Source organism: Pelophylax lessonae (genome assembly GCF_965119305.1).
Source record: "Pelophylax lessonae genome assembly, chromosome: 4".
NCBI classification, from domain to species: Eukaryota; Metazoa; Chordata; class Amphibia; order Anura; family Ranidae; genus Pelophylax; species Pelophylax lessonae.
In genome coordinates, this window is record NC_138771.1 from 285,720,095 (window position 1) to 286,008,452 (window position 288,358).

Genomic DNA, 288,358 nt, shown 5'->3' on the forward strand with positions numbered 1-288,358 from the left:
GGGGCGGTTGGATGGAAATGGACTGCATATCTGTTCCGATTGTCCATCTGATTGTCATCAGATCTGATCCGATCCACTAGATGGATGGCGAACATATTGCCATACATCTGTTTTCAGCGGATTTTGTTGGATCAGATCCCGCTGACATCCGCCTCCCCATATCAATCGGGTCTGCCTGAAAAACGGACAGGTGGCCCAATTGGTCTGATCGTGTGATGGGGGCATAAGACTGCTGGAGGTGTAACAGAATGGGTAAATTGGTAGTGATCAGAAAGAGAGCATCTCTAACTTGAAATTTACTAAACAATGCAAAGCTAAAGCCAATAATGCAAAACAGGAGCAGAATGGCAAAGTGCATGCATACACTGCAGAATAATACAATTGTAAAAGCTGCACAGACATGGACTGTTCATAGCAATCAGGGTAGTGTGTAGATGCAAAGCATGGTCCCTACAAGACTCTATAGCAACAGAAAGTCAACTTTATATAAAACAGCGCAGAACACAGTTACTTGCAATTATCCTCAAACAGTTTCCCTCCCTGTGAAATTCAGGGTAACTCTGGTAGTATGAGTGAACAGCTGGATGGATCCAATGTCCAAGAAAGAAGTGCTACCCCACTGGAACTGCAGTATTCTGGTAGCAATTAGGGAGGCTCCCCAACCCCCATAGTAGCTAAGTCTGCTGCATAATATTAGGTTGCTGCCCGCATTCTGGTTTTGACAGTGGAGAGCCTCTCTTTTGGCTGCAGATTACTTGCCCAGCTACATCATCCTCATCAGATGTTGTTTCTCTCAGTTGCGAAGGGTGGGAAGCTGGGGAACTTCTCTTCCTGAGTATGTCCAGAAAGCCAAGGAGTTGTGGGAAATGTTAGGAGCTAGTATATAATGTTTGAATATAATTATATGTAGGGGCCTATTGATAAAATAGATAAATTATCTTTTCAGAGCAGACCCTATTAAAGGTAAAAAATAAGTTAATAAGTCAATAGAATAATGAAGGATGGAAAACATACTTACCTTCAACTGGCTCCCCTGCTGCCCTATGTACCTGCTGGAGCTGGAGAAAAACTGGCACTTTCTGAATATATGGGTCTTTCAACCATCTCAATGTAGCACTTGACGTCACAGTGGCCAATAGCTAGGCAAAGGCTCTGTGATGTGGTGTATGGCAAGGGTCCTTAGACCTTAATAATCTCTAACACAATGTTAGGTTGAAACTCACACAGTGATTTTGCAAGGGGCTTCTCCAGGCAAGTGGCATTTTGGGAGAACATGTTGAAAGTAAGTATATCCTCCTTACCATCAGTTCTCTAAAGCTAACCCTTTTCTTTGCATGGAAATATATATATTACAACTACTTTTGATAACAGGATTTATGAAAAGTATTAAACACGTATACAACAATAATTACTTTTTGATTCTTAGTATATGCTTAGTAATATTCCTAGTAAATAATCTTCATTATTTGGGAATATTTTGTTTTAGATAACATTTTTCCTAAAATCACCAGGGATAATTTCACACAACTGAGTGCAAGCTTCAGAACACAATTTCCACTGGGGCTCAGCCCATAAAAAACAAATTATTTGAGGTCAGATGGTGTGAAACTGGCTGTCATAATATTGTTGGTAGTTTGTAAATGACGCAGACTCTATAACATCCACAAACTTTAAGTATGAACAAGTTGGCTAATGCCCTTTTGAAGTATATAGACAGATATGTAGAGTCTAGCAATATGAAAATCCCAAAGGAATGTTAAGCCAGGCACCAATTAAACCAGACTGACGCTGCTTAGGGATTTAGATAAGAGTATTAAATATGTGAACTCACATGCATTCAATACATTAGTAGACAATGCCAGAGGGGCCTACTACATGCTTCAGACCCTTTTTCAGAAAAAAAAAGGTAACAAGTGAAGTCCTTTAAACACTTAAATGGTAATTTATATCTTATGCCGTAGTGTCAGAACATGAATAATCTGCTTTTAAATAAATGATCTTATATTGACGTAGTTAAAATTCTTTGATATAAAATAAGTACATTTCACTTGTTACTTTTTATTCCTTTTCACTGATTTGCTTTTCTACAGATCATCATGGTTGTGTCCATCAGTCCATGTACAGAGACATGGAAATACAGGATTATGCATGTCCCTACATAATTATTGACAGTTGGGATGTGTTCATATGTTTCCAACAGTATAATGAAGTCATTTACAGCAGGGCAATGGCTGCAAACATGATATTGTTATACAAGATTATAAGGACCATTCCTATTTCTACGCTCCTGTATGTTACAAAATTGCAGGCTAGATGAATTTTACCTTCTCAAAATACAGTTTACGGTTTATTAGTAACACTGTGTTTTAGGGCTTGCGTACATGGGTTTTGTTTCCTTGCATTTGACATGTGCATAAAATGTACTTCAAATGCAGGTCAGCAGATTATCTTTGATTTCAATTAAATAATGTAGATTATCGTTCAGAGGTTGCATTCAACCATCTTTTCTTGGCGTTGATCTTTTTCAAACATAGCAGGCCTGACTGAGGTGTGTTTGAATTGCAGGCAAATCAGGTGAAATAAAGCATTTTCTTGTCAAATGCTGAAATTTGTATTTAAACATGCCTTTGTACTTGAGCCCGTAGATCGGAAACTTCAGGCACGGGAAATGGTTGTACCAGTTTCTTCAGAAGAATCGCTACAAGGTTTCTATTCAAACCTATTCAAAGTCCCAACACCAAATGACGGTATTTGCACTGTACTGGACTTAAAATCCTTAAACACATTCCTTTGTGTTCAAAAATTCTAAATGGAATTTAAAAGATATGTAATGGCTACCCTCAGACAAGGGGAATTTCTTGCATCAGTAGACATACAAGATACTTATCTGCCTATTGCCATTCTCCTATTACACCAAAGCTTCCTATATTTTTCTGTGGGAGACCAGCACCCTCAATTTGTGGCACTGCTATTTAGGCTCTCCTCTGTTCAGAGAAGTGCTTGTCCAGCTTCTGGCTCTTCTACAAAGCCAGAGCAGTTCTCAGACTCTCAGGTCACAAAGAGACTGGTCAGGTTAGTATTCTGGGCAGCTAGCAGAAGCTGCAGGATGATCACTGGCAATTGCTGCTCCGTATAAAATGCAAAAAGAAAGTAGTTTCTTTACCTATAACACAATTGTGCACTATATATTCAAATAATCCATCTATGTTGTAAAGTAAATAGTGTAACTGCCCTTAGTAAACACGTATAAACTATGAAATACATGATGAAAGTCAGACACTACACGTATGACAAAAAATTTGCACCATATATTCAAATAGTCCATAGTATGAGTCCATAAAAACCATCCAATAGGTGTACCCACGCCACTAATGAAAACTTTCCTAATCTTACTATGAACACATACAGCATAGTATCACCATGTGTGGGAAGAGTGTAAACTCATCAAATATATTTGACCTCTTTTTACAGGAAGGTCAAAGAGCGCTTTGTGGGTCTTGACCCCCATATATACATCACTGGCCCAAGTCTTCTGTTCTCCTGGCTATTAGATGGTCCATAGGCTCTCCTTTTACTTCTCCATCAAGTGTAAGAAATTTTATAAACCAAAAAAAATCTTTTATAGTGTAGTACTTTAATAAACACTGATCAAACCATATAAACTGTAGGTAGAGAAGTACACTCACATTTCTACGTGCCACTGGCAGGCACCAATATAAACAGCCTTTGGTATGTGAGATGGAACACGGCCACTCCGCCCTCACTAGAGATCCAAAAACCCAGAAGCTGCGGCCCGGATGTAATGTCACCATCTGGTCTATGGAAATGTGAGTCTACTTCTTTACCTATATGTTGTTAAATCAGTTTTTATTAAAGTACTACACTATGTTACATTTTTTTTTTGGTTTATGCAATTCCTTACACTTGAGGGGGAAGTAAAAGGAGAGCCTACGGACCATCTAATATCCAGGAGAACAGAGGACTTACCCTTGAGATGACTTCACTTTGAACTTGGATCCTTAGCACTGTCTATTGTTGGATGTACAATCCCAGCTATTTAGGATTGACCACTCATACATAGTAGGTCTGAGTCCCACTATTTTATTGGGCAGCTGGGGTATTACACAAGGGCAATACGAGATATTCAAAGTGCCCATCTCTGGTGTTAAAAGCGGCTTTCCATTCATCAACTCTATAATACCTCCACTCTTCATACCCCTGAAGAAAGGTGGTGAACACCTGAAACGTATCAGGTATTGGAGGATTGCTTCCTTTCATTAATGAAGCAATGACATTTGTTGTCAAGATAACCTTTAGTCGTGACTATTTTTATGAATAATCTGTACTAATGTTTTTCCCATTTATGATGTTTTGTGTATATATGCAATAAAGTTTATATATTTTATATTTCGTGGTTGCCTTTATAGTCCCACCCAACAAGGGGCTATTTTGTTTCTATACATTAGGGATGATGGCAACCCCTTTCCAAAACCTCAAACCACAGGGTAGATAAAACCCCCAAACATTGTCAGACCTTGATCTTCTTTATGTTTTTGGGAGCTAAAATTACGATTGCCAGAGCTTGGAAGAAGCCCTCGGTCTCAATATCAGCAAAAAAGCGGAAAGTCTCCTGGATCATGTCCCAGAAACAACTTGTCACTAAACTTCAGGATAGAGTGCAAAGGTTTAAAGCAGTCTGGGAACCTTGGCCACTTTAGGTTGGAGCAACCTTGTTCCCGGGCATGGTATTCCCCCAAAAGGACCCTCCCGGCAGACCTACTTTCCCTCCTCTTGCTCTTTGACTTTTCTTTCTCTAAAAGCCACTTGGCTTTTCCCCCCATTTATCTCTCTTCTCACTCTTTATCTATTATTTTTGATCCAATTGTGAAATCCTTTTTCTGCTCCTCATGCTACCATATGGAGTGCTCAGAAGGTTGAAAACTTGTTTCCAAAGGGGAAACCTTTTTTTTCCTCTAATTTTCTTGTATTTTGATTGCCAAACACAAGGTTTTCTTTTAGACAAGAGAGTGGTTCTTTGAATACTCTTCTCCCTCTCCATACGATACAAGCAGTCCTGGCTTTGACATTAGCTAGACCGATGGCTCTAGATGAGAGCCGGAGGAGGGGAAGCCTTCTGGGTCTCCAGATACCCTTGATGGGGTCTCCACATCCACAGTTTGAGCCCATGGGGATGATGTGCCTGACTCACACTGGGTTGGAGGAGCCCTGGCGATGCTCCCTTCCCCTGGCCTGGGATCTCCTGGGCCTTCTACGACAAGAGGCTTGGAGGGTGTAAGAAGTTTTGCTATTTGTTGTGGGCATACGTTTAGTTGGAATTATACTCTCTCTGGCTCCATATAATTACACAAACCACTCTAAAGGGTTTTGATTATTTGTATTGTACTTGTTCATTTACACCTTTGGGCCTTGCAGGCTAATTTATTATCTGTATGCCTTTTTTAATGATATTCAATAAACATATAGAAAGGAAATACCTGTTTCCAAAAACTTGTTAAGCTCAGGCATTCCCAGAAGGTATGTAGGAGATGTCCTGTTTGGCTGCAATTCTGTGGTTAGAGAGATGCGGTAGCTGGAAAATACTTTGCCAGCCTATAGGGAGTATATTGCCATCTAGTACTTATTCTGAACATCAGTTCGCAGTGATCAACACAATGGGATGCTTTGTGGATTTCCTGAAATGGGTCTTCCACTGATCATCTGTGAAAATGATGCCCAGGTCTAATTCCCATTTTCTGAGTGCATTCGACTTGCGAAAATCCGCTTATCTTGAATATGGTTGTAAAAGAGTGAGATAAAATACAAAAAAACTATCAGCGCAAACCCAATATATGTGATAAAATAACTCAACCCCAATTCACTGTGCATAAATCAGGTGTGTGAAAGTATATAAAGTGGTATCCGGCAGCATGCACCAATCATGTTTCACAAATCACAATAAACTATAAATCATACCAAAATGTGATGCGCCAGAAATATAATCAAAAAGTGATGACTTTAAATACAATAAATCATATCCAGTTCATAAGGCACATAGCAATGTGTGTGCTTCCAATAAAGTGATATGAAGAGTGTCCCCGTATCCAGTTGAAGAAAATCCAGTGATGAAAACAAGTTGTAAACACCAATATAGTGAATCCCTCCACCAGGTGAATTAGCCTCTCACCTTCCTAAAGGACCCAAACGGGCCAGCAATCACATGTATCATGGATCAGACTTCCAGGAAAGAGCCACACTGCATTGCACCTCGAGGGATCCCGGGACATATAGAAAACAGATGAAGAAATCTAGTGCTCTCTGCTTACTAATAAGGGTGTGCTTTATTAGAGAAAGGCAGATCAACTCACATTTGTTGGGCACTCAGCCGTGCCTGCTGTATAAGCGATGTCAGCGATCTGTTACCAGAGAGAGACTCTGCGTCGGCCACGCACGCTCCGCCCCCTATACGCGTTACGTCGAGCGTAATGCTCCTTTGACTTCCTCGGTAGGGGTGGCTAGTGCGTGCCAAGCCTCACTTTAAATACATCAACTCTCAGGTGGATTGGCCAGCAGATCTCAGTCCCTCCCCCCGCTCATAGCTCAATACAGGACACCGGAACCTCAGAACCAGGCATGTTTACGGCGGTGTCACTGGCTCATATCGCTAATGGGGCAATTTTAATGTATGGGCATTGATCAAATTACTATTGCACATTGCGGAGATCGCGTGGTGGCGCAGATACCTCTCTGGTTTACATTAAAACAACTAAAACACATATTCACAAAATCTCATACCATAATTAACAATATTAAAAGTACATCAATAAGCTAAAACCTGGAATAATAAATGTTGGCAATTAAAATATAAAATAAATGTTATAAAATATATATATATATAAACAAATTTTTTTTTTTTAATATAAAAAATATATATAAAAATGTTTAGTCTCAGATAAAAATATAATGCATGATGGGGTGTTATCTATTACTAATGAAACAATTTAGATCGAAATCCTTATTTAAACCTCTGGGTGCCAACACCTTGGCCTCGTAGACCCAAAAGGATTCCCTTCTACTAAGCTGGCGAATATAGTTACCTCCTCGCCAGTGTGGTTGGACATGTTCAATTCCCCAGAATTTCAGGGAATGAGGTTTCTTATCATGAAACATTTTAAAGTGCTTGGATACGTTGTGTGAAACCTCCCCCTTCTTTATGTTAGAGATATGTTCCCCTATCCTCACGTTTAGGGCTCTGGAGGTGCGTCCTACGTACTGGAGTCCGCACCCACATTCCATCATGTAAACAACCCCAATTGTGGTACATGTTATTAGGTCTTTAATCTGGTATTCTTTACCTGTGCTATTACAATTAAAAGTTTTCTTCTTTTTGGTGTTCTTTTTAGTCTGCTGGCAAACACCACATCTGCCGCACGCATGGAATCCAGATAAGAACTGAAAAATTGTATTTTTCTTGGGTCTAGGGGGATCTATCACTCCCGGGGCCAGCCTGTCCTTCAAAATAGGGGCTCTCCTATATATGAAGCCAGGTCTCTCCGGGAGGTGGGGTCCTAAAATTCCATCTTGTTTGAGCACCCCCCAGTGCTTTCTTACAATACGTTCAACCTGTTTATGCTGAACGTTGTAATCCAGCACTAGTTTAACCACTTTAGCCCCAGCCCTATTTCGGACACTTTTTGTTCACAAGTTAAAACCAGTATTTTTTCCTAGAAAACTACTTAGAACCCCCAAACATTATATATATTTTTTTAGCAAAGACTCTGGAGAATAAAATGTCGGTCATTGCAAAATTTTTTGTCACGCGGTATTTGCGCAGCGGTCTTTAAAACGCCATTTTTTTGGAAAAAATTTGAAAAATCACATTTCACTGCATTTAAAAAATACTAAACAGTAAAGTTAGCCCATTTTTTTTGTATATTGTGAAAGATGATGTCACGCCGAGTAAATAGATACCAAACATGTTACGGTTTAAAATTGCGCCCCCCCGTGGGATGGCGACAAACTACGGTCAATAGAGATCTCAATCTGCGACGCTTTAAATTTATTTAACGGTTACCAGTTTAGAGTTAGAGTGTAGCTCTTTTTTTTTAATTATTGCCCACGCTCTGGCGATCGCGGCGATACCTCACATGTGTGGTTTGAACAGCGATTTCATTTGCGGCTCGACTTGCGTATACGTTTTTTTTTGTGCGCGAGCTAACGGTGACGGGGACGGCTAAATTTTTTTTTTTTTTTTTTTTTTTCCTATTTATTTTTTCTTTTTTTTTAAACTTTATTACAGGTTTTTAAAAAAAAAAAAATCTGATCACTTTTATTGCTGTCACAAGCAATGTAAACATCCCTGGTGACAGCAATATGTCGTGACAGGTACTCTTTATGGAGGGATCGAGGGTCTAAAAGACCCTGGACCCCTCCACTACACTTCCCTGTATGCAAAACGCCGAAAACGGCATTTTTGCATACAGCCGTTTTTCAAATCTGCCGCCTTTTGCAGCACAGTAACCCGGACGTGACGTCATGGACGCCGCCTCCGGGTTACGTCATCGGAGACCCGATCGATGCCATTTCCGGCATTCATCGGGACTCCATCCAGCCGGCGGACGTGCCGGCTGGGTGCTCGGGGCTCCCGGTGGGACGGTAGCCCCGAGCAAAGCCGCGGAAGGCGGCGGGAGGGGGGGGACGTCCCCTCCCGCCCCCCCGGGTAACGATCGAGCGGCTCCCGAGCCGCATCGATCGTTACCGACGGAAAGCCGACCGTCGGCTTCAAACAACGGTACCGGGATGATGCCTCTAGCTAGAGGCATCATCCCGGTATAACCCCGCAAAGTCTGATCACGTAGAGGTTACGTGACTGGTAGTAAAGTGGTTAAAGTTACTGTTGTTTCTATTATCATCCCTGGATGCAACAGCCTTGTTGGCTAAAAGTTCTGTTCTATTCAGATTGGATACTTGTTGTAAATCAGAAGACACTTTTTTCATATCGTACCCTTTAGTTTTAAACCTGTCTACCAGTATTTGGGACTGTGCTTTGAAATCCTCCTTAGAACAGTTCCTCTTGATACGGATCAGCGGACCCCTCGGAATTAAAAAGCCAATTCCTGTGGTGGCAGCTGTCCATAGACAAATACGAGTTACGGTCAGTAGGTTTAAAAAAATCCCTAGTGTGTAACTGGCCGTCTAGGACAAAAATCTCTAGATCGAGAAACTGTATCTTTTCTTTGCTCTCAGTCCATGATAAAACAATGTTCCTATTGTTAAAATTCATTCTACCTTTAAAATCATTAAAAGAATTCAAATCTCCCTCCCATATCATGATCAGATCGTCTATAAATCTCTTGTAAAAACATTTATTTTATATTTTAATTGCCAACATTTATTATTCCAGGTTTTAGCTTATTGATGTACTTTTAATATTGTTAATTATGGTATGAGATTTTGTGAATATGTGTTTTAGTTGTTTTAATGTAAACCAGAGAGGTATCTGCGCCACCACGCGATCTCCGCAATGTGCAATAGTAATTTGATCAATGCCCATACATTAAAATTGCCCCATTAGCGATATGAGCCAGTAACACCGCTGTAAACATGCCTGGTTCTGAGGTTCCGGTGTCCTGTATTGAGCTATGAGCGGGGGGAGGGACTGAGATCTGCTGGCCAATCCACCTGAGAGTTGATGTATTTAAAGTGAGGCTTGGCACGCACTAGCCACCCCTACCGAGGAAGTCAAAGGAGCATTACGCTCGACGTAACGCGTATAGGGGGGCGGAGCGTGTGTGGCCGACGCAGAGTCTCTCTCTGGTAACAGATCGCTGACATCGCTTATACAGCAGGCACGGCTGAGTGCCCAACAAATGTGAGTTGATCTGCCTTTCTCTAATAAAGCACACCCTTATTAGTAAGCAGAGAGCACTAGATTTCTTCATCTGTTTTCTATAGGTCACGGGATCCCTCGAGGTGCAATACAGTGTGGCTCTTTCCTGGAAGTCTGATCCATGATACATGTGATTGCTGGCCCGTTTGGGTCCTTTAGGAAGGTGAGAGGCTAATTCACCTGGTGGAGGGATTCACTATATTGGTGTTTACAACTTGTTTTCATCACTGGATTTTCTTCAACTGGATACGGGGACACTCTTCATATCACTTTATTGGAAGCACACACATTGCTATGTGCCTTATGAACTGGATATGATTTATTGTATTTAAAGTCATCACTTTTTGATTATATTTCTGGCTCATCACAAAGAGTGAGATACCCTTGGTGTTTAGCTTCTGGGATGATTACAATTGCCATAATTTAGAGGGAATATGTAGTTCTGGCATAAGGTATGTGCTCAAAAAATGTAAAATACGTGCACATAAAAAGTGCATACTTCTTGGCAACCCATATTCAGTAATTAGCCACTCGATACTCTTGATTAGGAAGCAATGTAAGGTTGTGATACCGTAGGATGGAAATACTTTTGTAAAGAGCATGGGAGCGTAGAGGGAGTTCATATTCCACTTTAGGAGCTCCTGTGTGGTTATGGCTTAGGAGGAATTTCCATGCTTGTAAGGATACTTGTATGGAGGGGGAGAAAGCCCGAATGTCCCATGGTATCCAGAGGTCACCTAGGAGGAGAGTGGTTAAGTCTGTTAATAGGTTAGGGATTTTTCCACATCCACAGTGGAACATCGCACCCACTAAACCAATACTGTTGGTCCAATCTAACTGCCCAAAGATAATCACCCATGTCTACCAGCCCAGCTTCCCCCACGTGTTTGTGTGGGATTAAGCTAGGTCGGGAGCATCTAGCTTTTTTACCTCCCCAGATGAACTTAAACATGAGACTCAAAAGGGTTTTAGGATAGTGGGAAGGAGTAGGAATTGGTAAACTGCAGAATACATAAAGGGTTTGGGGAAGGATCGAGATCCTAAATGCTGCTATTCTGCCTAGCCAGGACAGTTCCTTTCTCAAAATCTCTATCATCTGTTTTTCCAGTTTGGCTATTAAAGGTTTGAAGTTGGCTTTAGCTAGGAGTGATGTCGTGGTTGTCAAAGTGACACCTAGATACTGAATGCCGTGGTTGCTGGAGCGCACACCTAATAGAATTCTGTACCCCCAAGAGATTTAGTAAAGCTGAGTACGAAATGTTTCAGAAGTCTGTTAGGATCCTATGGGCTTGCAGAAGGGAAGTAAGCGATTCTGTCAGGAGGAGAATGACATCACCTGCAAAAAAGTTAATTACATGCAAGTTAAACTGGAAACCCGTAATTAAGGGGTGTGCGTGAATTGCCTCTGCAAGAGGTTCTATCATTAGGTTGAAGATGGTCGGGGATAGGGGGCAACCTTGACAAAACCCATTGGATATATAAAGTGGAGTAGATAAAAAGTCAGATGTATATACTTGTGCTGTAGGAATCCTTCTCTGCGTCTATGGAGAGCAGAAGAAAAGGCGTTCAGGTTTTTTCGGCATTGTGAATGATATTTATTAGCCTTCTAATGGCGTCAAAGGTTTTTTTTTTTTTTAAAACATTTTATTGGTAATAAAAGGAGCAATCACAAAAAGCATGGACAGCAGATGGGAATACAAACATAAACCGAGGACAATGGCATAACATCAACATAACATTTGACAACTATACCAGCTTACATTGGATCAGAGGCAACCAGACCCAAAGTAGTAAAAAAGAGCTCAGTGAGCAACGGTGTTAGAAAGGCCAGTGTGCAAAAGAGTATAGTGGGAACAAAAAGGGAGCCCATGAGAAAGTACAAAAACCCCCCCAAGTTTAAAGGATGAGGGAAAGATGCGGTCCCAGCGGCAGAAAAAGGTGGGGGGGGGAGGTGCAAAGGCTTGAAAAAATACAGGCCTAAAGGGAGCAGGGAGGCATTGAGATGTACTCCCGACCCCCGGGCAAAAAAGGTCCAGGGGCGGGGAGGGGTAGTCGTCAGCGTAGGGGGAAACCCAATGATGGGTTCCGGGGGGAAAGGACAGGAAGGGTGCGAGCCATTTGGACCAGCCAAACCACCCATTAGCACCCTAGCAGAACAGGGAAGAGGGACAAGAAAGAGGGAGGGGGGAGGGCAAGAAGAGCCAAGACGAAAGACAGCCTAGCAGAGTATAAAAGAGCAAGAGGGGGTGGGGGGGGATAAAAAAAAAAAAAAGGGGGGGGTGCAGGGGTATAGATACAATAGGGAGTACCATAGTACTTTAGTCATGCGGAAACAAATGTCAGAAAAATGGGCAGGGTGGGCATGCAAGAGATCACATAGGTGAAGAGCGAAAGAACAGGGTTGAAAAAATCCACAGGCAGGCATACCCCAGAATCAAGAGTTACACAGAGAGGAGAATTCCGTAGTAGTGGTATAATGGGTCCAACACGCCCATTTCTTGTGGAATTTCGTTGGCGTGTCTCGAGCGACATGGATGAGTTCATCCATTTCAGCAATCCTCCCAACCCAGCGCAACCATTGTTTGATGGTAGGCGGTTGCGTGGAGGCCCACAGCACAGGAATGCATTGCCTGGCCGCATTAATCATATGGATTGCCAGCGATTTCTTGTATGAAGCATGAGAGGCGGGAGAATGATGCAGGAGGAACTGGGCAGGTGAGAACTCCAACTCATAAGTAGTCACCTGCTCTACAATCCTGTGCACCTCTTTCCAATATGTGGAAAGAAGCGGCAGGACCAAAAAATGTGTAGCATGGTGCCACGATCTGTGAGGCACCGCCAGCATGTAGGGGGCAGAGAAGGGGAGATTTTGTTCAGAAGTGCAGGGGTGCGATACCACCGAGCAACAAACTTGTAGCCACTTTCCTGTGTGGTCACATTCAAAGAACCTTTGTGGTTTTTGAGAAAAATTTGTTCCCTCAGTGGTGAAGGAACAGGACAGTTCATTCCCCCAAGCAATGCAACGCTTACTCTTACCCTGATCTGAGTCATCAAATAAGAGAGCGTGTGTAATAGAAATCAATTTGCGAAGCGGACCCTCCTGCTGACAGAGCTCGTCGAAGGTGGTGGGGGAGGCTTTACAAGGATGCTTACGCGAGAGTGCAGTAATGAACTGGCTGAGAAGGAAGAATGACCAAGTCGGTATGGGAGGCTTCTGGACCCTCGTTGCAATGGAGGGAGCTGTGAGGATCTCGTCACCATCACACAAGTGGTGAACACGTAGCCTATCCTGAGGCCAGTTCTGTATGAGATAGTGGCGGTGCATGCCCGGAGGAAAGTCAGGGTTAAGGCGCAAAGGGGTCATTGGCCCCGGGACCGCAGATATAGCAGTAGTTTTGCACGTGGAGTGGAAAGAACGAATAGTCGAGCCGATCAGAGGATGAGTCTGGAGAGCAGGAGGGATATGTACGGCCTGTAGCCAAGGCACAGTGTGTAGATCAAGCGTGGTGAATCCCCTCTCTAGAGACGCCCAGTCTTTGTGGGATTCATGGACGTTCCAGTCGACCACCCGCGTGAGATGGCACGCTGCGTGGTACTTTCTAATGTCTGGAAGGCCAATGCCTCCCTTACTTTTAGGCAAAGAAAGGTGGTCATAGTGAATGCGGTGATGTTTGTCGCTCCAAAGGAAAGAAGAGACCATTTGTTTGTAATTACGGAAGAACCAGATGGGCAGCGTAATAGGTACAGCTTGAAGAACATACAACAATCTTGGCAAGACATTTATCTTCAAGACTGCAGCCCTACCAAACCACGAGAAAGTCAACTTTGTCCAGGAGAGGAGGTCATGCTTAATTTTGGCAAGTATCGGGGGAAAGTTGCGGTCGAACAGGTATTGCAAGTTACTCGGAATCTGAATGCCCAAGTACGTAATGGAATCCGGCCGCCACACAAATTGGAAATTGTCCATACAATGGAGCACCTCCTTCTGGGACAAGGAAACATTCAGGGCGAAGGATTTTGCAAAATAGATCTTCAGATTAGACACCGTTGCGAACCGACGGATCTCCAGCATCACCGACGGAAGCGACGTGAGGGGGTCCGTCAGGAACAGCAATAGGTCATCTGCGTAAGCAGCTACCTTGTATTCCTTACCAGCAAACTGAACACCAGAAATGTTCTCGTTGTTCCTGAGGCAATTCAGAAAGGGCTCCAACGTGAGGACAAAGAGCAATGGGGATAGGGGGCATCCCTGTCTAGTGCCATTATGGATGGGGAAGGCATCCGACAGGGTGTCGTTAACTCGAACAAGGGCTTGCGGATTCACATAGAGGGACATCAGAAGGCTCATCATACGAGGGCCCAAGCCCCAGGCAGACAGAGCAGCTTCCATATAGTCCCACGAGACCCTGTTGAATGCCTTCTCCGCATTCAAAGAAAGCAAGAATCCCCATTGTTTAGTAGTAGATAGAACATGGTGAAGGTTAATAGACTTTATGGTGTTATCCCTGGCCTCACGACCAGGGATAAAACCAACTTGATCGGGGTGGATGCCCGTGGACAGCAACGGGAGCAGTCGGTTCGCCATGATGTTTGCAAAAATCTTCACATCCACGTTCAACAAAGATATTGGCCGGTAGTTGGACGGGGAGGAAGGATCTTTCCCCTCCTTCGGAATGACAACAGTGTGCCTCGAGCATACAAGGAGATAACGGTTGGTCAGGGGAAACGGAGTTAAAGGCTGCCAGAAACGGGGTGGCCAGTAAATCCGCAAAGGATTTATAATAAACTGCAGTCAGACCGTCAGGCCCCAGACTTTTATTGGGCTTAAGTTGCTTAAGTGCAGTAGTCCATTCAAGGAGGGAAAGCGGGGCCTCCAAGCTGGACTGGTAGTCGGGAGTGACGGCCTGAGCCAAATTTTCCCTCAGAAAATCAGCGATAAGAGTGTGTCTCGAGGGGGGTCTAGAAGCCTGAGGTCCTTCCCGCGGTAAGTCCTAAAGGCGACGGTAATATTTCTCAAACTCTGCAGCAATGGTGCCATTAGTCGAGACCCTCACTCCAGAGTTGGAGCGAAAGTGGTGAACCGCAGTTTTTGCCTTCCGGGCATGCAACGCTCTCGCCAGAATACGGCCACTTTTGTTACCATACTTGTAAAATACCTTCTGGGACAACAGGAAATTCCTGTGTGTTTTCCGGTCTAACTCAGCTTGGAGCAGACCTCTAACCTCCAACAGCTCAGATTGGGTGGCCTGAGCTAATGTTCTCTTGTGCACGCGTTCCAAGTCGCGTATTTTCTGCAAGTACGCAGAGATAGTCGCCTCCCGTTGTTTCCGAACAGCGGAGGAGATAGCGAGTAATTTACCTCTGACTACACATTTATGCGCCGCCCACTGGGTTACCAAAGACGTATCGGGAGTAGCGTTAAGCCGAAAGTAGTCGGCAATGGTGGAGCGGATTTCTGAGATACGAACGGGATCCGTCAGCAGGGAAGCATCCAGCCTCCAGACTTTGTCACGAGGGGTGGAAAGTGGCAAAGACAATGTCATCGTGACAGGGTGATAGTCCGAGAGGATAGAGGGTTCGATCGCGGCTTCAGAAAGAAAGTGTAAGGCATCTTGGGACACACAAAGATAGTCTATTCTAGAATATTTCTGATGGAGCGGAGAAAAAAAAGTGAAATCCTTATCCTGGGCATGTAGAGTACGCCAGGAATCATGAAGGAGAAGTTCCTGGAGACACAGCTTGAGTTGCTTCAGCGCCCTGTAGGGAAGGCAGGAGGTGCCCGAGGAGGTGTCAATCAGGGGATCCAAGGGGACATTGAAGTCCCCCCCGAAGATCAGTGTGCCCTTCGTAAAAGGAACAAGATCCGCCAGCACGGACCTGAAGAAAGGCACCTGGGAGGAATTAGGACTATACACATTAGCAAAAGTGATTATCTTATTATTCAGAGATCCCGTTAGAAAAAGGTAACGACCCTGAGCATCCGCTAGAGAGCCTGAGACAGTGAATGGCAGGGATTTGGCAAGCAGAATCGAAACCCCTTTAGTTTTAGAATCTGCGGAGGTGGTGTGGAAAACAGTAGGGTAATGTTTGTTATGGCATCTGGGGATGGCATCAGAGCGAAAATGGGTCTCCTGCAGGAATATAACATCAGCCCCGAGACGACGCATTTGTGTCAGGACAGTAGACCTTTTCTGAGGGGTGTTGAGACCCTTGGCGTGGGATTCGGGGAGTATGTGACATGATGATGGAAAAAAAAAAAAAAGGGGGGGGGATGGAGAAGGAGCAGTAAAATAAAGCTAGAGAGTAGCGGAATTAGACAGAGGTAGGCAGAAGAGAAAAGAAGGAGGGGAGGAGGGGGAAGATAAGGATGATATCCGGGGATGTAACTAAATCGGCTAAGGCACCCACTGGGGAGGATTGGGGCGGGGAGCAATCGGAGTAGAGTCGGAAGAGGCGAGCCCCAACCGTTGGCGAGTGTGAAAGGAAGAGGATCGAAGACGGGATGCAGCACCAAGCACCCACATGGCCAGTAGGAGCAGGGAAGATAGCCCGATGGTGATAGACAAATATGGGGGGGCAGAGAAGTGAGAGGAGCAATATCTCTACAGAAAACCTGAGATCGACAGGGGGGGGAAGTAGGGAGCACAAATATCGTCAGTGCAATGGACCCCGTAGGGGAAAGAAGGCATGGGAAGGAGGCGCAAGGCGCAGGACATGGTAATGGGAACCCCCTAGGGAACATAGGGGACCCCACATCTGCGTGAGGAGGAGATACCTGTCAGAGGCCAGTGTCTGTGGGGGCATAAAAGGGGGAGCATAAACATAACAATCAACAACAGTAAACAAGTACATCCTGCCCAATAAACTCTGAGCTTGACATTAAAATCCCAGACCAACCGGAACAAAAATAGCAATATCGGTGATGGAGAAACCCAGACACTTGAAGTGGCAATGGTTGGTAAGAACACATGCAGGGGTCCAACGGGAGAATCCTAGAGAAGGGGATCACGTGCCGTTCGGCATCCTAGGGACGCTCAGGGACCACAGGTCCGACCAAACAGTGTCGCCGTCAAGGACCTCTAATAGAGCGGCAAAATCCCCTAAATAGAGCCAAGCAGCACCCCAAATAAAGAGGGGTGTCGATGGTCGGCATAAAGGGGAAGATGACCGACAATCACAAACAGTAGGACATTCCCCCGACCCATAGCTACTCCACCCCCCGCAACATCCCAAATCCCACCAATGACAGTACAGTACCCAGCACACTATAGATGAGACAATACCCTGTATCAGGGAAGGGGGGGGGGGCGGGAGGAAAAAATTTCATTCAAGCCCGCAGCAGTATACAAGAACCCACAGTCAGTATTATAACAAAAGGGGGAGAAAAAGTAAAAAAGAGAGAAAAATAAATAAAAAGGACGAAGCCAAGGAACCTGGAGCAAAGCAGCAGCGAAGAGGTCCATCCGAACATGAGGAGCAAAGACAGTTTCAAGTCCCAGGCAGTCCAAAAAAAAGGCACCACTGCAGCCGGGTTGAGAGGTCCATCAGAGGCAGTCCGCAGAGAGGGCAAACATCAACCAGTACAGGTCATACTGCAAAGCGGGCGGAGGGATCCCTCAGAAGGCAAAGGGCAAAGATGGAACCATGGCAAGATGCATATAACACCAGACTCCTCGAGCGGTCAGCGGGTGGAGGGGGGGGGGGGGACGGTCAAAGACAACAGCCTGCATCCGAGGAGCAAATGATCAGACAACGGGAACAGGGAGAAATTGTGAATCCGTCCAACAGCAGCTGACATCTAGCGGTGTCACAGTCAATCAATTCCCATGCAAAGTCCAGGTCCCGGGGCAGGGCACTTCCAGGCAGAGAAGGACAAGTTAAACATCAATAACAAGGCTCAGTTCCAGGAGGGTCACTGGGCAGGCAACAATAAGGGCAGTTAAACAGCTACATCGGTAGCAATAAGGCACAGTGCGGGACACTGGGGAGACAGGTACTCACGAACAAGTAGAACGCTGCAGTCACGGTGTGCGCCTCGCCCTCCTATGATCCGAAGACGCCGTGGGACTTCCATTTCGCGGGGCACCATCTCTACCAGCAGGAGGTGGGGAGGAGGGGTGCGCCCTGCGCCTGCCAAGGGCATAATTGCCAGCCAGTTGTATGCTGTAATGTTCCGGTACCTTTGGTACCCTAAATTACACTTTCCACAAGTGTATGCGCCCTACCATTTACTTTTGGAAAGGTGCGCATACACCTTTGAGACTGGAGCTGTCATCACTCAGCGCCGGACTAGATGGCTATTTAAGGCGTCGGTTCTCACTCACATGTGTTCGTTCAAACACCCTTATCTGGATGCTAACCTTGCTTGAAGCTTCCATGCTTGCAAGCTTACTTCGCTGACGGAACCTCGCTGCGCTGATCCCTGTATCCCGCTACTGGATCATCCGCCTCTCCTGAACCACCCTTCGGCTGTATCGCTAATAGTGCTAAGTACCCCGCAGGGGAATTCTCTATAAACTTATACTAAGCTTACACTATCTAGCTCTGCATAGTAGAGACTGTTTATCACATCTGCATAAACTAGATTGCTAGCTCTTGAGACTACTGCTACTTTTCTGCACTGGGTTGATCTCTTTTGTATGTCCACCTGCTATTCTATCATCTGCTATCATACAACATTGCTAAACCTTCCTGCATCCATCTGCTACTGTCTCACCTTCAAGTGTCTATCACCTACCACCTCCGCTCAACCTATCCCTCAACCTTCATCATTGTGTTACCACATGCATAAAGTCACTCTAAGAACCAGCTTGCTAATTGTGTGTATTTACTGGCTGAAATAAGACCTTCCACACATGATGAGTCATTGAGGTTGGGAATGGTATCTCAGCATATCTCTTACATGGCTACTGACGTGGAACTATTTCTGCAGCTGAAAATCCACACCATATAAAAACGCAGGAGCGTTACAGATTGAACGAACCCAAAAAATGGATTCAGCAGAAATAGTTCCAGAAATAACCACTCAGGTGACACAATTAAAACAGCAAGTATCTGCGTTAATACACGCACTTGCTGAATTAAAAGAAGACAATCAGGCTCTGTCGCAGCAGGTAATTAGACTGACACAACTTACCTCTGCTCAGTCCCCTGAACCCAAGATAAATCCCCCTTTGGTATTTACAGGCGATCGCAAAAAATTTCGCGAATTTAAAAACGCATGTGAGTTACTTTTTTTGCTAAAACCTCGTACCTACCTTACTGATCACATTAAGGTTTGTACTATTATTTCTTACCTATCAAGCGATCCTCGAGCCTGGGCAGATTCTCTTTTTGAGAAAAACGACCAGCTTCTCAACTCCTATGCCTTGTTCCTGGCAGAGCTCACTAGCCTATATGATGACCCCAATAGGCAGAGTACTGCTGATCTTCAGTTAAGATCCTTGAAACAAGGAAGGAGGCCTGTGGAAGACTTTGTCGCAGAGTTCAAGAGATGGACCCTTGATTCAGAATGGAATGATGCATCTCTGAAAACCCAATTTAGGCTTGGCCTATCAGAAGCCGTTAAGGACGAGCTCGCCCGAGCGGATCTGCCAAAAACCCTGGATGCATTAATACAACTCAGTATTACCATAGATAGAAGACTACGAGAAAGAAAGGCTGAAAAGATGGGAATGCCATTATCCGTTTCCTCTCGGAGTCTGGCCGTTCCTATGGAGGTAGGAACCATACGCCCACCGCTATCAACTAAGGAAAAAGCCAAAAGACGAAATGAAAATCTCTGCTTGTACTGTGCATCCCCGGATCACAAGATAAACGTCTGTCCCCTAGTCAACAAAAAGAAGGGTGAGTGTTCACATGTCTCTCTAGGAGGATTGACAACTTCATTCACTAACCCCTACATTTCTGTTTTTTTGACATTACAGTGGGACCAGAACAGGATTACTACTAAGGCCATGATTGACACAGGATCTTGTGGAAATTATATGGATATATGTTTTGCTGCTTTAAATAAAATTCCTATTATTTCTAAACTCAAACCTGTCTCAGTAAGTCTTATTACCGGTGTTCCGTTATCCTCTGGTCCGATCACCGATCAGACACAAGCACTTCTAGTCACTATTAACGAGTCTCATAGGGAGACTTCTACCTTCGATTTAATACCATCACCCCACTTTCCCATTGTGTTGGGACTTCCCTGGTTGCACACACACCAACCAACCATAGATTGGAAGAAACGGTCCTTGACCTTCCCTTCTTGTTATTGCGAGGAAACGTGTAACCTCCCGTTTTCCGGGAAGATTCTGTCTGTGGTGACAGATGAGATTGCACCACTATGTTATCAGGATCTTTCTGAGGTTTTTCTTGAGAAAAATGCTCAAGCATTACCTCCTCATCGAGACTATGATTGTAGCATTGATCTACTCCCAAATAGCAAATTGCCGTTCGGTCATGTTTATCCTCTTTCACAGGATGAACTTGCCCATCTCAAAACCTATTTGGATGAGAACTTGGAAAAAGGTTTTATTAGACCTTCCACTTCTTCCACAGCAGCAGGACTCTTTTTTGTTCGCAATAAAGATTCAAGTCTCAGACCTATCATCGACTACAGGAAATTGAATGCTATCACAATAAAAGATCGCTATCCTCTACCGCTTATCCCTGAGCTCATTGAGCAGGTGCGTGGAGCTACCTATTTTTCAAAATTAGACCTGAAAGGAGCATACAATCTCATTCGAATCCGTGATGGACACGAGTGGAAGACTGCGTTCAGAACTAGATACGGATTGTTCGAATATCTTGTGATGCCATTCGGCCTATGCAACGCCCCTGCAGTTTTCCAACGATTTATAAACGATATTTTTAAAGACTTACTAGATGTCTGTGTTGTGGTATATCTGGACGATATACTTATATATTCACGGACCCTGTCTGAACACATAAGACATGTAAGACTTGTATTATCGAGATTGCTTGCACATAATCTTTATGTGAAGCTGAAGAAATGCTTGTTCCATAAAGATGAGGTACTCTTTCTAGGCTACATCATATCCAAAACAGGAATCGAGATGGACATGAGTAAAATATCCTGCATTCAGGATTGGCCTACACCAACTACACGCAAGGCGCTACAGCGATTCCTGGGATTTTCAAATTTCTACAGGAAGTTCATAAAAAACTTTTCTGCTATTGTGAGACCCCTCACACAGCTCACTAGCATAAAATTACCATTTAAATGGTCAGAAGAAGCAAATAAGGCTTTCCACTTGTTAAAGACAAGGTTTACTTCCGCTCCCATATTACGCCATCCAGACCCATCCCTCCAATACATTCTGGAGGTAGATGCGTCAAACATGGCAGTAGGAGCAATACTCTCCCAACGACCTACCCACACTTCACCACTTCATCCAGTCGCTTTTTTTTCTAAATCCCTGAGCAGTCCCGAGATAAATTACCCTGTGGGTGAGAAGGAACTGCTTGCTATAAAATTGGCTCTGGAGAATTGGCGACATTTACTCGAAGGCACCCAATTACCAATAATTATATACACCGACCATAAAAACCTCCAATATCTTCAGACTAGCAAAACTCTCTCGCATCGACAGGTACGATGGTCACTATTCTTTCTAAGGTTTAACTTCCTAGTGACCTACACACCTGCAGATAAGAACAAAAAGGCGGATGCACTATCACGACTAACTGAAGAAAACTACTTTGAAATTCCTTCCGTTCCTATAATACCTCACAAACGCATTATTGGAGTTGTCCGTTCCTTGAAGGAAGAGGTTCTGCATGGTATAAGGTTGGATTCACCCCCACCACAACTAACTACCGATGCAGAAGGCTTCCTCTACTACAACGACAAACTTTACATACCACCTACCCTACGCACCAAGATCTTGGAATTATCGCATGATGTGCCTATGGCAGGACATATGGGTATGACAAAGACTTTCAATTTGATTTCTCGGCAATTCTGGTGGCCTGACATGAAAACATCTATACAAAAATTTGTCTCTTCATGCAATGTCTGTGCCAGGTCCAAAATTGACACTACGAGACCATCCGGCCTACTATGCAGTCTACCAATACCCCAAACTCCATGGGAGGTTCTGTCATTGGACTTCATCGTAGAATTGCCTCCTTCCAAAGGATTTAATACCATCTTGGTGTCAGTGGACCATCTGACAAAGATGGCACATTTCATTGCTATTCGCAGACTACCTTCGTCCAAACAAACGGCAGAACTCCTGATGAAACATGTCTTCAGATTACATGGTATCCCAAAAACTCTTTTGTCTGACCGTGGATCCCAATTTATTTCTAAATTCTGGCAAGAACTATGTCACATACTACGGATTGAGCGGAAGCTCACTTCTCCTTACCATCCGCAGACCAACGGACAGACTGAAAGAGTCAACCAATGCATCGAGCAGTATTTACGTTGTTACACTTCTTACCAACAGGATGATTGGTTGGATCTTCTCCCCCTGGCAGAATTTGCCTACAACAACGCAACTCACAGTACAACCAAGCAGAGTCCGTTCTACTTGAACTATGGGTTCCATCCCTCTATTCTCCCTCCACGCATCCTTCCTTCAAATAACCCAGTAGCCTCAGACTATCTTTCCCAAATAAAGGATTCTCTGGGTTTATTAAATACTACCATTGCACACGCTCACAGTCAACAAAAGAAGTACTATGATCTTCGTAGAAGACCTTCTCCACAGTATACTATCGGGGACCTCGTTTGGCTCTCAACAAAAAACTTGAGACTGAAGATCCCTAGCAAAAAGCTTGGACCTCTGTTCTTGGGACCTTTCCCAATCAAGAAACTTATTGGAAAAGCTGCAGTGCAGCTTACATTGCCAATGGACCTAAAAATCCATCCCATTTTCCATGTGTCGCTACTAAAACCCCATGTTCCGGACCAAGGAATAAGGCCTAATATTCCACCTCCCCCTCCTGTACAAGTTGAAGGTGGAGAAGAATACGAGATAAAAGAGATTCTGGATTCTCGTATCTACAGAAGAAGACTTCAGTACTTGGTTAGATGGAAGAACTATGGGCCCCAAGACGACACCTGGCTAAACACCTCTGACATACATGCCCCTAGATTAATCCGCAATTTTCATGCGAGATACCCAGACAAACCAGCTCCAGAGGCCTTCAGGAGCAGGCCTTAAGGGGGGGGTATTGTAATGTTCCGGTACCTTTGGTACCCTAAATTACACTTTCCACAAGTGTATGCGCCCTACCATTTACTTTTGGAAAGGTGTGCATACACCTTTAAGACTGGAGCTGTCATCACTCAGCGCCGGACTAGATGGCTATTTAAGGCGTCGGTTCTCACTCACATGTGTTCGTTCAAACACCCTTATCTGGATGCTAACCTTGCTTGAAGCTTCCATGCTTGCAAGCTTACTTCGCTGACGGAACCTCGCTGCGCTGATCCCTGTATCCCGCTACTGGATCATCCGCCTCTCCTGAACCACCCTTCGGCTGTATCGCTAATAGTGCTAAGTACCCCGCAGGGGAATTCTCTATAAACTTATACTAAGCTTACACTATCTAGCTCTGCATAGTAGAGACTGTTTATCACATCTGCATAAACTAGATTGCTAGCTCTTGAGACTACTGCTACTTTTCTGCACTGGGTTGATCTCTTTTGTATGTCCACCTGCTATTCTATCATCTGCTATCATACAACATTGCTAAACCTTCCTGCATCCATCTGCTACTGTCTCACCTTCAAGTGTCTATCACCTACCACCTCCGCTCAACCTATCCCTCAACCTTCATCATTGTGTTACCACATGCATAAAGTCACTCTAAGAACCAGCTTGCTAATTGTGTGTATTTACTGGCTGAAATAAGACCTTCCACACATGATGAGTCATTGAGGTTGGGAATGGTATCTCAGCATATCTCTTACATGGCTACTGACGTGGAACTATTTCTGCAGCTGAAAATCCACACCATATAAAAACGCAGGAGCGTTACATATGCCCTCCATGGAAGTGGCTCGTTGTAATGGCGATGTGCGGAACTCACTGTACCAGTCAGGCAGGGGAACATACGGGATACCAAGGGTGGTGCAGAAATGCTCTAGATCCTCCGGAACCCGCAGAAGAGCCGTACGGCCCTGTGAAGTGGCGGAGAGGCTGAACGGAATTTCCACCGATAGACAATGGCGCGGGAGCGCAATTCATCCAGAAGAGGGCGCAGTTCCCTTCTCCGTTGTAAAGTAACATTGGACAAGTCCTGGTACAGCTTGATCTCCGATCCCTGGTAGGAAATATGCTGTCTAATGCGGGCGTTGCGAAGCACATCCTCTTTAAGTTGAAATTCAGCCAGGCAGCAGATCACATCCCGCGGTGGGTCAGCATCTCTCCCCCGGGGGCGAAGGGCTCTATGTATACGTTCCATGCGGACGGGGGAGTCAGGGGGCCTACGCAGCAGGTTATTACAGATAGAGGAGATCGCCTGCGGAAGGTTCTGATGCTCCACACTTTCGGGGACACCCCTGACTCTCAAGTTCTTGCGACGCCCCCGGTTATCCAGGTCCTCAACGTGGCGGTTCAGGTCACGGAGAAGGGCAGCATGAGACTCCGTGACCTGCTGTACGTGACAGAGGGAGGCATCATGGAGGGCTGTAGTAGATTCCACCTCCTCCATCCACAGTGCCATGGCCTGGAAGTCACTCCAGAGCTCCGCGATCGCAGTAGAGAGGGAGGCTTTGATATCCGATTTAATATCGGTCGCAATCATCTGTAGGTCAGCAAAGGATAAAGACGGTGGGCGTCTGTGGGCATCAGGAGATGGTGAGCGGGCTCTCGCTGCCTGAGGAGTTCTGCTCGGGGAGCGGGATTGCTGTGAGGAAGAAGAGGTAGGCCGCCGCGTCTCCCTGGGGATTGTACGGCTAACCTGCGTCTCTGGCTCCCGGGGAGAGCGGGAGCAGGTGGCCGAGGAGCTTCTAGAGGTACTCCCCATATTTTCAGCGCTGATTATAGGGGTATACGGGCTGGCTATAAGAAAGATCAGGCCTCGAGGTGCAGGAGCTCAGAGCTAAGCAGCCATCTTGGATCGGGACCAAGCCACACCCCCGACGTCAAAGGTTTGCCTCCCCTTCACAAATCTGGTCTCATTGAACAAGAGAGGGGATATTATCTGTCAGGCGCCTGTCAGGTACCTTTAGCATAAACTTTGATATCAGAATTTTAGAAGTGATATTGGTCTAAAATTGTATTGGAATTTTTTCCAGGTTTAGGTAATGGGACTATGTATGCTTTCAGCATCTCTGGGGAAACTAGAGGTTGTAGCAGCTTTTGTGAAGACCTGTTGATTTACCGTTTGGCCAGGTGGCTATGACTGACTCGATTTTGGATGATGTGAACAGGAAATTTGACTTTTCGAGGTGAGCATCTGGGAGGGTTGGAAGATTTAATCCCTGTAACAACTGCTCTATGTTCACAATGGTTGGTTGGGGCTTTGAGGGATCCTTGTGTAGGTTTGTGATTTTGTGGTGGAGGGTAGGATAGATTAAGTGTGTTGTTCTCGTTTTTGTGCGTGCTGCTTTAATTCTGTTAGCTAAATACTTGCCCACTTTATTAGCATTGGCGTAGGATCACATTGGCAAGCATCTAAGGTGTTTGTCGCACTGCTGTAAGAGGAGTTCTCGCAGGCTCTCTCTGAGCTTAGAGAGGGTGTTAGCAAGGTTCGTGTTGGGCGGGACCTTGTTTTGGGATTCTATTGTGCAAATTCCTGATAGTAAGGAATTAAGTTTAGAGGTATAGTGTTTTTTTCACTCAATTCACTCAGTCCATGCGCGGTTTGGTTTTCACCGGGCTCTTGGTGGATGGGCTGGAGGTCCCAGATGATGATCTGCTTTATGGGGCCACTTTGGGATGTGCTTTGCGGGATCCCTTGTGGTTACCTGAGGGCGCTGTGGCTTTGTCTTCTGGCCGTTGCATACAGGCACCATTGCCTTTTTGTTGTAGCCCACATGGGACTGGGGAGAAGCAACCCAACAGCTTGTGAGGCTGTGGCAGGTTCTTTTGGCGCCTTGTCATGTTAGGGTGTTGTAGCAGGCTGTGGATAGCATCTGTGTCGGTGGATGGAGCAGGGAGGCTCCGATGTATGCAGATTATCCCCGGCGCCTGAGCGGAGCTCCTAGCTTAGGTGTCCATCTTGGAGCACGGTTGATCTTTTTTTGCTATAAAACTTCTACTGTATGTTTATCTATTTCTAACTATGTTTTATCAGTAAGAAGTTAGTGTAATCATGGTGCCTCAGTTTAACAATCTCACTGTGCGTAGAAAGTTGGATGTGTGCACAGGGTGCAGATTACTATATCAGTGTTGGATAAGAAATCACCTTCTCCCAACACCGCTCAGGTTTGAGATGCAGCTATAGCTCATGCAAGGATTAAACTATATATGTACGTTTTTGAATTATACAGATCTATTTCATGGTTTTATGGCTAGCAAACTTGTTGAGATGTAAACTTCCATTATACATTCCAGTATAAGAACATATTATTTATATTCCTACTGAATATGACATGAAAATGATTTTGTTTCCCAGAATGCTAAGTTAAGTCATGTTTAAGATTTTATGATGACCACATTTTTGTTACATACACTTAATTTCAGAAAATTCTGAGTCATCCAATTTCTTGATATATAGCAAATAAAAGAGTAAGTTCATGACTGAGGAATATATCATGTATGCATTTAATTTTTTTTCTTTTAGGAAAGGAAAGGTTTTAAGCAATTTTTTTTAGATTTGAATTTCCGTCCATCATCTTTGGCAGGGAAAGTGATGCAAAATCCAAAATTGTGAATTGTCACTGGGTCAGGAATAGAGGGAAACTTTCCAATCAGGACACTTGTTTTGTTGTCAAAAAATTAAAAGAGGATTTCTCCTCACTTTGGAGAGATTTCTTCCAACATCTCGGGACAGGAATCGTGCTTACCGTATATACTCTGCATACTCTAATTACACAAGTGTGAGTTCATGTTTAGGGAATATATTCTATATACTCTAAATATACATGAATGTATGAAACCATAACCTAAAACATATGCTCTGTATAATTTAATTACATGTAAGTGTGAATTCATGTTAGAGAAGTATAATCCATACTCCAATCACACATGTAAATGTGACTTAAGGATTGAAGAATATACTCTGTGTAGTCTAATCACACATATAAGTGAAGGTCCGTGAATGAGAAATATACTCTGTACTCTAACCACGCATGTAACTGTGAGCTTATGATAGATAAATATACTCTGTGCTTAAAACACACATGTACGTTAGGGTTCAAAATAGAGAAATATACTCTGTATTCACACTTACACTGTGTAATCACACTTGAAAAAATTCATGATAGAGGAATATACTACATCCTCAATCACACTTGTTAGTGAGAATCCATGATAGAGAAATATACCACATACTCTAATGATATATGTAAGTAAAAATTAATGATAGAGGATTAGTATATTCCATACTCCAATCTCAATTGTAAGTAAGAGATAGAGAAATCTACTACATATTCTAAAGATATATGTAAGTAAAAATTCATGATAAAAGAATATACTCCATATTGCAATTACAAGTGTCAGTGAGAGTTCATGATAGAGAAATAAACCACATACTCTAATGACACTTGTAAAGTATTCATGCTACAGGAATATACTCCATATTCCAATCACAATTGTAAGTGAGAGTTGATGATAGAGAAACATACTCCCTACTCTAATCACACATGCACAGTAAGTAAGATTTAATGTTGGAGAAATATATTCCATACTTTAAACTAATACTAGTACTTTATACTGAAAAGTGTATCCATGTACAGTATAGTATGCACTCAATAATTTGTCGGGGCTCCTTTTGCATGAATTACTGCATCCATGCAGCATGGCATGGAGGCGATCAGCCTGTGGCATTGCTGAGGTGTTATAGAAGCCCAGGTTGCTTTGATAGCAGCCTTCAGCTCATCTGCATTGTTGGGTCTGGTGTCTCTCATCTTGTTCTTGACAATACCCCACAGATTCTCTATGGGGTTTAGGTCAGGTAGGTTTGCTGGCCAATCAAGCACAGTGATACCATGAACATTATACCAGGTATTAGTACTTTTGGCAGTTTGGGCAGGTACCAAGTTCTGCTGGAAAACAAAATCAGCATCTCCATAAAGCTGGTCCGCAGAGGGAAGCATGAAGTGCTCTAGAATTTTCTGGTAGAGGGCTGAGCTGATCTTGGACTTGATAAAATCCAGTGGACCAACGTCAGCAGATATGACATGACTCCCAAAATCATCACTGACTGTGAAAACTTCACACTGGACCTCATGCAAGTTGGATTATGTGCCCCTCCATACTTCCTCCAGACTCTGGGACTTTGATTTCCAAAATGCAAGATTTTCCACAGTCCATGGTGATTTAGGTAGCCATGTCATCTGCTGGTGTTGGTCCACTGTGTGTTATCAAGTCCAAAGTCATTGCAACCCTCTACCAGGAAAGTCTAGAGCACTTCATGCTTCCCTCTGCACAGAGCTGCAAAGGAGGTCACTGCTGGAAGACATCCCTCTGGGAGACTCTCAGGTCTGTACACAGAGCAGATAACTGTGTAATGTCCAAAATGTGTCACTGACTACGGATCCTGCTCTGTTGAAATTTGTCTTTCTCCTGTTACACTATTATATGGTTGGCTTTTTTTTCTTTCTTTTTCTAAGAAAAGAAAATGAGATAATCTTGAATACAAACACCGACTTTTTTTACCCACCTTTTCCCTTTTTCTAATCACTGATTGATTATTTCTACAACATATGTTTAAAGTAAACCTGACAAAACTTGACTTATAAAGTTACATGCATAAATTGATTCCTTTAAAACTCAAGTTTGGCAATTTTATTTAATCAACAGTTTGAGATTTGATGCATTAAGCAGATTTTTTTAGAATCTTCACATGATATAGTAAACTGGCAAAGAGGTCCATCAAACCCCCTACTAGTTTTCTTGAGTTATTGCAGATCTTTCAATGGTCACTTCTCATCACTGACCTATGGTCAGCAGAGTGATCAGGAACTATTGTGGATATTTATTTTAATTATATGTTTAGGGTGAGGAGGTTATAGGGCAAGTTTCCATACTTCTGTTATGTAGTAGCCCCTATAAATAGGTACATTGTAAAAAGAACATGGGTGCACACCAGCAAAATCCTTAATAAAACTTTAATTAATACAATAATATATTGTACTAAAAAAAGGAACAAAATTGAGTTGAGCTCAGTGCTACTTAGCCCTTCGTGGGATGCTTTGTATCTTCTGAATGAATATAGTTTCCTCTGATTGATCACAACCCCCCTACAAAGACCAGTCCCCCCAGCAAAGACCCTTCAGCACAAACTGACCCCTGCAGCAGAGACCAACCTTTCCAGCACAGACTCCTCAGCACAGACTTACCTTCCCATCCCAGAACCCTCAGCACAGACTGACCCTCCAAGTACAGTCTTCTCAGCACAGATTGACCCCCCCCCCCCCCGCAGCACAGATCCCTCAATACAGACTACCACCTCCGCACAGATGGTTCCACAGCAAAGACTCCTCAACATAGATGATTCCATAGCACAGACCCCTTAATATAGATTGATCTCACCAGCAAAGACTAACCCCCCAGCACAGATGCTTCATTACAGGTAGTCCCTCCAGCACAGACCCCTCAGTACAGATTTTCCCCTCAGCATAGGCTGACCCCACCACCCAGCACAGACCCTTGTCCTAACACCCCCTCCTAGCCCACCTCTTCAGTATGGACCCCCTTCTGCCCAGTACAGACCCCTCAGTACAAACTCCCATCCCCAGTAATAACCTATCAGTACAGAACGCCCACCACCCAGTACAGACCCCTCAAAACAGACCCCCCTAAGTAAGGATCTTTCAGTACAGGATATCTCCCCATTCCCTTCCCCTTAGTACAGACCCTTCAGTAGTAAAAAAAAACCCTTTCCCCTCAGTACAGACAACTCCCTCCCCAGTATCTTAATATAGACATCGCAGCACCTTGCAACACAAATAAAGAAATGACAAACTGCCACAGCAACCCCAATATATATATATTGTGACAAGTTGGGGGTTTTGCGGCTCACTGGTAGTGACAAACAGTGAGTTTACTCCACGCTAGAAGTGCCGTTTCAGGGCATTTTCTGCCCACTTTTATTTAAACAAAAGAAATGTTTGCAAACCCCACGCAGGGGGTTCTTACCATCAATTCAACAATACATAGAATTCCGCCTCCTGGTTTTTTATCAGCCCTGTGGCTCAGGAATCGTGCCTCAGTCCTCCTGACTGTCAAACTCACTTTCCAGTGCTCGTGCCCCACACACTGTACCTCTGTCAGCTTGGCTTTCCTGCTGCTTCCAAGCTACTCCATCTCTCACAGACTATCCCTCTCTCTCAGGCTCAGGCCTTGGTCTGTCCTGACCTAGACTGCCCAGTGCAGACATGCACCTCTTACTGCTTCACCCTTCACACTGACACACTGACCTCTAACTCTGTCCCTAACATGATGCCAGCACACACCTGTGCCATTAGTATGCTTGTTTCCTGGAAAGCCCAGCCCAGACTGCCATATTAAACAGTGGCACAGCCTCACCCTGCCACATACCCCCCCCCCCGTTTCGCACCAGAGGGAGAAACACACCCATTCCTCACGCATTTTTCTAGGTGTGCTTCTTCCTGACCATTGGGGTCCCATTGGTCTCTCTACCACCCCCAGGACTACTCTCCCAGGACTGTAGGGGGCCTACTCTTATTGCATCTGCCAGGGAACCACCCCCCTGCTCCCTGATTCAACCTCAGCCATCACTGTGTTTTCTAGGTTCACTAATACTCGTTGGTTTCCCTTGGCAACAAAACTATCTGAGATTAACACTACGTTTTTCTGATTAACATCAGTAGTAACAACCCACAATGAATTTCCCAGTCAATTATTGTCAATATCAGGAACTCTTGTCCCATTGTTTCCTAAGACAGTATTTGAAGAGAGACCACATATAGGCAAGCAGTTACTCCCTATGGGACCTTCCCAAAGTTGTACATCACCTCTTGCTGCCCAACAGTTCTGTCACGTACCTTGTTCCTGAGCCTGACATGCAGAAGAAGGCCTCTCGTACACAGTGGCCACACTAGGGGGGGCCGAGAGGGGGCCACGGCCCCCTCAAAATTACAGTGTGCCCCCCCCAAATAAAATTATGCTTTTTTATTAAGCATTCATGCAGCAGAGCCGGACAGACATTTAAAAAGTTGCAAGACCCCCGCCGCCACCGCTTTGAAACGCTCCCTCGCCGGGCCACCTTTACAATCAAGGAAGGGCGGCCAGGCCAGCGACAGGAGGGCGTTCCTGAGTGATGGAGGCGTGCCATGCCAGTGGCAGACAGCCGGCTCCCATTTTAGAGGTCAGGTCAGTCACGGACCACCAGAGTCTGGTGAAGAGGAAGAGTCAAGCCAGCCACTGAGTCACAGCCAGAGAGCACAGGAGTCAGGACACGAGGAGCAGCAGGCCGGGGCATTCATTTTAGAGCGATATCCGGTCATCGCACCAGCCCAGGCCCAGCAGACAGAGCGCTGCGGAAGGTGAAGAGAAGGAGACAGCCACTGAACCACAGCCAGAGCACAGGACACGAGGAGCAGCAGGCCCGGGGCATCCATTGCAGAGGTCAGGTCACAGACCAGTCTGTGCAGACTGAGTGCACTGCACCAGCCCAGCCCAGCAGACGGAGGCACCGCACCAGCCCAGCCCAGCAGATAGAGGCACCGCACCAGCCCAGCCCAGCAGACAGAGGCACCACACCAGCCTAGCCGAGCAGACAGAGGCATTGCACCAGTCCAGCCCAGCAGACAGAGGCACCGCACCAGCCCAGCCCAGCAGACAGAGTGTCCCGGAAGGTGAAGAGGAGGAGACAGCCACTGAGCCACAGCCAGAGCACAGGACACGAGGAGCAGTAGGCCTGGGGCATCCATTGCAGAGGTCAGGTCACGGGCCAGTCTGTGCAGACTGATTGCACCGCACCAGCCCAGCAGACAAAGTGCCGCGGAATGGTGAAGAGAAGGAGCCAGCCACTGAGCCACAACTAGATCACAGGACACGAGGAGCAGCAGGCCCAGGGCATGCATTGCAGAGGACATGGTGGCACATGCGTCTGGTGCCGACGGGTGAGTTGAGCAGTGAGTCCACTGCAGTGCTCGTTTACAAATGACAATCTCAATGATAATATGACAATGACAATTGTCTCAATGACAATATGATTTTACAGCTGGACATATCAAACTTAATGACATGTATTATATATGTTTGCCATGTTCAGCTGTAAAATTCTGTCAGAGTGTCAGCCCACATTTTCCTTTGCAGGGTGAGGGTGGGTGATATGACTCATATCACCCTCACCCTGCAAAGAACAATGTTGACAGACACTCTGACAGAATTTTACAGCTGAACATGGCAAACATGTATAATACATGTCAGTAAGTTTGATATGTCAAGCTGTAAAATCATATTGTCATTGAGACAATTGTCATTGTCATATTATCATTGAGATTGTCATTTGTAAACGAGCACTGCTGATACTGATCTATTGATCACTAATGACCCAGACATAATCTCGGAGGTAGGAGTCCAAGACTACCTGGGCTCTAGCGATCACAGGATGATCACATTTAGTATAAATAACAATATAACAAGGCAAGTGGGGAACATAAGAACCCTAAACTTCAGAAGGGCAGACTTTCCAAAATTGTACTCATTGATGGAAAGGGTAAACTGGGACCAAACCCTGGGATCACTGACCACAGAGGAAAAATGGGAATGCTTTAGGAACATATTAAGCAAATGCATCTTGCAGTGCATTCCTATGGGAAATAAATTTAGAAGAGACAAAGCCAAACCTGGCTGGCTAAACCGTAGCGTTAAAAAACTTATTAGGGGAAAAAAATTGGCCTTCAAGAAATATAAATCAGAGGGCACAGTTTCGGCTTTCGAGCAATACAAGGATGCAAATAAGAAAAGTAAACAAGAAATCAAGATGGCTAAAATAAACTTTGAGAGACAAATAGCGGAGGATAGTAAAAAAAACCCAAAGAAATTCTTTAAATATATCAACAGCAAAAAAACTAGGGCAGAGCATATTGCACACATAATTAATGATGATGGGAGGATGGTTACAGAGGACACTGAAAAAGCAACCGTGCTGAATGCTTTTTTCTCGTCAGTCTTTACACAGGAAAAGGAGGGGTACACTGACCATGACTGTATGGTTAATAGTAATACACAGGACTTGCCACTATGGCTAACAGAGGGTGAAATCAGGGAAAGGCTGGATAAACTTAACACAAACAAATCACCAGGCCCCGATGGTGTACATCCGAGAGTACTCAAGGAACTCAGTAAGGTTATATCTAGACCACTGTTCCTGATCTTTGCTGACAGTATTAGGACAGGAGATGTACCAGGGGATTGGAGGAAGGCTAACGTGATTCCGATATTCAAAAAGGGCCAGAAGCATATCCCCGGGAAATTATAGGCCTGTCAGTTTGACATCAATAGTATGTAAACTTCTGGAGGGGACGATAAGGGACTATATCGTAGAGTATGCTAAAGACAACAACATCATCAGCAGTAATCAGCACGGGTTTACAAATGGGCGTTTTTGTCAAACCAATCTCTTAACATTCTACGAGGAGGTGAGCTGTGAGCTAGATAGGGGCAGACCAGTGGATGTGGTGTACTTGGATTTCGCTAAGGCGTTTGATACAGTTCCCCACAAGCGCTTAATTTATAAAATAAGGTCTGCAGGTATCAACAGCAGGGTTTGCTCTTGGATATAAAATTGGCTAAAAGGCTGTGTCCAAAGGGTGGTAATAAACAGCGCTTACTCAGACTGGTCTGAGGTAGTAAGCGGGGTGCCCCAGGGCTCAGTCCTGGGACCAACCTTGTTCAATTTATTCATAAACAGCATTGAGGACGGGATCAGTAGTGCGTTATCAGTTTTTGCTGATGACACAAAATTGGCCAGGGCAATAACTGCACAGCATGAAGCAGATATCCTACAGAATGACCTGGACAAAATAACGGAGTGGGCAACGACATGGCAAATGAGGTTTAACGTGGAGAAGTATAAGGTTTTGCACTTAGGGACTAAAAACATAAAAACACAATACACGTTAGGAGGGGAACCCTTGGGGGAATCAAAGATGGAGAAAGATCTGGGAGTCTTGGTTGATGATAGGTTAGGCAACAGCATGCAATGTCAAGCGGCAGCTGCCAAAGCCAGCAGAATATTAGCATGCATAAAGAAAGGGATGTATTCCAGAGATAACAGCACTGACACAGGTAGCACCTCCAGTGGTCGTCTGAGTGACAGCCACTGGAGGTGTCCTTAGGCAACAATGTAAACCCTGCCTTTCTCTGAAAAGACAGTGAAATGCCTTTTCGGGACCTACTATAGATAGACACCAGAAAAACGTCATTAAGCTAAAGTTGTTCTGGTGACTGTAGTGTCCTTTTAGTAAAAATAATTACAATTATTGTTTTTAATTTAGTAAGTGTATTATAAGCTGCAGTAACAAACAAAAGCTGGGGCTATAATCTTGGTTTCTTTTGTTGTGGCACTTTGATAGTTGCAACAAGATATATTATTTATATTATTATTATTGTCTATGCTTTGGGAGCAAACACACACTCCATTTTGCAATGTTTACTATTTTGTGGTTTAATAGTGTTTTTTTGTAGGGGATTTTAAATTATTATGTACAATCATCTATAGACTTAAATTTGCATCATGAAGGGCCAAACCTTCTTGGTAGTTTCTCATGGAAGCAGAGATAAATCAGCCCTTCACACAGGACAAGCTAGCTCATTAGAGTTGGCCCTTCATAATGCAAATTTCTGTCTATAGGTCATGTTAAAGGGACTCTCCAGCTTCCTTCTCGGAAATATGCCTAAGGGACTTTTTAGCATATTGATGAAAGTCTCTAGTCAGATTGAAAAGTTGACGCTCATGTGTACTGTATATTGCACAAATAAAACAAAGGTGAATTTGTAACAAGACTGCTGGAGTGCATTCTATTATTGAACTATATATATATATATATATATATATATATATATATCGCATTTTATAATTGGCCCCCCTACTTTTGTGCCTGTCTCCCCATGTGCCCCCCCCTAAAAATTAAAGCTGGAGATGCCACTGCTCATACAGCCCTGGCTCGAGGACCACTGGTGTTGTGACAGTGGTTGCAAGAGCGCGGTGAGGTATGGGCGCCTGTGTAGTCTTCCACTGGAGGTATTGATGTGTAGCAGTTGAATCACCAGAGTTGGCTGAATAGAACTGTAGATGACAGCGGGCACAGATGATATGGGCTGGTAGACAGCAGGCAGCAGTAGACGGTGGCTGGTAGCAGATGCCAGCAGGGCAGATGAAAAACTGGATGTGAGGGGGGCGTGGCTTGCGCGCACTGCTGAATGGCTGCATGAGCCGATAGCTCTCTGGGACCGGCCGGGATTTCGCTAAAAATCGGGGTTCTATCGCTCGAAAAACAGCCACCGATTACCTCATCTGATAGCCTGAAGCTCTGGGACAATGTCCAACAGAAAAAGAAAGGACAATCAGGGCCCCACGAAGCTCACGGCCTTCTTCTCTAGGCCGCCCTCACAGACAGGAAGGATCCAAGATGGCGCCGCCGCGCCGGCAGGCCGCAATGATCCGGTGGCATACACAGATCTCCCTGATGCGGACCCCACATCATCGGCGGATGGGTCCCCACCTCCTTCTCCTCCGGATTCCGCCACAGCGACACCGGTCTCGGGGAGCCCTGCCAAAACGAGGATGCGGATGGATGATCATGTCGGCTCAAGATCCACAGTGAGTAACAGCCTTTACTCCATTCACTCCCTGACATCCCTGCAGTCCTCAATTTCAGCCTTTCCCACTACAGGGCAACCTGTCATGGACACAACTCTGAAGAGCATGCTTATTACTTTTCAATCATCACTGATGACTAACCTATCTTCTATCATGGATAGATTTGCCATGGAAATGAAGAGTGTAGGGAGCAAGGTGCAATACATGGAACAGAGAATGGAGGACTGTACAGATACTATTAACGATCTTGTGGACGCATATACTGAACAGAAAGATGACATTATCTGGATCAAAAACAAACTGGCAGATCTAGAAGATCGTTCTCGCCGCAATAATGTTAAAATACGTGGCGTTCCTGAAGATGTTCCTCCAGCAGAGCTGCGGCAATATGCTACCACCCTGTTCTCCTCTCTAGTGCCTGCACTGACCCCTATTGAGCTCACTATAGACAGGATACATAGACTACCTAAACCCAAGTTTCTAGAAGCCTCAGTTCCCAGAGATGTTCTCTTAAGAATTCACTTTTACCCTGCAAAGGAGCAAATCCTACAAGCATCCAGAGCACTGGGTTCTCTTCCAGCCCCCTACTCGCAAATACAGCTATTCGCTGATTTATCCCAGCACACGCTGCAACAACGCAGGCAGCTTAAAACACTTACCAAGGCCCTGGCGAACCACAAAGTTACATATAAATGGCGCCATCCAGCTACCCTGCTAGTCACATATAATGGGATACCGCACACTATCTCCACGATGGAAGGAGGGATGAAGCTGCTCCATTCCTGGGGTATTATCCCAGACCTACCGAGGGGTCCTCCGGATTTCCCACATCGTACCCCGCCTCCATCCCAGGGGCATCATAATGGCAGCTCCAGGCAAAGGTTCACACCGTGACTTTACCAAGTTCCCCATACTGAGCTACACATGGCCCGGCCGGCCCACTTTTGAATGATATTTGTGCCTTGCACCTTTGTTTCCACTTGAGGTGGATTTACCCCCCGGTTATATCAGCAAGCCTGACCCAGGATAACACTTGCTGACTCTTACCTGTTACCAGTTTATCATCTTTGAACACAAGCTTACATTTGTTCCACTTGTTCTGTTGTTTTCTCTCCCTACGTGTTTTTTTTGCAGAGTAGAGACGTCTTCCACCCTCGCCTGAACATATCGGCAGTTCCTGCTAGTCGTTACATCTGAGTTCTTCTCTATCATCTCCAGATAACTCGGAGATACCGTGCCTCAGTGAAACCCGACGGTTATCTGCTTCTTCCCTGGGCAGCAAGAGATTCGCCTCCACATAGGCTGCTGCCTATACATAAGCTTTGGACATTCAGGTACTGTCAATTCTCTGGAGATCACCCTCTCCACACTGCGTACTCACTGGAACATTTCTTACACTGACGTCGTATTGCAACCTCATCACTCACCATGTCCATTAATGTAGTTTCATTGAATGTGCGTGGTTTGAACCACCCTGCCAAAAGAGCATCTCTCTGGGCTACAGCCTCCTCTCTAAAGGGGGACATACTCTGCATTCAAGAAACCCATTTCGCACAGGATGCTACACCGAAGTGCACCCATAAAAACTATCCATACATGTACCTTGCATCTTGCAAGAGAAAGCGGAAGGGGGTCCTTATTGCAGTTAAAGACACCATTGACTTTCAACACCATGCCGACATCCTCGACCCCAAGGGGAGATACATCATACTTCAGTGCACGATTTTGGGCAGACGTTTCACCATCGTGAACATGTATGCCCCGAATCAACACCAACTCTCGTTCATTCGAACAGTTGTGGCCAAGGCTAAGGCCCTTAACTTTGGGAATCTCCTTATATGTGGCGATTTTAATCTCACACCTGACAGCAACATGGACTCAACGGCCAAACCTAAACGTCATAATGTCTCTCTGTCAAAATATCTTTGGTCTCAAGAAATGTATGATGTGTGGAGGTGCTGTCATGCGTCGGAGAGGGACTTTTCGTTCCTGTCCCCGCGTCACGGCACATACTCACGTATAGATTTGTGTATAACAGACAAAAAAGTGTTGGAATATGTGTCCTCGGTGGAACTTCACACTGCTACCTGGTCTGACCACTCACCATTGACTATCACGCTGACCCTAGGTCAACATGCCCAATCTCCATTTGTTTGGAGGCTACATAATCATCTTCTAAAAAACCCGACATATTTGTCGGAAGTGCAGCAACACTTGCAGAACTATTTATCAGATAATCTATTAGCTGAATCAGACCCGCTGGTAGTGTGGAATGCCCACAAGGCAGTTTTGAGGGGGGTACTTATGCAAATAGGTGCCAGGGAGAGGAGAAGGAGGTCGCAGCGGTTAGACGATTTGACGAAACAACTTTCTTCCCTTGACTCCCAAAACCAGCAAAACCCCTCAGGGTACCTCACCAATCAAATTTTCTCACTTAGGCAGGAAATAAGAACCATGCTCTTAGAAAGGTATAGCGACTCCCTCAAGAAATGGAAAATGACTTCTTACTCCACTGGGCAAAAGGCTTCTAAAGCCATGGCCCTTCGGATTAAAGGACAGAGGATAAAAGCTAGAATTCCATTCGTTTACCATCCCCACTCTAAAGAAAAGCTACTTAAGCCCAATCTTATCGCTAACGCATTTAGTGCGTACTATGAAACACTCTACAATATCCAGGCTGATCCAAATAGTCACCAACCTTGTCCGGCGGATATCGCCGCCTTTCTTGGTACTATAGATCTTCCCACTGTTCCCCCCGAAAAATTGAAGGTCCTTAATCAACCATTCACTGAGCTGGAAATTAGTGCAGCGATTTCATCCCTTCCCAACCTGAAATCCCCTGGCCCGGACGGGTACACGGCGGAATATTATAAACAGTTTTCTCACCTGCTTACGCCACTCTTAACTAAAATATTCAACTCTTTAGGCCAATCTCGCTCCTAAATATGGACGCAAAATTGTATGCTAAAATTATTGCTACAAGGTTACTTCATATCCTCCCAACACTTATTCACAAAGACCAATCAGGTTTTACTAAGGGTCGCTAAGCATCCGACGCAACCAGGAGGGTTATTAATGCCATCCACCACGCTCGGACCAACGGAACGCCTTCTCTGCTCCTATCTTTGGATGCAGAGAAGGCGTTCGACAGGGTCCACTGGGGCTTTTTATCGGCAGTCCTACGCAAATTTGGATTTCATGGCTTCTTGTATGGCGCCATAATGGCCCTATACTCAAACCCATCGGCAATGGTGCACACGCCGGATGCGATCTCCACTCCTTTTACAATCACTAACGGCACTAGGCAAGGGTGCCCGCTATCGCCCCTAATATTCAATATGGTTATGGAACCCTTAGCTGAACACATTCGCTCAAACTCTCGTATTTCGGGGATTGAGGTAGCGGGTGTTCAACATAAAATAAGTCTATTTGCAGACGATGTTATTCTCATGATCGCTAATCCCACCAGTTCCCTGCCTGAAATCCAAAAGATCCTGCAATGGTTCGGGGAAGTATCCTTGTACAAAGTCAATGAAACCAAATCGCACATTCTCAATGTTGGTGTGGATGCTTCCACCAGTGCATTGTTGCAACATCAGTTCCCTTACTCGTGGGCAGAACACACTATCACATACCTCGGTATCAAACTAACAGCGAACCCGAAAACACTATACCTACATAATTATATCCCAGCTCGTGACCGACTTCAGACTGACCTTAAACAATTGCAGACTCATTGCTTCTCATGACTAGGGAGGCTAGCAGCATTAAAAATGATGTACCTTCCACAACTACTGTATATTTTCAGGACCGTGACGATCCCTGTCCCAAAAACATTTTTTCGCTCAGTGCAATCACTTATCTCCTCTTATATCTGGCAAGGTAAAAGACCCAGATGCGCTCATGTTACATTAGTTAAACATAGATCTCAAGGGGGGGCTGGAATGGTGGATATTTATGACTACTATATAGCCTCTGTACTGACTCAGCTCCGCGAATGGTTTGATCCCTCATCTCAAACTTTATGGCGGACTATGGAGGCCTCTTACTGTAACAGATTGGACCTCCCAGCATGGCTGTTGGCTACGTCACTAGGGGCAAAAATTCCTACCCACTTCCCTCCCCCTATGGTGGCTTCGGCTACCGCTTGGAAAATATTAGTATCCCAACCCACAGTAGGCCTGGACACTGTAGACATTCCAATACCTATATCGGCCCTCCATTCATTAATGCCGGATTCCTGTTTTAAATCCTGGCAATCCCGAGACATAAACAGTATCAATGATCTCTATGACAAGGGTATAGCTCTCCCTTTCCCTATCCTCCAAGCTAACTATCGCCTCCCCGATACTGACTTCTTCCTACACCTTAGAACACGTCATTTCTTGTCCTCTATTTCACGATGGCCATTAAAAATCCAGACGCAGGCATGGAACTTTCTTTCCTCTGTCTCACCCCCCAAAGTCAGGGGCATCACTACTTTCTACAATATTCTCCAACAAAAATCGGCATTCTCCAGGTCACTCCCCCACGTTCAATGGGAGAGGGACCTGGGGATGGAATTCACGGACAAGCAATGGACTGATGCACTAAGATTAATTTATTCATCGACCTGTAACTCCAACATGTGGGAGCTAACTCTGAAACTTTCGTTTCGTTGGTATCTCACCCCAGACAGACTTAGTAAATTTGACGTGAATAATGACGGTAAATGCTGGCGAGCATGTGGAGGAGTAGGTGATCTCTTCCACATCTTCTGGCAATGTCCCCATATACAACCCTTTTGGCAGAAAACCTTCTCATTGCTATCAGAAGTGACTAACACCCGTATCAACCCAGAGCCGGGAATGGCCCTCCTCTCCATAGGAGGCGAGCACATACACTATGATCTGCGACATACTGTGACCCACTGCTTACTTGCGGCAAGATTACTAATAGCTAGGTCTTGGAAACAGGCAGAGGCTCCACCACTCAAAGGAGTGATTGACATGGTTTCTACCAATTTCTCATACGAGAGGTCTCTATCTCTGAAGAATCAATCCACTGCCCGTATGACTAAGCTATGGCAACCTTGGATTTCTTGGCTTAATAGTTCATAAACCCGCCCCGAATCCTCTGACGGGTTTCGAGTCTACCTGGCCGGGCCCTGGCGTCCCAGGCTTGGACACAGTATGGATCCCGATGGGGGTGTCCTTTCCTGGGTCGTAGGGGTCCCGGTCGTGTTTGATCTAACTAAGGGGTATACTTTCAATATGTTATGCTTTTGACGACTTATAGTGGCAGATGGAGTGATGTTACTATGTATGTATGTTATCTGGACCCCATGGATGAAGAACTAAGATGACAGGGTTTCTAAATATGATTGTGTTTCTACTCATTGGTATTCATTTATCTGACATGATGTTTCCATGTGATAATTGTTACAGTATTCTTTGCAATCTTTGTTCACTTTTGGGAATAGTATTCCCCTGTTGTAAACATTACTATGCTGAAAACTTTAATAAAAAGATTTATATAAAAAAAAACTGGATGTGAGGTCAGACAAGCAAGGTTGGCAATGGACGGTCAGCTGCACACATAGACAGCAGGCAAGGAATCGTCAGGGTACAGGCAGAGTTTGGCAACACGAGATTAGGCAGAAAAAAAGTCCAGAGACAGGCCAAAGTCAGGGCAGGTAGCGTTCAAGCGAAGACAGGTCAAACATAAAAGTCAGCAAAATCAGATACAGGAACACAAGTACAGCTGCAAATTAGACAGCAATGGACTAGAGCAGCTGCTGCACTTATATAGATAATTTGGCATCAGTGTCAATGTCTAATTTGTGCGTAGGTGTGCGTGTACATGCATATGCGTTCGCCTAAGCACAGGAAGATGGGCACCAGCAGGCCCACACCTGTGAATTTGCATGCACCTCAGAGCTTCAGCTGTGCTATGGCCAGCACGTTCCTGACACGTCCATAAGCGACTGTCCTACCAATGAACATTTTTTACCACAACCTTTGTTCAGATTGGTTACACCGATCCATTCAATAATTTCTGTGTCCTATTACTTTAATCAGTTCCTCTGACCTGCTTAACCACTTGCCGACTGCCTAACGCCGATCTACGTCGGCAGTCAGCCCCTCACAGGCAAAGTGACGTAGGGCTACGTCACTAGCTTGTGAGGGTCTAGGGAGCGAGCACGCGCCCCCGGAGGCGCGCTCCCTCTCCCGCGTGGTCACGTACCCCCCCCCGCGCGCGTGACCGGCAGACCCGATGTCCGCCGGTCACTCTGCGATCGGCGGGGGAGAGGGAGAAAGTCAGGCAGCTTGTGTAAACAAGCTGCCTGTCATTCTCCCCTGTGTATGAAGGATGATCATACGGTTCTACTATGTAGAACCGTTGATCACTCTTCATAAATCTGAAGCCACAGCCAATCACAGTAGAAAGCATGCCCCTAGGGACACACATAGCCCCTCCCTTTCAAAAAAAGTTAACCCCTTCACTGCCAGTGTATTTTTACAGTAACAGTGCATATATATAGCACTGATTACTGTAGAAATGTCACTGGTAACCCCAAAAGTGTCAAAAATGTCAGTCAAGGGTCCGATCTGTCCGCCGCAATGTCGCAGTACCGCAAAAAAAGATCGCCGCTATTACGCGTTAAAAAAAAAAACAACAAAAATGACAAAAATCTTTCCCTTTGTTAGTAAACGCGATAACTTTTGCGCAAACCAATCAAAATACGCTTTTTACGATTTTTTTTACCAAACATAGGTAGCATAAAACAAATTGGCCGAAAATGTTAAAAAATTTTGATTTTTACATTTTTTTGGGGGGGAATTTCATATAAAAAAATGTGAAAAATATTGCTATTTTTGCAAAATTTACGCTCTTTTTTTGTTTATAGCGCATGATCAAAAAATCGCACAGGTGATCAAATACCACCAAAAGAAAGCTCTGTTTGTGGGGAAAAAAGGACGCCAAATTCGTTTAGATACAGCGTCGCACGACCGCGCAATTGTTGGTTAAAATCAAGCAGTGCCGAATCGCAAAATACCCCCTGGTCAGGAAGGGGGTAAAATCTTCCGGGGCTTAAGTGGTTAACAGTGCTCCATAGTGCCTCTCATACACAACATCAATAGGAAGTAATCCAGCAACGCAATGTGAGACAACTTTAAACATTATCAAAAAACATTGCACTACACGATTCCAATAATGGCCACCATTCAGCTCAAATTAGCAGTACCCCTGACCCAGGAAAAGCTGGCAAGACATATATTGGCTGTGCATTATATAATTATAACATTTCTTTCAGCATCTTTGTTATCACGAGACACACTGTACCCTTCACTTTTTTGTGCATTGTGGGCAAAACTTTTGCTGTGTGTACACGCTCATTTAGACCTTCTGTCATGAGAGGGTTAACCTCTGCAGCAGCCAATGCGCCCTTCACTACAGACTGCTCTGCACACCCTTTTCCTGACAAAGCAGCAATAGGGTCCACCTCCATAGGTGTGCACAGCCTATTGCATTAGGGCGTGCACCCCAAAGCTCAAAGGCATATGCCTTTCTCTGCAGCCTAAGCTGCACAGGCAGGGCCGATGCAAGGGATGGGCTTGAGGGGCAGTTACCCTGGGTGCAATGGTTTTTTGCAGGGATGGGGGCTCCCTGTTCTAGATCCTTCTGTTACAAGGCTGACAGGAGTATTGACGAGAATACAAAAAGTGGTCACCACCTCCACCTATAACTGGTCTTAATGGTAAGGAGCACTGGAAGTGCGGACGCAGGTCAAAAAAGAAAACGATGAGATTTCCAGTCACAACTTACCAACCCATTGTGGAGACTCTTTAAATTGTAGAGTTAGGGACTGCAGATAACAGGGTGCCTTGCCGGGGCCTGCAGCTTACGCATGTATTTGCAAATGTGTGCAACTAAACCCCTGTTTTTAACGCATACTGTTAGACAGGTCAGTTCGGTTGGTCGCTGACTGGCTGGTTGGTAAGTTGTGACTGGAAATCTCTTCGGTTTTTTTTTGACCTGCGTCCGCCCTTCCAGTGCTCCTTAGCCTTAAGACCAGTTATAGGTGGAGGTGGTGACCACTTTTTGTATTCTCGTTGATATTTATATTGAGCCAGGCAACGCACTGACAGCTTTGCTGCCATTGTGCGACGTGCTGGGTGTTCAGTGTGACCCTGTGCCTTTAAGGAGGGGTGGGCTCCCTCTAGTCACCTGTACTCCATCTATCTCATCAGAATGCATGTGCTCCTATTGTGGAGACTCTTTAAATTGTAGAGTTAGGGACTGCAGATCACAGGGTGCCTTTTCTGGGCCTGCAGCTTAAGCATGTATTTGCAAATGTGTGCAACTAAATACCTGTTTTTAACACATACTGTTAGACAGGTCAATTCGGTTGGTCGCTGGCTGGTTGGTAAGTTGTGACTGGAAATCTCATTGTTTTTTTTTTTTTTTGACAGGAGTATTGGCAGTATCACTGCTAACCCTAAGTAAAGGGGGGGGGGGGCACAGTTTGGTATCTTTTCCATGGGCACTGGATGATCTTGTCCCAGGACTGTGCATTGGACAGTGTTCTGTGCTGAGCGGCTTCCTGTTCATTCCCAAACTAAGCCATAGTAAACATAGTTTACTATGCTTCATTTATGCATGAACACAGTGAATGAGTGTGTTCACTGTGCTCATTTAGAAAAGAGAGCACAAAGCTTTGCCCAATCAGGGCGCAGAATGCACTGTGCAGAGCTCAGTGCATTGCAGGGCAAGCACCCTGAAAGTTGGGGAACAGCGGATCAGGCAAATGTTCAGCCCGAACTCATGCTCGGGTCGAATTGTTTGCCCATCCCTAGTGAATAGTAAGGAATTTGCTCTACTGGCTGTTTGCCTTATTCCTTCCTGATCCACTTTATTTAGATGATTCGAATTTGCTGCTGAATCAACTGATAAACCTTTTTATTCAAGATACAGTTGGGTATCTTGAAAACATGGCGGAAGGTGCCTTGTTTTGTCAAATCCATCTTACATGCCAGCATCAACCCACTGTTTGAAGCAAAATGCCCAACATACACATACTTTTATTGTTACAGCGTGGTACTAATTCCTACCACTGAGCTATTAGAGTGGTCCTTATCTATGGACCATAAAAACTACACAGCTTCAAAGGAGAAGTAGGACCAAAGCTCTTTTAGCCTGACTTTTTCTGAGTGTCAAAGGAGTGCATTTAGTTCTGCATTCCTGTGATCTGATTTTAGCTGACAGTGGGCTAAAGTCTGCTTTTGGCTGACATCACTCCAGAGATCCCGACCTTGTTGTTGAGAATCTGAGCCAGTCACTCCCGCCTCCACCATGGCCAGTTTGCGATGACAGTCACCTGCTCTCTGTTCACTGAAGGCAGAGAACTGAGCAATCAGCAGTCTTTGATCGCTCAGTTCTTGGTGTAAAGGTGGCAAGCGACAGCTGCAGCTGGGATCGGTCCTGCAGCTATCTAAATGAGTACGATTGCTTGTTATTTTCGATTCCCACACTTCACTTTTAAAAACATATTAAAGTGAATAAAATAGTTGACTAAATTCAATGTGGACCAACCTGGCTTGCACTGCTGTCTCCCAATGTATAGAATAACCTTGTACTTGCTGTAAAACAAATAAAGGTCTTGTGGGTTTTTTTCCCATATAGCACCCATTGACAGCAGTGGACTCGGAGTAAGTAACAGGGCAAGTAAAATTATTGCCGTCAATGTGTTAGTTGTGGTTAATTAAAGTTGAACTTCAGCCAAATAGCTCAATACAACTTTGTGAACTGTTTTACCTGCCGGGACTTGAAGTGAAGGGAAATTTCCCAATAACTGATTGAATAAAGAAATAAAAAAAAAAACTCTTTCCTACTGTATCCAATACATTGTTTTGAATTATACATTTTAATACATCAATAAATGTTTTTGTAATAGTGTAAGTACCAGAATTTGACTTTGTATTAGTAGTTCAGACTGGGAAAATGCTCATGTACAAACAAGGGACAAGCTGATTGGAGGAGAGAGCAGAGTGACATGATAAATTAACTCATCAGTCTGCTTTTTCTCCTTTCACTGTGCAGTTAAAGTCTTGGGGAGGTAGAAGACCTTAAGGAGTTATCTAATTACAAAAAAGAAAAACTGGGTCTACTGCCATGACAGACAAGTCTGTGCTCTACACAATATTCATAAGCACACAATCCATTTTAACCAGTAATGCTCTTTATTTGAGATAGAACCCTTTAGGAGCCTTTATATTTATAGTCATATAGGAAGATTTTCCATTTTCCATCCAAGCCCTAATGAAGGGAGATAGTTTGGCCCCTAATACACGTTGGCTACCTTATACCTTCGTGTTGTATCAATTTTGTTTACAATAATGACGATGGACTCTTAAGACGATCAGCTGGCATTCTTTTTGAGTATTTCCCTAATGCTATGCCCTGTAACATCATTGTGTGAATATAAAATTGGACGAACAGAAATACAAATAAATGGCAGATAAAAGATCTCTCTTATATATATTTAGTCTGTGTTTGTGGCTATTTGCCTGGGGTTCAACTGTGAGAATAAAATGCTCATAAACAATGCATTACTGTTCATTCTGTTATGTCATTGTGACCTTACCCCAAGGGTAACCCCAATCCTCTACAGGCAGTCGGATGTAAACGGACTTGTGACTGTTTACACCTGGATACCTCCAATCCTTTATATTTAGAGTCATATAGGAAGATTTTCCATTTTTCATCCAAGCCCTAATGAAGGGGGATTGTTTGGCCCCTGAAACACGTTGGCTACCTTTCATCTTCATGTTGTATCAATTTTGTTTACAATAATGATGATGGACTCTTAGCCTCGGTTTCCACTAGTGCGGCTACGAAGTCGTGCTACTTCTAGCACGACTTCGTAGCAAAAGTAAACCGCCGCTTCAGTTAGACTTGTCCCTCATATATAGAGGGAAGTCGCGCTCAAAAGTAGTACACGATTTACTTTTGAGGTCGCAGCAACTGAAGCCGTGGCAGTGGAAACGTGCCCCATTGAAAACAATGGGTTTTGACTTGCTGTGCGACTTGACATGTGTCAAGTCGCACCGCAAGTCGCACTAGTGGAAACCAAACCTTAAGACCACCAGCTGGCATTCTTTTTGTGTATTTCCCTAATGCTATGCCCTGTAACATCATTGTGTTAATATCAAAATTGGACGAACAGATATACATATCAAATGGCAGATAAAACATCTCTCTTATATGTATTTAGTCTGTGTATGTGGCTATTTGCCTGGAGTTCAACTGGGAGAATGAAATGCTCATATACAATGTATTACTGTTCTTGAAGGACTATTCATTGTTGGGGTTTTTTTTTTTTTGATCTCTAGAGAAGCTGAAAAAGTATTTGATTGCCTGCCTCCGTCCCTTTATATATGTGGGGTGGGGGGGGTTTGGTGCCTCAGACCAATAGGGGTGGGACTTTATGGGCAAGTGAAAATATATACAAGGATATAAATATAAATGCATTTATTGAAGAAGATTTAACATAGAATTAAATTCACATATAGTTGTGTATTGGTTAGTGCTGGGTTATAGACCCAAAGTGAGTAGGTGAGGAAAAGTTTTGGAAAGTTTCGTGACAAGTGTAGTATAATGACTTTATTGGGATATTTGTCTCTGTTTTTCCATGCTTTGAGGCATGGAATGGTGGTCACAGAGATTCCCAGTGTGTTACCAACGCGTTTCGGCTATATTGTAGCCTTTATTAAGGATTTACATCACCAAGTCTGAAAAAGTTGCAAGTTGTAAATTAATTTTTTATTTGTAGTTATGCATACCACGGTCATTTAATGCCGTTGGTGCTAAATAATAGTGTATATATACATACATTTGTGTTTTGTTTGCCTCCATGTATAATTCTTTAGTCCCTTTTTTGCAGCGAGAACCTGTGGGTGTGTCCTGTAATGGTACATATTTAAATTATATATGTATCCTTATTTGACAGTTTGATCAAAAATAAAAATAAAAAGAGGATTTAGGAACTCACAGACTTGTGCTGCAACAAAGCAGCCAAGGTTGGTAGAAGCTCCAAGGAAAGGGAAGGGGCTTCTAGTCTACCTTCTTGCCAAAGGCACTATAGAGGGAACACAGTAGAAGATAATAATATAAGAATCAAATGTCCCGTCTAAATACACCAAGGTTCTGTAGAGTACTTTGTTATAAGCATTTAATTGTTTATAATAAGAGATTTGTTCACTTTTTATGTTGAAGTGGATGATTAATCCACTATTTAACTTACATTTTGGTTTGCTTAGGGGATCTTCAAAGTGTTCCAGGCAGCGCCTCCTCTGTCTCTCCTTCTCCCTCTCTGTGAGGGAAATGAGGAGAGACGCCGGCTCCCCGGCCTTTTATGTCCCTCCACGCATGCGCCGTAGGCGCCGCACGTAGCTGGACATGACATCAATCACGCGGCTGTTCCTTATTGCGCATGCGCCGTGAAGCTGCGTGCGCATCAGGGAGCCGCTCGGACGTTATTTTAGCCGCTGACACGGATGATTGGAGCTAAGGTCCCTTGATGGCTTACCGTGCCGGGTGCGATGTCGGGACTAGTGTATTAGAACATGGCAATGACAAAAACAGAATGTGATTGCAAAACATAATAATAGAATGATTAAATAAAGAGTATATACATCAATATACAATTGGTATAGTAGTTTCAAACATATATGTTCAGTTTTAAGCAGTATAAGTACATTAAAAGAAAGAAAAAAAGAAGAAAAATACATCATGATGAGAAGATGTGGGAGAAAAAATCTCCATTTTAATGGGGGATTATTGGTGTAAGCGGAGATTTATATCTGGATATAGCTGGATATAATCTAGGAAAGGGGAATTTTTTGGGGATCCCCTTTGGATAGTAGGTCCTTTGGATGTTATTTTTGGGGGATGATTTATCTCTGTTTATACAAAAGATGGGAGATAACATATGGTTTTTGGAACAAAGGTTTTTGTGATTGGATGAGGGATATTTTAAAATTGGTTTTGAAGGTTCCCATATGAAGCAGACCTAGAGGGGAGACTGGAAAGGGCTGACTGTAAAGTAAAAAATAAATTAAATTTGAAAAAACATGTACCCATTTTGCACAGTTTTTTTATGAATGGATGACGTTTGTCATTTTTTGTTAACACATGGATACTCAATCCGTTTTTCCTGCTGAGAAGCCCTCTAAAAATGGACGGAAAATTTCCGTTTCATTGAGTCCAGGGGGGATAGTTGCCTATTCATTACAGTTTCTTGAAGGCCTATTCAGCAGTTTCTTCACACTGCTTTATACTAAGGCCCCTTTCACATTATCAGTCTGACCGGGTCCACCTGTCCATTTTTTAGGCAGACCCAATTGGACCCCCCATTATCCTCTATAGGCTGTCAGATGTAAACGGACTTGTGTATGTTTAAACCCAGATACCTCCAATCCAATCCAGTAGCCAGTCTGTTTATATCAGACTGCCCATAGAGCACAGCGGGCTGTTTCCGTGTCCGCTCTGCATAAGCGGATCAGACACAGGCCTGTCATCTACCTGCTCCACTCTGATCAGTGGATAAACCCACCACTGACCAAACCCGGAAAAAAATGGATTCCGCCCCTTGTGAACGGGGCCTTAGGCTACATTTTCAAATACATGTTTTCTTGCAGTAAATAAAAAGAATCCTGCCTGCTGCATCTTTGGCACAATTTTTAAAACCCGCTTTCTATAGTGATAAGTTTCATAGTGACCATTTCTCATTTGTCTGTTTTAATGCAGCAAAACCCGGAATGTTTTTAAAGCCCAACTCTGAGAAATGTAAAAAAAATTCTAATGGGAGCAGACGCTACAGGGACCAGTCTAGCAGCCTGGAGAAGTGGAGGTTCAGGTAAGTAAAGGCTGGCACACACAGGCCAAATATCGGCCGGTATCAGCAGTTAAACAGAACCCGGCCATCATTTGGCTTGTGTGTACAGCAACTTGTTAAGCTTTTGTTGAACAGGGACGCTGGAAAACAGTGGCGGCTGTTGCTCAAAATTTTGGGGGGGGGGGGGGCGCAAACAGAAAAATGTAATAGGCATTGCTTTGCGGCAAAAAACGCTGTAAAAAATTGCCTGACTTTGAGGTCGCAAAAGTGTGAAAGGGGCCTTCAGTAATTAAGGTATAGTGTGCCCCCTTTCAACAATGCAGAGAGACCAGCGTGCCCCCTTTCAATGCAGAGAGACCAGCGTGCCCCCTTTCAATGTACAGTGACCCCCCTTTCAATGCACAGTGACCAGCGTGCCCCCTTTCAATGCACAGTGACCAGTGTGCCCCCTTCAAATCAGTGACCAGCGTGTCCCCTTCAAAACAGTGACCAGCATACATGCCCCCTTTCAATGCAGTGACCAGCATACATGCCCCTTTCAATGCAGTGACCAGCATACATGCCCCCTTTCAATGTAGTGACCAGCATACATGCCCCTTTCAATGTAATGACCAGCATACACGCCCCTTTTAATGTAGTGACCAGCATACATGCCCCTTTCAATGCAGTGACCAGCATACATGCCCCCTTTCAATGCAGTGACCAGCGTACATGCCCCCTTTCAATGCAGTGACCAGCGTACATGCCCCCTTTCAATGCAGTGACCAGCGTACATGCCCCCTTTCAATGTAGTGACCAGCATACATGCCCCTTTCAATGTAGTTACCAGCGTACATGCCCCTTTCAATGTAGTGACCAGCGTACATGCCCCCTTCAATGTAGTGACCAGCGTACATGCCCCCTTTCAATGCAGTGACCAGCATACATGTCCCCTTTCAATGCAGTGACCAGCATACATGCCCCCTTTCAATGCAGTGACCAGCATACATGCACCCTTTAATGCAGTGACCAGCGTAAATGCCCCCTTTAAATCAGTGTGTGGGCCCCCCTCTGAGGCATCACTTCACCTACCTCACACTGGTGCCGTCACCGTGCCTGGCGTGCTGCTGCTGACGGGAGTCGGGACTCGGGAGACTCGGTCGGACTCTGCTCTGGTCTCTGGACGGACGTCGTCTTCCTCCTCGACCTGCATGTGCGCCGCTGTCCTCCTCTCTGACAGCGGGCGGGAAGGTGACATCGGCAAGGTGCGTGACTAATGCGACGTCACCCGGGATGTCCTCTATGATTGGTCCAGGCTGGAGTCTGGACCAATCACAGCCAGGACAGCGCCACAGTGGGGATTGTCAGGGCGCATTGCTCTGCGCCCCCCGATGACACCCAGAAGGCCGCCAATCGGCGCCTCTGCGTGACGCACGTGGGGTCTAAAACCCCACCCCCCCCATAGCACACAGTAGGTCCGGCACCCCTAGTGGGCTGCAAATGCTATTTTTTTTTCCTCGCACAGATTGGGGGGGGGGCCCTGCGCCCCCTAAAAACCGGCCGCCACTTTGTAAGTGCTGATGGAAGTGTTCTGGCGGGTGGGGGGAACACAATAGTATCAGAACATAATAGCTTAGCGGCAGTGGAAGCTAGTGCTCCATTTTGTTTTGGGGGGGGGGGCACAAACAGACCACCTTGCCATGTCCGCTTCCCTGGCTTCTCATCCTGGTAAGATCCACCTCCTGTTATGATTGGACTGGAGGAGAAGCGGGAAGACAATGTCGAATATTGATTCGCTGATTTCACAAATGGGTGGGTTCAGGGCCCCCTGAGCCCAACCTTTTTGAAGCCAATTAGAGCCTCAGGCTCTAATTATGTGCTTCAAAAAAAAAAAAAACTCATAGAAACCTATGAATCCAGTGCCCTGCATGGAGATTATGGACTGGCCACCGCTGCTCAGCAGGGAAATTGTATAGTTAGGCCCAGGGCTGCTGTTAGAAATCGCAGGGCCCCGTACAGACTACCTGGCAGGGCCCCCCCAAGAAAATATTAAAGATATATTTAGCTAAAATTACATCAAAATCACTATTAGCAGACACAAATATAACATAACTCACATAATTCCTGCTAAATCTAAAAAAAAAAAAAAAAAAAAAAAACTATGTTAAATAAAAATGAAGATGAGATGAGGAAAATATACAGGCTGGGCAGTTGGAGCTCAGTGATCAGAGAGACAGAGAGAGAGAAACAAAGTTACAAATAAACTCCTGAGTAGAGACAACATTAGAGCCAGTGCTGGGAGGGGGGCCCACACAGGGAGGGGGATTAGTGAGGGACAACTGTCTCTTTCTCAGCAGGTAAAAGCTGATAGCAGGGAGAGGGACAGATCTGATTCAGGTGCTGGAGGAAGATTTCTGTATTTGTTGTCCATCACTAATCCCCCTCCCTGTGTGGGCCCCCCTGTGTGCTTGGGCCCCCTACAAGAGGGCTGGTGGTCCCCCCCTATCAGCGGCCCTGGTTAGGCCAGCCTTACATATTTAATTTTCTTGTACAATTTTCTGTTAGATTTACCACAAACCACATAATATGAGGTCAAAGCTAAACACCACTTTCACTTGAATCCAATTAGGTAGGCCTTTGTTCTACATAGTTGAAGGTAAATTTCAGGACTTTTGTACAGAAAATTGTAAGAAAATTGTATAGTGTATGGCCAGCCTTAGTACAGTGAACTCCTCAGCTTTTTTTTCCCTTCAGCCCACTTTGTTGAGTGAAAAAAAAAAAAAAACAGTGTGTACCAGGCTTCAATCTACTTGAAAAAGTTACCTACAACTAAATGAGTAGTTAACCCTTGCCACTGCAAGGGATAATTTTTAACTTTCCCAGAGTTGGCCTTTAAAATAGAAATCTTATTCCTTCCTTTTTGGCTGTTTCACATTTATGCACTAAAGTTCAGTATGAAAGAGACACTATGGGGTTGATTTACTAAAGACAAATAGACTGTGCACTTTGCAAAGTTGCTCCAGAGCTTAGTAAATGAACAGAGGTTCTGCTGGCTTCCATCATCCAATCATGTGCAAGCAAAAAATGCTGTTTTTTTTAATTTTCCTTGCACGTGATTGGGTATTCTTTGCAAAGTGAAGCTTTACCTCATTTACTAAGCTCTGGAGCAACTACACTTGCAGAGGGCATCTGCACTTTGCAAGGTACACAGTCTATTTGACTTTAGTAAATCAACCCCATTGTGAGCCAATTCCCACCTATGCATGTGCCTTACCATTTGTGCTGCAATCCACAGAGAACATTGTTACGGCGTCCCAGAGCAAAAATATGCTGTATTTTTTTAGGGCCCATTCACACAAAAAACTGCACATCTACTATGTGTTTTATCATACACATTTAAATTAATTTCATGCGCATTTACATGCAATTGAAGTGTGTTTTTCTATCTGTGTTTATCCTGTGAGGTCACTTCCCTTCCTTCTTTCTTTGGGCTTCTTTGTGCACTGTGATGCATTGGTGTATATTTGCATGTGTAGCACCCTCCTAGGTAGGTGCTAGGAAGAAGCATATGGGTGGCCCTGTCTACATATCAAGAGGGCCTGATTATTTTTTTAGGCTGTCATGTGCTTCCCATGGTGTCTGTTGAGTCTGGGGAGTCTCCCCACTGTGTTCAATGAGGGTTCTTATTGGACAATGGAGGAAACCTGACCAATAGCACACCAGGGCTTGTATCCATCTCAGAGGGCAGAATCTTCCGCAAAGCATCCTGGGATAGGGTATAAGTCTGAGGGGAGCACATGACGCAGTGTCTTTGGTGGGAAGCAGAGTCCCAGGAGGAGGGTGAGAGAGTAGAGGATGGAGGTTGAGCTGAGCTGCAGAGGACGGATCCAGAGTGCTGTGGACCAAGTGGAGCTGCTGGGCAGAAGTTTCGGGGGAAAAACAGTATCATGAGTACTTGAGACTGCCCAGGGATCTGCCTAGGAGAGGGGACCACTCCAGAAGGTCAAGGGGACCCAGGAGCCAGCTAACCTGTGGAGAAGGTTTATAGAAAGGGGGTGCCAGTGATTAACCACCTCCCACCCGGGCCATTGTACATATACGGCCGGGTGGGAGTCTCGTCCTTCTGATCGGACGTTCCGGAATGTCCTTCAGAAGGAGAGAGATCGCGCCGCCGCGGGCACGCGCAGCGGCGCAATCTCGATGTGCCTGTGTCCCTAGGACACAGAGTGACAAGATGCGGCAGGAGGGCCCTGTGATTGGCCCTCCTGGTCACATGACGGCTGTGTCCAATCACAGCCGTCATGTAATGTCAATACAACCGTTGTAACGGCTTCGATCTCTTCTCCTCCTGACAGATCCTGTCAGTGAGGAGAAAAGGAGAGGATCGGTGCTGCAGCCGGGGGGATCAGTGAGTATTTCTAAGTACTCACTGATCACAGGGGGGTCTGTGCTGGTAATCAGATGATTGATTACCAGTGCAGCCCTGGGGGGAGGGGGTGCCACTAGAGCCACCAGGGACGCCCACCCATGACCACCAGGGATGCCCACCATGGCCACCAGGGATGGCAAACAGGGCTCAGAGAGCCTGCCAGTGGTGCCCCCTTATCAGTGCTGCCCACCAATGCCATCTATCAGTGCTGCCCACCAGTGCCCGTTATTGCCATCTATCAGTGCCGCCCACCAGTGCCCATTATTGCCCACCAGTGCTGCCTATCAGTGCCCATCAGTGCCCCCCATCAGTGCCGATCAGTGCCGCCCATCAGTGCCACCTATCAGTGCCCATCAGTGCCACCTATCAGTGCCCATCAGTGCTGCCAATCAGTCCCCATCAGTGCTGCCTATCAGTGCCCATCAGCGCTGCCTATCAGTGCCCACCAATGCTGCATATCAGTGCTATCTATCAGTGCCACATATCAGTGCCCATCAGTGCAACCTATCAGTGCCCATCAGTGCTGCATATCAGTGCCACCCCATCAGTGCCACCCCATCAGTGTCTCCTCATCAGTGCCTGTCAGTGCGGTGTCATCAGTGTTCATCAGTGCAGGAAAAAACATATCTATTTACAAAATTTTATAACCTAAACAAAAAAACTTTTTTTTTTTTTCAAACTTTTCGGTCTTTTTTTATTTGTGCACCAAAAGAGAAAAAAACTGGCGGTGATCAAATACCACCAAAAGAAAGCTCTATTTGTGGGGGAAAAATGACACAAATTTGGTTTTGGTACAGTGTTGCATGGCCGCGCAATTGTCATTCAAAATGCAACAGCGCTAAAAGCTGAAAATTGGTCTGGGAAGGAAGGGGGTTTAAGTGCCCAGTATTGAGGTGGTTAAGCCCTGAAGATAAGTGAGAGGAAGAGGGTGCTGTTGTGGTCCATGAAGTGTTTAGCAGCGCAGCAGCAGCAGCACAAGTAGCTACCTCAGCAAGGAGTGCTTAGGGGAGCTAAAGCAAGGACTTTTTTAGTGTGAGAAAGCAGTCCAAGGTCAGTTTGGAGTTAACAGGCAGCAAGCCAGCGTTAACCAGCGTCAACAGGCATTGACCGGCATTTAGCCAGCATCAAGTCAGCGCCAAGAAGTGTTTTCAGTTGTCCCCAGCAAATTGTGCATAGTTGAGCAAAAGGAGTATCCCACTCATTCCCTTCTTCCATCCAAGTTCTCAATAAATACAAAAAAACCAAAGATACTGGGTTTATGGGCTCTGGCCATTCAAGCGGCCAGAGCCCATACACCTGGAAGGAAGACCGGGTGAAGATGGAAGCCCTGTCAGTGGTGACAACGCGCCGCTGGAGGGCTTTGTTTCAAGGAAAGCCTTTCATAATGTGATGGTATGCAATGAATACTAGCACAATATGGGGTTGATTTACTAAAACTAGAGAGTGCAAAATCTGGTGGAGATCTGCATAGTAACGAATCAGCTTCCAGGTTTTAGCACCTGCTCAAATTGGAGGCGGGTTTTTAAAATGAACTCACACAATTTCAAACCCGCATTTCATTTTGCGTTACGGGGCGATTTTAAAGACATCTGAGCAGGTTCATGCACAGAAGTCTATTGAAGTCGCCCCCAAGTCGCCAAAAATAGTGTAGGAACTCGCGTGATTTCAAACTTTCATTTCATTGCGACTTTAGGCACAATTTGAAAGACATCTGTGCGGGTTCATGCACAAAAGTCTATTGAAATCACCCCTCGAAGTCGCCAAAAATAGCGCAGGAACTCGCAAAATTTAAAACCCGCAGTTCATTGTGCATTAGGGGGCGATTTTAAAGACATCTGAGCAGGTTCATGCACAGAAGTCTATTGAAGTCGCCCCCCAAGTCTCCAAAAATAGTGTAGGAACTCGCGTGATTTCAAACTTTCATTTCATTGCGCCTTCAGGGACAATTTGAAAGACATCTGTGCGGGTTCATGCACAAAAGTCTATTGAAATCGCCCCTCGAAGTCGCCAAAAATAGTGCAGGAACTCGCACAATTTCAAACCCGCAGTTCATTGTGCATTAGGGGGCGATTCTAAAGACATCTGTGCAGGTTCATGCACAGAAGTCTATTGAAGTCGCCCCCAAGTCGCCAAAAATAGTGTAGGAACTCGCGTGATTTCAAACTTTCATTTCATTGCGACTTTAGGCACAATTTGAAAGACATCTGTGCGGGTTCATGCACAAAAGTCTATTGAAATTACCCCTCGAAGTCACCAAAAATAGCGCAGGAACTCGCAAAATTTTAAACCCGCAGTTCATTGTGCATTAGGGGGCGATTTTAACCTCCCTGGCGGTATGATTATGTCTGGAAGTTCATACCAAAAGCGGTACAATTATTTTCATGGAAATTTGGCGTTATGTATTATAGGCCTACAATTCTTAGTAATTACTGACTTAAACTTGAGCAAAACAAGTCTCTAGTAGACATCCCAGATGTGATAAATTTTGAAACACAAAATCATGAATTATAATCTCATAAATAATGTAATTTTATTCAATAATGCAGTAAATAAGGAAATTTGTCAAAGAAAGAAAATTCAATACAAATGCTGCGTGTGATAAATCAAACAAGGAACTACACAAAGTCCAACGTCACAGTCAGGACAAAGGAACCTAGTTTCCTTTCGGACTTTCTTTCCATTTCTATTGCGTTTCGAGCAGCAAACAACACACATCCTGGTTGGTGCTGCCTTTTTTGCAGTTGGCGGAATATAGTCTGCAAAGTGACGGCCGGTCAGACGCTCTGGGTTGACCACGTCAACAGCGCGACGTCCAGGTCTATTTTCAACTCCTGATGGTGTCTGGTACTTTGCAAAAATCTGCTCAGCCACCTTCCAGACAAACTCGGAATGAGCAAGAGGGTTTTCACTGTTGGCTTTGTGCAGGATGTAAGCGTTCCATAGACATTGTTCCAGAAGATGTCTAAATATTTTTTTATAGTATTTTTTTTGCTGTTTTCGTACAGCGGGATAGAAGGTCATGGCCTGATCGGCTCTGTCCACACCTCCCATTGTTTTGTTATAGTCAATTACGACCTGTGGTTTCAGCACATCTGTCCCACGTTTTGTATGGACCGTGGCAGTGGAGGTAGTGTGAACAGTGCTCATAAGACACACATCCTTCTTGTCTCTCCATCTCATTGCCATCATCTTTCCCTTCTGCCAGGCAACCATTTCTCCGGTTTTTAGTTTTTTTTTTGGCAAAAAAAGATGGCATGTCTCGACGGTTAGGCCGAACGGTACCATATGCGTCGGTTCTATTTTGTAGCAAAACATCATATAGTTCCGGGGAGGTATAGAAGTTGTCCGTCGTCAAACAATATCCCTGGTTTAGCAAGGGGTCAAGAAGTGTCAGGACGGATGATGTGGCCATCCCATAGTTGTTGTACCTGGGGTTGAATTTAGTGCCTTTGCCGGTGTAAATTTTGGAATTCCATATGTACCCCGTGGATGACTCGCAGAGCATATATGTTTTGATGCCAAACCGCGCTCTTTTTGATGCGATGTACTGAATCCAACTTAGGCGACCCTTGTAGGCCATCAAACTCTCATCCACGCTGATGTCCCTTTCTGGCACGTAGGTCCGCTGGAAATTTCCCACAATAAGTTGCCATACCTCCCAGATCTTTTTCAGTTTGGGCGCAGGATGCGTGGCCTCATCAAATTCCTCATTGTTTGTGAAGTGGAAATACTTCATAATCAGGGAGAAGCGATACTCAGACATCACGGTCCCAAAGAACGGTGTGGCCAGTAACCTGTTGGTGGTCCAGTACCATTTTTGGAACGGTTTCCCCACCAACCCCTGAAGAAAGAGGAGTCCCATAAACAGCCACATGTCCTCTTTCGTTACCGGTTCCCACCTTCTGCTTCGGGAAAGCCTGGCATGCAGCGTTGCGGATTGCTGCTGTTGGTAGCGATTCGTCTCGGCGACAATTAATTCAATTACCTCCTCAGTGAGGAATAATTGCAGGTAGGCCAGAGGATTGTCACGCTCGACATCTACCTTCATCCCAGGTGATCCGGTGAAGGGGAATCTTGGGGGCGCTACCTGGTCCGCATCGCAATCAATAGCGCACCAAGTGCGCACATCGCTGAGGTCAGGGTCATCGCCGTTCTCACTTGCCAGATCTGTGTCAGTGTCGGACGACAAATCACCGCATGACTCGCTATCGCTCACTTCCGCGAGCACCTCTGGGTCGCTGTCGCTGCCGCTGTCACTCAGCTGGTCCAAAAGCGGTTTAGACTGGTGCTTTTTTGATGCCATAATATATTTTTTTTTTTTGGGCACAAATCACAAGTTTACTGAAGAGAGGGGCACTGTAATGTCAGATCTGAGGTGATCTGTGGTGATACAGTGTAATCCTATCAGATTACAGTGTATCACCTCTTTTATTTTGTTTTACTTTCAAAACTCCCGCCCAGTTCCGCTCCCGTGCGCCGCCTCTGCTTGCAGGGAACGGAACCAGGAAGTCAGATGCCGGTCACCCGGCGATCGGAGCGAAGGACATCGCTGGATCGCCGGGACAAGGTAAGTGGAATGCTTCTGGGAGCCAAGGGAGGCTCCGCTGGCACTCTGCAACTCTACCCCGAGCGTGACTCGGGGTTACCGCTCTTGATATGAAAATTCAACCCCGAGTCACGCTCGGGATTACCGCCTAGGAGGTTAAAGACATCTGAGCAGGTTCATGCACAGATGTCTATTCAAATCACCCCCCAAGTCGCCAAAAGTAGTGCAGGAACTACTTTTGGAAATCGGTGCAGCGCCGCAAAGTTGTTGCCAGCAATAGGCTGCGATTTGGCAAGCGATTTGACATATCAATTCGCCCCGATGTGATCGGGGGCTTATTGTGAAAGCATAATTAAACAAGCTGAAGTTAGAAGCAGATTCATGCACAGAAGTCTATTGAAGTCGCCCCCCAAGTCGCTAAAAATAGTGTAGGAACTCGCGTGATTTCAAACTTTCATTTCATTGCAACTTCAGGGACAATTTGAAAGACATCTGTGCGGGTTCATGCACAGAAGTCTATTAAAATCGCCCCCCGAAGTCGCCAAAAATAGTGCAGGAACTCGCACAATTTCAAACCCGCAGTTCATTGTGCATTAGGGGGAGATTTTAAAGACATCTGAGCAGGTTCATGCACAAATGACTATTCAAATCACCCCCCAAGTCGCCAAAAGTAGCGCAGGAACTACTTTTGGAAACCGGTGCAGCGCCGCAAAGTCGTTGCCAGCAATAGGCTGCGATTTGGCAAGTGATTTGACATATCAATTTGCCCCGATGTGATCGGGGGCTTATTGTGAAAGCATAATTAAACAAGCTGAAGTTAGAAGCTGATTGGCTACCAGCTGCACTAGATTTTGCACTCTCCAGTTTTAGTGAATCAACCCATTTGTTATTACCTTGCAGGAGGATTTTATATTTATTTTTCCCTAAAGTTTACTACCGCTTTACAAAATACGCAACCTCTCAGCTATAAAAATCGATATTAAAAATATGCAGCCTCTCAGATAAAAATAAATAAATAAATAAATATTAAATAATACACAGCCTCCCAGACCTGCGATTTCTGTGTATAGGCACATTTCTATACTGAACGGGTTAAAGTTTCCATAGCTCAGTATATAAAATTATGTAAGACTAAACCTCTTTTATAATAACAAAAGAAGGAGATTTTTCTTTTTTTTTCCAGTTGATTCCTCCTAACGTCATATTTTTATGAGATCATGTGAAAAAGGCTGTAGATGTAGAGTGTATGGACCACTCCCTGGACCAGGATGATGCATACAGCTTGCTCCAGCTTGTACAGAGGTGGATTGGTATCAGACACACAGACTACAGTCTCCTCCCACCCATTCCTCCTCTTAACCCAGCTCTTGCATGTGCAAAGCCGTCATCATTACACAGTGTACACACAGCAGGCGTGCTCTCCCATCACATCACCGAGGATCTTCATCTTTTTTATTTATGGTGAGAGGTAAGCAGCATTGATTGTGCCCTATCATGTAATTGATGTTTTATCTAATAGTTATGGTTAGCTGCGAAAGGCATTTTTTTGTCTGGAAGGATGATGCTGGGTGCATGCTCCTTCCAGCACAGCACCGCAGGCCCTGTCTGATGTCTCATGTGACTGTATACCTAGCTGGGTATAAATTATAACAGAGGAACGGAGGATAGTGTGAGCCCAGGGCATGTGTGCGCCTCTTGGCATCGTGTTACACTGCATATCAGCTTGCCAGTGTTGGTGTAGACAGCATGCTTGGCATCAAAGGGGAAATAACACAGAGGCACGCTTCCTTTATTGGTACAAATGGAAGATTTCCACTGATAAGCCCCCCTAGCTGTGGTAATAGATCACATGAACACCTGCATTAAAAAGCACAGTGTATTTATTAAAAAAGAAAAAAAATGGCAGTTGGCATATACTTATCTTTAGACGTAGGTAAAAAATGTACAACTAAAATGAATAAATAGACTGTGCCATCATAAAATGAATGTTTTTCATTTCAGCCGGTTGCGTTTAATAATCCGCTTTCTCCCAATATAAGATATATATTAGCGGCAAGCAATCACGCTGCATAATGTGTACCGATTGCTCTTTACCGAGGGAGCGTGTGAAGGTCAGAATGCAGAAATGTGGTTAAATCTTGATGTCATTACCCCTTCGGATGGCCTTAAATCCCATTAGAATGATTCAGGACCTAATCTTATAAGCTGACAGGGCGGATGAAGGAATGAAGGTGGTGCTCCTGCTGCAACATCCATCTTCTTCATCTCCCAATAATTGTAATAAACGTACACTAGTAAATGGCTTTTATTTTCTTCGTCATGTGTGCGGTCATTTGGGAATGTAGGGAAGCTTGTAAAAAGCATGCTGGACACGGTGGCCATGCTTGTAGGTAGTGGATTTGTGTCCAAGGGCAGCCTGGGCCCCCCTTTACCCCCCTTCCTCCATGTAAACTACGGTAGAGTAAACCCCAGCCTGGCTGGTGCTGCAACCGAGGCAGCTGTATGCTTTGTATTACTCACAGCGCCCGTCCCTCCTCCTACTTCTGTGTGTCTGTATTCTCTTCAATGACAAGGGAAGGCCCCTTTTATCTCAAGTGCAACGCCCCGGATCATTGTATCCTTGTCATCTTTAAAACATGAACTCTGCACTAGAACTTCAGCAGGTGAACGTTTGCCTACTTAAAAAATGAAACATCTAAAAGTGAGGTTATCGCATATTTTACCTTGCTAAAATATATGTCAGTAAAGTAAGAAGGAAAATATAATGAGGTTCTTGAAAATATAAAGTATAATTCATCCTTTTCCATCAGCTTTGTTTTCATTTTTTTTCGACTAGTGGTTTACAACCGATTAAGCCCCGGTTCACACTAGTGCGGCTGCGGCGATCGCATGTAATGTCGGAGCGCACTGCTCCTTCATTACATGTGATCGGCTGTGCGGTGCGAGTTTAGCCATACACTTTGTATGGCTAAATTCGTACCGCACCCGCAGCAAAGACGCACAGGACCCTTTTTGGCAGCCGCATCAGGATCGGATCGCACAGCGGTTCACACTTGTGCGATCCGATCCTGTGCGAACTGTAAGATCGCACTGCGATATGCGATCAAACTGGGGGTGTCGTTAAGATTACATTGACACCCCCAGCGTATCGCATATGGCAGTGTGAACTGCCAGGGGTGCGTTTGCGATGCGGGAACAGGCTGCGAATTCGCAGCCTTCCCGCATCGCATAAGTGTGAACCGGGGCTTAATGGTACAGTAAACCCCCCTCCATCGTGGGGGTTACGTTCCGGACCCACCCGCGAAAAGTGAAAATCCGCGAAATAGAAAAACCCTATTAAAATACACTGTAGGCATGTTTTTTTTTTACTCTCACTGTACTTTTAAAAGCATTTTAGGCTTCATTCACATGTCAGCGTATCGATCGCGGGCAGAATCACCGCGATTCTGCCCGCGATCCGGAAATAATTGCAAATCGCGGGACACCTGTGCGTTGCCCGTAATTTGCAATAGCACCCCAAGCACTGTGCGATGTTGCTGTGATTTGCGCCTGCCGAATCGCGGTAGCATCGCGCAAAAAAAATTGCGGGACGCATGACGCCCAAAAAAGGTACAAGAGATGTTACCGCGATTCGGCAAGGCGCAAAAAATTGCGGCAACATCGCACAGCGTTTGGGGTGCTATTGCAAATCACGGGCAATGCACGGGCGTCCCGCGATTTGCAATTATTTCCGGATCGCGGGCAGAATCGCGGTGATTCTGCCCGCGATCGATACGCTGACATGTGAATGAAGCCTTAAGGTCTTTAAACACACTTTTAAAACAATAGAAACTCATTTAAACACAATAAAAGATACTGAGAGACAGAGCAAGAGCAATGAAAAACACAAAGATATTTAATTTTTAATGATTTATATAGTAAAATAACATTACAGAAAAAAACGCAATATACCGGGACCGCAAAAACTGAACCGCGATGGAGCGGGGGTTTACTGCTCCTTATACACTTTGGGGTTTATTTACTAAAGGCAATATCACTGTGCACTACAAGCGCACTTGGAAGTGCAGTCTCTGTAGATCTGAGGGGGGCAGACAAGGAAACATGCTTTGTTTTCATTTTTTTTTTTTTTTTTTATAATAATCTTTATTTTATTTTCAAATTGTAAAGCGGTAAGAAAATAGGACAGATATACACATTTCTACACGTGATACAGAGAATAATCATAGTGAGACTCCCACAGGTTCCTACACAGGACATAAAAGCTTGATTTACTAAAGGCAAATCCATTGTGCACTACAAGTGCACTGCAAATGCACTTGGAGGTGCACCTGGAAGTGCAGTTACTATAAATCTGAGGGGAAGCTTTGCTGATTTCTATCATCCAATCATGTGCAAGCAAAAATGCAGTTTTTATTTTTCTTGCGTGTCCCCCTCAGATCTACAGCGACTGCACTTCCAAGTGCACTTGTAGTGCACAAAGGATTTGCCTTTAGTAAATCAAGCTCTTTATGTCCTGTGTAGGAACCTGTGGATGACTCACTATGGTTTTTCTCTGTATCACGTGTAGAAATGTGTATAATTGTCCTATTTCCTTACTGTTTTACAATTTGAAAATAAAATAAAGATTGTAAAAAAAAAAAAAAAAAAAAATGAAAACAAAGCATTTTCCCTTGATCTACAGCGACTGCACTTCCATGTGTACTTTAAGTGCACAGCGGATTTGCCTTTAGTAAATAAACCCCAAAGTGTATAAGGAGTACCATTAAATCGGTTGTAAACTACTGTTTTTTTTTTTTTTTTATCGGACCTGCAAGGTAAAGGCATAATGTGCTAGTATGCATTGCATACTATCACATTATGTGAAACTTACCTGAAAACAAAGCCCTCCAGCAATGCAATGTAATCGCTGGAGGCAGCGTCCATCTTCTCCCAGTCTTAACTCCGGGTCCTCGGGCTCTGGTTGTGTGACAGACCAGAGCTGTGAGGACATCACTCTCGCGCATGCGAGGGGAAGCCGTCATACACGGCACAGGTATCTGAAGGAACGGCACGTGTGGCCATTCCTTTAGAGCACATGCACCGATTACGTCACCAGCTGCATGCAATGTAAATATCTCCTAAACGGTATACGTTTATTTACAGTACCCATAGTTACAAATTTTCCTTTTGATTTTACTTCCTCTTTAAGGCTGCATTCGCATGTCAGCTTATAATCGCGGGCAGAACCGCCGCAGTTCCGCCCGCGATTCAGAGATTTATTGCAAATCGCAGGACGCCTAGCGTTGCCCGTTGATTTGCAATAGCCCCCCAAACGCTGAGCGATGTTGCCGCGATTTACGCCCGCCGAATCGCGGCAACGTCGCGCAAACAAAATCGCGGGACGCAATACGCTCCAAAAAAGTACAAGAGCTTCTTTGGAGCGTATTGCGTCCCGCGATTTTGTTTTCGCGATGTTGCCGCGATTCGGCGGGCGTAAATCGCGGCAACATCGCTCGGCGTTTGGGGGGCTATTGCAAATCAACGGGCAACGCTAGGCGTCCCGCGATTTGCAATAAATCTCCGAATCGCGGGCGGAACCGCGGCGGTTCTGCCCGCGATTATAAGCTGACATGTGAATGCAGCCTTAGAGCCGGTCCACACTGCCGCGACTTGTCAGCCTGACAAGTTGTGCTCCCTCACGGTCCATTGACCGCTACAGGACCCGTTCTAATAGGAGCGACACAAGTCGCTCTGACTTAGATAAAGGGTCCTGTACTACTTCCATTATGTGAAGTCCCTGCAAGTCGCTCCGAAGTCGTGGTGCATGGGAATGCACAAGTCGCCCCCGAAGTAGTAAGGAGTCGTGTCGCCTTAGTGTGAACCGACTCTAAGTCAAAGTGATTTAAAAGTCTTGTTTTTTTTAGTTAAAAATGACAAACATGTTATATTTACCTCCTCTGTGCAGTGGTTTTGCACAGAGCGACTCAGATCCTCCTCTTCTCGGGTCCCTCTTTGGTGCTCCTGGTCCCTCCCTCCTGTTAAGTGCCCCCACAGCAAGCAGCTTGTGATGGGGGCAGAGCCAAGCCAAGCCGCAGCTCCCTTTCTATCCTCAATGGCTCACTGGCTTTGACTGAAAGCAGTGTGAGCCAATGGCGCTATGCTGCTGTCTCAGCCAATGAGGAGGGGAGTCCTGGACAACCGAGTCTCCTGTGAAACATCATTGGATAGAGATGGGGCTCAGATAAGTTTTAGGGGGCTGCTGCACACAGAAGGCATTTTTTTATCTTAATGCATAGCATGTATAAAACCTTCTGTCTTTACAACCACTTTAACATCTCCAGCTAAGAGTAAGGACCTCATGATGGTCCTATGGAAATATCGGGGGGGGGGGGGGGATGTGGAAGGGCATGGGAGGGGAGGGGGCGAGGAAAAGGGCAAAGGGAAAAGAGGTGGATGACAAAATTGGTCCCTACAGTGGGGGGGTTGCAAGGTGGAAAGTAGGAGGCAACACACCTATTCCCAGGGTAAGGGGTAAGAGTAAAAAAATAAAAAAAAGCAGCTGTCAACATAATTCTTAGAAAATATGTTAATGTGCAATATCATGGTTTTTGTTTTAATTTCCAATGCTAAAGCTGTATTGGCTACGAAGAACAATTTTGCACGACATGGCCTATTTTATCATGGCAGAAGGTAAGTGTTAAATTCCCCCAGGGTTGTCATCCATTTACATATCTAACAAAAATAATGGGCATGGAATACATGGAGCATGGTGGGTAAGATTCTTAGAGAATACCCATTCACACTTTGCGATTTGGAATTGCGGGCAGAAACGGCACGTGAATGGGCTGGCCATACGTAACACACAAAATTGCATGCATATCGCTCTGCAAAATCGGGCAGTGGGAACTCTCGTAATATGGTCAAAAACAGGTACCTGCTCCCACTTCCGTGTAAGTGTGCCCCACTGACCTACGTAATTTATTACCCCTCCTCCCGCCCCTCCCCCCCCCGCCTACTGGGAGACACACACAGGTCCCAGAAGACAGCGGACCATTCAGAAAGTGCAGTGCAACTCATGCATGTGCGGTAGGAAACAGGCTGTGAAACCTCAAGGCTTTACTTCCTGCTTCCCTTAGTAAGGATACCAAAGCCGATGGACGGGTCGGCTTGGGGTGCTGACATCATAGGATACCGGGAAAACTGAGTGTCCTTATATTAAAAGTCAGCTCCTAGGGAGTGCTTTCTAACTGTACTGGGGCTGGATGCACTAGAGGAAAAGAGATATCTGTGTTTAGCTGATACACAAGATCTCACTTTTCCTCAGTGACAGAACAGCCGCCTGCCTTGTTTACATAGGTCAGTCTGTCATTCTCCTGCACGATCGCGGGTGGTTGGCGGTCATCGCAGCTGCCGGACCCGGTGATTGTCTCCCACTGTGTCTAATCACAGCTGGAGCGGCTCTCCGGCGGTGCACGCACGCCCCCCCAGAACCCCTGCACAAAATCACGTATAGGTACGTGATTTTGCTCAGCCGGGCCGCCCTGCCGCAGTATATATGGGGTGGGCAGTCCGGAAGTGGTTAAAGTAGAACTAAAGGCAAAAATTTTTTTAGTTTTGGATAGAGTGGAGATGGATTTGAATGCCTGTCAGTTTTTGCTGCTGCCTGTGCTCTTGATAGGGAGATGCACCATCTCTATTTGTACTGTTTACCATTATCCTTAACCTCCCTGGCGGTATGATTCTTACCGATTTAGGTGCTGAAAGCGGTACCATTATTTTGCATGTAATTCTTAAGAATGAGCAGCCCAAACCAACTATTTACATATGATTCTTTTTACTATGCGTTCTTCTTTATAACAACATCTCGGGTATATAGATATACGTGTATACATATATATATATATATATATATATATATATATATATACGTATGTATGTATGTGTGTGTGTATATATATATATATATATATATATATATATATATATATACATAAGTACAGTAAAAAACTGCAGGAAAGGGCACTGGGGGGCAAACTAATGTGAATTTATTTATTTTGTAATGTATCAGTGTGTTTGGTGTGTTTTACTATTTGAATTTGCTGCCGGTTCCACCCCCCTGCGAGCGCCACGTCGCAGGAGACGGAAACCGGGGAACAGAGCATCGGGAGAAAGATCCGCCACCACACACCGCCCGCATACATCGCTGGATCCCGGGGACAAGGTGAGTACCCTCTCTTCCAGGATCCAGCGATCTTCCTAGCGTTACCCCGAGTGTAAAAGAAGATCCCAAATTTTGGGTAGTCACCAAAAAAGTAATAGAGGGGAAATCTTCCAAAGGGGACATTAATACTGGTGATTTAGGGGTCTCCAAGGAATTCCCTTTATTTTCAGGGGTTTCCTCTCACTTCCTGTTTGGCTATGGGACAGGAAGTGAAAGGAAATCTCCACAATGGGACACAGATGGCGAAAACAAATCTGACAAGGGTTATAATCCTTCCTTTCACTATCCAAAATGAAAAAAAAAGTTTTGCAGTATAGTTCTCTAGTACTCTAATGCTTTTATTTAGAAATCAATTTTGGGTTTATATCAGGCTGAAAATGAGTCGATTTGTAGGCGTATGCAATGTTAGGCTTGATTCACATCAATGCATGTTGCTTTTGAGCGTTACTGCAGTACTTTTTGCTGTGCTTTCTGCGTTTTCAGACACGTGTTTTTGATGCATTTTGCGTTTTTTTATTCTTTTTTTCTTTTTATTTGGCCAATTTGTTGTTGGGCAGATTAAAATGTAAAACGCAAAACGCGACAAAAATACATCAAAAACGTGCCAAAAACTGGCTAAAAACGCACTACATGCTTTTCTGCTGCTTCTCCATTGAAGTCTGTTGAAACAAGAAAAGCAATGTTTTGCGTTTAGCCGCTTGCTGACCGCCCGCCGCAGATAAACTGCGGCAGGCTGGCTCGGCTGCGCGAATCGTTGTATGAGTACGTCGGTTCGCAGGAGCAATCCTGGGGGCGAGCATGTGGCGGCGGCAGCGTGCACCTGCTCCCACTAGGTGGCATGGGACTGGCAGCACTGATTGCCACCGGGCACCTGTGATCGCTCCCGGCTGAGAGAGAAGGACAGTCGGCTGTTGTAAACACAGCTGACCGTTGTTCTCTCTAAAATGATCATGGAGCGCCTGTGATGCTTCTATATAGGATCACAGGTCTCTGTGTTCATTTCACAAGTCCCTCCCCCATACAGTTAGAAAACACTCCCCTAGGTTCACACTTAACCCTTTGATCACCACTGTGTTAACCCCTTCCTTGCCAGTGTCATTATTACAGTAACAGTGCAAATTTTTAGCACTGATTACTGTAGTAATGTCACTGGTCCCCCCAAAAGTGTCAATAATGTCAGTTAGGGGTCTGATCTGTCCACCGCATTGTCACAGTCCTGCTAAAAATTGCAGATTGCCGCCATTACTAGTAGAAAAAAATTAAAAATAAAAATGACATAAATCTTTCCCCTAGTTTGTAGACGCGATAACTTTTGCGCAAACCAATCAAAATATGCTAGCTGCAATTTTTTTTTATTTACCAATAATATGAAGCAGAATACAAATTGGCCTAAAAGGATGAAAAAAAAAAATTAATTTTTTTGGGAAATGTTATATAGCAGAATGTGAAAAATATTGTTTTGTTTTTTTTTCAGAATTGTTGCTCTTTTTTTGTTTATAGCGCAAAAAATAAAAATCTCAGATGTGATCAAATGACACCAAAAGAAAGCTCTATTTGTGGGGAAAAAAGGACATCAATTTTATTTAGGTACAGCATTGCACGACCGCGCAATTGTCCGTTAAAATAACGCAGTGCCGTATCGCAGAAAAAAAAAATGGCCTGGTTTTTAAGAGGGTAAATCCTTCCGGTCCAGAACTGGTTAAAAAAGTCCCTGACCCTTTCAAAAAATGCAAAGGCACAAAAATGCATTGATGTGAACGCGTTCCATAGGAACCCATGTTAAAAATAATGTCCTGCGTTTCTGCAAAAAACATAAAAAAAAAACGAATTAATGTGAACCGAACCTAAATAAATATAATCATGCACTTGCTTCCTCGGTGCAAACTATTTGTTCTGTACGTGGCAAGTGATGACTCAAGCCATATTGCACTCACATATAATTAGAATTAATTAGACTGATATCAATACACTAGGCTTAGCTACATACATGATATAGTTGAGTTTAGCTGCGTCCATGCCCTTTGGGGTTTTATGTCAGGTTCACTGTTGCCGGTGGATAATGCAGTTTGGATAGACTACTGTATGAATCACCCATCAACATATTGACCCCTTATTCTGACATTCACCAAGTAACTTTCAGAAAACATTAAACTTTTGTGTTTTTTATAAGGAAAGTATTCCTAAAACAGAAAATCATTTTGTTCCTGCTTTTAAGAGGTTTCAGCTGAAGTCTAACCCAAAATGGACCTTTCAGGAATGTTACAAGTCTGCAAGAATCAATTCCTGACATGTAACAATAAAAAGTCAGTGTGTCATGTCTGATTAAATCTCCACCTTTTGGCTTGTTCCACGCAGGCGGCAGGCTCTGAAAAGCATTCTGTGATGACTTGCTAACAAGTGGAGGCAATAATATCACATCCTGAACGCTTCTTTTTCTACACCAAGGGAGAATATTCATTAACCATATCTGGACCGGAAGATTTTTCCCCTTAGTGCCGGTTCACATTTGTGCGATCACAGAGATCACATGTAATTCGGAGCGCACTGCTCCTAAATCACATGCGATCTCTGTGCGGTGCAAATTTCAGTTTGTATGGCTGAATTCGCACCGCAATCGCACTAAACACGCACAGGACCCTTTTTTTAACCACTTTAGCTCTGCTCACATTGCTGCTACTGCAGCAATGTGGCTCATTATCGTCCAGCGACGTAGACCTACATCGCTGGACTCCGCCCCTTGTGGGCGGCGCGCGTGCCGCCGGAGGCTCGCTCCCGCTGTTTTCAGTCACAAGCGGGGGGATCTCCTAAGTGACAGGCAGGGACAGATTGCAGGATTCAGCATAGCTGAACCTGCGATCTGTCCTTGTGTCACACAGTCACCTCCCCCCACACATGTCAGTAAGCACCAGGCATACATTAACCCCTCCCTCTCCAATAAAATTAACCCCTTCCTTGCCAGTGTCATTTTTACAGTAACAATGCATATTTATAGCACTGATTACTGTAGTAATGTCACTGGTACACAGTGTCAAAAATGTCAGTCAAGGGTCCGATCTGTCCGCCGCAATGTCGAAGTCCCGCAAAAAAAATCGCAGATCGCCGCCATTACTCGTTAAAAAAAAAACACCAAAAATGACATAAATCTTTCCCTTAGTTAGTAAACGCAATAACTTTTGCGCAAACCAATCAAAATACGCTTATTGCGATTTTTTTTTTACCAAAAATATGTAGCAGAAAACAAATTGGCCAAAAATGATAAAAAATTTTGATTTTTTTACATTTTTTGGGGGGAATTTTAAATAAAAAAATGTGAAAAATATTGTTATTTTTTCAAAATTTTTGCTCTTTTTTTGTTTATAGCGCAAAAAGTAAAAATCGCACAGGTGATCAAATACCACCAAAAGAAAGCTCTGTTTGTGGGAAAAAAAGGACGTAAATTTCGTTTGGGTACGGCGTTGCATGATTGTGCAATTGTCAGTTAAATTCGCACAGTGCCGAATCGCAAAAAGTGGCCTGGACGTAAGACAGCAAAATCCTCCGGTGGTAAAGTGGTTAATCCACAGCAGAATCGGATCGCATGGTGTTTCACACTAGTGCGATCCGATTCTGTGCGAACTTGCAGATCGCACTGCGATATACGATCTCAACTGGGGGTGTTGTTAACTTTTAATTGGCACCCCCTGCGTATATCATATGGCAGAGTGAACTGCCAGAGGTACGGATGCGATGCGGGATCACACTGTATATTCGCAGTGTTCCCGCATCGCACAAATGTGAACCGGGACTTAATAACCAGGACATTTTTTGCGATTCGGCACTGCTTTATTTTAATGGACAATTGCATGGTCGCGCGACACTGTACCCAAAGAAAATGTATGTCCTTTTTTTCCACAAATAGAGCTTTCTTTTGGTGGTATTTGATCACCTGTGCGATTTTTATTTTTTTGCGCTATAAAAAAAAAAATAGCGACAATTCTGAAAAAAATAAATATATATATTTTTCACTTTCTGCTTTTTAACATTCTCAATAAAGACAAATGTAAAAATCAGATTTTTTTCATCCTTTTAGGCCAATTTGTATTCTGCTACATATTTTTGGTAAAAAAAAATCCCAATATTTTTTGATTGGTTTACACAAAAGTTTTTGCGTCTACAAACTAGGGGGAAGCTATATGTAATTTTTATTTATTTATTTTTTACTAGTAACGGCGGAGATCAGTGATTTTTAGCCAGACTGCGACATTGCGGTGGACAGATCGGACCCCTAACTGACATTTTTGGGGGGACCAGTGACATTTATTTGTAATCAGTGCTAAAAATATGCACTGCTACTGTAATAATGACACTGGCAGGGAAGGGGTTAACCCAGGGGCGATCAAAGGGTTAAATGCCTGCCTAGGGGGTGTTTTCTAACTGTGAGGGCTTATAGAAACAAAGCAGAGACCTGTGATCCTAGATAGGAGGAACCCAGGTGTTCTGTATTGATTTCTGACAGAACAACGGTCTGCTGTGTTTACAACAGCAGACCGCCGTTGTCTCTCCACCGGGAGCGATCGCAAGTGCCCGGCAGCCTCGTGAATCAGCTTCCCTGCTGGCGAATAGGGGTGCGCGTGCGCCCCCAGGATCGCTCCCGTGGATCGCCGTATAGGTACGGCTATTCGCGCAGCCGAGCCAGCCTACCACAGTATATATGCGGTGGGTGGTCGAGAAGTGGTTAAAAATATGCGGCATCTGCCATAGCTGTGCTTGGCACGATATTGCAGTGCGGTTCCATTGACTTTGATTTGCCATGTGTAGGTGAAACTCTCATACTGCAAAGCACCACAAACATGCTAGTCAGGCCTGCCCAGCAGTAAGGTATAACAAAAGATATGGGTGTCAATACAATGATAAGAGCGCTTTTTTTTTACTGTAAAGCTCTGCCCATGTCAGCAAGGTCTCTATGAATAAGTCTCGGTTCACACTGGTGTGATGTGGGAAACACTGTGATTCAGTGCCGGTTCCCGCATCACACCAGAATCGCACAGTGGTACTGAGATCTGCAAACCACTGACGGTGTCAATGTAAAGTTAATGACACCCCTAGATTGGTTCGCAGATCGCAGTGCGAACTGTGAAATGGTGTAGGAATCGGATCGCATAGGTGTGGGCACAAATTTGATGCAATTTCAGCCATATAGTTTGTATTGCTTAAATCACATCGCACAGACATCACATGTAATCTGCACAGGAATGCAGTGCAAATCACATGCAATGTCTGGCATTGCACTAGTGTGAACCGGCACTCTAAAGACATGCTTGAATCCTGTTCAGTGATTTTTGTATAGGCTGGGATTATGTAATCAATCCGCTGCAGGCAGTAAAAGCATTTCCCAATCTCCTCTGAGTGACTAGATTGCAACATTGTAACTTTGTAGTAAATCACAAGGTGAGAGACTACAGCAGGGGCTGATCTTTGTCAGACATGTGTGATCTCAGCCAGGGGAATTACATAATCTCTGATCCAGTTTGTAGATGTAGCCCTGGGTGATAACTGAACAAATATGGTGCTGTCCATCTGGAGAAAGAAGCAGATGATGTTGTTGCTGGAGGAGTAGTGTGATCTCTTAGAGAGGTATAAATAAATACCTGGAAGTGTTACACTGACACATGACTTGGCTTGTTGCACTTACATATACAGTATATCTGATGTTAATTGCATTTTAGTACAAGTGTGGGGATTTTACATCTCAGTAAAGCCGGTGTTCTGCTGAAAACTCCAACTCGCCAAAATTTGCAACCACATTACTTCCGGTGACTCTACAGCAGGAATATTTGGAGATTTGAACGAAATGCTGTTTTCACAAACCACGGGCAGCCATTACAGTACAGTACACGACCAGCTGCCTCTTTACACAGAACACCCGGTAAGGAGGAAAAAAGTTGTACCCGCTTCGGAGGCGACCATGTTGTTGGTTAGTAGCGGCTGTTACTAACAATGTGCAGTCATTATAGCATTTACTGTATTTTATTTGCTGCCGGTGGTCTGTGAAAACAGCAACTCGTCCAAAGCTCCAATTTTTCCTGCTGTAGAGTCACCGGAAGTGACGTGGTTGGAGATTTTGGCGAGTTGGAGTTTTCGGTAGAACACTATACATGTAACATGTATGGTGAGCTTAAGTCTGGTGTCAGACAGGGGATTCAGCTACATAGGCAAGATTGTTAACCACTTTACCACCGGAGGATTTTCCTGCTAAAAGACCAGGGGTTATTTTGCGATTTTTTACTGCGTGACTTTAACGGACAATCGCGCGGTCGTGCGACGCTGTACCTAAACGAATTTCACGTCCTTCTTTTCCCACAAACAGAGCTTTCTTTTGGTGGTATTTGATCACCTGTGCGATTTTTTGATCACGCGCTATAAACAAAAAAAGAGCGTAATTTTTGCAAAAACAACAATATTTTTCACTTTTTTTTATATGAAATTCCCCCAAAAAAAAATGTAAAAATCAAAATTTTTTTAAAATTTTCGGCCAATTTGTTTTACGCTACCTATGTTTGGTAAAAAAAAATCGCAAAAAGCGTATTTTGATTGGTTTGCGCAAAAGTTATCGCGTTTACTAACAAAGGGAAAGATTTTTGTCATTTTTGGTGTTTTTTTTTTTAACGAGTAATGGCGGCGATCTGCGATTTTTTTTGCGGTACTGCGACATTGCGGCGGACAGATCGGACCCTTGACTGACATTTTTGACACTTTTGGGGGTACCAGTGACATTACTGCAGTAATCAGTGCTATATATATGCACTGTTACTGCAAAAATGACACTGGCAGGGAAGGGGTTAACAGTATTGGACAGGGAGGGGTTAAGTGTGTCCTAGGGGCGTGATTCTAACTGTGCAGGGACAGGTCTACTAGTGTAAAAACAAAGATCAACAGTTCTACATAGTAGAACTGTTTGATCTTCACTTTTACACAGGGAGAACTGACAGGTGGCTTGTTTACACAAGCCGCTCTGTCTTTCTCCCGCTGTAGCGGCGATCGTAGTGTGACCGGCGGACATCGGGTCCGCCAGTCACACTCCCGCACTCCTCCGTGAACGAGCCGAGGCGGGCGCGCGCCTCAGCGGGCGCGCGCCCGCCCGCTATTGGCTCTGGAAGGAGTGACAGGCGAGCGACGTAGACCTACGTCACTCTGCCTGGCCGGGGCCGACTGCCGCAGTAAATATACTGTGCGCAGTCGGCAAGCGGTTAAAGAAACTGTCTGTATGTCCTTATGCAGGGCATTTTTTCAGCGGGATTGCGGGGGAACGCATCTCTGGTACCTCCAGCATTGAGTAAGGGGTGTTACAGGGCCAAATGATGCTGGCTGATGGGGGATTTATGGGACAGTAGGCAGGATTTCTTATTCTAAATTCTTATCTAAGATAAAAAGAGGCAAACAACTGTACTTGTGGAAAATAATCGGCCTCGGCCGTTTATTATTGGTTTTAAAACTTTTAATAAATATAGGATAAAAACATACAACATTTGCAACAACCCAGCCACCACGGCTCAGGCTGCATAAATAAATAACTCAGATAAAATCATCACTTCCAAATATATAGTAAAAACTGTCCCCCTTTGCTAAAAGCAAAGGTGACCCACCACATAAAAACAGCCGCGACAAGGGAGGGGGGGTTGGGGAACTCCACTGGTCGAGTCTTCTGAGGCGAATGAGCCCCTCTGAGGCGGTCTCCTCTTTATATAGGGTCCCCAGAGACTCTAGAAACTTCCACAGTTGAGCTCTATCCCTATAGGTGCTTTGACCCCTGCAAAGCTATGGGACCACCCACAACAGCTGTTTCCTTCAGGATAACACCATTCTTCCCTGCCCTTTTTTCCCTGAGGAAAAAAGGAGGGAAAATAATGACTAACCTAAAACTAAACTCCATTCCCGCCACTCTCCCGTGAGGAAAAGGGGGGCTATACAGCCTTCCCTTTTCCTCTCATTCTAGCTGAAGAGGATCTATTTTTGCAGGGGGGTATATTGTTGCTGAGGAGGTCTATTCTTGCTGGTGGGGGACCTACTGTTGCTGGTGGTGGGTCTTATATTGCTGGGGGGTTCAGTTGTTGCTGGGGTAGATCTACTGTTGAGGGAGGGATCTATTGTTGCTGGCTGATGGACAGTCTATAGATGCTGGCTATGGGGAGATCTGTTGTTGCTGCCGGGAGTTTATTGTTTCTAGGGGGGAAAGTTTGTTGCGGGTGGTCTATTGTTGTTGGTGGGATGTATTGTTGCTGGTGAGGGGAGGGCTATATTGTTACTGGCTGCAGAGGATCTATTTTACTGCTTTTCTTGTTATCATTACCAAATTCCATACAAAATTATGGAAAATTTACAGGAACACAGGATCCATGCTTTCCCTACTGACAGGACGGCAATCTGCCATGTTTACATAGGCAGACTGCCGTTCTGCCTCTGCAACGAATGACCTGCAGGTGCCGAAGGACATCGATTCTGCGGTACCCGCTGATTGGCTCCCGCTGTGTATAATCACAGTGGAAGCAAGCCGGCACGCATGTGCGTCCCCTAGCCAGAAGAGCCGGATCACGTATTGATACGTGATCTGATGCACAGCTGCTGCCCTGTAGCAGTAAAACTGCTATGGGGCAGATAGCAAGTGGTAAACAGAAGTCAATCAAACAATCAACGTCTCTTGTACGGGGATGACCTCTCACCCACAGATTAGACTTTAGCCAAGTCTGTGTATAGTGCATAGCCAGCTTAAGACATTCAGAATGTATCAAGGAATTTATAGCACAGGTCAGATGGAAAATATGTGAATCCAAGTGTAGCATTATCACGATTTCACTTTTATTGTTCCAGGCATAGAAATCTGATTCAAGAGAAAAATGTCCATACATGCATATCCAGATCCAAATCTTTTAAAGATCAAGCTGCTTGGTCCATTGCTGTAGACTTGTCATACGGTTCAACCTTATGCTGGCTATACACTAGACGAAAAATCGTTCATTTGGTCCGTTCGTTCTTTTTTCGTCCAGTTAATGGGCCCAAATAGAAAATCGGTTTTAACTTTTCAGAGCTGAAAAATCGAAGTAACAGTTTGGAAAATTCTGCCGAACGAACGATAAATTGAAAGATTAATGTGTTTCTTGCCCGAACTGTTTGCACTAGGCATATGTGACAAAATGAATGAAAAACTGATTCATTTGATTCATTAATCAATCAAAATTCAGTCATTACATGATGGCACGATCGTCTGTTCCCATGGCCGAGTGTTCGTTTTTTCTAAAATGAGTTTGAACAATTTTTCGTATAGTGTATGGCCAGCATGAGTGTACACGACTGTTCATATTGTCCATTATAAACAGTTTATTCAGACATTTAATTAAAACATACTATATTTTTTTTTTAAATTGTCTCTTTAAATATAGCCAGGGATACCAAAGTATTTTACAAATATAATTTCTTACCTCCAGAAATGAGTTTATTGTTGTGTTAGGAATTGGGTGCTAGTAGTGTGGGGTACAGGGCTTTGGGGATTCAGCTCTAATACCTTTTGCTCCTAGAAAGTAATTCCAGTTCTTAGGGATAAAGTGTAAAGCTGGATAAACATATAAAGTTTTTTTTGTTCAACTAAGGGGGCTGAATGAAAAAACCTGCCTGATCACTGTAAAAACGAAGCGCTGCTAGTGTGAGGATCTCCCCCGCTGTGCCTTTGTGTTCTGATAGGGGAACTGCCCCCCTGCCAGAACACACTGATCAGCATTCGCAGCCATTGGCTGCAAGCACTGATCGGATGCTGGTTTTCCAGCATGTCCCTTTGACAAAAGCCAGTCGTAGACCTGCTGCTGTTGGAAAGGCCGCTGTACACACTGACGGATTGTTGGTCAGTTTTTGTTGAAGCGGCCGATACTTGCCGAAATTCAGCCTGTGTGTGCCCAGCCTTAGTGTTAAGCTGGCCATAGATGACTCAGTAATGGCACTTTTCCACTGCAAGTACCGGCTCGGCTCTACTCGGCCCTGCTTGGCCCGGTTTGCTTTTCCACTGCTGGTACCGCATGGTACGGTGATAAAAAGGTTCGGTACGGTACGGTATGGTTTGCTTTTCCACTAAAGTAGTACTAAAGTTAAGTGGGTGGGATAACAACGGGGTGGGTGGGATTCTCTGACCAATCAGTGGCTAGAAGTAACTGCATGCAAAGGATTGTGGGATATGGTACCAGTTATGGTACCTGTTGGAACCACAATCGAGTAGGTACTGTTCTTTCAGAGCCGTACCGTTCGGTTCCATGCAGTGGAAAAGCGCCGCCGTACCGTACCGAACCGTACCGAACCGTTCCGACACTATACCATGCGGTACCAGCAGTGGAAAAGCACAAAAGCGTGCCGAACCGTTCGGTTCCATGCAGTGGAAAAGCGCCATTAGTGTACTGATCCAAAAACTGAACGGATTCCCGCATTCACACAAGTGAAGTGGATGGAGGAACCCTCTGCATTGTGCTGTTGTATTTTGACAGCGAGGACTCCTCTGCTGTCAGAATACAAAGATCAGTACTGCAGCTCTGATCAAATGGAAATTTAACAACAGTCCCATTCGAGAGGAGATGATAGGTCGCCGTAGGTTGCCTTCCATAGGGAAGCTGCGGACCCGTTCTAAAAGGAGCAACACAAGTCGCTCCGGCTTAGAAAAAGGGTCCGGAGCTTCTTTGGGGCGACCCGGAGGCAACCGCCATAGACTTCAATGTTATGAAGTCCGTGGCGGCCGCTCCGAGGTCGCGGCGCGCTGCTCGCACCGCGACCTCGGAGGTCGCCCCCCCAAGTCGGATCGCGGCAATATGAACGGGGCCTTAAAGTGGAGTTCCACCCTAATTTTATACTTACCTCCATCTTCTCGCTCCGGTTCACCTGAAAAACAAATGGCTAATCGCATTTTTTTTTTTTTTTTTACTTACCTCGTAGCGAAGAAAATATACTTACCTTACTTCCTTCTTCCTCCTTCCTCGGCCGCGGCCCGTCGTCACTTCCTGGCTCTGCAATGATTCCTGGGAGCTGAACGTCATAGCTCCCAGGAATCATTGCGCCTGCACCGGCCCCGACGTCAGTTCCGGGGCGCGCGCGTCATCCCCTTCTAAACAGCTTCTGGGCAAGCCCAGAAGCTGTGGAGGGATGACGCGCGCGCCCGGAAGTGACGTCGGGGCCGGTGCAGGGCATCGTGGGACCGAAGAAGACGGAAGAGGACTCTGAAGAGGATCACGCTGGCTTCAAGCTGCCCACATCTGAGATGGCAGCGCTGGACAAGACTTTTTCAAGGTAAGTATTTGTCCTAACAGGTAAGTGCAAACCGGGACAGATCAGAGGCTAGCCATTGTGGAATGTACTAGCCCTGACTGTCCCGGGGGTATTTAAAAAAAAAAAAATTCCAGGGTGGAACTCCGCTTTAAGTAAACCGGCTCTTACTTACCTGTTATAGAATTTGTCGAATGTGTCTATATACACTTTATATACACTTTGTTACTTGAAATGTTTTTTTTTTTATTAAAAAATTAAAATAAGATACAATTTAAAAAAAAAAACACACACAGCTGCAAACTATATTAACAAACAACACTACTCATAATAATGTATAAAATGATGTAACAATATAAGTTTATATTCATAACAACACTGCATAACAGTATTTTAAACATTCCATATAGCTTTGCGTGGAGTAGGTGACAGTGCAATCTTGAACGTGTAATGAGTTTAAGCAAATAAGCATGGAATTTACTGATCTAATAAGCATTACATTTTATTACATAACACACACATTCAATAATCTTTTCATAGATTTTTTTTTTTTTTATTGGTTTGGTTATTAATTCAGTAACATGTATCCAACTGTAGTTTAAATTGTGCTTACAACTGTATTCGAATGCAAAAGTAAATTGGTTTCAGAATAAATGATAATGTTTTTCAGCTTGGTGTAGGACATGGTGTATTGCAGTCCTTATATAAAGCTTACTTATCACAGTGACTGATTGATTCTCTTATAATAAGGGCATTTGGCAGCAAGGCACAAACCAGACTGATGCAATGCTTTGCTGGTGTTTCATGAGTGATACTGGTGCTGAAGTCTATCGTCTGACAGCATCGTCAGTTAATGTATCTCATATATATAATCCAGTGTTTCTTAACCTTTTTTGCAGTCAAGGCACCCCGTTCTAAAATGTAAAACTAAACTAATAGTTTTTCATAACACAGCAACATCCACACATGTAGCATGCCCAACATTAGTAGTAATTTGTTTTTTCAAAGCAAATATATAGTATCTCACAAAAGTGATTACACCCTTCACATTTTGGTAAATATTTTATTATATCTTTTCATGATATGAGACCTTGTCACACTAACGAGTCACATGACACCGGGGAGGGAAAATGGCCAATTGGGCCAAATTTGGACATTTTCACTTAGGGGTGTACTCACTTTTGTTGCCAGCTGTTTCGACAATAATGGCTGTGTGTTGAGTTATGTTGAGGGGACAGCAAATTTACACTGTTATACAAGCTGTACACTCACTACTTTACATTGTAGCAAACTGTCATTTCTTCAGTGTTGTCACATGAAAAGATGTAATAAAATATTTACAAAAATGTGAGGGGTGTACTCACTTTTGTGGGATACTGTACCTTTACACATTGCTACTGACTAGTATACTAGTGTTTCTCTTCTCTCACAGAGCCAAGGGGCAAACAAGGATACTGTACAGGCACACAACATGCTCCTTATCAAATGATGATGTCATCAATTGTTAGGACGCCAGTGACCAGCCCACATGGTGCCCAAGGTTGTATTGTTGCTAAAAAAACGTGTGCGTTGTTTAACCACTTGTGGACAACCTGCCCACAATTTACTGCAGACAAGAGGGTCGCACAGGTAAAACAATGTATCCGTATGTCACTGCCTGCATCTGGGTCTAGGGGGTAGGCATGCAGGCCCCCACCCCCTGCCACTGCCACCCACTGTGATTGTACACAGTGGGAGCCTGTTAGCAAGTCCTGGCCAATGATTCACAGCCAGGACTTGCTGATCGGCTGTGTACAATCACAGCCCAGAGCTCTGTGTTGACAAACAACACAGAGCTCTGTACAGAGGGAACAAACTATCTGTTTCTCATCCCTGCAAAGCAGAGATGAGAAACTTGGAGATTTATTAGTAAAAGCAGCACACTTTGCACATAGTTAGACACATATTGAACCCCTTGATTGCCCTATATGTTAACCCCTTCCCATCCAGTGTTATCAGTACAGTGACAGTGTATAGTATTACCACTGATCACTGTATTAATGTCATTATGATATCATTTGCAGTTAGTCAGTCCCCCCAGTGGTAGTTAGTGTCATACTATCGCAGTCCCATTATAAGTCACTGAACTTTGCTGCACTGGAAGGCAAAGGGGGGCATTCTCACTCAACAACAGGAAATGCAATTAGAATGAGGCTAACTGGCATGATCAACAGGAAAACATATTTCTACATTAAAAATCCTGAAGAATATGAAAAACAAAGTTAAAAGTGTATGGGCATATATAAGTGATTTACATACAGTTAAAATGAATGCTATACTTTGTCCATATGGGTCAATGTAACAGGTTTGCTCTACTGGACATGCTATAGTCATCCTTTACTTAGCCTACGCTCTTTCCCCTGCCACACTAGTGGACAAAGTACAGATACGCTCTAAATAAAGTGAGTGTCATTTGTTACTTTTATAATGCTGGGTACATTAGGGTGACGTAGAAATGTAAAAAACACTGATCTTTAAACATTGAGGTCAAACTGGACTATAATGGGGTTAATTTATAAAGTTAAAAGCTATCATGCGCCCGATTTTGCACTCTTCAGTTTTAGTAAATCAATCCCCATCTTTCCATTCCGTGTATGGGGATTGCACATTTGTTTGGAAGTAAAGACATTCCCCTCTTAGACAGTTGTATTTTTATTGGATTATTTCTATTCTGATTATTTTTCCCTCAATTTTACTTCCAGTGACAATGATCAACAGGACAAATAGAGAGTAGAGATGGGCTGAACAACCCCCTAATCGGTTTGCAGCAAAACTCCCGGACAGGGGGAAAGTTCGGCCCCCGAACCACAAACTCTATTGAAGTCCCTATTTTGAAGGTTTATATGCAAGTTATTCGCCATAAAAAGGGTACAGGTGCCCGGGTACTGCCCTGGAGGACAAGTATCAATGCAAAATTTTATTTAAAAACAAATGTTTTTAAAGGAGCAGTGATTGTAATGATACTTAAAGTGACACCAAAATGAAAAATCCCTTTAAATATAGTGCCTGGGGGGGGGGGTCCCCCTTAGTCTGCCTGTAAAGTGGTGCATTTGTAGCATGTATACATGTATAGAATCTGCTGCAGAAAAAAATGACATTTCTAAAAAAAAAAAAAAAAGGGGGGTTAAATCACATATAAATTGACACGAGGTTGCAACTGCTGGCACCTGGCTATTTAAAAAAAGAAAATTAGGAAAAAAAAAACATCCAAAAAAAAAACCAGCGTGGGGTCCCCCTTAAAACCCATACCAGACCCTTATCTGAGCACGCAGCCTGGCAGGTCAGGAAATGGGGAATGAGTAAGTGCCCCCCCCCCCCCCGGAGCTAGCGCCCTCCTCCCCCTGAACCATAACAGGCACATGCTCTCAACAGCCGCTGCACTATCGGACCTGAAAAAATATTTTTCAAAAAAGCCCCGCCCCTTACCTAGTCAGGAACTGTCAGGCAGCAGAGGAGGCATTTGACCATCTGCCTTCGACAAGTACAGAACGTTCTTTCTTCTTTTTTTCGGGTCCGGCGGTGCGGCGGGCATCATGATTGACAATGGATCTACATCGGGGGACATTTTTTTTTCTTATTTTTTTAATAACAGACTTGTCAAAAACCCTTGTAGTGTTTTTATTTTATTATTTTTGACACTTTTTTGGTGAATGAGTACCCCATACTCATTCTCAAAGGATGGGGCAGGGATCAGGGGGCCCCCTTTTTTGTTAAGCCACCTGCCTGCAGACCCCCACAACCACCGCCCAGGGTTGTCGGGCAGAGGCCTATGTCCCGATCAAGCATCCAATCCCCCCCCATGTTGAGGGCATGTTGTCTGGTATGGTTCAGGAGGGGGGCGCTCACTTGTCCCCCCCCTTTCCTGGCCTGTCTGGCTGCCTGCTCAGATAAGGGTCTGGTATGGATTTTTGGGTTACCCCACACCATTTTTTTCTTTTAATTTTGACGTGGTTCCCCTTAAAATCCATACCAGACCCAAAGGGCCTGGTATGGACTGGGGGGAACCCCTTTTTGTATTGCCGGCAATCATTTATTTTTGTTTCAGCTGTCAGCGAGGAAGGCTACAGACAGCTGATGACTCATTTGTTATTAAGGATGTGGCACCCCGCAGAATGTAATGCAAGCCATAGGTAATTTGATTTTCTTTCCTGCAACCATCACTCGATTCCCCCCTTAACACAGTCAGTGTTGATGAGGAAATCCCTCCCAAAGCAATATTGTGTTCTGTTGGTGGGGAGGTGGGGTCGGGTGGGGGCATGGGAAACCTTCCCTGCCAGCAGAACACAATGATTACTGCTAGTGCTATAGTTACTGATAGTAACTACATGCCAAAAACACGACAAAATGGTTGTAATGAAGTCAGTTGGTGGATCAACTTCAGTACAACCAGCCTGCCCATAGATGGATCGAAATTCAGCTGGTCCCTGCTGAACTGGCGGAGATTCAATGGCCGGCTTTAGGCATAGCACAGTGTACAGAGGACACTCAGTCAAAGGGTGCCTGGCCAACTACAGCCTTCCACACTGTACAATGGGGGTGCAGAGTAAGTAAAAAGGGATCTCCAGAATATGCTGTTGCATTCACAATGAACAGTCTCTGTGTGGACTGAGTTATGCAGAACAGGCAATTCTCTTGTTAACATGAACCTTGATGCTTCCTCCAAGATGTGTGTTTCTCTAAAAGAGGAGGAAATGACATCATTTTTATATAGTAGGAAATGATTGGTTTCTAAAAGGTAGGATAGTATAGGCTTGCCAATTCTATGGGTGCCCTGATCCCTTTTCCAACATGACTTCATAAAGAACTTGATCAGCCAGAGAAGACATGACATTACAATTGTGAAAGGTTAAAAAGAGAAAGGATAATGAGAATACATTTCTACATAACCTTTGCTTACATGTTTAAAAGGTAGATTTTTTATTTTTTTTTTTTAATTTTTTATGTATTTTTTTTTTTTTTTTTCCATTTATATAGCACTCACATATTCATCACCCCCAGTAAGCCTTTGGAATTTAGCTGAAAACCAGAAATCTTGAGAAAGCCACACAAACACATGGAAAAATACAATCCCTGCTGAGTTTGGTAATAAAATGTAAGACCCCACAGCTACAAGACAACAGCATTAACCACTGACAACATGCTGTCCAACCACTAAGCCTCACTGATTGTAATCCTTTCTATGGTCTACAAGCCATTTAACTTCAGTTCATAAAGTTTTTTTTTTTTTTTTTTAAAGAGTTTACTCAGAACTTGGTTTTGTCAGATATCCTTAGGAACCGGCTTCTATGATCATAATAAAAAAAAAGTTTAGCCAGAAATAAAATAAATAAATAAATATGCCCATCAAAGTACTTTTGAAGGTGTTTGAACCTCTGCTAAAAATGATTGTTTCTAAATCTCACTGTACATTAGAGTAATCAGTAAATTTTCATTTAAATAGACATCCAGCTTATCCCCAAGAACTCTTAAAACTTTCTTACAAAGTAGGAAAGATGTACAAATGTATGTATTTTCAGGCTGCTTCAGTTCAGACATGTGCATGGGACTGGAGGGAGTGCTGACAATGGATGGGCCATTGAAGTCTATAGGGGAGGTCACCACTTCAGGCTTTACTAGTCATTAGGCATAGGTGTTAGGAGGGGGGAAGAAAAATCTTAAAACTAATTAGAGTTATGCTGGAATTCCATTTTAAACTGATGGTTTGCCAGAGAAGGCCCACCTTATATTGGTGGTCAATGTAGTGCCTCCTTACATTGATGGTCAAGGGGAAGGATACATAATTAGACCTGGGTCAGTGGGATAAACGCCCCTCACATTGGCAGTCAGTTAGAAGAATTTTCCACTACAGGCAGATGGTGTCTATTTTATAAGAGATTAAAGGAGACTCCATTGTGATGCTGTGATAATTCACAGCAGAAACTGAACTGCGGGTATCCTGTCCCCGATGTCATTTGGCACCGACTGATCATAAATAAGGCATATCTCAGTTCTGACAGGGAGGAGGGAATAGATTCTGTGTTCCTGCAAAACAGTGACTAGAATCCATTACTTCCTCTAGCAAAAGGACACAGGTAACACACAAACACTGGCTAGGCAGACAGTTACCCCTTGATTGCCCTAGATGTTAACCCCTTCCCAGCCACTGTCATAAGTACAGTGACAGTGCATATTTTTTAGCACTGATCACTGTATTAGTGTCACTAGTTCCATGCATAGTGTCAAAAGTGTTAGTTAATTCAAAAAGCTGAGGTTAGAAGCTGATTGGTTTTTCTGCAGAATTGTGACTAATTGTGCCCTCTCTAGCTTTAGCAAATAAACACATTTGTGTCAGAATGTCCGCCACAATATCCCAATCCCACTATACGTCGCTGATCGCCGCCATTACTAACATAAAAATAAGAACGAAATAGGAATCTCATAAATATATCCCATTGTTTGTAGACGCCATAACGTTTGCGTAAACCAATTAATATACACTTGTTGGGATTTTTGTTTTCAATTATTTTTCTTAAGATTTTAACAAGAGAAGAGATACAGAGATGTAATTAAACATTGTGAATATATGTTACATATCAGAACATATCGCATAAAGAGAGAAGGTTAAGCAACTGAGTACATTAATATTGTAAGGCTCCTTTCACACGAACAATCCGATCAGATCCGCCTGTCAGTTTTTTAGGCGGATCTGATCGGATCCTCCATGCATCCCTATGGGGCAGCGGATGTCAGCGGAGACATCTCCGCTGACACCCGCTGCCATCCCCATCCAGTGGCGTAGCGTGGGTTGTCAGCACCCGGGGCAAGTCATTTGCGCCCCCTAACCCGGGGATTAGCACTCCCTTTCAGTAGTATAGTAGTTCTGACCTACTTGATTCCTACACTGACATTCCTGACCCCTGCGCTGACCTACCTGACCCATACACTGACCTACCTACACTGACCTACCTGACCTCTACACTAACCTACCTACACTGACCCCTACACTAACCTACCTAAACCCTACACTGACTTACCTGACCCCTACACTAACCTACCTATCTACGCTGACTTACCTACACTGACTCCTACACTAACCTACCTGACCCCCTACACTGACCTACCTACACTGACCTACCTGACCCCTACACCAACCTACCTGATGCCTAAAATGACCACTACACTAACCTACCTGCCCCATACACTAACCTACCTGCCCCATACACTAACCTACCTGCCCCATACACTAACCTACCTGCCCCATACACTAACCTACCTGACCCATACACTGACCTACCTGACCCCTACACTAACCTACCTGACCCCTACACTGACCCCTACACTAACCTACCTGACCCCCTACACTGCCCCATAAACTAACCTACCTGCCCCATACACTAACCTACCTGCCCCCTACACTGACAAACCTTACACACCTACTTCCTGCACTACTCACCCTCCCATCCTCCACACACAGTACGATGCAGATGGTGGATCCATCATTCTCCTTACCTCTCTACTGCCTCATCGTCTATTTTATCACAGCTCTCCCCAGCAGCGGGCGGGCAGTATTGTAGGAGCCCCCACCATCCAGCCACTCGTTGGTATCCCTGCCACCGGGAAGTCAGCTAGCAGCCACTGCACCTCTGACCTCTCCCATGGCCATAACTGCTCCGAGCACTGCTCCTCCCCCTCCGCTGTTTCACAGCCCGCGCCAGAGGGACAGAGTGGACTGGACCAAAGGAGCCCTGGGGCAGGGGGAGCTGGAATAGGGTGCCGCTGAGAGGAATGCCCTATTGCCTCACCGGAGGTTTAGGGGTCTGGGGAGGCAACAAGCTGCAGCACAGACCCTCGGGATGGCAAGGGAATCATTTTGCGCCCCCCTAAATGTTGCGCCCGGTGCGAGATGACCGGCTGCACCCCCCACGCTACGCCACTGTCCCCATCCGATCCTGTCCGTGAAATCCGGACGGATGGAAACCCCATTTTCCATCTGTGCAGGGGATCGGATGGGATCGGATGAGAGTGGACAGGCGGTCCGTTCTCATTCGATTCCCCATAGAGAGCAGAGGGGCTCTGACACCTCCCTCTCCGCACACAGAGTGCGATCCCCCGCTGAGCAGCGCGGAGTCCACCAATGGAGGCGGACCGTGTGAAAGGACCCTAAGATGTAAGCTTAAAGTTATATGACTAGGGTAGAGCTATTGGAAGGCTGATAGACTCCCATCCCTAGACACCCTTTTTGGGGATTTTTTTTACCAACAACGAGCAGGATACAAATTACCTAAATTTAAGAAGAAATTTGATTTTTTTAAAATATTTTTATTGTTTTGTTTTTTTTTTTTTAAAGCAGAAAGTTTAAAAATCTTTGATCTTTTTTTGTTTATAGCGCAAACATCAGAGGTGAACAAATACCACCGTACCACCAAAACAAAGCCACCACAAATGGTCCATTTGTGGGGGGGAAAAAATGACATACATTTTATTTGGGTATAGTGTCGCGCTTTCGCGCAATTTTATTTTAAAGTAACCCAGTGCTGTATCACCAAAAATGGCCTGGTCATGAAGTGGGGTAAATCTTCTGGAGGTCAAGTGGTTAATATAAAGTATCTCCCACATGGAAAGCCAGAAGAAAGGTGCCCAGGGCAGGGCATGTAGGGATAAAACCTCCTCCTCATGCAAACATGATTGCAATCAGGCTGGTTGGCTAGTTAACCATTTCTACTCATGTAAACACAAACCCTAAATTGTTTAGGCTTCCTTCTCTTGATTTCAACTTTGTGGTTTATTGGTGAAGTATTTACCCTGGGATACCATACACAGAGCAGTAGGGATAAGTTGCAAGGATCAACCTTATCCACATTTATGGGTATCTCTTAAGTATGTTCTTATTCATTTTTGGCAAGCGCATCCCTTAGTGGGCTTGTTTTAGGGAACCCTTGTACAAAGAAAAGTGGGTCTGTATGGAGTTAGAGCAACTCCTTGTGAGCTGCACTAAATGTAGGGAAATCATAATTAATAGCAAATTCTTTAACTTGCACCTAGGCTTTATGAAGGGTGCTATAATAAATATTCCTGAGTAGGCCAAATGTAATCAATCAGTGCCAAACACTTGGCTGTGTTTACTGATTTACGAAAAGGCTTCAAATTCCAACTGAGAATGGGACATTATTATTAACGCCCACAGAAGACATAACTGAAATAGCTAGCAAATTGGCAGTGTTATTATGATTATTATTGTTATTCATAGCAGTGGTAGAAGTAGTAGTACAGTATTAGTAGTTGAAATAGAAGTTGTGGTACTGTCAAAGTAGTGATATTAGTGAAAGGAGTGATATAATAATAAGAATAATTAATAATAATATTATGAAGGTGCCATATGCAGTACATTTAGTGCCGGTTCACACTACCGCGGCATGACTTCGGGGGCGACCTGTGAAGTCGCGTACAACGCACGGACTTCATATAATGGAAGTCACTGCAAGTTGCTCCGATGTCGCCCCGAAGTAGTACAGGAAGTAGTACAGGAACTATTTTCTAAGTCTGAGCGACTTGAGTCGTTCCTATTAGAACGGTTCCCGTAGCACAGAATGGACCGCGACTTGTCAGGCTGACCAGTCGCCTGACAAGTCGCAGTAGTGTGAACCGACACTTAGGCTGCATTCACATGTCAGCGTTTGGATCGCGGCGGATTCCGCCCGCAATCCGGAGATTATTGCAAATCACGGGACGCCTGTGCGTTGCCCGTGATTTGCAATAGCACCCCAAATGCTGAGCGATGTTGCCGCGATTTCCGCCTGCCGAATCGTGGTAACATCGCGCAAAAAAAATCGCGGGACACTTTACGCCCAAAAAAGTACAAGAGCTTCTTTGGAGCGTATTGCGTCCCGCAATTTTTTTTGCGCGATGTTACCGCGATTCGGCAGGCGGAAATCGCGGCAACATCGCTCAGCGTTTGGGGTGCTATTGCAAATCACGGGCAACGCACAGGCGTCCCGCGATTTGCAATAATCTCTGGATCGCGGGCGGAATCGCGGCGCGATCCAAACGCTGACATATGAATGCAGCCTTAAGGGGCTGTGTAAATTGCCAGTGCTATATGAGTACCTATAGTAAATAAATAATAATAATTTTTTTTTTTTTTTTTTTATTATTATTATTACTTGGCAGTAGCCTACATGATGCTTTAAAAAACCTAAAAGTCTAGAATATATTATAAGGAGAAGCTCAGATGGAAGGTTAAAGAGAGTGGACCATCTAAAGAACAATTTTAAATTAGGAAGGAATGCTTACAGCTAATAGTTAAAAAAAAAAAAAAAAATAGCACTAGAAATAAATGGTTGATAAAACTCTGCCATGGAATGTAGGCAGCACATTGCTATGGCTACTGTAGAAGTCATATAAAATAATTAAGATGTTTTTGGTCTAATCCTCCAAAGATTGCTGTCACATGATGGGAACACCAGGACTGTTCCGTTTTTTGGCAGGCTTCTCAGACAACTGTATCGATAGCTTTGAAGTTCTTTTTGGAAATGTCATGTGAATAAGATATTTATGATTATTCAGAATACTTTGTCTTTTCAAATTATTTTCTCTTTTAAATCACTTTTGAAGCAGAAGAGATGAGATTTGTGCTCATGTCAAAAGAAAAGTTTTGGTAAATTTGTTTTAAAAGTATTAGGCTAATCTTCTGGGAAGAACTGTGTTAATGAATACAGTGTAAAAACGCATATTAGTACAACTATTTTTATTTGTATAATCAGTTTATAAACCTCAAAAGCAAAGTTTGGGCTTATGCACAACTGCTTTTTACTCCTCTGTTTTGTTTTTGCTTTACAGCTGAATTTGGATGGAGTAAAGAAAGGAGCTCATATAGAGGTCATTGATGTTAGACCCCATTTACACTTGAGCATATTTCCACTCCTTATACCTGACTACGCTGAACATGCAGAATCACATTCTTTCTAATTGTCCCTGTTCAATTTTGTATGCTCAGTCCCCCTACGTTCTACACCCTATGTTCAAAAATGGTACAGGAGCTTCTTTTGGAGTGTATACAGGCGTTTTTGGTCTAATAGACTTCAATAGAAGTGCTTGTGAATGCACATTACACCTGTTTTTGCATGCAATTTTACATCTGAGGAACACCTCTTCTCCTAAGATTAGGTTCACACTGAAGGCAGGTTTGAAATTCAGTTGAACTCTAACGATTTCAAACCAGCATTTCAGTGTGAGTTTGGGGGGTGATTTGAGAAACATCTGTGCAGGTTCTTGCAAAGATGTCTATTGAAATTGCCCCCGAAGTTGCCAAAAGTAGTGCAGAAACTGCTTTTGGGAATCGGTGAGGCGCCGCAAAGACGGCGTTGCACTGATTTAGATGGTGCCATTGTTGGCAATAGGCAGCAATTTGGCATTCGATTTGACATGTCAATTCGCTCCGATATGATTCAAGGCTAAATAATTTTCTCTTACGTCCTCTACGGAAGGATTCAGTAGACAACAGGTACACCCTGATCGCCCGGACAACATCCAAGGAATGCAAGGCAAACTCCTTAGGATGTTTAGGATTCGCACACAGCGAAGGCAAGACAATATCCTCGTTAAGATGAAATTCGGGTACTGAGTTGGGAATGCTGATAGCAGGGGGTATTGGACCAGTGGGACAGCCCCCTACAGGTGTGTCTATGCAAATTGTTTGTGTTTTTAACAAGTCTTATGCCTAGCTTGCTCCTGTGGATAAAAGGTCAATACCCATTGGTGAAGATTATATGAGGGGTGGCGACTGTCAGAGGACTCAGAGAAAGGAATTTACGGTTAGATTTTACAAAAATTCAGTTTTTCTCTTCCCTAGCCTAGCTCAGGAAGCTAATTGCTGAAGCCTGAAACATTGCAAACACACTTGTGCTTATAATATAACATCTACTGTATAGTACAGCTGTATAAAGGGCAACAAAAATCAAATTTTTCTAATAATTTATCATCATAATCATCAATTACATAGGGACTGATTTTCTTAAACTGGAGAGTGCGATATCCAGTGTATCTCTGCAGAGAAACCAATCAGCTTCCAGGTTTTTTTTTTTGTCAATGCTTAATTGAGCACGCTGACGTTAAAGGTTATTGGCTATCATGCACAGCTTTACCAGATTTTTCACTCTCCAGTTTTAGTAAATCAACCCCATAGCTACATATATAGTTAGTCTGGTTAAAAAAAGACACAAGTCCATCCAGTTCAACCAATAAAAGGGGGAAAAAATCATACAATCCCATATTATATACACAATCCTATAGCCACAGTTGATCCAGAGAAGGGCAAAAACCCCAGCAAAGTATGATCCATTTGCTCAAGCAGGGGCAAAAAAATGACTTCCTGATTCCCGGAGAGGCAATCGGATATTCCCTGGATTACCTTTACCTATAAATGTTAGTATCCAGTTATATTATGTACATTTAGGAAAGAAAATCACCAAGAATACTCTCTGCCCAGGTGTGAATGCAGTCTTAGGGTTCTTACAAAAAGTCTTGTGTCCACATCTGCAATCAGATGAAATTTGTGCATGTTTGAATTTCCATCTTTTCTTCTGCAATATCAGGACTTGGCTGGATTTAAAAGTTTTTCTTCTAAATAGCGGCTGAGGAGCTGTGATATGTGGGCATTATTTTACTTCTGCCTGCACCAGAGACTTCCTGAACCCAAAGCATTGGGGCCACTTGACTTGAATTTTTATTAACAGTCCAACAATTCCTTGCCACACTTGACAGCATATTTTTGTTTCGTATACTCTAGGACCCTGTCTGCTAAGTGTTGTAGCCGTGGGGTTCTGCAATTGGTTTGTTCTCTGAAATCGAAGAAAATTCTAGCAGGGGGAAAGTGTCTCAGAAAAAATACATTTGTAAATAAGCATACACAGAAACAGATTTAAGCAAAAGTATGAATAAGACTATTATAAGAAATGTAAACAGCTGGAAAGCTTTGTGTTGTACTGATAAGGTTACTTAGAAGCTGGGAGACAGTATGTGATATCATCATGAATCATAGTTCCAAGATCCATCCTCTGGTAAACTAAGTTGGGCTATATAGGGGTGGAAATATAAATATTTCATATGCAATCCTGTTGAATAGTAATCATTTCACACTAAATATAATATTCTTGCATAGGACCATTTATGGCTGTTTTAAACATAAAATATCAAATTGAAGTAAAATTTCAGTGGATGCCTAAATGTAACTACGGAGTATAATCTGATTAGATACTTGGAAATGTTTCAGGCCTGAATTCACTTTGTAATAAATCCGTGCTGAATCTATAGTTCTAAGTTAATGCATAATGTTTAGCTACATCATGCTGTGGAAGAATTCAGCATATTCCACTGCCTAAGATGTTCTAGAGTAAGGGCGGTGTCCAAAGAATAAAGGATTTATGTTTTTCACAATGAAGAGTTAAAGTAAAATAATCCTCCCTAACTGAAATTACATTCACTTTAATCCCAAGCTTGGAATTTACCAAGTAGTTAATAAATATTCTGTACAGTATGTTTTCATGAATACTGTAAAGGTGTTAAAGCTTGTAAATGACTTTAAGTAGGTTTATGATTAAGTTTTCTATTTTAAACCTAAATTGGTGGTCTTGCTTCAAAATCATCTACGCTTTAACATTGAACAGTTTTTGCTTATATGCTTATATTCATGCAACAATGGGAACTTTTGTCCTGCAGCTAGTTATTTTCCATGATAGACTGACTCCATCCATTAATATAGCTCATTCACACTATTATACCCATATGTATGAGTGTGATTCCAGCTTATATTGACAGTAAAGGCTCGTTCACATGAATGGCCAGGGGCTGGTAAAAGCAGGAGTTTCCCACAACCACCCACCCAAACAGAAATGCAGCCGCTCAGGGCTGTACCCATGGTGTGCCTGCAGCAAAAATCAAAAGTCATGATGTATTCAGCCGGTGGTACTGCTGCTGAACTTGATTCATTCATGTGAATGAGGCTGAGCCGCAACTGCCCTGCTGATCTACCGAGCAAATGTACAGAGCATGTGTTGGATGTACTAGGACTAAAAAAATTCTGGTTTTTGCTTATACACAATTAGATGATAGAAGTTACCACAGCTTTACTTTACCCACTAGGCAAAGCAGCTTATACTTCTTTAGTAAATCAACCCCAATGTATTGTAAGAATATAATTGTTATTAAACATTTTCAGGATGTTTTTCAAAGTGATAAAATATACTCTTCTCTTCTAGGTCCCCAGTTACTATGGATCTCTAAAAAAAACATATTTTGAGTGACACTTTAGAATTTAAAGCAGCAGTGAACATTTTTACTACATTTCTTTACCAAAATTGACTTTGGTGATAGAAAGTGATTCTTGAGGACTTCAAATCTTAATATCTTAAGCAAACTCAGAAACTGTCTCATTACTTCAGATGCCTAAGAACAGTAAAGTAGCAAAGAGAGAGCTGGACGATGATGTTGTGGAATCAGTTAAAGATTTGCTATCCAATGAGGATTCATGTGAAGAAAGTTTCAAAAAGAGTGAGTTAATGGTCCAAGGTGAAATAGACAAAGACCAAGACATTGAAGAAGGCTCCGATATTGAAGATGAGAGACCTGCATGGAACAGTAAACTCCAGTACATTCTCGCACAAGTGGGATTTTCAGTTGGCTTGGGAAATGTGTGGAGATTCCCATATCTATGCCAGAAAAATGGAGGAGGTAGGAAACTGGGTTTGAGTTAACTTTATTTAGTATATATATATATATATATATATATATATATATATATATATATATATATATATATATATATTGTGAGGCATTGGTGGCAGGATTGGATGGGATGGTGGAAGCTGGAACTGATTCCTGCAGGGAGGAACAGTTCAATAATGGAAAGGAAATGTTTAGCCATAGAGTGATTGAGATATTATCTTTTGGGCAATTCATTACAGACCATTCACCATTCACCTCTACAGTGGATGGCTTGGAACAAAGGAAAGAATGCAAGAGTCCCAAGATGATTTCTAACTCTACAAGAACATAGTCCAGAGACCCAGCAAAGGGAATGATAATGGACTGTCACATGTCCACTGTATGTTGGCAATCTGTATTCCCTCCTACAGGTCTGAGCATAGAGGCAGGGAAAGAGAGGCATTGACTGGCAGTATTGTGGATAATATGTATGTGTCACCTGGATTTCTCACATGGTGAGGGGCTCCAGGGTTTATGGCCATTGACCAAAATCTGTATATTATAAGATTTATTATCATGTGTGATATTATTTGTAAATGACAGTTTTAACCATGAAAAGCTTCAACACAACAACAAATATATTGGCAAATAATAAAAAGGTCTAAATCTAAACAACCAGAAAACTAGAACATTTAGTGAGCTCTAACATAGTACTAAATACAAACAGTAAAAAAGAAGAGACATAAGACAAACATAGATAATTGCCAGGCATATATTCTATAACTACCATTAAACTGTTTGTGAGGGTCTCAGTCTGTTATCTAGTGTTCCAAAGCCTTCTCCTAACTTATTCTTCTAACTCTTCTCAGGTGTCTGGACTGAAAATAGCCTCTCTTCCATAGAATTGCATCGGCCAGTTCAATGGAAACCGGCCAACATTCGGGCCGTGTGTACTTTAGCAGGTTCATGACCGAATAAAAAGTCTGCCAACAGGCTCCTGGACAGCCGATGGCTGGGAGTCCTGTCCAGAGTCTTCTAATGGGGGGGGGGGTGTCCTGTCAAAACACAATAGCACAGCAGGGGAGATTGCTGTACTAACATCGGTCTGTTAGTACAGCAACTTTGACATGAGCTATCCATTTTTTTTTTCCATTCAGCCTGCTGGGTTAAATGAAAAAAATAAATAAATAAACTAGCAGTGTGTACTAGGCTTTATGCTTCCAGGATTGGCCAATCTCCTAAGCACCTGTATTTAGCATAAATTATCCCCCTTAGCACAACCTTTTGAAAGGAAAATAAGTATGCAAATTCCTAAATTTTTGGAAAGAAAATTAAGAATTCATGAATGGCCACCCTCATTGCATATCTTATTGAGGGGATCCTTTGAAGTGGATATATGTAAAACAAAGATATTTGGGCCCCACTGTTCAAATAGATTAACCTGGCCCTAAATTGTATGGGATAAGCCTTCTTACAAACAGTATGACTGGTAAATAATAGAAGATTCCTTTTGGCAGCTTAAATTTGGATAAAAGCATCTTCATCTATTTTCAGGGACATATAAGAAGACATATTACGCACCCAGTGGTGGGATTCAAAAATTTTAGTAACCAGTTCCGACTTTCAGTAAAGGTGTCCGAAAATGTCACAGTCCCGCTAAAAATCGCAGATCGCCGCCATTACTAGTAAAAAAAAAAAAAAAAGACATAAATCCTTCCCGTAGTTAGTAGACGTGATAAACCAATCAAAATATTCTTATTGCGATTTTTTTTAACCAAAAAGATTTAGCAGATAACAAATTGGCCTAAAATGATAAAAAAATTGATTTGTGTGAGTTTCACCTCAGGGGTCTCATCATCCCCGTCGGGCAGCAGTAGGTCCCCCAGAACCCCCTGTGGGGAAGGAGCTCCTGGTGGGAGATGGCCACGGAGAAGCCTTAAGGTGAGAAGGGGTCCCTGTCCAGGGCCCTGTCTTCAGGGGAGAAGGGGTCCCTGTCTCCAAGGGAGAAGGGGTCCCTGTCTCCAGGGGAGAAGGGGTCCCTGTCTCCAAGGGAGAAGGGGTCCCTGTCTCCAGGGGAGAAGGGGTCCCTGTCTCCAAGGGAGAAGGGGTCCCTGTCTCCAGGGGAGAAGGGGTCTCTGTCTCCAGGGGAGAAGGGGGTCCCTGTCTCCAGGGGAGAAGGGGTCCCTGTCTCCAAGGGAGAAGGGGTCCCTGTCTCCAGAGGAGAAGGGGTCCCTGTGTCCAGGGGAGAAGGGGTCCCTGTCTCCAAGGGAGAAGGGGTCCCTGTCTCCAAGGGAGAAGGGGTCCCTGTCTCCAGGGGAGAAGGGGTCCCTGTCTCCAGGGGAGAAGGGGTCCCTGTCTCCAAGGGAGAAGGGGTCCCTGTCTCCAGGGGAGAAGGGGTCCCTGTCTCCAAGGGAGAAGGGGTCCCCGACTCCAAGGGGAGAAGGGGTCCCTGACTCCAAGGGGAGAAGGCGTCCCTGACTCCAAGGGGAGAAGGGGTCCCTGACTCCAAGGGGAGAAGGGGTCCCTGACTCCAGGGGAGAAGGGGTCCCTGACTCCAAGGGGAGAAGGGGTCCCTGCCTCCAGGGGAGAAGGGGTCCCTTTTCCCAGGTTAGAAGGGGTCCCTGTCCCCAGGGGAGATAGTGTGGGGTATGGGATGGTGTGTGGGGGATGGGGTCATCTCACTCACCTTTACCAAGCTGCAGGACACTCATCCACAGTCACCGACCTGGGCTTCTTCCAGCAGTAGCATGGATGGGCAATCAGCTCAGAGGACGACCTGTGTATGACAGGGGGGAGGAGGGGGGCTGGCCTTGCAGACATCCCTGCTGTGTCCTCCGGCTCTCTTAGTGCACCTGGCTGTGTGCTTCAGTTCATTCACTTGCGCGGGAGCTGACTGGGGGGGAGGGAGAGGGGGAGTGAGGTCGGGACTCTGGCTGGGGAGGAGAGGAGACTGTGCTGCTTAGTGGAGCAGGAAGGGGTGGGGACTCAAGACAAGGAGCAGCCAGTGCGGAGGTGAGCAGGAAGCTTTGCTGTCCACCCCCAGAGACGGCTCTTTAATTAGCAACTGCCTATTTAAAGAGCCGTCTCTGCCGCTGCTCTCGGCTTCCACCGGTTCCACGAACTTGTAAAATGTTAGTAACAGGTTCGGTGGAACCGGTGAGAACCGGCTGAATCCCACCACTGTACGCACCCACATTGATACACCTTTAACTAAAATATACTCATAATTACAATATTATCTACATCTGTTACTGGAGGTTTCAAGTAAACTAATTTTACAGTAAACTGTAACATAGCTCATGTGGAAAAATCAAACATTTTGTTTTCTCAAACCCTATTACATTTGGTCCTGGTTGAGATAAATCCTCATTCCTAGGTCCACATCTTACCTGGTAGCCAGACCTAATTATTAGTCTCAAATGTCTATGGGAATTTATAAATATGAGCTGACTGATGTTCTGCGCACTCTCTCTTGTTCTCTCTGCTCTGGTAGCCTGCTGGTGAAAAGGCTGACTGCTGACAAAATACAAAAATGCTGACAAAAGGTACAAGTGATGCTTGTTTGCATTGCTGAACCCCTTAGGAGGCTTCCTTTTTATCAGGAACTGATGTGAGTTAAGTTAGTGGCTCAGATGGGCAAAAGTTTGTTTGCTGAATTACTAAATAGAAGTGCTGGACAAAACTGCTTTGAGTATTCCTGGATGTCCTTTTCTCATCCATGGTTTACTGCTGCCCGTACCAGTTGTGACTGTCCCACTTACAATACATACAAATGTATAAACTTTGTTTTACAAATACATATTTAACATGTGACAAATAATTTTTAAAGTACTATAGGTTCGATTACGAAAAAGCACAGCAGATGAGGCTTTGTCCAGTTCAATTCTTGTACTGAGCAATAAGGAATGAGTCTTTGCACTGCATAACTGCATAATTAAGGCTCATATGAAAATGTACTACTGAAGTGTGTGAACCTAACACAGCAACAGACAGACTGCAAAGGGCCGCTGTACAGAAAATTGTCAGGGGCTCCATTATACTCCCTCCATGTTTAAGCCACACTAAAGTATTTGCATTTAAGCTTCTGTACACATTCAGTATTCATTCAAAATAGCTCCATTTAGGGCTGTGGATAATGGGGGTATCACTGGTCCTCTTGTACTGGGCCCAGGCCATCTGAGAGGCACAAGCAGCAGGGTATATCATATATGGGCAGGGAGGGTGATCGGCAGCTGAAAGCTGGCTTCTTCTCCTCTCCCTCCCACCGGCTTTCAGCTCTTAAGCAGCAGAGGGAGCCATAAAGGGGATTGGTTTGCCATCCCCCGCCATACTGATCATCCTCACTGGGCACCATACATTTCCCCCTGGCTCCCCTGTTTGCAATCATTTACCCTAGGCTCCCCTGTGTGCCCCCTCCCCCACCCATGCAGAGCTTCCGGCTTCCCTTCTCTCCTTCCTACCGGCAGCTGCAAGCACGCAATAGGATCCTTCAGGATGGACAGTGGGGAAAGGGTCCGGTAAGTATAATAATGGGAGATTTGCTGCGCATAAATAGATATTAAATGGATATTCATTAAAAACATGTGAATGTAAAATAAATCAAATATGAAAACTGAATATAGCTGCCAACACTTGACTCTGAATCAGAAAAATAGATCACAAAACGATATAGCAATAGTAGGTGTAGCACTTAAAACATGATAATAGGATGAACAGCACAGTCCATTAATCCTTATAAAGTCCACACATATCATAACAGAGATGTTAGATTTCTTCCGAAAAATAAAATGTGTGATCCCAAAGGGGTACAGACACTCCAAACTCCAATATCCCAGTGCAGAGATTCCACCACCAAGAAATAAGATTAGCCTCTTACCACAACATAATGATCCCCATGACAAGGATCATATTTAGCATATGTGAGATCCAGAGCCACCACCAGGTCCTGCACCGGCTTCCGTACTGATCGTGCCCACTCCTCTCAAGACAAGTAAGTATGGAAAAATAGGGGAACAACTTCCATAGTGTAATATTGTCAGGAAACGTTATTATGTCATATTTACCAGCCCCTTCCTTTCTTGAATGAACAAAATGAGTGATCGTTACCGATCTGTCAGGTTGGCTGTATTGGGCCCCGTGGTCTCTAACAGCAGCCTTGGCTTCAATAGATCAGATTTAGATATGCATAAAAACATTTGCCTTTTCATGCCTCTCTGATTTAGTTTTACCTTGGTACAGAGCTGTGCCCTTAAAGCTAGACCATGACCAATTACCATTACCGGGATCAGGGTGCAGGCAGATGAGGTTGGATGTCAGAAGTCGGAACAAATTCAAAGATTTACTCAAAGGAAGAGATTTCTGGCTGATAAAAGATATTTACTTTTAGAAATTAGTTTTAATAATTATTCTATAAATTAGCTGAAAGTTTCACTTTAATTCTGGTAGTATGACACACGTACCATTATAGTTCTCGCTTTTATTGTTAGTGTAGTACTGTAGCTCCTCAGAAATAGAAAAATCTGGTAAAAATTCAGTAGTCTACATTCAGTTAATCAGTTATAAAGAGAAGGAACTATACAATAGGATGGGTTCTTCTGTGTGGGTATGTTTGTAGAAAATGAGACTTCCTTGTCTTTTCCATTAGCTTTGACCTTGCAGGGACACAGCTGAAGCTATGAAGTTATATTAAACTTAATGTATTCATTTTAGGTGCATACCTGGTGCCATATTTAATCCTCCTTCTGGTTATTGGAATTCCACTGTTTTTCTTGGAGCTGTCTGTAGGACAGAGAATACGAAGAGGAAGTATTGGTGTTTGGAATTACATTTGCCCTAAAATGGGTGGAATTGGATTTTCAAGCTGTATTGTAAGTCATCATATTTGTGTACTCTTGACAATATAGAACAGTATCAATGAATTCGCAAGTGCTTTCATTTCAACATAGCTCAGGAATTTCATGATTTGTCTCATACACTATTTATCTGATCTTAAATTTTTGATTCTTCTTTGGAGCTGGTGTTTTAAATCGACCATTTGATACAACAGGGGCTACAGCGCAGCGATACAACCTCATCTGTACATCATTATGAAATTATGGTCATTGCTTGCTAAAGTATAATTGCATTTATTGGTAGCAGTAAGATACTTTTAAAATGTGTTGATTTTGTGTGATAACATGATGTCAACATTAATTGATGTAAAAACCTGTATCTGCTGTATTATTTGAATAGAAGCATCTGGCCAGTAGTTATTTTCCTGGAACTAATTTGCAAAAGCCATATGCTATGTAAATTGTGTAGTCTGATTGTCACACACATAAAAAACATTAAAACGGACTGGAAGCATATTCTTTTTTAAGAGCATATCAGTTCTAACAAGGGGACCATAAGAAACGTTCTAACACTAAAGCTCTCAATGGTATTAATACTTATTTTGTTAAATGTTCATTTTTTTTTAAAATTGCTATATTAGTCTGAGTTAGTTTGTTTAGTGTTGGCTTTTCTGTTATTTTCTTATGTCCTCTACTACAAAAATCTAAGAAGTTAGATTTTTTTAAAATATTATTTTATTACCCAGTATTAAAACCTAAAACTGCATATCTTTTTAATGATTTATATTTCTAGAATATATAGAAATTGAATTAGATATAGAAATATATCTAATATATATTAGTGATATATATCATATATATGTTAGTGATCAACCGATATCTTTTTTTATTGCCGATACCGATATTTTGGTCATCGCATATCGGTATTGGCCGATATTTTCGTACATTAAAAAAAAAATATTTTTATTTTTTACAGGTACTCTTGTAGAGGGATCTGGGGGTTTAAAAGACCCCAGACCCCTCCTTTGCACTTAAAAGCATTCAAAACGCCAATTTTGGCTGTTTTGAATGCTGTAATTTTTTTGGATTTGGCGCCGAGTACCCGGAAGTGATGTCATGACATCACTTTCGGGTTTTTACATGGAGACCCGATCAGAGCTAAATGCAGCTTTGTTTGGGTCTTCTCTTCGGTGGCCGAGCATGATGGTTGCCCGGGTCTCCCGGTGGGCCGGGGGACCCGGTCGAGCTGCGGAAGGAGGCTGGAGGGGGGTGGGACGTCCCCTCCCGCTCCTTGTAATGACAGCCGAGCGGCTTCTCAGCCACATCAGTTGTCATTACAAGACAGCCTACCGTCGGCTATGGACGCCGGTACCAGGGTGATGCCTCTAGCTGCAGGCATCACTCCGGTACAGCACTTTCCCTAAATATCGGCAATATTGGTAACCTCAGGGGCCGATTCCGATATATTGGGGAAAGTGCAGATTGGCCCTTGATATATCAGTTTTGCCGATAGTCGGTCGATCTCTAATATATATATATATATATATATATATATATATATATATATATATAGGTATATATATATATATATATGTGAAGTATTTTAAGCCAGATACAGGAAAACTGTGCAGGCATCTAGTGGCATCTGTATGCACTGCAGTTTGCAATTATTTTCTCTTTCATTTTTACTAATAACTATCCTGATCCTCTTGTCTTCTATACTTTCCAAATGTCAATATGATCAGCAGCCTTACTGGCCTTTCAGAGCTTACCGTAGATATTCTCATTAAAAAGTTAAAATAAACCCGTCACGACAAGCATGGGGACTAAAATTGCTGAACTGTCTCAAAATACTCTTTACCAGGCTTAATAATTACTTTTTTTTTTTTTACAGGTTTGTTTGTTTGTGGCACTTTACTACAATGTCATCATTGGATGGAGTCTATTTTATTTTTCGCAGTCCTTCCAGCATCCGCTCCCCTGGGATCAGTGCCCTTTAGTGAAAAATGGTTCTAACACCTGTGAGCTTTTAATATAATACCTACATATAATTTTAATTCAGATAAAGTAAAAAATATAGTGACAGCAAAGTGTGTTAGGATTTAGATTAATGTTTTAAGAGACATGTTGCACTAACAAAGTATGAAGTTCCAAAAGATTGGGGAATAGGTAGTGACTTTTCTTTTCTTAGGAGAGTGCATGTGATCAGCACAGGGCCAATCAGCACTGTCCAGACAGAGGGTCAGGGGTCCTGCATCCTGATGGGACAGCCAGTGCAGTATGAAAACTCCTCCTACAAGCTTTAACAAGGCATTGATAGATGATTATTTAGCAGTTTATATTTACTAAAATTATTGCATTTCCATGTTCTGTGTACTGTGAGAGACCAGATATCGTGAATGCAGGGTCCTGGGCTTAGTTTAGGCCTCGGTGACAACATACTGATATATCCATATGAGAGGTAGTAATTTTCAGTGACCCTCGTGTTATCACTTCTAACCTAGGTGCTTCAGCATATATTATAATGAAAAGAGAAACCCCAATAACTTTTCAGCAAAGACGACCAAACATATGCTGGCACCAAGCATTCATCTGTGTTTTGTTGTCAAAGACAGCACTATAATGTTACACCATCCATTGTGCAAAGTCCAGCACTAGAGATAATCATATCAATTTACCTTGGCTTAGGATGCAAGTTGACTCAGACGCCCTGTGAAATCTTCAGTCAAGAAGAGTTGACGACAGATGCACAGGAGATGTCTTCAGTATATTTACTAGTCATGGCACTCCAATGTTTTCTCTGTGTGGCAAACAGCAGTTATTTCGCTGCTGTAAAGGCTTTTAGGCTTCAAGCACACTGACTTAAAAATCGCTGCTTTCTTTTTAGTTTTGTGCATCGCCTGTATAAGCAGCTCAATGCTATCCTATGTGCCCATGCACATTAGGACGATTAGAGGCATATTTTGAGCTTAACGTTTAAAGGCAGGAAAAAAAACTCTTCTGGTTTGTGTTTCTAATTGGAACTTTCTGGCAGGAAAAATGCTAAACTCTCCTCAGCTCACCTAAACTGTGTAAAAAACGCTCTTGAGCATTTTTTCTTCCAAGGGAACTAGTGTTTTTTTTTTTTTTTTTTTTAAGCCCAGTGTGCATGGAGCCTAAGGCTAGATACACACTATACAACTTTTGTTGTTAGATTCCCTTTAGATTCCCTTTAGATTTACCTTCAACTATTTAGTACAAGGGTCTGCCTGATTACATACAAATTGAAAGTGTTTAGGTTTGACCTCATATTATATGGTTTTGGTAAATCTAAAGGAAAAAATCTAAAGAAAGTTGTATAGTGTGTATCCAGCTTAAGGCTGTTAGGGCTATGAAACAAAATCTGGTCCTCCTCTGGGAGTAGATTCATTGTCTTTAGAGCTTCTGGCACAGCCTAACCAGCACTCTAAAATTAACCCTGTATACCTAACACAGTCTACCTAAGGCTGTAAAAAAATCCAGCTGATTTCTCAGCTATGAACTGGCAATACAGTTGACGTTTAACAATTAAAATGTATCTGTAGTAGGATTATAGAGTCATTTTGTGCAGGACTACTAAACCACAATGCTCAGCTGGGATAAAAAAAGCATAGACTATGCATCAAGTTCTGAGATCCAATACATCAGTTGATGTTGAAAAAATCTTTTGAGCTGATGAGGATTGCACAGTTAGATTGAAAATTACAGTAAATATTATTTTCCTGATCTGCTGCCCTCTCTTCTCTGGCAGCTTTTATCCACAGCTCTGATCCCAAGGAATGTATTGATCATGCTGACAGCTATCCTGCAACCTGTTTTTGATTTATACATATTTTATTTTAATGTGAACCTTGCCTTTCAAGCAAGGCCCATGTACAGTATTTAGTGTACCCCACTCCCCCACTTCAAACTGCTGCAAAAAAAATGGGAAACACCTGAGGGGGAAAGTGTTCCTTGACTTGTAAATTGCAAGGGGAGATATCACTATTTTTTCAACGAGAGCCCTGGTAAAGCTGAGTAGCCCAAATGATGATAATACAATGGAGTGCAGTAGCCTCCTCTCACGTGATTTCGGCTACTCTGCAATCCATGGGAATTTGCCAGTAGGATGGTCATTAGGGATGAGCTGAAGCTCCCTGGGTGCGGTTCAGACAGTGTTCTGTAAATTTCAAAGAGTTAGGATGCCAAATCTATTAAAATCAATGAGAGGTGCAAATGTCAAACAGAAAATGCCTGTTTTCTAGGCTTATAGGCAAAGGCTTGTGAAAGGGGTGGACACTGCCCTAGGGAACATGTACCAGTGCAAAACAAACCTTTACAAAATCCATTTGGCCGGGACCAGTAATATTCTAATTTGCCTGAAAATAACATTTCCCTTCTGGGTTCTATTTAAAAAAAAAAAGACCCCTCCAAAGGTTCCGCAAAATATTTGGGGAAGGGGTGGGGATAGTAGTGACATAATTGACCACATATTTTTATATGGCCATAATTGGTATTGGCATTGCTCAAATATGGCCAGTGACCATATCTGGGCAGTGATATCACTGCTCTCCCTGCCCTTTTGCTTATGTGACTGGGATTTCCAGCAATGGCAGCAGTTGCTAGGGATACAGCTTCCTTAGGAGCCATTGACAGTGGGAAGCTGTCATTTATAAAAGGGGTAGAAATACCACTTCTATATTTAATACTGTATACATGAACAAATATATCTGAGCATCTATATGAACAGGGGCCAAATAGACACAGTTCGTTCTGAACCTAATGCCTAATGGTGACGTCTCCCTCGTCTAGGTACAAGAAGGGGAACGATAACCACATTTACTAAATTTTTTCCCCTACAGATGATTTTCCCTTTTTTTCAACATTTTAAGATGGGGAAGAGGTATAAAAATAAGCAGACCTTGCCAGTTTGGTCCTCAGAGTGAGGTCGCTAGGGGGATTCCATATTAAAATTTTGCTATAGGGCCTCATGGTTTATAGTTCTGCCCTTAGTTAATAGGACATGTTAAAAACCCTCTATAAAAGTCTACAGAACACCCTAGTTGCAACTTACAGTATGTTTGTTGTGGTCATCTACACAGTCATTTGATGTTTATCAATACTTGAAGTTAAAAGTGACTTTACTTTCATATTAGCTGTTAATTTCACAAGTGCTTTATTCTTGTTTTAGTTGTTGAGCCAGAATGTGAGAAAAGTTCTGCAACTACTTATTACTGGTACAGAGAAGCTTTAAATATATCCGACTCAATCGCAGAAGGCGGAGGGCTGAACTGGAAAATGACTCTTTGTTTACTTGCTGCTTGGATATTTGTATGCCTTGCCATGATTAAAGGCATTCAGTCTTCTGGCAAGGTTAGTATATATTCACATTGTTAAAACATGCTAAGGATTATATATATATATATTACCAAACGTATTGGGACCCTTGCCTTTACAGGTGCATAATCCCAGTCTTAGTCAGTAGAGTTGAATATTGAGTTGGCCAACCTTTTGTAGCTATAACAGCTTCAACTCTTCTGGGAAGGCTGTCCACAAGGTTTAGTTTGAGTGTGTCTATAGGAATGTTTGATCATTCTTCCAGAAGTGCTCTTTATGAACCTGGCTTTGTGCACTGGTCCAAATCAGTTGATGGAGGGGGTATTATGGTGTGGGTTTGTTTTTAAGGGTTTGGGATTGGCCCAAAGTCCTAGTTAAGGGAACTACTAAGGCATCAGCATACCAGGACATGTTGGACAATGTCATGCTCCCAACTTTGTGGGAACAGTTTGGGAATGGCCCCTTCCTGTTCCAACATGGCTGCGCACCAATGCACAAACAAGGTCCATAAAGACATTGATGAGGGAATTTGTGGAGGATGGAGGAACTTGACTGGCCTACACAGAGTTCTGACCTCCACCCGATAGGACACCTTTGGGATGAATTAGAGAAGAGACTGTGAACCAGGCCTACTCGTCCACATCAGTGCCTGACCTCACAAATTCACTTTTGGAAGAATAGTCAAACATTCCCATAGACAAACTCCTAAACCTTGTGGACAGCCCTCCTAGAAGAGTTGCTGCAAAGGGTGGGTCAACTCAATATTGAACCCTATAGACTAAGACTGGGATGCCTCTAAAGTTCATGTACGTGCAAAGGCAGGCACCCCAATACTTCTGGTAATATAGTATATCTATATATATATATATATTGGGTAAAATATACAAGCTGCATGCTGCAATTTAAAGCTGAGGTTTTATCTGCTTACCTGTATATGTTTCTTTCTTCCTTCCCCTCTCAACAACATTGTACTGATATTATTAGGTAAAATATTTCTGTTTTTTATTACATGCTCTATTTTGGACCCAGTGGCATTATCACTAGGTCATTGTGCTTCTTTATGCAATGCAGGCAGATCAAGGGTGGTATGAGGGGCCAGTTGGGTGCTGTAGATAGATACCCTAAATCAGGAAGCTGTGTTAACTCTCACATGTAATGCTGAGCCTCCAGTGAATGAAAAAAAGGGGGAGGGGTCAGGCTCAATTCAGCAGGGAAGGAAAGAGCTAGATAATGCTGGGTGTCCCTCAGCCAGGAAATGAGGTAGACTCTCTCTTGCTGCAGCTTCTAATGCACCCTGTGAAAAGCTCAAAGTGTGCATTGGAATTGGAATGAGCAATGTCATTACAAGAGAAAAGCCTCCGTTTTTGTCGCCTGTTCAGTCACTTTTTTTTTTTTTTACGGACACGGATGACACTTGTGTCATCCGGTCCATATGTCCGCATATCATCCCATCCATTTGCGGATGATATACGGACATAATGTGTGTCTATGAGATTGCGGATGTCAGTGGATGACACCGCTGACATCCGATTTTGCGTCCTTTCTGTTTTTTAAACGGAAGAAAAATAGGGTTCTGTTCCGTTCCAAAAAACGGAACAGAACTAAAAGGACGCAAATCGGATGTCAGCAGATGGTCATCCGCTAACGTCTGCAATCTCATAGACATACATTATGTCCGTATATCACCCGCAAACGGATGGGGTGATATACGGACATACGGAACGCCCGTGTGAAAGAGGCCTAAGGCTGCAGTTCAGCTACATGTTTTCATAATGGTATGCTATTTGGGAAAGTAATATAAACAAGATCAAGCAATAAATATACCAAATTTACTTTGTTGACTGCTCTGCACTATGGGGAGATTTTTTCATTATAAGATCACTGCATTGTATATACAGTAAATTTAAAATCTAGCCACGTGAAAAGTTAATATTTGGAGCATGATAAATGCATTGCTTCTGATTGTAATAGGGATTAACATGTATTAAATATAAATTGGAATGGGGTCTCAATTGCAAAATGAAGTTCGTACATCATCATGAAATCACTTTATGCTGAACAAAGGTTTTATTTAAAAACTTCAAAAGCATGTCCATGAGGGAAATGGAAGAAATCCTGGAACACAAAATCTAAGTAAATTAAACTTAGACTTTAGCAACTGTTTTAATGTTGCAATTAGGGTTAGGGCAGTAAAACAGTTAAAGGAGTCACAATCCTTGTACAACCCTCTTTGTGTTTACCAAAACTATGTAATATAAGGGCCTACCTGAACTATCTAGTCCAGTGATGGCGAACCTTGGCACCCCAGATGTTTTGGAACTACATTTCCCATGATGCTCATGCACTCTGCAGTGTAGTTGAGCATCACGGGAAATGTAGTTCCAAAACATCTGGGAAGCCAAGGTTCACCATCACTGATCTAGTCTATTTGTACCCACTCACACAGGCCCTTGCACTTACAGAGCTTTTGGTAGATCTAAAGGAGATTGTACAATCAGATGTATTGTGTTGTGAGCTTATTAATGATAACCTATGAAGAAGCATGGGAATGTATATTTACCTATTGATCATTACTATACTCTCATACCTGTGAAATCTTGGCACATAGCTAGAGATTGTTCCATGTGTTTTTCCCCAAGGTCATGTACTTCAGCTCTCTTTTTCCATATGTGGTCCTCACCTGTTTCCTTGTGCGGGCTTTGCTTTTGAACGGCTCCGTTGATGGCATCCGCCACATGTTCACGCCAAAGGTAAGATTTGAGCCAACTAAGAAATTCAGTTTTAAATCAGAAATAAAAATGTTTTAGAACAATATACAGCAAAAGTATAAAATGTTGTGTTAAAGCGGAGTACCACCTGTTTCTGTGTTTATTAAAATTTAGCAGCTACAAAAAGTGTAGCTGTTGACTTTTAATAAACACACACTCGCATGTCCCACGATCCAGGGATGTGGATGCCCGAAGCCTCTCTCCTCTCCCCCTCCTCTCGGCGGTTTCCGCATCACTAGTGTGGGCACCTGGCTGTGACAGCTTGCGGCATCACACCTGGGTGCGTACTGCATATGCACAAGTTGAGCTGCGTGTCCTGAATGGCCAGGCAATCTGCTGGGACTGGTGATGTGTCCCAGAAGATTGCAGGGAGGGGGAAAGGAGAACTTCCGCTCAGGGTGCCGCGGCACCCTGAGCTGAAGTGAGAGCTGGGTACCTGTCAAAACTCTGCCCCCCCCCAAAAAAAAATACATGCCAAATGTGGCATGTCAGGGGGTTAGGAATACTTAAAGCAGAAGTTCCACTTTTGGGTGGAACTCCGCTTTAACACATTTTATAGTCATGTACATAGAAATAAACTGTCTAAAGATATGCCTTCCTATGAAATAATTAGTACCTATGTGATAGTATCTGCAAGTCAGTTACTAAATTTTCCTCTTACTGAAGTCAGAACTCTAAAACATATTTCTACTGGTCGTTATCAGAGGGCATTTTGCATTCTGCTTTTGGCTGTATTAATAATTTATTGTCAATGGCACCCTGTGTATTAACCCAATGCATGATTACTGTGCATTGTGGTGTGCTGCTTCAAAACAAATGGTGCAAATCTGGTTTTAGGGCTCATGCACACAAGATGTTTTTACAGCTGCTCTTAGGGGCATCTGACATTTTTTTTAACTGCCTCTAAACACCCCTCAATGTTAGCCTATGTGTCCATGTACACATAAACGTTTATAGGAGTTTGGAGGCATAAGCATTTAGGGGCAGTAGAAAAAAAAAAAAAAAAAACGACAACCTATACATTCAGAAGCAGAAGCTGTTGAGCTGCAAAAACACAAAAAGCGGCTAAATGCTGTAACAGGCTTTTTGCCGCCTTTAGCCGCTTCTGACGTTTTACAGGGAGGGTTTTTATTGTAAAAAATGCCAAAAAACACTTAACGCCATAAAATGGGCATAAACGCCCGTAAATTCTAGTCAAAAACGTGGCTAAAAGCAAGTTTTTACAGCTGCTTAGCAGCAGTGCTGGCGTGTTTTTCAAATGTCCTGTGTAGGGTTGAGCGGACACCTAGATGTCCGTGTTCGACGGGTTCGGCCGAACTTTAAAAAAAAGTCCGGGTCCGTGTCCCGGACTTTTACCGAACTTTTCCCGGACACCGAACCCCATTGAAGTCAATGGGGACCCGAACTTTAAGGCACTAAAATGGCTCTAAAACACCAAAGGAAAGGGCTAGAGTGCTGCAAATGGCAGCAAAACGTAATTAAGAGCATGGCAAGTGCTCTGCAAACAAATGTGGATAGGGAAATAACTTAAAACAACAAAAAAAAACAGAAAAATAAAACAATGTTCTTCTTCATCTCTGAAGGACGAGGCCCATATGGAGTAGGAGGGAGGTTGAGGTGGTGGTGGATGTGGCGGTGACATAGGCGTGCGCACAGGGTGTGCTGGGTGTGCCTGGGCACACCCTAATCACCTAGGGCACATAGCATTGCCAGTGAGGAGATGGGAAAGATCTCCCTGGGACCTGCTCTGCTCTATTTCTCCTTGCCTACAGGTACATGGCCCCGATACATTACTCTCCCTGCTGGCAAACACATGCATGTGTATTTCAACTTTGGGGTGCACACCTTAATGCAATAGGCTGCGCACACCTATGGGCGGTGTAGGTGGAAGCGGCGGTGGAGGAGGACCAGGGCCGGATTAACAGCATCATGGGCTTGGTGCTGAGGATTTTGAAGGGCCTTAAGGGCCGTGCCTTGCCATGCACCCAGAGGAGGAAGGGTGCAGCCATGCATGCCTAATTCAACATTAGATGCTGTCTCTGAAGCCCATAAACACATCCATGCATCGCCAACTGTCCCTCCTTGTCCGGCCTTCACGCTGTGTGGGGAGGTTCTGAGGGTGCTGCCTGGGGAAGCGAGCATAGAAGCCAGACTTCTGTGTTTACAAGTGACAGAAGAGCGGTAACAGTGAATATGGCCAACCCGGGGCCTATATAAAAGGTAGGGGCCTGGAGCTGCAGCTCCAATAGCCCCTACATTAATCTGGCCCTGAGGAGGAGGACGAGGTAGCCAACACTGCTTCTTTTCAAAAATTTTAAATGAGGGTACACCCCAAAAGAGTGAGAAAGAGCAAAAATGGAACAATGGGTGGGTAAGGTCGGTATCCATTGCTATTCTGCATAAGGTACGGAAAAGTCCCGTGGGATCCATGCCTGGTTCATTTTAATGAACGTGAGCTTGTCCACATTGTCTCTGGACAGGCGGCTGCGCTTGTCTGTTATAACGCCCCCAGCCGTGCTAAATACCCGTTCAGATAATACACTGGCTGCAGGGCACGCCAGCACCTCCAAGGCGTAAAGGGCAAGCTCAGGCCATGTGCCCAATTTGGAGACCCAGAAGTTGAAGGGGGCAGACCCGTCATTCACTACATGTAGGCGTGTGCACACATACTGCTCCACCATGTTGGTAAAATGCTGCCTCCTGCTAAGACGTTCCATCTGAGCTGCTGGTGCTGCTGTTTGTTGTGGCGTGCTGACAAAGCTTTTCCACATTTCGGCCATGCTAACCCTGCCTTCTGAGGTGCTGGCGGTGCCCTGGTTGCGTTGGCGACCTCCTCCTCCTCTGCCTTGTGCTTCCACTGTGGCCCCGCTGTCAGATGGGAATGCCAGCAGCATGGCGTCTACCAGCGTGCGCTTGTACTCGCGCATCTTGCGATCGCGCTCCAGTGAGTGAATTAAGGACGGTACGTTGTCCTTGTAACGGGGATCCAGCAGCGTGGCCACCCAGTAATCAGCACAAGTTAGAATGTGGGCAACTCGGCGGTCGTTGTGGAGACACTGCAGCATGTAATCGCTCATGTGTGCCAGGCTGCCCAGAGGCAACGAAAGGCTGTCCTCTGTGGGAGGTGTATCGTCCGTGTCCTCTGTATCCCCCCAGCCACGCACCAGTGATGGCCATGAGCTGGCCTGGGTGCCACCCTGCTGTGAACATGGTTCCATCTCCTCCTCCAGCTCCTCCTCCTCCTCATCCTCCTCATCCTCCAGAACTGTGCCCCTGCTGGACAATTGCGTCCCTGGCGTTTGCGTGTGCAGGAACCCACCCTCGGAGCCCCTTGCGAATGACTGCCCTGAAAGCCTTGGAAATGTTACCTCTTCATCCTCCTCCTCCTCCTCATCCTGTGCCACATCCTCTTCCATCATCGCCCGAATTGTTTTTTCAAGAAGGCATAGAAGTGGGATAGTTAAGCTGAGAACGGCATCATTGCCACTGGCCATGTTGGTGGAGTACTCAAAACAGCGCAACAAGGCACACAGGTCTCGCATGGAGGCCCAGTTATTGGTGGTGAAGTGGTGCTGTTCCGCAGAGCGACTCACGCGTGCGTGCTGCAGCTGAAACTCCACTATGGCCTGCTGCTGCTCGCACAGTCTTTCCAGCATGTGCAAGGTGGAGTTCCACCTTGTGGGCACGTCACATATGAGGCGGTGAGCGGGAAGGCCGAAGTTACGCTGCAGCGCTGCCAGGCGAGCAGCAGCAGGGTGAGAACGCCGAAAGTGCGCACAAACGGCCCGCACTTTCTGCAGCAGCTCTGACATATCGGGGTAGTTTTTAAGGAACCTCTGCACCACCAAATTCAGCACATGCGCCAGGCAAGGGATGTGCGTCAAACCGGCTAGGCCCAGAGCTGCTATGAGATTTCGCCCGTTATCGCACACCACCAGGCCGGGCTTGAGGCTCGCTGGCAGCAACCACTCATTTGTCTGCTGTTCCATGCTCCTCCACAACTCCTGCGCGGTGTGTGGTTTGTCCCCCAAACAGGCAAGTTGTAAAACTGCCTGCTGTCGTTTACCCCTGGCCGTGCTGAAGTTGGTGGTGAAGGTGTTACGCTGTCCGGATGAGGAGGCGGTAGAGGATGAGGAAGCGGAGTAGGAGGAGTTAGGAACAGGAGGCAAACTGAAGCGCCCTGCAATCCTCGGTGGTGGAAGGACATGCGCCAAATTGCTATCCGCCTCAGGCCCATCCGCCACTGCATTTACCCAGTGTGCCGTTAGGGAGATATAACGCCCCTGACCGTGCTTACTGGTCCACGTATCCGTAGTTAGGTGGACCTTGGCACAGATGGCGTTGCGCAGTGCACACCTGATATTTTCCCCCACTTGGTTGTGCAGGGAAGGGATGGCTTGCCTGGAAAAGTAGTGGCGGCTGGGCACGACGTACTGTGGGACAGCCACCGACATAAGGTTTTTAAAACTGTGCGTCTCCACCAGACGGAATGACAGCATTTCAAAGGCCAATAATTTTGAAATGCTGGCATTCAGGGCCAGGGATCGCGGGTGGGTAGGGGGGTACTTCCTCTTCCTCTCAAGTGTTTGGGAGATGGAAAGCTGAACGCTTCCACGGGACATTGTGGAGATGGTTGTTGGTGACCCAGGTGGTGGTGTTGCTGACAGATCGTCTGTTTGCGGGGTGGCAGGTGCCGGTATCACTACAGATGTGGCTGGAGCGGCCGAGACTGCAGCAGAAGAGGAAGCAGGATGAGCCAGAGACGTTTCTTGGTTTTGAAGGTGTGTACTCCACTGCAGCTCGTGCTTTGCACTTAGATGCCTGATCATGCAGGTTGTGCTCAGGTTGAGAAGGTTTATGCCTCGCTTCAAGCTCTGATTGCACAGGGTGCAAACCACTCGTGTCCTGTCATCAGCACATTTTCTAAAGAACTTCCACGCTAGAGAACTCCTTTGAGCTGACTTTGGTGCGCTCGTTCCCTTGCTGCGTTGGGCAGTAGCGGGCGTAGTGTCTAGGGCACGGCCGCTCCGCTTCTGCACCCTGCTCCCTCTTCTGCTGTGCTGGTGGCTCTGTGCGACCACCGCCTCTTCCTCCAAACTACTCAGGTCACCTGCATGACGTTCATTCCATGTGGGGTCGAGGACCTCATCGTCCTCCACATCATCTTCCACCCAGTCTTCACCCCTGCCCTCCTTGTCGGTCTCCACAATGCTGAACGCCGCAGCAGTTGGCACCTGCGTTTCGTCATCATCGGAGACGTGCTGCGATGATCCTTGCATGTACTCATCTTGAGAAATAAGTGGTTGGGCATCGCTGCACTCAATCTCTTCCACTTCTGGGGCAGGGCTAGGTGGATGGCCCTGGGAAACCCTGCTGACAGAGTCCTCAAAAAGAATAAGAGACTGCTGTATGGCTTGGGGCTCAGACTGCTGGCCTGATTTGCAAGGGGGTGAGGTGAAAGACGGTTGGACATTGGCTGCAGGTGCCAACTCTGACCTTTCTGCAGTAGACTGGGTGGGAGACAATGTGAAGGAACTGGAGGCACTGTCAGCAGCAAACCAATCTACTATCGCCTCAACTTGTTCTGGCCTCATCACTTCTAGGGGCGTTTGATGCCCTACCAAATACTGATGCAGGTTCTGTCGCCTACTCACACTTGAGGAAGGTGTTTCACTTGTGCGTGTAGCTGGCACAGATCGACCACGTCCTCTCCTTGCAACAGGAGCTCTACCAGCAGCACCACGACCCAGGCCACGGCCCTTATTTGACGGTCTCCTCATATTTCTGTAATTTAAGATCTTGCCCTAGAAAGGTTTTTATTGAATAGCGGAATAGGAAATATGATCCAAAAAAGTGTATGTATCTCGCACGTACAAAACCACACTAGGCCCCAATTACTATTGTTTCTACCCCTAAAAGGATGGATGAGGAGTAGGAGGAGTATGGAACAGACAGCACCCTCAAATCTTCAGAAGTATGAGATGAACCCCAAAAACTTGGAAAGGTGGATCTCACACGTACCGACACAGACTATCCCGCAATTCAATTGATCCTCAAAGGTTTTTATTGAATAGCGGAATAGGAAATATGATCAAAAAAAGTGTATGTATCTCGCACGTACACAACCACACTAGGCCCCAATTACTATTGTTTGTACCCCTAAAAGGATGGATGAGGAGTAGGAGGAGGAGTATGGAACAGGCAGCACCCTCAAATCTTCAGAAGTATGAGATGAACCCCAAAAACTTGGAAAGGTGGATCTCACACGTACCGACACAGACTATCCCGCAATTCAATTGATCCTCAAAGGTTTTTATTGAATAGCGGAATAGGAAATATGATCAAAAAAAGTGTATGTATCTCGCACGTACACAACCACACTAGGCCCCAATTACTATTGTTTGTACCCCTAAAAGGATGGATGAGGAGTAGGAGGAGGAGTATGGAACAGGCAGCACCCTCAAATCTTCAGAAGTATGAGATGAACCCCAAAAACTTGGAAAGGTGGATCTCACACGTACCGACACAGACTATCCCGCAATTCAATTGATCCTCAAAGGTTTTTATTGAATAGCGGAATAGGAAATATGATCAAAAAAAGTGTATGTATCTCGCACGTACACAACCACACTAGGCCCCAATTACTATTGTTTGTACCCCTAAAAGGATGGTTGAGCAGTAGGAGCAGGAGTATGGAACAGGCAGCACCCTCAAATCTTCAGAAGTATGAGATGAACCCCAACAACTTGGAAAGGTGGATCTCACACGTACCGACACAGACTATCTCGCAATTGAATTGATCCCCAAAGGTTTTAATTGAATAGCGGAATAGAAAATATGATCAAAAAGAAAGTGTATGTATCTCGCACGTACACCACCACACTAGGCCCCAACTACTATTGTTTGTACCCCTAAAAGGATGGTTGAGCAGTAGGAGGAGGAGTATGGAACAGGCAGCACCCTCAAATCTTCAGTAGTATGAGATGAACCCCAAAAACTTGGAAAGGTGGATCTCTCTCACACGTACCAACACAGACTATCCCCCAATTTAACTGATCCCCAAAGGTTTTTGATTAAATAGCGGAATAGAAAATATGATCCAAAAAAAGTGTATGTATATCACACGTACACAACCACACTAGGCCCCAATTACTATTGTTTGTACCCCTAAAAGGCTAGATGAGGAGTAGGGGGAGTATGGAACAGGCAGCACCCTCAAACCTTCAGAAGTATGAGATGAACCCCAACAACTTGGAAAGGTGGATCTCTCTCACACGTACCAACACAGACTATCCCCCAATTTAACTGATCCCCAAAGGTTTTTGATTAAATAGCGGAATAGAAAATATGATCCAAAAAAAGTGTATGTATATCACACGTACACAACCACACTAGGCCCCAATTACTATTGTTTGTACCCCTAAAAGGCTAGATGAGGAGTAGGGGGGGTATGGAACAGGCAGCACCCTCAAACCTTCAGAAGTATGAGATGAACCCCAACAACTTGGAAAGGTGGATCTCTCTCACACGTACCAACACAGACTATCCCCCAATTTAACTGATCCCCAAAGGTTTTTGATTAAATAGCGGAATAGAAAATATGATCCAAAAAAAGTGTATGTATATCACACGTACACAACCACACTAGGCCCCAATTACTATTGTTTGTACCCCTAAAAGGCTAGATGAGGAGTAGGGGGGGTATGGAACAGGCAGCACCCTCAAACCTTCAGAAGTATGAGATGAACCCCAACAACTTGGAAAGGTGGATCTCTCTCACACGTACCAACACAGACTATCCCCCAATTTAACTGATCCCCAAAGGTTTTTGATTAAATAGCGGAATAGAAAATATGATCCAAAAAAAGTGTATGTATATCACACGTACACAACCACACTAGGCCCCAATTACTATTGTTTGTACCCCTAAAAGGCTAGATGAGGAGTAGGGGGGGTATGGAACAGGCAGCACCCTCAAACCTTCAGAAGTATGAGATGAACCCCAACAACTTGGAAAGGTGGATCTCTCTCACACGTACCAACACAGACTATCCCCCAATTTAACTGATCCCCAAAGGTTTTTGATTAAATAGCGGAATAGAAAATATGATCCAAAAAAAGTGTATGTATATCACACGTACACAACCACACTAGGCCCCAATTACTATTGTTTGTACCCCTAAAAGGCTAGATGAGGAGTAGGGGGGGTATGGAACAGGCAGCACCCTCAAACCTTCAGAAGTATGAGATGAACCCCAACAACTTGGAAAGGTGGATCTCTCTCACACGTACCAACACAGACTATCCCCCAATTTAACTGATCCCCAAAGGTTTTTGATTAAATAGCGGAATAGAAAATATGATCCAAAAAAAGTGTATGTATATCACACGTACACAACCACACTAGGCCCCAATTACTATTGTTTGTACCCCTAAAAGGCTAGATGAGGAGTAGGGGGGGTATGGAACAGGCAGCACCCTCAAACCTTCAGAAGTATGAGATGAACCCCAACAACTTGGAAAGGTGGATCTCTCTCACACGTACCAACACAGACTATCCCCCAATTTAACTGATCCCCAAAGGTTTTTGATTAAATAGCGGAATAGAAAATATGATCCAAAAAAAGTGTATGTATATCACACGTACACAACCACACTAGGCCCCAATTACTATTGTTTGTACCCCTAAAAGGCTAGATGAGGAGTAGGGGGGGTATGGAACAGGCAGCACCCTCAAACCTTCAGAAGTATGAGATGAACCCCAACAACTTGGAAAGGTGGATCTCTCTCACACGTACCAACACAGACTATCCCCCAATTTAACTGATCCCCAAAGGTTTTTGATTAAATAGCGGAATAGAAAATATGATCCAAAAAAAGTGTATGTATATCACACGTACACAACCACACTAGGCCCCAATTACTATTGTTTGTACCCCTAAAAGGCTAGATGAGGAGTAGGGGGGGTATGGAACAGGCAGCACCCTCAAACCTTCAGAAGTATGAGATGAACCCCAACAACTTGGAAAGGTGGATCTCTCTCACACGTACCAACACAGACTATCCCCCAATTTAACTGATCCCCAAAGGTTTTTGATTAAATAGCGGAATAGAAAATATGATCCAAAAAAAGTGTATGTATATCACACGTACACAACCACACTAGGCCCCAATTACTATTGTTTGTACCCCTAAAAGGCTAGATGAGGAGTAGGGGGGGTATGGAACAGGCAGCACCCTCAAACCTTCAGAAGTATGAGATGAACCCCAACAACTTGGAAAGGTGGATCTCTCTCACACGTACCAACACAGACTATCCCCCAATTTAACTGATCCCCAAAGGTTTTTGATTAAATAGCGGAATAGAAAATATGATCCAAAAAAAGTGTATGTATATCACACGTACACAACCACACTAGGCCCCAATTACTATTGTTTGTACCCCTAAAAGGCTAGATGAGGAGTAGGGGGAGTATGGAACAGGCAGCACCCTCAAACCTTCAGAAGTATGAGATGAACCCCAACAACTTGGAAAGGTGGATCTCTCTCACACGTACCAACACAGACTATCCCCCAATTTAACTGATCCCCAAAGGTTTTTGATTAAATAGCGGAATAGAAAATATGATCCAAAAAAAGTGTATGTATATCACACGTACACAACCACACTGGGCCCCAATTACTATTGTTTGTACCCCTAAAAGGCTAGATGAGGAGTAGGGGGAGTATGGAACAGGCAGCACCCTCAAACCTTCAGAAGTATGAGATGAACCCCAACAACTTGGAAAGGTGGATCTCTCTCACACGTACCAACACAGACTATCCCCCAATTTAACTGATCCCCAAAGGTTTTTGATTAAATAGCGGAATAGAAAATATGATCCAAAAAAAGTGTATGTATATCACACGTACACAACCACACTGGGCCCCAATTACTATTGTTTGTACCCCTAAAAGGCTAGATGAGGAGTAGGGGGAGTATGGAACAGGCAGCACCCTCAAACCTTCAGAAGTATGAGATGAACCCCAACAACTTGGAAAGGTGGATCTCTCTCACACGTACCAACACAGACTATCCCCCAATTTAACTGATCCCCAAAGGTTTTTGATTAAATAGCGGAATAGAAAATATGATCCAAAAAAAGTGTATGTATATCACACGTACACAACCACACTAGGCCCCAATTACTATTGTTTGTACCCCTAAAAGGCTAGATGAGGAGTAGGGGGGGTATGGAACAGGCAGCACCCTCAAACCTTCAGAAGTATGAGATGAACCCCAACAACTTGGAAAGGTGGATCTCTCTCACACGTACCAACACAGACTATCCCCCAATTTAACTGATCCCCAAAGGTTTTTGATTAAATAGCGGAATAGAAAATATGATCCAAAAAAAGTGTATGTATATCACACGTACACAACCACACTAGGCCCCAATTACTATTGTTTGTACCCCTAAAAGGCTAGATGAGGAGTAGGGGGAGTATGGAACAGGCAGCACCCTCAAACCTTCAGAAGTATGAGATGAACCCCAACAACTTGGAAAGGTGGATCTCTCTCACACGTACCAACACAGACTATCCCCCAATTTAACTGATCCCCAAAGGTTTTTGATTAAATAGCGGAATAGAAAATATGATCCAAAAAAAGTGTATGTATATCACACGTACACAACCACACTGGGCCCCAATTACTATTGTTTGTACCCCTAAAAGGCTAGATGAGGAGTAGGGGGAGTATGGAACAGGCAGCACCCTCAAACCTTCAGAAGTATGAGATGAACCCCAACAACTTGGAAAGGTGGATCTCTCTCACACGTACCAACACAGACTATCCCCCAATTTAACTGATCCCCAAAGGTTTTTGATTAAATAGCGGAATAGAAAATATGATCCAAAAAAAGTGTATGTATATCACACGTACACAACCACACTGGGCCCCAATTACTATTGTTTGTACCCCTAAAAGGCTAGATGAGGAGTAGGGGGAGTATGGAACAGGCAGCACCCTCAAACCTTCAGAAGTATGAGATGAACCCCAACAACTTGGAAAGGTGGATCTCTCTCACACGTACCAACACAGACTATCCCCCAATTTAACTGATCCCCAAAGGTTTTTGATTAAATAGCGGAATAGAAAATATGATCCAAAAAAAGTGTATGTATATCACACGTACACAACCACACTGGGCCCCAATTACTATTGTTTGTATCCCTAAAAGGCTAGATGAGGAGTAGGGGGAGTATGGAACAGGCAGCACCCTCAAACCTTCAGAAGTATGAGATGAACCCCAACAACTTGGAAAGGTGGATCTCTCTCACACGTACCAACACAGACTATCCCCCAATTTAACTGATCCCCAAAGGTTTTTGATTAAATAGCGGAATAGAAAATATGATCCAAAAAAAGTGTATGTATATCACACGTACACAACCACACTGGGCCCCAATTACTATTGTTTGTACCCCTAAAAGGCTAGATGAGGAGTAGGGGGAGTATGGAACAGGCAGCACCCTCAAACCTTCAGAAGTATGAGATGAACCCCAACAACTTGGAAAGGTGGATCTCTCTCACACGTACCAACACAGACTATCCCCCAATTTAACTGATCCCCAAAGGTTTTTGATTAAATAGCGGAATAGAAAATATGATCCAAAAAAAGTGTATGTATATCACACGTACACAACCACACTAGGCCCCAATTACTATTGTTTGTACCCCTAAAAGGCTAGATGAGGAGTAGGGGGAGTATGGAACAGGCAGCACCCTCAAACCTTCAGAAGTATGAGATGAACCCCAACAACTTGGAAAGGTGGATCTCTCTCACACGTACCAACACAGACTATCCCCCAATTTAACTGATCCCCAAAGGTTTTTGATTAAATAGCGGAATAGAAAATATGATCCAAAAAAAGTGTATGTATATCACACGTACACAACCACACTAGGCCCCAATTACTATTGTTTGTACCCCTAAAAGGCTAGATGAGGAGTAGGGGGGGTATGGAACAGGCAGCACCCTCAAACCTTCAGAAGTATGAGATGAACCCCAACAACTTGGAAAGGTGGATCTCTCTCACACGTACCAACACAGACTATCCCCCAATTTAACTGATCCCCAAAGGTTTTTGATTAAATAGCGGAATAGAAAATATGATCCAAAAAAAGTGTATGTATATCACACGTACACAACCACACTAGGCCCCAATTACTATTGTTTGTACCCCTAAAAGGCTAGATGAGGAGTAGGGGGGGTATGGAACAGGCAGCACCCTCAAACCTTCAGAAGTATGAGATGAACCCCAACAACTTGGAAAGGTGGATCTCTCTCACACGTACCAACACAGACTATCCCCCAATTTAACTGATCCCCAAAGGTTTTTGATTAAATAGCGGAATAGAAAATATGATCCAAAAAAAGTGTATGTATATCACACGTACACAACCACACTAGGCCCCAATTACTATTGTTTGTACCCCTAAAAGGCTAGATGAGGAGTAGGGGGGGTATGGAACAGGCAGCACCCTCAAACCTTCAGAAGTATGAGATGAACCCCAACAACTTGGAAAGGTGGATCTCTCTCACACGTACCAACACAGACTATCCCCCAATTTAACTGATCCCCAAAGGTTTTTGATTAAATAGCGGAATAGAAAATATGATCCAAAAAAAGTGTATGTATATCACACGTACACAACCACACTAGGCCCCAATTACTATTGTTTGTACCCCTAAAAGGCTAGATGAGGAGTAGGGGGGGTATGGAACAGGCAGCACCCTCAAACCTTCAGAAGTATGAGATGAACCCCAACAACTTGGAAAGGTGGATCTCTCTCACACGTACCAACACAGACTATCCCCCAATTTAACTGATCCCCAAAGGTTTTTGATTAAATAGCGGAATAGAAAATATGATCCAAAAAAAGTGTATGTATATCACACGTACACAACCACACTAGGCCCCAATTACTATTGTTTGTACCCCTAAAAGGCTAGATGAGGAGTAGGGGGGGTATGGAACAGGCAGCACCCTCAAACCTTCAGAAGTATGAGATGAACCCCAACAACTTGGAAAGGTGGATCTCTCTCACACGTACCAACACAGACTATCCCCCAATTTAACTGATCCCCAAAGGTTTTTGATTAAATAGCGGAATAGAAAATATGATCCAAAAAAAGTGTATGTATATCACACGTACACAACCACACTGGGCCCCAATTACTATTGTTTGTACCCCTAAAAGGCTAGATGAGGAGTAGGGGGAGTATGGAACAGGCAGCACCCTCAAACCTTCAGAAGTATGAGATGAACCCCAACAACTTGGAAAGGTGGATCTCTCTCACACGTACCAACACAGACTATCCCCCAATTTAACTGATCCCCAAAGGTTTTTGATTAAATAGCGGAATAGAAAATATGATCCAAAAAAAGTGTATGTATATCACACGTACACAACCACACTGGGCCCCAATTACTATTGTTTGTACCCCTAAAAGGCTAGATGAGGAGTAGGGGGAGTATGGAACAGGCAGCACCCTCAAACCTTCAGAAGTATGAGATGAACCCCAACAACTTGGAAAGGTGGATCTCTCTCACACGTACCAACACAGACTATCCCCCAATTTAACTGATCCCCAAAGGTTTTTGATTAAATAGCGGAATAGAAAATATGATCCAAAAAAAGTGTATGTATATCACACGTACACAACCACACTAGGCCCCAATTACTATTGTTTGTACCCCTAAAAGGCTAGATGAGGAGTAGGGGGGGTATGGAACAGGCAGCACCCTCAAACCTTCAGAAGTATGAGATGAACCCCAACAACTTGGAAAGGTGGATCTCTCTCACACGTACCAACACAGACTATCCCCCAATTTAACTGATCCCCAAAGGTTTTTGATTAAATAGCGGAATAGAAAATATGATCCAAAAAAAGTGTATGTATATCACACGTACACAACCACACTAGGCCCCAATTACTATTGTTTGTACCCCTAAAAGGCTAGATGAGGAGTAGGGGGAGTATGGAACAGGCAGCACCCTCAAACCTTCAGAAGTATGAGATGAACCCCAACAACTTGGAAAGGTGGATCTCTCTCACACGTACCAACACAGACTATCCCCCAATTTAACTGATCCCCAAAGGTTTTTGATTAAATAGCGGAATAGAAAATATGATCCAAAAAAAGTGTATGTATATCACACGTACACAACCACACTAGGCCCCAATTACTATTGTTTGTACCCCTAAAAGGCTAGATGAGGAGTAGGGGGGGTATGGAACAGGCAGCACCCTCAAACCTTCAGAAGTATGAGATGAACCCCAACAACTTGGAAAGGTGGATCTCTCTCACACGTACCAACACAGACTATCCCCCAATTTAACTGATCCCCAAAGGTTTTTGATTAAATAGCGGAATAGAAAATATGATCCAAAAAAAGTGTATGTATATCACACGTACACAACCACACTAGGCCCCAATTACTATTGTTTGTACCCCTAAAAGGCTAGATGAGGAGTAGGGGGAGTATGGAACAGGCAGCACCCTCAAACCTTCAGAAGTATGAGATGAACCCCAACAACTTGGAAAGGTGGATCTCTCTCACACGTACCAACACAGACTATCCCCCAATTTAACTGATCCCCAAAGGTTTTTGATTAAATAGCGGAATAGAAAATATGATCCAAAAAAAGTGTATGTATATCACACGTACACAACCACACTGGGCCCCAATTACTATTGTTTGTACCCCTAAAAGGCTAGATGAGGAGTAGGGGGAGTATGGAACAGGCAGCACCCTCAAACCTTCAGAAGTATGAGATGAACCCCAACAACTTGGAAAGGTGGATCTCTCTCACACGTACCAACACAGACTATCCCCCAATTTAACTGATCCCCAAAGGTTTTTGATTAAATAGCGGAATAGAAAATATGATCCAAAAAAAGTGTATGTATATCACACGTACACAACCACACTAGGCCCCAATTACTATTGTTTGTACCCCTAAAAGGCTAGATGAGGAGTAGGGGGGGGTATGGAACAGGCAGCACCCTCAAACCTTCAGAAGTATGAGATGAACCCCAACAACTTGGAAAGGTGGATCTCTCTCACACGTACCAACACAGACTATCCCCCAATTTAACTGATCCCCAAAGGTTTTTGATTAAATAGCGGAATAGAAAATATGATCCAAAAAAAGTGTATGTATATCACACGTACACAACCACACTAGGCCCCAATTACTATTGTTTGTACCCCTAAAAGGCTAGGAGTAGGGGGAGTATGGAACAGGCAGCACCCTCAAACCTTCAGAAGTATGAGATGAACCCCAACAACTTAGAAAGGTGGATCTCTCTCACACGTACCAACACAGACTATCCCCCAATTTAACTGATCCCCAAAGGTTTTTGATTAAATAGCGGAATAGAAAATATGATCCAAAAAAAGTGTATGTATATCACACGTACACAACCACACTAGGCCCCAATTACTATTGTTTGTACCCCTAAAAGGCTAGATGAGGAGTAGGGGGAGTATGGAACAGGCAGCACCCTCAAATCTTCAGAAGTATGAGATTGTGTTCACTGTACCCCACAAAGATTGAGTTCACTGCACCCCACAATGATTGTGTTCACTGCACCCCACAAAGATTGTGTTCACTGCACCTCACAAAGATTGTGTTCACTGTACCCCCCAAAGATTGTGTTCACTGCACCCCACAAAGATTCTGTTCACTGTACCCCACAAAGATTGTGTTCACTGCACCCTAAAAGGATGTTGTTCACTGCACCCCACAAAGATTGTGTTCACTGCACCCTAAAAGGATGTTGTTCACTGCACCCCAAAAAGATTGTGTTCACTGTACCCCCCCAAAGATTGTGTTCACTGCACCCCACAAAGATTGTGTTCACTGCACCCCAAAAAGATTGTGTTCACTGTACCCCCCAAAGATTGTGTTCACTGCACCCCAAAAAGATTGTGTTCACTGTACCCCCCAAAGATTGTGTTCACTGCACCCCACAAAGATTCTGTTCACTGTACCCCACAAAGATTGTGTTCACTGCACCCCAAAAAGATTGTGTTCACTGTACCCCCCCAAAGATTGTGTTCACTGCACCCCACAAAGATTCTGTCCACTGCACCCCACAAAGGATTTTGTTCACTGCACCCCAAAAAGATTGTGTTCACTGCACCCCAAAAAGGATTTTGATCACTGCACCCCAAAAAGGATGTTGTTCACTGCACCCCAAAAATGATTTTGTTCACTCCACCCCAAAAAGATTGTGTTCACTGCACCCCACAAAGATTGTGTTCACTGCACCCCAAAAAGATTGTGTTCACTGTACCCCCCAAAGATTGTGTTCACTGCACCCCACCAAGATTCTGTTCACTGTACCCCACAAAGATTGTGTTCACTGCACCCCAAAAAGATTGTGTTCACTGCACCCCAAAAAGGATGTTGTTCACTGCACCCCAAAAAGGATGTTGTTCACTCCACCCCAAAAAGATTGTGTTCACTGCACCCCACAAAGATTGTGTTCACTGCACCCCAAAAATGATTTTGTTCACTGCACCCCAAAAAGGATTTTGTTCACTGCACCCCAAAAAGGATGTTGTTCACTCCACCCCAAAAAGATTGTGTTCACTGCACCCCAAAAAGATTGTGTTCACTGCACCCCACAAAGGATTTTGTTCACTGCACCCCAAAAAGATTGTGTTCACTGCACCCCAAAAAGGATGTTGTTCACTGCACCCCAAAAAGGATTTTGTTCACTGCACCCCAAAAAGATTGTGTTCACTGCACCCCACAAAGGATTTTGTTCACTGCACCCCACAAAGATTGTGTTCACTGCACACCAAAAAGGATTGTGTTCACTGCACCCCAAAAAGATTTTGTTCACTGCACCCCAAAAAGATTGTGTTCACTGCAGCCCAAAAAGATTGTGTTCACTGCAGCCCAAAAAGATTGTGTTCACTGCAGCCCAAAAAGATTGTGTTCACTGCAGCCCAAAAAGATTGTGTTCACTGCAGCTCACACACAGAAAAATGGATGTGGATCACTGACACCTGCCTATCTCCAATCCCACACCACACAGCAATATCGATTGTAGTTTGTAGAACACAGTTTCCCTAAAATTCAGCAGACTCTGTCCCTAACAGGATTGAGAAGAGATCGTAGATCAGGATTGAGTGCAGATTCACCCCACCCCCCACACAGCAATATCGATTGTAGTTTGTAGAAGACACTGACCCTATAATTCAGCAGACTCTATCCCTAAAATGCCTACAACTCGCCCTGCCTAAACACTCCGACCTGTCCCTCAATTCTATCCGGACACAAATGGTTTTTTCCTGCCTATCTTTCCCTAATCAGCAGCCAGCACATTGATGTGTGCTCTGTCCCTTAGCTAAGCAGCAGAATGACGCTGCTGCGGCGGCTGCCTCGAACTTATAAAGACTTGGTCACATGCTTCAGACGGCCAATCACAGCTACTAAGACATTTGCAGGCATGGCTGGGATGGCTTAAGGCACACCAGTTAAACGATTGTTGATTGGCTGTTGAAAGCCCGCCATGAAAAGAGCGCCAAAGCATGCAAAACCCGGAAATAAAACGACCGAACACGGATTTTTACCCGAACATACAGTAAAGTGTCCGTGTCCGTGTTCGGGTAAAAAAAATCCAATTATTCGGTACGAACACGAATAATACAGTCCGTGTTCGCTCAACACTAGTCCTGTGTATATGAGGTCTTAGGGCTCTTTCACACGGTCCGCCTCCGTAGGCTGACACCCGCTCCCCATAGAGCTGCATGGAGGATCCGATCAGATCCGCCTAAAAAACTGACAGGCGGATCTGATCGGATCGCCCGTGTGAAAAAGCCCTTAGGTGTTTTCTGGTGTGTTAATACGAAACAATTCTTTTCTTGGTGTAGAAATAAATAAATAAACTAGCAGAATGCAGTACACTGTCAGCCTGAAAGCAAAACCACAATCAAAAGATAAAAGAAATAGGTGCGCAATCTGTGAAAAAAGATATTAAGCCAACATCCTTCAAATGAAAGGGACATTAAAATAAAAAAAAATTGTTGGCAAATACAGTGAAACAAGGTGTCTTCCCCTTTAGTAAAGTGTATCCTCTTAGTGCACAACAGTTCACAAAGGTGTACGTTTATGAAAGGGTGAATTTTTTTCTCTGTTCGCTTCTCTGCAGTTCTCCGGGGAAAATGATCACATCTGGCACCCTTTTTATGAAGCGGAGAACTTCAGTTCTCCCAGGGTGATCAGAGGAGAACTGTTTTCTCGGAGGACTGCAGAGATCTGTGTAGAAGTGAATGGAGCGCCTGTAATCTCGTGAGACAAAGCGAGATTACCGTAGTATGAAAATCACTGGCGCGCTTTAACAAGCAGTGATAAATTATCACTGCTGAGTACACGATCCCCACTAATGTTAATAAATAATAGTCCCCTTACATAAATATATATATATATATATATATATATATATATATATATATATATATATATATACACTGAATACACACATGCATACATTATATATATATATATACACACATTAAATATATATCTACATGTATGTGTGTATATATATATATATATATATATACATAAATATGGAAGGGGGACATGATTACTGTGTTGGGGGGTCTGAACGAGGAAGAAGGAAGTCGATAATCTTCGTTTTTCCCCCTCAGTTCTCCCCCGATTTGGTCTTCACTCCCCGCTTCACAAGCTCCAGGCTGGTGAATCTGGGAGTGTGAATTCTGGCACAGATCACCAGTGAAGTGCGGAGATCGCAGCTTCATAGCCTGGCTGTTTCTGTGTCAGGCAATAACAGATTCCCGTGTGAAGAGATGATCAGCGAAGAACATGTTCTCCGCTGATCATTTCTGTTTCATAAACTGAGAATGATCGGAAATGAGCTGTGATCAGCAGGATCACTGCTCATCTCCGTTTCATAAAAGGACACCTAAGTCTTTAAAGAGAATGTAACAAAACTGTGCAATCCAGTGCTTCCCCCCCATGTCAGAGAATACCCGGTGTCCAGGCATCTTACGAGATGTTAGGATCTCCATACTAGCAACTCCAAAGAAGCCCCTAATCAGTAATCCTCAGTGTGACAGCAGCATTACCCAGCTCATCCTTCCATCAATGGGATCATAAATATCCTCAGGGTGCATAAAAAAGGACAGAGGCAAACTCCAAAGCGTAATACTGTTTAAAACTGCAATGCATTTATTTTGTATAAAAAGGTACTCACAAACAGCAAAAAATGCATGAGACAAGAAAATACTGCACTGCTCAGCAGTCAGCGGGCAAGATGCTGCCACAGGCCAGGCCCCTCTCTATGCATTTCTTCCTATGTCAGACTTCCTTAGGGGAAGAGGAGCTCCTTTTGTTATACACTTTTAAACAGCATTAAGCTACGGAGTTTGTCTCTGTCTTTTTTTTTTTTTGCACCTTAAGTGCCGGTTCACATATATGCGATGACATCGCATTCAAATCGCAGGCAGTTCAAACTGCCATATGCAAATTGCTAGGGGTGTTAATAAAAAGTTACCGGCACCCCCAGATGGAAACCCTATTTTCCATCCGTCTGGCTGATCGGATGGGGTCAGATGAAAACGGAAAGGTGGTCCATTTTCATCCGATCTCACATAGAGGAGAGCGAGCTCTGACAGGTCTGTCTCTGAAAAGTAAGCAGAGATGGAGCTTTCACATCCACCTGCTCAGTGGGGATTGGCAGACAGAACCTCGCTAAGCGAAACGGATTCCACAGGGCGGAAAGCCCATGTGAAAGGACCCTAAATAATCAGTTTTTCATCAATTTTTCATCCGTTATCAACAGTTTTTCATGTGGATTTTCATCCTTATCTATCTGTTTTAATCCGTTTTTCATCCGTTTTCATCCATTTTTTATCTGATCCATTTTTTAACGGATGGAAAATAGGGCTTTTATCCGTTTAAAAAAACGGATGTTGATGGAAGCGGATGAAAACGGATGCAAATGAATGAGCATACATTTACATCCATTTTTCCTTAGGAATGCATTGATGTCCATTTTTCATCTGTCAACAGATGGATGAAAAACAGACGAACGGTCCGTATGTGTGAAAGGGGCCTTAGTCTTTAAAGCGGAGTTCCACCCTAAAATTATACTTACCTCCATCTTCTCGCTCCGGGTCACCTGAAAAACAAATGAATAATCGCAATTTATTTTTTTTTTTTTTACTTACCTGATTTTTGAAGAAAATATACAGTACTTACCTTACTTCCTCTTCCTCCCCTCGGCGGCCACGGCGATTCGTCACTAGCTGGCTTGCAATGATTCCTGGGAGCTGAACGTCATCGCTCCCAGGAATCAATGCGCCTGCACCAGCCCCGACGTCAGTTCCGGTGCAGGTGCCGTCATACCTTGCTAAACAGCTTCTGGGCATGCACAGGAGCTGTGCAGGGATGATGCTGAGGCACCGGAAGTGACGGCGGGGCCAGCGCAGTGCATCGTGGGACCGAAGAAGACGGAAGAGGACACAGAAGAGGATCGCTGGCTTCAAGCTGCCCACACCTGAGATGGCAGCGCTGGACAATACATTTTCAAGGTAAGTATTTCTTCTAAAAGGTAAGTGCAACCCGGGACAGATCAGAGGCTAGCCATTGTGGAATGCACTAGCCCTGACTGTCCCGGGGGTATTTTTATTCAAAAAAATGTTCACTCCCCCATGGAACTCCGCTTTAAGAGGTTAAACTGCCCTCACTTACAGACAGTAGTTCATTCCTTTGATCTAAAAGAACAAAATAATACATTGTAAAACATTGTGTTTATACTGTAGTTATCTTGCAGTCTTAACAATGTTTATAAACATTTCCCAGAGGCTCTTTTTTTTGACAGCTGAGTGAGCAGAGAACAGCTCTGTAAAAATTGAGGACATGCCGTTTTAAGATCGTGAGGGGGGTGAATTGAGATTGCGATTTTTTAACAATTAATCGTGCAGTTCTACTGTATTTGCTGGCAATTTGTATTTTATTTTATGTCACTGTTCTAGTGTGTTGGCAGCCCTTTTATTTAAATGGGCTACCTGAATGCAACACACAATAACACACACAAAAAAAAAAAAAAAAACACGCATAACATGTGTGCATTAACGCAGTGCACCACAATGAATAGGTCCCAATTTGCCCTAAACATGATTATTACGAACATTATTTTCAAAATACATTTTCATTTAGCTTCTCCTCATTCACATAGCTAAGTGAAAATTCACTTTGCAAAGTGTGAATACTTTGCTTTATCAGTAAATCAATCCCAATATATCCAAATTTTCATAGCGTTAGACAAGCTTTCACGTGTAACAGTGCAGCATGTGAAAGTTCCATAATTAGTACATTTATCAGAGTTAGCGTTGTCCATATCACAGTTGACTTATAATGAATATTGCTTCCCTGCCCACTAGATATCAGTCAGATTTCAAGTAGAAAGACAATCAAACAAATCATGACACCCTATCACCAACAAATTCAACTGTTTTACTATTTTGACAGAAACTGTTGCTTGTAGGTTGAATTACTCCGTTTCACCATTTTTTTTACAATTAAAAATGGTTTATCTTAGATAAATGCTGCCTACAAATTTCAGGTCGTATGACCATCATGAGACTTTGGAGTTGATTTACTAAAGGCAAATAGACTGTGCACTTTGCAAGACTACTTGCACTCTGCAAGGGCATTTGCTCCAGAGCATTGTAAATGGGGTGAAGCTTCCATTTTCAAAGAATATCCAATCAAATGCAAGGAAAATATAAAAAACACAATTTTTGTTTAAACATGATTGGATGGTAGAAGTCAGCATAGCTTCATCTCATATACTAAGCTCTGGAGCAAATGCTCTTGCAATGTTCACAGTCTGTTTGCCTTTAGTGAATCAACCCATATGTATTTTATGGTTCCTTCTGCCAGCCCCTACTTTGCTGTTGAGACTTGGTGTGATGTTGGAGCTGTAGTAAGGTACCAGAGAATGCAAGGGGGACTAGGTTTCACATATTCCCAGATGTGTTAGATGCTGAAGAATATACAGCCCGACAGTGTTATCTTTTGAATATAGAAGAGGTCAGCTGTGCAGGAAATAATAAAATACTTCTATAGAGCATTCCTTTTCTAAAATTGCTTATGATATGACATTTATAAAGGAAGAGAAAGTTGCAGGCAATACCATACTCCAAATATCACTCTTGCTGAACCCTGCTCTCCATTTAACTTAAGGCCCATCTCATTTCTCCTGTTTAGCTCCAGACTTTAAGAATGCCTAGTCTACAACCATCTGATCCACCACCCAACTGATAACAACATTGTTGCTTTCAATCTAGCATTCACTCAAAACACTCTACAGCGAGGGTGTCAAACTAAATTTAATCATGGGCCACATCAGCATTATGGTTTCCCTCAAAGGACCAGTTGTACCATAAGGCTATATAAATGATTAAAGGACTTTTTTTAAGTGCAGAAATTAAACCACGCCCCCCCCCCCCCCCACCAAATCGCATAGAACATTAGGTGTAGACAAATTTCACTAACAGTAGAGAAATCCTAAATAGGCAAAAACAAAACAGGAGTGCGTTATGTGTGAAAGTCAGGGATGTACAGAGTGCAGTTTCAGGGGTGCCCAATACACAGAGTGCAGAGTTCAGGTTCACCTACAACTCTATTAGTCACTATTTGCTTCCTCTTTATGTAGGGGTTCCTCCAAGGCTTTATCCTCTGGCCCCTTCTGTGCTCTTTCTACACCTCCACCTTGGGTCTCCAATACCAGCACTATGCTGACAACACCTAAATCTACATCTTCACTCTTCAACTCACCTCTTCTTTCTTCATATTCATCACTTACCTAATAATTGACAACTCTAGATGTCAAACCACTTCTTCAAGCTGAATCTTTCCAAAACTGAGCTCATAATAGTCTCCCCGTTACCCAACAACTTATCCATCAAGATCAGCAGCATTGCAATCAATCACTCCCCTCAAGCCAAAGTGCTAATCCTGGACTCTGACCTCTCCTTTCAGCCCCACATCCAATTGTTATCTTCGACTCTGCCATGTTCCAAAATGTGCCACTTCTTAACAAATGGCAACACACAGCTTCTTAGGCCTGCCATAGATGGTGCAAATTTCTTTCCTGCAACCATGAGTTGCAAGAAAGAAATTAGCTTGATTTCCCTCATCAACACAGACAGAATCACTCCTGCTGAGCCATTGCATTTTCCTGGCTGGGAGGGCAGGGAAAGTCCTCCCTGCTGGGAGAAGTCATCCCTGCTGGGAGAAGGCAGTGATTATTGCTAGCGGCTATAACAGAAAAATTGCATGTAAAATCTGGCATGCTGGTTGTACCCAAATTGATCGATCAATCAACTTTGGTGCATTCAGCCTGCCCATACATGGTTTGAATCTGGATGGCTTAATCTGTCTATGGCCGGCTTTATTCACTCCCTTTTTATATCTCTTGCCTCCACAATTACAAATCCCGCCTTTTAGCTTAACTCTACAAAGGCTACCCCCCTTCAATCTATCACTAATGTTACTATCAGACTTATCTACCTAACAAACTACAACATATGAAGCCATCCAAAACTCTTCACCAAGCTATATCACGAACCTCATCTCAAAATGTCACCAGTGGCGGAGCCAGAGGGTTAGCTGGGGTGTCAATTGACACCCCAGAAAAAGTCCCTGCCACCCCTGTTGCCACCCCGATCCTGGCTGGCAGCGGAGAATCACAGGCAGTGGTGGGATGGGATCAGCCGGTTCGCAGAACCGGCTGATCCCTCTAAGCTGGCGGCCAGGGTCAGGGAGCAGCAAAGCAGTGCGTCCCGACTCCCGAAGCCGAGCCCGCCCATTCTGTGACAATAGCGAATGAAAATTCGCTATTGTCACATGGATCCTCCTCCGGCCAATCAGGGAGCGGGTCCTCCCGCTTCCTGATTGGCCGAATGGCAAACGCTGTGCCATTGGTCGAGGAGGCGCCGGCGGGAGGACTGAGAAGATGCAGGGAGCCGCGGACCGTCCGTGAGGTAAGTAAGCTGGTCTCACGGGGGGGACGCTGGCACTCTGCAATGATTGCGGGCAAATGCTGTGGCTGTCGCACTCTGCAATAATAATTGGGGGCAAGGCTGTCGCACTCTGCAATAATAATTGGGGGCATTGCTGTCGCACTCTGCAATAATAATTGGGGGCATTGCTGTCGCACTCTGCAATAATAATTGGGGGCAAGGCTGTCGCACTCTGCAATAATAATTGGGGGCATTGCTGTCGCACTCTGCAATAATAATTGGGGGCATTACTGTCGCACTCTGCAATAATAATTGGGGGCAAGGCTGTCGCACTCTGCAATAATAATTGGGGGCATTACTGTCGCACTCTGCAATAATAATTGGGGGCAAGGCTGTCGCACTCTGCAATAATCATTGGGGGCATTGTTGTCTCACTGCAATAATCATTGGGGGCATTGCTGTCGCACTCTGCAATAATCATTGGGGGCATTGCTGTCTCACTGCAATAATCATTGGGGGCATTGCTGTCGCACTCTGCAATAATCATTGGGGGCATTGTTGTCTCACTGCAATAATCATTGGGGGCATTGCTGTCTCACTGCAATAATCATTGGGGGCATTGCTGTCTCACTGCAATAATCATTGGGGGCATTGCTGTCGCACTCTGCAATAATCATTGGGGGCAAACCTGTATCCTCTGATCACCACCACCTGTATCCTGTCTTTACTAGTAATGGCAGCGATCATTAGAGGGACTGCGACATTGCGGTGGACGAATCTGACACTAAATTACACTTTGTATATTGACCCCCCAAAATAATACCTAGCCACCCCTTTGCCACCCCTGTTTTAAAAGTCTAGCTCCGCCACTGAATGTCACCTAAATTGTCCTTTTTGCTCTTCTCAAGAACTCCTGCTCTCTAGCCCCTAATCACCTTCTCTCATGCATACCTCTTGGACTTCTCTAGCACCTCTCCCATCCTCTGGAACTGCCTATAACAATCCATCCAGCTTATTCCTACTCTATCCACCTTTAGGTGATCCTTGATAATCCTTGAAAATCCATCTCCTAAGGTAAACCTATCACATCTCTAAATAAAAGCTCTACTTTACTTTCTCCATCAGTTCATGCCTTACAGTTAGTGTCTTTTGTATCATTTGACTCTCCCATTTTTTTGTAAACTCTTATGAGCAGGGCCCTCATTGTAACTGTAACTGCACTACTGGAACTTAATTTAAGTGCTGAACAAACAGTCGGCACTATATAAATCCTGTACTTCTTTATTGATGATAAAAATAGTAATAACACATAGTTTGTCATAGCCACCATGTGTTCTAATTTTTTTGCAGGCTGGAAAAAAAGCCACATAAAAATAAAATACTTGTGCCCTTTTGTACTGCCTTTTTTAAAATTCCACTTACAGAAGTGTGTGGATACTAAAGCTATTTACAGTAAGAAAAAGAAAAAAAAAGTATTCATAACCGGATGCAATATACATTTCTAGTAATACTTATCATGACTGCTTTAAGAATCCTTGAAAATGTATTTTTTATAGCAATCATGATGGAGACAAAATAGTATACAAACTGTTCCGCTTTCAGGATAAATAACAGTGAAAGGATAAATGGGTGACTGTGATGGAACATTGACCTTCACTGACAAAATAGATAATTGTGCTGAGTTTATGACTATGAAATATGAATTGCAAGCAAAACTATTTGGGCTTGCATTCTATTTCTTTTTTTTTTTGCGTACAAAATGCTAATTTGTGAGTTTCAAATAATACACTTTTATGGAAGCTCTAAGATCTCATAATACCCAAATTGACAGTGTACTTGGGTGGAAAAAAAATTACATTCAGATGACCACTCAGCCTTACAGGGTTCTAAAGCCTTAGGCTTTTTCACTGTAATGCATTCTATGCATTAAGATAAAAAACCTTCTGAGCTGCAGCTGCCCCCCATACCCCCCCCTTTCCTTACTTGAGCCCGATCTGATCCAACGATGTGCTCCCACCGCTGTCTCTCTCCTCATTGGACAGATTGATAGCAGCAGGGGTGATTGTCTCTCGCTGCTGTCAATCAAATGCAGTAAGGGGTCAAAATTCAGGAGATAGTGTGCACAGGGGCATCCAGGGAAAGCACTCAATGCAACCATTGCACAGAGCAGGTAAGTATAAAATGTTTGTTATTCTCCAAAAAAAAATCTTTATACCCACCTTATATTGTTAAATATAGTGCCCATAGATATCCTGAACAAGCATTGAGCATTGTGATTGGATAGGTCTCCTATCATAATAACATAATTATGTTGTTCATTTGTGATATATTCCTTTAGTATGTAATTTTCTTTCTGATAAAGTGATATAAAAGTGGTGCTGGCTCTACAATGCACCAGAACAGCAAACAGTGACTACCATAATGAAGTGTCACCACTGAGCACATTAGATATAGTGCTAAGCTAAACATACCTGGGTTTGGTTTGAGCAGGGTTTGGTAAATATTATTAAGCTTCGGGTGCTAAATACTGACCCCAATAAAGTCAATGGGGGCCTAATGTTACAAACAGTAATTTTCTATGCTAATTGGCAAGGAATTGTAAAACAAATGGCATAAGTGGGCTGGACACTTCCCATTTCCATTTTTGGTCAAAGACATCAGTCCCAAGACCTGCCCCTTTGTTTTTCTCAGCTGTCATCTGCTGGCACTGTCATTCGGCAAAGAGAAGCAATGGGAATAGAATAGATGTGTGTCACCGGCCAGTGGTCTTTTTTCTTCAGTTTGTTTGGCGGGCATGATTGACAGTTTGTTTGGCATCATGATTGACATTGGTCTTAGACAACATGATATACAGCGGATGTACTCCGTAGGACTTTTTTTTTTTTTTGATTGAAGGATTTGTCCAAAAAGGACTTGTTTTCCATAATTTCCACTTTACATTTTTTTGAGTATTATGTACATAAGCCCCCTGCCCACAGACTCCTACAACCACCAGGCCAGGGTTGTTGGGAAAAGGCCATGGGTAGAGAAAATCCTGCTACTATATATGATATTCAGCTTTTGATGAATGGGCTGAAAGTCCAGCATTTGGGAGACTATCCAAACAAGCAAAATTAGGTCCAAACCTGTGTTTAGAGCATAGGCCTCATCCCCAATGAGAAATATGAGCATAAATATGCCATAAAGCTCAAACCATTACCTGTTAAGGCCCTACTTTCCCAATGTGTCACAGTGCTGTGTCACAGTCTAGCACATATAAGACTATATGAACTAGAGTTGGTTCATATATGTGAGAGAAGGAATAGTTTCTATTGCTAAGTAACACATTAAAAAACTTCTGGTGATTGTTGCATGTTTAGCAATATAGAGGTCAGCTAAATAGGAACTGAACTCTGCATGCTGTGCCCAGAAAAAGGCAGGCAAAGAGCAAGGGACTATTAACCAATATTGCCTGTGGTTTTCCAGCAGCCAATCTTTCCCCTATTTCTAACTTGCCATACCTTGTCCTGCAATGTGTCTCGTGTGGATGCAGACATCTTGGTAAAGGTAGGGTTTTGCTTCCTCATGTCAGAGCCTACATCAAGGAGAACTGTAAACAGCGCATAGTGACACCACTCCATATATCATGAGACTGTCATCAATGCTCTAGCTCTCACTCTGTAAATACAATAGACAGCTATGGGGCTTTAGGCAGAGGAGCGTCTATGCCAGGGTTTCTCAACCAGGGTTCCTCCTGAGGTTGCTCCTTGAGCAATGGGCAATTTCTGCCTCTCAGATAAGTTCCCAATGACATCATTGTTCCTTGTAGCTATCTGTAAGGGGGTAATTCTTCCCAATGATGACAAGAGTAAGGAGCATTCTTCCCAATGTCACACTAATGTATCATGAGTTGTAGATTTTTCATTTTTAGCAGGGGTTCCCCGAGACCAGAAATGTATTTCAAGGGTTCCTCTGTGTTGAAATGGTTGAGAAAGGCTGGTCTAGGCACTCTCACATACTAGAGAGTACACTATACATTATTCAGGAGACATTCCAGACAAAAGATTTTTCAGGATTATCATTTTTAAATCTTCCCAAACACATAGCAAATCTTCACTTTTTGAGTTTAGGTACACTTAAAATGGATTAGGTTAGGGTCGTTTTAGAACTAGACTTGTTAGATAAGTAGGTTAAAGTTTATGTATTGCCAAAACTTTGGATTAAGAATTAAGATCATTTAAGGGAAGGGAATGACCTTCTATTGGCTTCTGTCAGCCTGTGTTTGCTTTGTACAGGCTGTAGCTGTTTGCATCCACCTGTGTCTGTCCTAATCTGAAGTGTGAAAGAGACCATAAGCCTCGGTTCACATTTATGCGATGCGGGAAGGCTGCGAATCCGCAGCCTGTTCCCGCATCGCACACGCACCCCCGGCAGTTCACACTGCCATATGCGATACGCTGGGGGTGTCAATGTAATGTTAACGACACCCCCAGTTTGATCGCATATCGCAGTGCGATCGTGCAGTTCGCACAGGATCGGATCGCACAAGTGTGAACCGATGTGCGATCCGATCCTGATGCGGCTGCCAAAAAGGGTCCCTGTGCGTGTTTGGTGCGGCTGCGGTGCGAATTTAGCCATACAAACTGTATGGCTAAACTCGCACCGCACAGCCGATCGCATGTAATGTCGGAGCAGTGAGCTCCGACATTACATGCGAACCCCGCACACGCACAAGTGTGAACCGGGGCTAAAGCTCTTTACACACTATAAGTTTTTTTTTCTATTATTCAAACCAGTGGGCTGAACGAAAAAAAAAAAAACCTGACAGATCGCTGTACCAACACAAGCGATGTTAGTACAGCGATCTCCCTCATTGTGCTATTGTGTTCTGAAAGGGTGGCTGCCCCCCGCCAGGCTATACTGGTCAGCGCTCCCAGCTATTGGCTGCAAGTGCTGATTGGTTACTGGTCTGCTGCTGGTTTTCAAACATGCTCGTTTGACAGAAGTCGGTCGTGAGAACGGCTTCTGTCAGACAGACAGCTGTACACACAGGCTGAAAGTCGACTGGTTTCTTATATAACGGCTGATGACATTTGGCCAGTGTGTACTGGGTTTAAGAGATAGGTTAGGGGTTACATGTTTTGCATAAGTGGATAGGGTGTAGGGTGCTAAGGATTTGTTTAAGTGGGTTAGGTTAGGTGTTGACTGATCAGAAAGGGAGAGTTAGATATTGGGATTGTCTATTAATTAGATAGAAAGTATGTAGGACAGTTATGCTATCCTTGCAATATGCATACTCATACACATTTGCAGACGCCATTATTCTCAAATATGAACTGTCCAGTGTAGAACATTAGTAAGCACAGGGAAATGACAACATTTCTTGCTTCCTGTCTAATCTCTATTGTTCCAATAATGCATAGCTTGTGAAAGTATGTAGATTCTGGATTTCTTTCTGGAAATCTCTGAGCTCTTTTGGAACCCATGGAAATATTATTCCATATATTAGCAATTTTTGTTCTAGACATATTATATAAAAGTGAATACAAGGATATATGGTGATAATACCTTATTTCTTCTTTTTCTAGCTGCATTAGAAAAGTAAGAAGTTCTGTCCATAGCAACAGGAGTGTTGTTCTTACTAAGAACAACACTCCTGTTGCTATGGACACCCTTCTTTCATTATTTTGCATGATTATAAAGTTAACTCTCTCTCTTATTTTACTGATATAACCTTATAATTTCAATACCAGTCCAGTTTAAAGCTAATATTTATATTTTTGGTAAATATCAGAAACGACATATATTTTTTTAATATCTCAGAGGGACTCTGGTGGCAAGATGATTATTGTTTTTAGGTCATTTTGAGGGATTTTTTATCACTGTTGGTGATAAAAATGATTATTTATTTGTTACAGCTACTTATATAGTGCTGACAATTTATGCAGCTCTTTACATATATAATGTACATTCACATCAGTCTCTGCCCTCAAAGAGCTTACATTCAAAGGTAACTAACTCACATTCACACCCACATATACTAGAGCCAATTAAGACAGAAGCCAATTAACCTACCAGCTTGTTTTTGGAGTGTGGGAGGAAATCAGAGTGCTTGGAGGAAACCCACGCAGACACGGGCAGAACATGAAAACTCCAGGCAGCTAGTTCTGTGGTTTGGGATTCGTATTGATGACCCTAGTGCTGGACAATACAACAAAGTTGTCTGGGAAAAGAGCAAAGCTCTATGGCAGGGAGTCCTTAAGAGATATAAAAATCCAAGGCAGGATTTAGCTCCTCAGATTCAACCTGTAACCTAACTGACAACTTTGGGTAAACATATTTTTTATTGAGAAAAAAAAAAAAATCAAAGTTTATTGACCCACGCAAATCAATTAAATCATTTAGTGTGTCTGATGATGAAGTCTGGGTCTTTTCTATAGACAGCTGACATGACTGCTGAACTCTTCGCTCAGCTATAATATAGATTGATGGTGTTATGTTATTTCTACTACTGTAAAGGTAAAGTTATCCGAGAGGTGCATATAATGCCATCTTGTGTTGTAAATTAGAATTGCATGTCTGCCTTGCATGGCCGCAGAATAATTTACATCTAACCATTCGTGGATTGCTATCTGTATACATTTTTATGTTTCCGTTAAAAATCTTTGCACACAATTTAAAACTGGAATAACACATTGGGGTAAATTTACTTAAGGCAAATAGACTGTGCAAGAGCATTTGCACTAATTTTCGCAAGAGCTTAGAAAATGTGGTATAGCTCTGCTGATTTCCATCATCCAATCAATCATGTGCAATAAAAAAATGCTTTTTGTTATTTTCCTTTCCCCTGATTGTGTATTCTTTACAAAGTGAAGCTTTACCACGTTACATTTTTCTAAGTAAAATTAGTTCAACTGCACTTGCAAAATGAATAGTCTATTTGCCTTTAGTGAATCAACCCTGCTGAGTTACTCAGCAATGCTAATATGTGTGCAGATGTATATGAAAAGAATTTTGGTGGCCCAAAAGAAACTGCGCAAAATTGGTGATATTCGATACTAAATTAATCAATCAAATTGTCATAAATTAATTAAATATATAAGAGGAATTGCTTCCATAGTGCAAGCTGCAATAAAAACGTATAAAACGCATAAATGTGAAAAGAGTGGAATAAATTGCGCTCAACACTTAACACAACCAAAAAGTGCTTGTGTGCATAAATATGTGAATAAATGATTATAAATAAATAAATATATACAAAATCCTAAATGTGAAAGGTCCTTGGTAAATAAATATCAACAGTCTTTAAAGTGCCCAGTGCAATACAGATCTCTCAGCAATGACTGAAAATCACTCCAACTTCAAGTGAGGGACCTCCACCTTAAGAAACTTTTCTCCACCCAGTGCTCGGGGTAAATACTTCTTACCAAAGCTGATGGACCCCTTAATTACAGGGGGTCTAAAACAGCGTAGATGGTCCACAAATGCCTCCAAGCTATCCTTCAGGTCCCTTGATATAAGACTCAGCTCGCATAAGGAACTCCAAGTATTTCAGGATATTTTTGTGGGGAGAAAGATAAGGAAACTCCGATAGTGTAGTATGTTCTGGTAATTAGGGTTTATTAATGAAATTGCACTTACTCAAAACATTAGAATCAAACGCCTTCATGCAGTAAATGCAGCATGGGTTCGGTGTACGGGACGCTCCTAAGCTTCTGCGTATCACCAACCCGGAACTCCACGGTCTCACGTTCCCGACGCACGTTTCGTCAGACGCGCTGACGTCATCAGGGGATCATGTGACCGTACGTTTCCATTCACAATAAATAGAGGTATCTAGCTGACAACATCCAATCGCTGGCCGGCGGTTTCAGAACCGCCCATTCCTTTCGGGATGCTAGGTTCACTCCCATGCCCGGAAGTGCTCCGCGGCCATTTCTTATTTGGGCAAATCGCCAGTGATTTACTATAACAAGCCCGAATAGACAATCGGCAGTATTATACTAATACAAAAAAGGAAAAAAGGGAGGGTCCGATTGCCATACTAAAGATTGAAGGAATAATTAGATGCCAATCAATGTATAACAAATTAAGGCGATGGGATGCTGTTTACAATAAATGAATGTTGTATATAGATATAATACCCTCAATGCGATATTTTAATACCATACTACATAGACTATATTTTAATAAAATCTTAAAAAATATTAAATAATAATAAATAAAATTTATTGGTTTAAACATATCCCTAAAAATATTAATGTGTAGTAAAAATTCATTAAAAATTATTAAAAAATATATTTTATTCATATTAATATTAATATTGGTATGGAAAGATAAAGTGCACTATATATTCCTATAATTTGTGAAATTGCTCAAAGGTATGTTTTTACAAGTATTTTATAAAGTATTTTAAAATTACATTTTTTAAAAATTGGAAATATAACAATTTAGGTCGATGTCAATATTCATACCTGACGGCTGTAAAGTCTGCATTTTGTAGATCCATTGGGTCTCATTCATTGAGATCTTTTTAGTCATGTTTCCCCCTCTCCAATGGCGATCTACTCTGTCAATACCACAAAAGGTCATCTGAGATGGATCCTTATTGTGATATAGACGGAAATGGTTGGAAAGGCTATGCTTGGGAAAGCCTCTCCTAACATTTCCTACATGCTCATTGATCCGGATAGAAAGCTCTCGTGTGGTCCTGCCTATATATTGTAATCCACATGGACAACTTATCAAGTAAGTCACATGTGTAGATCTGCATGAAATGAGCTTTTTGATTGCAAATTGTTGTCCTGTGACTTTCGACTGGAAACTGGTAATTTTCCTAGGGTTTTTTCTTGTCATAAGGCAGGCATTGCACCTACCACAAGGAAAAAAACCCTTTACATCCAGAAAGGTCGGTTTGTTTTTTGGGGGGTCAGGTATATTTGGTGCCAGCATATGTCTCAAATTTGGGGCCTTCCTGTAAATAAAATGCGGTCTTTCAGGGAGGACTTTATTCAGAGTTTTGTCTTTCAATAAAATCGACCAGTGCTTACGCACAATTGCTTCAACCTGTTTATAATTCCTGCTAAAATCTGTTAAAAACGCTAATTCCCCTTTTGTCTCTGCTTCCTTCTTTTTAGTTTTCAGTAACTCACTCCTAGGCATCCGATGTACCTGGTCTCTAATTTTAGTAACCTCTTCTTGTTTGTAGCCCTTTTCTACAAATCTTTGTGTCAATAAATTAGATTGGGCTAAAAAGTCTTCATCATTTTTACAGTTTCGCTTGATGCGCATGTATTGTCCTTTTGGGATGGCACCCAGCCATTTGGGATGGTGACAACTGCGGGTAGGGATATAACTATTTCTATCTGTTTCTTTGAAGAAACTCTTTGTAGCGATAGAACAACCCTGTTTCACCAGTGTTAGGTCTAAGAAGTTTACAGATACTTTGTCCCATGTGGCTGTGAATACAAGGCCGTACTGATTCCTATTCATGTCATCAAGGAATATTTTTAGAGATTCCTCTGACCCATTCCATACTAACAGTAAATCGTCAATGAATCTTTTGTATAGAATGAGTGACGGGTTCAGATTGGCAAAGACTTCTTTCTCTTCCCATTGCCCAAGAAGGATATTTGCCACACTAGGGGCATATTTAGCGCCCATTGCCACGCCTCTAATTTGGTTATAATAACCTCCATCATGCCAAAAATAATTATTTTCCATGGCTAGGCTTAGGGCATCACAAATAAACTTTTTTTGTTGAGGTTTTATGTTGGTTTTAGTGTTTAGGGCAGCTATAGTAGTGTTAAGTACATCATCCTGCTTCAAGCTGGTGTACAGGGATTCGATATCAACTGTTACCAAGAAAGTGTTTGGCTGTACTTCTACTTGCTCCAATAGGTTGATCAAGTGTTTACTGTCTTTCAAATGAGAAGGATAAAGTGGTACAATCGGTTGCAAAAAATGGTCCACATATTCCCCTATCCGGGAAAAAATCGATTCGATGCCACTAATAATAGGCCTCCCAGGGGGCTTAGTCTTGTTTTTGTGGACCTTTGGCAACTGGTAAATTGTGGGTAAGCGTGGTGCTTTGGGCACAAGATACTGTGCCTCTTTTTTGGTTAGTATACCTTTTTCTTTAGCCTTTTTCACAATTTTCTCAAGTTTTGATTTTAGACTCTGGGTGGGGTTGGTTCTCAACTTTTGATAGGTGACTTGGTCACCCACTAGTCTGTCCAGTTCTAGTTTGTAATCACTTTTGTTGAGAACTACTATTCCCCCCCCTTTGTCTGCTCCTCGTATGACTATGTCTTTACGGTCCTCTAGTTCCTTGAGGCCCTTTTCTAATTCTTTTTTGGTGTAGTGGTGTTTTAATTTAATTTTCCGCACATCATCTTCTACCATACTTTTAAAAACTTCCAAACAATGGTTGGAAGCTTTGGGAGGATTAAAAACAGAACGATTTTTCAATCCACTGTCCTGATAATCAGCATTATTAGAGGTAGGGTTAAACGGTTTTTCTAAAAAATGTTTTTTAATTTTAAGCTTCCTGACATATTTTTCAATATCTATAAAGGTGTTGAACTTGTCAACACTTTTGTCAGGGGCAAATTTAAGACCAAGTTCCAGTATTTTTAATTCGTCAGAAGTGAACTGGGCATTACTGAGATTGAAGATCCCAGCCCCTAGGACTCTCTTTTCCTTTTGTTTCTTTCGTCCACCTCTGCACCCTCTCCTCTGTTTTCCGTTCTTTCGTTTGGTGGAGGATTTCTTTGGGGTGTCATTTCCTGTTGATAATGGGGATAAGTATCCCCTCCCCATTGCTGCCAATGGTTCTCTTTCTGCCAGTAATTCCCTTGGTTCCATTGTTGTTGTTGGGGTCTCCAATTCTGTGAACCCCTCCCTCGTTGCCAAGGCTGGCCTCTCCCACCTCCTCTGTGTCCCCGCCAGGTTCCATTCGGGTGGTTGGAGCCTCTTCCCCTCCCTCTTTGACCCGGGGCGCCACCTCGCCCCCTCCCCCGAAAACCCTTCTGTTGATTTTCTGGGGTATAGGCCAGAGGGGAGTAGCTGTTATACGTGGGTACATTGTACTGGGAGGTGTTAAAATATTGTGGTCTATTGTTTCTATTTCCAGTATATTCATTCCTACCATTATCATCAAAGTTTGGAGTCCCCCCAGTGGGAGTGAAATTAGGATCTATGAATCTCTCAATTCCCATCTCTCTCACTGCCGGGGACTGTGTAGGGATATTATTAATGTTTGTGGCATTTGGTCCCAATGGAATATCCTGCCATTTGTACACTTTAGACTCTTTGTAGTCCAATAAATCTCTTTGGTATTTATTAATCTTTTTGTTTCGGGTGTCCTTATCTATTTTCTCTAAAAATTTCTGGGTTAATATAATTTTTTCTTTAAAATCAGCATTATCTTTATAAGGTTCTAGAGTGGTTTTTAACTCACTAATTTTTTCCTCCAGCTTAGTCATTTTCGCCTTCCTTCGCGATATAATAAGACTAAGTAGTCTGGATTCGCTGTGGTTAAAAAAATTAAACCATTCTTTATCTAGGTCGGGATCTGCCAGACCATCATTGGGACCTAGATCCCAACGTAACCTTCTTGGCGTTATTTTCATTTTTATGTACTGTTCTAAGGTGGCCAAGTCCCACCATACACGGATTTTCTTTTCAAGTACATTTTTGAGAGTTTTAACACTCTGCTCCATGTCTTTTGAAACAGTACTTTGTGCTGAAAAAATATCTGCTGTGGTCCTATCTTTCATGAAATCAAATATATCCATTGCTGCAGGATCAACACAAATGTGCAAAATAAATGAAAAGAATTTTGGTGGCCCAAAAGAAACTGCGCAAAATTGGTGATATTCGATACTAAATTAATCAATCAAATTGTCATAAATTAATTAAATATATAAGAGGAATTGCTTCCATAGTGCAAGCTGCAATAAAAACGTATAAAACGCATAAATGTGAAAAGAGTGGAATAAATTGCGCTCAACACTTAACACAACCAAAAAGTGCTTGTGTGCATAAATATGTGAATAAATGATTATAAATAAATAAATATATACAAAATCCTAAATGTGAAAGGTCCTTGGTAAATAAATATCAACAGTCTTTAAAGTGCCCAGTGCAATACAGATCTCTCAGCAATGACTGAAAATCACTCCAACTTCAAGTGAGGGACCTCCACCTTAAGAAACTTTTCTCCACCCAGTGCTCGGGGTAAATACTTCTTACCAAAGCTGATGGACCCCTTAATTACAGGGGGTCTAAAACAGCGTAGATGGTCCACAAATGCCTCCAAGCTATCCTTCAGGTCCCTTGATATAAGACTCAGCTCGCATAAGGAACTCCAAGTATTTCAGGATATTTTTGTGGGGAGAAAGATAAGGAAACTCTTTTAATATTTAATATTTTTTAAGATTTTATTAAAATATAGTCTATGTAGTATGGTATTAAAATATCGCATTGAGGGTATTATATCTATATACAACATTCATTTATTGTAAACAGCATCCCATCGCCTTAATTTGTTATACATTGATTGGCATCTAATTATTCCTTCAATCTTTAGTATGGCAATCGGACCCTCCCTTTTTTCCTTTTTTGTATTAGTATAATACTGCCGATTGTCTATTCGGGCTTGTTATAGTAAATCACTGGCGATTTGCCCAAATAAGAAATGGCCGCGGAGCACTTCCGGGCATGGGAGTGAACCTAGCATCCCGAAAGGAATGGGCGGTTCTGAAACCGCCGGCCAGCGATTGGATGTTGTCAGCTAGATACCTCTATTTATTGTGAATGGAAACGTACGGTCACATGATCCCCTGATGACGTCAGCGCGTCTGACGAAACGTGCGTCGGGAACGTGAGACCGTGGAGTTCCGGGTTGGTGATACGCAGAAGCTTAGGAGCGTCCCGTACACCGAACCCATGCTGCATTTACTGCATGAAGGCGTTTGATTCTAATGTTTTGAGTAAGTGCAATTTCATTAATAAACCCTAATTACCAGAACATACTACACTATCGGAGTTTCCTTATCTTTCTCCCCACAAAAATATCCTGAAATACTTGGAGTTCCTTATGCGAGCTGAGTCTTATATCAAGGGACCTGAAGGATAGCTTGGAGGCATTTGTGGACCATCTACGCTGTTTTAGACCCCCTGTAATTAAGGGGTCCATCAGCTTTGGTAAGAAGTATTTACCCCGAGCACTGGGTGGAGAAAAGTTTCTTAAGGTGGAGGTCCCTCACTTGAAGTTGGAGTGATTTTCAGTCATTGCTGAGAGATCTGTATTGCACTGGGCACTTTAAAGACTGTTGATATTTATTTACCAAGGACCTTTCACATTTAGGATTTTGTATATATTTATTTATTTATAATCATTTATTCACATATTTATGCACACAAGCACTTTTTGGTTGTGTTAAGTGTTGAGCGCAATTTATTCCACTCTTTTCACATTTATGCGTTTTATACGTTTTTATTGCAGCTTGCACTATGGAAGCAATTCCTCTTATATATTTAATTAATTTATGACAATTTGATTGATTAATTTAGTATCGAATATCACCAATTTTGCGCAGTTTCTTTTGGGCCACCAAAATTCTTTTCATTTATTTTGCACATTTGTGTTGATCCTGCAGCAATGGATATATTTGATTTCATGAAAGATAGGACCACAGCAGATATTTTTTCAGCACAAAGTACTGTTTCAAAAGACATGGAGCAGAGTGTTAAAACTCTCAAAAATGTACTTGAAAAGAAAATCCGTGTATGGTGGGACTTGGCCACCTTAGAACAGTACATAAAAATGAAAATAACGCCAAGAAGGTTACGTTGGGATCTAGGTCCCAATGATGGTCTGGCAGATCCCGACCTAGATAAAGAATGGTTTAATTTTTTTAACCACAGCGAATCCAGACTACTTAGTCTTATTATATCGCGAAGGAAGGCGAAAATGACTAAGCTGGAGGAAAAAATTAGTGAGTTAAAAACCACTCTAGAACCTTATAAAGATAATGCTGATTTTAAAGAAAAAATTATATTAACCCAGAAATTTTTAGAGAAAATAGATAAGGACACCCGAAACAAAAAGATTAATAAATACCAAAGAGATTTATTGGACTACAAAGAGTCTAAAGTGTACAAATGGCAGGATATTCCATTGGGACCAAATGCCACAAACATTAATAATATCCCTACACAGTCCCCGGCAGTGAGAGAGATGGGAATTGAGAGATTCATAGATCCTAATTTCACTCCCACTGGGGGGACTCCAAACTTTGATGATAATGGTAGGAATGAATATACTGGAAATAGAAACAATAGACCACAATATTTTAACACCTCCCAGTACAATGTACCCACGTATAACAGCTACTCCCCTCTGGCCTATACCCCAGAAAATCAACAGAAGGGTTTTCGGGGGAGGGGGCGAGGTGGCGCCCCGGGTCAAAGAGGGAGGGGAAGAGGCTCCAACCACCCGAATGGAACCTGGCGGGGACACAGAGGAGGTGGGAGAGGCCAGCCTTGGCAACGAGGGAGGGGTTCACAGAATTGGAGACCCCAACAACAACAATGGAACCAAGGGAATTACTGGCAGAAAGAGAACCATTGGCAGCAATGGGGAGGGGATACTTATCCCCATTATCAACAGGAAATGACACCCCAAAGAAATCCTCCACCAAACGAAAGAACGGAAAACAGAGGAGAGGGTGCAGAGGTGGACGAAAGAAACAAAAGGAAAAGAGAGTCCTAGGGGCTGGGATCTTCAATCTCAGTAATGCCCAGTTCACTTCTGACGAATTAAAAATACTGGAACTTGGTCTTAAATTTGCCCCTGACAAAAGTGTTGACAAGTTCAACACCTTTATAGATATTGAAAAATATGTCAGGAAGCTTAAAATTAAAAAACATTTTTTAGAAAAACCGTTTAACCCTACCTCTAATAATGCTGATTATCAGGACAGTGGATTGAAAAATCGTTCTGTTTTTAATCCTCCCAAAGCTTCCAACCATTGTTTGGAAGTTTTTAAAAGTATGGTAGAAGATGATGTGCGGAAAATTAAATTAAAACACCACTACACCAAAAAAGAATTAGAAAAGGGCCTCAAGGAACTAGAGGACCGTAAAGACATAGTCATACGAGGAGCAGACAAAGGGGGGGGAATAGTAGTTCTCAACAAAAGTGATTACAAACTAGAACTGGACAGACTAGTGGGTGACCAAGTCACCTATCAAAAGTTGAGAACCAACCCCACCCAGAGTCTAAAATCAAAACTTGAGAAAATTGTGAAAAAGGCTAAAGAAAAAGGTATACTAACCAAAAAAGAGGCACAGTATCTTGTGCCCAAAGCACCACGCTTACCCACAATTTACCAGTTGCCAAAGGTCCACAAAAACAAGACTAAGCCCCCTGGGAGGCCTATTATTAGTGGCATCGAATCGATTTTTTCCCGGATAGGGGAATATGTGGACCATTTTTTGCAACCGATTGTACCACTTTATCCTTCTCATTTGAAAGACAGTAAACACTTGATCAACCTATTGGAGCAAGTAGAAGTACAGCCAAACACTTTCTTGGTAACAGTTGATATCGAATCCCTGTACACCAGCTTGAAGCAGGATGATGTACTTAACACTACTATAGCTGCCCTAAACACTAAAACCAACATAAAACCTCAACAAAAAAAGTTTATTTGTGATGCCCTAAGCCTAGCCATGGAAAATAATTATTTTTGGCATGATGGAGGTTATTATAACCAAATTAGAGGCGTGGCAATGGGCGCTAAATATGCCCCTAGTGTGGCAAATATCCTTCTTGGGCAATGGGAAGAGAAAGAAGTCTTTGCCAATCTGAACCCGTCACTCATTCTATACAAAAGATTCATTGACGATTTACTGTTAGTATGGAATGGGTCAGAGGAATCTCTAAAAATATTCCTTGATGACATGAATAGGAATCAGTACGGCCTTGTATTCACAGCCACATGGGACAAAGTATCTGTAAACTTCTTAGACCTAACACTGGTGAAACAGGGTTGTTCTATCGCTACAAAGAGTTTCTTCAAAGAAACAGATAGAAATAGTTATATCCCTACCCGCAGTTGTCACCATCCCAAATGGCTGGGTGCCATCCCAAAAGGACAATACATGCGCATCAAGCGAAACTGTAAAAATGATGAAGACTTTTTAGCCCAATCTAATTTATTGACACAAAGATTTGTAGAAAAGGGCTACAAACAAGAAGAGGTTACTAAAATTAGAGACCAGGTACATCGGATGCCTAGGAGTGAGTTACTGAAAACTAAAAAGAAGGAAGCAGAGACAAAAGGGGAATTAGCGTTTTTAACAGATTTTAGCAGGAATTATAAACAGGTTGAAGCAATTGTGCGTAAGCACTGGTCGATTTTATTGAAAGACAAAACTCTGAATAAAGTCCTCCCTGAAAGACCGCATTTTATTTACAGGAAGGCCCCAAATTTGAGACATATGCTGGCACCAAATATACCTGACCCCCCAAAAAACAAACCGACCTTTCTGGATGTAAAGGGTTTTTTTCCTTGTGGTAGGTGCAATGCCTGCCTTATGACAAGAAAAAACCCTAGGAAAATTACCAGTTTCCAGTCGAAAGTCACAGGACAACAATTTGCAATCAAAAAGCTCATTTCATGCAGATCTACACATGTGACTTACTTGATAAGTTGTCCATGTGGATTACAATATATAGGCAGGACCACACGAGAGCTTTCTATCCGGATCAATGAGCATGTAGGAAATGTTAGGAGAGGCTTTCCCAAGCATAGCCTTTCCAACCATTTCCGTCTATATCACAATAAGGATCCATCTCAGATGACCTTTTGTGGTATTGACAGAGTAGATCGCCATTGGAGAGGGGGAAACATGACTAAAAAGATCTCAATGAATGAGACCCAATGGATCTACAAAATGCAGACTTTACAGCCGTCAGGTATGAATATTGACATCGACCTAAATTGTTATATTTCCAATTTTTAAAAAATGTAATTTTAAAATACTTTATAAAATACTTGTAAAAACATACCTTTGAGCAATTTCACAAATTATAGGAATATATAGTGCACTTTATCTTTCCATACCAATATTAATATTAATATGAATAAAATATATTTTTTAATAATTTTTAATGAATTTTTACTACACATTAATATTTTTAGGGATATGTTTAAACCAATAAATTTTATTTATTATTATTTAATATTTTTTAAGATTTTATTAAAATATAGTCTATGTAGTATGGTATTAAAATATCGCATTGAGGGTATTATATCTATATACAACATTCATTTATTGTAAACAGCATCCCATCGCCTTAATTTGTTATACATTGATTGGCATCTAATTATTCCTTCAATCTTTAGTATGGCAATCGGACCCTCCCTTTTTTCCTTTTTTGTATTAGTATAATACTGCCGATTGTCTATTCGGGCTTGTTATAGTAAATCACTGGCGATTTGCCCAAATAAGAAATGGCCGCGGAGCACTTCCGGGCATGGGAGTGAACCTAGCATCCCGAAAGGAATGGGCGGTTCTGAAACCGCCGGCCAGCGATTGGATGTTGTCAGCTAGATACCTCTATTTATTGTGAATGGAAACGTACGGTCACATGATCCCCTGATGACGTCAGCGCGTCTGACGAAACGTGCGTCGGGAACGTGAGACCGTGGAGTTCCGGGTTGGTGATACGCAGAAGCTTAGGAGCGTCCCGTACACCGAACCCATGCTGCATTTACTGCATGAAGGCGTTTGATTCTAATGTTTTGAGTAAGTGCAATTTCATTAATAAACCCTAATTACCAGAACATACTACACTATCGGAGTTTCCTTATCTTTCTCCCCACAAAAATATCCTGAAATACTTGGAGTTCCTTATGCGAGCTGAGTCTTATATCAAGGGACCTGAAGGATAGCTTGGAGGCATTTGTGGACCATCTACGCTGTTTTAGACCCCCTGTAATTAAGGGGTCCATCAGCTTTGGTAAGAAGTATTTACCCCGAGCACTGGGTGGAGAAAAGTTTCTTAAGGTGGAGGTCCCTCACTTGAAGTTGGAGTGATTTTCAGTCATTGCTGAGAGATCTGTATTGCACTGGGCACTTTAAAGACTGTTGATATTTATTTACCAAGGACCTTTCACATTTAGGATTTTGTATATATTTATTTATTTATAATCATTTATTCACATATTTATGCACACAAGCACTTTTTGGTTGTGTTAAGTGTTGAGCGCAATTTATTCCACTCTTTTCACATGTGTGCAGATGTGCTTAAATGGTTCTTAAAGCGGTAGTATACTCCGCTTTTTAACTTTTACCTACAGGTAAGTCTATAATAAGGATTACCTGTAGGTAAAATGAATATCTCCTAATCCTTCATGGTTTAGGAGATATTCACTCTGCATGCAGCCACTGACACCAGTGGCGCATGCGCTCTGAAGGTCCGGCGTATCTTTCCGGACCTTCAGAGCTCCTTGCCGGAAAGTGAACTGCTGCATGCATGCGCGGGAGTGATGTAGTCGCGGCTACGGCCACTCACAGCACCGGAGCCGACAGATCCGGAAGAGACGCCGAGGGAACATGTCTGCTCCCACAGCGGTGTCCGGGCGACCGTGTTGCGGCTTCATTCTAGGGTAAGTATTTCATAATGTGCTAGTATGCAATGCATACTAGCACATTATGCCATTGTCCTGCAGGTTTTTTTTTTTTTTTTGGGGGGGGGATACAACCGCTTTAATTACAATTAAAATGTAAAATACAGTTACTAGAAAACCTATTTCATAAATACCATGTTTAACCAGATTTAGCTTCAATTCCAGGTCTGCAGTTAGCTCTTATGATTCCTTATGTGTTGGACATTTTCTTACAGACCTTTGTAGGGCTATCAGATAGTAGAGTGAAAATGTATATCTTGTACCAGTAAGCTGAGTATGCTATGAGTGTAAATACATGTCTTGAAGACATTGGGTAACTGGGAGTTAAAAACCATCCATGGTTGTGTACGATCAAGCTTTTTTAGGATTAAATTTGTATTTATTAATTTTTAATTATTAAATTACTCAACAGCTTTTACATTACAATACTTAGGGCTAATTGTAAATATGTCAAATTATGTTAGTCTTTATTAATAAAAGGGCTAGCTCAGTCTGGGGAGTGTACAATCGTTGATAGTAAATATAATCAAACATGGTGGCCCTTCTAGTCAATGTCAGAGCTGTCAGATTGACAGTTCAGATCTGCACTATCAATATTCTTAATGTAATAAATACAGCTAACATTTTATTATTGCATTTATTATGTCTGATTTCAGCTTGAAATAATGCTGGAGCCAAAGGTTTGGAGAGAAGCTGCGACACAGGTGTTTTTTGCTCTGGGACTTGGATTCGGTGGGGTCATCGCCTTCTCCAGCTACAACAAGCGAGACAACAACTGTCATTTTGATGCTGTTCTGGTTTCACTTATCAACTTTTTCACTTCGGTTTTAGCAACATTGGTCGTTTTTGCTGTATTAGGATTTAAAGCAAACATTATGAATGAGAGCTGCATTACAGAGTAAGATTCCCAGTTCTTAGCTATTTTAATGGTAACATGCATATATCATTGTTAAAACTCTCCCTTGGGTACTTTCTTACTGCAGAAATTCTGGGAAGGTGGTCAGACTTTTGGAAGCTGGAAATCTCAGCTGGGATGTCATACCTCACCATGTTAATTTCTCAAGAATCACAGTTCAAGATTACCAGCTAGTTTATGACATCATTAAAAAGGTTAAGGAAGAAGAATTTAATGGCCTTGGATTGGCTGCTTGTCAGATAGAAGATGAATTAGACAAGGTAAGACTTGTTCAAGCCATCATTTATAACATTTCTGTGTTTTTTTTTTCATGTATTATGTGTTTATTCCTTAACCACTTAAGCCCCGGAAGATTTTACCCCCTTCCTGACCAGGGGGTATTTTGCGATTCGGCACTGCTTGACTTTAACGGACAATTGCGCAGTCGTGCGATGCTGTACCTAAACTAATTTGATGTCCTTTTTTCCCACAAACAGAGCTTTCTTTTGGTGGTATTTGATCACCTGTGCGATTTTTTGATCATGCGCTATAAACAAAAAAAGAGCGTCAATTTTGCAAAAATAACAATATTTTTCACATTTTTTTATATGAAATTCCCCCCCCCCAAAAAAGTAAAAATCTAAATTTTTTAACATTTTCAGCCAATTTGCTTTATGCTACATGTGTTTGGTAAAAAAAAAATCGATCGCAAAAAGCGTATTTTGATTGGTTTGCGCAAAAGTTATCACGTTTACTAACAAAGGGAAAGATTTTTGTAATTTTTGTTGTTTATTTTTTTAACGCGTAATGGCGGCGATCTGCAATTTTTTTTGTGGTACTGCGACATTGCGGCGGACAGATCGGACCCTTGACTGACATTTTTGACACTTTTGGGGTTACCAGTGACATTTCTACAGTAATCAGTGCTATAAATATGCACTGTTAATGTAAAATTACACTGGCAGTGAAGGGGTTAACTTTATTTGAGAGGGAGGGGCTGTGTGTGTTCCTAGGGGCATGATTCTAACTGTGATTGGCTGTGGCTTGAGGTGTAGGAACAATGATCAATGGTCCTACATAGTAGAACCGTATGATCATTGTTTCTACACAGGGGAGAATGACAGGCGGCTTGTTTACACTAGCCACCTGCCTTTCTCCCTCTCCCCCGACGATCAACGAGTGACCGGCGGACATCGGGTCCGCCGGTCACACGCGCGGGGGGGGGTTCGTGACCGCGCGGGAGCAGGAGCGCGCCTCCAGCGGCGCGCACTCGCTCCCCAGAGCCTCACAGGCTAGGGACGTAGACCTACGTCGCTCTGCCTGTGAGGGGCTGGCTGCCGCAGTAAATATACTGTGCGCAGTCGGCAAGTGGTTAATCATTAAGGCTGCATTCACACCTTGGCGTTTTGAATTTGCAGGCAGACTTGCCACGATTCAGCCCTCAATTTCAAAACGCCCAGGTGTGAATGACAAATCACAGAACGCACATGTGGGATGCCATTAATTTGAATGGTGCCTAATATCGTGGTGCAGTTCTGCCACAAATGTTGTGCGATAAATCACGCTGCAATTGCAGCAAACCACATAGTGTGAAGCATGTCGCCCAAAAGAAGTTCCTGAACTTTTTTCAAACACTCACTGTATGTTGCAGGTTGCAGTGTCCTCCTAGAGTTTGACAGGTATATAACCTCAGGATATGGTGCCCACAGTGGCAATAAAAAGTATGTAAGCCTTTGGAAATAAAGTGGAGCTCCACCCAAAAGGAGAAGCTATGTTTGTCTGCCTCCCCCAACCCCCACCCCCCACCCCTCCAGTGCGACATTTGGCACCATTTGGGGGTGAGGGGGGAGCGGGTATCTGGTTTTGACAGGTACCCGCTCTCAATTCTGGCTTAGTTTGCCGCTGCCAACTCCTCCTTTCCCCATTCATAGACTGCAGCATGCTTTGGACATGCACAGTAGGGAACTGGCTGTGAAGCCGCAAGGCTTCACTGCCAGTTTCCCTTATTTCAATTGGAAGCACCCGATTGAAAAATCGGCTCGGGTAAGGACACTGCTGGATTCCTGGACAGGTAAGTGTCCTAATATTAGGTGCAGTATTTGTAGCTGCTGACTTTACATTTTTTCTGAAGGAGCCTCGAGCTCCTCTTTAACCGGTTTTATTAATCAAAGTAGCTCTAAACCCCACCTCCAGACTCATTTCATTAATTTGACCCCAGGTGTGCAAACTACTGACTCCAATTAACTTTCATTGAAGTAATTATTCTCTCTGTTATCAGCTTAACATTGTGTTCGTCTATTGTTGCGACTTAACTGAAGATAAGATAATATTGTATGGCAAATTACTGCAGAAAACAAGTTAATTTAAAAGGGGTTCACAGGTTCACATACATTTTCTTGCCACTTTATATACCTATTGCTTCTAATTAGTTACAGTGTTTAAGCTTTGTGTGAGCGCTACAGAGATTGTTTTGGCATTTCTGCTGTACAAGAGTTTGCAAAAGGCTGATACCAGGTTGAAATCGAGTTCTTACACCAACAATTTTTAAAAATACACATAATAATTTTAAGCGTACTAATCATGTTTATGAACTTTTCATGAGAACATTTTCATGAAATAAAATTACAAAGTTAAGATGAGTTTGACACATTTGAATACTGTATGTACTCATATACTTAGCAAATGTGGATTATTGGAAGAATACTTGACTTTTGGCAACATAACTTGAGAATTACACGTTAACATATTCCATGTTAATACTTTCTTCTCTCTACAGTCTGTCCAAGGGACTGGTTTGGCTTTCATTGCATTTACGGAAGCTATGACACATTTTCCAGCATCACCGTTTTGGTCAGTGATGTTTTTCCTCATGTTAGTAAACTTGGGTCTTGGTAGTATGTTTGGAACAATTGAAGGAATTACAACTCCCATAGTGGACACATTTAAAATAAGAAAGGAGCCTCTCACTGGTAAGTTCACCTTCATTTGTGTGAGTGTGTGTAAGTGGTTTACTACTAAACACATGTATGTCAAAATGCATACACTTAAGATGTTATTAAAATCCCTGCTTACATACCTATTATCCATTATTTAGGCTTCATACACACATATACCACAATTCACTGTCATGCTGGGGCTGTCCTCTGTCAGAATTATAGTTTTTGTTCAGCAAAAACATTTTTTTTTATTTGCATAGAGCGGGGAAAAGGAGGGAAGTGGGCTCCATTAGGGAGATTTACCCTTACTTTCATGATGACAGCATTTTGTCAAGAGAGTGACAGAAAATCTCAAACCGCATCAGTAGAGTCCGGGAAATCTAGAGTCCCTGTCTGTGTCCCTTTTGCAGTTCCTGTCTAGTGTGACAGTTAATAGGGGGAATTTATCTAACACAGTCTTTTTCAACCAAAGTGCCCAAGCACTCTGAGGTGCCTTCCAGTGTTTTCAGAGGTGCCTTGGCAAAATACCTAGAAATTGCCCAAAACATTTTATACAAGCCAGTGGGTGGATCAAGCCTGCCTTTTAGTTATGTTAAGCCACAGGTTTTCATTGTGCAACATTACAACCTTCCAGCGGCGAGTGTCCTAACAACCAATGATGTCATTGGTTGATAAGGAGGATGTCGGGCACCTGCACAGCATCCTTGATTGCCCAACCCCTGCCCTTATCCTTCAGCACCAGGGTCATATTAGCTGAGTGAGGGAGAGAAACCAAGGTAGAAGAGAAACATTGGAATACTGATCAGTAACAGTGTGCAAAGGTGCATTTGCTTTGGAAGAATAAATCACCGCTAATGTTGGGTGTCCTACGCATGTGAATGTTTCTACATTATACAACAATATTTGTTTCATTTTTAAAACTTAGAATGGGATTCCTCGAGATTGTGTGGAATTTTAAAGGGTGCCTTGACTGAAAAAAGGTTGAGAAAAATTGATCTAACAAACTTCTTAATAACAGTAAAAATCCAAAATGATTTCAAATCCTTCCCAAAATATGTCCAAAATGTAAAAAAAAAAAGTTTTTGTTGGACATACAATTTATTGCGGACTAAAGATTCTGGCTGTACTTGATACTGAACTCTAATACATTTAATCACTGTCCAGAAGAGAGATGAATGGAAGAAGTTTAGTCCTGTGGGGCAAACTGCACTCAAATCTTCCAAGCTCCCGCCATTGATAAGATATTATCAGTGCTATCCTTTGGTACTTACACAAACACTACAGAATTATTTGCAATTATCACACTATTGGTAATATGATTGCAATTACTACCCAGATAGCAAGAATAACTTGCCACAAATTTGTGGCAGTGTTTAATTGTAAGTCTGTATGCTTGCTGCACATTTTTATTGGCACAAGTTCTAGTTGACACTTTTCCAATTTGTAGCAAATTTGCGTGGCAAGTCTCTAGCAAGAGCAAAGTTGCAGTGCTGAGTCTACAGCAAGAGTTCTGCAAGTTCCAGTGACCCCGTGGTGGGACGACTATTGCATAACATAACTGGACCAGAACTTGCAGCAGACTTGCAGAATGTTTGCAAAGAAAGTTGATCTGGAGTTATGCAAGCAGAGTTACTGCAATTGTGCAACAAACTTGTGAAGTCTGGCAAGTCCAGCAATACCTTAGCAAGTCATTTTTAAACTTGCAGCACAATTGCTTACTATCTGGGTATGTATCCAACTCTCATACACCTTGGGTTTAACATTCAAGATACCACTAAACTACAAACAGTGGGATTCATATAGTCCAACACCAGGTAGATTTGATGTTTCTTGTCATACTTATCAAGATTTTAATGCTTATGCTTTTTTGTCTTCCTTAAGTTGGATGTTGCCTGCTTGCATTCTGCATTGGCCTCCTCTTTGTGCAGCGGTCAGGAAACTACTTTGTTACTATGTTTGATGATTACTCTGCTACTTTGCCCCTTCTTGTTGTGGTCATCTTGGAGAATATCACTATTTCCTGGATATATGGAATTGACAAGTAAGTGTTGAAATCTTTTGACTAGCAGTATGTTTTCTTAACTTTGTTATATTCAATTGTTCCTGCTAATACTGCTGATCTATGAAATAGCAACCTTTGTTCGGAGTTTTATGGATCAGAAGTCATCTAGTAGACCTGGAAAAAAATAGAAGAACACAGTGGCTAAGTGTTTAGAACTTCCGCCTAGCAGCAGTAGAGTTGTTCGCTTGAATCCCAACCATCACACTCCTGTCTGGAGTTTTCATGCTCTCCCTGTGCCTCTGTGGGTTTCCTTCAGGAGCTTTGGTTTCCTCCCACATGCCAAAGACATGGTGATAGGTTAATCCGCTCCTGTCTAGATTGGCCCTAATATGTGTATGTATGAATGTGAGCTAATGACCTTAGATTGTAAGCTCCTTGAGGGCAGAGACTGATGTGAATATACAATATATATATATATATATATATATATATATATATATATATATATAGAAGGCCAGTATGTTGGCCTGAATTTATGGGAGGAGCCTGGGGGAGGGGGTTATTTAAGCAGCCCACTCACCTGTGTTCCTTGTCGGTTCCAGTGCACGATACTACATGTCACTAGTCCGACTCTCCCCCGCTCACTTCGTGTTCGTGAGTTTGTGCATTCGATTATAAGTGTGTTGCGGCTTCTCAGTTTGTGGTCTTCGTCGGCGGTTCTCGCTCGCTGTTGCAGGTAGTATTCGTACCTTTTTAGTTTCATATGCATTGTTACGATTCATTATGTTTCCTATCTCGCATCCCTTTCATACTTAGCTGCCCCGGAGTTGTTGTCGGTCGTGTCCCGACATCATTTGGCACAGGCGTAGTAGATTCGTTGGCTCCCTCTGCCTTACTTGTTGTCACATCCACAATCATACAATTCGTTCGTAAATCCAAGGCTCCGAGCCACTGTTGGTCGTTAAATAATAAATTGTGATAATCAGCGCAAACCATAAAAAAACTGGATAATTGTATACACAAGGCTGCAAACAATCAGTGCTAAACACAAAACACCAGTGATAAATCTATAATAAATATTGCTGCGCCAAGTGAGAGAATAAAATAATAAATATGCTTAAATAACTAATCAGAAAGCAACTCAATGCTTATAAAAATCAAATAACAGTGATAATCAGTGAAAATAGCAGTCCCAATAGTGAAAACTAAAGGTGAAAAATAAATCCAATAAAGCAATCTTCATCTGTGATTTAAATAAAGTGCTGCATGCTTCACTCCAGTGCTCCCAGTGGCTAGTGCAAAATAAGCAGCTCACCTTAGGATTAGACTCATGAGAGTCATACACGCTTTGGGATGTAGGATGTATACAGATGGATGTATAAGGATAACAGCCTGGTCTCCCTTCTTCCACTACTTCCAGCTACCGCTCCACGTGGGCCAAGAACCTGGTGTGAAAAAAGGAAGAAAGGATCTAATGCTCTCTGTTTGCAAAACCTTTATTCCTCTTACTAAACGAAAATCCAATTACATTCAAAAGCACTTCAGCAGTGCGGGCTTCACAGCGTCAATACAGCTCTCTGTGTACCTCCAAGGATCGACGTACTCCGAGCAGGCTCCTCCCCTGGTGATAGGTTAATCCGCTCCTGTCTATATTGGCCCTAATATGTGTATGTATGAATGTGAGCTAATGACCTTAGATTGTAAGCTCCTTGAGGGCAGGGACTGATGTGAATATACAATATATATATATATATATAAGAAGGCCAGTATGGTGGCCTGAATTTATGGGAGGAGCCTGGGGGAGGGGGGTATTTAAGCAGCCCACTCACCTGTGTTCCTTGTCAATTCCAGTGCACGATACTACACATCACTAGGCCGACTCTCCCCCGCTCACTTTGTGTTCGTGAATCTGTTCGTTCGATTATAAGTGTGTTGCGGCTTCTCAATTTGTGGTCTTCGTCTGCGGTTCTCGCTCGCTGTTGCAGGTAGTATTCGTACCTTTTTAGTTTCATATGCATTGTTACGATTCATTATGTTTTCTATCTCGCATCCCTTTCATACTTAGCTGCCCCGGAGTTGTTGTCGGTCGTGTCCCGACATCATTTGGCACAGGCGTAGTAGATTTGTAGGCTCCCTCTGCCTTACCTGTTATCACATCCATAATCATACAATGCGTTCGTAGATCCAAGGCTCCGAGCCACTGTTGGTCGTTGTCCGATATCACTCGACACAGGCTTCACTGGTTATAGGATTCACTGTCTATGGGGTTGCCTCATCCATTTTTAGATCAGCATGTATTGTTTGCATGGGTTCTGTGGCTGACTGAGGTGGTAGTTAGACCCTCCTGGTGCCTTGTCTGCACTTTGATTAGCCTGGGGGGCTTGGTGGTTGGTATGTATTCAGTTTTGGAGGAAGGAGTGGCACCCTAACACTCTACAACGGCCCGATTTCAATCCCGTTTGCGTCGGCGACATAGTGTCTCTTATCCTCGGCACAATATCCTCATCAGTCAATTCCAGTTGTTTTCACACATCACAGCTTCCTGCAGCTTGGTCTCTCTTGTGAGGCTCCTGCCACAAGCAACCAGTCGTTACTTAGACCATTCACACGGTCGCATTTACTCAAACACGCGATACTCTAGCTTCATAACTCCAACCCAAGTTGGCATGATGTGTCCTTATTTTCTCCTCCCTGTTGAGGCTACTTTCTTGCACTCATTGCAAGCACGTCTCCAGTGGCACCAATCTGACCACTCATTGTCTCCAGTGGCACACATTTCAGCCACTCATGTTTTATTGTCTATCATTTCTCCCTTAGGTCAGTTCCTTAGGTGTTCAGGTTGTTCAATCCTGCACCAGGTTGAATGTGCTATCTACAAAAAAAAAAAAAGGCGAAAAAAATAATATATATATATAAAACACGTTTTTCCAACAGGCACCATGCTTCTGCAACATGACCTCCCCCATGAGGTTCCTGCCACAAGCTCTCAGTTACTGCTCAGCTCATACCACTCATTACCTGTTTACAGGCACCACAAGCTTCTGATACATGGCCTCCTTCTCGAAGTTCTTTGCAACAAGCTCATAGTCGCCACTCTTACCACTCATTATCCGTTTACAGGCACTACGAGCTTCCACAAAACAGCCTCCTCCACGAGGTCCCCGCCACAAGCTCTCAGTCACCACTCATACCACTCATTACTCATTCACAGGCACCACAAGCTTCTGCTACACGGCCTCCTTCTCAAGGTTCTTTGCCACAAGCTCTCAGTCACCACTCATACCGCTCGTTATCAGTTTTCAAGCAGCACAAGCTTCTGCAGCAGGACCTCACCATTGAGGTTCCTGCCACAAGCTCTCAGTCGCCACCCAAACCACTAATTTGCCCGTTCACACTCCCACATCAACCTGCAGCACCCTTTATTCATCTTGATACCTCATATACACTAATTGGGATGCCGGTCTGGGGCTTACCTACTGTCACATTTTCTTTCTTACCAATTTTCTGAAGGACATTACCTTCAAACTACGCAGACACGGTTGCAAAATAGTTTCTTGCTGACAGAGCAGGCGTTAGCAGGCCAACCATACGTTATCTACTACAGAACTCAACATTCCTACTTAGACCAAAACCAGACTGCAGCTTCCCACCCCGGTACTCCCTGGGGCTCTGGTTCACGGGTCTGTGCATGACACTGACCAGCCACCCGGAGCTATTGGTTGTTTGGCCAGTCACCTCCTGGCTAATCTCAGTTGCCCTGCGCTCTTCGAGTTTTCTAAATTTCCACTCTTCATGTTCTTCACTACGCCTGTCATTCACTTTTCTATTCTTCCCCCCCTTGCTTCTTACTTATTCTTACCTACTCCGTCTCTCCTCCGCTGTTCTCATTTTCCAAAACTCTTCTTAAACATACATCCTACCCCCCACCCCCATCTTTTCTCATTATTGATGGAGTCATGTCATGGTCTGGCAGTGAGGACCTTGCCTCCGCCCCTCCATCACCCACCATGGGTTCAGAGCCAGGCAGCACTCAGTCCCTCAGGGGATGGACTATCCCCAAACTCATGGCAGAGCTGCAGTGTAGGGCCACTCCCAACCCCGCCACGGCCAGAAAAGCCGAATTATTCGGGCTGCTGTTCCCAACACTCTGCACCCAATCCATCTCCTCAGCTCTCACCCAGCTGCACACCATGATCGGCACACTGACTACAGCAGTCTCCAACATGCAGGTGTGAGTAGGAGTCCTAGAGGTCCCCCCAGAGGTGACCCCCTTAAACACGGTCGCAGCGCCTGTCGTGGCACTACCACCCACAGGTACGCCGGATACCAGTTCCACTATTTTTCCTGCACACCTCATCCCTGCCGGCATCAGGAAGGACATCCTGGAGAGAAAGGATGGTAACCTGGCCTCCCTGCTCATCTCGGTCCACGATCTGGCTGAGAATAAGTCCTACACCTGGGGGGGACGTGTCCATGGTTCTGAAGGCCAAAGACCCCAGGCTCAATCACAAACTGTCAATCACTGAGTTTGTGCTTGCGGCATGTTTAGGGATGTGTCGTGCCCGGCCAACCCCCACAGGAGGGAAGAGCTGGATTTGTACCTCCATGCCGTGGTTGACTTAGGGTACAAATACAGAGGCTCAGCGTTTTAAAACTACCACCGCTTGTTCACAGCCAGGGTCACAGCCAAACTCAGCCAGTTCCAAACCAGCACGAATTGGAGCATCGTGGACACCGAGTTGTTCTGCAGCCACTTTGCGGGTCTGTGTTCCCTGCTTTGCACCATTTTCCAGTCCTCCAAACACATGGCAAACTGGTGCTCCAACATGGATGCCAGACGTTCTTTGTCCTTCCCCTCTACCTCTAGTGCCGCTCAAGGCATGCTTGCCCCTATGCAATATCCTCAGGTGGACAAGTTGGGACGGCCCATGCAGTTACTAGGCAAGACGCCTAGCTGCAACATCTTCAACTATTGCACTTACAGCTTCAACCAATGCCAACTGCTCCACATTTGTGTCAACTGTCATAGAGTTCATCACCCTCAAGAGCACATGCACCCTCAAGCGTCCCAACTCATCCTGATTGAGTTGGTTGAACGTGCGATGGCTGGAGTTGTACCTTTTCTCATACCTGTCATCCGCATACGCACTATTCCACATGGGGCTCATCACCCTACCCCGCACCACCCATGAGTGCAGGAACCTCCGCTTAGCCTTCACTGACGAGCAGGCTTTTGACAATCTGTTGCAGCTGGACCTGGGATTCATTATCGGCTCCTTCGCGGAGTCGCCATTTGAGACATGGAGAGCTAGCCCTATTGGGCTTGTCAATGGCAAATTCTCCAAAAAATTTAGTTTAGTGTACGACTTGTCCGCGCCTCATTACTCCCACGTCCCCAGTTTTTTTAATTTTCAAACAGTAACTTTTATTGAAAATTATACATGTTGGAAATACAGTAAAGTGTACATAAGGCTGGTTAACAACAATTCATCCAGAAAAAAAATGTAAACAATTTGGGATTGTACATTCCTAGCAGAAGTTACGGAAATGATGCAAGATACATGAGATGAAGCAAGATACATGTCAGGACAGTTTTGTACGGAGTAGATGAGTGGTGAGGTTATCATGACTATTTCTGTGTGAAAAGCATTATATGAACATAGAAGACTCAGCTAAACACACGTCTCTGGGGCTTGAAGCCATCTATCCCATATCTTATGAAATTTAGAGGGACATCCTCTATGTCTATCTATAAGTCTCTTGTATGGTAAGGTGTTATTTATCTCTTTCAGCCAGTTACTAAGCTCAGGCGGTTGTTCACGTATCCATTGTCGTGCAATGAGTTTTCTAGCTACAAATAAAGTTTCATGCAGGAGAAGTTTAGGAAATCTATCCAGACTCACGTCTGGGAGTATCCCCAAAAGACATGGCTTAGGGTGCAGTGTTAGGGGAGAACCCATGGTATCATGTAAGAATTGTATGATTTGTTCCCAGTAGCCCTGAACTCGCGGGCACTGCCAAAGCAGATGATAAAAGGTACCCTGATCAAGTTTACACATAGGGCAAAGAGTACTCTGATCACTTTTATATCTGGCAAGCGTGAGGGGCGTCAGGATATACAGTTGTGTTAAGCGATCGGACAGTTTGGGAGAGACTGTTTTGCAGGTGTCTAAAGCTTTGCTACACTCCTCATCCTCCATTGTGCCTATGTCATTTTCCCACTTTGTTTTGAGGGTGTATGTGCCTACTGTGGAGGAAGGGAGATGCAACATATTGTAAAATATTGAGATGAGGTGTTTGGGGTCAGTACCCTTGATAACTTCCATTACTGGGGCAGGTTCAAGCCGCGGCTTTGAGACACGAATTGTGCTTGCATGACGGACCTGCAGGTATTTAAAGAACATATGGTTTGGCAACAGATATTTAGTTTTTAATGTATCATGAGCTTAAGTTCCCCTTTTACTAATATGTGGGATAGGTAGTGGCTTCCACTATTACTCCATATATTCAAATCTGGTATAGAGCAAAACTCAGAAAGTGCAGTGTTGTGCCATAAAGGAGTGAATTCATGAAACTGGGGGAGAGTAAGTTTGTCTGATACAACATCCCATATACGCCTGTAATGGTATAGAAGGGACTTACGATCACCTCGAACCTCAGCTCCCTGCAGCCCGCTCTCTATAACAGAGAGAGGATCCGCATAGGAGCGTGCCCATGTGGGACACGAGAGGGCAAGAAACCGCAACCCTTCAGTCTTGTCTACGTGAAAAAGCTGAGATAATTGGGATGCCAGGTAATACAAATTAAAATCGGGAAGTGCGACGCCTTTCAGATATGTGGGGTTCTTAAGTTTCCTCCAGGATATCTTGTGCCTGCTGGTCCCCCAAACAAACAGTTTGAGGAGGGACTCTATCTGCTTAAAATACTTGAGAGGTAAATACACTGGTGAGTGCCATAGTTTGTAGAGAATCCTAGGTAGGAGTACCATTTTTATGAGATTGACACTGCCAATCACCCCTAATGGCAAGCGGGCCCATACTTGCATCTTGGCCTTGATTAAAGCGAAGAGGGGTTGTAGATTATCAGAAACATAATCTGCCGGTGAGCTGATAATCTGCATGCCTAGATATTTAATGCGACTCACCCTTTTGTGGATGGGGGTGAGTCATTGTCTATAGGGAGTATTTGGGATTTATCCCAGTTAATTTTGAGACCTGAGAAAGTTCCAAATTGCTCAATAAGATCAAAGGCCATTGGCAGAGATGTGTCTGGGTCAGCTAGATACAACAAGGTATCATCGGCATACATACTGATTTTTTCGGTCAGGGAACCCACCCGCAACCCAGTCACGCCAGGTATGGCAATTGCAAGTGGCTCGGCAGCCAAAGCATAAAGTAGGGGGACAGTGGACATCCCTGTCGGGTGCCCCTGGTGAGGGGAAACCACTCGGACATCCACCCATTCGCCAGTACTCTAGCTACCAGATCCTGGTACAATAGTTGTACCCATCTTATAAACTTGAAACCAAATCCATAGTGTTCTAAGCATTTCCATAAAAATACCAATTCAACTGAATCGAAAGCTTTGTCTGTGTCCAGTGCTACAACCTTGAAACTCTTGAACCAGTATTGTCGTGTTGGGCCTGAAAATTCATAAACAGCCATCTCAAGTTAAAGGAGGTATTTCTGCCCGGCATAAACCCTGACTGATCTTCATGGATCTAAGAGAGGATCACCTGATTAAGTCTAATGGACAAAATTTTGGCCAGGATTTTGATGTCGACTTGTAATAGGGAAAAGGGGGCGATAGGATTCGGGTAGGTGTAAGTCCTTACCAAGTTTAGGGATTAAACTCACTGATTCCTTTTGAAGAGTTCACAACTATGCGTCTGTTGACTTAGCTATACAGTCCATCATTAGCATAGGCACTGGCGCATGACTGTCTAAGGTGGATGCTTTTAAGCTATTACCCATTGAACCTTCCTTGTGGCAGCAGCACAGCATTATATGGAGAGATTCATACTAGTTCGCTACAAAACTGACCTTCGGCTCAAAGATCAGTCCAAGGCTGTTTGATACGTTCACTCAGTCCCTCACCTGGATCCTAACTCACCAGGTGCAGTGCCAGAAAGTCATCTATTACCTGGACAACTTCCTACTAATCGAAAGGCCCGGTGAGCCCCCGTCAGAATTAGACAAATTAAGGGTAGTGTTCAGCAACCTCAATGTGCCCATAGCAGAGCATAAAGTGGAAGGCCCCGCACGGTCCATCACCCTCCTAGGAATCCCCCTTGACACCTGCTGTATGCAGGCCATACTACCCACTGTCAAGCTGTCCTCGATTAGGGAGGGCATTCACGCCTTCACCACCTCACGAAGTTGCACAAAGAGACAGCTGCAGTCCCCGTTAGGCACACTGAACTTTACTATGAGGATTGTCCTTCAGGGGCGTTCCTTCATTTCTCGCCTCCTGGTCTTCATTTCCCACACACAGGACCCTGATCAAACTATCAGGCTAGACCAGGCAGCTGCTGCAGATCTAGCAGTGTGGGACAACTTCCTTGAGGACTAGAAAGACGTATCCATGTTCATCCCAACTGTTTCAGCCTCCTCACCTCAAATAATAACAGATGCAGCAGCCTCCACAGGCTTCACTGCCATTTTTGGCACTCATTGGTTTGCAGGTCCATGGCCGCAGGAAATCCTCCTGGTACTTGGGTTTAGCCAGACATCCTGATTGTTCGAGCTTTACTCTATCATTGTGGCAGCTCAGGGCTGGCTACACACCTGGGCGGGGCAGATCGTGGTCTTCTCCACTGACAACTTAGCCATGACTGAGATTGTCAACAAAGGCAGGTCCAAGTCCCTGGTCATCATGTCCTTCCTACACAGGCTGGTGCAGATATCCCTTCACTACAATTTCAATGTGCACTGTACCTACGTACCTGGCAAGTGCAATCTCACAGGAGACGCACTGTCCTGCCTAAATTTTCTTTTGCACTTCTTACAGAGACCTGGAGCCAACCTGACCTTATTTCCTATCCCACCTTGGTCTGCCCTAACGATGGACTAAAAGACCACCTTCACAACGCTACACTGCTCATAAACCAGGCACTGTCTCCCAACACGCTGAAGGCCTACCGCACCACCTGGAACGCCTACAGCAAATTCCTAGCCACATGCCCTTGGTCAAGCACAGGTCACATCAAGCATGTCCTGGCCTTTGTGTCTTACTGCCACACTCATCTGTGCCTGTCCCATAATACTATCAGACAGTACCTAGCTGGCATCCAGCATTTCCTCTCCCTACAAGCCCCTGGGAAAGTCCCCTCTTTGCTCACAACTCATGCGGTAAAAGCATTGCTGCATGGCATCCAGAAACATCAGCCCGTAGCCAGTAGCAAACCCTTGTCCATATCAAGGGTTTCGGGACATGTAAGCCATCCTGTCACGGTCTCCTTTTGGGTTGCTCCCAGCCTGGTAATCCAAGCAGCTATCTACCTGGCCTTCTACGGCTTCCTACGGCCCAGTGAGTTCACTTATAGTGGCCCCGGTTGCCAGGTGCTACGCAGTTGCCATCTGGTTCATCTTCAAGACCATTTTGTCCTACATCTGGCAGTGTCCAAAACTCATCAGTCCGGCACCGGGGTCCACATCAAATTCTTCCAGACCCACAATGAGTGGTGTCCAGTAGTGGCTCTGGACCAGTTGTTATCACACCTGCCGAGCCAGTCTAGCTCCAGCCCATTGTTGCCTTTTTCTTCCAGCAAACTAACAGCTAGCCATTTCATCAGACATGCTGGCTTCCTCCTGGCTAATCTAGGCCTCAACCATAACCAGTTTTTGGGGCACTCCTTCCGGATCAGGGCAGCCTCGGCCGCCTCCCGGGTGCCAGGTCATGTCATCAGTAGATTAGGCAGATGGAAATCCGCCTGCTTTACCCGGTACATTCCGAATCCCCAGGTTGAGATGTCGCAAGCCTTCACCAAGCTTGCCCAATAAATGTCATGTATACCAATAAAACAGCTTTCCCTATCCTGGTATTTTTGCCCCCTTTTTGTTGTACTGACCAGCTCACCAGGGCACACCTCATATCTATGTTATGTTGTGAGTCTTGTGGCGTCTTTATATGGTTTCACGTCTACCTCGGTTGGAGGGCTCCAACCAGAAATATATATATATAAGCACTTTGTAAATTGATGGCGCTATATAAATACCTGTAATAAATAAATATACTGAATCTTTCTTTTGAAGATTTATACCCATGGCATAAAAACTGCATTTTATGTTCTGAAGCATCTTCTCAAATGCAAAATGAAATAAGAAAAAAATGATAGTCGAAACTGAACTATTTGCATCTGTAGATATACAATATTTGCAGTAATGATTGAGGTGATTGAGTAATGATTATAATGAATGTTGTACTATAAAAATCTTATTGTTCAGCAAAGGTGTACATATAGTTTATTTATGCTCAAATAGCCCAACCTCTAGTATCCCACAGAACCCATTTCCCCACAGTAAATACCGGTAATACAACATTTTTGACATACATACCTAAATTCTGGGTGTCATCTTTCATGACAAGAAGGGTCTTCTTTCTCTTATTTGGGTTTCTCCTTTTCACCAGCATGTTAACAGGCACTGTTGAGCTCTTCCCCCCCATAGGGGCCAACAGAGCAATTGCATGCAAACGCTTGTGGTGACATTAAGGCAGCACTCTCTGTCATATCCTCACATGCCTCTTTCTTTGTGCAATTTCAAGCGAGCATCCCCTTCTCCTCCTGAAACTTGAACATGTATCATTATGAGCTGGTAATGTAGAACATGACTTTCCCTAGTGATGCCACTGACATTCACTTTGCTCCATAATTGTTAGGATTAGCCCTTAGGTTTACCAGGAAGCTAACACCATACTTCTCCTTGAGGCATCTCACCTGCAACTCTCAGGTCATGTCCCTAAGAAGGCCCTGTACTGCAGCTGGCCCCAGGATGGGATCAACGCTGTTGAGGGGAGAAACCTGAAAAACATTGATCCGATCACTTTAGGGTTCTCTGTCAACCCCCGCAAGTCGCTCACTTCCCTACAGGCTGTCTGCTATCTTCTCTGTATTCATATTCTCTGAATAACTTCAGCTATGACACCACCCACAAGGGTTAACTTAGCCATATATTCATTCTACAGATTTCTCCTTCCCTACCCCAGAGGGTTAATGTGATCATTTCCCCCAGTATAATGTTGATGTTATATACTGTATTACACCACTTACTGACTCTATTACCAGGAAGCTAACACCATACTTCTCCTTAAAGGATCCCACCCTTGACTCTCAGGCCAGATCCCTAAGAAGGCCCCGTATCACAGCTGACCCCAGGTTGGAATCTATGCTGATGAGTAAAGAAACCCAAGGCAAACTGGTCCCTTTGCTATCAGGACCCTCTGTCACCCCCATGAAATCACCTGTTTCCCTACAGGCTGTGTGCTATCTTCTCTGTAGTCATATTTTCTAAATGTCTTTAGCTATGACACCACCCACAAGGTTCATTGTAGCTACACATTCATGTTGCAGAGTTCTCTTTCCCTAATCCATGTGATCTCTTCCCTAGAATACACCATAATACACTACTTAATGACACTTCATTCCCCTTTAGAGACGCAGACCAGGCAAAGACATTTCTTCAACTTAATACTTTTACTGAAGAATTCTTCATATAATGCGGATCAAGCACATCATCAAATCTTAACATAGGCTGGTAGTGCTGCCTCTGGTACCCGTACCCTACTCCATGATCTGGTCTATACCTGACTGGTAAATGTACATTTGAAAAACAACTGTCCTTATGTCCTTAAGGTGCGCCTCTCCTGATAATTATGTCCTCCCAAAGTTGGTAGGGCCATGAACATCAGGGAGCAGGATGTCAAGAGCTCTTAACCCCCTAACAACCAGAATGCACTAGATACAAGATAAAATTACAGTATGCAATACAGAATAGGTACAAAATATAGGAAACATGGCAAATGAGAGATAGTAATCTAGTAGGCATCCGCCTACAAGCAGACTTCGGTGTTTCTGCATTTTCTATGAATTTAAGCTGCATAAAGAGGAACCCTCAGGCCTGTCCATGACAGACTAGGCTCACAGGAAGTTGGTTGAATGACGCTGGGCATCATTTAACCCAGAAGAGGACCTATAGCAAGCTAAGAGGTCAATGCTGGAGTGTGGAAAGCGTAAATAGTCAATAAAGGGCAGCACTGAATATTTAACAACAAAAATATAAAATCTTGGGTTTGGGCTTCAAAATGACCCTGACCCCAAACTAAACATTGCTTCAAAAGATGTAATTGTAATATAAAAGTAAATACTCTCCTGCTGTCTGTCCCACCGAATATCATTTTGTGTAAAAGGAACCCCTGTGTAAAGTTTCTTCTACTGAATGTCTGGGAGCATCCTTCTCTTCTGTCCCCTGAAGCACTCAGGGTTTGCTCGGGGTTGAACTCTTTTTACTACTGTGTCCTGTATAGTTACAGCTTTTTAGTTTGGTGACAAGATTGCTTTAGGAGGTTATTGAGTATCAATATTAACAACAACTAGTTTTACAAGGTAACATAGTAGACAGGTAACATAGTATTAATAATAATAAATATATTAATATAAATAATAATAAATATTTTTACCAGGTAAAAGTCCATTATGTCTGCATTCAATATTTCATGGAAATAGTGAATACAATATACAAAATGTGTGGTATTTATTCATTACTGTATGTGCTTCTAAATAATCCATTGATTTTGTATAAGCATTATACACACTTCCTCACTCTTTAGTTATGTTGCTGGATTTAGCTACCAGGTACTAGAGATTGTCAGATACATTTGATACATATAAAAATAATTGTGCTACTATGGTGCTACTTGACCTTTTTAGACTGACCCATGAGTACCTTATGGCAAATACAGTTCCACAATACAGTTGATTATGATCTCTTGTTGTATTGTGCCCTGGTTGTCTATTAGAGATCTCCAGGTCATTATCTGAACAGATTTTTATTCTTGCAGCTTGCCTTTATTCAGTGTTTACCCTTATTTAAACTTAGACTTTTTTTACTATTATATTATATGTAACCTTACAATTTTTATCTTTTCAGATTCATGGATGATTTAAGGGATATGCTTGGATTCACACCCTTAAAATACTATTATTATATGTGGAAATACATCTCTCCAATTCTGTTATGTATTTTGCTTATAGCAAGTGTCGTCCAAATGGGATTTACCCCACCAGGTTACTATGCATGGATTGCTGAAAAGGTGAGCACTACGAAAATGTGATTGTGATTCACAGGCTACATGTGTAAATAATTGCACATGTTTGAAATATGAATATTAGAGAGTGAAAAAAGTGTACAGGGAACTGAAGAAATGTTCTTATTCAATAAAGAGTTTGTATTCCTAAAGTGAGCAATGAGAAATCAGAAAAATTGAAAGTGAAAGTTTAGTTTAGTGCGCTGAGTAACAATTGTTTTCAATATGCAGAAACTCCTAAAAAAAAAAAAAAAAAACTAGTCAGAAATCTGACTAGTGCTAACTGGTTGCTGTGAATTATTTCTCTTTATCCATTGCATTCTGCATAGGCTTATTAGGCCTCATGTACACTAGCCTACACTGGCAGCTCCTAAACTTGAGTTTAGGAGCTTTTGGTGTTTTTTTTTTTGCCAAGACTATGAGATGCCACAGTTAGGTGAGCTTCAACCTCCCTCTCCTAAACACGGAAGAATTGCGTTCAGTATAGAAACGTTTTGTCCTCCGGCCGCGGGAAAACACAAAACACCAGAAAAACCGCAGCACGATTTTGCCATATTTTGTGTTTTTCCTGCTGCAAATGTAGGCAGGGTGTACAGGAAGCCTTAAAGTGTATCTAAAGCCCAAACTTTAGGTTTTGGATGGAGTAAGGAAGGGTTAGACACTCTTTTATGCCATCTGTGTCCCCGCTGGGGAATTTTACCTTTATTTGTCTTCTAGATCAGTGTTTCTCAACTCCGGTCCTCAGGACCCACTAACAGGCCAGGTTTGCAAGAAAACTGAAATACATCACAGGTGATATCATTTGCTGCTCAGTGATTGCAGTACTCTAGTTTGCATCTCCCCAAGGTAATATTTAAAATCTGGCCTGTTAGTGTGCCCTGAGGACCGGAGTTGAGAAACACTGATCTAGACCTCCATTACCAGGACAGAAAGTGATAGGAAATCCACATTTTTTTCAGTTATCACTGGAACAGGAGGGGATTTGAAATCCTCCACTGGGGACACATGTTTTAGAGGGACTTTATTTTACTTTGAAATTTCCTCTAAGGTTCTGTAGTGTCTTTGAAACAGAATGTGAAGGAAATCTCGTAAATGGGACATAGACAGCAGAAAAGGGCTTTTAATCTTAGCTTACTTTATTCAAAACTAAAGTGTGGGCTTTAGACATACTTGCTCCATCAGGTTTTTCATACTGATTTTTGGGTCCATTATCAGGCTTTTACTACTACTGTATTTTTAGCATATGCAACTTTATTCTAGTTAGGCTTTTACTACTGCCTGTGCCTCCTTCCTGTGCCTCCATTGGGGAAGATTTTCCTTAATCTCTTGTAGCAAAGTGAATACCAAGACAGGAAGCAAGGAAACATCACATCATTAGTGATAAAAAGTATTCATACAGTGGGGAAGGGATGGAACCCTAGTCAGGTTTGATATCCTGTGTGCATGTTTTCTGAAAACTAGACTCCTCCTACTTTATAAGAGATATTGGTTGCTTGTACAATTGAGCAAATCAATGTGCATGAGTCAGATCTCCTCAGATTCCACCCTGTTCACTTGGAGGCCATGTTTCCCAGGAAGGGAGGAAGATTTAGCTTTGCCATTCAGTCCAATCCAGGGACCACCTACTAGTTCACTTCCAGTGAAGAGAATGCCCCCCCTCAAACAGAAAGCCCGTTTTCCAAGGAAGATGCTAATCATGTGAAACCACTGTCCTATATAGGATACTATTCCTCTTTATTAGGATTTTAATGAGAAATATGCCAATTTCCTTATTTAGTCATCAGTGGAAGGGGAATCCCATTTAGCAATAAATGCCATGTTCCCCTTAGACACCTGTTTGAGGGGACATTTTGTAAGCAGGGTTTGGTTTTTCATATACTTATAGATAGATTACCAGTTTGCAACTAAATATGCACTCATCTTGGCCATGGACAGGTAGCATGAGGCATTTTTGTGGTATTTCAAGATGTGTTGATCTAAATCACTAGTGACATCACAAGCACATACCCTTTTAGGAGTTTGACACATCTCCAACTTATGTGCCTATGGATTAGACATGTGCAGTTTGTTTCGTTCTGATTTAAAATTTTGACAAATTTTTAGTTACTCGGAAATGACAATAGTAAAAAATATAAATGGATCCGGGATAGCAAAACTAAATGTTAGACAAAATTCGAATTCCAATAGTTTTCAAATCAAACTGGAATTTTCAAAGAGATTACAATAGACTAGAAAATAAAGGAATGCAATAGAAAAGAATATATTAGAAAATAATAGATATAAAAATAAAATAATATAATAGAGTAAAGCAAAACACAATATAAAATGAGTAGAAAAAAATTGAATGGAAAATAATGGGATAAAATAGAAAATAAAAGATTAGAATACAAAAGAATAGAGTAAAACCGAAACAAAATAGAACAGAGAATAAAATAACATAATACAATAGAATAGAATATAAAGGAATAGAATAAAAAAATAGAAAAAATAAAACAGAAAGAATATAGTCATCATCTAAAATCTGAATTAGAATACAATAGCAAAGAATAGAATAGAATAAAAACAATAGAATAGAATAGAACAAAACTGAAAAATATAACCATCTTTCAAAAATCAAGTTTGAATTCAAATGGAATAGAAAAGAACAGAATAGAATAGAAAAAAACAATAGAATAAAATGGAATGGAAAGAATATAACCATCTTCCAAAGTTTGAATAAAATACATTTTATTATAAATGGAATTTGAATAGAAGTCAAACAGAATTCAAATTCAAATGGATTCAATTTATTTTTAATTCAGTCAAATTATGTTCCAATGAGTTCAGTTCGACCAAATTCAGAAAACTCAAATCAATACGAATTTGAATAAACAAAATTATTCCTAAAATGAATTAAACTAATATAACTAAACAAATGTATGCAAATAACAAATCAAAACAACATGAAACAATTTTTTTCATTCTGCACATGTCTACTATGGATGGCAGGGATGTGCACAGATTAACCCGCGGTCTGATAAGGAGGTAGAAAATCCATGCCCACTTGCTTGCATGGAGATGATTGCTGAATAAAGGTAAAGATGGACTCCAACAAGCTGTCTACAGTAAGGGGAGCTTGCATCTGTAACAAAGTCCTGCTCTATGCTTGCACTTTAGCTGAATTCAAACACTGCAATGGACTATGCAATATACATAGAACTCCTACAGATACATTAATAATGGACATTTTTTAACCGTTGGACTTCTATACTCTTACTTTTACTGTAACTCTGTTTTAATCCTTTACATGAATATTGACATGTTGTAATGAATACTATTTGTTTTAAGTGCCATCAATGTATTTGATGGTCATTTTAACATTTAACAAAAAAAAAAACAATGAAAAATAGGATACAAAACATGCGATGGAAAATTAATTCCCTTACAATCTGCTCTTTGTTTTTACTGTTTTAGGCTACAGAAGAACGCCTGAGTTATCCAACCTGGGGACTTGTTGTCTGTGTATCTCTTATAGTATTCGCTCTTCTGCCAGTTCCCCTGGTGTTTATTGTTCGCTTCTTTAATCTCATTGATGACAACACTGGAAGCTTGGCCTCTGTCTCCTATAAAAGAGGACGCATTATCAAGGAATTGTCCAATCCAGAAGAAGACGATGCCAGTCTAATCCATGAGAAGATTCAAAGCGAGATGCCGTCTCCAAATATTGGAAATAGCATCTACAGAAAGCAAAGTGGATCGCCAACTTTAAAAGTGGACACTGCTCCCAATGGACGTTATGGCATTGGGTATCTAATGGCAGATATGCCAGACATGCCTGAATCAGACTTATAATTGGGGATGATAAAAACGCAGTTCTTTTTCCTTGGCAATGCACACTAGCTCTTCTTCAATGAAGAGGTTGGCTTTAATGCTTATGAAGCACTGACAGCTGAATAATGTTTCAGGACTGAGAACACACAATTTGAGAGGGTGAGGGGCATTTTGGGTTGTTACCAGAAGGCATAAGACTTTTGTGTTCTGGATCTGGCTTTAGCCCTTAGCACTTTTCTAGGACCTTAACTACTGTATGTGTCTTACCTCTCTGTGCCTAATTTTGTCCTGAGATCAAGTGACAACTACGTTTGTGACAATTGTCTGTACACACATTAAATATTTCTTGACACTATCAATACAATCAACCAATAAGGTCAAGTGAAAGCTAGATGGCGCAATCAGATAAATGATTGCATGCAGAAGTAAGTTGCTGGTCCCTGTATTTCCTTTAAGCCATATGAATGGTTAGTATATGAGCTACAGTATTATCATGAATTATGGATGTTTTCAGTATCTTCTTAGTATTAAATCTTTTTGACTTGATTAGTCAGCTGAAGCTCAGGTCTACAAAGCAACTGACGTATTTTGACATCTTTAAACATGAAAAGTCCATTTTGTGTGATTATATTTTGGTTCATTTTTTTGGCTCCCTCCTCAGTGTTATTTAAATTCATGTCAAGGTCACAAAGTGATCAACATACAGTGGAATGTTTTTATCCTTTAGTTTGAATGTGTTCACATGTGACTAGAATTGGCTTATATAAGCAAAAAAATTGGTGGCTCAGGGTTTGCCAAAAACTCAATGCTTTTAATGATGATGACCATACTGGGTCTGTTATGAATGTATTGTATGTGGATGTTCATCAGAAGAAAGGTTAAATCAGGACAATGCTATGTGTGCCAAAATAGCTTCAAAATGGATACAAGCACTTACGTATTTACCCATTTTCAAATTCAAAAATGTATTATCGTTACTGTTAAACTCATGTCCTGATTAAAGAATGACTAAACATCAATTAAAAGTTTATTTATGTAAGGAGCTTTTAATAACACCCATGAATACAAATGTACTAGTTTTTAATAGGTCTTAGAATTGGTAATATACAAAATGAATATTATTATTATTATGTAGGATTTACAGACAGATTACGCAGCGCTTTACAACTTGAGGGTAGACAGTACAAATACAATACATTTGAATACAGTTGGAATCAGAGGGCCTTGTTCGTTAGAGCTCACAATCTAAGAGTATATGTCATAATAGGGGCTTCCTGTCTATGTTATCAGTGTCATTTTTTGACTATTGATGCGTATAACTAAAGATATTGGTGAGAGCAAAAAGCAGCTCTGTTATGTAGAGCAACACTTTTTCTTTTGCCTCCAAATATTATAGCGAAAGCATATACTTCTGCCATTCTTCATGTTTGTCCAGTTCAGAAAGGGCACATTTATAAGCATACTGCAGATAGTTTTTTATGCAAACTCCATTTGTCACATGACAGTACCATGCAATAACAATGGTCGAGAATGTAAATTGTTAGGTGCTTACATTTTTAATGCTAAATATTACATTTACAAATTAAAGTCGCCGCAAATGCATTGTTTACTAACACCTGCACTGTTGCATGTTACATAAGTGTATTACACATAGATATATGGCACTTAGGTCAAATGTATCTCACAGAGATACAGAATGTTTTAGTTGGTTTATAATTAAACTATAAATTTATTCATCCACACATTTGAGATAGAAAAGCTACATATACATTATTGTAGCAATGTGTTGTAGAATGTTGGGACTGAATTCCGATCAGTGCAAAAAATACTGTTAAAGTCATTTAAACTGATGTGCACTTAGATTTTTTTTTTATTATTATTTACAAAAATTAATCAATTTAAACGGTAACTAGAGGCAAAACATCAGTTGCAAGTCAAAGCTGTATATTGATATCCAATGAGAAGCATCTGTAAGACCTCCAATGTCACCAAAAATCTGGTTGGGTTTGATTCACTAAGAAGTAAAATATGTTCAGTAAGCTAAGTGAATTTTCACTTAGCTTAGTTAGTGAGGTGAAGCTATGTTGACTTCAACCATCCAACCATGTGCAATCAAAAATCCTGTTTTATTCATTTAGTATTCTTTACAAATTACATTTTCACATCTTGTTTCCTCTAAAATTCACTAAACGAAGGAAAAATTAGCTTTGCAAAGAACACATGCTCTACTTAGTAAATCAACTTCATAGCATTGACTAGCTGTGTCTTCTGCTCTACAAGAAAGCTGATGTCAATGGAAGACATTTGTACAGCAAATATGGAACCTTTCTGTGTATCTAAGAGCAAAAAGCAGACAATAACGATACAATGATCTGCCAATCTTACTGTATAGTCGCTAATACTTTTTTTTCCCCCTGGAATCCTTTTTTTAACTAGTCTTTCATCAAGCATAACTGAAGTAGGATATAGAAGGATGACTGCTGGCCACAATAATGTATGGAACAGGTCTCTCTGAAATGTATTTTGTATTTTTAATATATTAGGTCCCATTTAAACTTTGATGGTGTGCTGAGGTTTATACAAGGCCATTCTTACCATAAGATAAGGTGACAATGATGCCTATGTGGTTTCTCAGCAGTGCAGACAACCTAAAGTGGCAGATTTCAGTGGCAGCAGGAAAATAGCGTCCCCCTTCATGTATTTGCCCTTTGCTTTCTTTAACAACAAGTAATCAGGCAAGAACCCCTTCACCAGTAAGAAAAAGAAAAGGTATGGTGTTGCTGTTTTGGTGTTAGCAGGAAAAGTACTGACTCTATGCCCTTTAACCACTTCTGGACCGGAAGATTTTCCCCCTTAATGACCAGGCCATTTTTTGCGATTCGGCACTGCACTACTTTAACGTACAATTGTGTGGTCGTGCAATGCTGTACCCAAATAAAATTTACGTTTTTTGCGCTATAAACAAAATAAGAGCGACAATTCTGAAAAAAAACAAAAAAACAATATGTTTCACATTCTGCTATATAATCAAACATTTTTAACATTTTAGGCCAATTTGTTTTCTGCTACATATTTTTGGTAAAAAAAAATCACAATAAGCGTATTTTGATTGGTTTGCGCAAAAGTTATCGCGTCTACTAACTACGGGAAAGATTTATATCATTTTTATTGGTTTTTTTTTACTAGTAATGGCGGCGATCTGCGATTTTTTGCGGGACTGTGACATTGCGGCGGACAGATCGGACCTCTAACTGACATTTTTGACACTTTTGGGGGGACCAGTCACATTACTACAGTAATCAGTGCTAAATGAATGCTAAAATATGCACTGTTACTGTAATAATAACACTGGCAGGGAAGGGGTTAACACTGTGGGTGATCAAGGGGTTAAATGTGAGCCTAGGGGAGTGTTTTCTAACTGTATGGGGGCAGGGCTTGTGAAATGATCACAGATACCTGTGAACCTACATAGAAAAATCACAGGCACTTTGTGATCATTCCAGAGAGAACGGTCAGCTGACCGTTCTCTCTCTGTGGGGAGCGATCGCGATTGTGAGGCGGCAATCAGAGCCTCCTGCCCCGTGCATCAGAGTCCCTGCTGACGAGTGGGGGTGGGAGTACGCCACCAGCGGCGTGCGCTTGCCCCCTAGCTGCAGGCACGTGACCGACGTAGACCTACGTGGGTTTGTGCAGGAGGGCCAGCCTGCTGCAGTAAATCAGCGGCAGGCGGTCCGGAGGTAGTTAAAGCCCAGTTAAATATGTAAACTTTTACTATGCCAAGAATGAATTGAAACCACAGATGGCATTCTTCTGCAGATACTGAGGGACTGATTTATTAAAGCAAACAGACTGTTCACTTTTCAACAGAAGTTGCACTTTGCAAGGGAATTTGCAACAGAGCTGTGAATGAGATGAAGCTTTTTACAGCTTCCATCATCCAATCATTCTCAAGTGAAAATCCTTTTTTTTTAATTTTCCTTGTACATGATTAGGTGTTTTTTCAAAGTAAAATTTCACCACATTCAACAAGCTCTTGGGCAGTTTCCCTTGAAAAGTGGAACTTCAATTGAAAAGGGAACAGCTTATTTCTCTATAGTACAATAAATCAATACCAAAGTCAGAAGTTTGAACTAAAGCCCCGTACACACGTACCGAATGTCGGCTGACCGATCGGCCATCTTTTGTCCATTGCTGTCCTGTCGGTTGAAAAGTGCTAAAGACTGCACAGGAATTTTGTCGGCCAACAACAGCCGATTGCAGAAGTGATGTCATGTGATGGTTAACTTTCCGTGTATTTTTTCTTCTCTGAGCATGCCCAGTCTTGCTCATCTGCTGTTAGTCGGCCGAATTCTATACTGACTGGCGAACAATCGGCCGTTCTGGTGACGGCCAACAAAAATTTTATAGCCTGCACACCCGATTCTGTTTTGCCAAAAAGTCGGAATCGGTTGTCGGAAGCATCATACTAACAAGCCGACAATCGGCCGATCGTTCGGCGGCCAAATATTTACGGCCGACAATCGCTACGCGTGTATGGGCCTTTAGTCTTATTTTGTAAGCCACATGCTCCATAAAATGTATAGCAGGTTGAGCTGAATTTGGGATCATAGGTTATTTCTCATCCTTGCTTCTCAAAGGCTACCCCAACATGTTTTGTTTTACTGATTTCCAAAAAAAGCGGATAGTTTAATGATCTATACATGCACTCGATTGTACTGTACAAAATATAAAGCCAATAGGGCACTTTTATTTTACTAGCCCTGATAGCGTTTGGGCTTTTAGTTTCAAATAAATCTGCGTGCTTTTTATTTTCATATATATTAGCTGTATAAATAACTAGTGGTAATAATGAAAGTATAGCACTTAAAGTTGTGGGATGTCAATGGCTCCCCTTATTTGCTGTAGATGTATGACATAAAGTTGTATATTTTGAGTAACAAGCTTGATGTTAACTACAAAAATATGTTTTCTACAATCAGGTTACAGTGTGTTATGGTGGGGATTCAAGGAAAGTATGCATTGTGCAGTTATTTTACCTTGTTGTAACAAACTCTTTAATTGATATTTATTGTGGTTACATCAGTATATTTATACGATCTCCATGTACTGTAAATATGTACATTATACTCTGTCTGAAAGCTCAATGACTTGTTTAAGCTAGCTGTGGAAGCAAAATTTCTCTTTTACCCAAAGAGAGCCTATTTTTGATTTCTTGCGCAAACATATACAATGTAACATACATACATTTGATACATGTATTTTTTTCAATGTTTTTTTTTTTTTGCCTTCTAGGCTGAAATATAATACACAATTCTGTTATTCAGCCATACATTTATTCCATTTTGCATAACAATCATGTTCCTCTATACCCGGTTTGTTTCACCAATCCTAATTTGTACTGTAATGTATGTGTTATTAAACATGAATTATAACATGGTGCTGCTTACATTATTATTATTATATTGCTTCTGTGTATTTTTTTTTTTTTTTTTGTTCCAAACAAAATTATAATAAGATTTTAAGTGGAGTAGAAATGTTTAAAGTGAATGCCTTGTTCAAGCGGTATAGGAGCAAGGTAAAGCACAGGATTGCATTCAATTGCCTTTCTAAATGATTTTTAAAGTGAACCTAGTATCACATGAATATTTTTTATACTGAGTGCATACATGGCTCCCCACTGCTGGCTTTCAATCTGTACTAAACTAGTATAAAAAATCAATCACACTCATACAACTTTGTGTATGAATGCTCCTCTCAGCCTAAATCACTTGACTGTTTCTTGAGAATTGTCTATTATTAATAGGTATGGATTTTTTTATTTATACTGTTTCTGTATGTTGTATCTAGTTGTGAATTTATTCATGCTGACTTGTACAGTCACCAATAGAGCCTCTTCTCGGGTCCCTCTTCTGTGCTCCTGGCCCTTCCCTCCTGTTGAGTGCCCCCACGTCAAGCAGCTTGCTATGGGGGCACCCGAGCCAAGTCGCAGCTCCCTGTGTTCATTCACACATGGAGCTGTGACCTGGCCCCTCTCTCTCTCCTGATTGGCTGAATGACTTTGATTAACAGCAGCGGGAGACAATCATGCCGTGCTGCTGCCTTAGCCAATGAGGAGGGGAGTCCCAGGTAGCTGAGACACTCCTGCGACATCACTGGATAGAGATGAGCACATGTAGGTATTAGGGGGGGCTGCTGCACAGAGACAGTTTTTTTTTTTTTTTTTATCTTTAAATGCATTATTAGAATGCATTAAGATAAAAAAAACTTCTGCCTTTACAATCCCTTTAAGCATTACTTTTATTTTTTTTTATTTTTTTATTTTTTTTTACTAAATTTACCAGAAACTTGGAAATTATAGTGGGAAAGGGGCTCCATTATTTTTTCTAAGTGTTAATGTTGGGGAGCTATCCCATCTTTCTGCTTTGATTCATGGCCATAGACCACGATTCAATGCAAATATATAGCAATTTGTAGGGAAAGCTCTGAGAAACAATATAAAATTAAAGGGGCCAATTTATTAAAGGCAAGTAGATGGTTCACTTTGCAAGGTAAGTTGCATTTTGCAAGGTAATTTTCCCCAGAGCTCAATGAATGAGGTGAAGCTCTGCTAACTTCCACCCTCCTATCATGTGCAAGCATAAATACTATTTTTTTTATTTATTATTACTATTATTATTAATAATAATAATATTGTTATTATTATTAGTATTATTATTATTATTATCCTTGCATATGATTTGATATCTTTTGCAAAGTAAAAATTTACCACATTCACTAAGCTCTGAAGAACGTTCTCTTGCACAGTGCATCTTTTCTTGCAAACTGAACAGCCTATTTACCTATCAAGTACATCAACCCCAAAATCTTCAACAGTTAGGCTCTAGGGTAAGATGTTGCCAACCAGCAGTAAGGCTTTTAAAATATTGCAAGCAACAATGGTGAACAGTAACAGGCAGTGCCAGGGCAAGGGTGCCAAACTGCACCCCCCCTTCCCTTAGGGTTAGGGTCAAGGTGCCCCCCATCCCTACAATAAACCATTGCACCCAGGGCAACATCCCTCCAAACCACCCCTTGTCCCGGCCCTGGAAACATGGACCGAAAAAAAATCAGCTTTTAATTGTTTGATAACACGTAACTATTAAATGATAAATGGTGATGGATTGCACTGGATTATAGGAACCCCTTGCTCTTTGCATCTTGCAATTCTTTAATAGGAACAATCAAAAACATTGGGGTTAATTTACTACATGTAAATAGACTTTTCGCTTTGCAGGGGAAGTGGCACTCTGCAAAGGGAGTTTTAGCCAGAGCTTAGTGAATAAGGTGAAACTTCACCTTACAAAGAATTAAAAAAAAAAAAAAAAAAAGCTGCATTTTTTAATTGCAACAGTGCTTCACTGCATTCATTAACCATTTCACCTCCAGAAAATGTACCCTCTTTCCTGACCAGGCCATTTTTTTGTGATACGGCACTGCGTTACTTTAACTTAAAATTGTGCAGTTGTGCGACGCTGTCCCCAAACAAAATTGATGTCTTTTTTTTCCACAAATAGAACTTTGTTTTGGTGGTATTTGATCATCTCTGCATTTTTATTTTTTGCGATATAAATAAAAAAAGACCGACAATTGTGAATAAGCACAATATTTTTTATTTTCTGCTATAAAACATATTTAATAAAAAAAATGTAAAAAAATGAATTTCTACATCAATTTAGGCCAATATGTTTTCTGATACATATTATTGGTAAAAAAAAAAATCCCAATCGTATATTGATTGGTTTGCACAAAAGTTTATTTAGTGGTTTATTTTTACTAGTAATGGCAATGATCAGCGACGTATAGTGGGACTGCGATATTGCAGTGGACAAAGTGGACACCTAACTGACACTTTTTACACTTTTTTGGGAACCAAAGACAATGACCAGTGCTAAAAATATGCACTGTCACTGTACTAATGTCCCTGGCTGGGAAGGGGTTAACATCAGGGGTGATCAAAGGGTTAAATGTGTGCCTAGCTGGTAATTCAGTGTAGTGGGGGGAAGTGCTTTTACTATTGGGAGGCATGGATCCATGTTCCTGCTTCACAGGAACACAGGATCAATACCTTCTGTACTGACAGATGACAATCTGCCTTGTTTACAGGCAGATTGCCCTGTTTATAGGTACGGGTGCTGGTGGACATTGGGCCCGTGTGACCCACTGTGCTTAATAACAGTGGGAGCAAGCCTCCGGTGGCACGCACGCACGCCCAGTACCGGGAGTGCATGATCATGTATATAGGCGGTCCTGCGCAGTCTGACCGCCCAGTGGTAGTAAATGTGCTATAGGGCAGTCGGCCAGTGGTTCAACTTTCCTTGAAAGGCAAACAAAATATAATTTAACCCCATTATCGTTATCTAAAACATTCCAAGATGCACATTTCTATATTGAGAAATTCATCACTAGTGATTTTTAATATTCACTGTTATAGAATAAATAGTACTAAAATGCTATATCTGGTACACTAAAGAACAGCATATACAATTTTCTTATTGGGACGTGCAAGAATGATAGCACATTTCCGATTTGAAATGAGCTATGTGCATTACAAATAATAGTAGGTGCTTTTTTTTTTAATAGGCTGAATGATTCACACTCTGCTGTAAATAGATACATTTAAAATTACTTTGACAAACAAAAATGTGCTTGCTTATTGAGATATATGCAAGTAAAACCATGCAATATATGTGTGCTTTTAAGTCTGCCTATTGTTGTATTTTTGTGAGTTTTGTAAATGTAAAAGCTTGCAATAAACAACAAAGTAGGCTAAAAAATGAATATAAAATAAAAGGAAAACAGTTTTTGCATCTGTAAATTGGTAACTTTCCACTAGATGGCATGCATGTGTAATTCTTCAATTTTATTTTAACCGAATACGCCATCTGGTGAGGTTACATGTTCTGTAGAACAATCCTACAGAGTGCACACAATTTCTTTAATTGATACGTAGCACACCACAAAAGTTAAATCAACATCATTCATATTATTTATAAACTTTCACATCTGAACAATGTCCCCCCCCCCCCCCCCCAAAAATTATCACTAAGAGTTACTTTTAATCAGGTAAACTAAAAAGCATGGGAGCTGAGTGACTCACAAATAATGGCCCCTGTTGAAGTAATATTCCGCTCATTACTTTTCTATTTCCTTTGATGCTATAGACTAGGCTGAGCTGTGTGTGCCTGGGCAGGCTTCAACAGCCAGCTGCTGCATTCTGATAAATTTGATTCTGGATGTGACCGGAATAACTGAGGTTGATTGTGTAAAATTACACCTACTCTGCTGCAAGACTTAACTTGTTACAAAGTCTCAAGACCATAATGTGGCGGACTGCCTTTTTGCCCCCTCTGAACGATTTCAGAAGTCTTCTCTCTGTATCCTGATTCAATCCAACAGCACATTTTTATTCTCTCTACTGTTGAACATTTAAAAACTTTTTTTAAAGTTTACTTTAACCACTTGATCTCCGGAAGCCCTTCATGACCAGGCCATTTTTTATGATACGGTACTGCGTTACTTTAACTGACAATTGCGCGGTCCTGCACTGTATGCAAATGAAATGTATGTCCTTTTTCCCCACAAATAAAGCTTTCTTTTGGTGGTAATTGAACACCTCTGGGTTTTTGCGCTATAAGCAAAAAAAGATCGAAAATGTGGAAAAAAAAACATATTTTTTTACTTTCTGCTATAAAACATATCTGATTACAAAATTTTAAAAATCAAATTTCTTCATAAATGTAGGCCAAAATGTATTCTGCTACATATTTTTGGTAAAAAAAATCCGAAAAAGCATATGATGATTGGTTTGCGCAAACATTTTTTTTTTCCTACTACAGCACCCTCCTAGGTGGGTGCTAGGAAAAAAGCATTTATTTGGCCGTGTCTGCTTATCAGATGGGCCTTGATTGTTCAGCTAGGCTGTCATGTGTTCCCAGATGTGCCAGTTGAGCTTGGGGAGTCTCCCCACTATGTCCAATGAGGGCTCTCATTGAAAAGTGGAGGAAACCTGACCAATAGCACACCAGGGCTTGTATCTATCCCAGAGGGCAGAATGTGCCGCAATGCATCCTGGGAAGGGATATAAGTCTGAGGGGAGCACATGACAGAGCATCTTTGGTGGGAAGCAGTGACCCAGGAGGAGGGGGGCGGCTGTCTCTCCTCCGATCAGCGTGAAGAATGGTGTCCTTGGTGGTCGGCCTAGAGGACAGAAGGTTGAGCTGAGCTGCAGAGAGAGATCCAGAGTGCTGAGGACCAAGTGGAGCTGCTGGGGAAGGAGTTTCCAGGACAGCAGTGTCGTGAGTACTGTAAACTGCCCAGGGGTCTGCCTAGGATAGGGGACCACTGTGGAAGGTCAGAGGGATCCAGGAGCCAGTCAACCGGGAGAGAGGGCTTAGAGAAGGGGGTGCCAGAGTCTAAGCCCTGAAGAGAAGTCTGTGAGAAAGGGTGCCAGTGTGAGCCCTGAAGAGTTAAGAGTTGCAGCAGTGTTTACAAGTAGCTACCTCAGCCAGGAGGGCTAAAGGCAGCAGTACAAAGGACTTTGTGCCAATGGGGAGTGACAAAGCCAGTTCAGAGTTAACGGACAGCAAGTAAGCATTGACCAGCACCAACCGGCGTTGACCGGCATTTAGCCAGTGTCAAGTCAGGTGACACTACTAATAATGGCTGCAATCAGTGACCTATAGAGGGACTGTGATATTGCAATGGACCATCTGAAACTAACTGACACTTTTGACACTTTCTGGTAACAAGTGACACTAATACAGTGATCAGTGCTAAAAAAAATGCACTGTCACTGTACAAATGACACTGGCTGGGAAGAATTAAACATCTAGGGTGATCAAAGGGTTAAATGTGTACCTAACCAGTGTTTTTGTGTACTATATGTGGTGTTTTTTTAGTAAGGTATCTGATGGAATTGTTTTTCCTGCATTGTAGGGTAAGGAAATCCAACTGCTGACAGAAAAGAGCTCTACCTTGTATATATATCTCTGTTCTGTGTCTCCCCTCACTGATCAGCGGGTGCCGGCAGACATTCCTTGGCCGGCACCCGCTGATCGGCTTGTGCTGTGTCTAATCACAGCACAACCGCGGCCCCACGCGCACTAGCTCCCTACACGGTAGTGCCGCAACATGTACTAGCTACGTGATCCAATGCACATCAAATTGATGTGGCCGGCAAGCAGTAATGAGGTTATTTGAATGAATTGGCTCTGTAGTTTGGTTTGCACATGATTGGATGATGGAAGGATAGAAGACCTTTCTTGTAAAGTGAAAATTTCCTTTGTTAAGTGAACATGCTATTGACTGACTGATTTAGTAAATCAGCCCCACTGTCACATAGAGATCATCCTTATTTAGGATGATAAGGAAGAGCCACGTGCTGGCTTAACATTCACAGTAAAAAGAGGACATATAAATGTGAGCATTAACAAGGTTTTAGAAAGGCATTGGAAGTTGTGCAGTGCATTTAGTGAACAGATACCAAAAATCAACCTAAAGCTGACCTTTCCCCCATTTACTAAAATTCTCATCAGCATACATCTCTGCTTGATGATGTGAAATCATCTAACACTGTTTTTTTTTTTTTCAAACTCTTTTTGACTTAACCTACCTTTCTTGCTCCACCTCCTTTTTCGCCTGAAGGCACTAGTAACATAGCTCCAGCCACACAGATGCCCCCTGGGGAGGCAATGTCTCCCCTGCCATTATGGAGATCCCATACTGCACACATGGAGATGAAACACATGACACAATGCACCTCATCTCACTTATGCAGGTACACCATTAAATTAATTTGTTGTTAAAAAAGAAGTGAGGGTTATCAAAATAACAAACATACAAACTCCCCTGGGTGAATACAGCATTGGTTCAATACTGCATCTGTCCCCTTCTGCCTCTATACTGGGAACTGAGCTTTCAAGACCACTGACTGCTCAGTTGTTAGTCTTCAGTGAGCATTGAGAAGTCACCAGCTCTTTGTTTTGCCCCTCCAGCACTCACTGTATCGCCGAGCTGGTAAGAGGATGGGAGCGGCTGGCTCAGGCTCTCAACGATGTTCTGAGAGGCTCAACCAGGGACTGTTATGGCATCTGAGTGGATCCCAACATTCAATCTGGGTACCCTCCAGAGCCTGGACTGGCTGAGTGACATCAGTCAACAGCGGACTGTAGCCCTCTTTCAGCTGAATCTGGGTCACAGAAGTATAAAACTTAACGCACTCCTGTGACCCACAGGGATGTATGGCAAAAAGACCTTTGTCCCTACTTATTCTTTAAAAAAAAACATTATATATAGTATAAATTAACCAGGAGTTGGATTGATCCCTGTGGGGACAACAGTGACTGTTTGAGGTAAATCCACTCTGACAATTCAATAAATGATATCCAACGTGTTTTAAACATCAGTTATAAATATTAGTTAATAGGATTGGCTAATAATTCAGTTGTGTTGGCTCAGGAAGCTTTAAGAAGGAATTTCAGATAAGCATTTTTTACATAGTTACATTGGTCCCGCTTGAATCAAAATATGTATATATCATAATAGGGATGATCGAACTTTTCAAAAGTTTGGTTCGGCCAGAACATCCAAACTTCCCGAAAGTTCGGCCCGGATTTCAGAACCCCATTGAAATCAATGGGACCCGATCTTCGGTAATCAAAAAACACCATTTTGAAGCCCTAAAACCCAATAAATGCCCCTAAAATGTGCCTAGGGTTCTGGGTCATACCCCAGGGACTATTAATCACACAAAAAAAAGTTCTTAAAAATTGTCATTTTTGATAGAGAGCCAATTATTGAAAAAAAATTTCTTTTAGTATTTATTGTATATTTATTATTTATAGTATTTAGGATTTAGTATCTGGGGGGGGGGGGGGGGTCTAAAAAGTGTACCTGTGAAGTTTCAGCTCTGTAGCATGTCCAGAACCATAAAAAAAAGATTGTTTGTATTTTGTCACTTATAGAACAGGTTAGTGGCTTCTCTCTTTTCACACCTTGCCGGTTTAGTAGCTAGCATTTTTTTGGGCATTTTTTGGGGTATTTTGAGGCAGGCAAAACATCTGAACATGTATATAGGGGGTAAATATACACACCCATGTATATATACACCTAGACACATATAGGTGTGATAGTAGCAGAAATATATGCTTGCGCTAATGAAATCATTTACACTAATATGGCTCCGCTCCTATCACACTTATATATGTCTAAGTGTAAAATACATATAAGTATGTGTGTATATATACCACTATACACAAGTTCAGATGTTTTGCCTTCCTCCAAAGAACCCAAAAAAATGCCCAAAAAAACGCTAGCGCCAAAAAAAATGCCCAGGTGTGTTGTTGCAGGCATTTTTTGGGGGTTTTTGGAGGCAGGCAAAACATCTGAACTTGTGTATACGGGTATATATACACACATACTTATATGTATTTTACACTTAGACATATATAGGTGTTATAGGAGCAGAGCCATATTAGTGTTAATTATTTCATTAGCGCAAGCATATATTTCTGCTACTATCACACCTATATATGTCTAGGTGTATGTATACATATAAGTATGTGTGTATATATACCCGTATACACAAGTTCAGATGTTTTGCCTGCCTCCAAAAACCCCCAAAAAGTGCCTGCAACAACACACCTAGGCGTTTTTTTTTTTGGCGCTAGCGTTTTTTTGGGAATTTTTTTGGGTTCTTTGGAGGAAGGCAAAACATCTGAACTTGTGTATACGGGTATATATACACACATACTTATATGTATATATACGCCTAGACATATATAGGTGTGATAGTAGCAGAAATATATGCTTGCGCTAATGAAATAATTAACACTAATATGGCTCTGCTCCTATAACACCTATACATGTCTAAGTGTAAAATACATATAAGTATGTATGTATATATACCACTATACACAAGTTCAGATGTTTTGCCTGCCTCCAAAAACCCCCAAAAAATGCCTGCAACAACTCACCTGGACGTTTTTTTTTTGACGCTAGCGTTTTTTTGGGCATTTTCTTGGGTTCTTTGGAGGCAGGCAAAACATCTGAACTTGTGTATAGTGGTATATATACACACATACTTATATGTATATATACACCTAGACATATATAGGTGTGATAGGAGCGTAACTATATTGGTGTTAATTATTTCATTAGCACAAGTATAGTGGTTTCTGCTCCTTTCACACCTATATATGTGCAGGTGTATATATACATACATGGGTGTGTATATATACCCCCTATACACATGTTCAGATGTCATGCCTGACTCCAAACATGTGCTCAAAAAATCACTATAGACGCCTGCAGCCAAAAAGCAAGCTGACAGGGGCGAAGCCATATTACTGCAGCGAAAGTGACTTGAGAGAAACTAGCTTTTCTCTATAGCGGTCACCCTGATATGGAAGGGTTTGGTCACCCTGCCATAGCAGTCACTGTCAGTTCACCCTACACTACATTACGGTCACCCTTATATGGAAGGGTTTGGTCACCCTGCCATAGCAGTCAGTTAACCCTACACTACATTACGGTCACCCTGACACTTCACACTTTCCCTACAGAAACTAAATTTTTGCATCTAACTAAAGTGTAAAAGAGCACCCTAACTACACTAGATATCCCTTTCCTCACACTAATAAATGCTAAATGACACTTTTAAAGTAAAATTAACAGAACTGCTTCCACTCTCTTCCATGTCCCTGTATTACAATGCTAGGAATTTGGAGGGGGCTATCTTATATACTGGGGGGCGTATTCACTAATGATTGGACTATGAACCCCCTAGTCACTCCAATCACATTCCTAGAATTCTCTTGCCCCCTCAATTGGCTTTTGCTAATGGTTCTGGTCCAATCACGGGCTTTTAAAGCCCATTTCCTGAAGCATTGCATTTTGGTCGGTTATGGTTGCCGAATTCTGAACTTTTTCAGCAAAAAGTTCTAAATTCGGCCGAACCTCGAACACCCAATGTTCGGGTCGAACCGATAGTCGACCCGAACCGTTCGATCATCCCTATATCATACATGTGGGATCCCGCTAAAAGCTGGAAATCACTGCAGTAAACACCACAACTCCAGTGATCTCTACTAGGTTCTGGGTCCCGTGCCAAATGGCTGCCTATTTAAACTGGCTCCATAGACTATGAGTGATCATCAGCTTCTATTGCCTGTGACCTGATTCTGTGCTTGTCCCTGTTTATACCCGGCCTGTTTGACTCTGCTCATTCCTGATACCTTATTGCTTACCCGACTTGTGAACCGACTCTGCCTTTTGCCTACCGTTCCGGTGCCTTCTCTGCTCGCCTAATACCCTGGCTTAGCCCTGACTCTTCTGTGGATCCAAATCTGTAACTCTGCTACTTGGCCGTTACCAAATTCTGCCTGCCTGACCACCCAAGATACTGCATCTGCCTGCTCACCAGCTTGGTTTCTGTCTGTTGTCCTGCACCTGCTGCTGTGTACCTGCACCTGCTTGTTCACCAGTCTGCCTGCTGTTCTGCACCTGTTGGCATGTACCTGCACCTGCCAGTCCACAAACCTGCTTGGCACCTGCTGCAAGTACCTTCTGTCCAGGATCTCCAACCAGGCACCCGTGCCACTCCGTGCCCTGTTATATGTTATATCATGTCACCACCTTCAGGAGAAACAGGACAGGAGGTGTAAGGGAAAGCCCTCCTGTCAGCTCAGCCTCAACCAGGTACGTGACAAGAAGTCAACCTCTGAGTGTGGGCACCATTCAGAGATTGCTTTACACTTTCTCAATGAATGCAAAAGACTCTCTGATTGAACAAGATGGAAAGGTGGGGCAGTGAAATCAAACTCTCCACCTCCACCTCGTCCAATCAGAGAAGGCTTTGCATTTATTGAAAAAAATCAAAGAATTCAGTCAAATGCTCTTCTGCATCATTTATACAACCCCCCCCCTAAAAAAAAAACAAAAACAAAAAAAAAAAACAATTGCCATAAAATGGTTTCTAGCCACCATGTCACTGGACATGTTTAACTCCTACGTTCTAATCTCCTTCAGAATTTCTACATCAGCAATGCAGTTAGCCTCAATGTCATAGTAATTGCTGATGGCTTTGGATGTATTTTTGTATCATAGAGGCCCTAAAGGTCCCCTGAAGTAAGGCACTGGTTGACTCCTGCCTAACTCTTCTGAATCACTGATCCAGTACTACTATGGTATTAAATAAATTATGTTCAGCTGGAAAATATGAGTATAGGGGCCACAGGGGTGTTCCATTACTGTAAAAAGAGCAGGAAACTGAATATATGTTTTTTTTTTTTTTTTAAAGTAAGAAAGAGTATTTCAAATATCGAGGTTTAATTTGAAACACCAATTGCTTTATATTTATGGTGGTTCCTATTTTTCAAAGTACATAGCTCCTACCACATCAGCCCTAGACTAATAAAGCTCAGTACAAGTCCTAATCAATATTATCCATGTGTTGGGGTATTCAAGTGTAACTCCACTTTTGTTGAGAAAAAAAAATCCCCTCTGGGTGATCTCTGTACATTGCAAGGATTATAACAACCTTTATTGCAAATTCCTACCTTTTGTTATTCTGAATAAATCACGGTTTGTTCCTCTGTGCTGAGTGGGTCTAATGGGAGTGGTTTCATAATGATCAATCAGCGGTGCACCTGCAGAGCAATAATGTGGAAATCTGCTGGGCCTGCATCCTTTTAGATGTGTTTTCCTATTGGGGACATTTTTGTTTCAGGGGATTCCAGAAATCTGACTTGTATCTTACTGCAGACTTCTGGGAAAATCAGTGAGCCAATCACACAAGCAGGAAATTATGTCTCTGGGTGGTGCTCAGTAAACATTTTGTGTATAGAACACTTTCAGGTAGCCATATTGCATTTCATTTTCAGAAAATTACAACGGCTAGAGATTGAAAAGAAAAGGTAATTTTTAATAACATTCAATTACACTATGACGTGTGTCACAATTGTATATGCTATATAATTTTTTCTTTAATGCTATTTTTTCCCCCACAAAAGTGGAGTAAGCAGAGGCTGTATAGTTTTACTTGAATCCCTTCTGTGCAAAATGGTATTCACCAAGAAGTGCTTGGTGTTTTTGGAGAAACTTACATAAATACATTAATAGAGAAGTATCCTTACTTGTAGTTTCTACACCAGCAAAAATGTAAAAATGTTTGATCATGCCCTTTAAACCCCTCCCTAGGTTTTTAGTAATTCTTATTTTCAGTTTACAACTAAGCATGTTGTATGCAATTTTATACTGTATGTATCAATACAAAAAAAGTAGACTTACAAAATAGAAAAAAACTCACAAATAAAAAACTTATTAAAAAAGATGCATGCATTTTATGAAAAATAATAAATGCACATTTTTTTACATTCAAGGTGAACATATCTTTTAACCACTTTTGGACCGTCCACCGCATATATACTGCTGCAGGGCAGCCCATGCACGTGATTTTGTCCACGCGATCTGGGGCGTGCGCCACTGGAGCACCACTCCCACTTTGTCCAATTATGCGGGTCCGGCAGCTGTGATTGCCGCCAGGACCCGCCAATCGTTTGGAAGAAAGGCAAAATGGCGGTCTACCTATGTAAACAAGGCAGACGGCTGTTCTGTTAGGGAGTAAAAAAGCTAAGCTAAGCTGAAACACAGATCTCTCTTTTTGTCCAGTGTATCCACTCCCCCCACAGTTAGAAAGCTTTCCCTAGAAACACACTTAACCCCCTTGTATTTTATTGTATTCATTGTATATCCATTTGCTATTATGAGGCATTGCATCGGGGATGAATGGCTTGATCATGCCCAGTGGAACACTCCTTGATCTGATTTGATTAAAACCCAATTAAGATTGATATATCATTTTTTATTATCCGATAGCGGCGTGAGCTGAAATTGGTCTATTGTGAACACAGCCGAGTGGGCGTGTCAACCATAGGGAAAGAGCTATTTGAGATCCGTCCATCCGTAATGTCTACACCGCTACTGAGGAAGTCACACACCCATCAGCACCTGACGACACGTGTCTAGGGGGCGGAGACACCACGGGTGAGATTCAGCCTTAGGATAGGACTTTTTCCTGCATCTCCTAACCGATACAACGCCTCTTCCAGCCCGCACAGCTTATGTGCTTACGAATGTGAGTGTACTTGTTATTTGGATTTTAAATAAATGCTTTATATGCAGAGAGCATGAGATCCTTTTTCCTTTATTTCCGTGTTACATGACTGAGACCAAGGTAACCAGTGAGAACAGAGCCACTCAAATTATCTGTGCTGCAATCAGGGAGCACTCAGGACTAACAGGAAGATCGAGTATGCCCCCTTATTTGACAATATCATAAAGCTGTTTTTGATCTAGTGGTAAAACACTGGTCGAAATTTAAGGTGAGAGGCCATCCGTCACTGGTGGTGGGATCGTGAGCACCTTAATTATCCATAGCGGCAGCTGCACTACTCTTGGCACTTTAGAGACTGTTTTTTCACTGGAAATCACTTATAATGGACTAGCACTCAGCACTTTTATATATATATTTCATTTGTAATTTATTTGATGTGTTCAAGTTGGTTTGATATTTCACTTAAGCGTTCCATCTGAAGCAGTTATATGGACGCATATGTACTATGGGGATGAATTATTTCACTGATTAATTTAGTTATTTATTATCCCAACACTGTGAATAGTTGTATTTTGCACAGCGCAATTTTGTCTCTAGCACCTTATCATTGTCACGTGATATCACTTTGCAGATTGAGTTTTTTTTAAGGCTAGGAACATTTTCTGCAAGTACAAAAAATACACTTTAGCTGATTTAAGAAACACTGATGTATAATGGAAAACATAAAAATATAATCCCCTGACTAAAGATGGCGGGGAAAAACAGGAGAAGACTGATTATCCTAGAGGCTATAGCAGTGATAATCACAAGAGAATTTGACAGGCTGGTTGTACCCAAGTTGATCGAACATTCAGCCTGCCCATTACCGGTTCGAATCTCATCTGGTTCCTGCTGATCCAGCCAAGATTCGAACCGTGTATGGCCAGCCTTAAAGGTGTAGAGGCTGGCTTTTTCACTGTATGTTAATGAGGACAGGTTTAGGAAAGGCATTGTTCAAAAAATCTTGCAGATAGGAATACACTTCCTCCTGAGAATCATCTTAAAGATAAGAAATATTTTCAAAAAGTAAGCATGCTTGTGAATGGAGGCCCTAAACACACATATAGTGAGGTTTTCCCTAATTTGACTTTGCAAGAGTAAATATGCTTTAGAGTTCATAGAATTCTCCAGATCTGTTGGATTTGGCCTTATGTGTACATGGAAAAATGTGAGAAAATTCAGTTACTCTGAACTCTAACCACAGAACGGACGAAAAAATTGGCAGATAAATTGCTTTAAATATTAAATTATTATTGCCTCCCTCATTCAAACGAATCACTTTTCAGATATTCTCTGCTTTCAGCTTTTTTTTCCCTGTACAGTGAATAGAAATGAATTGGCGATTATCTGAACAGTATGTTCAAATGAACAATCTGTTGCTAACCTGTAAATCTAGCATTCTGACAGCGCTTTACATAAAACATGATGCATAAATTGCAATCCAAGAATATCCTGTTGGCTATTTTCCATGAATTCTTCAATATGACTTCTGGCTTATTTCAATATTTAAAATATTTATGCAATTATCTCATATGCTTTTTAATTAATTTCCTGTATTATCTTCCTGTAACTCTACTGGGAACAGGAAAGTGTTTTAAGTATATATTTCAGTGAAAAAGAATTTCCTTTATGACCTGAAGCTTGTCTGCTTTTTCATTATTTCTGATCACAATTCTGAATTTTAACACTGGCAATAGATGGAAGCCAGTGCAGCAGCTGCATGATGTTATTTCCATCATATGTTTATACCCAATTGTCAGAGCTATTAGGACTCTGTTCTTGTGCAAGAGTCCAACTCTATACAAGCCTGGATTCAGTGGAGTATGCAATAGCCCACCAAAGCTGTACTTGTTTTAAAGGGGATATTCAAATATTCCTAACCATTTGTTTATTACCCCCTCCAACCACATGTAAAATTGGTAGGTAAAAAACAAGAAAAATGGCTGAAAAGGAAAAATATACTTTCATCCCAATTATTTTATTTTCCAATAGGTGGCCAGTTGCCTAGCTTTCATGATGAGGCTTTTGCTTTAACAATGCCCTTGTACAAGTATAGAGAGAAGAAAATCCTAACTTTTCCATGGCTTTTGTTTACTACATTTTTAGGAAGACACAATTTAAGGAGGAGTGGGCTTCCTCCAGGTGTATGTGCCCCTAATGTATCAATTGTATATATGCTCAAAAATTGAGGCTTTCATATACTAGAGTTAGGACTGCACAATACAGCGGGGCCATGAGGAGGCACTGCGGCTTCCAAATGCATTACAAAATGTTACATAAAGTTACATAGTATGGTTGAATAAAGACAGCAGTTCATCCAGTTCATCCTGTGTTTGTGTATTTATGTGCTTATGTCACTACGATTTCAAATGTCCCTGTATATTGCGTTCATTAAGATGCCCATCTAAAAGTTTCTTGCTGATACCACCAACTGTAGAATTATCCTTACTGCTCTAACATTAAAGAACCCTTTATTCTGTTTAGGAATAAACTGATTGTCATCCAACTTCATTGAGTGGCCATGTGTCTTCTTAACCACTTTAACCGCTTAAGCTCCGGAAGATTTTACCCCCTTCCTGACCATCGGGGTATTTTGCGATTCAGCACTGCGTGACTTTAACGGACAATTGCGCGGTCGTGCGACGCTGTACCTAAACGAATTAGACGTCCTTTTTTTCCCACAAACAGAGCTTTCTTTTGGTGGTATTTAATCACCTGTGCAAGTTTTTGATCATGCGCTATAAACAAAAAAAGAGCATAAATTTTGCAAAAATAACAATATATTTCACATTTTTTATATGAAATTCCCCCAAAAAAATGTAAAAGTCATTTTTTTTTTAACATTTTAGGCCAATTTGTTTTATGCTACATATTTTTGGTAAAAAAAAAAAAAAAAATTGCAAAAAACGTCTTTTGATTGGTTTGCGCAAAAGTTATTGCGTTTACTAACTAAGGGAAAGTTTTTTGTCATTTTTGTTGTTTTTTTTTTTAATGCGTAATGGCGGCGATCTGTGATTTTTTTTGCGGGACTGCGACATTGCGGCGGACAGATTGGACCCTTGACTGACATTTTTGACACTTTTGGGGTTACCAGTGACATTACTACAGTAATCAGTGCTATACATATGCACTGTTACTGTAAAATGACACTGGCAGTGAAGGGGTTAATTTTATTTGAGAGGGAGGGGTTTTGTGTGTCACTAGGGGCGTGATTCTAACTGTGATTGGCTGTGGCTTGAGGTGTAGGAACAGTGATCAACGGTCCTACATAGTAGAACCGTATGATCACTGTTCTTACACAGGTTAGAATGACAGGGGGCTTGTTTACATCAGCCGCCTGCCTTTCTCCCGCTCTAATGGACGATCGCGAGTGCCCGGCGGACATCGGGGGGGATGGGGCCGAGCGGGAGCACGCCTCCGGCGGCGCGCGCTCGCTCCCCAGAGGCTCACAGGCTAGTGACGTACCCATACGTCACTTTGCCTGTGAGGGGCTGACCGCCGCAGTATATGTACTTGCGGCGGTTGGCAAGTGGTTAAGACCGGAAGGATTTGCCCCCTTAATGACCAGGCCCTATTTTGCGATTCGGCACTGCGTTATTTTAACGGACAATTGCACGGTCGTGCGACGCTGTACCCAAATAAAATTGATGTATTTTTTTCCCCACAAATAGAGCTTTCTTTTGGTGGTATTTGATCACCTGTGCGATTTTTATTTTTTGCACTATAAACAGAAAAAGAGCGACAATTTTGAAAAAAAATATATAGTTTTCACATTCTGCTATATGACATTCTCAAAAAAATTTAAAAATCCAAATTTTTTTAACATTTTAAGCCAATTTGTTTTCTGCTACATATTTTTGGTAAAAAAATCGCAATAAGCGTGTTTTGATTGGTTTGCGCAAAAGTTATCGCATCTACTAACCACGGGAAAGATTTATGTAATTTTTATTGTTTTTTTTTTTTTACTAGTAATGGCGGCGATCTGCGATTTTTTGCGGGACTGTGACATTGCGACGGACAGATCAGACCCCTAACTGACATTTTTGACACTTTTGGGGGTACCAGTGACATTACTACAGTAATCAGTGCTAAAAATATGCACTGTTACTGTAATAATGACACTGGCAGGGAAGGGATTAACCCTATGGTTGATCAATGGGTTAAATGTGAGCCTAGGGGAGTGATTCTAACTGTGGGGGGGGGGCATGGCTTGTGAAATGACCATAGAGACATGTGATCCTATATAGAAGGATCACAGGCGCTCTGTGATCATTTCAGGGAGAAGGACTGTCGGCTGTGTTTACAACAGCCGACTGTCCTTCTCTCTCTGCGGAAGCGATCCTGGGTGTCAGGCGGCAATCTGAGCCACCTGACCCCTGCATCAGATTCCCACCCGTGACCGACGTAGGTGTACGTTGGTTTGTGCAGGAGAGCCACCCTGCTGCAGTAAATAGGCGGCGGTTGGTCAGGAAATGGCTAAGTGACCTAGAAACTTCAGGTTTTCTCCCCATGCTGGAACCACCATTTAGATATTTGTACAATTTTTGGGGCGCATCTCATACTGCCGAGGATTTGAGGGTGCTTCAGTGTGCCTCCTGCCTGTTCCGAACTCCTCCCACTCCTCATCCTGACTTTGGGGGTACAAAAAATAGTAATCGGGGCCTAGTCTGGTTCTGTACGTGTGAGATACATACACCTTTTGATAATATTTTCTATTCCGCTATTTAATCTACACCTTTGGGGTAAAAACAATTAAATTGCGGGATAGTCTGTGTCGGTACGTGTGAGATACATACAGCTTTTGATATCATATTTTCTATTCCGCTATTCAATCTACACCTTTGGGTAAAAACAAGTAAATTGCGGGATAGTCTGTGTCGGTACGTGTGAGATACACCTTTCCAATTTTTGGGGCGCATCTCATACTGCTGAGGATTTGAGGGTGCTTCAGTGTGCCTCCTGCCTGTTCCGAACTCCTCCTACTCCTCATCCTGCCTTTGGGTGTACAAAAAATAGTAATTGGGGCCTAGTCTGGTTCTGTACGTGTGAGATACATACACCTTTTGATAATATTTTCCATTCCGCTATTTAATCTACACCTTTGGAGTAAAAACAATTAAATTGCGGAATAGTCTGTGTCGTTACGTGTGAGATACATACACCTTTTGATATCATATTTTCTATTCCGCTATTCAATCTACATCTTTGTAGTAAAAACAATTAAATTGCGGGATAGTCTGTGTCGGTACGTGTGAGATACATACACCTTTTGATATCATATTTTCTATTCCGCTATTCAATCTACACCTTTGGGTAAAAACAATAAAATTGCGGGATAGTCTGTGTCGGTACGTGTGAGATACACCTTTCCAATTTTTGGGGCGCATCTCATACTGCCGAGGATTTGAGGGTGCTTCAGTGTGCCTCCTGCCTGTTCCGAACTCCTCCTACTCCTCATCCTGCCTTTGGGGGTACAAAAAATAGTAATTTGGGCCTAGTCTGGGTCTTTACGTGTGAGATACATACACCTTTTGATATCATATTTTCTATTCCGCTATTCAATCTACACCTTTGGGTAAAAACAATTAAATTGCGGGATAGTCTGTGTCGGTACTTGTGAGATACACCTTTCCAATTTTTGGGGCGCATCTCATACTGCCGAGGATTTGAGGGTGCTTCAGTGTGCCTCCTGCCTGTTCCGAACTCCTCCTACTCCTCATCCTGCCTTTGGGGGTACAAAAAATAGTAATTTGGGCCTAGTCTGGATCTCTACGTGTGAGATACATACACCTTTTGATATCATATTTTCTATTCCGCTATTCAATCTACACCTTTGGGTAAAAACAATTAAATTGCGGGATAGTCTGTATCGGTACGTGTGAGATACACCTTTCCAATTTTTGGGGCGCATCTCATACTGCCGAGGATTTGAGGGTGCTTCAGTGTGCCTCCTGCCTGTTCCGAACTCCTCCTACTCCTCATCCTGCCTTTGGGGGTACAAAAAATAGTAATCGGGGCCTAGTCTGGTTCTGTACGTGTGAGATACATACACCTTTTGATAATATTTTCCATTCCGCTATTTAATCTACACCTTTGGAGTAAAAACAATTAAATTGCGGAATAGTCTGTGTCGGTAAGTGTGAGATACATACACCTTTTGATATCATATTTTCTATTCCGCTATTCAATCTACATCTTTGGAGTAAAAACAATTAAATTGCGGGATAGTCTGTGTCGGTACGTGTGAGATACATACACCTTTTGATATCATATTTTCTATTCTGCTATTCAATCTACACCTTTGGGTAAAAACAATTAAATTGCGGGATAGTCTGTGTCGGTACGTGTGAGATACACCTTTCCAATTTTTGGGGCGCATCTCATACTGCCGAGGATTTGAGGGTGCTTCAGTGTGCCTCCTGCCTGTTCCGAACTCCTCCTACTCCTCATCCTGCCTTTGGGGGTACAAAAAATAGTAATTTGGGCCTAGTCTGGGTCTTTACGTGCGAGATACATACACCTTTTGATATCATATTTTCTATTCCGCTATTCAATCTACACCTTTGGGTAAAAACAATTAAATTGCGGGATAGTCTGTATCGGTACGTGTGAGATACACCTTTCCAATTTTTGGGGCGCATCTCATACTGCCGAGGATTTGAGGGTGCTTCAGTGTGCCTCCTGCCTGTTCCGAACTCCTCCTACTCCTCATCCTGCCTTTGGGGGTACAAAAAATAGTAATTTGGGCCTAGTCTGGGTCTTTACGTGTGAGATACATACACCTTTTGATATCATATTTTCTATTCCGCTATTCAATCTACACCTTTGGGTAAAAACAATTAAATTGCGGGATAGTCTGTGTCGGTACGTGTGAGATACACCTTTACAATTTTTGGGGCGCATCTCATACTGCCGAGGATTTGAGGGTGCTTCAGTGTGCCTCCTGCCTGTTCCGAACTCTTCCTACTCCTCATCCTGCCTTTGGGGGTACAAAAAATAGTAATTTGGGCCTAGTCTGGGTCTCTACGTGTGAGATACATACACCTTTTGATATCATATTTTCTATTCCACTATTCAATCTACACCTCTGGGTAAAAACAAATAAATTGCGGGATAGTCTGTATCGGTACGTGTGAGATACACCTTTCCAATTTTTGGGGCGCATCTCATACTGCCGAGGATTTGAGGGTGCTTCAGTGTGCCTCCTGCCTGTTCCGAACTCCTCCTACTCCTCATCCTGCCTTTGGGGGTACAAAAAATAGTAATCGGGGCCTAGTCTGGTTCTGTACGTGTGAGATACATACACCTTTTGATAATATTTTCTATTCCGCTATTTAATCTACACCTTTGGAGTAAAAACAATTAAATTGCGGGATAGTCTGTGTCGGTACGTGTGAGATACATACACCTTTTGATATCATATTTTCTATTCCGCTATTCAATCTACACCTTTGGAGTAAAAACAATTAAATTGCGGGATAGTCTGTGTCGGTACGTGTGAGATACATACACCTTTTGATATCATATGTTCTATTCCGCTATTCAATCTACACCTTTGGGTAAAAACAATTAAATTGCGGGATAGTCTCTGTGTTAGTACGTGTGAGATACACCTTTCCAATTTTTGGGGCGCATCTCATACTGCCGAGGATTTGAGGGTGCTTCAGTGTGCCTCCTGCCTGTTCCGAACTCCTCCTACTCCTCATCCTGCCTTTGGGGGTACAAAAAATAGTAATTTGGGCCTAGTCTGGGTCTCTACGTGTGAGATACATACACCTTTTGATATCATATTTTCTATTCCACTATTCAATCTACACCTCTGGGTAAAAACAAATAAATTGCGGGATAGTCTGTATCGGTACGTGTGAGATACACCTTTCCAATTTTTGGGGTGCATCTCATACTGCCGAGGATTTGAGGGTGCTTCAGTGTGCCTCCTGCCGGTTCCGAACTCCTCCTACTCCTCATCCTGCCTTTGGGGGTACAAAAAATAGTAATTTGGGCCTAGTCTGGGTCTCTACGTGTGAGATACATAAACCTTTTGATATCATATTTTCTATTCCGCTATTCAATCTACACCTTTGGGTAAAAACAATTAAATTGCGGGATAGTCTGTATCGGTACGTGTGAGATACACCTTTCCAATTTTTGGGGCGCATCTCATACTGCCGAGGATTTGAGGGTGCTTCAGTGTGCCTCCTGCCTGTTCCGAACTCCTCCTACTCCTCATCCTGCCTTTGGGGGTACAAAAAATAGTAATCGGGGCCTAGTCTGGTTCTGTACGTGTGAGATACATACACCTTTTGATAATATTTTCTATTCCGCTATTTAATCTACACCTTTGGAGTAAAAACAATTAAATTGCGGGATAGTCTGTGTCGGTACGTGTGAGATACATACACCTTTTGATATCATATTTTCTATTCCGCTATTCAATCTATACCTTTGGGTAAAAACAATTAAATTGCGGGATAGTCTGTGTCGGTACGTGTGAGATACACCTTTCCAATTTTTGGGGCGCATCTCATACTTCCGAGGATTTGAGGGTGTTTCAGTGTGCCTTCTGCCTGTTCCGAACTCCTCCATCTCCTCATCCTACCTTTGGGGGTACAAAAAATAGTAATCTGGGCCTAGTCTGGTGCTGTACGTGTGAGATACATACACCTTTTGATAATATTTTCCATTCCGCTATTTAATCTACACCTTTGGAGTAAAAACAAGTAAATTGCGGAATAGTCTGTGTCGGTACGTGTGAGATACATACACCTTTTGATATCATATTTTCTATTCCTCTATTCAATCTACATCTTCGGAGTAAAAACAATTAAATTGCGGGATAGTCTGTGTCGGTACGTGTGAGATACATACACCTTTTGATATCATATTTTCTATTCCGCTATTCAATCTACACCTTTGGGTAAAAACAATTAAATTGCGGGATAGTCTGTGTCGGTACGTGTGAGATACACCTTTCCAATTTTTGGGGCGCATCTCATACTGCCGAGGATTTGAGGGTGCTTCAGTGTGCCTCCTGCCTGTTCCGAACTCCTCCTACTCCTCATCCTGCCTTTGGGGGTACAAAAAATAGTAATTTGGGCCTAGTCTGTGTCTTTACGTGTGAGATACATACACCTTTTGATATCATATTTTCTATTCCGCTTTACAATCTACACCTTTGGGTAAAAACAATTAAATTGCGGGATAGTCTGTGTCGGTACGTGTGAGATACACCTTTCCAATTTTTGGGGCGCATCTCATACTGCCGAGGATTTGAGGGTGCTTCAGTGTGCCTCCTGCCTGTTCCGAACTCCTCCTACTCCTCATCCTGCCTTTGGGGGTACAAAAAATAGTAATTTGGGCCTAGTCTGGGTCTCTACGTGTGAGATAGATACACCTTTTGATATCATATTTTCTATTCCACTATCCAATCTACACCTCTGGGTAAAAACAATTAAATTGCGGGATAGTCTGTATCGGTACGTGTGAGATACACCTTTCCAATTTTTGGGGCGCATCTCATACTGCCGAGGATTTGAGGGTGCTTCAGTGTGCCTCCTGCCTGTTCCGAACTCCTCCTACTCCTCATCCTGCCTTTGGGGGTACAAAAAATAGTAATTTGGGCCTAGTCTGGGTCTCTACGTGTGAGATACATACACCTTTTGATATCATATTTTCTATTCCGCTATTCAATCTACACCTTTGGGTAAAAACAATTAAATTGCGGGATAGTCTGTATCGGTACGTGTGAGATACACCTTTCCAATTTTTGGGGCGCATCTCATACTGCCGAGGATTTGAGGGTGCTTCAGTGTGCCTCCTGTCTGTTCCGAACTCCTCCTACTCCTCATCCTGCCTTTGGGGGTACAAAAAATAGTAATCGGGGCCTAGTCTGGTTCTGTACGTGTGAGATACATACACCTTTTGATAATATTTTCTATTCCGCTATTTAATCTACACCTTTGAAGTAAAAACAATTAAATTGCAGGATAGTCTGTGTCGGTACGTGTGAGATACATACACCTTTTGATATCCTATTTTCTATTCCGCTATTCAATCTACACCTTTGGAGTAAAAACAATTAAATTGCGGGATAGTCTGTGTCAGTACGTGTGAGATACATACACCTTTTGATATCATATTTTCTTTTCCGCTATTCAATCTACACCTTTGGGGTCAAAACAATTAAATTGCGGGATAGTCTGTGTCGGTACGTGTGAGATACAGCTTTCCAATTTTTGGGGCGCATCTCATACTGCTGAGGATTTGAGGGTGCTTCAGTGTGCCTCCTGCCTGTTCCGAACTCCTCCTACTCCTCATCCTGCCTTTGGGTGTACAAATAATAGTAATTGGGGCCTAGTCTGGTTCTGTACGTGTGAGATACATACACCTTTTGATAATATTTTCTATTTCGCTATTTAATCTACACCTTTGGGGTAAAAACAATTAAATTGCTGGATAGTCTGTGTCGGTACGTGTGAGATACATACACCTTTTGATATCATATTTTCTATTCCGCTATTCAATCTACACCTTTGGAGTAAAAACAATTAAATTGCGGGATAGCCTGTGTCGGTACGTGTGAGATACATACACCTTTGGATATCATATTTTCTATTCCGCTATTCAATCTACACCTTTGGGGTCAAAACAATTCAATTGCGGGATAGTCTGTGTCGGTACGTGTGAGATACACCTTTCCAATTTTTGGGGCGCATCTCATACCGCCGAGGATTGCAGGGTGCTTCAGTCTGCCTCCTTCCTGTTCCGAACTCCTCCTACTCCTCATCCTGCCTTTGGGGGTACAAAAAATAGTAATCGGGGCCTAGTCTGGTTCTGTACGTGTGAGATACATACACCTTTTGATAATATTTTCTATTCCGCTATTTAATCTACACCTTTGGGGTAAAAACAATTAAATTGCGGTATAGTCTGTGTCGGTACTTGTGAGATACACCTTTCCAATTTTTGGGGAGCATCTCATACCGCCGAGGATTGCAGGGTGCTTCAGTGTGCCTCCTGCCTGTTCCGAACTCCTCCTACTCCTCATCCTGTCTTTGGGGGTACAAAAAATAGTAATCGGGGCCTAGTCTGGCTTTGTACGTGTGAGATACACCACCGTTTTGTAAAATGTTTCCTATTCCTCTATTCAATATACACCCTGTTTGAGTGTAAAAAATTAAATTACGGCATAGTCTGTATCGGTACATGTGAGATACACCTTTTTAAATTTGTTTGGCGCATCTCCTTCCACCGCCGAGGATTGCAGGGCACTTCAGTTTGCCTCCTGTTCCCAACTCCTCCTACTCCTCTTTCTCATCCTGCCTTTAGGGTACAAAAAATAGTAATCGGGGCCTAGTTTGTGTTTGTACGTGTGAGATACACCGTTTTGTAAAATTTTTCCTATTCCGCTATTCAATATACACCCTTTTGGAGTGTAAAAAATTAAATTATCGGCATAGTCTGTATCGGTACGTGTGAGATACACCTTTTAAATTTGTTTGGCGCATCTCCTTCCACCGCCAAGGATTGCAGGGCTCTTCAGTTTGCCTCCTGTTCCGAACTCCTCCTACTCCTCTACCTCATCCTCCCTTTAGGGTACAAAAAATTTTAATCAGGGCCTAGTCTGTGTTTGTACGTGTGAGATATACCGTTATTTATCCTTTTTCCTATTCCGCTATTCAATATACACCCTTTTGGGGTAAAAAAAATTTAATTGCGGCATAGTTTGCATATTTGACTGTGAGATACACCCGTGCGATACTGTTGTTGTTTTTTCCGCTATTCAATAAACACCTTTCTAGGGCAAGATCATAAATTACAGAAATATGAGGAGACCGTCAAATAGGGGCCTTGGCCTGGGTCGTGGTGCTGCTGGTAGAGCTCCTGTTGCAAAGAGAGGATGTGGTCGATCTGTGCCAGCTACATGCACAAGTGAAACATCTTCCTCAAGTGTTAGTAGGCGACAGAACCTGCAGCAGTATTTGGTAGGGCATCATACGCCTCTAGAAGTGATGAGGCCAGAACAAGTAGAGGCGATAGTAGATTGGGTTGCTGACAGTGCCTCCAGTTCCTTCACATTGTCTCCCACCCAGTCTACTGCAGAAAGGTCAGAGTTGGCACCTGCACCTAATGTCCAACCGTCTTTCACCTCACCCCCTTGCAAATCAGGCAAGCAGTCTGAGCCCCAAGTCATACAGCAGTCTCTTCTTCTTTTTGAGGACTCTGTCAGCAGGGTTTCCCAGAGCCATCCACCTAGCCCTGCCCCAGAAGTGGAAGAGATTGAGTGCAGCGATGCCCAACCACTTATTTCTCAAGAGAAATACATGGAAGGACCATCGCAGCACGTCTCCGATGATGACGAAACGCAGGTGCCAACTGCTGCGGCATTCAGAATTGTGGAGACCGACAAGGAGGGCAGGGGTGAAGACTGGGTGGAAGATGATGTGGAGGACGATGAGGTCTTCAACCCCACATGGAATGAAGGTCATGCAGGTGACCTGAGTAGTTTGGAGGAAGAGGCGGTGGTAGCACAGAGCCACCAGCACAGCAGAAGAGGGAGCAGGGTGCAGAAACGGAGCGGCCGTGCCCTAGACACTACGCCTGCTACTGCCCAACGCAGCAAGGGAACGAGCGCACCAAAGCCAGCTCAAAGGAGTTCTCTAGCGTGGAAGTTCTTCAGAAAATGTGCTGATGACAGGACACGAGTGGTGTGCACCCTGTGCAATCAGAGCCTGAAGCGAGGCATAAACCTTCTCAACCTGAGCACAACCTGCATGATCAGGCATCTAAGTGCAAAGCACGAGCTGCAGTGGAGTAGACACCTTCAAAACCAAGAAACGTCTCTGGCTCCTCCTGCTTCCTCTTCTGCTGCAGTCTCGGCCTCTCCATCCACATCTGTAGTGATACCGGCACCTGCCACCCCGCAAACAGAGGATCTGTCAGCAACACCACCACCTGGGTCACCAACCATCTCCACAATGTCCCGTGGAAGCGTTCAGCTTTCCATCTCCCAAACACTTGAGAGGAAGAGGAAGTACCCCCCTACCCACCCGCGATCCCTGGCCCTGAATGCCAGCATTTCAAAATTATTGGCCTTTGAAATGCTGTCATTCCGTCTGGTGGAGACGCACAGTTTTAAAAACCTTATGTCGGTGGCTGTCCCACAGTACGTCGTGCCCAGCCGCCACTACTTTTCCAGGAAAGCCATCCCTTCCCTGCACAACCAAGTGGGGGAAAAAATCAGGTGTGCACTGCGCAACGCCATCTGTGCCAAGGTCCACCTAACTACCGATACGTGGACCAGTAAGCATGGTAAGGGGCGTTATATCTCCCTAACGGCACACTGGGTAAATGCAGTGGTGGATGGGCCTGAGGCAGATAGCAATTTGGTGCATGTCCTTCCACCACCGAGGATTGCAGGGCGCTTCAGTTTGCCTCCTGTTCCTAACTCCTCCTACTCCGCTTCCTCATCCTCTACCGCCTCCTCATCCGGTCAGCGTAAAAACCTTCACCACCAACTTCAGCACGGCCAGGGGTAAACGACAGCAGGCAGTTTTAAAACTTGCCTGTTTGGGGGAAAAACCACACACCGCGCAGGAGTTGTGGAGGAGCATGGAACAGCAGACAAATGAGTGGTTGCTGCCAGCGAGCCTCAAGCCCGGCCTGGTGGTGTGCGATAACAGGCGAAATCTCATAGCAGCTCTGGGCCTAGCCGGTTTGACGCACATCCCTTGCCTGGTGCATGTGCTGAATTTGGTTGTGCAGAAGTTCCTTAAAAATTACCCTGATATGTCAGAGCTGCTGCAGAAAGTGCGGGCCTTCTGTGCGCACTTTCGGCGTTCTCACCCTGCTGCTGCTCGCCTGTCAGCGCTGCAGTGTAACTTCGGCCTTCCCGCTCACTGCCTCATATGTGACGTGCCCACAAGGTGGAACTCCACCTTGCACATGCTGCAAAGACTGTGCGAGCAGCAGCAGGCCATAGTGGAGTTTCAGCTGCAGCACGCACGCGTGAGTCGCTCTGCGGAACAGCACCACTTCACCACCAATAACTGGGCCTCCATGCGAGACCTGTGTGCCTTCTTGCGCTGTTTTGAGTACTCCACCAACATGGCCAGTGCCGATGACGCCGTTGTCAGCTTAACTATCCCACTTCTATGCCTCCTTCAAAAAACGATTTGGGCGATGATGGAAGAGGATGTGGCACAGGATGAGGAGGAGGAGGAGGATGAAGAGGTAACATTTCCAAGGCTTTCAGGGCAGTCATTCGCAAGGGGCTCCGAGGGTGGGTTCCTGCACACACAAACGCCAGAGACACAATTGTCCAGCAGGGGCACAGTTCTGGAGGATGAGGAGGATGAGGAGGAGGAGATGGAGGAGGAGATGGAACCATGTTCAAAGCAGGGTGGCACCCAGGCCAGCTCATGGCCATCACTGGTGCGTGGCTGGGGGGATACAGAGGACACAGACGATACACCTCCCACAGAGGACAGCCTTTCGTTGCCTCTGGGCAGCCTGGCACACATGAGCGATTACATGCAGCAGTGTCTCCACAACGACCGCCAAGTTGCCCACATTCTAACTTGTGCTGATTACTGGGTGGCCACGCTGCTGGATCCCCGTTACAAGGACAACGTACCGTCCTTAATTCACTCACTGGAGCGCGATCGCAAGATGCGCGAGTACAAGCGCACGCTGGTAGACGCGATGATGCTGGCATTCCCACCTGACAGCGGGGCCACAGTGGAAGCACAAGGCAGAGGATCAGGAGGAGGAGGAAGAGGTCGCCAACGCAACCAGGGCACCGCCAGCACCTCAGAAGGCAGGGTTAGCATGGCCAAAATGTGGAAAAGCTTTGTCAGCACGCCACAACAAACACCAGCACCAGCAGCTCATATGGAACGTCTTAGCAGGAGGCAGCATTTCACCAACATGGTGGAGCAATATGTGTGCACACGCCTAGACGTACTGAATGACGGGTCTGTCCCCTTCAACTTCTGGGTCTCCAAGTTGGGCACATGGCCTGAGCTTGCCCTTTACGCCTTGGAGGTGCTGGCGTGCCCTGCAGCCAGTGTATTATCTGAACGTGTATTTAGCACGGCTGGGGGCGTTATCACAGACAAGCGCACCCGCCTGTCCAGAGACAATGTGGACAAGCTCACGTTCATTAAAATGAACCAGGCATGGATCCCACGGGACTTTTCCGTACCTTGTGCAGAATAGAGATGGATACCGACCTTACCCAGCCATTGTTCTATTTTTGCTCTTTATCACTCTTTTGGGGTGTACCCTCATTTAAAATGACTGAAAAAAAGAAGTTGGCTACCTCGTCCTCCTCCACCGCCGCTTCCACCTACACCGCCCATAGGTGTGCGCAGCCTATTGCATTAGGGTGTGCACCCCAAAGTTTAAATACACATGCATGTGTTTGCCTACATGTACATGGCCCCGATACATTACTCTCCCTGCTGGCAAAGTGAAATAGAAGTGTGTGGCACTTCTCTTATGGCAGAGCAGGTCCGAGGGAGATCTTTCCCATCTCCTCACTGGCAAACAGAGCGATAATGCTAATGTGCCCTAGGTGATTAGGGTGTGCCCAGGCACACCCGGCACACCTTGTGCGCACGCCTATGACACCGTCACATCCACCACCACCTCAACCTTCCTCCTACTCCATATGGGCCTCGTCCTTCACAGATGAAGAACATTGTTTTTTTTTTCTGTTTTTTTTTGGTTGTTTTAAGTTATTTCCCTATCCACATTTGTTTGCAGAGCACTCGCCATGCTCTTAACTACGTTTTGCTGCTATTTGCAGCACTCTAGCCCTTTCCATTGGTGTTTTAGAGCCATTTTAGTGCCTGAAAGTTCGGGTCCCCATTGACTTCAATGGGGTTCGGCGTCCGGGTAAAGTTCGGAAAAAGTCCGGGACACGGACCCGGACTTTTTTTTCAAGTTCGGCTGAACCCGCCGAACACGGACATCCAGGTGTCCGCTCAACTCTAATTAAAGCCCCTCTCACACTGTAGAGTCCGTTGGCCGACTCCATTTTTCTCAGCGATCCGCTGATCCCCCGCTGAGCAGGTGGATGGCAGCTCTGTCTCTGCGCTGTGTGCAGAGACAGAGCTGTCAGGTCCCGCTGTTCTCTATGGGGGAATCGGATGAGAATGGACCGCCTGTCCGTTCTGATCCAATCCCATCCAATCCCATCCGATGGACGGATGGAAAATAGGGTTTCCCTCTGTCCAGATTTGACGGACCAGATCAGATCGGATGTCAGCGGACATGTCTCCGCTGACATCCGATGCCCCATAGAGATGCATGGGGCATCCGTTTAGATCCGCCTGAAAAACTGACAGGCGGATCTGAATGGTCCGCTAGTGTGAAAGGGGCCTTACTCAAAAGGTTATAAATGACTAAAAACTGTAGCATATCACTTCATCACTAAGTATAAGTAGGCAATAGATACTAAAGTGAAGCATGATGATCCCAAGTGCATAGGTACAGAGCTCCGATGCATTTAGACTTCCCCAGGGGGGTGGCAGCCAATAGCATGTTAAGGGATCTCTAAAATATATACATAAATAAGTATTTCAAAAGAAAACACAGCAGGAGTCTATAGCGTCACATATTAAGAATACATTAATTGAAAATGAAAAAAAAGGAACTAGTCAAGAGCACTTACATAATACAATTAAAAGTCACCTCATACTATGCTGGAGGTCCACAGGGGCAGAGGACAGAAATGCCATGAAAGATGTGCCATGTGTCTAGAGCACACAAGAAATATGGAAAGACCACCCTGGATGGTTGGTAAACTCTTGGTATTAAAACACAGACATATTCTATAAGGAAAATGAATGGTGGTAGAAGTTCATATCTGGCTACAAAAAATCCTAGTCAGTCAGTACCTGAATTTATGTGTCTGTACCTCCCTTGAGAAGAACATAGACTGGAGGGCCACCCCCTCTTCCAGATCAGGGAGACAGGCTTAAATTGGTCCCAAAAATCTATAAAGAAATTGTAAAAAAATAATCAGATCTATTCAGGATTAAGAAGAGATTACCAAAAAACACAAAAACATAACAAAAAAAAATAGTCCCAGAGGGCCTGGTCTTACCAGTGCAGGGGGAAAAAATCTATCTGCAGGATAGTAGGAACCTGTTCTTAAACCACCAGAGGTAGCCCTTCTGCTGTATCACCAAAGGACAACGATAACAAAATCTTGGATGGAGGTAGTGAAAAGTGTGGTCTGGTCACAAGTGTGTATAGTCAGAGGGAGGCAGGTGAGCACCAAGATCCCAAATGGCAGGTGTAAATGCATATAGGGCCAACAGAGTGGTCATTGGAGACAGATGTCCATGATATCCCCTGCCCTCAGCGCCACACAGCGGGCCTCGCCGTGGGTGATGTCTTTTCCGGGATTGGCGATGTCACAGCCACCATGAAGGAACAAGGCGTCCAGTAAGTGGAAAGCAGCGCCGACACGCAATTGGACTGGGAGGTGGAGGAGAACCAACACCCCCCTGTCAGGGATGAACGCAATCCACCAGCCCCCAGGTTACCCCCCCCTCATGGACAAAAACCTGAGAGGGCTAGGTGTGCCTGGTGTGGACACCGGTGTGGGAAAAAAAAAAGTATATTACATTATTCAATATTAAACCTCATTTGCCATCTAGTTGCTTACCCCTTTTATTTTATCAAGGTCTTCCTGTAAGGATTCTATATCCTGCAATGAAGTTTTTACCCTGCTTAGTTTTGTTTTATCAGCAAACACCAATAATTAACTATTTATACCCACTTCAATATAATTTATGAACAAATTAAAGCATAATTGGTCCCAGTACAGAGCCTTGGGGTACCCTACTTGCAACTTCAGACCATTCAGAAGTTTCCTTATTCATCACCACCCTCTTGATGTGTTCCATAAAAACTGTTTTCTATCCAGGCAAAAACACTATCGTCCCAAGGCGACCACCAGGGGGGAACAGCCCATACACATATGGGGATGTCTCTTTGCTGGATGGGGTTGTCTGTTTGCTGGATTGGTCTGTCTCTTTGCTTGATTTGAATGTCTTGTTGCTGAATATATGGGGATGTATCTGCTTGATTGGGCTGTCTCTTTGCCAGGTTGGGCTGCCTCTTTGCTGAATATATTGGGATATTTCTTTGCTGAATATATAATCCTGTCTCTTTGTTGAATATATGGGGATGCCTCTTTGCTGGATTGGGATGTCTCTTTGCTGGGTTGGGCTGTCTCTTTGATGAATATATTGGGATATCTCTTTGCTAAATATCTGGGTATGTCTCTTTGCTGGATTGGATTCATTTTTATATATTAAAGTGGTAGTAAAGTCCTTTTGTTTATGTTTTACCTACAGGTAAGCCTGTAAAAAGGCCTACATGTAGGTATTGTAAATATCTCCTGAATGTGCACCAGCTGGTGCCATCACGAGCGCATGCGATCTGAAGGAACAACATACCCGTGCCATATGTTTGTTCTTTAGACTGGCCTTTACAAGCTAAGGTGAAACCATGCTCATGTGTTTATGGTCTCAGTCCAATATATGACTACCGCATTGCTCATTAATGAGTGTTGCAACACCCTCTAATGCACTGCAGTGCATTGTGAATAGACCCTAAGGACAAAATAAACCTATGCATAAAAACCTGAATGTGTATCTGGTCCATTTGTCAATACTCACTTAACAATGTGCAACAGAATTATTAAATACAATGTTTTTACACTAGGTAGTGTAGTGGAGGTAATACAATATTTTCCATGCCGCGTGATCATTTCCTAGCCCTTGGGTCACTAACAAAATAGTCCCTTTAATATGAAGATGACTTCAGGTGGGGCACACATGGGGAATGTTTTGATCCATCTTTCCTGTTGAAAGTATGCTTTGAAGATTTTATGTTTTTTTTAAATGCATAATCCTCTGCATTTAGCTCACTAGGGGATGTTTAAAGCTATCTGAGATAAGGAAAAAGCCTCTGCAACTAAAAAATACAATAGAAGCTTAGTGCTCTTTGAACCTTTCTATCAATAATATATTGTATTGTGGTTTACTTATTTTTTCTCTCTATATGCATCTTCTATTGTGATTATGTGAAGAAAAATGTATTCTATAAACTGTCCAAATAATAAAACAATGAGCCTTATTGATCCACTAGTTTTTGTATTGCAGCAGTATGCAGATTCACACCTGCATTGGCAAATGACAGCTGAAGACTGATGTTCTGAATCTAAATCTTTAGCTGTGGGTCAACAATACAGTTCTCATTAAAAAGAAAAAAAAACTTGCCCCTTTTATCATAACTTTTTTTATCATATTCTCCAAAGTTTTAGTAGGAGCATTTATGTATATAAGAGTGATCCTGTGAGCTACTATGTCTTAAAACTGCAGCCTGCACTAATCACTAGGGTTGAGCGAACACGGACTGTATTATTCGTGTTCGTACCGAATAATTGGATTTTTTTTACCCGAACACGGACACGAACACTTTACTGTATATTCGGGTAAAAATCCGTGTTCGGTCGTTTTATTTCCGGGTTTTGCATGCTTTGGCGCGCTTTTCATGGCAGGCTTTCAACAGCCAATCAACAAGCGTTTAACTGGTGTGCCTAAGCCATCCCAGCCATGCCTGCAAATGTATCAGTAGCTGTGATTGGCCGTCTGAAGCATGTGACCAAGTCTTTAAAAGTTCGAGGCAGCGCCGCTGCAGCGTCATTCTGCTGTTTAGATCAGGGAGAGAGCACACATCAACGTGCTGGCTGCTGATTAGGGACAGACAGGAAAAAAAAAACATTTGTGTCCGGATAGAATTGAGGGACAGGTCGGAGTGTGTTAGGCAGGGCGAGTTGTAGGCATTTTAGGGAGAGAGTCTGCTGATTTTAGGGACAGTGCGTTCTACAAACTACAATCGATATTGCTGTGTGGGGTGGGGTTTGCAGTCCCGATCTACGATCTTATCAATCCTGTTAGGGAGAGAGTCTGCTGATTTTTAGGGAAAGTGTGTTCTACAAACTACAATCGATATTGCTGTGTGGGGTGGGGTTTGCAGTCACCCGATCTACGATCTTATCAATCCTGTTAGGGAGAGAGTCTGCTGATTTTTAGGGAAAGTGTGTTCTACAAACTACAATCGATATTGCTGTGTGGGGTGGGGTTTGCAGTCACCCGATCTACGATCTTATCAATCCTGTTAGGGATAGAGTCTGCTGATTTTTAGGGAAAGTGTGTTCTACAAACTACAATCGATATTGCTGTGTGGTGTAGGATAGGAGATAGGCAGGTGTCAGTGGTCCACATCCATTTTGCTGTGTGTGGGCTGCAGTGAACACAATCTTTTTGGGGTGCAGTGAACACAATCTTTTTGGGGTGCAGTGAATGCAATCTTTTTGGGGTACAGTGAACACAATCTTTTTGGGGTGCAGTGAACACAATCTTTTTGGGGTGCAGTGAACACAATCTTTTTGGGGTGCAGTGAACACAATCTTTTTTGCCCACTGAGGAGGAGGGAGAAAAGTATTTTTCTATCAGGCACTGTGTGCAGCATTTTTCCTTCAGCTGTGCTGTGCTGAGTGACTGATCATACACTGCTGTGTTCAGTTCACATGTGCTAATATTGAGTGGTTTCAAAAATCATACACTTTTTTTCTATTCCACTATTCAATATACAGCCTTGGGTTACAAAAAATTAAGTTGTGGCCTGCAGCAGAGCTGAATGATATTTGGGGTTTTTGGGGTTCATCTCATACTTCTGAAGATTTGAGGGTGCTGCCTGTTCCATACTCCCCCTACTCCTCATCCAGCCTTTTAGGGGTACAAACAATAGTAATTGGGGCCTAGTGTGGTTGTGTACGTGTGATATACATACACTTTTTTTTGATCATGTTTTCTATTCCGCTATTTAATCAAAAATCTTTGGGGATCAGTTAAATTGGGGGATAGTCTGTGTTGGTACGTGTGAGATCCACCTTTCCAAGTTTTTGGGGTTCATCTCATACTTCTGAAGATTTGAGGGTGCTGCCTGTTCCATACTCCCCCTACTCCTCATCCAGCCTTTTAGGGGTACAAACAATAGTAATTGGGGCCTAGTGTGCTTCTGTAAGTGTGAGATACATACACTTTTTTGATCATATTTCCTATTCCGCTATTCAATAAAAACCTTTGGGGATCAATTAAATTGCGGGATAGTCTGTGTTGGTACGTGTGAGATCCACCTTTCCAAGTTTTTGGGGTTCATCTCATACTTCTGAAGATTTGAGGGTGCTGCCTGTTCCATACTCCCCCTACTCCTCATCCAGCCTTTTAGGGGTACAAACAATAGTAATTGGGGCCTAGTGTGCTTCTGTAAGTGTGAGATACATACACTTTTTTTGATCATATTTCCTATTCCGCTATTCAATAAAAACCTTTGGGGATCAATTAAATTGCGGGATAGTCTGTGTTGGTACGTGTGAGATCCACCTTTCCAAGTTTATGGGGTTCATCTCATACTTCTGAAGATTTGAGGGTGCTGCCTGTTCCATACTCCTCCTACTCCTCATCCTGCCTTTAGGGGTACAAACAATAGTAATTGGGGCCTAGTGTGCTTCTGTACGTGTGAGATACATACACTTTTTTTGATCATATTTTCTATTCCGCTATTTAATCAAAAACCTTTGGGGATCAGGTAAATTGGGGGATAGTCTGTGTTGGTACGTGTGAGATCCACCTTTCCAAGTTTTTGGGGTTCATCTCATACTTCTGAAGATTTGAGGGTGCTGCCTGTTCCATACTCCCCCTACTCCTCATCCAGCCTTTTAGGGGTACAAACAATAGTAATTGGGGCCTAGTGTGGTTGTGTACGTGTGATATACATACACTTTTTTTGATCATATTTTCTATTCCGCTATTTAATCAAAAACCTTTGGGGATCAGTTAAATTGGGGGATAGTCTGTGTTGGTACGTGTGAGATCCACCTTTCCAAGTTTTTGGGGTTCATCTCATACTTCTGAAGATTTGAGGGTGCTGCCTGTTCCATACTCCCCCTACTCCTCATCCAGCCTTTTAGGGGTACAAACAATAGTAATTGGGGCCTGGTGTGGTTGTGTACGTGTGATATACATACACTTTTTTTGATCATATTTTCTATTCCGCTATTTAATCAAAAACCTTTGGGGATCAGTTAAATTGGGGGATAGTCTGTGTTGGTACGTGTGAGATCCACCTTTCCAAGTTTTTGGGGTTCATCTCATACTTCTGAAGATTTGAGGGTGCTGCCTGTTCCATACTCCCCCTACTCCTCATCCAGCCTTTTAGGGGTACAAACAATAGTAATTGGGGCCTAGTGTGGTTGTGTATGTGTGATATACATACACTTTTTTTGATCATATTTTCTATTCCGCTATTTAATCAAAAACCTTTGGGGATCAGTTAAATTGGGGGATAGTCTGTGTTGGTACGTGTGAGATCCACCTTTCCAAGTTTTTGGGGTTCATCTCATACTTCTGAAGATTTGAGGGTGCTGCCTGTTCCATACTCCCCCTACTCCTCATCCAGCCTTTTAGGGGTACAAACAATAGTAATTGGGGCCTAGTGTGGTTGTGTACGTGTTATATACATACACTTTTTTTGATCATATTTTCTATTCCGCTATTTAATCAAAAACCTTTGAGGATCAGTTAAATTGGGGGATAGTCTGTGTTGGTACGTGTGAGATCCACCTTTCCAAGTTTTTGGGGTTCATCTCATACTTCTGAAGATTTGAGGGTGCTGCCTGTTCCATACTCCCCCTACTCCTCATCCAGCCTTTTAGGGGTACAAACAATAGTAATTGGGGCCTAGTGTGGTTGTGTACGTGTGATATACATACACTTTTTTTGATCATATTTTCTATTCCGCTATTTAATCAAAAACCTTTGGGGATCAGTTAAATTGGGGGATAGTCTGTGTTGGTACGTGTGAGATCCACCTTTCCAAGTTTTTGGGGTTCATCTCATACTTCTGAAGATTTGAGGGTGCTGCCTGTTCCATACTCCTCCTACTCCTCATCCTGCCTTTAGGGGTCCAAACAATAGTAATTGGGGCCTAGTGTGCTTCTGTACGTGTGAGATACATACACTTTTTTTCATCATATTTCCTATTCCGCTATTCAATAAAAACCTTTGGGGATCAATTAAATTGGGGGATAGTCTGTGTTGGTACGTGTGAGATCCACCTTTCCAAGTTTTTGGGGTTCATCTCATACTTCTGAAGATTTCAGGGTGCTGCCTGTTCCATACTCCTCCTACTCCTCATCCTGCCTTTAGGGGTACAAACAATAGTAATTGGGGCCTAGTGTGGTTGTGTACGTGTGATATACAAACACTTTTTTTTTGATCATATTTTCTATTCCGCTATTTAATCAAAACCTTTGGGTATAAACAATTAAATTGCGTGATAGTCTGTGTCGGTACGTGTGAGATACACCTTTCCAATTTTTGGGGCGCATCTCATACTGCCGAGGATTTGAGGGTGCTTCAGTCTGCCTCCTGCCTTTTCCGAACTCCTCCTACTCCTCATCCTGCCTTTAGGGTAGAAAAAATTGTAATCGGGGCCTAGTTTGTGTTTGTACGTGTGAGATACACCGTTTTGTAAAATTTGTCCTATTCCGCTATTCAATATACACCCTCTTTGAGTGTAAAAAATTAAATTGCGGCATAGTCTGTATCGGTACGTGTGAGATACACCTTTTAAATTTGTTTGGCGCATCTCCTTCCCCCGCCAAGGATTGCAGGGCGCTTCAGTTTGCCTCCTGTTCCCAACTCCTCCTACTCCTCTTCCTCATCCTGCCTTTAGGGTACAAAAAATTGTAATCGGGGCCTAGTCTGTGTTTGTACGTGTGAGATACACCGTATTATAAAATTTTTCCTATTCCGCTATTCAATATACACCCTTTTGGAGTGTAAAAAATTAAATTACGGTATAGTCTGTGTCGGTACGTGTGAGATACACCTTTTAAATTAGTTTGGCGCATCTCCTTCCCCCTCCAAGGATTGCAGGGCGCTTCAGTTTGCCTCCTGTTCCCAACTCCTCCTACTCCTCTTCCTCATCCTCCCTTTAGGGTACAAAAAAATTTAATCGGGCCTAGTCTGTGTTTGTACGTGTGAGATACACAGTTTTTTATCCTATTCCGCTATTCAATATACACCCTTTTGGTGTAAAAAACATTAAATTGCGGCATAGTTTGCATATTTGACTGTGAGATACACCCGTGCGATACTGTTGTTCTTTTGTTCCGCTATTCAATAAACACCTTTCTAGGGCAAGATCTTAAATTACAGAAATATGAGGAGACCGTCAAATAGGGGCCGTGGCCTGGGTCGTGGTGCTGCTGGTAGAGCTCCTGTTGCAAGGAGAGGACGTGGTCGATCTGTGCCAGCTACACGCACAAGTGAAACACCTTCCTCAAGTGTGAGTAGGCGACAGAACCTGCATCAGTATTTGGTAGGGCATCATACGCCTCTAGAAGTGATGAGGCCAGAACACGTAGAGGCGATAGTAGATTGGTTTGCTGCTGACAGTGCCTCCAGTTCCTTCACATTGTCTCCCACCCAGTCTACTGCAGAAAGGTCAGAGTTGGCACCTGCAGCCGATGTCCAACCGTCTTTCACCTCACCCCCTTGCAAATCACGCAAGCAGTCTGAGCCCCAAGCCATACAGCAGTCTCTTCTTCTTTTTGATGACTCTGTCAGCAGGGTTTCCCAGGGCCATCCACCTAGCCCTGCCCCAGAAGTGGAAGAGATTGAGTGCAGTGATGCCCAACCACTTATTTCTCAAGATGAGTACATGCAAGGACCATCGCAGCACGTCTCCGATGATGACGAAACGCAGGTGCCAACTGCTGCGGCGTTCAGCATTGTGGAGACCGACAAGGAGGGCAGGGGTGAAGACTGGGTGGAAGATGATGTGGAGGACGATGAGGTCCTCGACCCCACATGGAATGAACGTCATGCAGGTGACCTGAGTAGTTTGGAGGAAGAGGCGGTGGTCGCACAGAGCCACTAGCACAGCAGAAGAGGGAGCAGGGTGCAGAAGCGGAGCGGCCGTGCCCTAGACACTACACCTGCTACTGCCCAACGCAGCAAGGGAACGAGCGCACCAAAGTCAGCTCAAAGGAGTTCTCTAGCGTGGAAGTTCTTTAGAAAATGTGCTGATGACAGGACACGAGTGGTTTGCACCCTGTGCATTCAGAGCCTGAAGCGAGGCATAAACCTTCTCAACCTGAGCACAACCTGCATGATCAGGCATCTAAGTGCAAAGCACGAGCTGCAGTGGAGTAGACATCTTCAAAACCAAGAAACGTCTCTGGCTCATCCTGCTTCCTCTTCTGCTGCAGTCTCGGCCGCTCCAGCCACATCTGTAGTGATACCGGCACCTGCCACCCCGCAAACAGAGGATCTGTCAGCAACACCACCACCTGGGTCACCAACCATCTCCACAATGTCCCGTGGAAGCATTCAGCTTTCCATCTCCCAAACACTTGAGAGGAAGAGGAAGTACCCCCCTACCCACCTGCGATCCCTGGCCCTGAATGCCAGCATTTCAAAATTATTGGCCTTTGAAATGCTGTCATTCCGTCTGGTGGAGACGCACAGTTTTAAAAACCTTATGTCGGTGGCTGTCCCACAGTACATCGTGCCCAGCCGCCACTACTTTTCCAGGCAAGCCATCCCTTCCCTGCACAACCAAGTGGGGGAAAAAATCAGGTGTGCACTGCGCAACGCCATCTGTGCCAAGGTCCACCTAACTACCGATACGTGGACCAGTAAGCACGGTCAGGGGCGTTATATCTCCCTAACGGCACACTGGGTAAATGCAGTGGCGGATGGGCCTGAGGCGGATAGCAATTTGGCGCATGTCCTTCCACCACCGAGGATTGCAAGGCGCTTCAGTTTGCCTCCTGTTCCTAACTCCTCCTACTCCACTTCCTCATCCTCTACCACCTCCTCATCCGGACAGCGTAACACCTTCACCACCAACTTCAGCACGGCCAGGGGTAAACGACAGCAGGCAGTTTTACAACTTGCCTGTTTGGGGGACAAACCACACACCGCGCAGGAGTTGTGGAGGAGCATGGAACTGCAGACTAATGAGTGGTTGCTGCCAGCGAGCTTCAAGCCTGGCCTGGTGGTGTGCGATAACGGGCGAAATCTCATAGCAGCTCTGGGCCTAGCCGGTTTGACGCACATCCCTTGCCTGGCGCATGTGCTGAATTTGGTGGTGCAGAGGTTCCTTAAAAACTACCCCGATATGTCAGAGCTGCTGCAGAAAGTGCGGGCCGTCTGTGCGCACTTTCGGCGTTCTCACCCTGCTGCTGCTCGCCTATCAGCGCTGCAGCGTATCTTCGGCCTTCCCGCTCACCGCCTCATATGTGACCTGCCCACAAGGTGGAACTCCACCTTGCACATGTTGCAAAGACTGTGCGAGCAGCAGCAGGCCATAGTGGAGTTTCAGCTGCAGCACGCACGCGTGAGTCGCTCTGCGGAACAGCACCACTTCACCACCAATAACTGGGCCTCCATGCGAGACCTGTGTGCCTTGTTGCGCTGTTTTGAGTTCTCCACCAACATGGCCAGTGGCGATGACGCCGTTCTCAGCTTAACTATCCCACTTCTATGCCTCCTTGAAAAAACAATTCGGGCGATGATGGAAGAGGATGTGGCACAGGATGAGGAGGAGGAGGAGGAGGATGAAGAGGTAACATTTCCAAGGCTTTCAGGGCAGTCATTCGCAAGGGGCTCCGAGGGTGGGTTCCTGCACACACAAACGCCAGGGACACAATTGTCCAGCAGGGGCACAGTTCTGGAGGATGAGGAGGATGAGGAGGAGGAGCTGGAGGAGGAGATGGAACCATGTTCACAGCAGGGTGGCACCCAGGCCAGCTCATGGCCATCACTGGTGCATGGCTGGGGGGATACAGAGGACACGGACGATACACCTCCCACAGAGGACAGCCTTTCGTTGCCTCTGGGCAGCCTGGCACACATGAGCGATTACATGCTGCAGTGTCTCCACAACGACCGCCGAGTTGCCCACATTCTAACTTGTGCTGATTACTGGGTGGCCACGCTGCTGGATCCCCGTTACAAGGACAACATACCGTCCTTAATTCACTCACTGCGATCGCAAGATGCGCGAGTACAAGCGCACGCTGGTAGACGCCATGCTGCTGGCATTCCCACCTGACAGCGGGGCCACAGTGGAAGCACAAGGCAGAGGAGGAGGAGGAGGAGGAGGAAGAAGAGGTCGCCAACGCAACCAGGGCACCGCCAGTACCTCAGAAGGCAGGGTTAGCATGGCCGAAATGTGGAAAAGCTTTGTCAGCACGCCACAACAAACAGCAGCACCAGCAGCACAGATGGAACGTCTTAGCAGGAGGCAGCATTTTACCAACATGGTGGAGCAGTATGTGTGCACACGCCTACATGTAGTGAATGACGGGTCTGCCCCCTTCAACTTCTGGGTCTCCAAATTGGGCACATGGCCTGAGCATGCCCTTTACGCCTTGGAGGTGCTGGCGTGCCCTGCAGCCAGTGTATTATCTGAACAGGTATTTAGCATGGCTGGGGGCGTTAATGACAGACAAGCGCAGCTGCCTGTCCAGAGACAATGTGGACAAGCTCACGTTCATTAAAATGAACCAGGCATGGATCCCACGGGACTTTTCCGTACCTTGTGCAGAATAGCGATGGATACCGACCTTACTCAACCATTGTTCCATTTTTGCTCTTTCTCACTCTTTTGGGGTGTACCCTCATTTAAAATTTGTGAAAAGAAGCAGTGTTGGCTACCTCGTCCTCCTCAGGGCCACATTAACGTAGGGGCTATTGGAGCTGCAGCTCCAGGCCCCTACCTTTTATATAGGCCCCGGGTTGGCCATATTCACTGTTACCGCTTTTCTGTCACTTGTAAACACAGAAGTCTGGCTTCTATGCTCGCTTCCCCAGGCAGCTCCCTCAGAACCTCCCCACACAGCACAAAGGCCGGACAAGGAGGGACAGTTGCCGATGCATGGATGTGTTTATGGGCTTCAGAGACAGCATCCCATGTTGAATTAGGCATGCATGGCTGCACCCTTCCTCCTCTGAGTGCATGCCAAGGCACGGCCCTTAAGGCCCTTCAAAATCCTCAGCACCAAGTCCATGATGCTCTTAATCCGGCCCTGGTCCTCCTCCACCGCCGCTTCCACCTACACCGCCCATAGGTGTGCGCAGCCTATTGCATTAAGGTGTGCACCCCAAAATTGAAATACACATGCATGTGTTTGCCTACATGTACATGGCTCCGATACATTACTCTCCCTGCTGGCAAAGTGAAATAGAGCAGAGCAGGTCCGAGGGAGATCTTTCCCATCTCCTCACTGGCAAACAGAGCGATAATGCTAATGTGCCCTAGGTGATTAGGGTGTGCCCAGGTACACCCGGCACACCATGTGCGCACGCCTATGACACCACCACATCCACCACCACCTCAACCTTCCTCCTACTCCATATGGGCCTCGTCCTTCAGAGATGAAGAACATTGTTTTATTTTTCAGTTTTTTTTTTTTGTTGTTTTAAGTTATTTCCCTATCCACATTTGTTTGCAGAGCACTTGCCATGCTATTAAATACGTTTTGCTGCCATTTGCAGCACTCTAGCCCTTTCCTTTGGTGTTTTAGAGCCATTTTAGTGCCTGAAAGTTCGGGTCCCCATTGACTTCAATGGGGTTCGGTGTCCAGGAAAAGTTTGGCAAAAGTCCGGGACACGGACCCGGACTTTTTTTTCGAGTTCGGCCGAACCCGCCGAACACGGACATCCAGGTGTCCGCTCAACTCTACTAATCACTCCCCAATCAATTAGTATGAAAAACAAATGGTAATCATTAAAAGTGCTGGGCAGTAAGTGCTATACTAATTAAAATATCCAGTGATAAATACATTAATTCATAAGATACTGTATATAAAAACACACATGATAAATCATCATAAACAAAGATAAAAAAAAAAGTGATAGTGATATCAATAAAAATAAATACTGAATGATTATAAAAATTGAGAAGGTGATATATGATCCCAATCACCAGTGCTGTGAAAATAGTTGAAACAATATGACAGCTTGTCAGATATATCAACCCCACTCTTGTGACCGATCACCAACACTCGCCTGGCCCCTCCCCTAGGCCTGACGACACAAGGGACTACATGCCTTCCTCAGGGGCATCTGATTGGTTGGTTGATCGGCTATGTTTTATATGGAATAATGCAGACGCTGTTTTCTAGTAGACTACAGGGCGCCACCATGCTATTGTGGACGTGTGTACAGTATCCGAATATCCAGTGTCTGTTTTAATTCCTATTACTGCGATTATGTCAGTGATGAATTAACATCTTAGGAGTGCACTTGACCATACGTCTTACATCAAAATACATTTTACATTAACCAAATGTCCACAATAACATTAACCATCAAAATAACATCAACCACATGTCCACAATAACATTAACCAAATATCCACAATAACATGGCGGCACCCTGTAGTCTACTAGAAAATGGCGCCTGCATTATTCCATATAAAACTTAGCCGATCAACCAACCAATAAGATTCCCCTGAGGAAGACATGTAGTCCCTTGTGCACTACACATAACAATAATATATACATGATATATGCAAAGGAGACTGACTAAAATTATATAATTTAAAAATTAAAAAAATTTAGAACCAAAGACAATATTGGAGCATATCCGATTTGCATATATCCGACATGCAATATTGGAGCATATGCATTATTCCATAAAAAACGTAGTCGATTGAGCATTTATGTATTAGTTAGAGATGAGTACGGCAAAAACAATTCTATGAAGCAAGCTACATGCAGTAGTGAAATCATTGTTTTCTTTTTTTTTCTTTTTTTTTTGTACAATAAAAAGAGTGATATTGAACAACATAAAAGTGCTGGTCTGTTGATTTAGTATTTTTTGCCTGAAAATAGTGGAGGGAGTTAGAGCGAGGTGGGAATGCACTTTTACAAAGAATTTTCGTAGTATAATACACACACACCTTTTGTAACAGCAATATGCATTTTTAATTAGTTCACATCAAACAAATACAACGCTGATAAAATTGGTCCTGCCATCTAAACTTTAAAAAAAACTCTGGTCATAAATGCAGATTTTGATTAGCTATCCTCAATAGCATCCAGATAGGTTCCTAATTATGATATAGTATATAAATATTAAAATATAACACACATGTATTTCATAGAACTACTGTGTTTAGTACGTCCTGTGCTTCTGCCCCTCTGACACCCCCACCCTCTCGCTTTGCATAATGGTTTGACGCATCTTGAGCACTCAAATGTTATGATGTTACTCATTGATTTTAGTTTATAATTTAACACAGTAGTTCCTGACAAATTAGTGAAGAAGTTAAATGCTTTGGGCATATGCCCACTGCTGTGCTCATGGATTATGTTTTTTCTACAGACTGTGAGAATATTATATAATATGTCTAATACTATTAAACTAAAAACATATAGGCAGCGCTAACAGGTAAAAACTACAAATAAGTGCTATATAAATAAAAAGTCCATATACTGTGACAAAATATTGCAATTCATATGAAAATTAAGTGCATACGAAATCACTGAATATAAATTAATAAAGTGCAACAATAGGTTAAATCAAGTGTCCAAAATATAACCATATATAAAGTGCAAGATATATGAAGGTGCAGTCCAAACAGATATTCTTCCAAAGAAGCTAAAGTGCCAGAAAGGTGCTCAAAATCCAAAAAGGTGCCCAAGTGCTCTTCAGGAAAAATCCCCCTATGGGGATGCACTCACCAAATTTAGGATGTAAATGAGCCTTGAGCAAATATGATGTTCCTTGATCAGAAGGGTAAATGCAGCCTCACAGGTACATAAGATATCCCTTGACCGGATGGATGGATAACTGCAACCTCTTTTGTATGGCTCCTTCATAGTTCCTCTCCTCTCTCTCCCCAATAACGTGTTTAGAAGAAAGGGAAGAAGCCGAACATCGTGAAGCCCATAAGGTTTTTATTGTAATCAAGATTAAAAAAAGGGTACTCACAAAGGTAGCGTATTAATCGGCATTAGTCAGCATAACACAGCATGTCCCTTCACTTCCGTGTCCGCTGCCGGCGTGCGGTCCACGGTGGTTTGCAGGAAATGACGCTGTAGTGCTCCGCTGCCTTAATGGGCGTTATCAAAGACCAGTCTTTGAAACGCGTCGACGCACTTCCGGGCAGCGGAGCACTACAGCTCTTTTCTGGTATTTTACCTAGTGAGCAGCAGATTCAGGATTTATTAAATTTCTTTATTTTTTTTCACATATTTATATATCACAGCGCGGGTAATAATTTACTGTTTTACATGTTGTGACAGGAAGTCAGGTAAATCTGGGAATGTAGTCACAGGAAGGAGATACATTCCCACCTGCTTTGAAAAATTCACTGATACTATAGGGTGTTGGCTGCAAAAAGAGCCAGCAGGAAGTTGAAAACCATTCAGCTGTTCAGAATGAGGAGATCAAGGCCTCTATAATTTGTCCAGAGAAAATCTATTGAGTGCTGCCTCCTGTCGCCGTGTAGGCTGGGAGAGGAGGACAGACATACGTGTACCTCCCGACGCCGTGTGGGCATGGGAGAAGGACTGCTGCCGCCTGTCGCCGTGTGGGCTGGGAGAGGGGGACAGTCGGATGTGTGCCTCCCGACAAGCTGGTGAGCATGGGAGAAGACCCCCTACAGCGATGTGAAGCTAAGGAGGGTAACCACGAGTGAAGACGTCTCAAAGGTGAGAAGACAAAGTGTTCCATGTGAAGAGTGTGAAGAGTAAAGGATCCTGTTATAAATGAACATGTGCTGTGTGAAAGAAAACAAAGGGACATGTTCAATGGACAATGTTTGTGCTGTGTGAAAAGCAAACAAATGGACATTTGAGTGTCTGCTGTAGGATCAGCAGTGTCGGCCCAACAGTAGGTTGGGAAGACTTCTTAGGTAGGTTCCAGCGTGAGAAGGTAGCCGCCCACAGAGGCAAGGATTTATTTTGTCTTTTATTTTATTTTGGCTGTTTTGACGCTTGCAATTATGTGAAGTAAATTGCATGAATAAATCAGTCTTGTTTTCAACCTCTGCTCGGCTATCTCTCTGTGAAAACGCACCCCCAAAGGGGTCACCCATACGCCTACCAATGAGTAATCCCTTACATATGGTGGAGGTATGCAGTGGGCATAAGCAGAGATCCCTGCAAGGAAGTGCAAATGTTTGATGAACTTTATCTGGTGCATGAGATTGCACAATCTATGTGTGCAGGAGAGAAGATCCTGACAGAAAAAAAAAAAAAGTGTTTTAAAGAGACAGCGGTCTCAAAATTATTTGATGAACTTTGTTGTGTCTGGTGCAAGTGACTGCACAAACTGTGTGTGCAGGAAAAGAGATCTTGCAAGAGAGAGAAAAACTACATGTGTTAAAGAGACAGTGGTCTGAAAATTTTTTGCTGGACTGTGAAAAATTTGTTTGTGGAGTTATTGAAGATGGGGCGTTCAAAACGCCTGAAGAATGCAAAGATAGATGAAATGAGAGACCGGATTCTATGGATGGAGGGGATGCTACCGTCTGAACCAGCCCCATCCATGCCTAAAGAGAGTCTACTAAAGAGGAAGGGTGTTGTCCCTAGCAACACTGATGAAACTGCTATGGAGACGCAGTGTGCTCAGATGAAAAGTAAACCCAAAATGGGGGAGATGCTGAAACAACGGAGCTTTGCAGCTCAACAAAAGGCTCATCAAGAGAGCATGGCAGGCTGGAAACAGAGACGCCAGCAGCCAATGGAGGCCATCGGTTTGGAAGAAACCGAGTATGTGTGCAGGGCTGAGTTGGATGCCTTGCAACGGAAAATGGAAGAAAAGGAACAAGCCTTGGAATTGCTTAAAATGGAGCATAGAAACTTGCAGGAAATGAATGAACTACTCAAGTCTCATGTGTTACAGTGGGAAGAATCCACTGCTCTTCTTTTGGTCGAGTTGCAAAAATGTCAAGACACTATAAAGGAGAAAGATACCATCCTCATGGAAAAGGAAATTGAAATTCAGACTTTGCAGAAGCAAAGTATGTGTGAAATGTTGGAGTTGCGTAATCAGCTGGAAAAAAGTCTTCAGTGTTTGGAAGTTACAAAAATAGACCTGCAGGAGTCGCAGGAACAGAATGTCGCTCTGAAAACGACATTGTCTCTCAGCGACAACGAGAAAAGTGAAAGAGAGGCTAAATTACTGAGTACTGTGTATGAGCTCACCACTTTGAGCAATGTGGTAGATGAATTACGTGCAGACTGTGAAAGTTGGAAAGGTGAAGCCCAACGTTTCCAGCAGCAGTTAAAGGAGAAAGAAGCCTGTGTGGCAGAATTACAGTCTCATTCCCAGAAACTAGCCAATGAGGTGAAGGCTCTTATGCAGGGAAAAGGAGATTGTGAACATAAGAGGGAAAAAGTAGAGGCACAGCTTCTGGAATCGCAAGTCAAGGTGTCAGAAGGTGACCGATTGTGTGCTAAGCTGTCAGAGAAGGCAAACCGACTGCAGGTTGAGTTGGACAATGTTACAAATCAGCTTTCTCAAGCAGACAGAAAATCTAGAGAAATTGCGGAAGATTTTTCTATCTTGGAATCGCAGCTGCAAGACACGCAGGAACTCTTACAGGAAGAGAGGTGTCAAAGGCTGAGTTTTAGCACAAAGCTCAAACAAATGGAAGATGAGAAAAATGGCTTCCTGGAACAATTAAAAGAGGAGGCGGAAGCAAAGAAAAACCTATCAGAGCAAGTCGCAACATTGCAAGCTCAGATAGCGGATATGAAAAAACGCATGGAAGAAAGCGTTGGTTCATTACAGTGTGTTGAAGATGTGAAAAAGAAGTTTGATCAGATGCTTGGTGAAGAGAAGACTGTGTCTGCAAAATATGCAGAAGAACGCGCCCGTGCAGAAACGGAGGTGCGTGATAACGAGAGCAAAGCCCTGTTCTTGGCTCGCTCTTTGGAGGAAGCTCTAGAGTGTAAGGTTGAACTAGAAAGAGTTAACCAACAGCTGTGTACAGAAATGGAAGATTTGGTCAGCTCCAAGGATGATGTTGTGAAAAGCGTTCAGGAGCTAGAAAAGTCTAAGCGAACCTTAGAACAGCAAGTAGAAGAGATGAAGATTCCGTTGCAGGAACTGGAAGAGGAATTCCAGGCAACAGAGGATCTGTCCCAAAGAGGGGATAGTGTGCCTGATGCAGTTTTTAAAAGGATCAGTGTTTTGGGGTCTGTCCTGAGTGAGCCTCAGAAATGTGACGACATGTGGCTTGAATCACCCCTTTGGAATAAACCGTTCCTTCAAAAACTTCAAGCATTGGAAAATGTATCATTAGAGCTTCAGCAAACAAAAGAGTTGTGTAAGAAATGTGATGATTTCTCAGTTCAGGCTGAAAACCTAGTGGAGAAAACTAAGGCTGTTGGTGAAAACGTGAAGCAAATGAATTTCAAGTGCCTTTCAGGGAGTGTTTCCAAAATGGAACTGGTGAAAGACGGGTGGCAGAAGTTTGATCGTGATCTTGAGATGCATTCCATGTGGAATTCAGATAGAGAAAAGGAACTAGGTGACTTTGAGCGGTCAAATAGTTCAGCAGAAAGTGCATTGAAGAAACCTGTAAAAGAATGTGTTGCAGTTCCATGCTTCTTCACTGATGCAGAGAGGAGGTCTATAATGGATACCACCCAGATCGCTGGGTTCAACTGTGTTGTTGCCTTTAACCCCTATGTTGGTGGAAGGAAAGTTGATGATGTTCTGGTTGGCTACTTCTGTGAAGAGTTTGGCAAGAAATATAAACTGAATATCAAATCAAATAGTAGGCCTTTACTGCGACTCGCTCAGGAGGGCGAAAAGTTTAAGAAGTTGATGAGTGCAAATGCTTCAGATCTGCCTATGAATATGAAATGTTTGAATGATATTGATATCTCTGGGAAAAGGAACAGGGGTCACTTTGAAGAAATGTGTGACAGCCTGTTGTCTCAATTGGAAAATCCTCTGCACAGCATCTTAGAGCAAGCAAAGCTCAAGAAGGAAGATCATTCCCTTTTACAACAAAAAGTCAATGATTGTGTACAGCTGTATGGAGAGGCAACTCAAGTCACAGAGGGATGTCAAGAGTCCCTACTTGGAACAAGCCTTAGTGAAGCAAAGGTTCTCAAAGTTTTGTGGAAAACATTTATGGATTGCAGAGAGAGGCGTCTTAAGAATGTTGAAGACATTAAGACTAGCCCAATTGAGTTGCCTATGGATCACGGTCCTCCATGGTGGATTGGACAGACGGTTATGAGGGACAAGCTGTCTGACATTTATGAGAAAGCTGTCAATGAAGATGACAGAAACGAGAAGGAGCAAAATTATGCCAAAAATGCAGTTGAAGAATGTGTATATGAGATGAGAGACAAACTGTGTGGCATTTATGAGAAATCTGTCAGTGAAGATGACAGAAACAGTTTCATCCGGAAGCTTGAGGATAATAGGAGGCTTATCAGTGAGTCAGCAGTGCCTGACACATGCGTGCCTGGAAATATGTGTCCCAACCCTAGGGTTGAAACAAGAGGGGGGGGTATGTGACAGGAAGTCAGGTAAATCTGGGAATGTAGTCACAGGAAGGAGATACATTCCCACCTGCTTTGAAAAATTCACTGATACTATAGGGTGTTGGCTGCAAAAAGAGCCAGCAGGAAGTTGAAAACCATTCAGCTGTTCAGAATGAGGAGATCAAGGCCTCTATAATTTGTCCAGAGAAAATCTATTGAGTGCTGCCTCCTGTCGCCGTGTAGGCTGGGAGAGGAGGACAGACATACGTGTACCTCCCGACGCCGTGTGGGCATGGGAGAAGGACTGCTGCCGCCTGTCGCCGTGTGGGCTGGGAGAGGGGGACAGTCGGATGTGTGCCTCCCGACAAGCTGGTGAGCATGGGAGAAGACCCCCTACAGCGATGTGAAGCTAAGGAGGGTAACCACGAGTGAAGACGTCTCAAAGGTGAGAAGACAAAGTGTTCCATGTGAAGAGTGTGAAGAGTAAAGGATCCTGTTATAAATGAACATGTGCTGTGTGAAAGAAAACAAAGGGACATGTTCAATGGACAATGTTTGTGCTGTGTGAAAAGCAAACAAATGGACATTTGAGTGTCTGCTGTAGGATCAGCAGTGTCGGCCCAACAGTAGGTTGGGAAGACTTCTTAGGTAGGTTCCAGCGTGAGAAGGTAGCCGCCCACAGAGGCAAGGATTTATTTTGTCTTTTATTTTATTTTGGCTGTTTTGACGCTTGCAATTATGTGAAGTAAATTGCATGAATAAATCAGTCTTGTTTTCAACCTCTGCTCGGCTATCTCTCTGTGAAAACGCACCCCCAAAGGGGTCACCCATACGCCTACCAATGAGTAATCCCTTACATATGGTGGAGGTATGCAGTGGGCATAAGCAGAGATCCCTGCAAGGAAGTGCAAATGTTTGATGAACTTTATCTGGTGCATGAGATTGCACAATCTATGTGTGCAGGAGAGAAGATCCTGACAGAAAAAAAAAAAAAGTGTTTTAAAGAGACAGCGGTCTCAAAATTATTTGATGAACTTTGTTGTGTCTGGTGCAAGTGACTGCACAAACTGTGTGTGCAGGAAAAGAGATCTTGCAAGAGAGAGAAAAACTACATGTGTTAAAGAGACAGTGGTCTGAAAATTTTTTGCTGGACTGTGAAAAATTTGTTTGTGGAGTTATTGAAGATGGGGCGTTCAAAACGCCTGAAGAATGCAAAGATAGATGAAATGAGAGACCGGATTCTATGGATGGAGGGGATGCTACCGTCTGAACCAGCCCCATCCATGCCTAAAGAGAGTCTACTAAAGAGGAAGGGTGTTGTCCCTAGCAACACTGATGAAACTGCTATGGAGACGCAGTGTGCTCAGATGAAAAGTAAACCCAAAATGGGGGAGATGCTGAAACAACGGAGCTTTGCAGCTCAACAAAAGGCTCATCAAGAGAGCATGGCAGGCTGGAAACAGAGACGCCAGCAGCCAATGGAGGCCATCGGTTTGGAAGAAACCGAGTATGTGTGCAGGGCTGAGTTGGATGCCTTGCAACGGAAAATGGAAGAAAAGGAACAAGCCTTGGAATTGCTTAAAATGGAGCATAGAAACTTGCAGGAAATGAATGAACTACTCAAGTCTCATGTGTTACAGTGGGAAGAATCCACTGCTCTTCTTTTGGTCGAGTTGCAAAAATGTCAAGACACTATAAAGGAGAAAGATACCATCCTCATGGAAAAGGAAATTGAAATTCAGACTTTGCAGAAGCAAAGTATGTGTGAAATGTTGGAGTTGCGTAATCAGCTGGAAAAAAGTCTTCAGTGTTTGGAAGTTACAAAAATAGACCTGCAGGAGTCGCAGGAACAGAATGTCGCTCTGAAAACGACATTGTCTCTCAGCGACAACGAGAAAAGTGAAAGAGAGGCTAAATTACTGAGTACTGTGTATGAGCTCACCACTTTGAGCAATGTGGTAGATGAATTACGTGCAGACTGTGAAAGTTGGAAAGGTGAAGCCCAACGTTTCCAGCAGCAGTTAAAGGAGAAAGAAGCCTGTGTGGCAGAATTACAGTCTCATTCCCAGAAACTAGCCAATGAGGTGAAGGCTCTTATGCAGGGAAAAGGAGATTGTGAACATAAGAGGGAAAAAGTAGAGGCACAGCTTCTGGAATCGCAAGTCAAGGTGTCAGAAGGTGACCGATTGTGTGCTAAGCTGTCAGAGAAGGCAAACCAACTGCAGGTTGAGTTGGACAATGTTACAAATCAGCTTTCTCAAGCAGACAGAAAATCTAGAGAAATTGCGGAAGATTTTTCTATCTTGGAATCGCAGCTGCAAGACACGCAGGAACTCTTACAGGAAGAGAGGTGTCAAAGGCTGAGTTTTAGCACAAAGCTCAAACAAATGGAAGATGAGAAAAATGGCTTCCTGGAACAATTAAAAGAGGAGGCGGAAGCAAAGAAAAACCTATCAGAGCAAGTCGCAACATTGCAAGCTCAGATAGCGGATATGAAAAAACGCATGGAAGAAAGCGTTGGTTCATTACAGTGTGTTGAAGATGTGAAAAAGAAGTTTGATCAGATGCTTGGTGAAGAGAAGACTGTGTCTGCAAAATATGCAGAAGAACGCGCCCGTGCAGAAACGGAGGTGCGTGATAACGAGAGCAAAGCCCTGTTCTTGGCTCGCTCTTTGGAGGAAGCTCTAGAGTGTAAGGTTGAACTAGAAAGAGTTAACCAACAGCTGTGTACAGAAATGGAAGATTTGGTCAGCTCCAAGGATGATGTTGTGAAAAGCGTTCAGGAGCTAGAAAAGTCTAAGCGAACCTTAGAACAGCAAGTAGAAGAGATGAAGATTCCGTTGCAGGAACTGGAAGAGGAATTCCAGGCAACAGAGGATCTGTCCCAAAGAGGGGATAGTGTGCCTGATGCAGTTTTTAAAAGGATCAGTGTTTTGGGGTCTGTCCTGAGTGAGCCTCAGAAATGTGACGACATGTGGCTTGAATCACCCCTTTGGAATAAACCGTTCCTTCAAAAACTTCAAGCATTGGAAAATGTATCATTAGAGCTTCAGCAAACAAAAGAGTTGTGTAAGAAATGTGATGATTTCTCAGTTCAGGCTGAAAACCTAGTGGAGAAAACTAAGGCTGTTGGTGAAAACGTGAAGCAAATGAATTTCAAGTGCCTTTCAGGGAGTGTTTCCAAAATGGAACTGGTGAAAGACGGGTGGCAGAAGTTTGATCGTGATCTTGAGATGCATTCCATGTGGAATTCAGATAGAGAAAAGGAACTAGGTGACTTTGAGCGGTCAAATAGTTCAGCAGAAAGTGCATTGAAGAAACCTGTAAAAGAATGTGTTGCAGTTCCATGCTTCTTCACTGATGCAGAGAGGAGGTCTATAATGGATACCACCCAGATCGCTGGGTTCAACTGTGTTGTTGCCTTTAACCCCTATGTTGGTGGAAGGAAAGTTGATGATGTTCTGGTTGGCTACTTCTGTGAAGAGTTTGGCAAGAAATATAAACTGAATATCAAATCAAATAGTAGGCCTTTACTGCGACTCGCTCAGGAGGGCGAAAAGTTTAAGAAGTTGATGAGTGCAAATGCTTCAGATCTGCCTATGAATATGAAATGTTTGAATGATATTGATATCTCTGGGAAAAGGAACAGGGGTCACTTTGAAGAAATGTGTGACAGCCTGTTGTCTCAATTGGAAAATCCTCTGCACAGCATCTTAGAGCAAGCAAAGCTCAAGAAGGAAGATCATTCCCTTTTACAACAAAAAGTCAATGATTGTGTACAGCTGTATGGAGAGGCAACTCAAGTCACAGAGGGATGTCAAGAGTCCCTACTTGGAACAAGCCTTAGTGAAGCAAAGGTTCTCAAAGTTTTGTGGAAAACATTTATGGATTGCAGAGAGAGGCGTCTTAAGAATGTTGAAGACATTAAGACTAGCCCAATTGAGTTGCCTATGGATCACGGTCCTCCATGGTGGATTGGACAGACGGTTATGAGGGACAAGCTGTCTGACATTTATGAGAAAGCTGTCAATGAAGATGACAGAAACGAGAAGGAGCAAAATTATGCCAAAAATGCAGTTGAAGAATGTGTATATGAGATGAGAGACAAACTGTGTGGCATTTATGAGAAATCTGTCAGTGAAGATGACAGAAACAGTTTCATCCGGAAGCTTGAGGATAATAGGAGGCTTATCAGTGAGTCAGCAGTGCCTGACACATGCGTGCCTGGAAATATGTGTCCCAACCCTAGGGTTGAAACAAGAGGGGGGGGTATGTGACAGGAAGTCAGGTAAATCTGGGAATGTAGTCACAGGAAGGAGATACATTCCCACCTGCTTTGAAAAATTCACTGATACTATAGGGTGTTGGCTGCAAAAAGAGCCAGCAGGAAGTTGAAAACCATTCAGCTGTTCAGAATGAGGAGATCAAGGCCTCTATAATTTGTCCAGAGAAAATCTATTGAGTGCTGCCTCCTGTCGCCGTGTAGGCTGGGAGAGGAGGACAGACATACGTGTACCTCCCGACGCCGTGTGGGCATGGGAGAAGGACTGCTGCCGCCTGTCGCCGTGTGGGCTGGGAGAGGGGGACAGTCGGATGTGTGCCTCCCGACAAGCTGGTGAGCATGGGAGAAGACCCCCTACAGCGATGTGAAGCTAAGGAGGGTAACCACGAGTGAAGACGTCTCAAAGGTGAGAAGACAAAGTGTTCCATGTGAAGAGTGTGAAGAGTAAAGGATCCTGTTATAAATGAACATGTGCTGTGTGAAAGAAAACAAAGGGACATGTTCAATGGACAATGTTTGTGCTGTGTGAAAAGCAAACAAATGGACATTTGAGTGTCTGCTGTAGGATCAGCAGTGTCGGCCCAACAGTAGGTTGGGAAGACTTCTTAGGTAGGTTCCAGCGTGAGAAGGTAGCCGCCCACAGAGGCAAGGATTTATTTTGTCTTTTATTTTATTTTGGCTGTTTTGACGCTTGCAATTATGTGAAGTAAATTGCATGAATAAATCAGTCTTGTTTTCAACCTCTGCTCGGCTATCTCTCTGTGAAAACGCACCCCCAAAGGGGTCACCCATACGCCTACCAATGAGTAATCCCTTACAATGTCTAATACTATTATTCTGAAAACAGGGATACCACAGTGATGTATATTGAGTCTGGCCATGTTTACATTGTTTAACACTTTACTGTACTCCCATGCAAATATAAAATATTATAGTTACTCTCAAACCATCAACTGATCTCAAATATGGCAACTTTAGATCAAACTGAGACTAAGATGGCAGCTTACTTGTCTGTAAATGATAGGAGGGTTTAGTTCCACTTTAAGTAATGACAAACTTTTTAACAATTCAAAAGACATTTAAAAAAAAATTAAAATGTGTCCTGGTCTATAGGGATGTACAAGAGTGATTAAAGCCCGCCTTTATACTCAGTTTTACTGTTCTTCACAACACTCCTCAACCATGTATTCTTTAATCACAGGTCTTGTGAAATACCCAGTGTTTATGGGTATGGGGAGGATATATCCTCTTTCCATAATGTAGTGCTAGGGGCTAGCAGCCAATGGTTAGGCCCACATACTATTACATGATGGGGGGAGGGGTGGTGACATCTCTGTAAGTTTGAGATCAGCCAACACAAAAAAAATTGAAGGGGCTGTCACAGAGGTATAAAGTTCACAAGTTTGTGTTCTGTTTTGTGACAATAGTAAGATGTGTGCTGAGTTTCACCTAAAGTAGCCACTTTTCACTTAAGCCTAGTATGACTACCAGTACTAGTATGTTACCAGAGCTATATTTGCAGGACTGGTATGCTCCCCAGCAACCCTCAGAGAGAGAGAATACATGTACCGTGTCAATGTTTCTATGAAGAGTATGGCAAACACAAAAGTACAAGACAGGTACCATATGCAAGAGTGACCAGGACCAGTGATTGGAAGCATGCCAAAAAGTCAGTGGTCAGCACTGGTTAGCAGCATGCAGAAACATGTGCATTATCCAAGCAAGAATTAGGGTAGGAAGTAGCTAGTGGTGTATCTGTTGACCAGCGTGGGTCAGGGCTGATGGCAATCAGAGAAAAATCTGTTATCCGAGCACAGGGCAAGTGGCAATAAGAGAGAGTAATAAATTATCAAAGCAATGGGGTCAGGAACAGGATTGATCAGAGATGACAAGACAGGGCTTACAGATACAGTGAATCCTATCACAAGCCCAGAGCTTGAGCTGCTCAAATAGAGTGCAGCAGCCAAAGTAAATGAGGCTAGGCAGATGGAGCCAGCCATCTGACTAGCACGGGAGACACCCTCCAAGTGCAGTGCTCTCGCCAGCCAATAGGCGTGGAGGATTTACACAGCTCTGCCGTACAGCCAGCCTAGTGACTTGAATCTTTTGTTGCAGTTTAAGTGGAACTTCACCCTAATAGGAAAGTTCCCCATTATGCCCTCCTCCCTCCTACGTTGCTCCAAACGGGATGAAAGAGCCACAAGGAAACTGGTCAGAGAGGCTACCAAGAAGCCTACAGCAACTCTGAAGCAGTTACCGGAATTTATGACAAAGAGTGGTCATTGTATGGATGTGACAGCAATATCACAAATTCTTCACAAATGTGGCTTGTATGGGAGGGTTGCAAGAAAAAAGCCACTACTCAAGAAAGGCCACATGCAGTCACGACTAAGCTTTGCCAAAACGCACCTTGAAGATTCTGAGGCCACATGGAAAAATTGTTATGGTCAGATGAAACTAAAATTGAATTATCACATTCACTGGTAAAGGGGTAGTGTAAAGTGCCAGCAGAAAACAGTCCAAAATCTGTACATATTACAAAGTCCAGTAAAGGATCTACTAAAAAAGTCTATGTCACATGCAGTGACCACAGGCAAACATAAGTTGAGGTAGGTGACAACACTCAGGTGACAACACTCTGGTGACTGATAGATGAGGAGTAACCCCGTGGTGGGTTAGGTGCTGGGATATCCCTCCAGTGGAAAGGCACACTTACCAGAGACACCCACCCCACACAGGGGTATAAAGCGGGTGTTTAAATGGGTCCAGCAGCCCAGCGATATCCTCCTATACCTGGATGGGGGCGTGTGCCGGAAGCCTGGCTGGTCCTAGTGTGGATATCCCCTAATTTGGTTCCCTGTGTGTTTTCCTGATCTGGGTATGCTCCGAGGTATCCCCCGATTCCACTCCCGATATTATGCCAGAGAGTAAATGAGGGACATAGTGTAATGCCTTAAGGTAATTTATTTTGCATATAATATACAGAGGTACTCACATTTGAGCAGGTAAAATCGAGCGTGGATGTGTATCAGAGCGCTTGCGATCCAAGCCTCGATACCATACGAATAAACCGGAAATTACTCGACACGCCGTATGCGTTTCGTAGCTAGTATGTCATCAGCAGCGTCAAGTCACGTCCGGTAAGCTTCCTTAAATATGCATGCAGTAACCAGGCAACCAATTGACGCTTTGTAATTCCGATGCGCGGTCCGATCGTACGGACTACGGGAAGATGGCGCCTGCTTGAATGAATATAAATATAAAAGACCTCCATCCGACTTTGATAAAAGGGCTGGAGCAGGGCCGAATATATAGATAAAGCTATAAATATATTGATTGATATAATAAAAAATGGTTCCTGGTGATGGTGCATGTTCATATTTCCGGAAGTTAGCGTACACTTAATAGCTCATAATATATATCAACATATTAAAAATCTCATTTATTTAAACAATGAATATGTATTAAAAGACACAAATATAGATAAAGAAAAAAGAAAGAGAAAAGTGCTTAAATTTAGTGCTGGTCCGCATTAGTGTATACGGTGGGAAAGATTAGAAGGACATCTAGTGGACATGGGTAAAACTACATGAAATGGTGTGATTGTAATAGGTATATTTAAGTTTAAAATTATAAGGGTTCAACAATTGGAACCCCTTTCATCCCAGGAATCGGAGACCGGTCCCACCCAGAGGAGGAGGAGGATACCAAGGGACATGGAGAGGTCAACAACAAGCAGGATACTCGAGACCCCAATACCAGAACCAATACTGGGAAGACGAAGACGTACACGAGGGAAGAGAGGAGGCAAGAAGAAAAAGAAGACGTGAATTTTAGGACAAGGTATTTTTAATCTCACTGACATTGTTTTTACTCCAGACGAACTTTTTATTTTAGATCTTGGTCTTAAATACGCCCCAAATAAAGACACAGACCCCTTTGAAGTTTTTATAGATTTGAACAAGTTTTTAAGAAAACTCAAAATAAAGAAACATTTTAGTTTGAAAGGTTCCACACAACCTGTGGGCGATTCCAAATTTGCACATTCCGGGCTTCGTAACAAATCCCTTTTTAATCCCAAGGTACCGGGAGGTGAATGCATTAGTGCATTCAAACAAATGGTAGAAGCTGATTTACGCAAAATTAAAGCTAATCCAAAAAAGTACAATTATATCCAACATACCATCAAGAAATTAGAGAAAAAGAAAAATATAGTGATCAGGCCGGCAGACAAAGGAGGCGGCCTGGTCATTTTGAAGAAATCCGACTATGAAGCCGAAATGAATAACCTCCTCAGCATACCAGACACATATAAAAAACTCAAAGGTAATCCTACCAAAATATTTAAAAAGAAACTTAAGGATTACGTAAAAAAAGGGAAAGAACTAGGAATACTAAATAAAAAAGATACAGAATATCTGTCCAACAAGATACCAGTGGTATATTATTTACCCAAGATCCACAAAGACGCGCAGAAGCCACCTGGTAGGCCAATCGTGAGCGGTATTGACTCACTATTTTCAAGACTTGGCGAATATATAGACACCTACCTACAACCAGTAGTCAAAAAGGGTAGATCTTACCTTAAAGACAGCTCTGAACTTATTAGGGATCTCAAATCAATTCCCATTACAGATCAATGCTTCTTAGCCACCATAGACGCGAACTCGTTATATACGAGCATTTCCCAACCGGATGGCCTACGGGCAGTAAAAAAAAGGCATTGCAACAACACAGCAAATTAAAGCAAATCCAAATAGAGTACATTATGGAAGGACTTGAATTGGCAATGTCACAAAATTTCTTTTGGCATAACAGAGAGTATTATCTACAAACAAAAGGCGTGGCCATGGGAGCCAAATATGCACCGAGTGTTGCCAATTTGCTTATGGATATGCTAGAAGAAATTTCCGTCTATGGTCGACATATTCCAGAATTAGTTTTTTACAAACGCTACATAGATGATTTTGTGATCATTTGGAACGGCACTGAAGACACCTTAAGAGAATTTTTTTCCATACTTAATAACAATTCTTTCGGAATAAAATTCACCCGCAACTGGGACCAGGAACTAATAAACTTTTTAGATTTACAAATTTTTAAGGATGAACACGTTTTAAAAAGCAAAACCTTTTTTAAGAGCACAGATAGAAATGGGTACATACCCATCACGAGTTGCCATCATCCCAACTGGAAAGGGAACATACCTAAGGGCCAGTTCATAAGAATGAGGCGCAATTGTGACAATCATGAAGATTTCCTAACACAATCAGAAATCCTATTGGAAAGATTTGTGGAAAAAGGATACGATAAAGAGAATCTATACAAAACCAGAGAAACGGTATCAAGAATGAATAGGGACGACCTTCTAAAGAAAACGAACCGTACAGATAATAAAAGAGGAGATACGGCTTTTATCACAGGGTTCCATAAAAACTTCAGAGACACTGAACGTATCATCAAAAGATACTGGCCCATACTTAAATCAGATAGGACTTTATCAAAGCTGCTACCTAATAAACCCACGTTCATTTACAGAAAGGCACCCTCCCTCCGGAACCAACTGGTACACAATGTAGTTGACCCACCCAAACCGGTAAACATGTTTAAAGATCTCAAAGGATTTATTAGGTGCAGAAGATGTTTGGCCTGTAAGACAAATCCAAAGCAACCCAGAAAAACGCTACAATTTAAATCTAGAGCCACTGGAGAAGAATTCAATATAAATAAGTTGATCACCTGCCAGACGGATCATGTTACATACCTTGTCGAATGTCCTTGCCGACTGCAATATGTGGGCAGGACCACCAGACCACTGTATATCAGAATAAGAGAACATATTAAGAATATCCGTTTAGGTTTCCCCAAACATAGCCTGTCTAGGCATTTTGCGGAGAAACACAACAAAGACCCTAGGGGCCTTACTTTTTGTGGAATCGACTCCATATCCGCACACTGGCGAGGAGAAAATAAAAGAAGAAAGATCTCCAAAAATGAAACTTTTTGGATTTATAGATTACACACACTACAGCCTAAAGGCCTAAATTTAGATATCGATTTAAATTCTTTAATTTCTAATTTTTAGTAGTTTATCCTATCTGTGAGTCTAACATTTAATTTAAATATTTATTATTTGATTCATCCTTCTGGTTTTAAATTAACTAATTTATTATATGTAGCTTATCAGTATATGATATATTAAATAGTACGTGTGCAAACCTAGCACAGCTATATTTAGATAATTTATACATGTTATCAAATACTAAGTTCTATTGGTCCATACATGCTAGTAATTTACATGCATTGGCACATTATATCCTTGACATCACAATATCGTATTTATTTATCGCTTCTTCCATCCCTTTTTTAATAGATTTTAAACATATATAATTTTAAACTTAAATATACCTATTACAATCACACCATTTCATGTAGTTTTACCTATGTCCACTAGATGTCCTTCTAATCTTTCCCACCGTATACACTAATGCGGACCAGCACTAAATTTAAGCACTTTTCTCTTTCTTTTTTCTTTTTCTATATTTGTGTCTTTTAATACATATTCATTGTTTTAAATAAATGAGATTTTTAATATGTTGATATATATTATGAGCTATTAAGTGTACGCTAACTTCCGGAAATATGAACATGCACCATCACCAGGAACCATTTTTTATTATATCAATCAATATATTTATAGCTTTATCTATATATTCGGCCCTGCTCCAGCCCTTTTATCAAAGTCGGATGGAGGTCTTTTATATTTATATTCATTCAAGCAGGCGCCATCTTCTCGTAGTCTGTACGTTCGGACCGCGCATCGGAATTACAAAGCGTCAATTGGTTGCCTGGTTACCGCATGCATATTTAAGGAAGCTTACCGGACGTGACTTGATGCTGCTGATGACGTACTAGCTACGAAACGCGTACGGCGTGTCGAGTCATTTCCGGTTTATTCGTATGGTATCGAGGCTTGGATCGCAAGCGCTCTGATACACATCCACGCTCGATTTTACCTGCTCAAATGTGAGCACCTCTGTATATTATATGCAAAATAAATTACCTTAAGGCATTACACTATGTCCCTCATTTACTCTCTGGCATAATATCGGGAGTGGAATCGGGGGATACCTCGGAGCATACCCAGATCAGGAAAGCACACAGGGAACCAAATTAGGGGATATCCACACTAGGACCAGCCAGGCTTCCGGCACACGCCTCCATCCAGGTATAGGAGGATATCGCTGGGCTGCTGGAGCCATTTAAACACCCGCTTTATACCCCTGTGTGGGGTGGGTGTCTCTGGTAAGTGTGCCTTTCCACTGGAGGGATATCCCAGCACCTTACCACCCACCACGGGGTTACTCCTCATCTATCAGTCACCAGAGTGTTGTCACCTGAGTGTTGTCACCTACCTCAACTTATGTTTGCCTGTGGTCACTGCATGTGACATATAGACTTTTTTACTAGATCCTTTACTGGACTTTGTAATCTGTACAGATTTTGGACTGTTTTCTGCTGGCACTTTACACTACCCCTTTACCAGTGAATGTGGTAATATTGGGGCTTCTTACACAATATAGCACTTTCTTTAAAGCACTTTAAGATTGCATGAATATTGTTATTATTGGTCATATTAATTGGTAGCCTATTGTCTATGTATGTTTTCTATCACATATAATTTCTTGCACCGGTCACTTTCTACATTCTTGAAGGCACTTTAATAAATTGCACTTGCGTATTTGCACCAATTTGATGTTTAGGACTGTATTTTTGTACTGGTGAATTTATATTATATTATTGCACATATCAATGCCAGCACGTAGGCACTTTACACATTTTTAACCACTAGAGTTTTCACCATAATTTATATCTAATTCAATATAGGCAGCGCCACCATCCCTACTTTTCCTTACATCCATTGCATAGTCTCCGGACTATCATTCAGGGAGGCTGCAGCCTATTTTTAGATATATTTCTCATATATATATTTTTTACACATTTTGTACAAATTTTATTTATACACTGAGTGTTCACTCATCCATATAGTCCGTGGCGCGGAAGTCTTATTTCTCTTAAAATTTAATTATATGGCCTCAACATCGAACGATATGTCTGGCAGAAATCCAAAACAGCTCACCATCCAAATAACACCATTCCTGCAGTAAAACACGGAGGTGGTAATATCTTGTTATGGGGGTGTTTCTGTGCAGCAGGGACTGGAGCACTTGTCAGGATGGAAGGAAAAATGGATGGGGCAAAATACCATCAAATTCTTGAGCAAAATCTGCTGCCCTCTGCCAGAAAGTTATCAATGGGAAAAAGAAATTGAGCTGCAAGTTTGAAAATGACTTGCTAAGCTATTGATAGACATGCCAAGCTTCACATATTTTTTGCACAGTTGCAGCAAGTCTACATTGCATGACTCCAGATCAACTTTCTTGCAAACATTCTGCAATTCTGCTACAAGTTCTGGTTTAGTTATGTTGTGCAATAGTCATCCCACCACAGGGGTCACTGTGATTAGCAGAGCTCTTGCTGTAGATGCACCACTGCACCTTTGCTCTTGCTAAAGTTTTGCCACACACATTTTCTACGAATTGGGAAAGCGTCAATTAGAACTTGAGCTTCAGGTGCTCTGCAAGTGTACAACTTGCCAGTAAAAATGTGCAGCAAGTTAACAAGACTTACAATTCAACAATGCTACAAATTTGTGGCAACTTATTCTTGCTATCTGGTAAGAAGGTTTACCTTCCAACATGACAATGACCCAAAGCACACAACATAAATGATCAAACAGTGGTCAAAGGAGAAAAAGGTGAAGGTCCTCGCATGTCAAAACCCAGAATCTAACCCCATTGAAATTCTGTGGAATGACTTAAAGACTGCAGTCCATAAATGTACCTGAACTTAAACAGTTCTGCAAAGAAGAGTGGGCAAAATTGCAAAGTCTAGATGTGCAAAATTAGTAAAGACATATCCCTACAGACTAAAGGCTGTAATTAAAGCAAAAGGTGGTTCAAAAAAAATACTGACATAAGGGGGCAATCCTTTTTCCAGCTCTGTAATTCTGTTTTTGAATTTCCTAATTTTTTTCTGACATGTTGGTGTTATAACTTTCGTTTGGATGTTATAAGTTGCACTTAGTAAATACAGCTGGATGAAACAAAAACTGTGTCTGTCTTCAGTTTAGGTTGCAAAGCAATAAAATTTGATTATTTTTAAGGGGGGGGGGAGTGATTATTTTCTATACCCACTGTAATTGTTTAAAATCTTGGAGCATCTGTCTTAACTATGAAATATAATTTATTGCTTGTTTTCTTCTGGAATAATTCATATAACTGGGTTCCTTAATAGATGTTTACTTTATAGTCTTTGGGTTTGCTTCTGCATTTCTTACAAATGTGAAAGCCATTTTTTGTTATTAAAAACTCAGATAAGCTGATTTCAAATGAAGTTTCAAAGTGTTTAAACCATATGTTAGAAGTCCTTGAAAGGCAGTTCCATGAATGCATAAAACTACAGGATAGCATTTGAACTTGAAACTGTATGCTATAAAAAAAATATCCATCTTCAAAATCCTAAACTTTCAGACAGCAAAAACAGATGCATGTGATTTTATGGATGTTTAATGAAAATTGCGTCTGAAATTTCTAAAAGAAATTGCAAGCATCAACATACTCTGGAATTAAAATGACTTTACCGTATATGTGCAAGGCACAAAATAATTAATGCTTTCCATTCGTGTATGTTTAACATGAATGAGATAACCGGAAAAAGGCATGATTATAAATTATTTCTGAGTATTAAAGAAAATTATACATGGAATTTTTGAATAAGGTTGCTGGAGCTCTTGTAAACCTATATCTTTGAACTTTAGCAAAAATGTTAAGCATTTTAATGTTCATCTTTCTTTTGTATTGTTGAAACAAAAAACATGTTGTAATGCTTAGATTTATTTTACAATATATATCTCCTACTAATAACTCTACTATTTGATTAGTGACAACTTATGCTATTTATTTTTATTTTATTTTTGGTAACAACCATGCATATTCTATTATAGTGTATCATCATTGAGTTTAAAGGGCCAGTTTCATGCAGCAATATTTTAGCGCCAGGTGGAGCCTGGTGACTTGACTCAGATCTGTCTTCTTGGATATGTCTTGGATACTATAACAGTGAGATATGCCTGCCATAAATGGGTAGTTTGAGTGCCACTGGCCACCTTTCATGTACAGCTCCTTTCACCAAAATTTCTATGATATTAAATAGATTTTAAAAAATCCAACTGGGAGATTGAGACCCCTGAAATATGTATCCAGATTTAGGAGCTTAAGTGCAGAGACCTCACAATACATGACAATATTGTCTTTTTTTAACTTGGAGGTTTCGGGGTTTGTAGTTTTTAAAGTTTTTAGCTGTTGGATATTTACTACATGTACAAGTTATAAAAATGGAGATTTTTTAACTTGGAGGTTTCGGGGTTTGTAGTTTTTATTATTCATAGCTGTTGGATATTTACTACATGTACAAGTTCTAAATATTTAAATTTTTTCTAACAATTTAATTGGACTTTGATTGTGTTTTTTACAAGCCATGTGGGCACGTTACAATTGGGCCTGCATGGGCCTGGGCTTCTTTAGGTCTGGGCTTTTTCTTTTCTGATAATAAACAGTTAAACTTTGCAATGCAGGGTGCCCCCATAAAAGGGTGGGATGTTTTTTAATGGAGTTGAGCTTTAAAGTGGAATTCCAGGCTACACTTAACTAATATTAAAACTGCTCCCCTCCCTACTTCTAACACCTATACTGATTAACCCGTGTAAGAAAGATGTATATAATTACCTATTTTCAGGCTGCTTCAGTTCAGTTATGTGATCTGACTCCCCTGTGCAGAGAGGAGGGAGCAGCGACAATGGATTGTCTATAGAAGCCTATGGGTGACATCCCTGTTCCAGACTTTACCAGCTGGTATTGAGCGCTCCCTCCTCTCCCCTTCAGCTGCCACTGGCTGACACAGGGGGGATCATGTTATCAGACCAGAGCAGCTGGAAGATAGGTAATTATATACATCTTTCTTACACATGTAGTCAACATAGGTGTTAGGAGGGGGGGGGGAGTTTTAGGATTAGCTAGGTGTAGCATGGAATGGAATTTCACTTTAATCAAACTCTATCAAAGAGTAGGGAGGAATTAGAGAGGAGACGTAGCTGGAAGTAGCAGCAGACGAGTACTGCACCATTTGGAGCTTTTTTATTCTTTACCCTGACCGGACCCTGAGGATCCAGACTATCCAGGAGAGGGACCCCGGATCGTATGGGACTACAAAGCCCAGCAGTTACCTTCCCGGCCTAGGAGGCCTTAAGGCTCAATTAGGTCTTTTTACCGTACGGTATTTAAGACCCACAACTTCTGGTGAGTGCATACCCCGCATTACTCCACAAGGCTAACACCACAAGTACCAGCAGTCGGACTACTGGAGGACCCAGCACAAAAGCACCTGCACTTTCCCTTACTTGGCACTCAAGTTTTTTTATTCATGCACTAAAGTCACTTATCAACTTTACTTGGACTTTTTTGGCACTACTTTGCACTTTTTGGCACACATATGGTTTTTTTTGTGACATATTTAATATTTTTTATATTGTGATTAATATTGTGATTTATCATTTTATTTATTCAGTCACATGCAATACGCACTTACCTATTATATATTGAGTTTATTTATTTATCATCCAAACCACTTTACTTTTGCCCAACATTTTCTATCCAGGATATTGACAAGCAATTGTCCATTCCTGGTTAGTAGTAGCAAGCGCTATAACAAATCCCAAATACTTTGGGATTTTACTTCTTCACCTACCTCTCATCCTATAGCAGCTGCTATCACCACTCCCTCCCTTCATGTTTATTTATCACCATATGTTCATACATTATTTATAAATTTCCCCCTCCCAATAGGACATCCATAGGCGCGAGGAATATACACCATTTGGAGTATATTTTTTACCAAACTCTATCAAATACCTGTAATTGGATCTGTAACAAAAAAAAGCCCTGCTGTGAAGTGCAGTACATACCACCTGCTGACTCAATTGTAGCTGCCAGGTGTCGGATCCTGAATTGATTTTTTGTTTGCTATTTTGTTATGTAGTTCCCTCCTAGTTAGCTTGCTAGGATGCTGGGTATATGTATTTTTTGGGGTTTTAATATAGTCAGTGGAGCAGTTTGTGATTACTTTGGGCTTTTCTGGACTCTGCAGCCTGCAGGTTTGGCTCTTTTGGATACTACATGCTGTTTTGACCCTGTAGGGTCACAAGGATAAGGTGAGAGGCAGAGAATGATAGGTGGCAGGATCTTTTAAGCACCTTTTCTGACACATCACAGAATTGAATGATTTGCTCTAGGATTACTACCATCGACCACTGGGACAGTCATTTCTCTTTATCTACACCTGCACCTGAGTTATTGGGACTTTTCTTGAGCATGTTTTTATGATTTACCATTAGGATTGCCCTGCACTATTGTATATTTATTTTTCAGGAGGTGTTTATCTGGATTGCCCTTGAGTGTTCAGCTGCTAGTCCATTTTATATGGTGTTTATATGTCCAGCGCTGAATATTCTTATATGTTTACAAATAGTTTGGCGACTGAGGCAGCCCTGTTTTTGCCTAGGAGAAGAAATTCCCAGCCTGAAGGACTGCTGCCCTTCTAGGCAGTCCCAGTTGAAATTCTACATGTGTTTATCGAAGTCCTAGCTGTGGCAGAGCTGGGGGGGGGCTAATCTGCTAAGAATCTCTGAAGCTAAAAAAGGGATTTCACTGAGATGCTGGTCTGGAGAGTTCACTGGAGAAATGTCTGGCTGATATTGGAAGGGTGTTAGGTACCTGTTAGGTAAAGTTCGAAGTGGAGTTTGAGTGCTGAGGATTCAGGCGAAAACGTAGTCAGGGATCAGGCCGGCAACAGATCGGGCAAAGCGGTATCCAAACGTAATCCAAAGAATGGTCAGGCCGGCAGAAGTCATACACAAGCTGGCAGTGAAGTACAGATTCTGCAGGCTGAAGAGGGGTCAAGAATACAGGCAAAAGTTCATACACGAAAGTCTATCAAAGAGCAAGCAGCACACCCAGGAACAGGAAGATATTCCAAACAAACGGGCATTGAGGAACAGGAAGTGCTGCTTTTTTAAAGCTGAGTAAATTCTACATTGATCACAGCTGGTTAAATTGTACATTGTTTGCAGCTGGAAGCAGGTGGAGCTAGTGAGTCCAAAAGTAAAGCACCAGGCTGGAAAATCACTACACAAACTCCAGAGCTTATTTGTGGCACAACATATAAGGCTGCAAGCTATGGAACAAGGAAGCTCCCGGTTCAAGGACACCCAAGTACATGACAAAGGGGACATCTAAATATCCAGGGACATTGTGAGTACAGATCTGAGTGTAGGATCCTGAGGACTGTTGCAGCTGCTATCTCTGCTGCATCCAAACTTGTGCTTGCCTGGCCTAGGGCATTTCTGATGGGCTGTCCATTATTGCTGGGCTATTGCTAGAAGAACTGACCTAAGCAGTAATGATAAAGTGGAGAGTGTCCTCTAATTGCTGTTCTGTGTTCCTGGAGTATCCCACAGCTTCATAGGCCTCACACACATTATTCATCAATACATTTAACTTCTTCAGATCCGCGCTATAGCTGAAGTACGGCTACAGCGCGGACTCGAATTTCCGGGAGGCCGTCTTTAAACGGCCTCCCAGAAACAGGCTCCCCGCGAGCGCGCATCAGGGGAAAATCTGTGTCGGCCGTGTCCCTTGGACACAGCCAATCACAGATCGTGGTAAATGGCCAATCACAGCAGCCATTTACCACGTGATCGGCCCATGCAATGAGAGATGATCTCATATGTAAACATATGAGATCATCTCTCATCGCCAGCTCTCCTTCCTCACACAGAGACTGCAGTGTGAGGAAGGAGCAGAGCCGATCAGCCGTTCGGGGACACAGACAAATGTAATCAGGGCACTGATCACCAGTGCCCTGATTACAACAGAGGTAAATAAAATACAATGTGCCCACCATCAGTGCCCACAGTGCCCTCCATCAGTGCCCACAATCAGTGCCCATAGTGCTGCCAGTCAGTGCCCATCAGTGCCTGCTCATATAGGCACTGACTGGCAGAACTATGGGCACTGAGTGTGGGCACTGATGGTGCTGCCCATCAGTGCTCATCAGTGCCGCCCATCAGTGCTCATCAGTGCCACCCATCAGTGTCCATCAGTTCCACCCATCAGTGTCCAGCAGTGCCGCCCGTCAGTGCCGCCTCTCAGTGCCCAGCAGTGCCACCTCTCAGTGCCACCTCTCAGTGCCCAGCAGTGCCACCTATCAGTGCTCATCAGTGCCGCCTATCAGTGCTCATCAGTGCTGCATATTAGTACCTCCTCATCAGTGCCACCTCATCAGTACCCATAAGTGCCACCTCATCAGTGTCCATAAGTGCCACCTCATCAGTGCCCATCAGTGCAGCCTATCAGTGCCCATCAGTGCCGCCTCATCAGCGCACATCAGTGAAGGAGAAAAATGTATTTATTTTCAAAATTTACTGACAGAAAATAAGAAAAACTTTTTTTTTTTCAAAATTTTCTGTCTTTTTTCTTTTTTTTTTTTGTAAGAAATAAAAAACCCAGAGATGATTAAATACCACCAAAAGAAAGCTCTATTTGTGTGAAAAAAATGATAAAAAATTTCATATGGGTACAGTGTAGCATGACCACGCAATTATCATTCAAAGTGTGAGAGCGCTGAAAGCTGAAAATTGGCCTGTATAGGAAGGGGGTGAAAGTGCCCGGTAGGCAAGTGGTTAAAACAGGAAACTCCTAGGCTGTTCATTGAGCCAGAAGAGTTGATTCTGCTGGGTGCCTTGCTGCTGTTGCACCAAATTGGGAAAAGAACCCAGAAGCCCCTACAGGGGTGAGTGCTACAATATTCAAAAGTTAAAATTGTATCATGCAACAACTGAGAAATTCACCAATTCTAGGTAATTACCTGAATGTGTGACAGGATTAGCCTTTGCTCTATCACATCACCCATCACAGAGCAAACACGTTTTCTTCTAAGAAGAACCTACTGCCACTGAAACTCACCTTTGCCATGTTGCCCCACTTTATTCTTCTATTGGAGTCACCCAAAACTTTGTGGTTTTGAGGAACATATGACTTCCCCTCAGGATGCAGTGCTTGGGTCTAAATGGCCATTCACCAAGCTCAAACGTTGTCAATTTAGAAAAATGACATCATTACCCTGCCTAAACTTCAACACTATCTAATACAAAGCTTACACTTAGTTTAAACACAGACCTCTGTAAGAGCATCAGAGGAGAATGGATAAGGTAAGTGATCAATTTTATAGGATAAAAATTGTGATACTCCTTTTGAAATCTCCCCTGCGACAGCCCTCAGGTTCACCTGCCATTTCTGGAAGCCTCTGACTGGTAAAAATAATCTCAAAACCAATAACGAAAGGGGTTTAGAGAACATTTATTTCCCAATCTTCCCTGTGTGGAATGAAACTGGAAGTACTCAGCTTTGTGCACTTCCAGGTTCACAGCTTTCAGATCCTGCCTGTTGGGACTCTATGGACTCATCATATTCATATAAGGGTGTTGTAATAGTAAAAAAGCTGAGTTAAAATAAAAATAACGAAGTTAAAAATTTAAAGACTCTCAAATGCACACCTAAAGTACATGTGCATACATGCTGATTGTGCAGGTTTTCCTGCACACATCAGAGTGAGAGGAAAAATTCTAGGGCCATCATTTTCTAAACTCACAACAGTAAAATCAGTCTGTATATGCAGCAAAGCATGCTTGTTATACTCACTTTGGACCTAAGGGCTAAGTCCTGCACATTATGTAAAAGGGCTGCTTGATCCTATCTTCTCTGATCCTCCCCTCCTTCCACTGTCCCCAATCCATCTGCTGATAGGACAGAGCATTGGGGGCACTCTGCACATGCTCAGTTTGGCTTGTATTGCTAGAGAGGTTTTTTTTTTTCTTGGGAGAGTGCATGTGGTCAGCACTGTCCAGACAGAGGATCAGGGGTCATGCAGCCTCATGGGACAGTCAGAGGAGAATTAAAACTCCTCCTACAAGCTTAACAGGCACTCATATAAGTCATGCTGATAGACTGCTGATGAGAAAAGGTATTTACTAAAATAATTGCATTTCCATGTTCTGTTTACAGTGGGGGACCAGATATAGTGAATGCAGGATCCTGGGTTTAGTAACACCCTAAATCTACTTTGTTGAGCTGAAAGGGTTTGTGATATATGTTTGGTAGTTTTCTGCCATTTCGTAGATACACACAATTTTGAGACTTTCAAAATAGAACTACCATTGCTTACAATTGTTTCATGTTATGATATGACTAAACCAAGATGTTTCCTTATATAACTCACATGCTAATTTCTATTATTGGAAAGAATGACTAAAAGATTCTCACTACTTTTATTGTGTGTTTCATTTCTTGCTTCACTGAGTCACAGACTCTACATAAGGTTTTTTTTTTCTTTGTGGTATAGTGATAAAAGAACAATGGTCAGCATGCATACTGCAATCCAACATTTCCTTGTATGGAGAATAATTTCTTACGCAGTGATCACATGACATTTTATTTTAGGAACTCTGCAAAATGTGAATTTTTCAAAGGTTTGTATAGTTATTCAAAAAGAGCTAAATATTAATATGAAAACTCCTTTATATGTTGTTGTATAGGATCGCTGTTTAATGTTCAAATCATTCATTTTAAACAGTTAGTAAAAAAGGTTGCCAGTTGGATCTTGTTTGCATTTGCATTTTAAAAGAGACCTATACTTAACCACTTGCCGACCGCCGCACGACTATTTGCTGCGGCAGTCAGCCGCTCCTGGGCAAACCGACGTCGGGCTACGTCGCTTGCCCAGGAGCCTGTAGGGGGCGAGCGCACGCCGCCGGAGGCGCTACCGCCTCCGCTCGTTCACAGGGATCCCCGGGCGTGTGACCGGCGGCTCCGATGTCCGCCGGCCACTCGTGATCTCCCGCAGGAGAGGGAGAAAGGCAGACGGCTGATGTAAACACAGCCGTCTATCATTCTCCCTGATGTAAGTACAGAGACTATACGATCCTGCTATGTAGGATCGTATGTCTCTGTGGTTACATCACAAGTCACGCCCCCCCACAGTTAGAATCACGCCCCTAGGGATACATTTAACCCACTGATCACCAATAAAGTTAACCCCTTCCCTGCCAGTGCCATTTTTACAGTAACAGTGCATATTTATAGCACTGATTACTGTAGTAATGTCACTGGTACTCCCAAAAGTGTCAAAAATGTCAGTCAGGGGTCCGATCTGTCCGCCGCCAAAATCGCAGATCGCCGCCAATACTAGTTAAAAAAAAACAATAAAAATTACATAAATCTTTCCCGTAGTTAGTAAACGCAATAACTTTTGCGCAAACCAATCAAAATACGCTTATTGCGATTTCTTTTACCAAAAATATGTAGCAGAAAACAAATTGGCCTAAAATGTTAAACAATTTTGATTTTTACATTTTTTTTGAGAATTTCATATAAAAAATGTGAAAAATGTTATTTTTTCAAAATTGTCGCTATTTTTTTGTTTATAGCGCAAAAAATAAAAATTGCACAGGTGATCAAATACCATCAAAAGAAAGCTCTGTTTGTGGGGGAAAAAAGACGTTAATTTCATTTGGGTACAGCGTCGCACGACCGCGCAATTGTCCATTAAATTCACGCAGTGCCGAATCGCAAAATAGGGCCTGGTCTTTGTACAGCCAAATCCTTTAGTGATTAAAAGTTTTGCCGTCTAACAGGGATTCATCATTAACACATTTTAGCACAAAAAAAACTTTGAAAAATGTACTTTACTTTATAATACCTGATTTGAAGCAGCACAGAACTTCTGACATGTGACATTGCTTATAGGCACACTCTGTTCTTCTAGCCTTAAAGAAGCCTTTGAGGAGTTTGATAGGAATACCCTGCTCACTCTTAATTGATATCATTCTTATTTGTCATGTCTCAAACTGAAGGATAAGCTTGACTGGGTTTGTGTTAACATTTTTACCATGTTTTTCTCCAAGCAACAGTATTCCCAATCTTGTAATCACATACTGTAGTGACATATCACCTAGTTGTAACATGCAAATTGGAGACTTCAAAATAAGCCTTAAGGCGGTGGGTGGCATTTTAGATGACACTGTTATTTTTATCATTAACATTTTTTTAAAAAGGAACACATATATATATATGTTTTGTTTTTATCAATTTACAAAATGCAAAGTGAGAAGTAAAATCGGAATCCAATTGACATTTGGTGCGACTACCCTTTGGCTTCAAATCAGCATTTTCTTAAATTCTTTTAGGTACAATGGCATACAGTTTTTACTCAGCAGGTAGGTTGTTCCAAACATCTTGGAAAACTATCCACATACACTGGACACAATTATAAACGCAACACTTTTGTTTTTGCCCCCATTTTCATGAGCTGAACTCAAAGATCTAAGATTTTTTCTATGTCCACAAAAGGCCTATTTATCTCAAATATTGTTCACAGATCTGTCTAAATCTGTGTTAGTGAGCACTTCTCCTTTGCCGAGATAATCCATCCACCTCACAGGTGTGGCATATCAAGATGTTGATTAGACAGCATGATTATTGCACAGGTGTGCCCTAGGCTGGCCACAATAATGGCCATTCTAAAATTTGCAGTTTTACTGTATTAGGGGGGGGGGGGGGGTTCCGGGGGGGTCCAAAAACCAGTCAGTATCTGTTGTGACCACCATTTGCCTCACGCAGTGCAACAGATCTCTTTCGCATAGAGTTGATCAGGTTGTTGATTGTGGCCTGTGGAATGTTGGTCCACTCCTCTTAAATGGCTGTGCGAAGGTGCTTGATATTGGCAGGACCTGGAACACGCTGTCGTATACGCTGATCCAGAGCACCCCAAACATGCTCAATGAGTGACATGTCCAGTGAGTATGCTGGCCATGCAAGAACTGGGATGATTTCAGCTTCCAGAAATTGTGTACAGTTCCTTGCAACATGTGGCTGTGCATTATCATGCTTCAACATGAGGTGATGGTCGTGGATGAATGGCACAACAATGGGCACAGTATCTATGTGCAGTCAAAATGCACACCGTGTTCCTTGTCCATAACATTCGCCTGCCCATACTTTAACCCCACCGCCACCATGGGCCACTCGATCCACAATATTGACACCATCAAACCACTCACCCACACAACGCCATACATGCTGTCTGCCATCTGCCCTGTACAGTGAAAACCGGGATTCATCCGTGAAGAGAAAAGCTCTCCAAAGTGCAAGATGCCATTGAATGTGACGATTTGCCCACTCAAGTCGGTTACGACAATGAACTGCAGTCAGGTTGAGACTGGAGGACAAAGAGCATGCGGATGAGCTTCCCTGAGACGGTTTCTGACCGTTTGCACAGAAATTCTTTGGGTATGCAAACTGATTGTTGCAGCAGATGTCTGGGTGGCTGGTCTCAGAGGATATTGGAGGTGAAGATGCTGGATGTGGAGGTCCTGGGCTGGTGTGGTTACACGTGGTGTGCGGTTATGAGGCTGGTTGGATGTACTGCCAAATTCTCTGAAACACATTTGGAGATGGCTTATGGTAGAGAAATGAACATTCGATTCATGGGCAACAGCTCTGGTTGACATTCCTGCATTCAGCATGCCAATTGCACGCTCCCTCAAAACTTGCGACATTGGTGGCATTGTTCTGTGTGATAAAAGTGCACATTTTAGAGTGCCCTTTTATTGTGGCCAGCCTAAGGCACACCTGTGCAATAATCATGCTGTCTAATTGGAATCTTGATATGCCACACCTGTGATGTGGATGGATTATCTCGGTAAAAGTGTGCTCACTAACACAGATTTAGACAGATTTGTGAACAATATTTGAGAGAAATAGGCCTTTTGTGTACATAGAAAAAGTCTTAGATCTTTGAGTTCTGCTCATGAAAAATGGGGGCAAGAACCAAAGTTGCGTCTCTTGATGTAATCCCAGACAGACTCGATAATGTTAAGATCAAGGCTCTGAGGGCCAAACCATCACTTCAGGACTCCTTGTTCTTCTTTAGGCTGAAGATAATTCTTAATGATGTTGGCTGTATGTTTGAGGTCATTGTCCCGCTGCAGTATAAATTCGGAGCCAATCACACTCCTCGCTGATGGTATGGAATGATGGTGGATAAGTAAAGTATCCGCCTCTATTTGACAGCATTAAGGCCACCATTGATTGATAAAAATAGACAACTAACACTACCATTTATGGAAGCAAATGATGGTGGAGCGGTACGGCTATTGTTCTGGGACGCCGTCATATGACGCACCAGAACAGCATCTCTCGCGCTCGCGGGGGCGTGCAGTGTGGCGACCGTGGCCGTGCCGTGTTGCTAGGACATGGCGCGACCCTGATCTTGGTTAAGAGCCAATGACTTGGCAATTAATACCTTAATTGAATATTTAGAGTTTATAAATGTTTTCAACTAAATTCCTAACACTTGAAGGTGTGCTTTGGTTTAATTCCTTAAACACTCATAAACCCAACACATTTAATGCATTAATGCACACATCATATTTTATGAATAAAACCATCTAAAATGTGACTTTTGATCCCTTATTCCTATCCCTATCCCTTATTCATATCCACTCATATTACATATTCACATTCAGCATACACTGGACAATGATACAAATATCAATGGAAACAAACTATATATGAGGTGCTAGATTTTGGATGATTTGGATCCAATATCACATAATGTAATCTAAACGGTATAGCTCAGTAGCTCTGGATAGCTGGCTATCATGTGACTGGGAGTCTCATTGGCACCCCCAAGTAGAGTCAAAAGGTAAGGAAAGTAATGATAGCAGTCATTTAGTTTATAAGCAAGATGATATGGAACAAAACAGCTAATACATTTTGGGGTTAAGAACAAATCCACCAGCATCAGGGATCAGACTACAGCAAACCTCCTCTATATGTTGTTTGGCTGCAATGCAACTTCTTAAGAGAGACATAATTTAGTCTTCAATAAAGTATAACTAAAGGCAAAACTTTTTCTTTAGTTTTGGATAAAATGCAGAGGGGTTAGGGAGATTCATGCTCTCTAGTCCAGTTTATCATTAGGATTGAAAGTAAAAGTAAAAGAAAATCCTACATTTTGGATTGTCCCCAGAAAAGTAATAGAGGGGAAATCTTATAATGGGGACACTATTTCTATTGGAGTGGGGGTCCCCAAGAGATTCTCCAAGCAAAAAGGTAGTGACCGCACTCCGATAAATAGAAACATAGAAGTTTTATTCATCACCACAAAATCCATAAGATTTGACACATCACAGGACAGGTACATAGGTTGACCCGTTTCACGACACTATAATCGCTTACTCATAACCATATTTATATAAAACCATACTTCTATGTTTCTAATTATCGGAGTGTGGTCACTACCTTTTTGCTTGGAGTGTTGCCTGGATTGCGGATCCAACTCGCACCTGATCTATCCTCACCTGAGCGGCTTGTCTGTGTTGGACTTTTGTCCCCAAGAGATTCCCTTCAATTGCAGGGATTTCCTCTCACTTTCTGTTTTCGCTATGGGACAGGAAGAGAAGGTAAATCTCCCCAATGGAGTCCAGATGTAAAAAATAAACAAACTGGGGTTATAACCCCTTCCTTACTCTATCCAAAATGAAAAAAAAAAAATGTTTTGCCTAAGTTTTACCAACTTCATCTAGATTTTGAAGGTGTATGGATGAATGGGCCTGCTTCCTCAAGAAGATGCTTTGTCAACTTCCTCTGTTTCATGTTTATCAGTCATATTCAAATTCCCATGTCAGGTTTAGATCTAATTGTAGCTGTGATGGAGCTATACAAACTTTACATCAAAGCATTACTCTGTTTATGTGTAAGAGCCATCTTGGAGGCAACACTGGATGTGTCTGGAAATTTCAGCTGCAATAATATGAAAGAAAAAAAGGGGTCCTCAGGTCAGTGGCGTGGGCTGGTACACTAAAACAACCCCTAGGGGAAGACTGAAACTCTTAAGAAGGTAGCCTGTTTTTCATGTATGCAATGCTTCACCTTCAGTTTTACAAGGGGTGTACCTGTCAGGTCACCTGTGGCCAGGTGACAACTGCACCCTGTTGGAGGCAGGGGCGCAGCGCAAGGTAGTGAACCCGATAGCAGACTGCTTCGGATAGACCGGAACGTGAACCCAAGATTCCCCAGGGCACGGAGTCTAAGACCCAGCAGGTGTTCACCAGAGCCTCTAGTGATGAGGATGGACATGGCTGCAGCTGGGCCCAGGTCGCGGCCCCTGGGGTTCCCCAGGTCACTCTCCGAAGGGAGAGAAGGGAAGCAGCCACTCAGGACACACGGAATGGTGAAAGGTAAGCCGAGGTCGGGGTAACAGGCAGACAAGGGTAACCAAGGGACAGGCCAAAGGTCAGGGTAACAGGCAAACAGGAATAGTCAGAGACAAGCCAAAGTCGGTACACAGGAAACAGGAACAAACACTGTTGAACAGCAAAGCAAACCTGCAGTGCACTGGTTAATATAGACTTCCTGTGATGACCTGGGTGGGGCAGGAACAGGAAGGAGAGGTGATAAAAAGGAACCAGAAGTGCAGTCTGACCTCTAATACAGACATGATGGGACAGGTAAGCTTGCCAAACTATTGCAAGTCCATGACAGTACCTTTATTAAGCCTAAAGCTGTTAAACCATTTCAAAAATGATAACTCTAGATGACATCCATCTCTTACTATGCTTCTATTACTATCAAGTACCTGCTGGATGAGTATTTGAGTTTTAATTATTTCATCATCATTCAGTCTGTTGTGATCTGCTCAGCCTCAGTCACACACCAGTGTTTTCCCCACTGAAAGCAGTTTATGAAGACCAGTTGGCAAACTATACAGATGTTTGGAAAGAGCTGTCCTCTCTTCATATCTACCTAATAACTCACACAAACATATTATTTTATGTAGATAGAATGCAGTCTTTGGGGTTATTGGGTAAACCACAGTGCAAACCAGAGAATAGTTCTGGTTTTTGCATGCAGTAATATGAAGTGTTTGCAAACCACCTGTTTTCCATAGAGAAATCTGTGACCACTAAATACCTGTATTGAGGAACTGGCTTTGGCCAATTTCATGACTTTGTGTAAATAAATATGAAATCAGAGCTGACTTGTTTCACTCGAGTGTAATCTTAGTTTGAAAATAATTCCCCATCATATTACTGTGTAATTTAGTATTTTGTAGTATTTCTTTAATTGCAACAAAAATGACTCACTTCTTTTGTAGTATATTCGTTTTTTTTCACCAAAAAAAGGTTCTTTATTTTGCTATAATATTGTTAAAATGTATTCAAAAGGTCAAATTCATCTATGGCTAGTGTCAAGTTAAAAAATAAAATTAGCATTGCACATTTCTGCTTCTTTCTGGTCCTATTATACCATACTAAATGGTTTTATTTCTTCCTCACTATCTTACTTACAAAAGTACATTAACAAGTTGAATGTACATGTGTCAACAAAGCTCTCTTTACTATAGTACCACAATGAGAAAAATTATCTTGGCACTATAGCATTATATCAATTCTCCTTCTTTATACTAAAAATTGTGATGTTGATTTATTAACCACTTGCCGACCGCCTAACGTACTGTACTTTTACTGTTGGAAGTCGGCTCCCCTGCGTGAAATCATGTACCTGTACGTCATTTCGTGCAGGGGCTCCAGGGGGCGCACACGCGCTGTCGAAGGCCTGATCGCACACTAATTGGCTAGAGGGGGAGCCAATCAGTGGGTCCAGTGGACCCAATGTTTACCAGCAACCCGCAATCAATCCCAAGAGACACAGCAGGGCAGTCTGCCTATGTAAACAAGGCAGATCGCAGTCCTGACAGGGAGGAACACAGAGATCTTGTGTTTCTGCTAAGTAGGAACACCGATATCTGTCTTCCCCCAGTCAGACCCCCCCCCACAGTTAGCAAGCACTCCCAGGGAACACATTTAACCCTTTGATCACCCCTGATGTTAATCGCCTCCCTGCCAATGTCATTAGTACACTAACAGTGCATATTTAGCACTGATCACTGTAACAATGTCACTGGTCCGCAGAAAAGTGTCAATAGTGTCAGTTAGGTGTCCGATTTGTCAGCGACAATGTGGAAGTCCCAATATAAGTCGCGAATCCCCACCATTACTAGTAAAAATAAAAAAAAAAAAAATTCCCAAAAAATATCCTATCATTTGTAGACGCTAAAGCTTTTGTGCAAACCAATCACTATACGCTTATTGTTTTTTTTTTGTTTTTTTTTTTTACCAAAAATATGTAGCAGAATACATATTGGCCTAAATTTTTGAAGAAATTATATTTTTTACTGGATATTTTTTATAGCAGAAAGTAAAAAATATTGTTTTTTTTTTTTTTTTTTGGTGTATAGTGCAAAAAATAAAACCGCAGGGGTGATAAAATACCACCAAAAGAAAGCTCTATTTTTGAGGAAAAAAAGGACATCCATTTTATTTGGGTACACCATCGCAGGACTGCGCAATTTTCATTTAAAGTATCGCAGTGCCGTATCACAAAAAATGTCCTAGTCATTAAGGAGGGAAAATCTTCTGGGGCTGAAGTGGTTAATCAGTGGTATTTATATGTATAAAAATAAATTTGAAAAACATATTATTTAGTATTTTTCTCATACAAACAAAAAATTCCAGGTACCAATCCTTGACCCAGGAAAAAAATGTATATATGTGGCCCACCAGAAATAAATACTGCCTAAACCATCAGCAAAGTCTGATACTAGACCTAAAAGAATGCACACAAAGGAAAAAGCCTAAATATATCAATAGCAATTTTCAATTGACATTGATATAATTGTGCTTTTTTCTTTGTTTGCAGCATTTTTCTCATGATTGTTGTCATTGACTTGGTATGTTCCTGAAGATATAATTTTAGTTTTTTTTTTATATACTGTACATTGTAAGTTTTTGAGGTTTGTCTTAACAGAATATCAATTAAGTATCACCCATATTCCTTCCAAGGCAATATTTAAAAAGTTAGATACCAGTGAGTTGTTTTTTTTTTTTTTTTTTATACACAAGACTCCTTATGTTGATTGTCTTTCCTTGCTTCTATGCTTTTATCAAGGCCATGAGAACCATAATGTGTGGCTATCATCTTTACCAGTACCAGATTTATTTTTATGCTCTTGGAGGAGACTATATTTAAACTCCTCTCTAAATCTCACTCCACCCCATTCCAGGTGCAGATCCACCATTTGGACTCATTGAAGCCTAGCATAGCTGTGCATTTAGAAACGTGTAAACTGCAAACCAGGGTTCAATCCTACAAAAGACTTTATGGATTGTTTGCTTTAGAGGGAGAAGCCTAGACTTCTCCCTCTGATGTATTTCATTGTGCAATAGAGCTTAATCATACTCTACCTATATGCTCTATTACAGAGTGAAACATGTCAGAGGGAGGTGCCTAGGTAGTCTGAACCATGGCTTCTTGTCAAAAAAAGTTTATATGTTAATGAAGCCAGGTATGGCTCACAAGTTATTGTATGCATGGAGATACTCATTATTATAGAAGGACAAGAGAACATAACAGATTTGCTGCCAGTAAAAAAAGTTATATAGCTTCTTGTTGTGAATATATGATACAAGAGGATACAAGATGGCACACACTGTAAAAATGCAGATTTATTAGTATTGTTTTTTTCTAATTGGTTTAGGAATCATCTGTGGCTAATTGAAAATGTGTACCTCTAAAGCAAACATTTTCCCAGAGCAATAAAATGCATAAAGGATGGAAAACATTTTTTTTTTTTTTTTTTTTGTCTTGTTTCCAGATTTTACAATATGTGATTCACACAAATAAATCCAGTTATAATGATCATTTGATGAGCATAGCAAAGCATCTGGACAGCTTGTGCTGTGCATATCTATCATGGTATGCAATGGGAATTTTTTTGGTTTCCTTTTATTTTTCTGTATTGATGAATATTTTTCCATATTTCGATTGAACATTATTTGTTGTGTTTATTCAGTCACTAATTGTTCACTTGTAAATAAATGTTCAGTTTTTATAAATAAATCTTGACAAAAGCATCTAAATGTATTCTGTGCCCACTGTAAAAAAGCTACCACTTTATCATATTTTATCATAAAGCAAGAAGCCCAAACTTTAATGCTTATATTTTCAGGCTGCTCCTCTATTTTTGTTGTATTGAAGAAATAACAGAACTAGCCTGACACCTGAGACAATGATATTCCGCTGACCCATGAGAAAGTCAATCTCAGGATAGATAACTCTAGTGGGAATCAGTTTGTATGAAATTAGGTGCAGAAGTTAATCTAGCTACAAAAAAAATTACTTTATTCATTCCTATTTATTTCTATAGAGTATCATACCAATAACATCAATGTACTGGATGTTTTAAATTGTATGTCTATATCCTCATACAGGAACGTCACCCCCACTATGCATTTTTCCTTTAATATCCCATCTTATCTTTTTCACAAGGATTTCCACAATAAACATAACCATTGGCATCACTAAGGTTGGTGTCACTCCCCCCCCCCAATCATTTACCAGGGTGTGCACCATGGCGCTCCCCAATAGTGACACCACTGAACATAACCACATGCCTAACATATCCAGCATTGTCCTGCTGTTATTTGACATTCCACTACTGCAGACTGGGCCCTGCACTGCCACCATCCTTTCCTTCATCATCAGGAGTCAGCTGTCTCTTCCTGCAGCCAGACCCCTGATAATGCACCATTGGATCTGTCCTTTTTCGTGTGGAAGCTGAAGCCTCTTGGAAAATTTGACCTATTTATCCCAGGAGGCTTCAGGAGCATTGCACATCATTCTTGATAAGGCAAATAAGTAAAATAATTAAACAGAAGAAGAAGATACTCTCGATTCCTGTACTGGTGATATCACTTTAGCTGAGACTAAATGTCACCTGGGCATTGGGTAGCACCCTATCTCACCCTAGCTAAGAGAGTAGAAGTGGGTTTTTGCTGGACTTTCACTTTACAGTGTATTTCAGGGCAAAATGAAAAGATTAAAACATATTTTAAACCTCTATGCAACAATTGTGCATTTCACTATATTTTATACCAACTATAATTTACAACAAAAAATAGCATTTTATAAAAATGCTGAAAGTACAAAAAATTGTTGGTCTGCCAGAAATCTAGTGTAACCTAACTTTTTGTTTGGGCTGACAACACAGTACCTTTCATAAAATTATGCTAGATAACCCAAAGAGAAACTAGCATTAGCAGCGCTAATAATATAAATTAATTTTAACTGTAAGTCTATATAGTAGTCCATGCATAAGATTAGTCCATATCCAGAGATGACAGCAGATAGGAATCACTGCTTATCTCAGGATATGGACTAATCTTATGCATGAACTATTATATAGACTTTTACTTACAGATAAAATTAATTTATATTATTAACGCTGCTAATGTTAGTTTTTCTTTGGGTTATCTAGCATAATTTTATGATTTTATCTCTTATTATAGTGGCTGCTGTTTTCTATTTGTCATTTATTTGATTTCTATTATGGTTTTGTGGTGTTATTAGCGCTGAGTGGAAGTGTTTCAAAATGTGTGTGCTTCCTTTATATTGAACACAGTACCTTTGCTGCAATGAAATCCCAAGCAGCATGGTCAGACCTTCCTACTGGAGTGCAGAACTCTAGCCTATCTCCAACCCCTTAATACATGTGCATGTAGAGAAAGTTCTTTTGAGATGTAGTTCTGGGGGCATGCCTGTACCAATGGAACTAACATTGAAGCAGCTGCTCCTTCAAGAATTGTACACACCTGATGGTGATGTAATAGGGTCTAACAAAAATTGTTTTTCACTACAGCAAATCGGAAAAGTGAAGTATTGAAAGTATTGCTCTGGAGGAGATAGAAAGGTTTGGGGATAAATTTGGACAATATCTAGACATACACTATCTGGATCAGAACCTTGGACCTCTGCACTGTCTGGTTAACTTTGAACTCTGTGTTCCTCTCATGAACTTCCTGATCTAAGCCATGTTTCTGCATTTCCAGTTTGACAGATTATTGTGTTCTCTCCAGCCAGTATCTTGCTCCTTGCATACCTGTAGCTGTCCTTTTCTTCGCTACCATTTGTTACCTACCTTTGGATTGCTCCTGGACTATGCTTCTACCTGATCCCAACCTGCAACCACTTTTTACTGACCTTTGGCTTGTTTACTGATTATGTTTCTGCTTGACATCTACCTGCTACATTTTGCTGGGGCGATCCTGAGGAACACTGACCCATTTCCACCATCAGGAACTCTGGATAAGGTTGGTTAGTGCTTAGACCCTGAACCTCGGGTGAGTCCACGTCATCTGCCAGGGTGACCTACTTGTGTACTTATCTGGCTGGTCGGTGTTAGCATCTCTGCTGCTATAGCTACTGGTGTTCAAACCTGAGTTCTGACTGTAACATACACTTTGGGGTGTATTTATCAATGATTCCACAAAAAAAATTTACCCAACATTGAGCTATTTTTTGACTGAGAATAATTTTTCACATTCTTTCTATTTTTCACGGTGGTTTTCATTTGTTTTTATGTCTGACAGCTGCTGACCCACCAAAACAATAACTCTGGTCTCATTGCTTCACTCTTAAGAAAGAGGCAGGGTCTACCAGATGATGTAATTGACCATATGTGGACATGATCATATAAGGTCAATGACATCATGGAAGCCTGAAATCTGATTGTCCAAACAGCCAAAAGTCAGTGGAATCCTTGAGTGAACCTCCAGCTAATTCATACTAGCAGGCAACCACCAGAGTTCTAGCAACCATGAATGATGTGCACCATCTTACATTTTAGGAAACAATTGTACTTGTGACCCACACAGTGTGAAGTTGTCAATAATTTATAGCTACAGTAGCAGCCAGAGGTTCACCTAGCCTATTAGTTTGGGATTCCCTCCTGTTTTACATTACATTTACAAGGCAAATGTTGTTAGCTTAAATCTTGCCAGGATGAATCTTGACAGTAGATTAACAAGTATTTTACACATTGGATGTATAAAGAAGGCCTTAGGGCTCATTCACTTGGGTGGGCAGAGGGTGTTGTAAAAATAGGAAGCTGAGCCATGTTTTTACTGGCCACCCACCTGAACAAGGAGATGCCGCTGCTAAGGGCTATAGACATTCATTGGCTGTGATGCTCTGCTTTGTGGCTGTAGCACTAATTAAATAGCATGTTGCATTTGATGGGCCCCCAGGCTAGGTTCACTTTGTAGTGGGTCTGGAAATGTGTGTAAATCACATGCATTAAGGGCTCCCCCATGCATCGGAAAACACAGCACATTTTTGGGGGCATGAAACAGCATGGTGCCAAAGCACCATGTGGTTCCATGCGACCGCATTTTAAAAAAAGAAGCGAGTAATTTATCTTCATTTCCCGCAGGTGCAGCAGCTGATTCAAATGAATAGACTGTTGTGCCCACACGCACATGGCGGCACAGACCTGTTACAGTGTGAACCTAGCCTTTTGTAACGTTCATGCGTTTTTGTTAGTGGATGGATTTACAGCTGCAGAATTATTACACTCAGTAGCCTTGTAGAGATTCTGTTGAACAAACATATCCAACTCTCAGGACTTCATCACAGTGCACAGCCTGTTATGCAATATACATATACTCAATCAGATGTTTAATGGAGGGATAGAATATATGAGAATGTATAGATGAGAGACAGGCTATTGTATGGTGAGCACTAAGAGTAGTATTAGGAGAGTTGCAGGTGATGGTAAAGCAGATAGGTTCTGATGTCAAGTATAGTGCAGATGGTAAGAGGACACAGATGGAGTATACTTAGACAGAGTAACCTAGTGCAAGGATAGTTGAAGGTAGTCCCAAGAGCTAACTGTCTATGCAGATGATAGGGAATAGATAGATACAGATAGTCCTGGTAATTGCAGTAGATGACAGTAGGAGATTGGTTAGTAAGGAATCCCCTGTGGGGTACTTATCACTTAGATAGGTTAGTAGTAACAGTCTCCTTTAGAGAGAGGTGATCCCGTAGCGAGATACGGATCAGCAGCGAGGTTCCGGCTTCAGTTCAGCAAAGAGAAATGTCAGCAGCTCCGACTTCACAGGAGAAGGTACGGTGAACATGTGGTTTGAACGAGCAATGAGTGAGAGAAAGCTGGCGATTGAAATAGCCGCTCATAGCGGCGCTAAGCAATGATGTCATCCGGTCTTAAAGGTGTATGCGTCTCTTGGATAACAAGATGGGACGCAATTTAGTAAGAGAGAAATATGGAACAAGGGTACCAGAGGTACCAGAACATTACAGTACCCCCCCCCCCCTTAAGGCCGGCTCCGGAAGGCCTCTAGAACTGTTTTTTCTGGATATTTCGAGTGGAAATTGCGAATCAGTCTAGGGGCATGTATATCGGAGGTATCCAGCCAGGTGTCATCTTGGGGCCCATAGTTCTTCCATCGTACAAGATACTGGAGTCTTCTTCTATGGAAACGGGAATCCAAAATCTCTTTTATCTCAAATTCTTCTCCACCTTCCACTTGTACAGGAGGTGGAGGTGAGATAGTAGGCCTTATTCCTTGGTTAGGAACATGGGGCTTCAGTAGCGACACATGGAAGATGGGATGTATCTTGAGGTCTGTTGGTAATGTGAGTTGTACTGCAGCTTTTCCAATAAGCTTCTCTATTGGGAAAGGTCTCAGAAATAGAGGTCCAAGTTTTTTACTAGGGATTTTTAATCTCAGATGGCATATTGGGGAGAGGGTTTCCTACGGAGGTCGTAGTACTTCTTTTGTTGGCTATGAGCATGGGATATGGTATTGTTGAGTAATCCCAGAGAATCCTTTATCTGGGCAAGATAATCAGATGCCACTGGATTACTTGATGGCAAGATACATAGAGGAAGGAGTGTGGGATGAAACCCATAATTTAGGTAAAATGGACTTTGTTTAGTAGTGCTATGAGTCGCGTTGTTATAGGCGAATTCCGCTAGCGGGAGGAGATCTGCCCAATCGTCCTGTAGATACGAAGTATAGCAACGCAGATACTGTTCAATGCACTGGTTAACTCTCTCTGTCTGTCCGTTGATCTGAGGGTGGTAGGGAGAAGTATGCTTACGCTCTATTCGTAGTATCTGACATAGAGCTAGCCAAAACTTTGAGATGAATTGTGAACCACGGTCAGACAGCAGTGTTTTTGGAATACCATGTAACTTAAAGACATGTTTCACAAGCAATTCCGCTGTTTGTTTGGATGAAGGTAGTTTTCGGATAGGAGTGAAATGTGCCATCTTGGTCAGATGGTCCACTGACACCAAGATGGTGTTGAATCCTTTGGAAGGTGGTTGTGCCACTATGAAGTCTAAGGATACCACTTCCCACGGAACCTGGGGTATCGGTAAACTACAAAGTAACCCCGATGGTTTAGTGTTGTCAATTTTAGACCTTGCACAGATATCACAAGATGAAACGAACTTTTTTACAGTTGTCTTCATGTCTGGCCACCAAAACTGCCTAGTAAGTAGATTGAAAGTTTTAGTCATACCCATATGTCCTGCCATAGGTACATCATGCGACAATTCCAAGATCTTGGTTCGCATAGTAGGGGGTATGTATAATTTATCGTTGTAGTAGAGGAAGCCTTCTGCGTCAGTAGTTAGTTGTGGTGGAGGTGAGTCCAGTCCTATGCTGTGCAAAATCTCTTCCTTCAGGGAGCGAACGACACCGATAATACGTTCAAGTGGTATTATAGGAACTGAGGGAACCTCGGTACAATCTTTCTCGGCTAGTCGTGAAAGTGCATCCGCTTTTTTATTTTTGTCTGCGGGCGTGTAAGTCACTAAAAAATTAAATCTCAGAAAGAATAACGACCACCGTACCTGCCGGTGGGAAAGAGTTCTATTAGTCTGCAGGTATTGAAGGTTTTTGAGATCAGTATATATCAGGATTGGCAATTGAGTGCCCTCAAGTAGATGTCGCCAATTCTCTAACGCCAGTTTTATGGCTAGTAACTCCTTCTCACCTACTGGGTAGTTCACCTCAGGGCTGCTTAATGACTTTGAGAAGAAAGCAACTGGGTGAAGAGGTGAGGTGTTTGTTGGTCGTTGTGAGAGAACTGCTCCTACTGCCATATTTGACGCATCTACCTCCAAGATGTATTGAAGGGATGGGTCTGGATGGCATAGTATGGGGGCAGTAGTAAAGCTTGATTTCAGCAGACAGAATGCTCCATTTGCTTCTGTTGACCAATTAAATGGTTTCTTCGTGCTTGTGAGTTGTGTGAGAGGTTTCACAATCGCAGAGAAGTTCTTAATGAATTTCCTATAGTAGTTAGAGAATCCTAGGAACCTTTGTAATGCTTTGCGAGTGGTTGGCACAGGCCAATCCAGAATGCAGGATATTTTGCTCATGCCCATTTTGATTCCATTTTTAGATATAATATATCCTAGGAATAGTACTTCCTCTTTATGAAACAAACATTTTTTTGATTTAACATATAAGTTATGTGCAAGTAGCCTTGACAACACAAGTCTCACATGTTTTATGTGCTCAGGTAAGGAATGAGAATAGATAAGTATATCGTCCAAATATACTACAACACAAACATCAAGCAAGTCTCTGAATATCTCATTTATAAACCGTTGGAAGGCTGCGGGAGCATTACATAGCCCAAATGGCATTACAAGGTACTCAAACAGTCCATATCTGGTTCTGAATGCCGTCTTCCATTCATCCCCTTTACGGATTCGAATTAAATTGTATGCCCCTTTTAGGTCCAATTTTGAAAAGAAAGAAGCTCCACGCACCTGTTCGATAAGTTCAGGAATAAGAGGTAAAGGATAACGATCCTTTATTGTAATGGCATTTAATTGTCTGAAATCAATGATAGGCCTAAGGCTAGAATCCTTATTGTGGACAAAGAAGAGTCCAGCAGCAGTGGAGGAAGTAGAAGGTCGGATGAATCCTTTTGCCAAGTTCTCATCCAGATACTCCTTAAGATGAGAGAGTTCATCCTGTGAGAGAGGATAAACATGTCCGAAAGGCAACTTGCTATTAGGGAGTAGATCGATACAACAATCATAGTCCCTATGGGGAGGAAGCATTTGAGCGTTTTTCTCAAGGAAAACCTCTGATAAATCCTGATAACACTTGGGTATAATGTCATCCGGCACTACAGACAGGATCCTATCATATGTGGGGAGATTACACGTCGTTTCACAATAGTGAGAAGAGAAGGCTAGCGTTCTTGTTTTCCAATCGATGATTGGTTGATGTATGTGTAACCAGGGAAGTCCCAAAATGATTGGAAAATGTGGTGAAGTTAATACATCAAAGGTGGTGGTCTCCACATGAGACTCGTCAGCAGTTACAAGGAGTGCCTGTGTCTGACTGGTGATAGGACCAGAGGATAAAGGGGTACCGTTAATAAAACTAACGGAGACAGGTTTGGGTTTTGAAACAATAGGTATTTTATTAAGGGAGACAAAACAAATGTCAATGTAGTTTCCACAAGATCCTGTGTCGATCATAGCCTTGGTGGTGATCCTAGTTTGGTCCCACTGCAATGTTAAATGAACAAAAAGATAAGGATTAGAAAAGGAAGTTGTGAGTCCCCCTAGCAAGACATTTGAACACTCACCCTCTTTTCTGGGGACAAGGGGACAGCCGCTTATCAAATGATTCGGGGATGCGCAGTACATGCAATGATGTTCGGTTTTCCTCCTGGCACGTTCAGAAAGGGTCAGAGGTGGGCGTATCATTCCTACTTCCATAGGAGTAGGGTCAGCAGGCAACATCCGAGAAGGACTTTCTTTCTCGTAGTCGTCTGTCAATATTGATACTGGTCTGTATCAGTCCCTCTAGAGTGCCAGGTAAATCCGCTCGGGCGAGCTCGTCTTTAACGGCCTCAGATAGGCCGAGTCTAAACTGCGTTCGCGAAGATGTGTCGTTCCACCCTGAATCAGGGGACCATCTTTTAAAATTTGCCACGAAATCTTCAACAGGTCTCCTTCCTTGTTTTAAGGCCCGTAATTGGGTATCAGCGGTACTCTGCTTATTGGGGTCTTCATATAAACTAGCGAGTTGTGCTAGAAATAAAGGGTAAGAATTAAGGAGTGGATCATCCTTTTCAAAGAGAGCGTCTGCCCAGGCCCGGGGTTCACCCGTTAAATAGGAGATGACGGTACAAACCTTAATTTGGTCAGTGGTGTAGGTTAGAGGTTTTAACAAAAAAAGCAATCGACATGCGTTTTTAAATTCACGAAATTTGCTCCGATCACCAGAAAACATTAGAGGAGGGTTTATCTTAGGCTCACGGGGCTGAGCAGCAGAAAGCTGTGTGAGACGGCCAACCTGCTGTCTCAAGGTCTGATTTTCGTTTTGTACCTCTGTAAGCGCAAGGATCAATGCATCTACTTGCTGTTTTAATTGTAGTACATGAGTGGGTAATTCTGCTGAATCCATATTTTTTTTTAAGGCTCGTTCAATCTGCAACGTTCATGCGTTTTTGTTAGTGGATGGATTTACAGCTGCAGAATTATTACACTCAGTAGCCTTGTAGAGATTCTGTTGAACAAACATATCCAACTCTCAGGACTTCATCACAGTGCACAGCCTGTTATGCAATATACATATACTCAATCAGATGTTTAATGGAGGGATAGAATATATGAGAATGTATAGATGAGAGACAGGCTATTGTATGGTGAGCACTAAGAGTAGTATTAGGAGAGTTGCAGGTGATGGTAAAGCAGATAGGTTCTGATGTCAAGTATAGTGCAGATGGTAAGAGGACACAGATGGAGTATACTTAGACAGAGTAACCTAGTGCAAGGATAGTTGAAGGTAGTCCCAAGAGCTAACTGTCTATGCAGATGATAGGGAATAGATAGATACAGATAGTCCTGGTAATTGCAGTAGATGACAGTAGGAGATTGGTTAGTAAGGAATCCCCTGTGGGGTACTTATCACTTAGATAGGTTAGTAGTAACAGTCTCCTTTAGAGAGAGGTGATCCCGTAGCGAGATACGGATCAGCAGCGAGGTTCCGGCTTCAGTTCAGCAAAGAGAAATGTCAGCAGCTCCGACTTCACAGGAGAAGGTACGGTGAACATGTGGTTTGAATGAGCAATGAGTGAGAGAAAGCCGGCGATTGAAATAGCCGCTCATAGCGGCGCTCAGCAATGATGTCATTCGGTCTTAAAGGTGTATGTGTCTCTTGGATAACAAGATGGGACGCAATTTAGTAAGAGAGAAATATGGAACAAGGGTACCAGAGGTACCAGAACATTACACCTTTGAGCCCTTCGAGCTTCCCTTCCTCCCTAAGAGCCTTTAGTTTCATGCACACCTAAGAGTCCACCTCTCCTTCCTTCCTTCATCCTACTGACATAGATGCTAATCAGTCTTCCTCAGGCTGACACCACTGACACAGGGACATTTTTCCCCCACTCACACTGATACAGTGCCAGTGGTCAACTTAGAAACATCACTGCAGTAGGGACATTTTTTTAAATTTCAGTGACACAACCAAGGTAGGGTCAGTTTTTCTTTCAGTGACACCACCAACGCAGGAACATTTCTACCTTAAAGTGACACCAACAATGCTGGGATTTGTCTTTTCTCCAGTTACAGAACTGACACCGGGACACTTTCTTTCCTTTGCTACTGTTAGCCTCCTATTAGTGCACAGATTTATTTCAGATTCTTCAGTTTGCTGCAGTGTAGCACAACTATTGGTCAAGAGGGCTATATGGGGCCCCATGATTTTTAACAGTGGCCCTGCTGCATATGTGTGAACCTAGGCTTAGCCACATTTTGATCCTAACCTTTTTATTGATTTTTCCCCACAAGAGGGAAAACTAGACAGACACTTGGGTACAGATTCCCTTCGTGCGGTAACCAATATAGCAAAAACAAAGCATTTAATTAGGGTAAAGAAGAGAAATACTGTTACATCTCAACAACTGCTAGAACACTAGAGGAAAGAGCAGGTTCTAATGGGGACATCACTCTTATTCAACATTATCGCCTGTCCTCTCACTTCCGCCAAGTGCCTAAACAAAAACAAATTACCATACAGTAGAAACTTTACTTAGTCATCCAAAGGAAGGAAAAAGGATACAGGGCAAGGGGTAGACAAGAAGGTTTAGAGAGAAAGGGCTGAAACAGAAAATATGTTATCAAGAACCCCAGGTCACACTAGACTCTCCCCAGGTACTGCAGCCAAGGCTTCCAGGTGTAATTAAACGTTGACTGGGTATTATTGAAGGTACACAAGAGTTTATCATTAATCATTATCCAGTTTAGTTTTTGAGTAATGTATTCCAGTGAGACCACCAATGCCTAGCAATGGCAATTCTAGCTGCCAGGACAATGTAGGATATATGTTTTTTTTCTGGTGTTTAGGAGCTTCAGTGTCTAGTTCTGAAATAGGACAATTTCAGCCTTTCTGGGGACATTCACCTCCATTACTTAGAGTATTAGAGTGCCACCAAATGTGAAACCTGGTTCTCAGTCAGATTTCCACATCACCTAAAGCAAGAAGAGGAGGTGTGCAGGCATATTTTAGCAACTCTGGTAAATACCATGTTCCACTTCAACAGCGTTTTGTAATTGGATTCTACCAGTGTTAAGAGATACTTTGGCCCAATTTTAAGCTACTTCTTGCCATTCATCTAGCTTTAAGGTAATTTCCATTGGAGTGACTAAAAGCTCATAAAAGGTGGACACGTGACCCTTCAGGAGTGTGGCAGCCTTGCAAGAGAATTCAAAAGATGTTGTAAGCTGGTAAGTCGTCCTTTTTAGTTTTGATGCCAAGAATGGGGAAACCTGGTGGTACCAAAACATTTAGTTTGGAGGCATTTCCAGTTTAGTTTTATTGTACTCAAGCGAATAGGGTTCATTTCCATGGAGAAGATTCCCCTATCTGCAGCAACCCTTTGTTTTCCCACCAGTTGAATAAGCTTAGTTACAGTCCTGAGAAACCTCTGGTTTATTAAATAAAGGAGCCAGAGCAGTATGAGGAGAGTGTAACCCTTTTTTTTAAATCTATCCCAGACAGCGAGTGTATAAGAGCTTAGCCACAATTTAAATGGTATTTTTTTCTTTGTAAATGACATTTCTGCTTTAGTACACCCTACAGATGTGCCACTTTGCATGCAGGTTTAAGGCATCCCCCAAGCATGTTAACTCAATTAATTTTGTATTCTTTATGTTGACATTTTAGCCTTTTTAAAAGAGCTGCTCTTTGCTGAATGTTTTATTTTTTTATTTTTCTACCTGTTCCCTGTGCAGTGCCCAGCACTGTGAGGCTTTTGTTTGGCAATCCCCTGCCTATTGGCCTTGAAAATGGAGACACTTGATTTTCAAGCTTCGCCTCTCATTGAGTTAAATTGGGTTTGTGTTAAAGTTCACAATTTGTGGATTTTTGGGTGCGTTTGCAAAACATGGCAACAAATCAAATCCATGCAGATTTGCCCACCACTAGTCCAAAACATTTATCATATGTAACGCTCTCCCTTGGTATTTTGCCTGGATCTTCCCTAGTTTTAGCCCTGCAGCCAGGCACACAGTATTTCCCCCAGCCAGCTGCACAACTCCCCTTCATTACTTCAATGACCAGTGTAAAGTTTGTAGTGTGTTTTTGTTGTTTTATTTTACCTTAGGAACTGGGATAGGAGACGGGATATAGTACGATACTCCAAATTAAATTATTCATAGTTGAGGACAACTTAGTGGAACTGTGTAGAAGGCTGTGTAGCAAAGTCCCTTGCATAAAAAAAAAAAAAAAAAGGAATTGAGTGCACCCTGCTCTTCAAGGCACATGCCGGTGTCCTCTTCAGTTTACACTCAGCAGCTGACTTCTAGTACCCAGAGAAGGATCAGCAGCACAAGTCCCTAGGATACCTTTAGGGGGGAGTCTGTACTCAAAAGCCCCAGGTCACCTTCCTCTGTGATACCAGACATGATCCATGGACATTCTCGCTCAGTAAGCTCTCAAGATAACCCTTGGTTTCAGCATTCAGGCCATCAGGTCATCCACCTGAGACCACATGGCAGCTTGTGCTGGGAGGAGGTGACAGACCCCGCAAATTTATCTAAAATAAACCCATGTAAACAGAAGTGAATATACAAACTCCATGCAGATAGGGTGCAAACTCTAGTATAAATGTAGGACTCCAGTACTCCAAGGTACCAATGTTAACCACTTTTTCACCAAATGATGCCTCTTAAGCAGGATGATGCTGGCCGTATCAAAATAATTTTTGTGAATGGTAAAACCATTGTTTAATCTATTTTAGTATAAAACCATCTACTGGAATTGAATGATAATGATGTACATGATTTGGATGTTGCTCATTTTGAATGGGAACACTGTCTGTGACCTTTTCATTGACCACTAATTTTATTCTTTGCCATTCAGCACTACCCTTTGCAATCTTATTAACCTTTCAGGAGGAGTCAGCACAACAATCAACTCAAAATATCAAATTGTGAAAAGGTTACAGTGCTATGCTGTGGACACAAAATGCTTGAATATGGCATACAAATTATTCCATGTCAGATAACAAGTTGAACTCTACTTCCTTTTTTATTCTTCTTCCTTTCACTAATCTTAAAGTAAAACTTCAGTTTTCTTGAGAAAGGATACTCTCCCGGTTAGTTATATAGAGTGCAAGCATTCAGTGCAATCTCACTGCAGTTTACTACTTGCTTGTGCTCTTCAGATATTGAGATCCAATATTTCAAGGTGTTTTTTTTGCTTGTGCAATGCTTTACAACATGAGGGCAGACAGTACAATTACAATACAATGCTATACAGGAGGAATGGGAGGGCCCTGCTTGGGAGAGCTTATGATCTAGGAGGTTATCATGTGTAGTTTGTAGAAATTGTCAAAGTAGTAGTTTGTAGTTTAGGCAGAGATGCATTTTTTTTTTTACAGTGAGAGTTGCTAAGCTAGGGAATGTCCCAACCATATGAGGTAGTAATTGCAACATCAATAATGGGATTGGAAAAGAGGAATAGATAATTTCTTTCAATTATAATACTATGGATACTACAATGATATTTTGATCCAGGGAAATGATTCAACTACCTTAATAGTCTGGAAGGATTTATGTTTTAGCCATAAATGTTGTGGTTGCTCAGAATGTTTTGCTTTCCTTTCCTCCAGACAAAAAATACTGGAGTTTATGAGAGTTTAAACTCGAAGAACGATTGTCGTTTTCATCAGTTTTTCATCAGTCACTATTTAACTGCTTTAAAAGGACTTGTTTTCCAGCAACCCTCAAACACTGTCTGTGATAGTGCCTTAAACCTGTTTGCACTTATATTCAATACAGATATTATACATATTTTGGGTATTCAGGACCATGAAGACATAAGCCTGACTAGGCTTCTACTTTACAGGGCAACTTGACCTGTTAAAAAATGGCAGCATATAGGCTTATTTTGTAGTAGAAACATACTATATCTCTCTGCAAGAAAAGGTTCTCACCTACCTGCTTACAATCTTCTTTAGAATGTTCAAGATGGCCAAGGATGCTAAACCAGGTAGAATTTGAAAAAAGCATATTTTACATTAGTATCAGTGTCAATTAGTGTCAGTGTTTTAGGTAAGAGAAAAAAGCAAAACGACTATTAGTGTTTTTGGCCAGTATTACAGATGCAAACAGCAAATAATATACACATATGTGGTATTGCTGTGATTGTCAGGAGCAGAAGATTTTATTGTAGGTTGTTCTTGGTGGTGGGTTATGGTAATGGCAAGAAAATTACAGCTAAGTTACATAAAAAATGATAAAAAAAAAGAAAAAAGAAGATATTTATTACTATTTACCACCAAATGAAAGGCCAATTTGTCCTAGAAAAACAAGGTATAATTCCCCAGAATACACTAAGTGGTTGCGATGATATGTACAGTTTTACTAACACATGTCAAAGTTGCAAAAAAAAAAAAAAAAAGTTCAGATGTTAGGATTTGTTTTACCCTCATCATAAAGGGGTTAAACATAGGAAGGATACACTGTCAGGGACTCCTCTTAGCAAGGCAGCATGCTTCTGTGTTATTAGGGACAAGAGCCTCTTTCCTATAACCCTGGCCTGTTGGTTGTAAGAGTTTGTGCATGACACTTAAAGGAATCTAGAAACCCCCATTAAAAAAAAGGGGCCCCAGATATTCACCCTCCAAGTGATTGAGCAAGGGGTGCATAGTACTCCTGGTTACTCATTTACAAAAGTTGAAATAGTAGATAAATACATACAGTGATAACATCCTTTGTTAAAGATTTAAAACAATAAAAAATAATAATAATAAGGGTAGATCCAGCAGATCTACAATGAACATTGATCCAAATAATCCACAAATGATGCTTGCCAGCTGACCACTGAATGTCAACATCATTACCAAAATATTGTATTGACCGCATTTAGTCAATTCTGTCACCCAGGATTCCCATTGGCTGGTTTACAACTAGAAACAAACCAGTAGGCAGCAAGATACTAGATTGCTTGAACCCTGGCAGCTGTCTGTGCTTAGAAACGAATGATACTGTACAGCCACTGGCATCCTAGTAGCCAATGACGCTTGCACATGGGAAGTTGTCATTTAGTGATGATAGTGCAGGCGGGGGTTTGGGCAGGTAAACATGGCCAAATCTGGCTATTTGTTTGTGGGAGTCTTTAGTGGACCCTGCATTACCCTAAGCTTAAATTTTATCCCCATTGTCAATACACCAAAACATTCAGAGCTCCATACTACATCTGCCAGTGTGAGCCTTTTTACAAGAGTAATAACCTACTAGAAAGATTTATTGCAAAGCATAAAGACTGCAAATAATTAATGGCTTTTTTTTTTTTTTAAATAACAAGCCTAACCTCACCAAACCCTTTATATTTCTGGATGCTAGACCTTAATGCACACAGCTTATTCATACATAAACTCGCTGAGAGTTTCAAATAAATACCATGACTATAAGTCTAGTAGGAATGGATTATAAATAGATTAGTTCCTTTTTTTCAGCATTAGCATGATTGTCTATGCATTGAAAACATAATTTGATTTGTAGAAGTAATTCCTTGGGGATAAAGATGACTAAACAGACACAATTAATGACATTTCACTAAACAATGGCAGACAGAATTTACAAACCTAGCTGCATCTCATTGATATTCATGTATGTACCAGGCTAACTGAAGCTGCAATGCAAACTAACACAAAACAAACAATACAATTTTTTTTCTGTGATAACAAACAAATAGGTAGAAGTCATTAATATGGCAGACACATTGCATAAGCTGTCTGGAAAAGAAATGAGATTTTACTGTCAAATTTCCCTCTTTTTATGAAAGCAAAATGGATTTGTTTGAATTACTATGAATTTCTGCTAATACTAATGAAAGATCTTGTAAACAGTTATTACAGCTCTACAGATAAAGAGAATGTTTTTAGTATGATTGCATGAAATCTTATTAAATTAAGTTTTTTGTGCATGTCTCAGATTGGTATATATTTACTAACAGAAATGTAATTTTGGACATTGAAGGGTCCATGACCATGAATGCAATTTGGTGTGTTTGAGGAGAAAGAACAAGTGGTGAAAGGTTTTGTACTATACTGGTAAATAGTTTTGGACTGTATAACATAAAAAATAAAAGTGTATAATGTGGAGCCATGTATTGAATATGTGGCACAGTGTAAAGAGTAGAGCATGAGCAGTATGAAATGCACAGCACAGTGTACAGTGGGTACGGAAAGTATTCAGACCCCCTTAAATTTTTCACTCTTTGTTATATTGCAGCCATTTGATAAAATCATTTAAGTTCATTCTTCTTCCTCATGAATGTACACATAGCACCCCATACTGACAGAAAAACACAGAATTGTTGACATTGTTGCAGATTTATTAAAAAAGAAAAACTGAAATATGACATGGTCCTAAGTATTCAGACCCTTTGCTCAGTATTTAGTAGAAGCCCCCTTTTGATCTAATACAGCCAGGAGTCTTTTTGGGAAAGATGCTAAAAGTCTTTCACACCTGGATTTGGGGATCCTCTGCCATTCCTCCTTGCAGATCCTCTCCAGTTCTGTCCGGTTGGATGGTAAACGTTGGTGGACAGCCATTTTTAGGTCTCTCCAGAGATGCTCAATTGGGTTTAAGTCAGGGCTCTGGCTGGGCCATTCAAGAACAGTCACGGAGTTGTTGTGAAGCCACTCCTTTCGTTATTTTAGCTGTGTGCTTAGGGTCATTGTCTTGTTGGAAGGTAAACCTTCGGCCCAGTCTGAGGTCCAGAGCACTCTGGAGAAGGTTTTTGTCCAGGATATCCCTGTACTTGGCCGCATTCATCTTTCCCTCGATTGCAACCAGTCGTCCTGTCCATGCAGCTGAAAAACACCCCCCCAGCATGATGCTGCCACCACCATGCTTCACTGTTGGGACTGTATTAGACAGGTGATGAGCAGTGCCTGGTTTTCTCCACACATACCGCTTAGAATTAAGGCCAAAAAGTTCTATTTTGATCTCATCAGACCAGAGAATCTTATTTCTCACCATCTTGGAGTCCTTCGGGTGTTTTTTAGCAAACTCCATGCAGGCTTTCATGTGTCTTACACTGAGGAGAGGCTTCCGTCGGGCCACTCTGCCATAAAGCCCCGACTGGTGGAGGGCTGCAGTGATGGTTGACTTTCTACCACTTTCTCCCATCTCCTGACTGCATCTCTGGAGCTCAGCCACAGTGATCTTTGGGTTCTTCTTTACCTCTCTCACCAAGGCTCTTCTCCCCCGATAGCTCAGTTTGGCCGGACGGCCAGCTCTAGGAAGGGTTCTGGTCGTCCCAAGCGTCTTCCATTTGAGGATTATGGAGGCCACTGTGCTCTTAGGAACCTTAAGTGCAGCAGACATTTTTTTGTAACCTTGGCCAGATCTGTGCCTTGCCACAATTCTGTCTCTGAGCTCTTCAGGCAGTTCCTTTGACCTCATGATTCTCATTTGCTCTGACATGCATTGTGATCTGGAAGGTCTTATATAGACAGGTGTGTGGCTTTCCTAATCAAGTCCAATCAGTATAATCAAACACAGCTGGACTCAAATGAAGGTGTAGAACCATCTCAAGGATGATCAGAAGAAATGGAAAGCACCTGAGTTAAATATATGAGTGTCACAGCAAAGGGTCTGAATACTTAGGACCATGTGATATTTCAGTTTTTCTTTTTTAATAAATCTGCAACAATGTCAACAATTCTGTGTTTTTCTGTCAGTATGGGGTGCTATGTGTACATTCATGAGGAAGAAGAATGAACTTAAATGATTTTAGCAAATGGCTGCAATATAACAAAGAGTGAAAAATTTAAGGGGGTCTGAATACTTTCCGTACCCACTGTACATAGCTTAGTAGTGTGACTTATATAATGTACAACACAGCATGCGAAGAGAACATGTGGAATGTATAGAATATACAGCACAATTTATATATTGGAACAATGTGCAGTAGAGAATGTAAAACCCGATTCCAAAAAAAATTGGGACACTGTAAAAAATGTGAATAAAAACAGAATGCAATGATGTGGAAGTTTCAAATTTCAATATTTTTTTTAGAAAACAACATAGATGACATATCAAATGTTTAAACTGAGAAAATATATAATTTTAAGGGAAAAATAAGTTGATTTTAAATTTCATGGTATCAACACATCTCAAAAAAGTTTGGACAAGGACATGTTTACCACTGTGTGGCATCCCCTCTTCTTTTTATAACAGTCTGCAAATGTCTGGGGACTGAGGAAACAAGTTGCTCAAGTTTAGGAATAGGAATGTTCTGAACTGAGCGCTAATAACAACTTGGATTGTCCTTGTCCTCTTTAGTCTGGATGACATGGCATTCTAGTTTTCCAAAAAGAACTTCAAATTTTGATTCGTCTGACCTCAGAACAGTTTTCCACTTTGCCACAGTCCATTCTAAATGAGCCTTGGCCCAGAGAAAACACCTGCGTTTTGAATCATGTTTAGATATGGTTTCTTTTTTGGCCTATAGAGTTTTAGTCGGGAACGGCGAATGGAACGGTGGATTGTGTTCACCAACAATGTTTTCTGGAAGTATTCCTGAGCCCATGTTGTGATTTCCATTACAGTAGCATTCCTGTATGTGATGCAGTGCCGTCTAAGATCACGGGCATCCATTATGGTTATCAGCCCTTGACCTTTATGCACAGAGATTGTTCCAGATTCTCTGAATGTTTGGCTGATATTATGCACTGTAGATGTTGATGACTTCAAACTCATTGCAATGTTTCTCTGAGAAACTCCTTTCTGATATTGCTCTACTATTTTTCACCGCAGCATTGGGGGAATTGGAGATCCTCTGCCCATCTTTTTTTTTTTTTTTGTAAATGATCCTCTGCCCATCTTGACTTCTGAGAGACACTGCCACTCTGAGAGGCTCTTTTTATACCCAATCGTATTGCCAATTGACCTAAATTGCTCCTCCAGCTGTTCCTTATATGTACATTTAACTTTTCCGGCCTCTTATTGCTATCTGTACCAACTTTTTTGGAATGTGTAGCTCTCATGAAATCCAAAATGAGCCAATATTTGGCATGACATTTCAAAATGTTTCACTTTCAACATTTGATATGTTATCTATATTATATTGTGAATAAAATATACGTTTATGTGATTTGTAAATTAGTCCATTCCTTTTCTACTCACAATTTGTACAGTGTCTCAACTTTTTTGGAATTGGGTTTGTATATCATTGTGAAAAGATTAGACTGGTTTACAGTGTGAAGAGAGAAGAGATGTCGAGTACAGAACATACAGCACAGTGTACAGAGTAGAGTGATGTGGAGTATATAATACACAGCACAGTGTGGAGTTCAGCCATGTGTGGTACTGAACATATAGTACAGTGTACAGAACAGAGGCGTGTGGATTGTTGAACATGCAAGTTATTATACAGTGTGGAGTGGTGTGTATTACATAACACATCATCCTTTAAACAGAAATGACAGTGTGACAATAACCAGTGTCTGGAGATGAAATTTCCAGGGACAAATTCCCAAAACAGGGCACTGTCCTTGGAAAAAAAGGGACAACTGTCAAGTATGGGCTGGGGACATCTAGGTGGAATAGCAGATTTCATATAATGAGTTGTCACTCGATGCTCTTACCATAGGTCTCAATACTATACCTCTCCTACAGCTATTTCTGCAGGACACAGTTAGATGGTGGGGTACAGAGACTTTAGTTCCCATATCATCCCTGTATCTCCACTCCCAGGCCATACGTTTTGCTTGTTTTGTACCCCGTAGCCCTGGAAGGTAATGTATTGTTGTTGGGTCAGAAGTTTAGGGTGCTACAAGCTTAGAGTTTGCGGTACTGTAAGACTAGAGTCACACTTTTTTAAAGTGTGTTTTGATGTGCTGGAGTATATAAAAACTCTTAAAGCACTGTGCTTTAGTGTGCGTTTATGACCCATTTGTGTATTTTAGGGTGCTTTGCACAAGAAAATGAAGTAAAACATGAATAAGGATATACTAGAATTCAGCATTCCTATAACACCTTCTATACCTTCCTCATGTGTAGAGGAATAAAAGTTCATATCCCTTTTCCTGTCAGAAAACCAGATCAAGGTCGAACGGTTCCTTGAGTCAGTCCCGTTTTTTAAAAATGTTTGTATCAGTATAGATCTGTGTTTGTCCTGAAAATAGGAGGGTCGTGAATCACATGGCTAAATTATGCATTAGAGAAGAAAAAGGGTGGGTTGGGGGGGCGTGGGAAATTTAAAGCAGACTGTTGCTTTGCCATGTGTGGCAATTTATTACTTTACTGTATCGTACACTTTTATGAAGGACCAAATGGCATTCCATACTACATTTTATTGTAACACAAAATATACAATTAAAAGAGCTTACCATATGTTAGGATGTTTTAGATAAAGTTGTGAAAGCAGGAAAACCTTTTTTTGTAACTCAAAACTAGAGCCCTTTTCTCCATGTATGTTCTTGAAATAGTAAAAAGTTATGCAATCAAACACTTCTGTATACATGTACAGTACTAAAAATTGCCACAGACTCAACTTTGAAAGGATTGAAAGCATTGAAATCAATGAAATTGTTGCTGCAGCCATGTATCTTACAGTGTGCCTGCAATTTGTGCATTGAATTTTTACGCTTTTTAACAAGACCGGCAGCAATTGCCCTCCGGTACCTACCACATAATAATCATTATTTTCTTTCATCACAGATAATAAACCGCATTTCAGGTTTGAAAACATGCAGGTATAATGTATCCCCTGAGGCACGGTTCCCTTGATCACTCAGGATCTTCATTGGAAACCAGATTAATTGTTCTTTCTGTTTTTCCACTTTTCTGATAATTTGACAATACCATGTTTCATAGATTTGCCTAAAGTAATATGGTCCTCTTTTGTTTTCAATTATAATTACCGGTAATTCTCAGCTACTTGTAATGTTCAATCAACTAGCAGAATGTAACACAAAGAAGGCAATACATTAACCCTTGTGGTGATATCCAAGTATAATAAATAACATAAAAACAGTTATTCTAATGACATCATGCTGAATTATCCTGTTTACCTATCTATAGAAACTTTAAAGCCCAATTCAACTTGTGTGACATATTTAAGACTATAAGCAAGGCTACATTTATACAGTGGAATTCAGGGTAGAAAAGACAGCACCATGATTGCCTATTTAGGCAGTTCTTGACCCAAGTCTAAAACCATCACCTGAAAAATCACTTGCTTCTTCAAGAATAGCCCTTAATAGATAAATTCTTGGTAAACTTTTTTTTTTTCTTTTGAAATATGTATGCATGCAAGCTATACAAGAGAATGTGCACCTGCATTTTATACACATTCCAGGTGATCCATTACTGGACAGTATATAAACTTCACATTTTGTTGAATTGGTTTTCTTGTAACACGCACAAAAAATAACTTTTTCATTTGTTTTCCAGTAGTGATCACCGGCGTTTGGATAAATGCCCGAACAAGCAAAGTTTTCTCCAAACTGGACTGGGAATTGGTTTAATGAGTATAGCATAAGGTGCGTTTGCCTAAAAGGAGGTAAATCCACAATGATGAAAGTAAGGCAGACCTGATTCTGATCCTAGGGCACTATCTATTTGAACAAGATAGCTACATTTCTCAGAAGAAATCAACCTCTAGAAGTGTCTAGTACAAACATCCATCTTTCTTGGTCATGTCTTGGTCAAGAGTGTCATATACAGAGCTCTATGTTTCTGGGGAAAGCACTCTTCTTCAGGAATAACATGTAAAAGTAGGGATCCTGCCATAAGCAGTATATTTCCTAAATTCTAAATTGAGTACTGATACAAAATACTAATTACAGTTAATAAAAGTATATAAAATCTAGTAAGACAATATAAATAAGGTCATGGTACATAAGTATGTATGTAATCTTATACCACATAATTGATGCCATACGTGTTATCATCTAGTGTAATAAAAATCATCTCACACATAATTGTCTACTTAACATCAAACAATGAAGTACATAAAAATTATATTCCGTATAATCAAATCAAAGAAAAATAATATATATAAAAAAAACAAAGAAACACAATGGGAGAAAATTGATTTTTAATAGCTTGTAATATAATCTGTCAGGAATACTCTAAAAAAGCATATATTAAGGCTGGATTAGGGTGGTGGAACATAAAAACTGAGTGTTAAAAATGAAGACTAGGATACATGATGGGGATTGATGGGTGGAAAGATGTGTGGGGAAGGGGGATAAGAAAGGATTGGGTGGTGTGTGTGAATGAGGGGGTAGGGGGCTACAGATAATGTATGTGACTGTTTGATGGTAATAGAACTGAGGAGAGATATCAAGATACAGAGAAAAGATACAGAGAATGCAGAATCACATGGGTTAAATCAAATTGAGGAAAAGGACTGCAAGGAATGTGCAGAGTGAGACAAAAGAGTGATGCTATCAAATGTAGTGCAGACCTGTGTGACAGCAAAACTGAGGCGGTACACACTGAAAAGAGCAGATAACTGAAATTGTACATAGTCATATGAGCATTGGTAATATGGTGATTTAATCTATCTGAGAAAGGTGTGCAAGGGTAAATGGGTGATGGAAAACGGGGCTTCAGAGGTGAGTGGTATGACACTGAGGAGAGAGGGACTCGACGGGGTTATGATGGTGGGGCTGAGGAAGATATAAGGCAGAAGAGAGGGTGGGTTAAGCAGAGGATGGAACAGAATGACTGGAAGGATTGTGCAGTACTGAGTGGATCATGAGCGGTGCTGAGGAAGTGAAGCAATGTGAAACAGGAGAGGAGTTGAATCTAGCAGAGGACAAACTAAAAGGACTGAACAAGAATATGTTGGTAATAATGAAACAGTTAAATAATGACTTAATGACAATATTGACAGCTGGCTGGATCTAAGGATGATGTTGGCAACTAAATTTATTCAGGGAGATGTGGGCATAGAGTTTGGCAAAGAGAGGAGGTCTGAACTGAGGGAAATGAATGTGATGAATGGGAATGTAATAGTAACATTAGATGAAGTAAAGAGTGACATGAAATGGAGGCTGAATGAAACCAGGAAGGTTGTTCCAAACATCTTGAGAGACTAACCACACATCTTCTGTGGGTGTAGGCTTCCTCAAATCTCAAATTCTGTCTCTTCATGCAATCCCAGACATACTCAATGATAGTGGGTGGAAAACCATCACTTCCAGGACTCCTTGCTCTTCTTTAAGCTGAAGATAGTTCCGAATGACATTGTCTGTATGTTAGGGGTCATTGTCCAGCTGCAAAATAAATCTGGGGCCAATCACATGCCTGCCTGATGGCATGATGGAGAAGTATGGGCCTGTATTTCTTAGCATTGAGGACATCATCGATCCTGAATTATTCTCCAACTCCATTTGCAGAAATACAGCTTAAAACTTGCAAGGAACCTCCACCATACTTCACTGTTGCCCGCAGACTCTCACTATTATACCGCTCTCCAGCCCTTCGGCAAACAAACTGCCTCCTGCCACAGCCAAATGTTTACATTTTCACTCATCAGTCCAGAGCACCTGTGTAACGCTTCTGCGTTTCTTATATGGTGTGGATTTTCAGCTGCAGAAATAGTTCCACGTCAGTAGTCATGTAAGAGATATGCTGAGATACCATTCCCAACCTCAATGACTCATCATGTGTGGAAGGTCTTATTTCAGCCGGTAAATACACACAATTAGCAAGCTGGTTCCTAGAATGACTTTATGTATGTGGTAACACAATGATGAAGGTTGAGGGATAGGTTGAGTGGAGGTGGTAGGTGATAGACACTTGAAGGTGAGACAGTAGCAGATGGATGCAGGAAGGTTTAGCAATGTTGTATGGTAGCAGATGACAGGATAGCAGGTGGACATACAAACGAGATCAACCCAGTGCAGAAAAGTAGCAGTAGTCTCAAGAGCTAGCAATCTAGTTATGCAGATGTGATAAACAGTCTTTACTATGCAGAGCTAGATAGTGTAAGCTTAGTATAAGTTTATAGAGAATTCCCCTGCGGGGTACATAGCACTATTAGCGATACAGCCGAAAGGGTGGTTCAGGAGTGGTGGATGATCCAGTAGCGGGATACAGGGATCATCGCGGCGAGGTTCCGTCAGCGAGGTAAGCTTGCAAGCATGGAAGCTTCAAGCAAGGTTAGCATCCAGGTAAAGGTGTTTGAACGAACACATGTGAGTGAGAACCGGCGCTTTAAATAGCCATCTAGTCCGGCGCTGGGTGATGACAGCTCCAGTCTTAAAGGTGTATGCGCACCTTTCCAAAAGTAAATGGTGGGGCGCATACACTTGTGGAAAATGTAATTTAGGGTACCAAAGGTACCAGAACATTACAACCTGCTGCTATTTTTCTGCACCACAGTTTCTATTTTTCATGCATAGTTGAGTCACTTAGCCTTGTTTCCATGTTGGGGGTATGGCTTTTTGGCTACAATTCCTCCATGAAGATGACTTCTGGCCACACTTCTCGGGACAGTAGATGGGTGTACCTGGGTCCAACTGGTTTCCGCCAGTTCTGTGCTGATGTCACTGCTGGATATGTTCACATGTCAAAGGGAAGTAAGCATGATGTGTCTTTCATCTGCAGAAGAAGTGACATCTTGGTCGACCACTGCTTCTACAGTCCTCAACATTGGACATTTCTTTGCACGTCTTCAAAAGAGCTTGAATAGCACATCCCGAAACCCTAGTCTGCTTTGAAATGTTTGCCTGGGAGAGACCTTGCTGATTCCGTATAACTACCTTTTGTCTTGTTGCTGTGTCCAATCTGGCCATAGTGTATGACCTGTGACATGGAATTGTCTTCCAAAACGTCACCTTAAGGGTTGAGCGAACCCGGACTGTATTGTTCGGGTTCGTACCGGATTTTTGGGTATTCGGTACCCGGACCCGAACTAGAACATTTCACTGTATGTTCTGGTACTGTCCGTTGTTCGGTAACGTTATTTGATGTTTTGGTGCGGTTTTAATGGCGCGCTTTCAACAGGTGCAAGGCAGCCAATCAGCAAGCATTTAACTAGTGTCCCCTAGAAGCCATCACAGCCATGCCTACTAATGGCATGGCTGTGATTGGCCAGTGCAGCATGTGACCCAGACTCTATATAAGCTGGAGTCACACAGCGCCGTGCGTCACTCTGCTATAACTATACTAGGAAGAGGTTCCTGACTGGTGCTGCTGAGGGAGATATAGGAGATTACTGTAGGGTCAGGCTGGAGATTTCTTTTAGGGAAAGCATAGGAACAATCTGCTTTAATTGTACAGCGATCTACATTGATTTGATTGTGTGGGGGGTGCAGTGCACAATCTTTTTGCCTGGAGGGAGAGATAGGAGATTACTGTAGGGTCAGGCTGGAGATTGCTTTTAGGGAAAGCATAGATAGGAACAATCTACTTTAATCATACAGCGATCTACATTGATTTGATTGTGGGGGGGTGCAGTGCACAATCATTTTGCCCGGAGGGAGAGATAGGCGATTACTGTAGGGTCAGGCTGGAGATTGTTTTGAGGGAAAGCATAGACATCGATCTACATTGATTGTATTGTGTGGGGGTGCAGTGCACAATCTTTATGCCATGACCTGAGCCCAGTGAGGAGAAGAAAGGAGAAAAAAAAAAACTTTTATCAGTGCTACACATTTAATGCAAGCTCAGTGCATATGTGTCTGCTTAATCTGCATTTAAAAAAGAAAAAAATGTTTTCTTTCATATTTAACTTTGACATACAGTCTTTAGACAGACACTGCTTTTCTAACCTGCTCTTCAAAAAGCATCAATGTAAGGGGAAAATAATTATTTTTCAGTATTTAGGGAAAAAAAAGTATTTTTCAGTTTTTCATTCAAATAGGTTTTTTTTTTTTTTTTATTCAATAGCGGAATAGAACAACAACAACAACACCGCACACCTAACAGGTTGGATACTGTTGTTGTTTTCTTCCGCTATTGAATAATAAAAAAACCTATTTGAATGAAATACTAAAAAATACTTTTTTTTCCCTAAATACTGAAAAATAATTATTTTCCCCTTACATTGATGCTTTTTGAAGAGCAGGTTAGAAAAGCAGTGTCTGTCTAAAGACTGTATGTCAAAGTTAAATATGAAAGAAAACATTTTTTTTTCTTTTTTTAAATGCAGATTAAGCAGACACATATGCACAGAGCTTGCATTAAATGTGCAGCACCCATTGCATACTGTTGTATTGCGCTTTGCAATACAAACCGATTTAGGGGGAAAAAAATTAATTGCGGCCCAGTCTGCATATTTTACTGTGAGATACACCCTTTCTATACTGTTGTTCTATTCTGCTATTCAGTAAACACCCATTTAGAGAAAAAATATTACATTGCAGCCTAGTCTGCATATTTTACTGTGAGATACACCCTTTGGATACTGTTGTTCTATTCCGCTATTCAATAAACACCCATTTAGGGAAAAAATATTACATTGTGGCCTAGTCTGCATATTTTACTGTGAGATACACCCTTTGGATACTGTTGTTCTATGGGTAGGGGGGTACTTCCTCCTCCGCTCCAGTGTTTGGGAGATAGAAAGCTGAACGCTTCCACGGGACATTGTGGAGATGGTTGTTGGTGATCTAGGTGGTGGTGTTGCTGGCAGATCCTTTGTTTGCGGGGTGGCAGGTGCCGGTCTTACTACAGAGGTGGATGAAGAGGCCGAGACTGCAGCAGCAGAAGAGGAAGCAGGAGGAGCGAGAGACCTTTCTTGGTTTTTGAGGTGTCTACTCCAGTGCAGCTCGTGCTTTGCACTTAGATGCCTGGTCATGCAGGTTGTGCTCAGGTTGAGAAGGTTTATGCCTCGATTCAGGCTCTGATTGCACAGCGGGCAAACCACTCGTGTCCTGTCATCATCACATTGTCTGAAGAACTGCCACACTAGGGAACTTCTTTGAGCTGGCTTTGGTGTGCTCGATCCCTTGCTGCGTTGGGCAGTAGCAGGCGTAGTGTCTAGGGCACGGCCGCTGCGCTTTTGCACCTAGCTCCCTCTTCTGCTGTGCTGGTGGCTCTGTGCGACCACCACCTCCTTTTCCAAACTACTCAGGTCACCTGCATGACGTTCATTCCATGTGGGGTCGAGGACCTCATCGTCCTCAACATCATCTTCCACGCAGTCTTCACCCCTGCAACCCTTGTCAGTTTCCACAAATTGGAATTCAGCAGCAGTTGGCACCTGTGTTTCGTCATCATCCAAGACGTGCTGCGATGGTCCTCCCACGTACTCATCTTGAGACATAAGTGGTTGGGCATCGGTGCACTCAATCTCTTCCACTTCTGGGGCAGGGCTAGGTGGATGGCACCTGGGAAACCATGCTAACAGATTCATCAAAAAGAAGAAGAGACTGCTGCATGACTTGGGGCTCAGACTGCTTGGCTGATTTGCAAGGGGGTGAGGTGAAAGATTGATGGACATTGGCTGCAGGTGACAACTCTGAACTTTCAGCAGAAGACTGGGTGGGAGACAATGTGAAGGAACTGGAGGCACTGTCAGCAATCCAATCTACTATAGTCTGTACTTGTTCTGGCCTCAACATTTGTAGGGGCGCATTAGGCCCTGCCGAATACTGCTGTAAGGTTCTGTCGCCTACTGGCAGCTGAGAAAGGTGTTTAACTTGTGCGTGTAGCTGGCATAGATCGACCACATCCTCCCCTTGCAACAGGAGCTCCACCAGCAGCACCACCACCCAGCATTAACATGGTGGAGCAGTATGTGTGCACACGCCTAGACGTACTGAATCATGGGTCTGCCCCCTTCAACTTCTGGGTCTCCAAATTGGGCACATGGCCTGATCTTGCCCTTTACGCCTTGGAGGTGCTGGCCTGCCCTGCAGCCAGTGTATTATCTGAACGTGTATTTAGCACGACTGGGGGTGTTATCACAGACAAGCGCAGCCGCCTGTCCAGAGCCAATGTGGACAAGCTCACGTTCATTAAAATGAACCAGGCATGGATCCCACAGGACTTGTCCGTACCTTGTGCAGAAGAGACATGTATACGGGCCTTACCCAGCCATTGTTGTATTTTTGATCTTTCTCACTCTTTTGGGGTGTACCCTAATTTAAAAAGAAATAAAATTAAAAACAAAAACCAGTGTTGGCTACCTCGTCCTCCTCCACCGCTGCTTCCACCTACACCGCCACATCCACCGCCACCTCAATCTTCTACTCCATATGGGCCTCATACTCCTCCACCGCCGCCGCTGCTTCTACCTACACCACCATATCCTCCGCCACCTCAACCTCCTACTCCATATGGGCCTCATCCTCCTAGATCAAGATGATTATTTTTTTTTCTGTTTTTTATGTTATTCCCCTATCCACATTTGTTTGCAGAGCAATTGCCATGCTCTTAAGATGATTTTTCTGCCCTTTGTAGCCCTCTAGCCCTTTCCATGTTTGTTTTAGAGCCATTTTAGTGCTCAACATTTCGGGTCTCCATTGACTTCAATGGGGTTCGGGATCGGGACAAAGTTCGGGTTAAGTCTGGTTCACGAACCCAGACTTTTTTTTCAAGTTCGGCCAAACCCGTCGAACCCAAACATCCAGGTGTTTACTCAACTCTAGTCACCTTAGTAGCAGAGTTTGGATGTCCCGCACCCAGTTTTAAGCTTCCTACACAGCTGCTTCTGTTTTAGTTAGTGACTGTGTTTCAAACTACATATTAAATGGATGATCGCTGGTACCTGCTTGGTATAGTTAGTTAATAATACACTTGACTCTAAGGCCCAGTTCACACTGGTGCGAGATATACTTAAACTTTGGGAGCACATGTTGCATGATGTGTATAAATCAACTGGTCCATCACAAGTCGGTCCAGCTTTGAAAAGGGTTCATGCACTACTTTGGTATAACTTCAGCCCATTCAATATCATTGAAGTTGGATCAAAGTTGGATCATCATCTTAACTAATCCAACTTTGGCATGCTCTGAGGATCTTAACCAGTTGCCAACCGCTGCAAGTACATATACTGCGGCGGTCAGCCCCGGCCAGGCAAAATGACGTATATATATGTCACTAGCCTGTCAGTTGCTTGTGAGCCAATAGCAAGCGAGCGCGCGCCCGCGGAGGCGCGCGCCTGCCCCGGCTCGTTCCCTGGGAAGTTTGTGCGTGTGACCGGCGGACCCGATGTCCGCCGGTCACTCGCGATCATCCTCCGTGAAGGGAGAAAGGCAGGCGGCTGATGTAAACAAGCCGCCTGTCATTCTCCCCTGTGTAGGAATGGTGATCATACGGTTCTACTATGTAGGACCATTGATCACTGTTCCTACACTAGTAGCCATGTCCAATCACAGTAAGAAGCACGCCCCTAGGGACACACTTAACCCCTCCTTCCCCAATAAAGTTAACCCCTTCCCTGCCAGTGTCATTTTGCAGTAACAGTGCATATGTATAGCACTGATTACTGCAGTAATGTCACTGGTAACCCCAAAAGTGTCAAAAATGTCAGTCAAGGGTTCGATCTGTCCGCCGCAATGTTGCAGTACCGCAAAATAATCGCAGATCACCGCCATTACGCATTAAAAAAACCACCAAAAATTACAGAAATCCTTCCCTCAGTTAGTAAACGCAATCAACTTTTGCGCAAACCAATCAAAATACTCTTTTTGTGATTTTTTTTCCAAACATATGTAGCAGAAAACAAATTGGCCAAAAATGTTAAAAAATTTTGATTTTTATATTTTTTTTGGGGAATTTCATATAAAAAAATGTGAAAAATATTGTTATTTTTGCAAAATTGACGCTCTTTTTTTGTTTATAGCGCAAAAAGTAAAAATTGCACAGGTGATCAAATACCACCAAAAGAAAGCTCTGTTTGTGGGAAAAAAAAGGACGTCAAATTCGTTAAGGTACAGTGTTGCACGACCGTGCAATTGTCCGTTAAATTTACGCAGTGCCGAATCGCAAAAAAACCCCTGGTCGGAATGGGGGTAAAATCTTCTGGGGCTTAAGTGGTTAAAGGGGAAACCCATGCCAAAATGTAAAAAAAAAAACGACCTAGGGTTCCCCCCAAAATCAATACCAGACCCTTATCCGAGCATGCAGCCTGGCAGGTCGGGAAAGGGGGGGAGAACGAGCGAGCGCCCCCCTCTCCTGGATCATACCAGGCCACATGCACTCAACATAGGGGGGTGGGTGCTTTGGGGCACCCACCCAAAAGCACCTTGCCTCCACGTTAATGGGGACAAGGGCCTCTTCCAGACAACTGTGGGTGGTGGTTGTGGGGGGTCTGTTAGCAGGGGGCTTATCGGAATCTGAGAGCCCCCTTTAACAAGGGGACCCCCATATTCCAGCCCCCCTCCACGTAAATTCCTCCGGTTCTTCTCCATTCGCTGTCTTTCTCCTCTGCTGGTTCTTCTCCCTCCAGTGATGTCTTCTCCTGATGCCAGCTCCCGCAGTTGTGTCAGCTTCCGCTGTCTGCCATTTCTTTTATAGTCATGGGACGTGGCCATCCAGTAACATCACCCAGAGACCTCACCCCCTTGTGACGTAAGTGCCTGAGGCATGATGGGGCGGTGACATTACAAGGGGTATCATATGGGAAATTTTAGGAATACCACACAACCAACCTCCCAATTGGTCGATGGGGGGGAAAAAAGGGAGGGGGGGGGAAGGGGAAGAAAATGAAGGGGGAATGTGTCTAGGACTTTCAAGGTACCTTATTCAATAATAAACAATAATAAAATCTATAATTTTTATTGTGAAAAAACAAGATAATAAAATCACATGACAGAAAATATGGATACAATCCGTGTTACCATATACTCCAAATAATGTATTAAATGTACAGTATAAGTTTTGCAATCCTGGAGTGGATTTTCAAACTTCAAACAATGCGCAACCTCGACATGTTTCGTGGTATACCCACTTCTTCAGGAGGATGTTATGCACATTAATACTTGCATCTAGTAATGACAATAGGATGATTAATAATGACATTTAACAATGAACAGTATAGTAAAGATCATACAGCTCAAAAAAGGGGAGGAGCCATCTTACCCAAAATTGGGAGCGTGGGTAGATCACAGATTATAGGACCCAGCCATCATGTGCCTCTCACCGGCGGACATGGGGGACACTATATGTAGATTGGTTATAAAAGGTATACATGTTTTATCGGCTAGTATAATTTAGAAAATTAATCACCACCATCACCACAAAAGTCAAAGGGAAAACAAGAGAGATATATAAAGGATAGGGAAAGATGGAGAAGGAAAAGGGGAAAAAAGGGAGGGGAATGGGGAAGAGGGGGGGGGGAAGGAGGGGAGGGGGGGGGGTTTTGGGGGGAAGGGGGGAAAAAGGGGCCAGAAGGAGGGAAGAGGGAGGGGAAAGAAAAGAAAATAGGTAAAAGTGGGGAGAAAAACATAAGGCAGAGGGAAAAAAAACAAAAGATGGATGTAGGATATAATGAAGGAAAGACAAAAGAAAGATGGAAGAATATGGTGGTGGCTTAGATGGATAAAACCATGAATGAAAATAAGGAAAGGGAAATCACCAATCACCCAGTGAGAAAGCACCCCGGTGTTTTGGAGGTCATGCTTATATATGTCTATAACCAGACAAAGAAACATACCCCAGAACAAATCATACGGAGCCACCCACTGATGAGGTAAGTATATAAAATCAAATCAATCCCAACCGATTTCCAACCTGGACAGGGGTCAGACAGAGGAGGATAATGTATAAGCACTATATAGATGGTATAGTGCTGATAGCTGTTATATCCCACTTGATGATGGAAATTCAAAGGACAATTTACTTGTATCCAGACCCGTTTCCCTGGGCCAGGAAAGACACAGGGAATAGACCACCTGCAAAATATATAAACTGTATGAGCATGGATTAGCCCTATACATCTCGGTTATGTGGTCATGTAATGGCACCACACTGTAGCCTAATGATAGCTGTCCCGGTTTGTCTTACCCTCTAAGGTCCTCAATCTGTGTGTCCAGGTGGATGGTAAGGAACGCTAGCGTCAGCCGCCATTGTTAATAGCGGGCGCTATTTAAGTGTCCGCCTAGTGGGCGGACGTCACCGCACTCTGTGGAGGTGCGTGACGTCAGACCACTCTGACCGCCGTGGTCCGCGCATGCGCGAATG

The 288,358-nt window shown here is 42.7% G+C and overlaps 1 protein-coding gene across 1 annotated transcript; it reads left to right on the forward strand.

Annotated features, from left to right (window-relative positions):
* The first annotated feature begins 59,977 nt into the window (after nucleotides 1-59,977).
* Nucleotides 59,978-173,572, forward strand: SLC6A15 (solute carrier family 6 member 15). Its single transcript, XM_082256980.1, has 12 exons — nucleotides 59,978-60,116; nucleotides 92,387-92,858; nucleotides 98,541-98,698; nucleotides 100,557-100,683; nucleotides 103,851-104,032; nucleotides 106,636-106,746; nucleotides 150,171-150,412; nucleotides 150,498-150,690; nucleotides 153,186-153,378; nucleotides 155,227-155,386; nucleotides 168,493-168,655; nucleotides 172,103-173,572. The coding sequence occupies exons 2-12, from the start codon at nucleotides 92,570-92,572 to the stop codon at nucleotides 172,478-172,480; spliced, it is 2,196 nt and encodes a 731-aa protein (XP_082113106.1). The 5' UTR covers nucleotides 59,978-60,116; nucleotides 92,387-92,569; the 3' UTR covers nucleotides 172,481-173,572.
* Nucleotides 173,573-288,358: the final 114,786 nt, after the last annotated feature.

Excerpts from the sequence above, each read along its gene's own strand:
- SLC6A15 (XM_082256980.1), top strand. The coding sequence starts at position 92,570 with ATGCCTAAGAACAGTAAAGTAGCAAAGAGAGAGCTGGACGATGATGTT. Across the intron at positions 150,413-150,497 it reads AATGAGAGCTGCATTACAGA|AAATTCTGGGAAGGTGGTCA; the intron begins GTAAGATTCCCA and ends TTCTTACTGCAG. Across the intron at positions 153,379-155,226 it reads AAGAAAGGAGCCTCTCACTG|TTGGATGTTGCCTGCTTGCA; the intron begins GTAAGTTCACCT and ends GTCTTCCTTAAG.